This window comes from Pseudonaja textilis, chromosome 14 (assembly GCF_049901715.1).
Source record: "Pseudonaja textilis isolate UNSWEBS1 chromosome 14, rPseTex1.2, whole genome shotgun sequence".
Classification (NCBI taxonomy): domain Eukaryota; kingdom Metazoa; phylum Chordata; class Lepidosauria; order Squamata; family Elapidae; genus Pseudonaja; species Pseudonaja textilis.
Genome location: NC_142003.1, coordinates 10,825,736 through 11,091,735, shown reverse-complemented (window position 1 = coordinate 11,091,735; position 266,000 = coordinate 10,825,736). Strand labels below are relative to the sequence as shown.

Below are 266,000 nucleotides of genomic sequence, written 5' to 3'. Positions count from 1 at the left end.
ACCAAGGACCCCACATTTCAGCCCTGAGCTGCAAATATTCTATATACGGTACATTTACACAACTTACATTACACCGGTTTTCTTATATTTGGGAAAATACATTGTAACAGAGAAGTTACGTTTTCCCTGTCCCTACAAGATGACATTTAATTGAAAGAATCTGTACAATCATGGGTGCACAGAAACCTATTAAAAATATCCAAAAATGAATGACAAATAAGTTTCTCTCAATAGCTTTGTAGAAATTACATTTCAGGTTTTCACACTTTCAGCTTCTAATCCCAGTTAATGTTTCACACATAATAAAAAAGAAATAAATGTTGGAGAGATAGCAAAGGGAAAAAATTATTTTACTTATTTGGGGGTCATCCCCAAACTTTCGTAAATTTGGGGATATAGTACTTCAGACAATCCCATTAATTACTAATCAAAGAATAAAAGAAAACATTTTACGGCTTTTGTTGTTATCTGTTATTGCAAATTTGAAAAGTAAGGCACTATTACACTTGTCATTAATGCTGCTAGATTAGTAACAGAAAATACTGGATATATCTAGAAGGGTCATCTTAGAAAAATTGGCATGATAAATATGATCCATTGCCTTAACAGAAAAATTAACATATAAATTGAAACCAGTTAAGGAAAAATAAGAGAGAAAATTACTTTCCCCCCCTGTATGGTCTGATTTTATATAATACTCTAATGATGAAAATAGTCATCAACCTATGTAATCAGCCATCTATATCCCATTATTTATATAAAAAACACAAATGTAAATTGGCTACATACACATCTTATATGAAGATTAATAGTACTCTTGCTTTGCAAGGTATTAAAAAGGTATTGATTTGAATCTATGAAATATTCTTCAGTGCTTGTTGAAATATTCAACAATGGCTGAAAGGCAGATTCCAGTGTTAATACAAAATAAACTTCTGGGCGTTAAGGAAATTTTGACGGTGAAATCGGTAACCCCAAGAGGTCCTCTTGGTTGAAACCACTTGATGTTCTGAATTCCTGTAGCCTGAGTAGAAAATGGACCCAATGTCACAAACCTAGGTAAGATGCTGCATGAAATCTATATGTATAAAAAAGTGAAATACCACTCATGCATCATCACAAAATCTCCAAAACTGTAATGCCTACAAACTTGAAATTTGACACGTTATGTTCCTCTTGGCTTCTAGGAGCTCTCACTAAGAAAGGATTTTTCGAAATGACCACCAGAGCATTAATATTTCCTATATTATTATTAACATGCTCTGATGCTAAGGAGTTCTACTCCCCCTCCCCAACTGAAAAGAAATCTCTTCCAAAGGCAAAACTCAAGCAGAGGAGTTTCAGTTTCAGAGCACCAAGCAGCCTTGGCACAGAACAGTTGAGCTAAGCCACACCCAGGCAGGCTCCTTGCTGTCTCCTTGCTCACACAGCAAATACTGCTTCCATTTCCAAACAGCCCTCAACTCTCTCACACACTGACAGATGAATACCAATAGATGATGGTAGGCAGAGGCAGAATTTTCACCCTTATTTTCCTTCCCAAAAACTAAGCCTGACCACATAGTTTTGTAGCGAAGCACAGGTATCAAGCTAGTCAGTCATATAAAAGAAATCCTTGACTTATGACCGGTCACTTAACGAATGTTTGAAATCTCAATGGGATCAACTGGGATACTTATGACCCAGTTCTGAAGTTCTAATGGCTGCCCTCCCCGATCATATGACCGCACATTGAGTGCTTGGCAAATCCCCCAGCTATGGCCATTTCTACTGTTCCGTGGCCACGTTCCTGCATTTTATGAAGCTTGTGCCAAAACCAAGCATTTATTTCTGGCTTTTGGACAAAACTGCCCATAACGAACTCCTGGTTCACCTAATGACCAATGTTCACTTAACAACCACCTCAAAAAAGGTAATAAAATTGAATTGATTGTGGGGTGGCTAGAAGATTTCCGAGGTCCCTTCCAACCCTGGGATGTGTTCTATTTTTTTCTGTTAAAAAAAGAACCAAGGGTAGTAAAAAAAAAAAAAAACACTTTCACGTAAAATTTGCAGTTAGATCACTTGACAGTCGAATCGAATCAGTCCTATCAGATAACAAAAAATTCTGCTTTTTCTGTTCTTCTTTAACTTTGCAACACGTTTTAATAACCAACAGTTCTGTTTCTTACTGTTTACTGCAACAAAAGAATTTCTTCTACAAGGGGAAAAAGACCCCAGTATTCTCAGTAAGAATTCAAGAACAAGAATTTATAACTCAATGCCAACAGCCTTCCATGAATTATGCATCTTGGGTGAATAAGATAATCTTCCAGTCTTATCCACTACAGGAGTGTAATATTAAAATAGCTCTTTTTTCACCTAAGCACTTCAAAAAACGGAGATCAGTTTTCAGATATTGGCCGCTCCATTAATAGAGATGAAAAAGCAAGCGATAAACTCCAGTGAAAAGAATAGTTTTTTTTAAAAAAAATAGAATATAGTATTGTTGAGACAAACATGTTTGTGCACGTAGCATTTGGCTGTTTGAAATGAAAGAAAATTGCACGCACATCCATACATACGTCTTGGCATTTAAATATTTATAAGCTGCCTTTCCTTTCCAGTACAGATAAGCATTTAAATATGGACTTTTTAACATCTTATTTTCAGATACTTTTTGTTTGAAAAATTCATGTGGAAACGAAATATTTCTTTAAGAAAAGTGATTTCCTCATCCCTCTTTTCGATTTAATTGACCTTGGCACAGCCAAGAGGAAGCCACACTTTGAGTTGTGGCTCAACATCTCAAGAACATCAGGTCCCTGTCCATAAGAATTTTGATTATGAGGCAGCAAGCTGGTTCCCAGCAGGCAAAATCATTATTCCAATGCCAATTGCAATTCAAGTACAGGTAGTCCTCGGTTTAGGACCACAACTGAGCCTAAAATTTCTATTGTTAAGTGAGACAAGTCTAGTCTTAAAGTCATTTTTTTTCAGTGCTGTTGTAAATTTTAAACAAAGACTACACAAATGGCTGTAAATCAAGAATTACCTGCAATAGGTTAGAAAATCATAGCTTTCTGTGATGATCCAGGGCGTGGCACAAAGGCAACACAGTCAGATAATCAATAAGAGTCCCTTTATTATCTCCAACTTTGCCCCCAATGTCCAGGTTATCTTCAGCTGGAGAAAAACTTTCCCAGGAACAGCCTTTGGCAGCAGAGAATTAAGTCCAAAACAAGGTACACACAAACTGTAACTTAAAATCCAAACAAAGCTGCAGTAATTAACTTGACAGGGCAGGAGAAAGACTTTTAGACTTGAAAGCACGGCAACACTCACATAGTTGGGAAGATGCCAGGAAAACAGATAAGCCACGATGATACCAGATAAATTTATGATTTGCTCCCAACAACTTACTGTGCACAGCTTCCCTTTTTAAATACTGTGTTCCCAGCTGCAGCTAATGAAGGAAATCAGGGCCCTTTCCTCCCCCGTAAGCCATGCAACTCATGTTACTCCCTTCTCTGTTCCTCCCTGTGTGCCCTAGGATGAAGAGGGAGCGGGCCTGGGTCTTCCTCTGAACTCCTTCTCCCTTGTTCTACCTCTTCCTTGACCTGCCCAGCCGGACTTTGCCCTTCCCCAATTTCCTCCACAGCCAACAGAGCCACACTCCCACTTCCTGTCAGCTGCTCGGCCTCCCCCACCGAATCAGATTCTGACAGGGGCATGACACTTTCATCTGGAAGACTCTTGTCTACTCCAGGTAGTCCTCAACTTACAACCACAACTGAGCCCAAAATCTGTATTGCTAAGTGAGAAATTTATCAAGTGGCCTTTGCTTCACTTTACCATCGTTCTTGCCACCGTTGTTAAGTGAATCACTGCAGTGGATAAGTAAGCAACATGGTCATTAAGTGAATCTGGCTTCCCCATTGACTTTGGTTACCAGAAGGTCGCAAAAGGAGATCACGTGACCATGGGACATTGCGACCGTTGTAAGTATGAATCGACTGCCAAGTGTCTGAATTCTGATCACCTGATCATGGGGATCAAGGTCGTAACTGTGAAAAACGGTCATAAGTCACTTTTTTTCAGTCCTGGGGTAACTTTATACAGTCACTAAATGAACTGTTGTAAGTCGAGGACTACTTGTATCAGGCGAATTTCCATCCATTAAAACTGGCACTTGAGTTTGCGTAGAATGTGATCAAGTAAGGGGCAAAAACAGGAAAGGTCTGTGATCAAGATTCACGTATGGTTTATAACTACTATTTTATTTACCAAAATAAAATGTCATTTTTTTAAAAAAAAAAAATCAATTCAACATAAAGCTTGTCATAAAATTTTGGTTTAAGCCAGTTTTTAAATTTTTCAAATACCGGCAGGGTAATACAAAACTGGGGAAAGGCATAATTTATCAACTAACTTCTAATTTACCATAAATTAATCGGATTTGTCACTAAATAGAGGAAATACTGTCTCTTCCCAGCTTTCATCCCAGTGTTGCTGTTTGGCCTGGCGAAGATTTCTTCGGAATAAAGCAAGGTGACTTTCCTCAGCAGGAAATTCCCCAAAAAGCATCTGTAAGGTAAAAAAACAACAACAACAAACATGATAAAAATGAATGCTACGCACTGAGCAGTATTGAGATCAAATTAAGAAGAAATTTCCTGACCGTTAGAACAATTAACCGGTGGAACAACTTGCCTCCAGACGTTGTAAATGCTCCAACACTGCAAGTTTTAAGAAGGGATTAGAACAACCATTTGTCTGAAATAGTATAGGACTGCCTGCCTGAACAGGGGGTTGGACTAGAAGACCTCCAAGATCCCTTCCAACTCTCTTCCAACTTCCAACTCTCTACAATGGTGGTAAGAAGGGTCTTAGCAACAGAAATGTTGGGCTCAAATTGTGTTTGCAAATTGAGGACTACCCGTATAATTTTGTGCGGTCCAAAATTGTGTGTTGCAAATGTTAATAGATTAAAAAAAAACTATGGAAAAACAGCACAAAAATCACACAGTATCACAGGAAAAAAACACAGTCATTCAATTTTCTTAGTGTGGACATTTTTTTTCTGAAGAGGAATTAAATTTATTTACAAGAAGGGCAACTCTGTTTGCCTCCTGATTTCACCCCTCAATATTTAAAGGTTTTGGTCAATGCCAGATTCACTGCTTTAGAAAAGGCTGTAATGTCGACCTTAGCAAAATGTATTGTTAATTAATTAATTATTAATTATTGCAATAAAATAGTAGCCAAACTCTTTGAAGGCTGAGAGGTTCAAGGAGAAAATTACTGGATCACTGGCATACAACGATAAATTGGTATGCCTATGGGCTAGCTTAAGAGGATGGAAAGTGATATTGCTTTGATGAGGCCCCGGAGACTTTATAAGATAATTAAATATACATTTAACTCTTCTCCTTGCAGGTATTTAGTAACCTGTCCTTGAAGGCCACATCTAATTTTCAACCTTACGTTCTTGTGTCAAACAGCAATCGATTGAAGAATGTTTAAAGTCTGGACCACATGTTAGGCCTATAGATTATATCAAATGCAAATTTAAAAGCAACAAAAATTGCAAAGTGAGATCAGCCAGGTCTAGGAATACCTGCCATCTTAAGTCTGTAAAAATCAACTTCCTGAACCAGCAATTAGGGTAACAAAGACAATGGGAGACATGGTGGCGCGGTGGTTAGAATGCCGTAGTGCAGGCTAATTCGGCCGACTGACTTTGTAAACCGCTTAGAGGGGGCCGTAAAGCACTGTGAAGTGGTATGTAAGTCTAAGTGCTATTGCTATTATTTCTTTTCCAAACGGGACTTGGGGAGATACAGGATCAGTGCCATCTGAACATCAGCCAGCACCATAACATGGCAAGTTGTAGGATTATCAAGGAATTGCTAACGGAAGAAAATCATGATTGGTGCAAGAGGTCAATTCTCAGATTCAAAGGAAGTTGAGAAATACTGCACAAAGTGGGAATTCAGCCCAAAAAAATAAAGAGAGGAAAGGAGAGGAGAGGAGAGTGGAGTGGAGTGGAGTGGAATGGGGTAGAATAGAATAGAATAGAATAGAATAGAATAGAATAGAATAGAATAGAATAGAATAGAATAGAATAGAATAGAATAAAATAGAAGAATAGGAATAGGAATAAGACTAAAGTAGGGTAGGGTAGGGTAGAGTAGGGTAGAGTAGAGTAGAGTAGAGTAGAGTAGAGTAGGATAGAATAGAATTAAAGAATAGGAATAGGAATAAGAGTAAAGTAGGGTAGGGTAGGGTAGGGTAGAGTAGAGTAGAGTAGAGTAGAGTAGAGTAGAGTAGAGTAGAGTAGAGTAGAGTAGAGTAGAATAGAATAGAATAGAATAGAATAGAATAGAATAGAATAGAATAGAATAGAATAGAATAGAATTAAAGAATAGGAATAGGAATAAGAGTAAAGTAGGGTAGGGTAGGGTAGAGTAGAGTATTCTTCATTGGCCAAAGGTGATTGGACACACAAGGAATTTGTCTCCGGTGCCGAAGCTCTCAGTATACATACAAGTAACAAAGCGATAAATCATAAGGTTCAATCATTACGTGAATGACCCAAACCAAGCACTATCAAGAAGTAATCTGAGAAGCGTCCTCCAACCTTCAGCTGTTCTGCAAGTTCGCCCCAGTCCTTAAATATCAAGCCGTTCACTTCGTGTTTTACCAGTTCGTGCAAGCTGCAAAGAAATCGGGACATAGAAAAAAAAACAATCTCGTTAGTAGCTGAGGAGGGTTGCAGAAAATCAGTCTGTAGTACGGAAGGGTCTTTCTGAATCAAAACGGGGGGGGGGGGCGTGCCTGGAATCGTGGAATCGCTTGATTTCTGCCTGCATTTTGCATAGCTGGTCCTTGCTATTTCTGAACATGGAAGCCGCCCTCGGCTCTCAACAGAGCAACCCCCAGTCTGATTTTCTGCCATTCGGCGCATCCCGGGTTCAGCTTTGGAAGCCATATTGAGACCAGATGCTCCCACGCTGCCACATTTTGAGCCTGGGAAAGTGTGGGGGGGGGGGATTTCCTGGAATGTATATCGTTAGACATAACATTCTTTTTCTAATTCAAGGTCATGTTATTTTTGCACTTAAGTGAGGGAAAGTCTTAAGTTGGGATGGAGGGTGATTGGGGCATGTGATGGGATGATGGTTGTGCAGGGGATGGATTTTGTAGTTTTTACTTATTGCAAGGAAGCCCGGAACTTTCAGATTCAGGATTCCCTAGTTGTGCCAAGTTACTATCCAAAATAAAAGGAACTTTTGAGAAGATGCCTGTTTCGGAGTAATTGGTTGGAGTGGAGGGTTGTTGGAACGCTGACACCGACTGGGGTGGATTGGAATTATAACCTCCAAAATTTGGGGAAGTTAAATCGTAGCACAGGTGGGAGGCACCGGGCTGGGAAAGGACATTCCAAAGAGTTGAGCCTAAGTCCAACAACAACAATTAATTCCAGTTCTTTATTGCTTACACGTACAGGTAGTCCTCTTACTTACAACGGTTCACTTAGCAACCATTCGAGCTTACATACTTCTTTTCACATACTGAAAAGAAGTCACTTGTGGCCGTTTTTCACACTTATGACTGCTGCAGCATCCCCATGGTCACGTGATTTACATTCGGATGCTTGACAACTGACTCGCATTTATGATGGTTGTGAGGGTCGTGTGATCCCCTTTTGTGACCTTCTGACAAACAAACTCAATGGGGAAAGCCAGATTCACTTAACGACCCTGTTCCTAACTCGGCAACTGCAGTGATTCACTTAACAAAGGTGGCGAGAAAAGGGGCAAAAATCACTTAACAAATTCCTCACTCAACAACATAAATTTGGGGCTCCACTGTGGTTGTAAGTTGAGGATTACCTGTAATAGACAAGGGTCTTCCCAGACTAAAGCTATGACTTTCTAACCTACTGCAGGTAGTCCTTAATTTACGGCCATTTGTTTAGTGATTCCTTGAAGTTACGACAGCACTGAGAAAAAAAAATGACTGTGTGACACTGACAATTGTTGCAGTTTTCCCGCAGTCGCACATTCAAAATTGGGACGCTTAGCAACCGACAAGTATTTACAAGAGTTGTACTGTCCTGGGGTCGTGGGATCACCATTTGCAACCTTCCTGCTGATTCGAAATCCGAATCACTTAACAACTTCAGCACTTTATACTTATCATGGCAAAAATACCATAAAATTGGGCATGAGCCACCTCACAACAGCCTTGCTTAGGCAATGGAGATCCTGGTCCCAAATTTTAGTCGTAATTTGAGGACGACCCCACAGACATACCGTGGGAGATTCCACCGCAGCTTCCCAGGGAGGAGGCAGCCCATTCCAGAGAAGGGCCCGAAACGAAGAGGTTACCCAGTCCTGAACTTCATGGGGAAAGGAAGGAAAGGTTCAGGGCAGGCACATATCCTAGAACCGTGGTGGCAAACCTTATCGGCACCGAGTGCCACAAAGGGAGTGCGTGCATGTGAGCGCCGGAAACCAGAAACTCAGCTTCACCTGGTCACCTGGTTTCTAATGCACAAAGATCACCTGGCCGGCGCGCCAGGGGTGGGATTCTACCAGTTTGCACCTATTCACTAGAACTGGTTGTTAACATTCTAAGCAGTTTGGAGAACCGGTTGTTAGAAGAAATTCCTGGCCTAATCCTGTAAGGAAGGCAGGAAGGAAACATTCTGGTGTTGCTTACAGAAACTGCCTCTCCGTTAAACCTTATTACATTCTTGGCGGGACTAGATTTCCTGTCTCAGGAACTTCTCTGGAGTTTTTTTCCCCTCCTTTGCTGGTACTTTGCTTGTGTGGCGGGACCATTCAAAGTTACAATACCACTGAAAAAAGTGACTTATGACCATTTTTCACACTTACGACTGTTGCAGCATCCCCACAGTCATGAGAGGCCAGGCGTGGAGATGCTTCCCTCTATGTGAGTGATATTGAGTTGACCACACCTAGCCAATAACATGACCACCAAGCCATGTCCACCCAGTCACATGACCAAGCTACGCCCACCAACTAAGCCACACCCAGAGAACCGGTCGTTAAAAAATTTGAATCCCACCCCCGTGGCACGCATGTGCGCAGCAGAACCCAGAAGAGCAACGGGTGACGGCTGGCATGCCCTGAGAGATGGTTCTGCATGCCACTTCTGGCACACGTGCCATAGGTTCACCATCACGGTTCTAGGGGGGTGCCCGCCCCGAACCTTTCCCTCCTTCCCTCCATGAAATTCAGGACTGGACAACCTCTCGTTTCGGGCCCTTCTCTGGAAAAGAAAGGGCTGCCTCCTCCCTGGGAAGCTGTGGTGGCACTGCCGAAATTTTCCTCCATCTCCTTTCTCCAGTTGCGCCTTCCATCCCGGCTGGCCCTTTGGGTGTTCCCGGTTTTCAGGAACACACTCTCTTCCCTGGGAGCGGCGGAGGGCAGAGAGGCAAGCTTTAACAACCACACACAAGTGGTCCTTACCATCGAAAGTGTACTGCGCACACGGGCAGGCAGCAGCCGAACATATCCACCACTTTCATTGGCAGATCTAAACCGCTGGAGGATGTATGAAGACAGACGCCTAAATCAGCTGAGCCTGCAAGAGAAAAGGGGAGATTTCAGTGGAGGTAGAACCGTTCAATCGATCAGAACAGAGCTGGACAGGACTTTAAAGGCCTTCTAGTCCAGCCCCCTGCTCAAGCAGGAGACTCTATACTATTCCAGACAAGTGGCTGTCCAGTCTCTTCTTAAAAAACTCCAGTGATGGAGCCCCCACGATTTCTGAAGGCAAAGCTGTTCCGCTGGTTGATTGTCCTCCCTGTCAAGAAGTTTCTCCTTAATTCCAGATTGCTTCTCTCCTGGATTAGTTTCTAATCATTGTTTCCTGTCTTGCTTTCTGGTGCTGTGGAGAATAGCTTGACTCCCTCTTCTTTGTGACAGCCCCTCAAAGAATGGAATACTGCTATCATGTCACCCGCTAATCCTTCTTTTCTTTAGGCTAGCCAAACCCAAATCTTGCAACCCTTCTTCGTATGTTTTTGTCTCTGGGCTCTTAATTGTCTTAGTTGCTCTTCTCGGCACTTTTTCCAAAGTCTCAACCTCTTTTTTTTTTTGGCAAGGTGAAGTATTCTAGGTGTGGTCTTACTACGGAGTTATAAAGCAGTACAAATACGTCTTTATAAACTTACTCGCCAAAGGCCTTAAGCGGTCTTGTCCTGAATGTATCTGAATGACCTACCGTAACAGTTTAAAAACCTGGCTCTCCCAGTTGGCTTGGGTCGCCAATGGAGGGGCTTCTGGGTGGGGATGGTTGATTGATCAGCAACAGATCCACATCTTCACCAGGTTCCCTTATCCCATCTTTTTAGCTAGGTTGATTTTATAGAATTTTGAGAATAGTATTGTATTCATATTATTATAAATGATGGAGTTTTATGTTTTAATACTGTAAGCTACCCAGATTTTCTCTGTAGCAGAATGAGCGGCTAATCGATTTTACAAACAAACACACCAACCAACCAATAAATCTGATTAGTATCATCCTACGAGACAAAAATAAAAAGTTCCTTGCCAAGTAACAGGGCGTAGTCTTCTGCTTCCAGCCACGGGGTGCAAATCTGGACATGCTTGAAGTGCAGAGTGGCTATCAGCTTGGTGTAGTGGTCCTTCAGAGGCCCTTTGCCTTTGGTAAGAGAAACACACGCGTAAGGAAAAGTTGACAGAAGAGATTATTGTAGCTCAGGGTTGAATTGTGGGCTCCTTGGAGTTCTCTGAGTTTGGAGGTTTTCTTGCAGACGTTTCATTATCAAAATAGGTAACGTCATCAGTGCTAGTAGGGAGTGGGGTTTGCTGTCATTTTATATGCTATTGTTGGGGTTAGCCAGCAGCAGGTGTGGACGGCGAAGGAGAGCGAGGATTCAGATGAGGGGCCAGGACCATTAGGGAGTGGACTGCTGCCTTCAGAGGTTGTGGGGGGCTGGCAGCAGTGATGAGGAGGTTCCCAAGGAGCCTGTGCCAAGTGCACATGAGTGCAGGATTGATCGCAGGAAAGAGCAGCTGCAGCAGCACAGGCGACTCGGGAGTAAGGCTGCAAGATAATGGCCCCTCCTTCAACATGATAAAAGCCAGCTGTGAATCAGACATTCTTTGCAGGAAGCAAAGACATTTTGAAACTCAGCCTCGTGGACATTACAGTATCTTAGTTAGTATTTGAAGACACTTGAGTTGTAAAATATTTCTTATCTGTTATTCTTGCCAGCCTCGCACAGTTTTGGTGAGGCTCGTGCTTATCAAATTTAATTAGCTTGCAGCAGCCTTTTAACTGGGGATTTGTAAGAATCATTAAAAGGTTTCTGTTCCCTTTGGTTCGTGTTTGTCTTATTGGACAACGGTTTGGGTCAGAACAGCTACTAGTTTGCCCTGTCAGTGTTGGGAGGGAGTGGTCTTGGTGGATCTTTGATTGGGCTGTTGTTTATTATTCACTTCTTTGTCTAAGTTGACAATTCTTTGATTGGGGTATTATTTGCTTCTTGACTGGTGGTCTAATGTTTCATCTTGGTGTTAATCTCCGCTTACCTGCGTGTCGATTGCTGGTGAGGTGCTTGGATCTTTTTGTTCCTTTTTCGCTTGTTGATTGCATGTTTGAATGGCATGTAATTTTTGTTTATCTCTATGTGCCTGTTGATAGCCAATTTATCCGAGTGCCAGGTTTCTCTAGCGTTTTTGGAATTGGCTTGGTCTAGGATGCTAAGTTTCCCAGTTGGGACAATGGTGAAGTCTGTCCACGTGTTCTGAAAGTAACAATTTTCATCATGTCTTCTGATTGTTACTTGGTATTCCTGGAGGCATTCGTGAACTGAACGCAAACGCCCCTCTCTTCAAGCACTGAGATGTTACCTAGTTGGGTAATGAAAACGCCTGCAAGGAAACAACCACGCTGCTCTAAGAGCACTAAGGGGAAGCTCTTCTTCAAAAGGATTGTGGAACAAAGCCACAGATTTGTACCCTTTTTATGACCTGGTGTTATAAATGCTCAAAGCAAGAAACTGATGCCATTCGAGCAGCTGAGTGTTAGATGCCCCCACTTCTAAATGAAAGCATTTTATGCAGAAACTCAAAATACTGGAAGAAAGCAGGGCTGGTTTGGGAAAAATGAACAATTCAGTGGTGCTACCTGTGATCACACACACAAGAGAAGGAAGCTTTGCTCCGTTGCTGACACAGTGCTCATACTCTGTGGGGAAAAAGAGAGAGCAAAGACTGTAGAATTGTTTACATAGGTTACAAAAGGCAACCTCCCTATTAAAGCAAGCCCAGAATTTTGAAAATTGAACTGGACTTCAGTGAGATTTCAGAGGGAACAGATGCTCAGTTTAGTACAGCAAATTCTCTCTGATTTCTTGCACAGGGAGACAACAAGGAAAGAGAAAAGAGGATTGATACAGCATCCTATAAACAGGACAGGTTCCAGGGTGCCAAATTTTAGGGAGCACCAAATTGGAAAGACTTCCAATAAAACAATAAAAGCATAAAATCTGAATAGCTTTTTTCGGAGGTTTTTCTTTCTGTGCTTTTCAAAAAATGCTTTTGACCTACAAAATTGCTTCAGTGATAGTGAACAACACAGACATTGCAAGACACACACACACACACACACACACAAAACCAATGAAAGGTAGTCTTTGATTCACAACCACAACTGAGCCCAAAATTTTCACTGCTAAGCACGGCTAATGTTAAGTGAGTTTTGCCCCTTTTTGCAAGCTTTCTTGCCACCGTTGTTAAGTGAATCACTTCAATTGTTAAGTGAATCCATATTTTGATCATGGGGATGATGCAAAGGTTGTTAAGCGTGGAAAATAGTCATAAGTCGCTTTTTTCAGTGCTGTTGTAGCTTCAAACCGTACCATTCTAGATCAGGCTTGGCCGTAGTATGGTTTGCAAAATGGTAACAAGAAGCGCTCTGGTGAGAATATAAAACAACCTGTATTATTACAACTTTGGGTCTTTGGAAGCTGATTTTGTTACCCGAGCGAGACAAAGATCTGATAGGAAAGTTGATATCATCCCCCACTTTTAACCTGATCTCTTCAAGGCAGAGAAACAAAGCAGAAAACACTTGTCGATTCGTCATGAAGACGGCTGGCTTTTAAAAAGCACCAAAAGCTTCCTTGATAGCTCACCTTTTAAGGCATCTAACAGGATGGAAAAATCTTCATCCTCTGGAAAAAGAAAAGAACCAGAATTTGTTATACAAACATGGTTGTAAGTTCAGTTTTATCATGAAAAAGTTGGGAATGGTAATCCCAAAGTCTATGGAGATTACCAACTGGAGAAAGTTGAGCTATACTTTATATCCGTGTTGGAGACCCTATGCCACGTGTGCTGGAAGTGGCACGTAAAGCCATTTCCCCCCAGCATGCGGGAGGTTGCCCGGAAGAACCCCGCTGCGCATGCAGCCGCCCAACAGATGATTGCATAGTGCAGTGTTGATGCGGTGTCGGGGGTTTTAGGTTCAATGTGTGGAGGGTGAAGGATGTGTGTTTGTGTTCCATTACACGTGCCCTGAAGATGGTGTTTGATTTCGTTGTTCGCGGTGCAATGACAATAAAGGAAACTAAACTAAAAACTAAACTAAATTGTCGGGTATCCGGTGTGCATGTACAATTCAATTCTCATCTTTGCATAGGGATTAAAATCCGTCGAGAAATGTTGTTGTTTTTTGAGTGTGGGGAGGGGTGGCTGTGAGAAAAGAATTGTTTTGCGGTATTTATCAATTCAGAACAAGTCACACATACAGCCGTTGGACCAGGTCGCAGAGCAATAACAACATTTTAAATTTTAAACCTTTAATTTTATATTTTAATCTTTAAATATGCATGGACAACACAGCTAAGCAATCTCAGCAATGGCTATATGAACTCGATGATTAAGTTCCTATTTGATCATTCTCTTTGCATGCCAATTAAGCCAAGAGAGGATGGAAGGCAATAATAATGCTTATTTTTAATTCCTGTTGCCACAGAGAACAGAATGGTCCAGAATCAAAATTCTGAAATGAATGTGCAGGATTTTTCAAAGATTACATTTTGAATCACACACTGTCCTAATCCACAATGAGGTTAGTTTGGTTTGGTTGATTTGGGTTGGGTTGGTTTGAGTTGGGTTGGTTGTTTGGGTTAGGTTTGGTATGGGTTGGTTGATTTGGTTTTGTTTGGTTAGGTTAGGTTAGGTCACGTTGGGTTGGGCTGGGCTGGGCTGGGTTGGTTGGGTTGGGTTGGGTTGGGTTGGGTGAGTGGGTTGGTTTGAGTTGAGTTGGGTTGGTTTAGGATGAGTTGAGTTGGGTTGAGCTGGAATCTAGTATGTCTGAACATTCAGCTAAGTGTGCCTTATTTAACTAAGTGTGGCTTACTTTATTGACAAGAGATAGAATCAGACCTGTCCAACTGGTGCTGCTAATAAGGAGAGCTGGTCGGCCGAGACGGTGTGTGACTCTTCCACTGATGGCATCAAACTGGGTAAAGGCAGATCTTTCAACATGATCTGGAAGGTGATCCACCCTGAGAACAAGAAGAATTGGCCAAGGAATGTTCATGGCAAATGCACACACATAGAAGCACATCTATACAAAGCACACAACTCTCAGGACGGGTGAAATGAGGAAACAGAGTCCTTCCACATAGCAACCTTAACCCATTTACTAAATGAACCATTTGGGACATTCAGAGAATCATCCTTATTTTTGGCTACTGTACTTTAAAACAGCTACGACACCATCTAAGAGTTGAGGCCTCAAGCTTATTCATCTGCTAATGGAGGGGATATCAGGCAGAGATGAATGTCCATACAGAAAGGAGGACCCATCCATCAAGTGGCAAACAGTCCCCCTGACCATTCCAGTGTCACAAAGGACCAACTGATTTGCACCCTTTTCTTGCCTGTGTATAGCAATAGCAATAGCTCTCAGATTTATATACCGCTTCACAGTGCTTTACACCTAAGTGGTGTACAAAGTCAGTCTCGTGCCCCCAACAATCTGGGTCCTCATTTTACCGACCTAGGAAGGATGGAAGGCTGAGTCAACCTTGAGCCAGTCAGGATTGAACTCCTGGCTATGGGCAGAGTTTGCCAGCAATACTGCCTTCTAACCACTGCGCCACCAGGGCTCCACTATCCAAGATTCAATAGGTTTAAATGAGGTAGTACAGATACAGATAGTACTCAAATTAAGACCATGTGAAGTTACAATGGAGCTGAAAAAAAGTGACTTAACGGCCAACCAGTCTTCACACTTACAATTGCAGCGTTTCCACTATCAAATTATCATGATTTAGGCACTTGGCAACTGGCATTTACGATGGCGGCAGTGTTTTGGTGTTCTTACATGAACTTCCTAGCTGACTCCCAACAAGCCAAGTGACTGGGGGGGAAGCCAAATTCACTTAATGACCGTGTGATTTGCTTAACAGCAAAAAAAAAATCATAAAATTGGGTGCAGTCACATGATAATTCATGTAATGACCGCTCAAGAAGGGAAGTTTCAGTCTCAACTATGGTCATAAGTGGAGGACTACCTGCAAACATACCATATTAAAAAGGCACGATACTTAGAAGCAGAGAGAGTTTTCAAACTAGGCCTGTTTTTAATGTAAGAAAATACAAACGGAACAGAAGTTTTAACTCACGCTTTAAACGGAGCGTAGTCTTTTGAGAGTCTGATGAACAATTTGTGCTGTTCGCTCAGGTGGGTTTCCTTAAAGAAAGATGCTGGCTTGTCGTAGAGAGTTATTGCTCTAGAACGCAACAGGTTGAACGGTCAAATAATTTCAATAAAACTCAAAGTGAATAAGGTAAAAAGAAAAAGAATAATTTCATCTCATCCAAAATGTAAAAGAAGTATGTAAAATGAGATAGGTTAGCTCAGAGAGTTCCTGGGAAAAAAGCTATATATATGTGTGTGTATATATATATATATATATATATATATATATATATATATATATATATATATATATATATATAGTGAAAGAGCTAAATAATGCCCAACCATCATACTTGCAAGTGGACATATTTGACTGTCCCAAAGGTGCTTTTTTTTCAAGAGGCAACTAGACTTTCTGGTTTTTCTTTGAAGATGTTTTGCTTCTCATCCAAGAAGCTTCTTCAGCTCTGACTGGATGGTGGGGAAGGGAAGGATTTATACTATACTGGAGGACTGAGAATCTCCACAGACATATTTGAATATTTATTTTATTTGTTTATTAAAGTTGTATAGAGTGACTCCGTTCAGTTTGTAGAGACCAGCCCTCAACATAAATTCGGACATCATAGAGGCTGGGGAGATGCAGACCCTTAAGAAATATCCAGAATTAAATATTTGTGCATCGCATAATACTGTTCTCAATTACCACATACACTGATCTATGTACTCTTTAAAAAAAAAAAACAATGCTCAGAATATTTGGCTAAGATACTAAGACAAAAAAAAAAATACAATGCCATAAAGATACACGTTCATAAATTTATTTGCTCTACTTGAAAGAATCCAGAAGTCATACATTTACATCTGATTACCATGCTGAACAAAATCCTCATAATTCTAGAGAGCAGAAATCACTCCTTTGAGGTATAATGGGAAAAGTTTGAGCCTAAAAGATAGGGAATCTGCCTGAGTTCATGCATCTGCTTAATTGTTTATAGATCCAACCACTCGTTATAAGAAGGTAGTGGTGAAAATAGATTACATTTTGAGCAGCATTTTGAAAAATGGCTTAGATATCGAGAAAGTTTTTTAAAAATACAAAATATCCTCCATAATAAATAGGATCAGATTGGTCTACAGCACTGTTGTAACCAAAGTAAAACAGAAGTGAATTCCAAATAAATTTTAAACTACTGAAGTACCTGATATTACAGTTTGTTTGAAGATCCTCCTTCATAGCATTGGTCACACAAATATTATAGCTGGACAAGGAGCCAAATAATTCTTCATACCTAAAAGAAATGAAAATGTAACTTGCTACCGAAACTAATAATTTCATTCAGATGTTTGTACAGAAATACAGGTTTCCTCTCCAATTTCTTAAAAATTGATTCAAACAGCTCTCTCATTTCACCTATTATTTTGACTCTGAAACAAGGTTTAATAGTTTGGGACATCCTTATTCTTTTGAACTACGGATTTATGACAAGGAAGTTGGCATCTGGACAAAAGAAACACAACACTTTATTGCTAAGAGATGTGTCCATTCAACAAATTGGAAAGCTAAATAGATTATCTTCAGTGATTCAATTTTTTTTCATTTATTTATATAACTTCAGTCACTCGGTGGAGCGAAGGTCTGAGCTTGTATGCAGTTTGTGAACTTACTGCTTAGATAAAAATTATGTAAAGTGAGTCCATGTCTTATGACTACTATTGAGGCCAGAATTTCTGTGGCTAAGCAAAGGTGGTGATTAAATGAGTTATGCCCAAACCTCTTTTTTTTGTTGTTGTTGTTAAGTTAAATGAATGTTGTTAAGTTAAATGAATCAGAGTTAAGTGAATCTGGCTCCCCTCATTGACTTCAGGGATGTTGTAACTGTTTTGTACATGTTGGTTGCCAAGCACCTGAGCAGTGATCATGTCACCATGGGAATGCTACAACTGTCATAAGTATGAGGACTAGTCATAAATCACTTTTTTCAGTTCCACTGTAACTTCAAATAGTTGCTAAGTGAATGATTGCAGCAGACTACTTGCCTTTTGATAACGAAACACAGCAATCTTTTCTTGGAAATATCTAACTTTCAATCTAAAATGCCTAATTATATTTAGGTCTAATTCTGTTGCAGCTGTTTTCCTCCATTTTTTTGTACTGTTTCCATTTTTCTTACTTTCTCTGTCCTTTTCCTCTCTTGTCAAAATAAAGGCACAGAGTTTATATATATATATATATATATATAAACAGCCAAGTTTCCCTGAAAATTCGAGGGGAGAGAGTTGTGTTGCATTAAGAATTCTAATTCTACTAACTTTAACTGAGATGACTTCTTGATGCCACAGTATGTTTTTTTCAGGCTTCTGCAGAAACCTGAAAATAAAAGAAGGGCAGCTTTAATCAACAGCAGAGAGGAGTCCATGCAATCTATTTCTGATTCATTACTGAGCTGCTTCGAACCGCACGATGGGCGGCATATACATTTAAAAAATCTTAAATAAGTAAATCATTCTTAAAGCACGCACAGTCCTCTTAATCAGATCAAAAGTCATCTCTTTTCAGACACCAAAACACATGCTGTTAAGAATGTGGAAGCAACTTTCCTAAGTATAGATAAATGGTTGTCTGGTTTATTTTTGAAAACCTACAATGAAATCCAATGAATCTATGGAAGCTTTCATTTGGATTCTTAATCTGAGAAATTTAGACTCAATATCTAGAGCAGGTCTGAGGGCTGCATGTGGCCCTGGACAGCTACTAATGCAGCCCCACAAAGTTGTAAACTTTGAATATTATTATGTGATTTATATCAGTGGCGGGATTCCATTTTTTTTTACTACCGGTTCTGTGAGCGAGGCTTGGTGGGCGTGGCAGGGGAAGGAGACTGTAAAATCTCCAGTCAGAGGTGGAATTTGCCGGTACTCCAAACTACTCAAAATTTCCGCTATCAGTTCTCCAGAACTGTTTAGAACCTGCTGAATACCACCTCTGATTTATATACTATATTACAGGGGTCTTCAACATGGACAGCTTTAAGACTTGTTGACTTCAACTCCCAGAATTCCTGAGCTAACATGACTGGAGGGGGAATTCTGGAAGTTGAAGTCCACAAGTCTTAAAGCTGTCAAGTTTGAAGACCCCTGCTATATTATATAGTTTATATGGGGGTCAAGATGATTCCTCTTCACTCAATATGACCCACGCAAATAAAAGGTTGGACAACCATGGTCTAAACCAGGGCTCTCCATAATTGGCAATTTTAAGACTTGTGGACTTCAACTCCCAGAATTCCATCTGGATGACAAATTCTGAGAGTTGAAATCCACAAGTCTTAAAAGTCGCCCAATTTGGAGACCCCTGGTCTAAAAATTCAATAAAGTGTCCCCTTCCAGCTCATAAGTATGACACTTATTTGTTACTTATGGAGGCTGGAGAAGTTTTCATATGTGTTTTTTTTTTCCAATTGACCTCTGAGGTAACTGACCTCAGAGTTTCTCGTTCTTTTTAATCCCCATTATCTCGGACATGAAGTCCATTGTTTATTCTGGACAAAATCTTAGCACTGTTTGCTTCTTTTACAGGCACAAAGCCTCACAGTGAGATCATAAGCAATGGAAACATTGAGATTGTTCCCCTTATGGAGCTCAAAATCTGGCAAGGTAGGTTGGACGTTATTTCCTTTATGTGCTTATCAGTGCTAAATCTGATGTCCAGTCAGGCCAAGTATATCTGTACAGAAATATAGAGTGTTAAGAATGTGGAAAAGTACAGATAGGGGTAAGCATGCAGCAATATACTTTCTGAAACACTTTACACTAGGAAATACAGATAGATAATCCTCAACTTACAAAGGTTTGTTTAGTGAACGTTAGAAGTTTTAACAGCATTGGGGAAAAAATGACTTATGACTATTTTTCATGCTTAGAAAATTGCAGCACTCCCATGATCACGTAATCAAAATTCAGATGCTTGGCAACTGACTCATATTTATGACGGCTGCAGTGTCCTGATCACTTCTGACAAGCAAAGTTGATGGGGAAGCCAGATTCACTTAAAAACTATGGCATTAACTTAACCATTGCAGTGATTCACTTAATAGACGAAGAAAAGTCATAAAATGGGACAAAATCCACTTAGCAAAGAGCAAGCGCGTTTAAGACTTATATACCACTTTATAGTGCTTTCCAGCCCTCTCTAAGCGGCTTACAGAGTCAGCCTCTTGCCCCCAACAATCTGGGTCCTCATTTGACCCACCTAGGAAGGATGGAAGGATGAGTCAACCTAGAGCGGGTCAGGATCAAAGTTCTGACAGTGGGCAGAGTTAGTCTACATTTCTGCATTTCAACCACTGCGCCACTAGGGCTCTTAACAATCTGCTAGGCGCTGATAACAAACTCTTATTGCCTAGACCAGCGTTTCTTAACCTCAGCCAACCTCAAGACGTGTGAACTTCAACTCCCAAAATTTCAGCATGCTGGGAGGGAGCTCTTGTTCTCCTCCCATCTTCATGAAGTCCAGCAGGATTCAGAGCTGAAGATCCTCAGCTGGAGTCCCCATCCTGGTGAACCCATTGTCCTTAGAAGTAATAGCAATACTAGCACTTAGACTTATATACCGCTTCACAGTGTTTTTACAGCCCTTTCAAAGCGGTTTACAGAATCAGCCTCTTGCCCCCAACCATCTCGTTTTACCCACCTGGGAAGGATGAAAGGCTGTTTACCGTGAGTCAGTCAGGATCAAACTGCTGGCAGTTAGCAGAGTCAGCCTGCAACACTGCATTCTAACCACTTCTAGCCACTGCCAGCTCCTCTTAACATTTAACAATTATCTCGCTTAGCAACAAAAATGTTAGGCTCAATTGTGGTCGTAAGTTGGGGATTACCCGTATCTCTCTCGCGCTCCAGGTAGAGTGAACCGTTTTCAGTAACATTTTGTTCTTAGGGAGATCAAGAGAGAAACGAACCATAAACAGGTTTGTTTGTTTGTTTTTTAACCTCTTTTGGTAAAAATACAAGAGTTCATCATCACCTCCTGAATGAGTTTTTAAAACCCTAGTGGAGCTGGCGGGAACAGGTAAAAGACCTACCTGCGCACTGTGCGCTGTTCTGAAAAGAAAACAAGATTCCATTGGGCAACTTTGCAATGGCCAACCGTACCCCACAAATATCAAAAAGTTGAACGCACCGTTTAGCAATCCGGACTATGGGGTGCCTTTTCCCGTGAGTCAGGCCCATTAGAGTGTACCCATAATTGTGCCAATCAATTATTAGCTTGCTGTTTCGCAGTAGGCAAAATATCCAGCTGACTGCAATGCTGGGCAAACCGGGTGGATTCTGGTTATGGGAAGAAGAGAAAACGTTTCAGAACAACCTCAGTAAATATAAGATCAATTGCTTTGCAGTTCCTCCACCCACACGGCCTCTCCTTATTTTATTATTTTCCTTATATCCTGCATTTATTATTTTTTATGCACTTCTCAAGGCAGAGAGCCTATCAAATGCTCCTTCCTCCTCCTATTTTTCCCACAGCAACCACTCTGTGAAATGAGTTGTGCTGGGAGAGAGGGATTGGCTCAAAGTCACCCAGCTGGCTTTCATACCTTCGGCAGGACTAGAATTCACCGTCTCCTGGTTTTTAGCCTGACACCTTAACCAAACTGGCTTATGACAGTTATTTCTTTCCAAAATACCAACTTAACGCCAGCTAAGGAACCCTTCTTGCACTACTTAACCCAGGTGAATAGCCTATAACCAGCCTAACATTCCTGAACCCTAATTTCCAGCAGTCCTAAGTACCATGAACAAAGCTGCAGTTTAGCTCATTTTAACTTGGAAAATCACAAGTTCCCAGCCCCTCAATCCTGCTACGTGAGACCTCTGGACCCTACCTCTTCTGCTTGCAAACTTTATATTATAAACTCCCAAGAGCAGGAAGGAGACCAATATTTTAAAATTGCATCAATAGATGGTGTGAATTATTCTTAAGCTATCTAACTCTCTCTCTCCTCTCCAATATGGTAATCATAACATGTTGTCTATGGAGATTCTCAGTCATCCAGGTCAGGGTTGTCCCAGAGGTGCCTTTTTCAACAGGCAACTGGACTTTCTGGTTTTTCTTTGAAGACGTTTCGCTTCTCATTCAAGAAGCTTCTTCAGCTTGGAAGAAGAAGAGCTGAAGAAGCTTCTTGGATGAGAAGCGAAACGTCTTCAAAGAAAAACCAGAAAGTCCAGTTGCCTCTTGAAAAAAGCACCATTGGGACATAACATGTTCCATTAGCCCATAAAGGACGTATATGCATTTTATATTCTTTATAAAATAGCACCTACATCTTCACCTTTCGATACGCTATTCACAGGATGGCTTTCAAATAAAAGGTAGGTTAAACAAACACTTCTCAGCTAACTCCATGATACTTTTTTAAAAAAACTGGACTGATGTCGTGGCTTAAATAGAAGAGAATCCGGTGTTAAATTCATCTTAAATCTAAGATTCGTCTTAAATCTAAGATTTACAAGACAATCATCCACCCCTCATGGCACTGAATGCTGGGCAGCAACAACAGGACCGAAAAGTATCTCCATGCCATGGAAATGTGAAGGCTCCGTTGGATATCAGGCATCTCCCTTCTTGGCCACGTCACAAACGACACCATTCGACAACATTTTGGTGTGGCACTAATTATAGAGAAGGTGAGAGAAGGCCGGCTCCGCTGGTATGGACATGTCCAGAGAGCAGCACCTTCCGTTGTGGGCAAGACTGCCTACCAAGTAGAAGTCAATGGCCGGCAACCTCGTGGGCATCCAAAACAGAGATGGCAAGACACCATCAACAAAGATATGCAAATCATTGGCCTGCACCCTAGAGATGCAGCTGACCGTGCAAAATGGTCCTCAATGATCCAAAAAGCGGAGCCTGCACTTGTGGGAATATGCTAGGAAGGAGGAGGAGGAAGAGGAGGAGGGGAGGGAGGGAGGGAATGTAGTGTTAAAACCTGGAAGTGTAAATACCTGGAGGAGCACATAGCCTGGTGGAGCAATCCTTAGCAGCGTGTACAACAACTGGAAACTCTGCACAATCACTTTGATGATATACTGGAAAAACCTGGGCCCAACTAAGAAGGAAAAGAAACTCCGGTCAAGGCCTGATGCTAAGTAACGTTTCTAGGCAGGTGGTTGGTGCGGCTGACTATGCTTCTATCCCTCCTACCCAATGGCAGGAGAGTGAGGAAGGGCTGACCAGGATGGGAGTCGGCCCTGAGAATTTTCCTCGCTCTTCTAAGACAACGAGCCTAGTTATCTGCTAGGTAGTTCACCAGCTTATATTTGAATTGTTGTTTTGCCGTCTTAATGCCTCTTCTAACATCCTGCTTAGCAACAGAAATGTTGGGCTCACTTGTGGTCATACACCGAGGACCCCCTGTAGTTGGGAAGCATTGAGAATGCAGTCTCCTAGGACATATGGGGCTTGAAAGGACGAGATGTCCTCAGCCTTAAATGTCCCACTTAAAATTGAGCACCGCAAAACATTCTATCACAGAATGTCTTCAGATGGAAAAAGAGCAATTGACCAAAAAAACCCACCCACAAGTCAACCCAGGTCTTTGGATACTTCTTGACAGTTCCCATCCAGTCTCCAACCTCCCTTAGAAAGGGAAGAAGGTGTGTGGAGAAGGTGGATGACCTTCAGCTGGAGAAGATCCAGAAGGTGGCAGTTTGCTTGGACTTTTTCACCCAGATTACAGTCCAGAGAAGGCACTGATTGTACTCGTTAATGAGTAGCGTTAATATGCTTTGGCCCAACGCTGGTTTGTGTAACATTCCTTCCTTGCTGGTCTTGCCAAAAACAGCAAAGGAGGAGTCAGTGGAGGGAGAGAAAAGACTGATGAATAAAAAGGACTATTCAGATCTTGACTTGACATCAGATTTAGCACTGATAAGTACATAAAGGAAATAACGTCCAACTTACCTTGCCAGATTTTGAGCTCCATAAGGGGAACAATCTCAATGTTTTCATTGCTTATGATCTCACTGTGAGGCTTTGTGCCTGTAAGAGAAGCAAACAGTGCTAAGATTTTGTCCAAAATAAAAGATGGACACCATGTCTGAGATATGGGGATTAAAAAGAAAGAGAAACCCTGAGGTCAGTTACCTCAGAGGTCAATTAGGAAAAAAAACACATATGAAAACTTCTCCAGCCTCCATAAGTAACAAATAAGTGTCATACTTATGAGCTGGAAGGGGACACTTTATTGAATTTCTAGACCAGGGGTCTTCAAATTGGGCGACTTTTAAGACTTGTGGATTTCAACTCCCAGAATTCATCATCCAGCCAGAATTCTGGGAGTTGAAGTCCACAAGTCTTAAAATTGTCAAATATGGAGACCCCTGGGCTAGACCATGGTTGTCCAACCTTTTGACTTGCGTGGGTCATATTGAGTGAAGAGGAATCATCTTGACCCCCATATAAACTATATAGTATAGTATATACACCACCTAATAATATCCACATAATATTCAAAGTTTACAATTTTGTGAGGCTGCATTAGTAGCTATCCAGGGCCACATGCAGCCCTCAGACCTGCTCTAGATGTTGAGTCTAAGTTTCTCAGATTCAGAATCCAAATTAAAGCTTCCATAGATTCACTGGATTTCACTGTAGGTTTTCAAAAATAGACCTGACAACCATTTGACTGGGAGGATAAAAGTTCTCTTGCCTTGAGCAGGGTGATTTGGAGTAGTGGTCCTTTCCAGCTCTATAATTCTATGTTCTATAGAAGGTTAGAAAGCTTTTTTTGCAATAGAAATAGAGCCCTCCAGCCCCTTTGTCAAGGATTCCACCACCCACAGTTTTTTTCTCACAATCAACAGGAATTAGCTTTTCCAAGAGCATCATTTTTTATGTTATTTTATGGTTGTTATACAGATGCTCCTCAACTTACAAGAGTTCCTTTAGTCACCGTTCAAAGTTACAATGGCACTGAAAAAAAGTGACTTATGACTTGTGTTTCATAGTTAGACGTTTGTAGCTTCTAAGAGCTGTGGTGGTGCAGCGGTTAGAACACAGTACTTCAGGCTACTTCTGCTGACCGCAATTGGCAGATCGAATCTCACCAGGCTCAAGGTTGACTCAGCCTTCCAGCCTTCCAAGGTCAGTAAAATGAAGACCCCAATTGTTGGGGGCAAGAGGCTGACTCTGTAAACTGCTTAGAGAGGGCTGTAAAGCACTGTGAAGCAGTATATAAGTCTAGGTGCTACTGCTATTGCCCTTCCTTCCTTGCTTGATGGTGCAGTCGTTAGAATGTAGTACTGCAGGCTAACACTACCCAATGTCAGCAGTTCGATCCTGACCAGCTCAAGGTTGACTCAGCCTTCTGAGGTCAGTAAAACGAGGACCTAGAATTGTTGAGGGCAATAGGCTGATTCTGTAAACTACTTAGAGAGGGCTGTAAGGTACTATGAAGCGGCCTATAAGTCTGAGTGCTATTGCTGTCCCCATGAGCATGTGACCAAAATTCAGATGCTTGTCAACTGACTCGTATTTATGATGGTTGCTATATCCTGGGGTCATATGATCCCCTTTTGTGACTTTTTGATAAACAAAGTCAATGGAGAAGCTAGATTCGCTTAACAGCTAGGGTTACTAACGTAACAACTTTAGTGATTCACTTAACGGAGGCAAAAAGTCATAAAATGGGGCAAAACTCACTCAACAAACTTAACAACAGAAATTTTGGCCTCAATTGTGGTCATAAGTCAAGGACTATCTGCATTGTCATCTTGTATACTAAGAGTCATTGTCATCTTGTATACTAAGAGTCATGTATTTGAGATGGGTAGCCATATAAATTGAAATAACGAATAAAGAGATCTCTGCCCTAAATGATCTCAATGGGATTTGCTTTGTGGTAGGTACTTGACCCATTCCAAAGAAAGAACTGAGCGCAGAAGACTTCTGCTGTAACTTAGTATTATGAAACCATTAACTAGCAGAAAGACAGAGCAATTATCTCTTCTCATCCTAATCCAAAGAAGGCAAGTTATTTAAAAAAACAAACTCCCAAATTACTTGTGACTAATTGCATTCTGATGAAGTATGGCTAAAGTTTACACACAAGCTTTTCAGAAACAGCTTGGCTGCCCCATCCTGTTGCTCTGGTTTTGAGGTGATGGCAGCAGCAGGTCAGGTTCAAAATAAAATGTATCATAAAGGACACAGATGATTATGGGAGGATGCAACAATAATAAGCAATAATCTAGAATAATCTTTAAAAAAAACTGTTTGTTCCTTTGTTGCCTGCCGTTTTATTTTATTTGCACACTAGTTGATTAATTCTGCTTATTTTGACTGTCTCATAAACTCTCCACCCATCCAAAACAAAAACAAAAACCACCCTTAATTTTCTCAATCAATGGTTGGCAGTTGTTACTTTTGCAAATTTAAATACCTTGAGTGCAACCACAAAAACGGCATTTCATTGATCCATTTTGTTGACGATGGGCAAAAACTTTTCAAAGATTAGATTTGAACCCGAGTGATGGGCAAGAAAGGAAAGAGAGCTGGAAATCTGAATAAAAAGAGGGGAAAGCCCTGAAAACAGATAGTCTAAAATCACACATAAGTCATATCCCAAATCTGCATGGGGTTCCTCCTATGCACCTCCCACCCATCCCACCAAGGCAGCTTATAGAATTGAAATAGAATAGAAATAGAACAGGATAGAAATAGAAATAGGAATGAATAAAATAGAAATAGAAAAGAATAGAATTAGGAATAGGAATGAATAGAATAAAGATAGAATAGAATTAGAATTAGAATTAGAAATAGAATAGAATAGAATAGAATAGAATAGAATAGAAACAGGATGAATAGAATAGAAATAGAAATGAATAGAATTAAGAATGGGAATGAATAGAATAGAATAGAATAGAATAGAATAGAATAGAATAGAATAGAATAGAATAGAATAGAATAGAATAGAATAGGAACTGAATAATGAATGGAATAGGAGTGGATTGGAGTGGAGTAAAATAAAATAGAATATGGAATGGAATGGAATGGAATGGAATGGAATGGAATGGAATGGAATAGAATAGAATAGAATAGAATAGAATAGAATAGAATATGGAATGGTATGGTATGGAATGGAACAGAATAGAATAAGGATAGAATAAGGGTAGAAGTAAGAGTGGAGTAGAATAGATTAGAAGTAGACTAGGAATAGGAATAGAATAGAAATAGAATAGAATAGAATAGAATAGAATAGAATAGAATAGAAATAACAGAGTTGGAAGGGACCTTGGAGGTCTTCTAGTCCAACCCCCTGCCTAGGCAGGAAACCCTACACCACTTCAGACGAACAACTGTCCAGTCTCTTCTTAAAAACCTCCAGTGATGAAGCGCCCACAACGTCTGAAGGCAACTTGTTCCCCTGATCAATTCTTCTCAACTGTCAAGAAATTTCTCCTTAGTTCCAGGTCGCTCCTCTCCTTTTCCCATCCGCAGCCCTCCTGGGGCAGCACTACAACCCCCATCCTCCCCAGCATTGTCTCAGAAAGACAAATGGGGCTGGCAGACTCCCCAATGAAGGGGCGCCAGGCGAGCCCTTCCGCGGATACGCGGAACCACAACTCCCAGCATGCCTCGCGCACCGCCGCCATGGCCGAGGCTGCTGGGAGCCGTAGTTGGCCAGGTCAGGCCGGGCCGAAGGCTCTGCGGGGAAGAAGGGTCGGTCTCCGGGGCCCTCGGTCTCTCGAGGTGGGGAGGAAGATTCACCCGCGTAGCCGAGGAAAGCGACGCGACGGCCCCGGCGGGCCAGCGACAAGGCGTGGTACTGCATGCGGGGGCTGCGGCCCAGGTCGCCCACTACCAGCACGGCCACGCGCCCCGCGACGTCGCCAGGTCTTTTCGGGGGCCGGAACGACCACCAGGCCCCCAGCGCCCCAGCCAGCAGCAACAGCAGCGCCGTCCCCGAAAGCAGCCAATCGCCGGCCTCCATCTTGGGAGAGGCGGTGGGAGGCCGCGCGGAGCGGCTCCAGGAACGCCGCCAATGCAGGTCGGGACAGCGCCGCCCTGTCGGCTCGGAGGAGCAACTACACACGTCGACGCGGGTTTTGAATTGTAGAGCGCCACAGGGTTGAATGCAAGATTGTGTCTTCTATTTTTATTTATTTATTTGATTTATTTACTTGATTTGTCAATTGCTTACAAGATAATAGGTATAAGTATATACATAGTTATGAATACATGAAATGGGTACATAGAATGGAATGGAATATAAGGGAATGGACCAAACTTGTATATAGACAGAGTGGAAACCTCCACAACCTTCTAACACTGAAGATATTACCTAGTTGGGTAATAAAATGTCTACATGAAAACAATCAAGCTCAGAGAGCACCAAGATCTCCATAGTTCAACCCTGAGCTACATTTATTCTCTTCTAACTACTAAGTCACTGTTTCTCAACCTTGGGTATTTTAAGAGGTGTGCACTTTTTTGTTGTTGTGAATGTCACAATAACAATTTCTTTCAACCAAGCACTAGAAAGTTATACTGGGAATGAGAGCAACACAAAGGGACATATTATGTTTGATGGGAAGGCAAGAAAACCAGCAATTTTTGGATCCAAACGCACGCACTAATTCAGAAGGCTTTAAAGATTGTGAAGACTAATGTACAATTGAAACCACAGACTTTTCTTTTGGGCTGAGTGGATAAATAAACAGAAATCAGAGAGTTTTGTTTTGATATGTGACAAGTGCAGCAAGATTGTTATTCGCTTAAAAGTGGAAAGGTTCGGTACTGTCTACAAAGGAGGAATGGTTGGTGAAGTTGATGAAACTTGGCTAATTTAATTAAAGAAAAGACAGTTGATTTCCTTTGTTGCTGATTGGAAACCCCTTAGGGACTTTTTGCATGAAGCAGAAAAAAATGGATATGATCTGTGACCTTGATTAGAAAATACTAGATAATAAAAGAAAGTAAGTTTTTTTTTTCTAAAGCGATGATTGTGTAACCATGCTTATACCATTATCTGAAAAGAAATTGGAAACTTCTATTTATTTTTTCTTTCCTCCTTTACTCTGTATTAGTTTTTTTCAGTGCTTGCTTCTTTTTTTAAAAAAACATTTCATAACATTTATACAAAAAAAAAAAAAAACCCACAATTTATTTCCTTGACTTAAAACTTGTGTGCCACTCAACTCCAAGTGATTTTTAACCTACTCACATCCATCAACAAAATATAATTTGGCCCCTGGAAGGACTTTAATGGATCCTTGTAAACAATTTGGAGCTTTGCTGTCAATCAGAGCTTCTTCGTTTCTGACATGGATTCTTGTGTACACAAATCCTCCCTATAAAAAGGTTTAAGGAGAACAAAGAGAGGTCAGGAGGTTTTTTTTTCACAGAGTCTGTAAAAAGCCTCTGTTGCTTCCTCCTGCCCCCGATGCAAAAAAAATGCTGAATTTTGGTTTTTTGCTGTTGATCTGTCTTGTAAACCTGCAGCCCTCCTCTTGTCAGGCAGATAAGAGAAATGCTATCATCTCTGCCATGGAGAAGGCCGTTTTGTTCCTGGGTGAATACCACGACCAAATCAACATAGATGCGGTATTGGGATACTCCGTCTTGGAAGGTACTTGTTTTAGGTACTTGCTGTGTTGGTTGTTATTAGACTTAAAGTTGACAGCAAACAAGGGCATGATTTTCTTCTAGAAGTTGTGAGTACTCCAGCACTGGAGGTATTTAAAGAAAGGATTGGATAACCACTTGTCTGGAATGGTATAGGGTCTCCTGCTTGAGCAGAGAGTTGGACTAGAAGACCTCTAAGGTCCCTTCCAACTCTTGTTATTCTGTTAAGGGAAGATGGGTGCCTTGTATCCTTGGGCTGAGGAAATTGTGATGGAGAAGTGAGGAGAAGATTAACTGAAAAGAGGAAGACAGTGACGAGCGGGATAAAGGGATGACTGATGAATGCATTTGGAAGATGACAACAATCACAAGGACTAAGACACGGTCTTTGAAAGATGGAGAAAGGAAAGGAGACAGACACCATTGAACCGTTCATTTGAAGATGGTTATTGGAAGTAGGAAGGTCGGTTGGGCAAGAGGCAGAAACTCCCCATGTTTTGAGGAGGTCCTACAGGTGGATGAAAGACAGCAAAGAACTATTATGTTGATGGGACAAAGATGGAGAGAAGGCAGTAGAAGAGGAACTTGGCTATGATCAAGGAAAGCTTGGAAATTGGATGTTAGTTCTAGAGACAGGCAGAATGACAGGTCAGGAATCAGATCTGTCCCAATTTTGCATAACTAATGATGACAGAGTCTGAACTTTTAAAAACTTTAAAATTGAAAATTCCCTCAAATCAAGCTAGACTTCAATGATTCCAATGACTCATGGATACATCTGTGTCAAACCAACCAAGGGAAGGTTTGTTTGTTCCTGCTCTCTTACAAGATGTTTTTATGGCTTCCAGTCTAGCCCTAAGAATTCTCATCCAAGTATTAACTACACTACGACTAAATAGCATTGGTAGTGTATTGTGGTGTTGAATTTCCTCCACAATCCTTGTGATGTTTTACGAAAGATCATTAGTGCAGATGGGTGATCTGGAAATCTAGAAAATAGCCCTAACAGAAGCAGTTAGATGGTCAGTTTCCTTAGATACTGGATTAAAACATCGATTGCAACTCTATGATATGTTTTCTCAATCATTTTCTTAAAAGAACTGTTGGAGTCTAAATATCCAGTTCTGTTATTTAAACTAAATTTGCATATCACTCATTGCATGACCTCTGTACATGCCATATGCTAAATATAATAAAATAAATGGTGATTTGTTATCATGGTTTTTAACGTAATTTAATGTTTCATCTTGTATATTGTACTGTCCACATATTTTACATACGTACATACATACATACATACATACATCTGCTAATGCTCCACTTACACACAGTTGTGATGGTTTTCCAAAAAATTTTTATTCATGTTTGTATATTAGTGGTTGCATGACCTCTGTAGATGCAATACACTAAATAAACAATCTAGAAATGACTGGGAAATTTATGATGGGAGAGATTCAAGAACTTCAGTTGTCTTGGAGTGACAGAAATGCAAATCTATTTCAGATGGAGATTGCATTAATGTTATAATATTTGTTTCATAGCTAGCTTCTTCCAGACTCCAAGGAAGTCCACTCTACCAAATATTCTGGTGCCATCTCCTTCTTGGAGAAAATCTTTGTGGTCATTAGCAATCGAAGGTGATCTGATGGCACTTAATCAATCAATTCCCTTCTTGTCTTGTTGTTACATTTCCAACTCCATCAAAACACAAAATGAATTGAAGATTTCCGGTTTGCAAGGCTTCGGCGGTGGCAGGAATTCGCGATCGTGCGCAGTTCCTGCTGCGCTCGCTGCCGAAGTGCCTCCGATCCAGCTGGATCTGGAGGATATGGTTGCCCCGTAGAGGCAACCAAAGATAGAGGAGATCCGGATAGGGGTTTGGGAGTATCGCAAACCCCCTCCTCACCCGGCTAAACTCCTTTTTCCCAAGGAGGTGGAGCAGCAGTCAGCAATGGCCGCCACAAAGAAGCCTGCAGCTGGGTAAGATTGTGCAGGAGGAAGTTGGAGAAAGTGAACGTTTTTTGGCTGAACCAGGACAACAAGGAACTTTTAAATACCCGGGAATCTTAATTGTTTGAATGATACATTGTTTCCTAAGAAGACTGGAAAGTGGAAGAAAAGTGAAAGGGAAAGTTACTTTCTCTCACTCTCCCTCCCCATGGAAATAGCTGATGGAAATCAGAAAAACCTGCTTGGGCACAGAAGGTAACTAAACTTGAAATTTAAACCCAAGGGGATAAAAGATTTCTGAACATTGGAATTAAAAACTAATAATTTTTTTTTGCTATAAGTGGAAGGGAAGAGGTAAAGAACCTACTTTAAGATTGTATTGAAGGAGACTGCTTGGAGTTTATAAGACCAGAAATAAAAGGCAATAAGGCTTCTAAAAAATTACTTTGGAACTGTGTAATTGAACTCTACCCCAGGAAGAGAAAATATAAAAAGAAGAAAGTGCTAAATGAAATAATTTATTTTGATTTGGATTGCTTTGTGACTTTGGGATTTTTGGAAACTATTTCTAAAAACTAAAGATTGAAAACACTTGGGTTGTTCTTAGGGGGAAAAAATGGCACTATCTGTTGAGGAATTGCAAATGGAATTTCAAAAGCTAAAAGAAGAGGAACAAGAAGGCAAGGGCTCTTCTGGATCTATTTTTCACTTTTTAGAAATGGTGATTTCTACCTACCAAGAAATACAACAACAAGAAGGCTGGGATGAAGGAGAAGAAGCCATCTTTAATGGACAGACAATCTTACTTGAAGAAGAAAAGAGAAAGGGGGGAAAGAAAATGGAGAATTCAGAACTTAAAAAAGCAACCAAGAAAGGGAAAAATAAGATGAAAAATTGATACAATGTCAGAAAGCAACAGAAAAGAGAAATACAACAGAGAGGAAAGATTAAGAGAGGGGAGTTTGAGAGATTGGGGGGCAAAAAGGCTAGAATTGATAAGAAAGAAAGGGAAAAAAGGAAAGAGAAGTCATAAAGGTTTAAAACAAGATGCTAAAAATCAGTTTTTTTTCAGAGACAAGGGTAATTATAATTTAAAAAATGATTCTGCAAAAGTATATAAGATTGTATTGTAGATTTTAGTATTTGAAATTGAGTTAGAAAATTGAAATATTATATGAGTTAATAATGCATTAAAGGGAATGTATAAAAATATTTAAGATTTAATAATAGAATTTTAACTTTCTATGGAATATTGTTTTTACTATTTTATAAACTTAATTGTCTTTTTTTGTTTTATTATTCTAAAATGTAATATTTAGAATGTACTAAGCAGAATCAGTATGGAAAGTATATATTATTTTAAGTGTTAAATTTAGGGGAAAGATAAAAAGTTGCCATATTTCAACCAGTGATCACAGGAGAAATATTGTATTAGAAAGAAAAGATAAATAGATAATTTAAAGAGAATGGACAAAAGATGCAAGTATAATTATTTAAATTGAGATGAAATAAATAAAATAGAATTAAGAGAGTGAATGAAGAGAGAAAATATATAGAAAATATAGAATGTTAAATAAGATATGAAATAGTATATTAAGTGAGCATGAATTTGATTTATGTCTGTACAAAAAGATGTAACCTGGGGTAAGCCGCTTTCCAAAACGAAGTTTTATGTATTTATGTTTTGTGTTTTGTTTGTCTATGACAGGGGTCAGGGAACTTTTTTACCTCTTACCCCCAAAAAAATTTATAAACGCAGACGTTACCCCTCCCGGCCTCTCCCCTCCCCGGCCACCTCAGGCTGCTGACACATAATTTGGAGGTCGAGGCGGGAGGAGGTGCCCCCCCCCGCGGCTGGGAAGAAGGCGGGATAGCTCGCTCCAGGGAATGAAATGTCACCAGGCTCCCCGAGGGCTTCTGGGAATTTTCTCGGGGCCAAGGCGGCAGTTGCAGGTGCCTCTTCGCTTCCTGTGTGCCTGGCAGTGATGAGAGGCTTCGGGGAGGGAGCCGGGCTGGCTGGCTAGTTGGCAGGCAGGCAGGGCCTGGGGGCGAGGAAGCGGGAAGGGAGGATGATATTTGGGAGCCACGGTGACACAAACTGCGCGCGAAAAGCGTGCGGTCATCGCAGCGCGGGGGAAAGCGTCCCTTTTCCCAAAATGCTCTGCCCTATGCCAGAAGCTCGCCTTCCCCTAAAAAACGGGCGGCGCGGCTCTTGCAGAATCTAGCCTGGAGTCATTTCCGACCCAAGAAACAAGGGTGGGGTGGAGGGGATAAATTTGCCTCAAGGGTGTTTTAATAACTGCTGCTATGCCGATAGTTCCGCCATTGGCCAGCGCAACCTCCTCATTACCCCCAGATTTTCACTTTTACCCCATTTGGGGTAATTTATCCCTGTTCCCTGACCACTGGTCTATGAATTAATAAAACGTTAGAAGAATGTTGGAAGAGAATAACGAAATTGTATCAGACAGATGGATACAATGAATATATACAATTTAAGGCAAAAGAAATATAATTGAATAGAAGGAAAGGGAGAAATAAAGAGAAGTTGGAAAAAGATATGAAGTTGAACAGATAAGACAAATATACATATTAAACTGTGCTTGTATGGAAATGTGATAATTTGGAATTATCCTGTCTTTAAATAAGATGTTTTATTTGTTTTTTCAGAAAAGATGTCCTATGTTATTATATTCTACATTTTGTTTGTTTGTGTATTCTTAAAAATTAATAAAATCTGTTTTTTTTTTTAAAAAAACCACAAAATCAATTGAAAATATTTGCAATGCATAACATCCATTAACAGAACAGATCAGACATCCGGCCCTTGCTTATCAATGGAGACCAAGTGGAGCAAATGGCCAGTTTTAAGTTTCTGGGTGTTACCCTAAAAGAGGACCTGACCTGGGGTGCCCACATTGCAGCCCTGGTCAAAAGGGCCCAGCAGAGATTATACTACCTGGGACTTCTCAGAAAACAACAACGGAATGAAAAACTGCTGGTGACCTTCTACCGCTGAACCATAGAGAGCATTTTAACATACTGCACCTCTGTATGGTTTGCCAATTGCACAGTGGCAGATAGAATAGCGCTCCAGAGCAGCAGTTGCCATCTGGTGGGCTGTGAGAAAATTCTGGTGAGCCGCAGAGAAATCTCACACCCAGAGCACACACCCCCAAAGCAATTAATCCAGGCTGCGCAGAAACACAAGGTTGCTCAGCCCACATGGCCCGCGGGAACCCTCCCTGCCCACTCACTCCTTACCCGGCAAACTTGTCTGCTAAGTTGGTATTTTTCCTTTTTCTGCCCATCATCTGTTCTGTGCCATGAGATTTAGATTAGCTAGGAAGCAGGAAATGGTTGGATTTCTTGCTTTCTAGCTAAGCACAGCCGAACCTCCCTTAGGACCGAAGGTTTGCTTGCAAGCAAATTCAGTGCAGACTCATGGGAAGCAAATTTAAGAGACTGAGATAGCCGATGGCAGATAGATAGATCACTGAATGATTCTGTGAGCAACTCAATCTGCCTGCTTTGTCTGATTTTGGATAAAAGTTGGTTTTTTATATAAAAAATTCAATATTTATATACATGGTGTATTGTGAGTTAATTTTGTGAGTTTGCTTGCTAGCAAATGTTATGATTTTGGCTGCAAGCAAATTTTATGTGACAGACTGAGCTAGCCAATGGCAGATAGATAGATTTCTAAATGAATCTGTGATTCTGTGAGCAACTCAATTTGCCTGCCTACTTTGATTTTAGGTAAAAGTTGCTCTTTTTCATAAAAAAAATGATATTTATATAAATATTTATAATAGCTACATACAAGCCATGCCCAGCCAGTCACATGACCACCAAGCCACACCCACAAATTACGCCATGCCCACAGAACCAGTTAGTGGTCCCTGGGATCTAAAATTATAAGTTTGGTGGTCCCTGAGGTCCAAAAGGTTGGCGACCCCTGCTCCAGAGGGTTAACGTCATTGCCCCTCAGAGGATCCTGGGTTGCCCTCTCCCCTCTTTGGAAGAGCTTTGTAGCTTCCGCTGCCTTAAGAACGTTCAAAACATTCTCAAAGAGCCATCTCATCCTGGACACCCTTTTTCTGAACTATTACCATCTTGCAGACAGTACAGGATAATATTAAAAACAAGTTCAAATAGGCTGAAAAACAGCTTCTATCCCAGGGTAGTAATTATATTGAATTCCACTGTATAGTGCAATATTAATGCAATATCATGGGTTTTCAATTCAATTGTATAGAACGTGAAGGATGTGTGTTTGTGTTTATTTTCAGTCATAATGTACACTGAAGATGATATTTAATTATGTTGTACAAGATGCAATGACAATAAACTAAACTATCGCATCCCATTCGTGTCATCCCATTCCATCTCTCTTTGAGTTTTGAGATGTGGTGTTAATTCCATCTCTTTTGTTTTTTTCCTCCCTCTGCAAACCTCTAGCTTTTTTGAATGTGGTCCTGGAGAGATGGCAAAGGAAGCTGGAATTAACTGTCGAGTGGCAGAGAATCCTGATGATGAGGGAAAAGCTGTTGACCTTCATAAAGGATGCAAACCAAGATGTTGAAAAACAAGATCCGGTTTCCCACAAAGGTAGAAGAGGCAAACGTTATTTCAGTAGAATTAGGTAACCGTGGTTAGAAGGTAGGTCTCCCTAGGGACGGAAGTCTGATGTGAATCGTTTCATAAGTCTGGGGAAGAAAACTTTTCATTGCCAATGTCATGCCCCTGTCGGAATCTGATTCAGAGGGGGAAGCTGAGCAGCTGAGGGAGTGGGAGTGTGGCTCCGTTGGCGGTTGAAGAAACTGGGGAAGGGCACAGTCCGACTGGGCAGAGCAGGGGAGAGGTAGAGCAAGGCAGAGGGAATTGGGAGGAAGACCCAGGGCACGCAGGGAGGAACGGAGAAGGGAGCAACATGAGTTGTGTGGCTTACAGGGGAGGAAAGGGCCCTGATTCCCTTCATTAGCTGCAGGTGGGAACACTGTGTTTAAAAAGGGAAGTTGAGCACAGCAAGCTGTTGGGAGCAAATCATGAATTATCTGGTGTCGTGGAGGCTTATCTGTATTCCTGGCGTCTTCCCAACTGTGTTTGCTTTCAAGTCTGCAATTCCTTCTCCTGTCCTATCAAGTTAATTACTGAAGTGTGGTTTGTTTGGATTTTTAGTTACAGTTTATATGTACTTTGTTTTGGGGCTGAATTTCCACCACTTAAAGGCTTTTTCTGGGAGAGTTTCTCTCCAGCCGAAGGTAACCTGGACATTGGGAGCAAAGTTAGAGATAATAAAGGGACTCTTCTTGCTTATTTGACTGTGTTGCCTTGGTGCCACGCCCCTTTGGGTCATTACAGCCAAGGGTTGTTCATTAATGTTTTGTGGGGTTTCCCCTCCAATGTGCATGCTCGTGATGCAAACTAGAGAACCAGCTCGGTCTAGTGGTTAGTGTTTAAGATACCAGGCTAGAAAACAGGAGACATTGAGTTCTAGTCCTGCCTCAGATATTAAAGCCAGCTGGGTGACTTAGGGCCAATCACCAGGAGGAAGTGAATGTTCTGACCTAGGTTTCCTAAGACCATGAAGCAGACTCATCGTCCCAATAAAAAACCCTTTATTTAGGATATTTAGGATCCTCTCCTGCAAAGTCCCGGCAAACAGCCTTTCATGAGATTTCATAACTACAGACCTTTATCAGGCTTGAAGAGTTGACAGGCCGATAGCTTCCAAACGCCACACTGTAGCAGCAATTACTTCGCAAGAAGAGTAAACAGATCTCCACTCAAATGAACTGAACTAATTGTCTCCTGCAAACCCCACTCCTCTTTCTCTCCTCTTTATTCCCTTTGGGAGGGACCATTCACCGTCCACCTGAGCCTTTACTCCTGAGTCAACTCTTGTTCCTTAACTGTTCCCTTCTCCTGGCAGCTCTGTGTATGTGCACACTGGGAACAGGCTCCAGCTGTTCTTCTTCCCCACTGATCTCTGACTCCGAAGGCAGCTGATAACTGTTGGAACAGCCCTGGCTCCATCTCTGCCTCCGATGCAGAGCCCTCGTCCGAGCCTTCCCCAGACTCCAGGACTGGGCCATGTTCCTCCCCAAGAACCTCACTGTTTGAGTCTGCCACTAGCTCCACTGGCCGCTGGCGGGCCACAACAGTGAGTTCTAGTCCTGCCTCAACCATGAAAGCCAGCTAGATGACACTAGGCCAGAGGTTCCCAACTGGGGGTGAGAGACGATATTCCGGGAGTGTGAAAAGTTTAGAAGTTTCAAAATTATACTGTATATGCATACTTATAAGCATATAATTATTTGTTTTTGTAAGCATTCTAAGGGCATGAGATTGGGAACCCCTGCTCTAGACTGATCACCAGGAGACAGTGAGTTCTAGACCCACCTTAGTCATGAAAGCCAGCTGGATGACTCTAGGCAAATCACCAGATGATGGTGAATTCTAGATCTGCTTTAGGCATGAAAGCCAGCTGGGTGACTTTGGGCCAGTCCCTTTCTCTTAGACCAACTCACCTCACAGGGCTGTTGTGCTGAGGAAAATGGGAGAGGAAAGGATATTATGTATATTTGCTGCCTTTTTTATAAAAAATAATAAAAGATAAGATATAAAATAAATACATAATTACATACATACATATATATGTCTGTGCTAGTGTGGAGTCAGGATATCCCTACTGTTCTGACCCGGGCTTTGTCAAATGTAATTAAACATAAACTTGTTTTAAAAGCAAAATCTATTTTATTACAAGGCTGGGAATTACTTTCATTCCCAGCCAGAACTACTTAGAAACAGTTCCCCAAGATAAGCACACGCCTTTCAGTGCTGTAGAATGTTGCCAAAAACAGAAGTAAACCAACCGAAATACCGGAAAACCAACCAGAGCTTCAAAGAGGACTTGGAATCTTTTGAACTGCTTTGCTTCCTACAAAGCTTTCGTCACTGAGGTCTGACTTTTATCCCTTATGGGATGCCATCACCTCCCAGCCTTACTACTGAGTCGCTCCTTCTGCTTCAGCTGCTCTCGCCTTCTAGCAGCTCTGCGCACACACGCACTGGGAACAGGCTCCCGTGGATCCTCTTCCTCACTGCTGCCAGACTCTGGAGGTTCCGGAGTCAGCACCCCACTCCCAGATGGTCTTGGCCCCATCTCTGCATCTGACACAGGATCCTCATCCGAGTCCTTTCCAGACTCCCTGACTGGTCCCCTTTCTTCCCCACTTTCCAACTCCGCTGTTGTCTGCACCGGCTGCCGGCAAACCACAACACCTCCGCCCCTTGTCTTCCAAGTTACTTGCATTGTGCTTTAGATTTCTTCATTATTTTAAGCAATGATGTGCTTGTTTTATGGCTCACATTATACCTTTAGGGAGCATTTGGCACAAAGCATCCAGAAACTAGCAATGATTTTCAACAATCGTTGTTGGAAGAGACTCTGAGAGATACGAAGGAGCGCTTGGGGACTACATATCGCCCTGGGAAGGCAATTACCCACTTCTGCCAAAGGAACACAGGAGATTAATTTATTCTGAGTGAGATAATTGCTCTTCCTAGCTCTGGAATCTAATTTGAAAGCCAGGCAGATAAATCTGGAGCTTTTGGCAATGCAAAGTTGCAAACATAGCTCTTCTGCCAACAAACCGTCTGCCCGATCTGTGAATACCAGTTGCTAACAACATAGAAAGAGAAAAGTGAAGTAGTTAAAAGTGTTGGGCTGGGAACAGGGAGACCTGGGTTCAAATTAACCCTCTCCCATGGTAGCTAGCCTTGGGCTAGTTACTCTCTCTCCTTATCCTTCCTACTTCTCAGAGGGGTTGCTGTTTAGGGAGAAAACAGGAGGCAGGAGCAACCATGAAAAGTGAAAATAAGCTGATTAATAGAAAAAGAAGATTATTGTAAATGGCCCAAAAAACATCTAATTGAAAACTGAGGGAGTAGACCATTAACACGGTCTCCTTCTCTCAAGAAACATAAGGGTAGTCGGTTGGCTTTAAATGGTGTAGCAGAGTTGACTGATAGATCCTGAGAGAGCGGGGGAGAGAAGGAGGAAGAGAGAGAGAATGAGAGAGAGAATGGAGAAAAAGAATGGAGAGAGAGAGAATGGAGATAGAGAGAATCAAGAGAGAATGAAGAGGGAGAGAGAGAATGGAAAGAGAAGAATGGAGAGAGACAGAATAGAGAAAGAGGGGGGAAGGGATGGAGAAAGAATGAAAAGAGAGAGAATGGAGAGAAAATGGAGAGAGAATGGAGAAAGAGAATGGAGAGAGAGAGAATGGAGATAGAGAGAATCAAGAGAGAATGAAGAGGGAGAGAGAGAATGGAAAGAGAAGAATGGAGAGAGACAGAATAGAGAAAGAGGGGGGAAGGGATGGAGAAAGAATGAAAAGAGAGAGAATGGAGAGAAAATGGAGAGAGAGAGAGAATGGAGAAAGAGAATGGAGAGAGAGAGAGAGAGAAAGAGAGAATGGAGAGAAAGAGAAGACCAGTTGCAGCAGGCTGACTGATCCTTGGCTGTTTTGACACATGAATTTAAGCCAGACCGATTCATTCGTTCATAGCTCAGAGTCCTCTGTACAACCCTGTAGTTGATAAACTGCCACGCATCACTTAATGCTTACACAAAGCCAGCTAAACGTGGTTAACCAGTTTTTCTAATAATGCCATCCAATTCAATGGTGGGCATTTCCACAACTCTACTCTTCTTCCCAGTCCCACAAAAGCCAGATGCCACCTTGAAATGCTAAAAGCAACACGATGACACCTACACCTCTCAGGAACGGGGGTGGTAAGACCAGGGTTGACTGCTAGGATGGGGAAATTGAGTTTTTCACATTTTTCTTTTTTTTTTTTTTACAGAGCTGTGGCGCTTCTCACCACCAGCTTTGTTCACAAGGTGCCACTGATTATATGCAACAGCCAAAGCAAGACACCACTTTAAGGAGAGACTACACAATCCCTTGTCTGAGATGGTCTATAGGTTCTCCTGGTTCAGCGGGAGGATGGACTAGAAGACCTCCAATTAAATACCATCTTCAGTGCACATTATGACTGAAAATAAACACAAACATATATCCTTCACATTATATACGTTGAACTGAAAACTCCTGATATTACATCAATATTGCACTAACACAGTAGAATTCAAAAGAGCCTCTGCTCTGGGATAGAAGCTGTTTTTCAGCCTATTTGCCCTTGTTTGTATTATTATTCTGTACTGTCTGCTAGATGGTAATAGTTCAAAAAAAAAGGGTGCCCAGGATGAGATGGATCTTTGAGGATGTTTTGAACTTTCTTAAGGCAGCGGGAGCTCTAAAGAGGGGATGATCCTCTGGGCAATGAGATTAACCTTCTGGAGCGCTGTCCTATCTGCCACGATGCAACTGGCAAACCCTACACAGGTGTAATAAGTTAAGATACTCTCTAGGGTGCAGCGGTAGAAGGTCACCAGCAGTTTTTCATTCCGTTGTTGTTTCCTGAGAAGTCTCAGGTCGTATAATCTCTGCTGGGCTCTTTTGACCAGGGCTGCAATGTCAGCACCCCAAGCCAGGTCCTCTTTTAGGGTAACACCCAGAAACTTAAAACTGTCCACTTGCTCCGCTCGGTCTCTATTGATAAGCAAGGGCTTGTCAATTATATTACAATTATTCTAAGTCTCGAGCAAAGGCTAAGAAATCTTTCTCTCTTTCCCATTCCCCTCCCTCCCCCTCAGAGTTTGTTCCAGCTTTAAAACCAGGATTTTGGAAGGTCCCCCAAGAATGGAAAAAGATTAATGAGTCTATTCCTTATTCTCTAACAAGTGGCCGCTGCCTGGATTTAAAAACCAGTGATTTTTGCATCTCGTCCCTATTAGGAACACAGTAGGTATTTGATTTTGATTTTTCTAGGGTTTCTTCTGCTCCAAAACAGGTAGTCCTCGAGTTACAACTACTACTTGTAGCTGTTCAAAGTTACAGCAACATTGGAAAAAAGAGACTTATAACTTGTCTTTGAAGATACAACCATCATAGAATCCCCAGGGCCATGTGTTCAAAATTGGGGCTTAGTATTGCTTATTAGTACTGCTTTATAAATCCTTAGTAAGGCCAAACCTGAAATACTGCATCCAGTCTGAGACTGTTGTGGTTAGCAGCAGGTGCGGATGGCTGAGGAGAGCGAGGACTCAGATGAGGGGTCAGGACCATTAGGGAGTGGACGGCTGCCTTCAGAGATTGTGAGGGCTGGCAGCAGCAATGAGGAAGTTCCCGAGGAGCCTGTGCCAAGCGCACTTGTGTGCAGGGCTGATCGCAGGAAAGAGCAGCTGCAGCAGCATGGGCGACTCAGGAGTAAGGCTGCAAGGTAGTGGCCCCTCCTTCTAGAAGATAAAAGGCAGCTGTGAAGCGAACATTCTTTGCAAGAAGCAAAGACGTTTTGAAACTCCAGCCTTGTGTATTGGAAGACTTTTGTGTTGTGAAATATTTCTTATCTGGGATTTTTGACAGTCTCGCATAGTTTTGGCAAGATTTGTGCTTATCAAAGTTAATTAGTTTTCAGCAGCCTTTTAACCGGGAATTTGTAAGACTCATTAAAAGGTTTCTATTCCCTTTGGTTATTGTTTTGTCTAACTGGAAAAAGGTTTGGCTCAGAACAGAGACTCTGCAAAAAGTTCAAAGCAACTAAGATGATGAAAGGCCTGTAGATTAAAACATACGAAGAACGGTTGCAGGATTTGGCTATGGCCAGTCTAGAGAAAAGAAGGATTAGGGGTATCGTGATAGTAGTATTCCAGTATTTGAGGGGCTGCCACAAACAAGGGCTCAAATTATTCCCCAAAGCACCGGAAGGCAAGAAAAGAAATAATAGATGGAAATTAACCAAGGAGAGAAGCAACCTGGAATTAAGGAAACACCTCCTAACACAACAATTTCCCTTATAGAGCACTGTTAGCCAAAACAATTTGGAAACCTGTGGCATGAATGAGCCATTCATAAACTTTCTGCTGTGGAACATCTATTTAATTATATACAAAACAAGCTAATAAATCAATGAGTTGCTTGATTTACAACTGATACGGGAAGACCTTCACTTGCAAGCACAACTGAGATTAGAATTAGGAGCCATCGTGGCACAATGGTTAGAATACAGTTCTATCTAGAATGCCAGCAGTTCAATCCTGACTGGCTCAAGGTCGACTCAGCTTTCCATCCTTCTGAGGTGGGTAAAAGGAAGAGCCAGATTGTTGGGGGCAAATAGGCTGACTCTATAAACCACTCAGGGAGGGCTGGAAAACAAAGTGAAGCGGTATATAAGTCCAAATAATAGTGCTAGTGCTTATCTAACTTGCTTTTCATCAGGGATAACTCTGAGGTATGCTGGATTCCTGACAACTGCACCAGGCTCATGGTAAACACCCACTGCGATGGCTACTTGCTATCCCACCAACTCTTTTACTTTCTGTTCGCCAAGATGGTAAGAAAGTGTCTGTGTTTGTTTGTTTACTAAACAAATGTCTGTAGATGTCCAGTTTACATGTAGAGACTCTGGATCGTGTTGCCATGGTGGTTAGAATGATCACCGTAAGATGAAAAGGAAGGAAAGCTTGGGAGATCGTTAACCCATTTGCAAGGATCTTGGAGAGAAGGGCAAAGATTTGGGGCGGGATGGGGGGGGGGGAAGGTGTAGAACTGGCTGGGGAATTTGGGGAGTTGGAGTATCTTAAAGTTGCTAAATTGGAAAAAAAGAAAAAACAGTATAAATGGTACTTTTTTAAGCCCCACCTGCAGGAATTTGAAGTGCATTCATTTTACTGCAATTGTCACGTTTGTAATTTGTATTTTGAGTCAGATTTTTCAGGCTTTAAAGGCATTTTTTTTTTTTAAAAAAAAAAGGCTTTATCTTTCGTTAATTTTCTGCCAATTGCTTGGTGATACCACTAAGAACATTTGGATTGCAAGATGAATGTAGCAATCAATCGATCAATATTTTATCCCACCCGTTTGCTTGATGTTCTCACCCTTCCCTCTCTAGAAATCGTGCCCTAATTCGCTCTTCCAAAATGCCGGCTACTATGAAAACATATTCTGTGATTTGATGATGCAAACCAATCGCAATTTCGAAAAGAAGAATATTATGGACTATTTTGGAGATCTCTTTACAGAGAACAGTAAGTGATCCGTGGGGGCCTTGATGCTCTCTGAGTTTGGTTGTTTTCTTGAAGATGTTTCATTACCCAACTAGGTAACGTCATCAGTCTGGAAAGGAGTGGGATTTGAACACAGTAAGTGATCTCTTCAAAATGAGTGGGTAATTTCCAGTCCTCTCGAATAGATTTTCCCCCTTTCTTAACCCTCAAGTTGCGCTAACCATCATCAACCAACCCGCATCTTCTTTCTTGACAGTTATGTTTTGTGGGCTAGCTGGATTCTCAGAATTCTTCCAGGATTCCTGGCTTGACCGCATTCTCAACTGGCAGAAACAGGAGAAAGGATGTTTCTGGATGTTCCGTAAGTAGATTGCATGACTTTACGGCCATCAGTGACTTGCGTTTTGTCAAAACGCCAACAACCCCATCCAGACGAGACAGTTCTTTACTTAATGACCACAACTGAGTTCAACATTTTCATTGCTAAGTTGACGGGTAGTCCTCAACTTACGACCTTAGTTGAGCCCAGAATGGAGGTTGAAAGTTGTGACAGTGAATTAAGTCAGTCATCATATGACCAATCCGATTTTATGTCTTTTTTTTCTGCAGAAGTTTATTAAACAAACACCATGGTTATTAAGCAAACCATAATTCACAATGGACATTTTATGCAAAAAAGCCAGAAGTAAACACTTGTTTTCTGTCATGCCCCTGTCGGAGACTGAATCTGAGGAAGAAGCAGGACAGCTGATAGGGAATGGGAGTGTGGCTCCGTTGGCTGTGGAGGAGGCTGGGCAAGGGCAAAGTCTGGCTGGGCAGAGCAGGGGAGAGATAGAACAAGGGAGAGGGAGTTCAGAGGAAGACCCAGGCCCACTCCCTCTTCATCCTACGACACGCAGGGAGGAACGGAGAAGGGAGCAACGTGGGTTGCGTGGCTTACGGGGGAGGAAAGGGCCCTGATTCCCTTCATTAGCTGCAGCTGGGAAGACAATTGATAAGAAAGGCAGGCTGTGTGCAGCAGGCTACTAGGAGCAAATGTGACTTTATTCTGTGTTGTGGCTTATCTGTGTTCCTGGCATCTTCCTAACCCTATGAGTTTAGCTGTGCCTTCAAGTCTGAAATTCTTGCTCCTGTCCTGCCAAACAAATTACTTCACTTTGGCTTGTTTGGACTTTAAGTTACAGTTTGTATTGACCATGTTTTGGACTTAATTTTCTGCAGTCAAAGGCTGTTCTTGGTAGAGTTTTTCTCCAGCCAGAAGGTAACCTGGCCCTTGGGGGCAAAGTTGGAGATAATAAAAGGACTCTTATTGATTATCTGTGTTGCCTTTGTGCCACGCCCTGGATCATCGCATTTTCGGCAAAAATTCCAACAACGTAAATCGCAGTCCCTTGACCTTGGGACATTGGAAATGACCCTAGACATGGACCAGTTACTGAATACATAAAAGAGAATAAGAGGAGATGGACATTGGAGCTTCAAGTCCAAGTCATAAGTATCTCTTCTGAGATACATCATAACTTCACTGAGCAACCCGTTGTTTAGTAAAGACTGCCTATAATTCCATAGGTTTAACCTCAATCTATAAAACATAATTCCTAAATAAAACAGCAAATCTGACTGGGGAATTTTGGGAACTGAAATCCGCCCATTCTAAAGTTGCCACATTTGAAAAACTAAATATGCCAATTGTCAAGCGTGGGAAAACAGGAAATCCAGGCAGACTATCAAGATTTATTGCAAGCTTAAGCTCTCTACAAGAATCTGATCTACTAACAGTCCAAGCAAATTGGCAGTAGATAAGAGTCAACGGAATACAAGGTGAGCTGGACTTAGATCTCTTATGAGCATGAAGAGACTTGAGACTAATGACATCCTTGACCCCTCCCTCCAGCTCAGCCTGGTCATCTCCTACACACCAATGTTTTGAGCATTGAACTATTTAGGCAAACTTAAGAAAACTGTACAATCTCCAAGTATTAAAAACAAAGAGACGCAGCATATTGCATTAGATTTCCAAAGAAATAATACTAGTCTCTTTTTCCAGCAAATGATTCCTTTCTTCTCTCATTCTACTAGCTTCTCCCAGTGATGAGGGCTACGTGAGAAGAAGGCCTAAGAGATCAGAGAAATTTATTGAAGGTAAAATTCTCCATAGTTGGGACACAGGAACTGGGTTTGTCTAGTCTAGTGAAAAGAAGGACTAAGGGCAATATAATGGCAGTGTTTCAATACTTGAGGGGCTCCTACAAAGATGAGGAGGTCAAACTATTTTCCAAAGCACCAGAAGGCAAGACAAAAAAAGAATAGATGGAAATTCCCATCGTAGACTAATATGTTGCTCCTAATAAAGAATTGGATTCCTTTTGAAACTTGGCTCGAGGCTCATGGGCATCCATTGGAACCCTGACAGCGAGGTTTTCAAGAAGAGACTGAACAGCCATTTGTCCAGAATGGTTTAAGCAGGGAGATAGACAGGATGAGGGGTCTCCAACACCCAGGACAGGGCCCACTGTTGGGGCGTGTGGCCTATTCACAACTGGGCCATTGGCCAGCACACATACACCCATGTGTGCCTCTCAACTCACACGAGTGCTGGGCCGGCACACCCACGCCTGCACTTTGACTTGCGGTCGAGCTGGATGTGCATGCGGCTCACACGAGTCAAGCTGCGTGCAGGTGTGCTGGCCCGCGGCTCACATAGACCGGTTCCCCTCTCTTTCCTCCCCCCTCCAGCTGGGCTTCCAAGCTGCAAAGGTTGGGGACCGCTGAACTAGACGACCTCTCGAGGCCCTTTCCAGCCCTATGACTCTATGTTCTTTTTATTGCAGGTGACTGCTCTGCCCATAACACTGCTGTGGCCGTTGGAGCACTTGGGGGCTTCCTCTTGTACGGCACCTCATGATGCTCCGTCTTTGGATACCTTACTTGATTACAGTTTAAACCCAGCTTTCTCTGGGCCACTGTCCTACAATAAATGTCCGTCTAAAAGTTTTCCATCAGCTCTAAAAGATATTACTCCTAGCAACACTTCTAGGTGGAATGACTTCAGTGGTGGGATTCAAATGTTTTTACTACCGGTTCTGTGGACGTGGCTTGGTAGGCGTGGCTTGGTGGGTGTGGCTTGGTAGGCATGGTGTAACTTGGTGGGCGTGGCTTGGTGGGTGTGGCAGGGGAAGGATCCTGCACAATCTCCATTCCCTCCCCACCCCACTCACCTGCTTTCCAGCTCCGTTCTCCTGAGCAGGGCAACCAAAGAAGACCCAGCCGATCAGCTGGGACTCAATGGGAGGCAGAGAAGAGATGGGGGCGGGGCCAGTCAGAGGCGGGATTTGCCGGTTCTTTGAACTACTCAAAATTTCTGCTACCGATTCTCCAGAACTGGTCAGAACCAGCTGAATACCACCTCTGGTTCCTTCCTTTTGTTCCTCTCTTCCTTCCTTCCTCTCTTCCTTCCCCTTTTGTTCCTCTCTTTCTTCTCCTTTCATTCCTGTCTTCCTTCCAGTGGTGGGATTCCAAATTTTTTACTACTGGTCCTGTGGGTGTGGCTTGGTGGGCGTGGCAGGGGAAGAATACTGTAAAATCTCCATTCGCTCCACACCCCGCTAACCTGCTTTCCAGCTCCATTCTCCTGTTCAGGGCAACCAAAGAAGACCCAGCCGATCAGCTGGGACTCGGGGCCGGGGAATAGATGGGGGCGGGGCCAGTCAGAGATGGGATTAGCCGGTTCTCCAAACTACTCAAAATTTCCACTACCGGTTCTCCAGAACGGGTCAGAACCTGCAGAATACCACCTCTGAGCAACTTGCCTTCGGAAATTGTAGATGTTCCAACACTGAAAGTTTTTAAGAAGAGATTGGGCAACATTTGTCTGAAACTGTAATTGAGAAGTGGGGGTTGGACTAGAAGACCTCCAAGGTTCCTTCCAACTCCGTTATTCTGTTAGGTGATGTAGGAAGATACCATGGTTCCAGCAGAAATGTTCATATGTAGCTCGGAGTTGAACTGAGTGCTTGGTACTCTCTGAGCTTGGTTATTTCTTGCAGGCATTTCATTACCCAACCTGGTAACATTTTCAGTGCTTGAAGGAGTAGGGTTTGAGATATTGTGATATATATAGTATCATATATATTTGTTTTCTGAGGTTATATATATATATATATATATATGTATATATAAATATGTATATGTATATGCGTGTGTATACACACACACACACACACACACACACACATATATATATATATACATATATATATATATATATATATATATATATATATATATATATATATATATATATGTAGATCTTTGGTTGTTCGGGTTTTCTCCCGCGTAAGATTGGAAGTATCTAGGCAACGTTTCGATGAAGTCTCATTCATCATCTTCAGGCTTCTGTCTCCAGCTCTGTGCTTCTCAGAGTAATGGAGATTGCAGCTGCTTCCTCCTTTTAACTGCCAGTGGGGTGGAACTTGATTGGGTGGGGGCTTGGCTGTGTTCTGATTGGGTGGGGGTGTGTTCTCATTGGTAGGGGTTTGGCTGTGTTCTGATTGGTTGGGGGTTAGCCGTGTTCTGATTGGTTGGAGGCGTGTTCTGTTCAGGAGGGGGCTTGGTTGTGCTCAGGTTAGTTTTAGTTGCTGGGGGATTTGAGCTGGAGAGTTGTGATCTTGCTGTTTGGCTTCTAGTTCGTGGTCCTGCTGCATCTTCATAGTGGGTGTTGGTTTGCTTCATGTATGGCTCAGAGGGGTTTGAAGTGGGTAGTGATGCAGCTGCAGTGCAGCTTCTGGTCCATGGTCGTTTCTCATTTTCTGAATGGGTGGGAGTCTGTTTTCTACATGGAAGTGTGGTGGTGACATCTTGTGTGGCTCTCATGGGTGTGGGTCCAGTGTCCTTCTTCATGTTAGGTACTCGTCTGTTCATGAGGGCGGGTTTCCAAATGGTTGGAAGGCGGGAGGTGTCATCTCGTTTGTTCATGCTGTGTGGGCGTTTTTCTATCTCTATGGCTTCTCTGATTATTCTGCCTAGATACTTCAAATCTTACGCGGGAGAAAACCCGAACAACCAAAGATCTACATATAAATACCCGCGAGAACCTCAGAAAACAAATATATATATATATATATATATATATACACACACACATAAGCCTGATGATGGCAGATGAGATTCTGCTGAAATGTCGCTACAACTTTAAAAGCACAACTACAATGACGTGGGAAAATACCCGAACAAAGCTGAATGCCATATATATAGTATATGATATATATAAAGTATCCTATATATATATGGATCTTTGGTTATTCGGGTTTTCTCCCGCGTAGAGAAAACCTATCAATGTTCGTGGGAGTGTTCTGGGTCCTATCTCCACATAGGACCCTTCCTCTGATCCCCAGGGCCTCCTCTGTACATACATCCCATCATCTGATCCTTCACTATTGCATCTCACCATGGAATTAAGTGGTTTGGCACACTTAAGATATGTTACATCATCTTAAGTAGGTCCATTGTTTGAGCCTTTTCTTGGGCTCCAGATCTGTTTGCATTGGAAATTGAACCAGAAATTCAATATTATTGAAGGGTTTGGAACATAAACAGAGTGCCTATACAGTGTGTGTCTAGCCCAATCTTTGATTTCCTTGCTGAACTGAACTGAACTCCATTGTAACCTGTGTTGACCTGGGAGATGAGCCAACTGCAGAGATTAAAAACTTCTAGGTGAACTGCCAACCTTAGCCTAGCAAAGGAACCACTTGAGAAATGCAAAAGGTATCTGTCTGCTTGCTGTAACTAAGTTGGAATGTGTTCTTTCCAGTAACTTAATAGGTGAGAAACGAAGCTTTGGGCTAAAATGTATTTCTTCCCAATCCATCTAAGTAAGGTTCCTTTGTTTGTCGAAGTGCTGAGAAAATTCCAAGAGCTTTGCTTGATATGAAATAACGTTTCCATAGCAATGACACTCTTTGCTAGCTGTGTAATCTATAAAAGTTCAAGAAAAAGTTTTTGCGCGCGCCTGCTTTTCTCTCTCTGCCTTGCGAGATTGAAAGGTTGCCCAGTTTTTGCTTTCTGATCACAAAATATAGCTGATTATCAGTAGCCTCCTTCTCAGAGTTTCACTGGACTTATTAGATTCTGAGCTGCACTCGAAAAACCTTACATTATAAAATGGTGCTCGTAAATCTGAATTGCCCAAGTCTTATTATTGACTTATTGAAACCTTACTCTTTAAGCACAGCTTTGTTGACAGAATAGAATAGAATTCTTTATTGGCCAAGTGTGATTGAACACACAAGGAATTTGTCTCCAGTGCAGAAGCTCTCAGTGTACATACGAGCAATGAAGCAATACATCATAACCATAAAATACAAATATCATAAATCATAGATACAACATTCAGTGGTAGTCACAGGATGCTAAATAATCAATATAAATCATAATAGGTTATGAAATAAAAGCTAAGTAAATCATTAGATACAAGGAGATATGCCCACTTCCAGCAACTGTTCTTTATATGTTTTAGCCTCCAGTCCCCTAATCATCTTTGTTGCTCTTCTCTGCACCCTTTCTAGAGTCTCAACATCTTTTTCAAATCTCAGGATGCAGGGGTGGGATTCAATTTTTTTTACTACCAGTTCTGTGGGCGTGGCAGGGGAAGGATACTACAAAATCGCCATTCCCTCCCCACCCCACTAATCTGCTTTCCAGCTCCGTTCTCCTGGGCAGGGCAACCAAAGAAGACCCAGCCGATCAGCTGGGTGGGAGGCAGAGAAGAGATGGGTGCAGGGCCAGTCAGAGGTGGGATTTGCCAGTTCTCCAAACGACTCAAAATTTCCGTTACCAGTTCTCCAGAACCAGAGGTGGGTTTCTACCGTTTCTGTCCACCTCTATAGAACCGGTAGCTCTGAAGAGCAGCATAGAACCAGCTCTATGTCTGCTGATGTTTTTGCCCACCTGCCCACCCGGGCTCTTACCTGATCTTTATTTCCTGATTTTTCAACTTCAGCTGCCAAATGAGCCACAGCTGCAGTTAAAAAAACAAGAAAAGAGGGTTGTTTCAAAGGCTGCTTCTTGGCAGCAGAGCAGCGTGCTAATGACGATTGACAGGTGCCTGGTTCAGAGCAGGCAGGGAAGCTCATAAATCCCGAACCGGTTGTTAACCCTGTCATATCCCACCTTTGTCCAGAACTGCTCAGAACCTGCTGAATACCACCTCTGTCAAGATGGGCTTGGGAATTATGGGAGTTGAAGTCTCTTCCTTTTGAAGTGGCCAGGATGAGAAACCCTTCCCTACACATTTCAATATCTATGGAGATTCTCAGTCATCCAGGTCCTTGGTTGTCCCAAAGATGTTTTTCCAAAAGGTAACTGGACTTTCTTGGTTTTTTTCTCTAAAAACGTTTCGCTTCTCATCCAAGAAACTTCTTCAGTTCTAACCGAGGAACATAACAACAACAATAACAACAACATCTGCCGATACATCACACAGTCCTAAACACTTGGGAAGTGTTCGACTAGTGATTTGTGATACAAAACCCAGCATGGTTATCTCGTTTGCTGTGTATACTGTCATTTTTGTGTATAATAATAATAATAATAACAATAACAATAACAATTATAATAATAAGTCAATGGTATTTGTGATGCATTTTTGAATGTTCAATTGACTGAGCTTCATGTTTAACGAATAAAGTATATAATAATAACAATAACTTGGAGGAGAAGCGAAATGTTTTCAAAGAATCAAAAAACAAACACCCCAAAGTCCGGTTGCCTTTTGGAAAAGCATCGTTGGAAGGAACTGACACGTTCGAACAAATTCTAGTTTTTCCCCCACCACCACTCAAGCCTTGTAGTTCCCCCCGCTGGCCACAAGAGGGCGAACCCAACCGTCCATGCTTTCCTTCGCTGGGGAAAGACGCGGGTTTCTTCCTCCCCCCCCCCTCCGAGCCTCACGTGACCTCCGATCATGTGACCCGCCTTTCCGTTTAATATGGCGGCCCCCTTGAACTGTATGTCACACGTCCCAGGCGCGGGGCTTGGAGGTCTTGCCCTCGCCGCGGTTTTGGGGGGGCTGCTTCACTGCTTTGGGGGAGTTCTTGGCAGCGCGGGAGGCTGGTAAGGAGGCCGAGCCAAGGGGAGGGGAAAGGAGCGGGGTGTGGGGCTACCTAGCAGGGCTGGCGGGGGTTGCTCCTCTTCCGCCTTACGCGGTGAGCGTTTTAAACGGCGGCTTTTCGTGCTGAAAAAAAAATAAGGCGATCTAAGCCCTGTGCTGCGTTCCTAAAAATTATACTTTATAAAATCTTTGGGGGGGGGGAGTCAGTCTTTTGCCCCGCAGAAAAATGCTTGAGCTACGTTCTTATTTTAAAACTGCTTTTCCTGGGCATGGTGTGTGGGTGTTGCTGTAATGCAGGGGTGTCCAACCTTGGCAACTTTCAGACTTGTGGACTTCAACTCCCAGAATTCCTCAGCCAGCTGGCTGAGGAATTCTGGGAGTTGAAGTCCACAAGTCTGAAAGTTGCCAAGGTTGGACACCCCTGCTGTAATGTATGTTGTAATAATAACACTATGGTCCACATGGGGTATATAAGAAGTGGCTCTGTGATTGTAAAGTTTGACAACCCTAAAGAAAAGAAGAATCAGGGGCAACATGGTAGCAGTATTCCAGGATTTGAGGGGCTGCCACAAAGAAAGGGTGGTGGTGGTGGTGTTCCATTTATTCTCCAAAGCATCAGAAGGCTAAGACAAGAAGCAATGTAAGGAAACTAACCAAGGAGAGAAGCAACCTGGAAGTAAGCATAAACTTCCAAACAGTGAGGACAATTAACCAGTGGAACAGACTGCCACCAGAAATTCTGGTGCCACTTCTTCCGGCACGTGAGAAGTTGCCCGGAAGACCTCCCACTGCACATGCATGTCTGCCCCCCCCCGCCAGCCACCTGATTGTCAGGTATCTGCCATGCAGGTGCAAACGGAGATGCGTGCGTGGGAGATGTGTGTCCATGCACAGAGGCCTCTGGCCTGTGCGGGGAGGGATTGCGTGCGCATGCACACAAGCGTGCAGTGCAGGGGGGGCATTTGTGCAGGGGGTGATGGGAGTCACGCACATTGCATCTTGGGTGCAGACACACGGGCACCCACACGCATTTTGGGTGCGCAAAGGGGAAAAGTTTGCCATCACAGGTATAGGTTCTCCTGCTTGAATAGGGGGGTTGGACTAGAAGACCTCCAGGATCTATTCCAGCTCAGTCTAGTCTCTAGTCTAGTCATATCAGAGGTGGTATTCAGCAGGTTCTGACCCCTTCTGGAGAACCAGTAGCGGAAATTTTGAGTAGTTTGGAGAACCGACAAATCCCACCTCTAACTCGAGATTTTACAGTATCCTTCCCCTGCCACGCCCACCAAGCCACGGCTATAGAACCGGTAGTAAAAAAAATTGAATCCCAACTACTGAGTCATATATTCATATATTCTATTTATTGTTCGTTTTATAGCACACCTTTATTTGGTGATTATTCTGTGACAATATATATAATTCTCCGATAGCCTATCTTCTCCTTGTGTGTTGGGTTGGGTGGGGCTGGGAGAAGGACTGGCCCAAAGTCCCTCAGCTGGTTTTCATACCTAAGGGAGGACTTGCTGTTTCTTGGAGTCTAATCCAGAACTTTAATTACTGCACAAAACTGGCTTTCTATAACAGTGGCGAATAGAATAGCCCTGTTAAAAAGATGGGTTTTTGGTCCGGAGGGGGAAAAAGAAAGACACATCAAAACCTGTCTATTATCCTTTTCTTGCTACGGGTAGTCCTTGACTTATAGCCTTTTGTTTACCGATTGTTTGAAATGACAATGTCACTGGAAAAAAGGTGATTTATAATTAGTCCTCATACTTATGACCACTGCAGCATCCCCATGGTCATGTGATCAAAATGAGGACACTTGACAACTGGCATGTATTTATGATGGTTGCAGTGTCCCAGGGTCATGTGATTACCATTTGCAACAAGCAAAGTCAATGGGGAAGCCAGATTCACTTAACCAGATTAGTAACTTAATGTTGTGGTTAGCCAGCAGCAGGTGCAGACGGCTGAGGAGAGCAAGGACTCAGATGAGGGGCCAGGACCATTAGGGAGTGGACTGCTGCCTTCAGAGATTGTGGGGGCTGGCAGCAGTGATGAGGTCCCGGAGGAGCCTGTGCCAAGTGCGCCTGTGCACAGGGCTGCTCACAGGGAAGAGCAGCTGCAGCAGCATGGGTGACTCAGGAGTAAGGCTGCAAGGTAATGGCCCCTCCCTTAAGAGATAAAAGCTAGCTGTGAATCAGACGTTCTTTGCAGGAAGCAAAGACGTTTTGAAACTCAGCCTCGTGGACATTACAGTGTCTTAAGTTGGTATTTGGAGACTCTTGTGAAATATTTCTTATCTGCTATTCTTGGCAGCCTCACACAGTTTTGGCAAGGCTCGTGCTTATCAAAGTTAATTAGTTTGCAGCAGCCTTTTAACCGAGGATTCGTAAGAATCGTTAAAAGGTTTCTGTTCCCTTTGGTTTGTGTTTGTTTTACTGGAAAAGGGTTTGGCCCAGAACACTTAACAACTATTACTGACTTAGCAACTACAATGATTCTCTTGTGGCAGGAAAAGTGGGGCAAGGCTCACTTAACAACTGTCTTACTTAGCAACAGAACTTTTGGGCTCAATTGTGGCTATAGGTCTACGGCTACCTGTGTTGGCATGGAGACAACATCCGATAAACCCCAAAGTGCTTTTTTTTTGTTTTCAAGAGGCAACTGGACTTCCTTGTTTTTCTTGGAAGACGTTTCGCTTCTCATCCAAGAAGCTTCTTCAGCCGATCATGACATCATGCGAAATGTCTTCGAAAAAAAGTCCAGTTGCCTCTTGAAAAAGCACCTTTGGGACAACCGTGACCTCGATGGCTGAGAATCTCCCTAGACAACTTCAAATAAAGTCATCCACTTATTTTCTTCTGAATCCGCCCTGTTGCCTTTCAACTTTCAGGAATTCTTTGAACGATGACGTCTTGCTGCCTTATCTTCCTCCGCACCATGGCCCACAGCACCACCATCGCTACGTCCGAGACTGCCAGGCTCTCTTGCATGGCAACGCGACTCATGAAACCTGGCCTAGTGACAACAGCACTGCCTCCCCTCTGGCGGTTACGTACACATTCGTTTCGGACTTCCCACCGCACCATCCAAATCGCCGCCAGGTGTACGGCCACTTGACGATGGTGCGAGACCCTCTGAGGACTTTTTCTGTCCTAGAGCCCGGGGGGCCCGGCGGCTGCCATTTCCACCGCAGAGCTACCGTGGAAGAGACCGTGAGCCGAAGCCAGTGCCTTTTGGCCCAGAATGGGGGCTATTTTGATACAAAGACTGGGGCGTGTTTAGGGAACGTTGTCAGCAATGGGCGGCTGGTACAGTCCTCTGGGGGAGTGCAGAATGCTCAGTTTGGTATCCGGAAAGATGGCACTCTAGTCTTTGGGTAAGTCTTGGCATTCTCTCTCTCTCTCTCTCTCTCTCTCCCTCCCTCAATTTCTCTCTCTCTCTCTTTTACTATTGCAACTACTTGTTTAATGACTACAATTGAGACAGGCATCTGGATTCTTAAGTGAAGCAATTATTAAATGAAACTGTGACTCTGCTTCTGATATTTTTTTTTTTACTTTTTCATCCTTGACTTACAACTTGTCTTTTTATGACTGTTTGGCGTTTCAGTGGCATTGGGATGGGTGCTTTATGATCCATCTTTTATGAAGAATTTTGGCCTTCATAAAATATCGCCCCCCACAACCCCCCAAATTACCCGGCTGCATTTCAGACACTTAACAAGTGGCTCACTTTTATAATCACTCGCAGCATCCTGCAATCACATCACCACAATATGCAATGACTTCTGGCATTTGTTTTTTGCTGGGGGGTGAGGTGGGGGCGCTCGTTTCTGGAAGAATGGGTTTGCTTTGCTTAGTGACCATGTGATTTACTTAACAACTGCAGTGATTAGATTTCCGCTGTCAAAAATGGCCTCGTCGTGTGAGTGCCTCAACTCACAGCTGGATTTCTACTTCTAATTGTGGTCCTAAACAGTAAATTGGTAACTGGTAATAATCGCAAGTGAAGCCGTCACTGAAACAAGGATGACCAGTAACCGTTTTGGCTTCCCTGCAATTTTCTTAGTCTGGGTTTTTTGTTTTTTGTTTTTGGCTTGTCTCTTCCAGCTACCTCTCAGAGGAGGAGGTCTTGGCTACCGAGAACCCATTTGTGCAGCTTGTCAGCGGAGTGGGCTGGCTTCTGCGGGATGGAGAGGTCTACATGAATCAGAGCCGGGTGGCAGAATGCGACAAGACTCAGGAAACAGGTACCAAACTGAAGGTGCAAGCCCCGCCCCCACCCCCTTGAAGGTTCAGGAGAATGGTTCTAATGGACCAGCACCAGTCTATGGCATGCTGGACACCGGTCCACGCAAGCAAGCAAAGCCCTATCCCATGGGATTCAGGCAGCAGATGAAACCATGCCCCCTCTGGTCTGTGGTAAAACCTCTTTCCATGGAACTAGTCCCTGGTACCCAAAAGTTTTAGAGCCGCTGCTCTAAGCCATGGGTGTCCAGCCTTTAGACTCGCCAGAGCTGGGATTGAGTGGAGAGGAATTGTCTTGGGTTGCATGTAAAATGTATAAAAATGACATAACGATGATGATAATGATGTTATCCATTGAGTCGCGTCCAACTTTTGGCAATTCTACGGGCCAGATGTCTCCACGTCTTCCCAATCTTGCACTGCTTCTTTGAGTTGTTCTGTGCTCTGGCTGGGGAACAAATTTCACACCTCCCAGGTGAGGCTGGCCACCCTGGGTGGATGTTGAGGAGGTCCTGTGCGGGGGAATCGCCCAACTTGGCAGCTCTTTAAGGCTTGTGGACTCCCAACTCCAAGAGGTTTTGCTGATTGGGGAATTCTGGGAATTGAAATGCACAAATCTTTTTAACGGTTGCTAAATTTGGAAGCTCTGGGTTCTTATTGGTAGGTTGAAAAAATGCCTGGTGGAGTGGACTTTGGCCAGTCTTAGAACCATCCTTTGTCCAAAGGCAATTCATGAGGTTGCTTTTCCTACCCAATTTCCTGCAAGGTGGGTTTTTTTTTTCCCAACTGCTTTAATATAGCCTCCTTCATTCATTCATTTGAGAAGGGGCCTTCTTTTCGATATATTAGGATACAATAATAACCGGCAGCTAATTTTATTTCCCAAGAATAATTATAGCCCGTTGGAGCATGATTGTAAGTCTTGAGCATCAGTTTTCCATTGGGAAAAAAAAAAGAATTCGGATGATTAGAGACCTTGTTGTATGGCAAGGAAGATGGTAGTGGGCACCCCCCAATAAAATCAACCCCAGGCTTACCAGGGCTCCCCCTAGGGTTACCCCAACCCCCCCAGGTTTGTCTGCCTACCAAACATGAGGAACGGAAGGAAGGTATACAGATAGTCCTTAACATAGAACCACTTGTTTAGCGACCCCTTGAATTGCACTGAACAAACATTGCTTGCAGTCAGAACTTGCAAGCATGACCATTGCAGCATGGGTGTGTGTGTGTGTGTGTGTGTGTGAGATCAAAATGTAGGTGATTGGCAACCGGCCTATGCTTAACGACGGTTGCTGTGTCCAACAAGCAAAGTCAGTGGGAGAAGCTAGTTTCGCTCAATGGCCACATGATTTACTGCAAAGGCAGAAAAGCTTGCAAAATTGGGCGTGACTCATTTAACAACTTCCTTTGCTTAGCAAAGGAAAATTCTGGCCCCAGAGTTGTGGTTATAAGTTGAGAACTACCTATAGTGTTAGAGCAAGGGTCTTCCAACTTGGCAAGTGTAAGACTAGTGGACTTCAACTCCCAAAATTCCTGAACTAGCATGACTGGAGGAGGAATTCTGGGAGTTGAAGTCCACAAGCCTCAAAGCTGTCAAGTTGGAAGACCCCTGTATTAGAGGTTGGCTTAGCTTAGTTTTTCCTCCCTTCTCCACCCATCAATTTAGGTTTTGGACCTGATGTCCTCCAGATCTTTCAGGAAGTTCCAAGATGTAAAGATTTTCCAAGATGAGGACCCAGACTGTTGGGGGCAAGAGGCTGACTCTGTAAAACCGCTTAGAGTGGGCTGTAAAGCAATATATAAATCTTAAGTGCTATTTGCTATTGCCAGTTAATTTAGTATTTGAACTTCAAAATTGTATTCTTTGCTAGGTCTCTGTGTCCAGAAAGGATACGATAAAATAAGTCTTCCGGGCTTCTTACACGTAAAGTCGTTCCGCAGTAGGGAAGAACTTTGGCTCAAGCCAACCCACCCTCTTGTCTTGGCTGCTTGAAACATCTCTCTTTTCCCCCCCTGGCAGGGACTTTTGACACTTTTGTCAATATTGTGTCTGCCAGGACGGCTGTGGGGCATGACCGACAAGGACAGCTGGTGTTGTTTCACGCTGATGGGCAGTCAGGCGTCAGAGGGTACGTCCTGTGGCTTGGCGAAGCTTTTCCTACAAGGGAGATCGGAGGTCTTTCTGGAGGGGGAAAGTGTCTTCTGTGTTCCAAAGGTTGAGCCAAAGACAGAGAAGTGGGTGCCGGGTCCCGAGTTGTACCACCACACTCAGCCAAGCCATGGTTTGTTGGCTGAGTTGCCCTGGGCTGGGTTCAGGCATCGCACTAAATTGCAAATCGTGGTTTAACAATCACAGTTGGGGGGGTCGGGGTGGGGGTTGCATAACCAGCTAAGACCAAAGAAATGAAATTATGGGATTGTATAGAGACGGACGGGCTAACGGTGAAAATAAAAGACAGAGAAGATTCAATTTATTATAGGGCCTGGGATGAGTGGTTTAGAAATAAAAAGAAAATAGAATGCCAATTAGGAAAAGAATGAGGGAATATGTAAATATACCATGGAGAAGATTGAGATGTAGGGATAAAAGATATTGATTTATGGTAAGAGTAAGATGTAATGGTCAAGGAATAAGTAAATGCATATACTGAAAAATGTGAGGAGATGCAAAAGATGTCTTGATGTTGATAACAATGTATAAAGTTTTATGTTTTTAAAATTTGGAAGCTTAATAAAATTTATTTTAAAAAAAAAGAAATTATGGGAGGCCCCAAATTTGAGAAATTTCTAGCCTGAGACCTCTTAGGTCAGGGGTCTCCAACTTTGCCAACTTGAAGACTTGTGGACTTCAACTCCCAGAATTCCTCAGCCAGCTTTGGAAGGAATATAGGAATCTTGATAGCTTTGAAGGCTATCCGGAGCTGTGAATGAGAACGTGGCTTGAGCGTTGGCTACCAGGACTCACATCCCCAGAAAGACCCGAATCATTATTTAATTGGGGTAGGTTTATTTTTATTTTTATTTTCGTCAGGTTCTTATAACCATCTCTGTTGCTTGCAACTGTAGCCTGAACCTCTGGGAAATGGCGGATTTCCTGAAGGAGCGCGGCGTTGTGAATGCAATCAATCTGGACGGTGGGGGATCGGCTACTTTTGTCGTCAACGGATCTCTTGCTAACTACCCTTCGGATCACTGGTGAGCATCCTCTGCTATCATTTTTCTGGGCTAGCCCCGATTTGCAGGTGTTTTGAGTTGCACATTTTTCTCTGACCAGGAACTACAGTGAGCTTCGCACCTCGTGTTAATGGCTGTACAGCGATGGTGGGCAGCCCAAGGAAACAATTTGGTTAGAAATCGTCCTTTTGACTCTTGCCCCCATTCTCTGCAAGTTCTATATATATATATATAAAAGCGAAATGCCACTCAATGCATCATCACAAAATCTCCAGAACTGTAAAACCTACAAACTTGACATTTGGCACGTATGTTCCTCTAGCTTCTAGGTGCTCACTAAGAAAGGATTTTTCTAAACGACCATCAGAGCATTAATATTTCCTATGTTATTATTAACACACTCTGATGCTAAGGAGTTCTGCTCCCTCTCCCCACCTGAAAAGAAATCTCTTCCAAAGGTAAAACACAAGCAAGAGGAGAGGAGTTTCGGTTTTAGTTTACAACACCAAGCAGCTTTAAGTACAGAACAGTTGAGCTAAGCCATGCCCAGGCTCCTTGCTGTCTCCTTGCTCACACAGCAAATACTGTTTTAGTTTCCAAACAGCCCTCAACTCTCTCACACAATGACAGGACGCTAGCCAGGTAAATACCAATGGATGCTGCTAGGCAGAGGCACAATATTTTCCCTTTATTTTCCTCCCCAAAAACCTGAGCCCAACCACATAGTTTTGTAGCGAAGCATGGGTATCAAGCTAGTAATTGAATAAAACCTCCCCATCCCAAGGCACTCTCTGGTTATTAGTGGCCCAGAGTTTGCATTGGATAGGTTGCAGGTTCAGTTGTGGCTTTGTCATCTTTTTCTGTAGTGGCTGTGGATTTTATATATATATATATATATATATATATTGTGTATGTTTCATTATTTTTAATCTTGCTAGCCACTTAGAGTTATGGATGTGAGTTAGCAACAGCACTTATATTTATATACTGCTTCAACGGCGCTTTTACAGCCCTCTCTAAGCGGTTTACAGAGTCAGCCTCTTGCCCCCAATAATCTGGCCCCTCATTTTACCCACCTTGGAAGGATGGAAGGCTGAGTCAACCTTGAGCTGGGTGCGATCAAACTGCTGGCAGTCCACAGAATTAGCCTGCGGTGCTGCATTCTAGTCACTGAGCCACCACGTCTCCTGAGTTAGGTGGCAGTATAAATTAAATAAATACATTACCAACACCTGCCAGGCTGAGCTTGAAGAGAAGGGGATGCGGCTGTGTTTTTAATTCCATCTGTCCCAAAGTGGCTTTTTCAAGGGGCAACTGGACTTCCTGGTTTTTCTTCCAAAAAAAAAAAAAGAAAGAAAAAAGTCCACTTGCCTGTTGGAAAAGCACTTTTAGGACCACCATGACCCGGATGACGGAGAATCTCCATAGGTAAATTCCATCCACCTTTCTCTCTCTCTCCTTTCTTCCCAGCGTACTTGACCCCACCTGGCGCTGCCCCCGGAGCATTTCGACCGTCTTGTGCGTGCACGAGCCTGCCTGCCAGCCTCAAAACTGCAGCGGACACGGGCACTGCATGCTTGGGCGATGCCACTGCCACGGAGCCTTCTGGAGCGGGCCGGCCTGCGATGTGCTGGACTGTGGCCCTTCCAACTGCACTCTTCACGGAATGTGCACGGACGGTAAGGGCCCGTCTTTGGAAGGACGCAGGTGCAAATGGGTCTCCCTTTGGGGCTGGGGGCGAGGAGTGCCCGATGTTTAAAGGGGCCCTTTGGTCGTTGCGTATTGGCACCCCTTTCTCAGCCGGTCTTCTGAAAGCTCTCAGATTTGCACACAAACCACCATACAACAGCAGAAAATAGTTTTCAAGGTGTTTCATGTCCAAGCCACAAACTTCCCATCCGGCAAAAATGGCATACAATCCGGTCTAGGTTAGCACTGGAAGCTTCTGCCTTCCAATGCTATTTAAAGGTATAAACACACCCACCTAAATGCTCCTATCTCCTGTGCTCGCCCCTAATTAGCCCCTTAATTACCCTTTAGGCCATCATCCGGTTATACATCATATGTTCATTGTTTCCTATCTTTGCAATCTCTCGTCCCCATCGACCCTCCCACTGCGCCGATGATGCGTCGGACGCAGCTAAACAGTCCCGGAAGTATATAGTGTCAACGCTTCAGCGGCCCCTGCGAACGTGCTGACGGGCTCAGTTTATCTATCAGCACTAACGGAGCCCGACAGCCTTGATTTTTGAGGCTGGGCGCAGAACTCCAAGCTCTGGAAAATGATGCTGCAGATAACAGGGAACCTGGTTCCAACCCTGCCCCTGTATCCCTTCCCGTTCTCTGCTCTTACTGCATAAAGTTCACGTTGTCTTCTCTGTCCTTTCCTTTATCGTAGTGGGATGTATCTGTGATGCCGGTTGGACTGGTGAAAACTGCACCCAAGGTAACCCTCTTTCTCACTTAACCATCCCGGTGTTGGGTTGTTTTTGCTGGGGAGGCTGCTCTATATAAATGGAGACCAAACCTCACTCCCATCTTGCACAGATGGTGTTACCTAGTTGGGTCATGAAATGTCTGCCAGAAACCAAGATCTCCACAGTTCAACCCCCGAGTGACAGAATTTCTCTTCTATTGGACAAGAGAAAAATGTCAAGCAAAATGCCAGCCTTAAGCATCACCCCAAATTCTTTCCAAATCCTGGGGGGGTTAAGGAAGCATCTTGTCACTAATGAGTACCATCAATTCTGCTGCCTCCTGGCTTCCCACCCACAATCCTCACCATGCTTTCCCTTCTTTCTAGCTTGCACCCATGGTTCCTATGGGGACAGCTGTGCTCAGAAATGCCTGTGCCGCAACGACGGCAAATGTGACCCTGTGCACGGATCCTGCACTTGCCCCGCGGGCTTCCAAGGAATCTTCTGTGAAGAAGGTGCGGGATTTGGAGCTGGTTCTTTCAAAGGGATAATAAAGTTATTCAAAATATCTCTCTCTCTCTCTCTCTCCCTCTCTCCCTCCCTCCCTCCCTCTCTCTCTCTCTCTCTCTCCATCCAACCTACCTATCTATCCACCCATCCATATCTATCCATCTATCCATTCATCTATATATCTATCATATCTGTCCACCCAGGCACGCAACCATCCATCCATCTATTGTATCTATCCACCCACCCACCCATCCATCCATCCATCCATCCATCCATCCATCCATCCATCCATCCATCCACCCACCCATCCATCCATCCATCCATCCATCCACCCACCCATCCATCCATCGATTTTACTTAGAGCTGCAGCGATGCAGTGGTTAGAGTGCAGTATTGCAGGTTGACTCTGCCCGTAGCCTGCAGTTCGAATCTCACCAGGCTCAAGGTTGATTCAGCCTTCCCTCCTTCTGAGGCGGGTAAAATAAGGACCTGGGTTGTTGGGGGGCAAGAGGATGACTCTTGTAAACCACTCAGGGAGGCCTGTAAAGCCTTACGGAGTGGTATATAAATCTAACCGCTGTTGCTATTCTCATCCAAGAAGCTTCTTCAGAACTGTTTGAAAGATCCTCTGAAGACCTGGTTCTGCCAGTTGGCCTGGGTGAGGGGAATTCCACGTTGGAGGTGGCTGCTGGCTTATTGGCAATTCCACCTCCCCACTCCACTTGCTCTCTGCTCTCCACCTGTCCATCTTCTTTGCTTTATCCTACTGATGTATCCTAGTCATGTTCCTTTTAATTGCTTCTTTTACGGGGTTCTATTATTTTACTTCCGTTCTGCTTACGCTCCTTCCCTTTTTCCTCCTTTTTATTATTGTAAGCCTTCCAGGAACCCCCACGGCATGAGATAGGCAGCAAATAAATTTAGCAAATCAAATTAAAATTAAAAATGCCTCGCCTATAAAAAGCAAGCAGCTGTGGGAAGGGAGGAGGTCATGTCAGCTTCAGAGACGCTAGATTTAAACATGCCTTTTTTTTAAAAAAAAATGGTTAGAAGTGGATAGAAAAGCTGTTTCTGGGTAGAAAAGTATATAGCAAAAAGCAGGAAGAGGGTTTGGTGTTGGTGTGATGACCCGGTGTGTAACACAAACAGCACAAAATCCAAAATGTAAATAAATGTCATTTAATGCCTCCAACTTGGCCCCACTGTTCAATAATTCTCAGTTGGAGATTAAATTTATTCAAAAATAGTCTTCAAAAGAAAGCAATACAGTCAGAACTCAATGACCTTAAGATAAAGGTGGAATAAAATCCCAAACAAACTACAATGAAGGAATTTCCACAACAGACCAGGATAAGTAATTAGCAACTTCAAGGAGATAACAAGGCTCAGTTTGTTGGAAGGACACCAACCAAGATAACTTCAGCCCAAAATAAAACACGCTTTGCTTCTGGCAACGCTGTGTTTTAACCATCTCTCTTATACACTATTCTCCCCAATGAGGGGGATCATGGCCGCTTCCTCTCTCGTAAGCCAAGTTGTTTCCTTCTCCCTGCATGTCCTAGGATGAAGAGGGGATGGGCCTGGTTCTTCCTCTGACTGCCTCTGCCCTTCCCTAGCCTCCTCCACAACCTCCAGAGCCACACCTCCACTCCCTGCCAGCTGTTCCTCCTCTCCCTCTACCAAGGGCATGACAGTTTGTGAGGATGGCATCTTAAGGCAGGCTTGGCATGACTTCCAACTCTTTTATCCTTCTTCCTTGCTGACTTATTAGGATGTAACATCTGTTCCTTCATTGTTTTGCAGCCTGCCCTCTCGGACGATACGGACCTAACTGCCAGCATTCCTGTCAGTGCCCAAACCAGTGTTACTGTGATCAGAGGACGGGCAGCTGCAATATTTCTCTAGACTCAGCCGTCCTGGATAAATTATCTAGAGGTACATGCTTTGGGGAGTCCAGATTGTAGAGAGAGTCCTTAGAAAAACTGAATCATTTTGAGGGTCTATCTCGTTTTTGGTCTCTCCAGATCAAGGGGTGTCTTGGTTTGCAAAGCCCAGAATGCAATTTTCTCTGGTTCTCTTGGAGGGCTGTTGCCAATCTAGGATTAGCCAAGTTATGATTTGGATGCAGAGTTAATAGAACGGTCTTTAGGATCACGAAGGCAAATTCACTTGAATATGTTAAGGAAACTGTCCTAGCATTAAGAGCAGGAAGTCCTTGACTTATAATTGTTCATTTAGTGACCATTTAGTTACGATCACAAAAAGCAGCTTAGAACCAGTCTTCGCCTATCAGAAGTAGGCCTTGATTTAGAACTGTTCATTTAGTGTCTGTGTGAAGTTACAACAGCACTGAAAAAAGGACTTGTGACGGGTCCTCATGCCTACAACCATTGCGGCATTCCCCACAGTCACATTTGCGACCTTCCCAGTTGATTTCTGATAAGGTCAATGGCTGAAGCCAGATTCGCTTAGCACTTCACTATTGCAGTGATTCTAAAAAAATCAGATTTTTTAGGCCAAAGCATTTTGAAAGAATACAATAAATTTTGTAAATAAAAAATGGTGACAGTTCGCAAAGATTACTAGGTGCAAATAGAAATACATACTATTTCCATAACAAGGAAGATAAAGCGGGAATGGTTAAATAGATTATTTTATTTAAAGAGGAAAATATGTTCTTATAACTCTGATTTTGGTTCTGTTGATTAGTTTTAGTTTACTTTATTGTCATTGCACATCGTACAACTAAATTAAATACCATCTTCAGTGTACTACACAGTAGAATTCAATAGAGTTCCTGCTCTGGGATAAAAGCTGTTTTTCAGCCTATTTGTCCTTGTTTTTATTATCCTGTACCGTCTGCCAGATGGTAATAGTTCCAAAAAAAAAAAAAAAGGTGTCCAGGATGAGATGGATCTTTAGAAAGAAAGATTTGGTGTGAAATGGCTAGTTATGTATTGGTTATGTATTCTAGTTGTGCTAGAAATGGCTAGTTATGTATTAATGTGTAAAAGCAAAAAAATGGAAGTTGGAGTGTGTTTATCTTGTACTGTGCTAGGAAGAGTTGGAAGTCAGTGCCCCCTTTTCTTTCTTTTTCTCTTCCCCCTTGTATTTCACACCCCCTTCTTCCCCATCCCCTTTCCCTCCCTTAATTTCCTATTTTCTTTTGTATTTTATATAATAACATTTAAAAAAAACCACTTGCAGTGATCCACTTAGCAAAACCATGGGTGAAAATATTGTAAAATCGGGTGTGATTCCCCCTAACACCTGTCCTTGCGTAGCGATAGAATTTCAGCTCCCAATTGTGATCGTACATCAAGGAATCCCTTGTAAACGGAGCCCTAACGGATCACTTTTGCACCAAACAAATGTGTTCACGCCAAAGGCTGGGCAGGTGATCGATTTAGATTCCCGCACAGAAAGACAGCTTCATTTGTCCTCCAGATCAATATTCTTTTGTGGCTCGGATCGGAAGCAGGAAGTAGCATCTCTCTTCTCACTTCCCCTGGTTTCTTTTTTGCTTTTTTCCTTTTTAGTTGGGCTGTGCCTGCTACAAGCTACCTCAAGGGAAGAGTTCCTTTTCTCCAAGTAAGTTTCACGGCTTTTTGCTCGCTGATAAAATTTCCTCGCACGTCCTTGCTGGTTTTTCCTGCCTCCCGCGGAAGACCGGGTGGAGGGAAATAACAGCTCGAAAGAAGCTGTTATCCTTTTTGGAGCTTGGTGGGCTACAAACTTTAAGGCTCCCTCTGACCTCGTTCGTGAACCATGGCTTGTTCTTTGTAGGAGAGCCTGGGTCGCAATCAGCCTGGGTTTGCTTGTCCTGCTTTCGCTCAGCGTGCTGGTGAACGTCAGACTGGCTCTCCGCAGCACCAACAAGCGACACGAACACGGTCAGTACATCTCGGTCCCCCTGGAAGAGATCAACGGTGGGACCAAAGAGCGGATTCTGCCAGCAGCTTGGGAGGAGGACGATCCCACCGAGGCTGCCTGGGACACGAATCTGACAGAAAGCGTTCATCTGCTGTGATCGTGAGAGGTTCTCTTCCCTGGAGCAGAATCCTCACCGTTCTTCAGTGTAGTTTTTGCTCCATCGGTTGCCATTTTTCCTCGTTGCCTTAACTGGAACCAGCGGCCTTGGAGAGGGGTCTGGAATTCTTTGGGTTTCCAAAGAGGGAAGCTTCCATATTTGGTTGGAAATACTTTCTCCCGCCAAGTTTTGGAGAGAAGGTGAGTGAATGTCAGTCACCAGAGGTGGTCATCTCCCGAATGCTTCAACTGAACTGCACAGCGGCGTCTTTCGCTTGAAGCGCTGAAGAAGATTTGATGATTTGGGAGACGGGAACGGTGGCGGGATTCAATTTTTTTTTTACTACCAGTTCTGTGGGCGTGGCTTGGTGGGCCTGGCAGGGCTTGGTGGGCGTGGCAGAGGAAGGATACTGCAAAATCCCCATTCCTCTTGCCTTGCAATATTCAGAAGCCTCATCCCCAAAATGTTCACAGGTAGTCCTTGGTTTGCAACCGTTCCATTTAGTGACCGTTAGAAGGCACTGAAAAAAAAAATCACGGGATCCAAATCCAAGTCACTTTGTCAACTGGCATGTATTTAGGACACGTACATTATTTCTGGGTCAAAATTGATCACCACTTGCCATCTTCTCAGCTGACAAGCAAAATCAAGTAGGGGAAAGTGCTTAAGATTCGCTTAACAACTATATGTGTCATTTAACAACGGTAGCGATTTGCTTAACAGGCAAAAAAAAGTAGAATGAAGCAAAACTCATTTAATTGCCACGCCTAGCAATAGAAATTTGGGGCTAAATTGTGGTCGTAAGTCAAGGAGTACCTGTTGTATATATTTGTCCCCCACTATAGACACCTGCTTGTCCTTGTCACATCCCTGGGGTGTGGGGGCAGGATGGAAGGGAACTTGGACATCTGGACATCTCTGGACCACAACTTCCATCATCTCACTGGCTGGCTTGGCCACAGAAAACTAGCCAGGTTTGGAGATGCTGCTGTAGCTCTAAACCAGGGGCCTTCAAACTTGACAGCTTTAAGACTTGTGGACTTCAACTCCCAGAATTCCTCCTCCAGTCATGTTAGCTAAGGAATTCTGGGAGTTGAAGTCCACAAGTCTTAAAACTTGCCAAGTTTGAAGACCCTTACTCTAAGGATGAGAAACCTCGGCAATTTGAAGATGTGCGGACTTCAACTCCCAGAATTCCCCAGGCTGGCTGGGAAAAAAAAAAAAAGCAGAGTTATAGTGCTCCATCCCTGGAGGTTTTCAAAAATAAGGCCAGACAACCATTTAACAAAGATGGTACGAGGTCTCTCTGCTTTGGGCAGAGGGGTTGGACTAGATGATCTCCGAGGTCCTTTCCAAATCTATGATTCTATGTTTATGTCTTACATAGAGGAGCCTTTGAATGATAGGATGTGGCTCATGACTGTGTAATTTATATGCTTGTTAAGGGACTGTGAGTTGCCTTTTTTTCTTCCTCTTCTTTTGGAATTAACAATTTGGAACCAAAAAAACGGCTTTTCCGGACGATTTAGCATACCCTTCAACGTAAGCTTCTATCGATCCAGGTCTTGTCAGTTGAAATAAAGAATGATATTTCTTTAGCCCAGTGTTTCTCAACTTTAAGCGCTGTGGACTTCAACTTTAAACTGTTCATGACTGTGGCTACAGAATTCTAGGAGTTGAAATCCATGTATCTTAAAACAGTAGCTCGATCCCCGTGCTTCGCTACGAAACTATGGGGCCTGGCTTAGTTTTGGGAGAGGAAAATAAGGAGAAAAAAAATCTGCCTCTACCTACCAGCATCCATCGCTATTCATCTGGCTAGCGTCCTGTCAGTGTGTGAGAGTTGAGGGCTGTGTGGAAACTGAAACAGTATTTGCTGTGTGAGCCAGGAAACAGCAAGGAGCCTAGGCCGTGGCTTAGCTCAACTGTTTGGTACTAAAACTGCTTGGTGCTGTGAAGCTGAAGCCAAAACTCCTCTCCTCTGCTTGTGTTTTGCACTTGGAAGAGTTTTCTTTTCAGGTAGGGAAAAATCTTTTCTTAATGAGCATCTAGAAGCCAAGAGGAACATAAAGTGCCAAATTTCAAATTTGTAGGCTTTACGGTTCTGGAGATTTTGTGATGATGTGTGAGTGGGATTTCACTTTTATATATATAGATTGCCAAGGTTGAGAAACAATGCTTTAATGCATAATTCTGAACATGTAGCCAACACGGGGCATAAAAATGATCTGCGCTTGTATATGTTAGATATTTGTGGATCCATTTTTATTCAGCGGGTTTGCACTAATATTTTGGAATTTATCTGCCAAGCTTTTAAAATTGCATTTTTTTTCCCTTTCCAAAGTGACTTATTTGATGTCAAAATACTTGATTGTATGTTTTACTCTCTCTTGCTGATTCAAAAAAATACATTGTCTTTTTATATTTTTTTCAATGTATAGAAGAAAATAACCAGTGGAAAAGGTTTCTTTGGTGAGATTTGTGATGCTGGATACTATAGTTTAACAAGCCAGGATTCCTAGGTTAAAAAACAAGTAATGCCACTAATTTTATTCTGCAGGCTAGAATAACAGGAAATATAGAAAAGGGGTTTACTAGATTGCTAATCTTTTTTATCAGAGATTTTTGAGGGACTTATGCTAATCTCTTAAAAAGTGTTTTTTAAGTAATATATTTGAAAAGATGAACATTTTCTTAGAATAGCAATGGGAGTATCTTTTAATAATATATTTTGAAGCAAAACATTAATTCTTTCTGAGCCAGCTTTTTTAATGCACTTTGATCTGTATTTCCCTTTTGTATTTATGGAACCCTAAAGTGGAAGTTTGAAAAGTAAGAGTATTTAAAGTCCCTTCTAGAAAATAAAGCCTCGAGGAGAGTTTGCTTTGTGATTTATGTGGGAATAAACTTTTTACACAAATAAATTCGTATTCTGCTTGCTTCACTCTTTGCTTCATTGTGGTTTGGTGGGCCAAACGGGGAAAAAATGGGGCACTTTCTACTTTAAATAAAAAGGAAGATTCCCCCACCATCCAGTCAGAAGCTGAAGAAGCTTCTTGGAGGAGAACCGAAACGTCTTCAAGGAAAACCAAAAAAGTCCAGTTGCCTCTTGAAAAAAGCATGGGAAGAGGAAATTTCTCATAGGTCTACATGACTGACTGACATTGGCTATAGCAACTTCCTTCAATGACGAATCAAATTCAAAATAGATCCAGCCGGTTTCTTGCAACCCTGACTGAAGTGGCAGCCAAAAAAAACTGCCTTGCAGAGTAAAGTTAGTTTTCAGCTTTGACTTTTTTTGAGTTTTGCTTCCAGCAAGAGGATTGAACTGGATTGTTTTTAGACTGCTGCAGAAATGGAAGAGCAGCTCTTTTCTGTGTTTGATAACCCAGCAAGGCTCTGAGCCACAGTGACGCAACCACAAGGCTTAAGAGTCTGGGCATTCCCAAACAACTTCCAGCCCTTTGGGGAAAAAAAATGGACGCAAGATGCAGAAAGCTTGCAACCTCACTCAGATCCTGATTCCTGCCTGCCTTTGTCAGCTGTACATAAAAGGCCTTCTGAGCAAAACCGTTTCTGAACAAAACAGAAGCATTTAATGAGAATTAGCATTAGCAGATATGGGGAGCAGGTTAGGAAGCAGCCTGCAGGATGGAGGTAGAGAAATCTGAATTGGCCTTCATCACTTCCATCTTTCTTTCTTTAATCCATATCTTTAGAGAAGGGGGAAACTAAGGAATATTGATCGGCTGTTTCCAGAATAAAGGAACTGTGAAGGAAAAATAATAATAAACTGTCAAAAAAATAAATTTAAAAAAAAGCTATCAAAAAAAAAGTCTGCTACTAAGATTGTTGGCCAAGCAGGCACAAAAACAGCCAGGGAAGTGATTGAAGCCTGGGAAACGGGCTCCTGTCAATCAAAAGGAATGCTGATTTACCCCAGCTTATTAAGTACCTAGGAGGTGAGGGCTTGGCAGCATAAGGGAACAACAGCCAACGACTTAATAGGCAGCCATCAATACCCACTCTACATCTAAAAAGCCACACACTATAAGCTCAGAAGACAAAAATTTTGACTGACCCAGTTTGGATGCTGTCCAAAAACCCAAGGTGATGATGGGTGTGACAGTGGAATCTAATCTTTATCTATTTTTATATTTGCCATCCATTAAAAATGGGTGAAACTTTGATCACATCTTTCTGACGGCCAGAAATCTTGATTTTTCCAACTCTGCCCTGTAGACATCTCTGGGGTTGGTGATACAGTGGTTTTGGGGGTGAGGTTGTATGAAAGAGCATTTTGCTGAATTGTCTTAACTTCTGGAACAAGAGGAAGCGGCAGAGGTTGAACACATAAAACTATTCGTTTATTTGAAATTTTAAAAAATGTAAACAAGTCCAATTCTTTTTTTTTTCCGTTATAAATTACAAACAAAAACAAGTGCAATGTGAATGTTGTTTCTTCTGTTGTTAAGAGGCCGAGGTTAAGAAAGGATAGAAATACCTGTTGAACTGCTGGTATCAGATCACACTACCTGAGGAACAAACTTGTGTTTTATGCATTCTAAAAACAAAACTCATTATCTTTATAAATTCTGAGTATCAAATGAGCCTGGAAAGGTCCTGATCTTTAAAATACATTCTTTAAAAGGTAAGCCTGTACTTTTAAAGCGTACTCAGCAGTGTTTCTTTGTTTTGTTTTAAAATTGCTTTTTGTGATTCTGTTAGTGAGAAAACCGGAGGCATTCCTTCTCAGCGAAATGTTCACTTGAAAGTGTAACCAGCAACTACAAAACTATAAAATCAAAACGGAGTTTCTGGGAGAGGAGGATGATGATGATTTTTTAAAAAGTTACTTTCGTTGTAGAAAAATATGTAGAGAAATATACATATATACATTTGACAATGCTAATAAAAAGATAGGGAACAAAACCAACTGCAATACAACAGACCTTCTCTGGGCCAGACCCTTTAGCTGAGGTTGGCATATTACTTAAAATTCACACATTCTTGTACGGGACATCGCAGGTATGGAAATCGGTTATTAAAATCAGCGGTTTGGCCCAAAATCACCCCACTTTTAAGAAGGCGCCTGGAGAGATGCCACCTGCCAATCTCAGAGGTGATAAGGAGCTCTCTTGCAACTGATGTATCTGCCAACTGTGTTGGGTCAGAGAGCCAGTGAGAATCAGCCATCTCCCATAACATCCGACCAAGACTTTTTGGCTCATGTTTCAGACAGGCCTGATCAAGCTACTTTGCTGAGCTAAAGAAAAAAGAAAAAAAGAATGAGACAAACTTGAGTTTTCTGTGGAAGTATTAGGAAGCGAGGCAATTTAGACTTCATCATGACTACAAATGCAAAGAAATACGTTACAGATAACCCTCGACTTAGGAGGGATCCCCAAAAGGCACTTAGAACCTGGATTCGAAGCTCCAATGGTCACTCCCCTCCCGCAGTCGCATGATCACATTTGGGGCACTGGCCAACCAGCCCATGTTGATGGCTATTTGCATTCTGTGGTCACATGATTGCAATTTATGACTTTTTTTTTGCCGAAAACTAGAATTCACTTCCAGTTTCCAGCAAAAAAAAAAAGCCCATTGCAGATAATGGTATTCGTTTAATGACCATGGATTTATTTAACAACCAGAGAGATTTGTTAAATGATTCTCACAAAAAAAATGTAATAAAATCAGGTTGGTCACAGGATAAGCTGCTTAACGACTGGCATGACTTACGACCATAATTCTGGGCTCAATTACAGTCATAAACCAAGAACCATCTGGAACCTAAATGTCTATGGAGATTCTCAGTCATTCAGGTTGTCCTAAAGGTGCTTTTTCAAAAGGCAACTGGAGCCTGTTTTTCCTTGAAGGGGTTTCGATTCTCATCCAGGTGTCTTCTTCAGTTCCACATTTCTTTGCAGTAGAACTGAAGAAGCTTCTTAGATGAGAAGCGAAACCCCTTCAAGGAAAAACAAAATCCAGCTGCCTTTTAAAGTACCTTGGGCCTACCTATATCCTACAAAGAAGGATCCTGAAGCCCAAATAGAAGGGGAAGAACTTCTTCCAAATCCTGCAGAGGCTCTAAATTGTCTGTTATCAGCAGCAGCAGCAGAGTGTTTTACTGGCCGGATGCCTTTCTTGTTGCCAGTGCTAAGTTTTGTAGAGCAGATATATTCTCATGGTGCCCAGACAGAGAAATATCTGCCTCTCAAAATCACAACCTCCTGATTGTGAGGTGAGAGCTCCGCCTCTAAGCCACCACACCATTCCTCTGAATTGACTCCTTATGCACGTGGCTAAATTCAAGCTGTTTGGGATTCAAGTGACAGCTCAGCTCTAACATAGACACCTGCCTGACCCCCCGCCACCCCAAATTTGGGGCTGTTCCCACTTGGGGCTCGAAGTTGCAGCTGGCCCGTGGTAACAGGAGATGAGTTCACAAGCAACTATCATCTGGCCATGATTCCGCTGGACATCAGGCCAGGATGAGGCCGAAGAGGATGGTCTCCTTTCACCTGTTCTGGACTTCCCACACCAGGATCTCATTGTAGGAGGCTGTGAAGAGGCGTTTCCCGGAGGGGGCAAATCTGCAGAGGCAAATGGTGTCATTGTGGCCCGCGTAGTCCTCCGAGGTCTTTGTTGCGCGATCAATCAGCCTCAACATTCGTTCTGTGGGGCAGAGAAAGGGACTGGCTAAGAGAAGGTGCATTTACAGTTGGGCGGCCTGATGAAATGGGGTAGAACTACAGGGAGAGTAAAGCAACAAAGATAGTCCAGTAGCCAAACAAATGTGACTTGCTCATCCAGTTTTCATCTCTGGTTCTGTCTCTAATCCTAAGCACTAAACACTTGAAGAAGAAGGTAATGTCTGAAGCTCTTAAATGGATGCTTGAAAGAGAACAAACTATGCCTGGCTGTCGGGATTCCAGAGATTGCCCTAATGGAAATCATGAGCCTTGAGCCAAGTTTCAAAAGAATCCAGAAGATTTATTAGGAGCTACATGACCGGCATTAGCCTGTCTGAAGCCAACTCTGGCATACGTAATTTAGAGTCATCTGTGATGCTGTTTCCCCCTCCTCCCTGGGTGTATCATAGATACTCCAAAGAAGCACATTCACAGGCTGGGTGTCATCAATCACGTTCTCCAATTAAGGGATTTTACGGGTAGAAGATCCAGTAACTTAGTTACAATCTTTTAAAGATAATGATGGAATGTACTTCTGCCACCTTGCTCCTTCAGATTTCTTCCCTCCCCTTGTTCACGGCAACTCAAAAATAGGCATAAGGAATGCTTTACGAGTTGACACTGGCATTCATCAAATTCCCTGAAAGCTGATTCGTTGGCCCCCATGCTCTCATTTCTCGAGCGTTGGTAATACGCTACCAACATCCAGGGGGTGGCTTGCTTGCTTTTGAGAGAAAATGACACATAACCGTTTAACCTCTCCAGATACGTACCGCTGAAGCCAACAGCTATGGTGCAGGCAACTGGAGACAGGCTGAGTGAAGTGGCAAAGGAAGGCAAGGGAATCTTCTCGATGACCTACATGATGGGGGGGATGGGGGAAAATCATTTTTAAAAAATCAGACATTATCTTGGTTAGTTCTTTGTCCTGTTCTTCTGAGGTATTTCTTCCCCCATTATAAATCTATACTCTCAATCTTTTTTTAATATAAATAAATATATATGCACATATATGACACAGAGGAACATTACAGTCCAGTCCAAATATATATGACAAAACAACAACAAAAAAAACCTTGTAAGTTTACAAGACAAATGGCATAAGGAACAAAGCTGTTACAGAATCTAGTAGTCCTAAGGTAGAGGCTTCAAAACCTCCTCCCAGAGGAGAAGCAACAGAAACAGATCGTAAAATGGGTGTGTGGGCTCTCTAACCATGTTTTGATCTCTAAGCACATAGCGCTTATAAGCAGTTTCCCTGAAACAAGGGAAGTGAGCCTCCTACAATCTTCTCGGCTGCCCTCACCACTCTCCATGGGGACTTTCTATCTGAGGTGTCGCTGCCACCACATCAAACAGGGATGCAGTTGGTTAAAACGCTCTCAATTGTGCCTCAACCTTCTCTCCAAACCTGAAGTCTGAACTGGTCTCCTCTAGCAACACATACACCCCACCCAGATTCAACCACCGATTCCGCGATGAGGCCCCTGGCCAAGACAAACACCACGTACCTGTTTCTGCTGCAAGCTGTAGAAGAGGATCTCTTTCTGCAACCCAAAGCCGACGTAAGCAATAGTACTTTTATCCCAAGGGCAAAACGCTGCCAGGCTAGGAGGGAGGGGGCTGGGAATCTGAAAAGGGAAAGATCCATTATTGGACGAGTGCATGGAATCTGGAAAGAGCCGTGATGATGGCACAGGGGTGAGAATGCAGTTGTCAACTGTCCCACCAAGTTAGACAGCGAAATAAACTCCTGGGACAGTGTTTTTAACCAAGACCACAACTTTACTGAAGATTCCATGTGGGTACAGAAGCGGAAAAGCCAATTCTAACAATTTCACATGAAATTTTTCCCTTTTTTCCTCCTGGACCTCCCATTGTCTATTGTTAACCACTTATTTGCACTCTCTTTGTTTTGAGGACCGTCTGCCTGCCTCAGAGAGGAATGAGACAACTGGACACAGCCAACTTGCTTCAGGCCGACTCGCCACGGCCAGCTGGCCGCGAGACAACTCGCTGAAGGACAATTTAACCACTCCATTTAGTTATTTAAAATAAACAAATATTATTTTAATTTTTGCCATTCGCATTTTATTCTGCCCCCTCCATTTGCATCCTTTCTTTAATGATTTTATTATTATATAACTGTTATTATTATAAAGTATAATTCTTGTCCCACAGTGAGTTGTCCTGTGGCAACATGGCCGTGGCGAATTGTCATAGACCCACCTCGGACCTCCCCAGCTGGGGACCTTGAGGTGTTGGGTCTGTCTCAGGCTTCCAGTAGGCACACCTGCATTCCAAATTTCCCTCCCAAACCTTCCTTACACTCCAATGCCTTCCCTACGTACTCCCATTAGAGTTGTCTGGTTGCAAGTGGGGGCTGCATAGCAAGTCAACCGTGCCAAATTCTGCCAGCAGTTCGATCCTGACCGGCTCAAGGTTGACTCAGCCTTCCATCCTTCTGAAGTGGGTAAAATGACGCCCCAGACTGTTGGGGGCAAGAGGCTGACTCTGTAAACCCCTTAGAGAGGGCTGTAAAAGCACTGTGAAGCAGTATATAAGTTTAAGCGCTATTGCTGGTGCTAACCAGGCCATTACCCAATTCAGAAATGACATAAACAATCATTACCGCCTTTGGAGAGCTTTTGCTGATCAGCCAAGACCCCTTCCAGAAAATTTACTTTCCAAAGCATTTTCTAAGTATGGAAATTAAACTTATCGTTTAACTTAAACAAATTGAAATATACACACATACATCTTAGCTGTGAATTAGCTTCCTGAGTAATTCCTGGACCATAAATTGATCCAAATTTGAAACATAACCAAGACAACATGTCTTGCTATGTGGTGGAAATACTACAGACAAGTAAACTACTCTCACCTCAGGACCTGTGGGGGCTGGAAAGCTTAACCAATCAATGATCTCACATTTGTCCTTCGACCAGTCAGAAATCCAGACACTGACACGTCGATCGCTGCTGGAGGCCAGCCAAAGATCGCTTCCTTCAGTCCCAAGTTCGGTGTACTGGAGAAAAATGATGTGAAAATTATAATTTCTCTTGTTTTCCTGCCTTTGTTACCCCAGCCTCTGGCACAGTGCTTATACATGATCTAAGAGTTTGGGTGATATATATTAAAAATGGAATAAAGCCCTGTCCTCCAATCAAGGATAGACGTAAACGTTGAAGACCAGTCACTCAATTTCAGGTACAAATTAAGCTAGAAAGACCGCTTGGTGGCAATGGCGAGAAAAAGCAGAGGTTGGGATTTTTAGGATTAGAGGAACGAGGCCAAGTAAAACTGGAGAAAAGAGAAACAAGGTGGAAAGTTGGGACAGAAATTCTCGTCACAATTAGTATGGTTAAGTGATGGCTACCTGTATTTTTTTTTATACAAATCCATTTTTGATCTCTTGGTTTGCGATCAGTCTCCATCTGGACTGGAGATGGGGACTGATAGTTCAACTCCACCGTTGTTTCTGCAATAACCTAACATAGCCAGTGTCAACTCTCAAAATGACTCTAGCTTCATTTCTAAGTTGCCATGCATATGAGGGGTGGGGAGGATGTGGAGAACGCAGAATGTTTTCCTCTGGTGCCAGACATAACAGCGATAAGGCTCATGAGAACCAAGGTCAGCTGAACGTGCCCTAGCAACGGCAAGAGGGAGTGATGGTTTAACGTGACCTGTGACGCAAGCGGGGCAGACAATATCTATTCTTTAACTATACCAAAACACGAGAATGATTCAGAGTTGGTTTCACATTTGAATGTGCCGATATGATGTACCCAATAAACAGGATCTTTGAGAAAAGCCACAGCCTCAGAGTCTTGAACTGATTGGGAGGCAGTACTTAGAATCATGTCAGCTAGAGTATTGGTCTCTATGATATTTTTTAAATGTATTTTCCGTTCTGTAACTCTCTCTCTTCTCTTTCTCTTCATCAAAACTCCATTTATCTGATAATATACAGATGGGTAAAACAATTTGAATGCCTTACCGGTTTTCTGGTGCACTGGATAACGTTAATGGCTGAGGGTCGGTGGTCAGTAAGGACTCTGATGGTCATCCCTGTACGTGGGCTATTAATGGCAATCAATCCATCCTTGCTTCCTGATAGGATGATTTCCCCTAGAGATGGACACAAGGCGTCCCCAGTCATGGAAGACAAATATGAACATAGACACTTGCAACCACTTCGGAAATAGTTTCAGGAATCCTCTATTCAAGTTTGAAAACACCAGAATTAACACAAAGATTGTTAGCAAAGCCAAGAAGAAAGGATATAGTTTCATTTGTAGCATTGCTCTCATTAACCCGGATAATCTCTGGGCTACACAGAAACAATCTAATAGAAAATAACTATTAAAACTAATGTGATGACCCGGGGCATGGCACAAAGGCCTGGTTACCTTCTGGGCTGGAGAAAAACCCTCCCAGGAACAGCCTTTGACTGTAGAAAATTCAGTCCAAAACAAGGTACACACAAACTGTAACTTAAAATCCCAACAAACCAAACTGAAGTAATTAGTTTGGCAGGGCAGGAGCAGGAATTTCAGACTGGAAAGCACAGCAAAACTCACACAGTTGGGAAGATGCCAGGAACACAGATAAGCCATGAGGACACAAGATAAAGTCACATTTGTTCCCAACAGCCTGCTGCACGCAACTTCCTTTGTTTTTTAATACACTGTGTTCCCAGGTGCAGCTAATGAAGGGAAACAGGGCCCTTTCCTCCCCCATAAGCCATGCAACCCACGTTGCTCTCTTCTCCATTCCTCCCTGTGTGCCCTAGGATGAAGAGGGGGTGGGCCTGGGTCTTCCTCTGAACTCCCTCTCCCTTGCTCTACCTCACCCCTGCTCTGCCCAGACGGACTTTGCCCTTCCCAATTTCTTCCACAGCCAACGGAGCCACACTTCCACTCCCTGTAAGCTACTCAGCTTCCTCCTCCAAGTCAGATTCCGACAGGGTAATGACAACTAGCTTCTAGTTAGTTAGACTCACTAGAGAAAGCAATCATGTTTGAAAGAGATAGCGGTAAAAGGAAACCAGGCCGTCAAAGAACATGGAGGCTGGACACCATCAAAGCTGAGATCAGCCAGAGCATCAAAAAACTCAAAGAAATAGTGCAAGATCAGAAGATATACAGAAAACCTGGCCCATAGAATCGCCAAGAGTCAGACACAACTGAATAGATAACATCAGCATCAGTTAGTTAGTGTCAGGCCTGCCTCCATTCAAAACTCAAGAAAGAAAACCCCCACTCCATTGGGATTAGAGAAGAGGTACTTTTATCAAGTTTGAAGTGATAGCAGTGAAAGCAAGGTAAGATCTGAATCGAAGCACACAAAAGTTACGCATTGAAAGTCATCCCAAATCCCTCCCCCCAGGGTCCAGCACCGAGAGACCAATCAATGTCCAGTATGACGTTATGGGAAAGCTCCTCTGCAGGTATTTCTCGCATCTGGAGTCTCAGGACTGCTGGCCTTGATGGAGTATAAACAATTCCACTCAGCAGTGCTGTAATTTATGAATGCCTTCCAGTTTCTCATGGGATTACTTCACACCAGGTCACCAACCCAAATGCCCACATCCCCCACTCCCCATTTCTATGGCAGCCGAGAGCAAGCAAGCTTCAGAAAACCATGCTGGAGATTCGGCTGACAGTTAGACTAGGGGTCCCCAATCCCCGGTCCATGGACTAGCGCTGGGCTGAGGCATCCTAGAAACCGGGCCATGCAAACAAGCGAAGCCCCATCCATGGGAAGCAGGCAGCACATGAAACCACACCCATTCCTGTCCACAGAAAAACCACGGAACCAGCCCCTGGTGCCCCAAAGGTCGGGGGGGGGCGCTGCTGAGTTAGATTACATCTCCCATCAGCCAGTAATGCACAGGCACACTTGAGAAATGTTGAGATCTCAGCTTGGGAGGGTTGGAAAAGAGAAAAAAGAACCAAGTCAAAGGGGAAGACAGCAAGAAGGGCGATGCGCGGCTCAGCATGGTGGTTTGTTCCCTACCATCTGCAGAATATCCAAGTGCCCGGACGGCCACGGAATGCGGGTGCATTTTCAATTCCATCTCCGTCCAGGAAATGCTGAATAGGCGGATGGTGCCATCACTATAGCCCGCCACAATATGATGGCTTTCGAGCCCATTGATGGAGGTGGGCACTGGGCTCCAGGCCAAGCACAAGCAACTCTAAGGGGAAACAGACCAGGGTTTAGCGATGCCTTAACTACGACCAGGCGACAGGTGGGAAAGGAATAGCGCTCCCACTTTCGTATCGTGCACGCTCTCAAGCATAGGAGATCACAAATCCGGGCAGTTCCGATGAATATATAGGTTTCTTGATGGCTTTTGTAGTAGTATCTAGGAACATGTATGTATTTATTCTTTGATTTATATCCTGCCTTTATTTTCACGACTGTGGGCAGTGCACATAATGCTTTCCTGTTTTCCCCACAATAACCCTGTGAGGGGAGAGAAAAAAAAGACTGGGGCAAAATATCCCAGTTGGATTTCAACCTTAGGTTACAGCCCAGCACTTAACACACTACTCCAAATTGGCCCTCAATAAATACATAAATACATCCCGAAGCCTCTGATTAGCTCACAGAGGAACTATGGAGATCCATTGTAATAAATAAACCAGCATATGTAGAACTCAAATTTAGCCACTAGCCAAACCTGGGATTCTACTCCACTTCCAAGATAAGCCCGCAATTACCAACATGCTGGGGCTTTTCCCCACTGCCTTCCTTGGCTTAGTTTTGTGACAAGTCCCAGAGATTTGGGGTACACAATTTTTCCAGATCCCCTATCTGTCCTTTGGATCTTGTACCGCTCCAAGGACCTTCTAGCAAAACCCGATTGGTAAGATTATGTCTGTCTGTGTCCCGAAGGAGCTTTTCCAAAAGACGAACTGAGCTTTTCTGCTTTTTGTTCCCTCCTGAAAACATTTCACTTCTCATCCAAGAAGCTTCTTCATTTCTGAACAGACCAACATCTTTGGGACAAGCATGCCATGGATAAGTGAGAATCTGCACAGATGCCTACACCAGGCACAAGCAACTAGAGCCACTTGTGAATATGCTCTCGTGTTCTTTTACTATTAATCACCCATGTTGCAAGAATCTTGCCAGACTGACTACATTCCCTTGAGAACAGCGAGCTAAGGCTTCAGGGACTCTGCAGGAGGTCAGGCCTGTGCCATTTTCTGCAGCGCAAGGACTCTAAGCTTGGCCCCCTCTTAACCCCTCCCTTCAGTCTAATAGGAGAGTCCATCGTAGTCTGCCAAAATTACCTGATTGAGCACTTGAAACTGCACCACCAGCTCCAAGCTAGCCAGGGACCAAACCCTGACGCTTCCGTCCTCCGCGCAGGTGGCAAAATGAGACTCTCCGGGACTGAAGGCCACCTCACTCACCTGGGGCAACAGAGAAGAGAGGACAGCTGAAAGGGTTGTCCTCAACCAGGAAGCAGCTCACGGGATTTGGGTTTCTCCATGACCGCCAAGGCAAACCTTGTTCTTGTGGCCACTGATTAGCCGGATGCTGGTGTTCTCTGTCCAGTTGATGTACCACAAGGTCCCTGCGGTGGTTCCCACAATGCCCATGTCCATGTCATTATCAAAAGCGGCGCTCACAATGGTCCCATCGAGAGTGATTTCCTGCTCCAAGAGAACGGAGTTAGATCTAGAGCCCAAAAAAGGAAAGAAGAGGAATTAAAACACATTCCATCTTAACTACACAACTGTTAGCATCAGGCCTGCAGAGAATACACACACACAGAGACACACGCACAAATGTGCACACAGTGGTATCTTGATACTTGTCAATAACTGGTTCCAGAAAGTGAGATGAATACCAAAAACGATGAGTAGAAAAAGCAATCGTGTTTGGAAGAGATAGCGGTAAAAGCAAACCAGGCCGTCAAAGAACATGGAGGCTGGACACCATCAAAGCTGAGATCAGCCAGAGCATCAAAAAACTCAAAGAAATAGCGCAAGATCAGAAGATACACAGAAAACCTGGCCCATAGAATCGCCAAGAGTGGGACACAACGGAATAGATAACATCATCACCAGTTAGTAAGTGTCAGGCCTGCCTCCATTCAAAACTCAAGAAAGAAAACCCCTAACTCCATTGGGATTAGAGAAGAGGTACTTTTATCAAGTCTGAAATGACAGCAGCGAAAGGAAGGCAAGATCTGAATCAAACTGTGCGAAAGTTACACACTGAAAGTCATCCCAAATCCCTCCCCGCAGGGTCACTTAGCTGCACCACTGTTGGGATCAGGCCTGCAGAGAATACACACACACACAAATGTGCACGTAGTGGTTATCTTGATTTTTGTCAATAACTGGTCCCAGAAGGTGAGATGAGTACCAAAAATGATGAGTACCACCAAAGGATCTTTTTCCATAAGGAATAACGTAGTGAGTCACAAGACAGCCGATACTGACAAAAGTTCTGACTTAAGCATTGAGTACCAAACAAACAAGGAGTACAGGGACAAAACTTTTGCGTTAAAATGTGTTGGGTACCAAATCTGATGAGTTTCAAAGCAGTTGAGTATGAAGGTACCACTGTATGTGTGTGCGTGCGCATGCATGTACACACACGAACACACACACGTGACTACACATACATACATTTACACAAGAACACACACATAACTATGTTACGAGGTATTCTGCCTGGGGCAGGGGGTTGGACTAGAAGACCTCCAAGGTCCCTGCCAGCCCTGTGGTTCTGTGATTAGCTACCCAAAGAAGATCTGTTTTCTCAGGACATGTTGTGATGCCCCACCTCGACACTTCTTATCTTTGCAAGCCAGACATGTGCTAGGCTCTAGTACGCACTGTCCATGCCTCCTACTCCATTCACACATTTCCAGTTCCCCGGAACAACCAAATGGGCTGCCACCTGCCAGTGTGGGCAAAGTCCTGGAAGGTTTATTGGATATTTACTCATGAATGATCTCCACCCAGAAAGAACTTATTCCAAACCAGGGTCTTATCTTTGCCGATTCTATATTGCTTAAACTGTTTTCCCAATCATTCTCTTGAGTGTCTGGCATTAGTTGCCTGAACTCTGCTAGTGGCAGGGAAATGTTTTGCTTTTTATTTAGTATTTCTTGGGAAATCCTCATCCACTTTATTTCTCAGTCTGTGCTCCTTAATTAGCAAGACACACGAGATGGTCCTTCCTGTTACATTGAGCTTAAACAGGGCAGTTGCTTGAGAGAGAATTCCAGTTTGGGCTGGAAACTTGACTCAAGTCTCTGCAATGGCTTTTCAAAGGGATGGATGGATGGATGGATGGATGGATGGATGGATGGATGGATAGATAGATAGATAGATAGATAGCTAGATAGCTAGATAGATAGGTAGGTAGGTAGGTAGATAGATAGATAGACAGAATAGATAGAGATAGAGATAGAGATAGATAGATAGATAGATAGATAGATAGATAGATAGATAGATAGACAGACAGACAGAATAGATAGAGATAGATAGATAGATAGATAGATAGATAGATAGATAGATAGATAGATATAGATAGACAGACAGAATAGATAGAGATAGATAGATAGATAGAGAGAGAGAGAGAGAGAGAGAGAGAGAGAGAGAGAGAGAGAGAGAGAGAGAGAGATAGATAGATAGATAGATAGATAGATAGATAGATAGATATAGATAGACAGACAGAGATAGAGATAGATAGATAGATAGATAGATAGATAGATAGATAGATAGATAGATAGATAGATAGATAGATAGATAGATATAGATAGACAGATAGACAGAGATAGATTGATGGATAGATAGATAGATAGATAGATAGATAGATAGATAGATAGATAGATAGACAGACAGACAGACAGAAAGATAGAGATAGATAGATAGATAGATAGATAGATAGATAGATAGATAGATAGATAGATAGATATAGACAGACAGAATAGAGATAGATAGATAGATAGATAGATAGATAGATAGATAGATAGATAGATAGATGAGAGACAGATAGATAGATAGATAGATAGATAGATAGATAGATAGATAGATAGATAGATACAGACAGAATAGATAGATAGATAGATAGATAGATAGATAGATAGATAGATAGATAGATAGATAGATAGATAGATAGATAGAGATAGATAGATAGATAGATAGATAGATAGATAGATAGATAGATAGATAGATAGATAGATAGATAGATCATGGACACTGTGGGAATAAGGGAGAAAAGGAAGCCCCCACACTTCTCCAGAATCTAATCCATTCACACTGCGGTCCCTTCACACCTGGCATCAGATCCTTTGACTCTCAGCTCTTGGACTGCGGCCACTGACCAAATCTGGATCTTCTTGGTATTGCTGCCACTGACCAGCCGGTTATGGCAACACTGAAGTACTCCTAGACAAGAAAAGGATTACACCAATTAAAAGAGATTTCTTCCAAATACTACTGGAGACTGTTCTGTTCAATTCTGGTTCTGGTTCTGTTCTATTCTCCAACACCAGAACGCAAGACAAGAAACAATGGTTGGAAACTAATCAAGGAGAGAAGCAACCTAGAACTAAGGAAAAACTTCGTAACGCTGAGGACAATTAACCAGCGGAACAGCTTTGCCTTCAGAAATCACGGGTGGTCCATCACTAGAGCTTTTTAAGTGGAGACTGGACAGTCACTTATCTGAGATGGTATAGGTTCTCCTGCTTGAGCAGGGGGCTGGACTAGAAGACCTCCAAGGTCCCTTCCAGCTCATTCTATTCTAGTTTTAATATTATATTAAACGCTAACACGGTGCTCACCAATCTCGCCGTCCACAGCCTCCCAAGTCATGAAGCAACAATTTGTCTCCGTGTCCCAGCTGCAAATCTGCCCTGTGCTAGTCCCAGTGTAGAGTAGACAACCAGAGCTGTAGCACATGGATGTGAGCTCCACCCCGCCAAGAGCATCAGGAACAGGGACTCGCTGGACCTAAAAAAAAGGAAGGTTATATGCATACCTGTCATGCCCATTGGGAGTCTGAATCTGAGGAGGAAGACGAACAACTGACAGGGAGCAGGAGTGTGGCTCTGTTGGCTGTGGAGGAAACGGGGGAAGGGCAAAGTCTGGCTGGATAGAGCAGGGAAGAGGTAGAACAAGGGAGAGGGAGTTCAGAGGAAGACCCTCTTCATCCTAGGGCACGCAGGGAGGAATGGAGAAGAGAGCAATGTGGGTTGCGTGGCTTACGGGGGAGGAAAGGGCCCTGATTCCCTTCATTAGCCACACCTGGGAATGAGAATTTAAAGGAGATGCAAAATGAGCGCAGCATCTGTGGGGAACAAACCTGAGTTTATCTTGTCTTGACTTTGGTCATCTGTGTTCCTGGCATCCTCCCAACAGTGTTGAATTACTACCATTCCTTCACATCTGGAATTCCTTCTCTTGACCTGCCTGACTAATTACCTCATCTTGCCTTGATTGGATTTATAATTACAGTTTTTGTTGACCACGTTTTGGACTTGATTCTCTGCAGCCAAAGGCTGTTTCTGTGAGAGCCCAAAAGGTAACCAGGACATGGGGGCGGGGGGGGGGGCAAAGTTGAAGCTAATAAAGGGACTCTTACTGATAATCTGACTGTGTTGTCTTTGTGCCACGTCCCCAGTAATCACACATTCCCATGTTTCTCCAAAAATAAGACTAGGTCTTATGTTCTTTTGGGCCCCAAAATATGCACTAGGACTTATTTTGAGGGGGTTGTCTTATTTTTTTTCTCCCATGTATGGGAGGCCCACTTCTGCTTGCGGCGGGGCAGGAGGCCGCATGGTGTGCCAGTGGCGCTGCTATGGGGTGGGCAGTGGAAACAGAACCGTTTTTGGCAAAACCACACCCACAGCGAACCATTCGTTGGCTTCACAACTAGAGAGTTTGCTTTAATGACCATAGCAACCGCTTTACAAGTGCGACCAAAAAAGGGGTTTCGCCTTTACCTGATTTGCAACCATCACAACTTAACAACTGCTACGAGCAGGCTCCGTGACTGTCGTAAGTTGAGGACTCCTTGTAAAATTGGGCAAAACGTCAAGTGTATTTTGGGGAGGGAATACCTACCTTGAGGCTGATGTCCGAGCCCTGTTGCTTCATCAGCCAGAAGGTCACAGCTCCCTTCCCCACGCAGGCAAGCTGTCCCACGGAAAGGGGATTAAAGGCCAGGTCGTGTACAGGCTCAGCAAGACGGGTGGAGGACACGAGGTCGTAAGTCTGGGAGTTCCACAAGGCAACGACTCTGTCTACATAATCTCCTGCAGGCAGAGAAGTGGATGCCAGTCTGTTTTTCTATACACATACATGGATTTATTTATGAAATCTTGATGCCTGATAAACCTGGACTTCTTCCTAGCATCTAGGTACGCTTTGCTTTTCTTGGATTCAAAATAACCTTAAGTGCAAGAGCGCTTAAGACTTATATCATACAAGAAAAACTTGTACAAGATGTTTTAAAGGGGACATCTCCCACCAGCTAGGCTAGCCAACATGTATGGAAACCAATCACCCAACTGTTGGAAGTGCTGTTCTGACCCAACACCTTTTTCAATAAGAACCAAAGGGAACAGAAACCTTTTAATGATTTTACAAATCCCCAGTTAAAAGGCTGCTGCAAACTAGTTAACTTTCATAAGCACACACCTCGCCAAAACTGTATGAGGCTTTTAAGATGTGTAGAGTTCAACTCATAGAATCCCCCAGCCTGCTATGAAACTTACACATTTTAAAGCCAAAGGCTGCATATTTAAAGGCCTCACTCGCAATTTTTGGAAAAATACGGAGCTAAATGAAATACCTAGCTTCCAGTTAGGATGCCAACAGCGAGTGTCATTTCTTGGTTCAAGCTAAGCCCACAAAAATGCACCCACCCACCACAACTGGTCATGAGATGCCACTCGTGGAATGCTGGATACCTTCTCATCCCCCTTGGCTATACCAACCTAGCGTGACAAGGAAGCGGTCGTCCTGAGAATATGCCATGGCTTGCACTTGGTTTTCGTGATGAAAGAGGATTTTTTCACAAGTCCCATTTTGTACGTTCCAGACGCACATTTGACACCGCTGGTCTCCCCCACCTTGGGCAGAGGCCGAGGCCAGAACCTAGAGAGCAAACAACCCATGTCATCAGGGAGATCTCAGTATAAAGAGCTAGGAGATTTAACTGTTTAACCAACAGAAAAATGCAACTAGGCTATTTAAAAAAAAAAATGAAGTAGTGGCAACTCAAAGCCAGAGAGAGAGAGAGATGGGGAGAAAATGAGTTTTTAAGTCTGCTCGAAACCACCTTCAGGCAAAGGACTGTGTTGTCCATGTGTCTCGGGATTAAAAAAAAACCACAGGCAATTTCCAGCAGGGTTAAAACACATTAAGATACATGAAGATTTTTTAACCAGGGGTGGGCTGCTACCAGTTCGAACCAGTTCACACTGGCTCGGGTGAACCGGATGTTAATTTTATATCTGGTTCATCGAACCGGTAGTTGCAACGACTGGCTGACCCCGCCCAACCCTCCCCTCCCCTTTCAGGAGTCTCCATGTGCTCCATTTAGGATCCCAAATTAGTGCAGGGCCTGCACTGAGGCTTAAGGAGAGTGAAAAATGGGTCTCCAGGAGGCTCCAGAAGGCCGGAAAAGGGCCGGTTTCCAACCACCAGAGAGCCTCTGAAGGCTGGGGGGCGGGGGCGTTTTCACCCTCCAGGGGCTTGAGGAAAGTCTCTGGAGCCTGAGGAAGGCAAAAAAATGTCCCCCTCCACCGTGGTGCAAGAGGTCAACTAGGCCACCCTCACCACGCCCACCGCCCAACCAGCAACCGGGCAGAGAACCGGCTGCTAAATTTTTTGAAGCCCACACCTGGTTTTAACAGAGATGGTGCCAATTGGTTAAGTTTCAAAACAGGAGTAGAATCCGAAGAATATATCTTAACTTTTAGGAACAGCTCAGAATAAACTGCTTTCTCCCACTTGTACTGTCTACATATCATTAAGCAGGTTTCCTGCATGGGCTATTGCAAAAAAAAACAAACAAAAAAACCAACCTTGTCCACTTACATGAAAAGCACTTTGGATATTTATATAGTATGCACACTTATTTGTATGTGAGAGAAGAGTTCTGTCACACACACACACACAAAATGAGTCACATGATCACATTCTGGGAACCTGGCAACCTGCTCACATTTATGGGCATTTGCAGCAACCATAATTTTTGCTGAGTTTTTGCCTGTTTCCAGTATTTACTCCCAGTTTCTGGGATAAAAAAAAATGGCCACTGGAAAAATGGACTTCTTTAACGAAGAAACTCCCAAAAAGCACCCAAAGGCCAGACAAGGAATAATGGATGGAAACTGATCAAGGAGAGATTCAACCTGGAAATAAGGAGAAACTTTTTGACGGTGAGAATAATCAATTGATGGAACAGAAGTTCCCTTCAGAAGTCGTGGGAGCTTCATCACTGGAAGCTTTCAAGAAGAGACTGGACTGCCATCTGTCAGAAATGAGGTAGGGTCTCCCGCTTGGGCAGGGGGTTGGACTAGATGATCTACGAAGGTCCCTTCTAACTCTGATTAGGTGTTATTTGGTAATGACTGCAGCATTCTCTTAATGTCCACAGTGTTTGCTTGATGTCGGCCACAAAGCAGTTCATAAAATTAGGCACGGAGACCCTCCACTGAATGACAGCTATAACTTACGACCATAATTCTGGGCTCAGTTCTGGTGGTTAGGGAAGGATTACCTTATATTCAAAAACAATCACAACCTGAGCGAGCTTCAATAAATTCCCATTTCGTCCGATCCAACCAACACATTTTGTGATACCAGTAAAATTCCCTGTGGGAAAATGGTGGGATGACCATACCTGGGCATTATGACTGAGAGCTAAGGTTGAAATCTCTTCCGGGTGACCCAGCCAATGCTGTTGGGATCCAGAGTGCAAGTCTTCCACAATCAGCACACAACCACAGCTGTAGGCAAAGAAACCTGGTTGGGGGGAGAAATAACCTATAACAGCTAGAATCTCTCACACACACACCCCACACACATTTTCCCCGATAAGATGTATATGTCCCCCAGATTACAACATGCAGCTAGACTTAAGGATATTGTTCTGACCCGGCTTCCAGACAAGACAAACCCACTGTAGTTAACTACCTATTCATCTCCACCCCCTGCCTTTTATCCCCAGAGCTAGGGTGGGACTTCCCTAGCAGTGGTGGCTCTTCCATCCCAAGGACCGGCCCATGGATTTCCACTGCTCTCCTCTCCTCTGCCTTCTGAGTTTTCTTAATTAGGAGTGCCGGCAGCCCTGGCAAAAAGCAGGCAAACAAGTCTGTCTGGCAGGGAACTGAATAGTTTGTCTGCCACATCGATTCATCTCCGTCCCCTGCCTTTTATCCCCAGAGTTAGGGTGGGGCTTCGCTAGCAGCGGTAGCTCTACTGTCCCAAGGACCGGCCTGTAGATTTCTACTGCTCTCCTCCCCTCTGCCTTCTGCACAGCCGCAGGTCAGGCACTGGGCCCAGCTGTTCCTCCTCTTCCTCATCAGCCACCTCGATGTGGGCGCTGTTGACTCTCCCTCTGAAGGCTGATGGACAGCCCAGGCTCCGCCTCTGCCTCTATCTCTTGACAGGTCCCTCCTTCCCTCTTCACTCTCAGAGCTCTCATATTGCTCTGATGCTGGCCCTGATTCTCACGCCGCCTCTTCATCGGATTCAGCTGCCAGAGAGACTTTGAAAGCCTTTCAAAAGATTCCAAAGGCTGCCATTGTTCCATTGAGGGCTTGGTAAACGAAGGGAACAAAATCTTTGATGTTATGTGACGGCTGTACCTGTGTCAGGGTTCCACACCATGTTCCCTCGGGCGTTCCCATTGTAGCCAATCACAGCTTTCAGCTTCAGAGCCTCGTTAGCAGTTGGAGAAGAAAAGACCTGAGAAGCCAAACGCGAGCCCAGTTTAGATTGCTAGACAGGTAGTCCTCAGCTTATGACTTAGCCAGAAATTTCTGTTGCTAAGTCAGACGTTCGTTCAGTGAGTTTTGCCCCATTTTATGGACTTTCGTGCCAGAGCTTATTAAGGGAATCACTGTAGTTGTTTAGTTATTAACACAGTCGTTAAGTGAATCTGGCTTCCCCATTGACTTTGTTTGTCAGAAGGTCGCAAAGGAGGATCACAGGGCCCCAGGACACGGCAACCGTCATAAATTTGAGCCAGTTGCCAAGCGTCCAAAATTCGATTACATGACCGTGAGGATGACGCAATCGTTTTAAAGTGTGACAAATGGTCATAAGTCACTCTTTTCATTGCCGTTGCAACTTTGAACAGTCACTAGGTGAACTGTTGTAAGTAGAGGATAACTTGTACTCTACGCATCCGTAGACAAATGAGCACTGCTTGTTAAATTATTTTACGGTTATTCTCCCGAGAAAAATGATTGCAGAATAGCTAAGCCATTGATCAACATTTCTCGGAGTGGGTTAATCACACCAAATTATGGTTTGCTTGGCTTTGCCTTACCCAGCCTTTTAAGGTTTGTAAACCAGGACTGGCAGCTGAGCAAACGAACCCAGCAAATTAGTTTTATACGATAAATCAGGGGTCCCCAAACTTGGCAACTTTAAGACTTGTGGACTTCAACTCCCAGAATCCTCCGGCCAGTTGAAGTCCAACAAGTCTTAAAGTTGCCAAGTTTGGAGACCTCTGCAATAAATCATCACTGAACAACTGACAACCTTCTCTCCCCAGATTGTCAAACTGGGTCTCACCTTGGAAGGTGCAGAAGATTTGAAACGGGGTATGAAGTGCCGGTAGCAGTCTGGCCGGATGATATTTTGGGGTAACGACCCTTTTGTTTCCTTTCCTCTGTCTAGTGCACGAGAAAAAACAAACATGCTGAGTTTGTCTTAACATTTTAATATTCTAGCTCTAAAAAGATCACTTAAATCCAAATATTTTGTTAGTATCTTGGGATAGAACGTACTGTAACTTTGAATCTTACTTTACAATTCATACTGTGCTAACTTCTGCCACTGATATTTATGAACTGCCTGGAGTGACCCTGTCGTTTATAAAATGGTATGTTCAGGTGTTTAAAAGCAGTTAGTTATAGATTCAAAATTCTAACCAAATTCCATGGTATTTGTAGATTCCCTGCTTCTTCATTTCATGTTTTATCTTTCTATAATTTTTCTCCTCTTTTCATTTATCTTTTTTTTAATTGCTTAATAATTTTTTTTTTTTTAAAAAGGAAAGAAAGAACAAATATCTAATCACATTTTTCTGCTCACCACTGCTGGAAATCATTCACCACGATGTCACTGAGCTGGCCGTTCGTTTTTGTTGCACACTCAGCCGGATGCTCAGACTGGATTTGGCATTTTTGTCTACCTACCAAGTCCTTCCCGAGGACCTGGGGTAGGCAGATCTGGATGCTGGATGATGTTAAAAGCAGAGGTGGGATTCAAATCTCTTCACAACCGGTTCTGTGGGCATGGCCTAATTTGTGGGTGTGGCTTGGTGTCATGTGACTGGGTGGGTATGGCTTGCTGGCTAGGCGTGGCTTGGTGGTCACATGACTGGCTAGGCATGGCTTGTATGTAAATGTTGAATTTTTTGAATTTACATCAATTGTAAATATTGTGTAAATATTGATTTTTTTTTATAAAAAAGAGCAACTTTTTACCCAAAATCAGGCAAAGAAGGCAGGCAGATTGAGTTGCTCCCAGAATCACAGATCTGCAATCTGCTACCTGAGTCTGCACTGAAAAATAGAAGCTTCAGACCTAAGGAAGGCTCAGCTCTGTTTTAGATTAGCTAGAAAGCAAGAAATCCAAACTATTTCCTGTTTTCTAGCTAATCTAAATCTCCGGGCATAGCTGATAGTCGGATCAGCTGATGGTCGGGGGAAAAAAAAGAAAAAATAGCAACTTACCAAAAAATTAGGAGCGCATGCCAGGTAAGAAGTGAGTGGGTAGGGCAGGGAGGGGCGGGGCCAGCCAATGGCACAATTTTCCAGCTCTCCAAACTGTGCAGAATCGTAACAATAGGTTCTATAGAACCGGTCCGACCAGGCAGAATCCCATCCCCGGTTAAAGGTCACAGGATATAAGTTGTTCTGAGTAAGATTGCTTTTTGCAATTGACCGGTGGTGATTTTGTCAGTGCTGATGGTGTTCAACTATTACAATCGAATTTATTTGGTATTCATCTCGCAGTTCAAAGAGACTCTGAACCTATTCACTTTTCTTCCCTTAAAATGTGGACTCTTTTAAAAGTTGACCAGGATATGTCAACTTACCACCTCCTGCAGGACTGTGAGGGCTTGAACAAATTGGAGTGACATTAGGTTTCACAGGCAGAGGCCCTTCATGTTGGATAATGTCATTCAGCACAAGAACTGAGTGGCCAGCAGTCCCGTTAACAGCTTCCCCATTCTTTCCTTTCAAGCAGGCTTCTCTTTCTTCTTCAGAGTCAGACCAAGTGTCTGGAAGAGAGAAAGGAGAGGAAAATGACAGAAAGGAAGCAACTGGCTCCATATACTTTTAGAACAACCGGAAGACGTGGAGAGACCTGGCTCATAGAATCACCAAGAGTCAGACATGACTGAATGAATAACTTCTTCATTCTCAACCTCAGGAATCTTAAGGATGGGTGGATTTCAACTCCCAGAATTTCCAGCCACCGTGGAGAGTTGAAGTCCACCTCTTTTAAAATTCTTGAGATTGAAAGACGCTGTTTAAGAAGATAAGAGAAATAAAAGAATGAAACCCATTTAGGAGCTGCCTAATTCATATATTTTCCCACTGCAGAGACAATCTTCAAGAGGATCTTGGTTGCTGCCTTGGAAAGGGAATTCAGGACAAGAGGACAACCTCTCCAGAGGCTGTGGTAGATATACAGCATTATGCTGGCACTCCCACAAACAGAGAAATGTATAGTCAAATTCTCACAGGCATTTTCTGAGAATTACACCCTGGTCAGAATCCCCGTTTCGTGCAGAAGGAAATGAGATTGGGGACCAAGACAGAAAACTGTCAAAAAAGAAAGGAGCGATCTTTATTTATTTTCCATGGATTATTTATTTGAATATATTAACCTCCCAAATTCCAATGGACCACTTATCTCCTCTTTCCTTTCCAGCTGGTTAGATACATAGTTAGGGCCTATCTTATGGGATAGGGATGGGGTGGCTCAGTGGCCAAGATGCTGAGCTTGTCAATCAGAAAGGTCGGCAGTTCGAATCCCTAGCACTGCGTAATGGAGTGAGCTCCTGTTACTTGTCCCAGCTTTTGCCAACCTAGCAGTTCGAAAGCATGTAAAAATGCAAGTAGAAAAATAGGGGCCATTTTGGTGGGAAGGTAAGAGCACCCCGTGCGCCTTCGGTGTTTAGTCATGCCGGCCACATGACCACCAAGACGTCTCCGGACAGCACTGGCTCTCCGGCTTTGTAACAGAGATGAGCACGGCCCCCTAGAGCTGGAAACGACTAGCATGTATGTGCAAGGGGAACCTTTATCTTATGGGATAACTGGTATCATCTTTAATGAAAAGACAAGACCATTGTGCTTTGATCAAACGTCTCTGGAAAGGCAGGCAACCAGGAGAGGCATTAAGTTGCCTGGAGTATAGAGAAGTCCTGACTGGTTCCTATGGTGATGAATTCTCTTTGCTCACCCTGTTCCACCAGTCGGTGCAGAGCACTGAGATCCAGACATGGAGGAGACACCACAGTAGGCAAAGGAACCAGCTGGCGGGGGGCATCACTGGAGCCAGGAGGTGAATTTTGTACCTTCTCCAAATTAGGGTCTGGGAACAAACAAGAGGCAACATAGAAGGGTGGGTTAGGCTTCAGATGTCCAGGTTCAGATCTTCACTCTGACTCTGTGTAACTTTGTGCCGAATATCCACTCTCACCCAAAACCAGGTTTATAATTTCATTGCAAAGATTGCACCAGGAACAGGGGAAGAGGTGGAGATATATTCCCAATATCTTTTGACACACAGTTTTGTTCAGATCTAATGTCATCTCTCTCTCTTTCTACTATGGAACATTAGGCGGATTGCCAGGACAGAGGGAGTGCAATTGAGAACAGCAGCAGGGGTGTCCAACCTTGGCAACTTTATGACTCGTGGACTTCAACTCCCAGAATTCCCCAGCCAGCCTGAGAATTGAAGTCCACAGTTCTTAAAGTTGTTAAGGTTGGACACCCTGATATAGTTTGGTTGGGAGGAAGAAAGTTAAGATGCCTCCTTCCTAACAGTTCCCAGAGTATATGTTAATGGTGCAAGTAACTCTTATATTGCTGAATTGACTTTCTTTATTTTATTGGCCATGGTTCCGTTGAAATTTATTTGATGTTTGTATTTATTGAATTGTCCTACAGTGAGTTGCCCAATTCTGAACTATTAAATATCAACCTCACATCTTGTAGGCTTGCTGTGGAAGAATCAACACCAGCTGTGTTACTCAACAGCAAATGCCAACTTACCAACTTGAAGAACCACTAAGGGCCCAGGAGAATCGGTCCTGCAATCAGAACACAAGAGTCCAAATAAGATGACAAGATTCAAACCTAGAGACGGGTTCAAAAAGATATCTTCAAGGTGTTAATGAGGAAACACTTACTCGTCCCTGAAGGACTCCTCTGCAAAGACACCTAGGAAATCCCAAAGGAAGATGGCGTCTCCAACACTGAAGACCTGCTTTTGGTCAGCAGTGAACCTCACCTGCTGTATTGGTTCAGAGTGACCGATGAACACCTGGGAGGACAAAAACGCGGAAGACAACTTTCTCCTTCAGAGCTTCCACTTCCATGGCTTGGGGTTAATATTGTTCCTAGACAGGGTTTACTACTACAGGAAGGATCATGGTATTATTCGACATTTCAGCTCATAACCTCATCCTGTCTGTGGCTTTAAGGAGAAACTTGGACCCTTAGCTTCAGAACACAATTTTCATTTTAGCATATGATCCGGCTCACCTTCTGGACTGGCAAGAATATTTTATGAAGGATGCTTCTTCTCTTCTAGCAATTCTCAGTTTAGGTATAACTGTTTTTACCCAATAAGGGAAGTAGTTTTTAACTTAAGATGCAAATGACCCAGAAGCGTTATTTTTTTTTTCTTTTAATGACCCAGTAGATCCCTTGCATTGGGACGAAGTCGAGGCAACTGAATGGAGCTGAGCCTTTACAGGCCGGATGCCCTTCCAGGCGCCTATGTGGAGTTTGCAGCAGATATTTTCTCATTGTGCCCAGAGAAAGAAAACCTGCCGCTACCTAGGATCGAACGGACAACCTCCTGATTGTGAGGTGACACCTCCACCTCTAGGTCACTACGCCGCTTCGAGGCACTGATTAGAAGTTAAAAGCAGCAGATATTTATCTAAACCTTAAATATTTAGAGTCATATAGCGGATAACTTATTCTACCCCATATCTATCTATCTATCTATCTATCTATCTATCTATCTATCTATCTATCTATCTATCTATCTATCTATCTATCTATCTTTCTTTCTATCTATCTATCTATCTATCTACCTACCTACCTACCTACCTACCCACCTACCTACCTACCTATCATCTATTAGATATTAATCTCTCTCAGACACATGCTATCACCTATTAATCTATCATCTATCTACCACCCATCTATCATCTATCTACAATCAATCAATCCATCAGTCTAGCTATCTATGTATCTATCTATCTTTCTCTCTCTCTCTCTCTTTCTCTCTCTCCCACACTCACCCACACAAACACACTCACACACACACTTTTTGGTCTCATTGGTTCCATTCTAATCCATTTCTATTAACATTGTTCAACTGAATGTTGTATTATTTTAATATGCCTATCAAGTAATCATAAGTAATGAGGAGGAAAGAAGAGAAATCTAAGATCGCCCCGACTTACTTACCTGGCAGCTGACATCAAATCTCATTTCATAATCCCACACTTTGATAGTTCTATCACCGGCTGTGAGAACATACCGGCCATCGGGACTCAGCGTTAAAGAAGAACAAGACTGTCTGTGAACTTGAGGGACCTGCAAACGATAGAGATCACTGCTAACACTGGATCCCCTTCTGGAGCCAAAGGCCTTCCATTTAGGCAGCAAAACCCATAGCACATTCCTGTACCCTGTGCAGTTTACAGCTTCAGCTCATCTCTTCTGGTGTCAGTCAGTACATCAATTTAAAATCTTCAAAAACACCCAGGCAAGCATCGACCCAGGTAGTCCTCAACGGTCACAATTGAGCCCAAAATTTCTTTTGCTAAGTGAGACAATTAAGTGAGTTTTGCGCCTTAGTACGACCTTCCTTTCCACAGTTGTTAATTGAAACACTGTAGTTGTTAAGTTAGTCACATGGTTGTTAAGTGAATCTGGCTTCCCCATTGATTTTTGCCTGCGAGAAGGTCGCAAAAGGGGATCATGTGATCCCAGGACACTGCGACCGTCGTAAATGCAAGTTTGTTGCTTAAGTGTCTGGATTTCGATCATGTGAACCATGGGGATGCTGCAACGGTCATAAGTGTGGGAAATGGTCATAAGTCACTTTTTTCCCCAGTGCTGTTGTAATGTCAAAATGGGCACTAATCGAACTATTGATGACTACTTTTATTTAGTAATAATTCAGCAATTTTAGATCCACAGAACTTGTGGGATTTTCCTCACAAGAAATGGGTAAACAGAAAAATATGGCAATCAGAAGGAAGTCCCCACCTCTGAAAGGGAAACAAAAATTGTAGATCTCCTACCACTCGGATTAAGCGTCCAGACTTGGCATCCAGCACCAGGATTTTCTGGGAGGAGGTTGACACCAAAAGAGGGCCGAGAGGAAAAGGGGCGAAGCAAAGTCTCAATGCAACATCCAGGGCCGTGCTGTCCAGATCCAGTACGCTCACGTCGATTCTTAGTAGCTGACGTGCATAAATAAGGACTTAACATTAACATGAATGTTAAAGAGCCGTAAGGAGTTAACAATAATATAATATAATATGCATAGTTGATCTATATAATATAAATTTTAATCTAAATTTAGAAGGGAAAGACTGTTGATATTGTGCACAAAAGATATACCAACAGACACACTGTACAATGGAAAGATGGTTTTATATGATGTTTCATGTTTGTATTTGTCAATGTTTGTTGTTAAAATAAATTAAAAACATTTAAAAAAACATTAATGTTAAGTAGCTGAAGCTACTTCTGCTGCCTGCAATTTAGCGGTTGTATAATTCGTGGATGGATGGAGATAGATAGATACCTAGAAAATCATGCTGTAGAAATAGTTTTCCAGAATAAATGAAACAAACAACCACGGTCTCCTGTAGATAGAAAATAATTAATATACTTATCTGGTACAGTTATTAGCTATATCTACAAGAGGCCATGTTTCTTGGTTTCTCCTCAGCAGCAGGAAACTCACTGCACATATTCTCTTATTGCTTAACAAAAAAAAAAGGCCATGTGTTTATCGATTATTTTACTTACTTTATTGTTTATTAAACAAGTTTATATAGCTGCCTAACTCATACCCAATGACTCCAGAGTTTCACAGGGTTTCACTAGAATTATATGAGTGAGAAATTCTACCGGCTTTTGAGATACAAGGAATAGTTACCTCATCCAGAGTATGGGCGTCCATGAGGGTGACGATGTATTTGGAAGGCCCCACAAAGGCCAAGAGACGTCCGTCGCAACTGACGGACAAAGCGTCAGGACCATGGTCAGCGTCTTGGGACACCACATTAGCTGAATGAGAGTGGGAGAATCAATTTCTGTTGTAAGTCATTTAGAGCAAGGGTCTTCAAACTTGGCAAGTTTTAAGGCTTGTGGACTTCAACTCCCAAAATTCCTGAGCTAACATGACTGGAGGAGGAATTCTGGGAATTGAAGTCCACATGTCTTAAAGTTGCCAAGTCTGAAGACCCCTGATTTAGAATAACAGAGTTGGAAGGGACCTTGGAGGTCTTCTAGTCCAGCCCCTTGCTCAGCAGGAACCCTACACCACTTCAGACAAATGATTATCCAATCTCTTCTTAAAAACTTCCAGCGTTGGAGCATTCACAATTTCTGACAGCAAGCTGTTCCACTGATTCATTGTTCTGACTGTCAAGAAATTCCTCCTTAGTTCTAGGTTGTTTCTCTCCTTGAGTAGTTTCCACCCATTGCTTCTTGTCCTGCCCTCATGAGGAGTGTTAAGTCCAGTGCCCATTATTTTGCATAGCGGCCATTAAACAAACGTCACAGTCATTAAGCAAATCAATGTATTCCCATGGGTGCTTTTTTCCGGAAACTGTCCCAAACCATAAATCACAGTCACAAGACCGCATGGAACACTGGAATCAGCCATCACTTATGAGCTGGAGCCCAAATGCCCAAAATGTAGTCACGTGACTGTGGGGATGAGTGCAAATGTTGGAACTCCAGAACTTAAGTGGCTTTGTAAGGGCTACCATTGCAACTTTGAATGGCCGTTGCGGGAGACTTGTTGTAAGTTGAGGAATACCTATAGCAGGGGCAGCCAACCTTTTGGACCTCAAGGACCACCAAACTCATAATTTTAAATCCTGCGGAGCACTAATATGAATTTTGACTGGCGGTGCCTTGCTGACATTGGTGGGAAAGTCAGTCACATATTCCAGAGCTGCAGTAGTCAAAAGACTGGCCCTTTGGTCACTCTGGAGCTTTCTTTCTCTCCCCCCAAATCCGCCAGAAATGGGTCTTTGCCGGCGCAGCCTCTTGGAGCAGGAGGCCTTGCAGGGTCCCAAAGACTCATTTCTGGTGGAGTTTGGGGGAGAGAAAGAAAGACTTTTGCTGCTTTCCTTGCATGCAGCCAAAAGCAGAAGAAGAAAGAAGTGGAAAGAAGCAGCTCAGTGGCCAGGCCAGGCGCTTGGGGTGAGTGGAGTAAGTTCCCCCACTCCACCCTTCTCCCCCTCCCCTCACTACTTCATGTTGTTCCTAATGCAAGTGGTGCAAGCCTTGTGTTCCCACGGGCCATGTGGGTGGTGCAGCCTTCTGTTCCTGCGCAGCCTGGATTATTTGCTTTGGGGGGGGGGGAGTGCTTTGGGGAGGGTGACATTTCTCTGCAGACCACCAAAATTATCTTGTGGACCCCCAGTGCTCCCCGGCCCACCAGTTGGTGACCACTGACCTATAGTAAAGACTCACCTTTAGGTAGAGCAGAACACTTACCTAGCACTCGAACAGTGTGACTTTTCTGGACGGCACAGTTATAAAGACTCAGCGTCCCATGGGTGCAGGAACTGTACATGAAATGGCCGTCTGGAGAGAAGGTCAGACCTGTGATCAGTCCTCGGTGCTGCCTGTCCGATAGTCGGCCCGAAACAAAAAGGCAAAATGAGGTATGAACGTGAAGAATGAAACCAGCGGATGACAAAAACAATTGCTGTCAACTCATAAAATATCTCTATGGTCTTTTTAGAGTTTTAGGGGAGGGGGTGAGTAGTGCAGCCGCTTGCAAACCGAAACTGCATTCCATAAATGTTGTCAAAGATTGTTTCTAGGTGACTGAAGTTTCTGCCGCGCAAAATTCCAACTGGAGAACATGATGGATGACTGTTGGCTAGGGATGTGTCCCATTGGAGAATATGAATTATGATACACCCAGGGGGCGGGGGGAAACCAGGGTCAAGGATGATAATGAATTATGTGTCTCGGAGTCGGCTAGTTGTCAGAATGCCAGACAGTTTAATTCCCAATAAATCCTTTTTGAAATTTTGGAAGTTTGGCTCAAGACTCATGATTTAAATGGGGGTCACTGCTGGAATCCTGACAGCGGCCTTTATACCTCTCCAGCGCAAGGCATTTGGGTTTGTCTCCCTTCATTTTAAGCCCATAACAATCCTGTAGTGTCGAGCCGTCCTCAACTTGCAACAGTTTTGTGGCCAAAGTTACAACGCACTGAAAAAAGTGACTTGTGAGCGTTTTTCACAGTTATGACCGTTGTAGCATCCCGTTGATCATGTGATCCAAATTCCAGACTCTTCATATTCACCCCCTTTGCTGTGTGTCCCAAAGTCACATGATCCCCTTTTGCAGGACTTTCTGACAAGCCAAGCCAATGGGGAAGCCACATTCACTGAACAACCTGGTTACTCGCTTATCAACTGTAGCGATTCACATAACAACGGTGGCCAGAAAAATCATAAAGTGGGGCAAAACTCACTTAAACAAATGCCTCAGTCAACAACAGAAATTTGGGGCTCCATTGTGGTCATAAGTAGAGGACTATCTCTATTGGTCAGAGAGCAACTTGTTCAAACTCACCCAGGAAGTTATTTAATCAAGTAGGGTTTGAATCAACATTTCCTCCCCATGCCCCCCTGTTCCAAGTCCACTATAGTATATTTTTAGAGTTTACTTTTGCACTATAGTATATTTTTTTTAGAATTGTGTTATTTGTTGTAAAAAGGAGAGCATCTGCCAATGGAAAGGCAATAAAAATAGTGTCTCTTTCTCCAGGAATCTGGGTCAGGATGAGTAACATTTTCCCCATTGTTGACGCATCATACAGTTTAATGTTAATCACTGTATAATTATTTTAGTTTTCTCTAGTAGTATGTGTTATTTTTCTTTTCTATTTTTGTATGATGATTTGGGATGCTGCCCAGAATCTTTGAGCTGGGTGTCATGTTGAATGTTGTATATATAAATAGATAATTCAGAAACAGAAATGTTGTGATACAGGTAGTCCTTGTTTAGTGAGTGTTTCAAGTTATGACAGTGATAAAGAAACAACTTTGCAACCACTGCTCATGTTTACAGCCTTCCCAGGTCTGTAAACAAGCGAAAGCTGAAATGAGATTATAAGCATGATTAGAGTTTCACCTAGCTAGCACTTCACTTAATGACCAAATTGTCAGTCCCAGGTGGGGTCACTAATGATCACCTGGACTTAACATTTGACATATCACCCCAAATAAGTACATTTGTTTCGTTGTTTTTCTTTACTGCGTTATAGGCTGATATCAGTATTTATTTCATTTTTTTTTCCTCTTCCGAATAAATATTCCCTTTCAAACAACTCTCCCCCTCCTCTTCCAAGCATGCAAAACGTTCAAAACCTAACTATGAAACTACACAAAGGCTTTACTTGTGTTCTTCTAGTAGTCTTGAGGCAGCCAAGCTGATGGTCCTGACCACGCCAGTGTCGAAGCCGCAAGCAAAAATAGGTTGCAAGGGATGAAAAGCCACAGCGCACGGGATTTCATCGGAGGCCGTGAATTCATAAAGCTGTAAGGGGATAGAGTGGTATCCAGGTGAGACAGGAGGTAGCAGAAGGAAATGATCCAGGTGTTAAGTCTTGAATCTCAGACCAAGGCCTCACAAATAAGGAATCTCACAAGGTCTCACAAATAAGGAATTACTGCATCCAGTTTGGGTCACCATGATGTAAAAAAGATGTTGAGACTCTGGAAAGAGTGCAGAGAAGAGCAACAAAGATGATTAGGGGACTGGAGGCTAAAACATATGAAGAATGGTTGTAGGAACTGGGCCTGGCTAGTTTGAAGAAAAGAAGGATTAGGGATGACATGATAGCAGTCTTCCAATATCTCAGGGGCTGCCACAAAGAAGAGAAAGTCATATTTGGGGCATTTGATAGCTGATTCCAGTGTTTCATGTGGTCTTGTGGTCCAGATGTACAGTTGGGGACAGTTTCCGGCAAAAATTGCCCGTAGGAATACATTGATTTGCTTAATGACTGTGATGTTTGTTTAATGGCCCCTATGCAAAATAGCGGGCATTGGACTTAACACTCCTCATGAGGGCAGGCCAAGAAGCAATGGGTGGAAACTAATCAAGGAGAGAAGCAACCTAGAACTAAGGAGGAATTTCCTGACAGTCAGAACAATGAATCAGTGGAACAGCTTGCTGTCAGAAACTGTGAATGCTCCAACGCTGGAAGTTTTTAAGATCCTGGATAACCATTTGCCTGAAATGGTAGTGTTTCCTGGCTAAGTAGGGGGTTGAACTAGAAGACCTTCCAGATCTGCTATTCTGTTCTATTCTATTCTATTCTATTCTATTCTATTCTATTCTATTCTATTCTATTCTATTCTATTCTATTCTAACTTCCAGAAAGGTATAAGCTTCTACTGTTATAATAATGTTAAATTGTTAAGGTGCCACAAATGAGTATATATGTTTCTGTGTGTGTGTGTGTGTGTGTGTGTGTGTGTGTATGTGTGTGTTCTGCTAAACAAAGTTCCGAAATCACCTGCTGCATAGATTCGACATTCCAGATGCGAATGGTATTGTCTTCGGACACCGTCGCCAGCTGTTTCTGGGAACTGTCCACTGAAAACGCCAAGACCGTGCCCACGTGGGATCGCATAATCGTGCAGTAATTCCTCGACTGGATGTCCAGGCAGCCCACGTTCCCGGTGGCAGTGGTGCACAAAACCTTCAGGTTGTCTGGGCTGATTCGAACCGAACTCACTGGATGGTTGTGCTCTGAAAGAAAGATGCCAGTTTAGTCCGCCATTCAGGTGACATGGTTAGATTCACTGGACGGTGAGACATCTGGAGTTTCTTGGTGATGATGCAAATGAGATAAGGTGAGATGAGGAGGGATGGGATAAGATGATGAAGAAAGGTAAGTTAGGTAGGACAGGATAGGACAAGATAAGAAAAGACAACTTTTATTGTCATTTTTTACTGTGAGCACACTGGACCATATTAAAAATGAAATCCTGTTCCCTGCTCTCAAAAGAAAGTACTTATCTACTCATACCCATACATAACACATATATACACATGCTACATATATACATGCATATATATTGTCAACCCTGAAGCGAACCTGACCGAAGCCATTTTTGACCGTTTCTGTGTTGCCACACTGGAGCTGAGGGGATAGGGAGTGGGGATTTGAGATAGCTGGGATTTTGTAGCCAAAACAAAAATATTTTCTCTTGGTCGGAGGAAGAGAGTGATGTCACCTGGCAGCCAGACCACACCGTGATTGGACCATGTGATTGTTTTGGGAAAGTGGGAAAATTTTTAATTAAGTGAAAACCGTGGAAATCTTTAGTGTCGGTTTTCACTAGATCTGTGCCAATATGTTATTGCCCATAAACCTATTTTTTGAGGAATCTACCTGCTTTGGAGTTTTGCATGATATGGAATAATTCCTTGGAACCCTCACACACACATTAATCATTGTCCACTTTGAATACTTAGCGGAAAGAGGACCCTTGAAATAGTTACTTTAGTTTGGCAAGATTTCTGTGTATAGGTAAGGACCAGTAAAAGAAACTGCTCAGCAATTATTTCATTGTTTATTAAATTTATTGGTCGTCCACCTTACCACCGGGTAACTTCTACATGTCTTTCATATTTCTTGGGACGTGACACCCAGCTGGCTTTGTGTGTAAGGAAGGACTAAAACTCATGATCTCTCAGTTTCTAGCCTGATGCTTTAACCATGACATTAAAGTTGCTCTCAGAGAACTAGATAAATCTATGCAAAAAATAATAATAATGGTAATTCTAATAAGGGAGCGATTTGGTACATGTGAAATCTTCTCTCTGCTGTTATTACCCCCAGGCAAGCTGGTTGGTAGGAAATATTTCTCTACAGAGTAGGGCTGTTCTTTTTTAAAGTCACTGAATTTTCTTTTTCAAACTCTGGAAGCCACTGGCTTGGACATCTTTCAAAAGAGATCAAATTCACGAAGGATATGCCCTACTGTTTGGAGAGACATAAAGGAAACTGGATGTCTTGGGTCTTAAAAAAGACGACACAGGGAAGGGATATAACAGCACTGAGATGTCCAACTGTAGAACACGGAATGTCGCACACAAAAAGACAAGATCTGCTTTCTCTCTTAGCCCATCCTGCAGGACACAGAATAATGGGTTTAAATTATGGGAAGGCCGATTTCCACTGATGCTGGGAAACAGTTCCAGGCTGTTCAAAAGTGGGACCGATGATCAGGGGGAATGATGGACATTCAATCAATGTCTTAAAACAGAAGATGGACAGCCATCTATTAAGGAAGCTTTAATATAGATTCCAGCACTGAGTAGGACTGAAGTGAGACTGAATGATCTATGAAATAATAGAATATACTTGTAGCTCGGGTTTTACATTTTGGCAGTGGTTTACTCTCCAAGCTTGTTCCAATTTAGTGTCCGAACGTTTCGTTACCAGACTAGGTAACATCATCAGCAGGACTGTCTTGTCCTATTATCCTTAGCTTATAAATGTCATGTGTATCAGTTGGTTATTTCGATGGTTGTTCATTTGGAGCTGCTCAGAAATTAAAGTATCGCTGCAAACGAACAACCAGCCAAATGGCCATACTGGCACATAAGACATTTTTATAAGCTAAGGATAATACAACAAGACAATTCTGCTGATGATGTTGCCTAGTATGGTTAGGAAACGTTTAGAAGCTAATGTTGTGGTTCGCTGGCAGCCAGTGCAGACCGCAGCAGAATAGTGGGGAAGAACGGGGACCAGTCTGGAGAGGACTCGGACAAGGGCCCTGTGTCCGATGCAGAGATGGGGCCAGGACCATCTGGGAGTAGGTGCTGCCTTCGGAGCCTGGCAGCAGCGAGGCAGAAGAACAAGGGGAGCCTGTTCCCAGTGCATGTGTGCGCAGAGCTGCTAGAAGGCAAGAGCAGCTGAGACAAAAAGGGCAACTCGGGAATAAGGCTTGGAGGTGATTGCCCCTCCCATAAGGTATAAAGGACAGGCAAAGGTGATGAAACCTTTGCAGGAAGCAAAGTCGTTAGTTCTGTTCGGATTAATCCTTGAAGCTGTGTGGACTTTGTACTTTGGTTGGCTTTTTTTAGTTCCTTCGGCACTTTAGTTGTTGGCAGCAATTCAAAGGAGAGAAAGGTGGGTGCTTATCTCGAGCGACTGTTTGGGATTCATTACAGGCTGGGAATGCACATAATTCCCAGCGTTGAAATTAAACAAGAGTTGTTTTAACTAAGTGTGTGCTTAATTATGATCTCAGGAAGCCTTGGTCAGAACAACTAAATGGAACAATCTATTTCAAGTCTGTATAGGTTATTTAATGACTGTATAACTACCTGAGGTCACGGATTAAAACTCCTTCAAGGTCAGAAGGAGCCCAGAAATTTGCTCTCAGATGAGCAAATTTAAGTCCTCCAGTGTCTTATCTTTCCAAAGGCATCTCCAGTTGATTTCCTGAATGGAAGACCTACCTAGCTTGTGATCTTTAAGCTCTACGCACCTGCCTCCAGGAAGACTTCTGAGAAATCCAATGGCCATAGGCGCAGGTAGCCATCATCAGAGGCAGTGGCACAGAAACTTGAAGAGAGGCAGATGCTGTTTAGGGATATCCCAGGACCTGGAGGGGGAAGAAGAAAAAAAAAACAGATTCTGCCTTCAGGTGCTTTGGAGAATAGCTTGACTCCCTCTTCTTTGGGGCAGACCTTGAGATACTGGAACTCTGCCATCATGTCATCCCAAGTCCTTTCTTTTCATCAGACTAGACATACCCAGTTCCAGCAACCGTTCTTCATATATTTTATCCTCCAGTCTCCTAATCATCTTTGTTGTTCTTCTTTGCACTCTTTATAGAGTCTCAACATCTTTTTTTACATCGTGGCGAGATTGTCCAATGAAACACCCATACGAGTCGAACATATTCACCAGCCTCCCAAAGTTAGAAATGGCTGTAATAACTGAGCACCTGGAAGGTTCCCAGAAACACGAGCTGATACCTGAATTAAAAGCTTGCTTCTCTCGCTGAGGAGCGGGTCCCGTCTCCAAGGGCAAAAGGCGACGGACATTTTTGACAGTGACATTCTTGTAGTCAATTTCTAAAACATGCCCGCTTCTGCTGCAAACAAACCTAGGGGAGGAAGGGAGGGAGGGAGGGAGGAATTGCTTTAATTCTTAAATCAGTTTTCTCTTATGGATTGTAGCTATTGTGTCACCACTAAGTCACTCTGATAATGGCAGTGAAAAAAGAATCTTTCCCTTAAATAGACATCGCATTATGTAAACCAGTGTCAAGACCCCTGTGGAACCTAGTTATAGAGCAACATCCTATATTTCCCTGCTAAAATATGCAGGAGGCAAAAAGGGGCAGAGGGGGGAAACTGCAGATTTCCTTGCTGAAAAATTGTCCTTGCTGAAACAATTAAGTGTGAAACTAGTGGGAAGAGACCTTGGAGGTCTTCTAATCGAACCCCCTGCTTAGGCAGGAAACCTTACACCACTTTAGCCAAATGGATGTCTAATCCCTTCTTGAAAACTTGTAGTGTTGGAGCAGTCACAACTTCTGGAAGGAAGCTGTGCCACCGATTCATTGTTCTGACTGTCAGGAAATTTTTCCTTAGTTCTAGGTTGCGTCTCTCCTTGATTAGTTTCCACCCATTGCTTCTTGTCCTGCCCTCAGGAGCTTTGGAGAATAGCTTGACTCCCTCTTCTTTGGGGCAGCCCCTGAGATATTGGAACATGGCTATCATGTCACCCCCTGGTCCTTCTTTTCATCAAACTAGACATACCCTTTAATTATTCTGGCACTTATCTCTTGAGTGCCAGAAACTTTTATATGGAAGCCGTATGTACAACCTAACATTTAAATTGAGGTGTCAGGATTCCGGCAGTTGCCCGCATTTAAATCATGAGTCTCGAGTCAAACTTCCAAAACTTCAAAAGGATTTATTGGGAGTTAACATGCCAGCACTGCCTGGGTATAGCTGACTCTGAGACACATCATTCATTGTCACCCTTGACCCTGGTTTCCCCACCCCCCACCCCCTGGGTGTATCATAATTCATATTCTCCAATGGGACACGTCCATAGCCCAGAGTCTTCAATCATGCTCTCAAGTTAGAATTTTGCACGGCAGAAACTTCAATCACCTAGTTACTATCTCTGAAAAGCTATTGATAGAATGCATTTTTGATGTCCAAGCTGCAGCACTGCTCTTTCAAACCCCTTTTCCCCCACTCCTTTTCTGTTGGCAACTCTAAAGGGACCATAGAAATATTTTATGAGTTGACGTAAAGTGTGAATCAATCCATGAGTGGAAATGTTAGCTGAATCACCCATCAATCAAAATGAATTAGTTTCAGGATGAATCGAGATGTCAGTCAAAGTCCAAAACAACCTGCAGCAAAGAATCTTCATATGCTTGCTAAGATCATCGTGATCACAGCCCTGTTGGTCTGCCTTCTAAAGAAAGACAGCCAGAAACTGCCTTGAAACACCAGTCTTGGTCTAAAGCATTGAAAAGAAGAGAGAAGGAGAGTCTTACAGCATCCGGTCCTCGGGCTCACGCTGGGTGGAGTGGCCGACCTCAAAGGCCAGGTCTGTGAACTCCAGAGAACGGTGTTCGCCCAGGTTCACAGGGCAGGAACGCAGAGCCCCGCTTTGGATCCGCCACAGCCTCACATTGTCTCGGCCGCATGACACCATCCTGTGGTGAGAGAATTCAGGGCAGCAGAGGATGAGAAAGGGATTCTTCCTTCGTGTCTTGAGGGAAGGAAGGAGGGTGGGAGGGCGGGAAGGAAGATGGGAAAGAAGGAATGGGAGGAAGGGAGGGAGGGAGGAAAAGAAAGAATGGGAGGGAAAGGGGGAGAGAGGAAAGAAGGAGTGGGGAAAGGAAGAAAGGGAGGGAGGGAGGAAAAGAAAGGAGGGAGGGAGGAAAAGAAAGGAAGGAGAGAGAAAAAGAAAGAATGGAAGGGAAGGAGCAAGAAAGGAAAAGAAAGAATGGAAGGAAGGAAAAGAAAGAATGGGATGGAGGAAGGAAGGGAAAGAAAGAATGGGAGGGAGGGAGGGAGGGAGGGAGGGAGGGAGGGAGGGAGGAAGGAAAGTTGATCTAGTAAAGTTTTCCAGCTTGGATGTCAAGCATGCAACAGCGTGGGTAAGAAAAGGCTCAGAGAGTATAAATAGCAGGCTGGCTTCTGTTGCCTGTAACTAGTGTGTGTGTGTGTGTGTGTGTGTGTGTGTGTGTGTGTGTGTAAAAAAACCCAACTTGGTTTCCTGAAGGCCTGATTCAAAGACTCTTGTGAAAGCTCTCCCTGCAAGGGTGACCGTTAGCCCCAAGAAGAATAAGCGGTTCTTTACCTGGTATCATCAAAAAAGGCGATCTTGAAGGCCCGGATGTCCACATCTGTGTGAGCTTTGGCCAGCATGACGACCTCTCCTCCACGGCTCACCTGGATGGTGTTCCACACCACCACCACCTGCCAAGAAAAGGTACGCAACGGCTGCTAGAGAGATCTTTCCTTGACGGGAGAAGCCCGATCAAATCTACCACTAAAATTCTTCCACAACTCCCAAATCCATTCTTCTTTAACCAAGCTCAGAATTAACGGCTTTAAAGAAATACCTTAGCTCAGAGCTTTCAAGGAAGGAAGGGTGGACTGAAGAAGACATCTCGGCAAAGAGCTGGCAACGGTGGCAAAGAGCAAGGGGCCACGGAGTAAACTGGTTCCTTGGAACCTCTTTAGATAAGGAGGGGGATGAAATTGCCCACATAGACTCTGGGTGTCTGCTCCCCGCAAGGAGACACCAGGACAGCAATTGTCTGTCCAGCAAAGGGTAAACGCTCGCCTATGGTGGCAAGTCAATATTTGGGTTCTTCCCGGTTTGTCAATGAAGAGAAGATTCAGGCTCTTCACAGTTGATTCAAAGTAACACAAACTTATACATTTACCTACCCGAAAATATGACCTACCCCGAAAGTTAAGTCCTGGCTTGATTTTTACATGTGTGCCCAATATAAGCCCTACTCCCCCATAAAATAAGCCCTAATTAAGACTCCGCCCACTCCAGGATGCATGGGTAAAAATTAAGCTAGGGTGGGGATGGGAGAGGTGGAGCAGCCCTACTACTTACCTTCGGACAGTTGCAGCCAGGTCTCGCACTCCCCGATACCTGCTTTGCCAGCCCATTACTTCTGCAGCCAGCAAGCCCAGCAAGTCTTTCCTGAAGTCCTCTGCAGCCGATCACAGAGCTCTGGATCGATCTGTAGCTCTGTTATCAACTGCAGATGCCTTCAGGAAAGCTGGCTGCAGAAGAAGTTTCTGAAGACCTCTGATAACGAAAAGGAGGCGGAGGGCAATGCACTCAAGTGAGGTTAGTCAGTGGATGACATCCCCGCAAAATAAGACCTGGTGCCTTTTTTGGTGGCAAGAAGAAGAGGAAGAGGAAGGGGAAGGGGAAGGGGAAGGGGAAGGGGAAGGGGAAGAAGAAGAAGAAGAAGAAGAAGAAGAAGAAGAAGAAGAAGAAGAAGAAGAAGAAGAAGAAGAAGAAGAAGAAGAAGAAGAAGAAGAAGAAGAAGAAGAAGAAGAAGAAGAAGAAGAAGAAGAAGAAGAAGAAGAAGAAGAAGAAGAAGAAGAAGAAGAAGAAGAAGAAGAAGAAGAAGAAGAAGAAGAAGAAGAAGAAGAAGAAGAAGAAGAAGAAGAAGAAGAAGAAGAAGAAGAAGAAGAAGAAGAAGAAGAAGAAGACAGGGTCTTATTTTGGGGGAAACACGGGCATGATATTTTGAATGCTGCTCTAAACCCTAAAAATGAAAAGGAACACCGGGATCTGAACAAACAGAAACAAATCAGCTGCAGAGTAGTGCCATTTTAGGATATTCTGATGGGATAGGAGTCTAGTTGCTCTATCAAGTACTACAAAGCTAGATTCAGATGAAGTAATATCGTCAATACAATAGTTGGATAATGAAACATCTGCAAGAAAACAGCCAAGCTTAGAGAGCATCAAGGATCCTGCAGTTTAACCCTAATAAATGTTGTCTTCAATTTAAAAACTAGGTGACACTAATCAGAAAAAAACAACAACAGCATCTTGGAGCAACTGTATCTGTGGTCCATTCTAATGTATGAAAGGATGGCATCAAAATATCAGCACTTGAACAGCTCTACCACCGTCCAGAGCAAATACAGAAAGGAAAGCAACTCTGAATAATGTTTAAAAGTCCCTACTGGAATCAAGGTTCTGCCTGGGCAGAGATCTCCAGCCATGAGAAATCTAGCATTTTGATCTCTGGGAATAAGTAGATGGGATGAAGAATACATGACCAGGACTCCCTTATCTCCACTCCACAACCAATTGGGCATTTGCCTTGACTTTAGATGAAACCAACTGACAGTTAAATCAATTCACAAGTTAGTTAAATATGAGCAAGTCACGAATCAAATCACTAAAAGCACAAATCAGAAAAAAAATTCTCAACCGCTTTGGAAGGGAGAGGGAAATTTTTTTCGGCCCCCAGCATTGTTTCCCAAGTCCCCAACCACCACAAATCTTGTTTGGGACCAGGGAAAGGCTAGAGATACCTCTGCAGATCCTGGGAGCTACAGATGTCCCATGGAGACCTCCGAGGTAACGTGATAAAAGAAGCAAGTGACATGAGGAAAACCCTCACTACCTTCATATGTTCTACAAACAAAATGCCAATTTACTCACCGTCTTCCCACGTTTGTCTTTCCCGGTGCCACAAAGGACATTTCCACTGTATGAAAAACTGGGGGAGAAAAAAAATGGCAGGTAGAGCCCAGCATTTCTAGTTAAGTAAAAATAAGCTACTGGTGGCTGTTATAGCTTAAGAATTGGAGACGCCACAGCCTGTCAGGACAGATAATGGAGATTTGGCAGAGAATTTGATATATCGGACGTTCCATGAACTACTCCAAGGAAACTCAGTGCAGACCATTAAATGAATTCTTCATCACCAAATATAGAAGTCATTCATTCATTGATTCATTCACTGATTCATTCATTCATGGTTTGTTTGATTGTCTATGTATGCAGCCAGGCCATTGAGATTTCAGTGACTTGCAACAACCTACTAAAACACAATAAAATGTCCTCCAATAAATAAAAACAACAACATACAACAGAAAAGAAGAATCAGTAACATGATAGCTAATAACAGATGAGAAATCAGAAAGTCCAGTTGCCTTTAAAATAAAAGCACCGTTGGGACAGCCATGATCTGGACGAATAAGAACCTCCGTAGACAACATATCTTTTAAAAAAAACTTTGTGTAAAAATGGCAAATGTTCATTCTCCAAGAGCCATATTTGGTTTTCAAACGCTTCCAAAGGATGTTCACGAAGAGGCCAAACTGATATCTATTGGAAGGCTGTTCCATGATAGAAAAGCCACACTTGGTATATCCTCAGCCCCCTCAACACACTGACGTGGGAGACTATGAGGTCTAACAGCTTACATTCTCCCACCCTTTTTCCGAGGTGCCCAGCACTTACCTGAGGCACGAGATGGAATGGATCCCAGTTTTAAACACGCAAAGGCACTTCCCACTTGGGAAGTCCCAGAGACGCACTACGCTCATTTCTCCCATCTGTGCGGATGCCAGCAAAGTGCTTTTGTTGTTGAACACCAGTGCCGCCACCTACAAAGCAAATTTAGTTTAGTTTATTTAGTTTACTGTCATTGCACATCATACAATGAAATTAAATACCATCGTCAGTGTACTATACAGTAGAATTCAATAGCGTTATTACACTGGGATAGAAGCTGTTTTTCAGCCTATTTGCCCTTGTTTTTATTGTTCTGTACCGTCTGCCAGATGGTAATAGTTCAAAAAAAAGGGTTCCCAGGATGAGATGGATCTTTGAGAATGTTTTGAACTTTCTTAAGGCAGCGGGAGCTATAAAGCTCTTCCAAAGTGGGGAGAGGGCAACCCATGATCCTCAGGGCAATGACCTTAACCCTCTGGAGCGCTGTCCTATCTGCCCCTGTGCAATTGGCAAACCATACAGAGGTGCAGTAAATCAAGATACTCTCTATAGTGCAGCGGTAGAAGATCACCAGCAGTTTTTCATTCTGTTATTTTCTGAGAAGTCTCAGGTAGTATAATCTCTGCTGGGCCCTTTCAACCAGTGCTGCAATGTGAGCCCCCCAGGTCAGGTCCTCTTTTATGGTAACACCCAGAAACTTAAAACTGGCCACTTGCTCCACTCGGTCTCCATTGATAAGCAAGGGCTGGATGTCCAATCTATTCCTTCTATAGTCCTCTATAAGCTCGTTAGTCTTATTGGTGTTGAGGACCAAGTTATTATCCCCACACCATGAAAGCAACCGGTCCATCTCATCTCAGCAGGCAGACTCATCCCCCCCACCCCCCCAGAGATGAGTCTCACCACTGTTGTATCATCTGCAAATCAAATCAGGCCACTGTCTGTGCAAAGGGTTTCCAGCAGTATAGGGAAGTTGGGTCACACACTTGGGAGTATTACCCGAATCAAAAGGATGCAAGGATACAGGGCAAGAACAAAAGAAGATCAGCAATGAAAAGACTTACGGAGGCAAATGCTGATTTGACAGCATTCTGAAAATCAAGACACGTGTGTGAAAAATTGATAGAAAAATCAGGTGAGTAACTAATATGAATTCCCAGGGCTGGCTGGGGAATTCTGGAAGTTGACATCTACAAATGTTAAAACTTGCCTATTCTAAGAAACACAACTCTAGACATTTCCCACAATACATTCTTTCAACGTTAGAGACACGCCTATGTCTGGAATAGCTTCTATGTTAAAGCATAGGACAAAAGGAGAAGAAAATACCTTGTCGGTGTGGCCAGCAAAAAACCTCTGTTTGCCAGAATCAATTGTTATGGCCACAATCAGAGCGTGGCAAGGGTAAACAACTACAGAACTGCCGGAAGCCCACAATGCCTGGGTGGAAAAAAAAAAGATGATGTCACAACCTTCACAACAGAGATGCCCCTTCTGAGGCCCTGGGGCTGCTGGGACACCCAAATGGCACACAGGTGCCTCTCAATCTTTAACGTCATTGTGAACAAGATACAAAATGAACAATATTGTATATATTAGCAGAATGAATTCATACAAACTAGGTTTGATTGGAGGTCAAATGTAAGCTTTACCCTGGCTTAATCTATTAAGTTTTGCAAACGTGGCTTCTTGCATGCTATTCCAAGATCTAGAGGGATCTTACAACATCCTAGTCCTAAGAATAATGTTCCATTTTGCTTGGAAGCCTGCTTGAGTCACGCTAATGCTGCGTGTTTATCTTGCTTCCTCGTCGAAGGCGCTCAAACTGGCACATACGGTTTTTCTTCCCTCGCTGGAGAGAAATATGCTGGTTAAATAAGGATATACTGACCCATTTGGTGCTGCAACCCCCAAACCCAATAATCTTCTTTAGCTTCAGAATTGGATCCGGTAGCAGCGTCTGAAAACCAATCCAGAGTTACATTGAATCAGGAAGCATCAAAGGTGAAAGGCGTCAATCTGCATCAACACAAACAATAACTTTCTAGTGGGGCTCTGCTTTTTTTATCGTTAAAGAAGAGGTGGACAACCCCTGGGCCATATATAATTCAGCCTTCCTGAACTGTGGCCACTTTAAGATGCGTGGACTTCAACTCCCAGAATTCCCTGGCCAGTATGTTTGGAAAAACAATTGATCGAGATGGGTCAACAGCCTGATCTGGTTCGCCGGCAGCCGGTGCAGACAGCAGCGGAATCGGAAAGTGGGGAGGAATGGGGACCAGCCAGGGAGTCTGGAGAGGACTTGGACGAGGGTCCTGCATCCGATGCAGAGATGGGGCCAGGACCATCTGGGAGTGGGGTGCTGACTCTGGAACCTCCGAAGCCTGGCAGCAGCGAGGAAGAGGAACAAGGGGAGCCTGTTCCCAGTGCGCGTGTGCGTAGAGCTGCTAGAAGGCAAGAGCAGCTGAGACAAAGGGGGCGACTCGGGATTAAGGCTGAGAGGTGATTGCCCCTCCCATAAGGGATAAAAGTCAGGCCAAGATGATGAAACCTTTGCAGGAAGCAAAGTAGTAGTTCGATCAGTTCCGAGTCATCCTTGAAGATCTTTTGTACTTCGGTTGTTTTTCTTCTTGTATCTCATTTGGTTTCTTTTCTAGTTCATTTGATGCTTCTGTTTTTGGCAGCACTTCACAGAACTGAAAAATGTGTGCTGTATCTTGAGGGACTGTTTGAGATGAATTCCGGCTGGGAATGAAAACAATTCCCAGCATTGCAATAAAGTAAGTCTTGTTTTTAAAACAAGTTTGTGAATAATTACAGTTTACAAAGCCTGGGTCAGAACAGGTATTAAGCATCTTCCATCATTTATCATTGGCCCCATTTTCCCACTGCTTATAGCTAGAACTAAAATATCATCAGTCACAGAAAGGAACTGGTGGTAGGAAGGGAAAAATGAAAGAGGTGGAGACTTCTGTAACCCTGATACGATTGTATCTCCACAGGTGAGCAAGTCTCCTTCCACAAATGAAGGGGAGCCTTCAGCGGTCCATCTTGCAAAAGAGTAAAATTACTTCTTACCGTGCAGGGAACAGAACTCTTGGCAGAGATGGTCTTTGGCCCTGCTGTCGGCATATATTGGTTCTGGAGAAACACAGGACATGTTAAAGGTTGGGGGCAAAGAGAATGGCAGGGACAAAAAAAGAGAATGTTACAAGTTGGTTTGGGTAAAAAAAGAAAAGTTTTTTGTTAAATCATATTAAACTGAGAAGCTGCACATTCAAAGCACCCGTCACAGCTATTTCAAGTATTCAACAATTCTTCAGAGACATATGTAACTAGCTGGATACACTTACTTCACTACAAAACTATGCGATCGGGCTTAGTTTTGGGGGAGGAAAATAAGGGGAGGAAATTCTGCCTCTGCCTATCAGCATCCATCTGGCTAGCGTCCTGTCAGTGTGTGAGAGAGTTGAGGGCTGTTTGGAAACTGAAATAGTATTTGCTGTGTGAGCAAAAAGAACACAGCAAGGAGCCGGGGTGTGGCTTAGCTCAACTGTTCTGTACTAAAGCTGCTTGCTGCTGTGAAACTGAAACTGAAACTCCTCTCCTCTGCTTGTGTTTTGCATTTGGAAGGTATTTCTTTTCAGGTGGGGTGGGGGAGTAGAACTCCTTAGCATCAGATAATATACGAAATATTAATGCACTGATGGTCATTTCGAAAAATCCTTTCTTAGTGAGCCCCTAGAAGCCAAGAGGAACATACGTGCCAAATTGCAAGTGTGTAGGCCTTACGGTTCTGGAGATTTTGTGATGTTGCGTGAGTGGTATTATGCTTTTATATAGATAGATAAAGACCACAAGCAAAAGTTTAAATAAAGTTTCCTTGTGAATTGTTCCATGATTTTCCATGAAAGTTCTAGCGGAGCTACTTCGCCCCATGGGTCAGCCTAGATAAGTGCATGAGCGTGAACTAAATAAATTAGCCATCTTCAGCAGCCAAATAACTACTATGTACTAATATTGTAGTCTCCAGATTAACCCATACCATATGCTTAGTAAAATAATTGTGGCAACTGACATGCTCCTTTTACAATATTACATCATTGTATAATTTACATTATTTACAATAATGTTTTCTTAAAGATAGCAATAATAGAAGGATGGGCAAGTTACCTGAGGTTTGTTAATTAAGAATATTTATGTTCACATCCTCTGTTACTGAAAAATGGCTATCATTTTTTCCTCCTTTTTGAAATGTCCTCTGGAAATATGCGCGCATCCTTTTGTCCGCGGGAGTTTCTCCCCACTATATTCTGGAGGGAATTCCCCCATTACACACTCTGATAATAAATACTGCAGTGAGCCCTGATTATTTGCTTTGGGTCCCGTGTTTTGATTCCGTCTCACCCGTGGTAAGAATTCCTCAAGAGATTTTTTTTTTTCTCTCTCTCCCCCTTTTTTCCAAATTGAAACCTATGGTCGCGTTAAAGGGGAACATTTGTCCACAGGAATGCCTAAGGAAGAATGGCTCGGAGTTGCGGCTTACCTCGTCAGAGTCAATGGTAACCGCGCGGACTGCGTCGTCCCCGTTGTTGTGGGCGTAAACATGAATGCTGCCATCATCCATCGAAGAGGGGGGGAAACAGGAATCTCCTCTGGCCCGTGGCCCTTCTCTCAGGCTCTGGTCCACAATGCAGGCTGTCCACACGGGCTCGGACCTTGATGGGTGAATCTTGGGGATGTGCTTGGTAAGAAGGGGAGACTGGCGAGGCAACTTTCCAAAAAAAGGAAAAAGAAAAAAGTTTTGGAAAGTGGAGGCCAAACCCAAAATATGACCCTTTTTTTCAGCAAGAAGAAACGGAGCTGCGGGTTATCGGGTTATCAGGGGACATTAGCAAGCTAAGCTTTGAGCCACGGTGGCACAGGGGTTAGAATGCAGTACTGCAGAGGCTACTTCTGCTGAGTGCCGGCTGCCTGCAATTTGGCAGTTCGAATCTCACCAGGCTCCAGGTTGACTCAGTTTTCCAACCCAACCATAATTGACTGGGCTAATGATATGTTATGATGTATGTTATGAGGAGCAGTGGTTAGAGTGCAGAACTGCAGGCTACTTCTGCTGACTGACTGCAATTTGGCAGTTTGAATCCCATCAGGCTCCATTTGACTCAGCCTTCCATCCTTCCGCAGTGGGTAAAATGAGGACCCAGATTGTTGGGGGCAAGAGGCTGACTCTGTAAACCGCTTAGAGAGGGCTGTAAAAGCACTGTGAAGCGGTATATAAGTCTAAGGGCTATTGCTATTTGAAGCAGATGAGTGAATTCTGTGCAGGGAGTCCTTGACGTACGACCACAATTAAGCCCAAAATTTATGTTGCTACGGTGAGACAGTTGTGAATTTTGCCCCGTTTTATAAATCTTGCCACAGCTGCTAAGTGAATCACTGCAGTTAAGTTAGTAACATGGTTGTTAAGTGAATCTGGCTTCCCCATTGACTTTGCTTGTCGGAAGGTCACAAAAGGGGATCATGTGACCCCGGAATACACACTAGTGGCCAAGCATCCAAATTTTGACCATGTGTCCAATGGTCATAAGCCTGAAAAAAAGGGCCATAAGTCCCTTTTTTCAGTGCCGTCGGCCACTAAAGGTATGGTCATAAGGACTTCCTGTACAGCTCCGGGTGTTAAGAAAGAGCAAAGCTTACCTACCTCTTTGGGACTGGTGATTTGCTGGATGAGAGACACCCGGTCCCGAACTGGCTTGCTCAGAGACACCTCCTTGGGAATCTGGGTCACTGGCTCGTCTTTGGGACAGCCGGTTGGAAAGAGGGAAGGAAAGCAAAGAAGACAGACCTCAGGACATGGAGCTTGCGGTGCCTGCTGGTGTGTGAGTTGGTCGGAGGTGCCTCAGTTATCCTGTCAACTCATTGAAATATTTCTATGGTCTTTTTAGAGTAGCCAACAGAAAGGGAGGGGGGAGCAGTGTGGCAACTTGCAAACCGAAACTACATTCCATAAATGTTTTCAAAGATAGCAACTAGGTGACTGAAGTTTCTGCCTCACAAAATTCTAATTGGAGAGACTGATTGGTGGCTCTTGGCTATGGAGGTGTCCCATTGGAAAATATAAATTATGATACACCCAGGGGTGGAGGAAAACCAGGGTCAAGGGTGACAATGAATGACGTGTCTCAGAGTCGGCTACACCCAGGCAGTGCTGGACATGTTAACTACCAATAAATCTTGTTTTTAGTTTTGGAAGTTTAGCTCGAGACTCATGATTTAATGGGGGTAACGGCCGGAATCCTGACATATCTTTGGATGGTCCTTCTCAACTCTGTTTTGCCCTATTTTTGTATTGGCTTTTGATTTTGGTTTTTCTATAGGACTTGTTAAAAAGGTAAAGGTTCCCCTCGCTAGTCGTGCTAGTCGTTCCCAACTCTAGAGGGCAGTGCTCATCTCCGTTACAAAGCCGAAGAGCCAGCGCTGTCCGAAGACGTCTCAGTGGTCATGTGGCCGGCAGGACTAAATGCCTTCGAAGGCGCACGGAACGCTGTTCCCTTCCCACCAAAGGGGTCCCTATTTTTCTACTTGCATTTTTTTACGTGCTTTAGAGCTACTAGGTTGGCAGAAGCTGGGACAAGTGACGGGAGCTCACTCCGTTACGCCGCACTAGGGATTCGAATCGCCGAACCGCCGACCTTTCTAATCGACAAGCTCAGTGTCTTACTTCTGGTACCTTACATTTTTTGCGCCCAACCCAGAATTACTTGGATAAGATGGGGAGCCATACATATGTTTCGAATAAGTAAAGGTATAATTAGGATCATGGCTCATTATCAATTTCCTTCTTCTAGAATTGCTTTCAGTCTGTGATCTAGGACAGTGGTCAGCCCACTGGTGTTCTGCAAGAAAATTTTGGTGGTCCGCAGAGAAATGTCCCCCCCAAAGCAATTAATCCCAGCTTCACAGGAACACAAGGCTGCACTGCCCATATGGCCTGCCAACCAGCTGGGCCCACCCTTCAGCTGAGCACAAACCTTACCTTGAGTAGAGCCACACAAACTGGAACTGGAAGGTAAGACCACCCCAGGGTAGCTTGCTGACGTTGGTGGGAAAGTCAGTCCCATATTCCAGAGCTGCAATAGTCACAGGACTGGTCCTTTGGTCATCCCGGAGCAGCTCCTCCAGTCCATGGCAGGCCGGTGCACCCAGGTGGAGGAGCAGCTGCTCTGGAATATGGGACTGACTTTCCCACCAACATCAGCAAGCCATAGTCACATTAGTGGTCCGCAGGATTTAAAATTGAGTTTGATGGTCCCTGAGGTCCATAAGGTTGGTGACCCCTGATCAGTGTTTCTCAACCTTGGCAGCTATGAGATGGGTGGATTTTGATTTTCAGAATTCCCCAGCCAGCTGGCTGGAGAATTCTGGGAGTTGAAGTCCACCATCTTAAAGTTGTAAAAGTTGGGAATGACTGCACTTTCACAGACATTTGTCGAGGATTTTATCAGTGAGATGATAAGCACAGGTAGAAATGATACGATTCCTCAGCCTAATCAATCAATCCATGCATAAATGGAGTTATATCTAGATATATTTATTGGTTTATTCTGTAAGAAGGATGGTAGTTCAGAAAGCTGTCTATGCGTTATTTCTGATTTTCACAATCTCTTGAATTCACTCACTTACCAGCATAGGAATTCAAAGTGCTTTTCTGAATAGAGTCATATGGCATTTTGGACCCATCAGAAGGAAACCTGACGAAAAAGATCAGAGAAAAGCTAAGGCACAACAGATTGAATTTTTGCCCGGAGTTTCGGCCTCTATCAGCCAGCAAGTCAAAGACAACTGAATCTGACCAGGCAAACTTGATTCTGCAATCTGCAATAAACATTTTGGCTCAGAAAACGATCCAGTATGCAGGTTTTGGAAGCTCAAAGCAGGAGTTTTCATTAGGAACCACCCCCAGTTGTGGAATTTCTACTCGGACACTGCTACTCGGACCCTCCCCTTCCAAATTACGAGCATATCCCTCATGCATTTCTCTTTTAGGCTGAGCAATATTATGCAGAGCCCCAAGCATGCCAAGGCAAAGACATTAGACGCCCAAGAAAAAGTAAGATAGCCGAACCTACAGAATGTAATCATAGAGATTGTGCCATAGTTCTCCTTTGGGCACAGGAAATGCCATTTCCCGAGGCATGGGAGAGAAACCATGCAATGCCATCTTGGAATGGTGAGCCTCAGAAGAAGTCAACGCTAAAAGAAAAAGAAAGAAAGAAAGAAGGATGAGACAGATATGGTTGTTCTTCTTGATTGAAACGATACCCAGATGTTGAAAAGCCTATCTTGATATCACGACGCAAACCCTCCCCTTTCATGTAAATATTGTAATATGAATACAAGCACGCGAGGGGCAGAGTTTAAATTTTTCAGTGCCACTGTAACTTTGAATGGTCACGAAATGAATGGCTGTAAGTCAAGGACCACCTGCATCGAGGACTATCATGAAGACAGCAATCCCTGCATCCTCTCTTCAAGACTCTCACCTGGGTCAAAGAGCAAATCGCTGGTGAAGAGGTTTTTCACCAACAGGTTGGAGCACAGCTTGACGCTTTTGAGGTGACTGTAGGTTCTGTTCAGGTAGAGGCCGAGAATGTGGCGGAGATCCAGGATTAAGCACGTCCATCGCACGTTGCTGGGGGCGAGGCCCACCAGATCTGAAGGCCCAAACGTGCCAGTTCTGAATGTCTACATTTGACACACTCACAAAAATCTCAAACCTTGTGTGCAAATGGCCAGATCTCTGATGTCCAAACATTATTTTTTTTAGACAAGGAAGTAGAAGTATGGATATTCAGACAGGAAATTCCTAATTTAACGCTCACCTCAAATACAAACCACTAGGTAGCCTGAGAAAAGGCATCCATTTTTAGTTTTTGAAGACATTTTGCTTCTCATCCAAGAAGCTTCTTCAGCTCTGAAAGGATAGTGAGGAATTCCTTGCAGACAGCTGGTCATTTGCATCCTTTTAGAGGGTCGTTGAGGCCACTTGGAGGTGGGTTTTTTTTGTAAATTTTATTTGAGTTTTCACAAAGAGAAAAAAAAATACAAATAAAACATCTTTTTTGAAAGTGGCGTAATCCTGGGTTACATTTCTTCGTACAGACATAAATTCAGGTTCATGCTCATTTTTATATTCTATTCCATATCTTATTACTATTTTACATTTTCTGCATAGCTTCTCCCCTCTTAATTTTCTCAATTTTATTTTAATTATCTCATCTCAATTCAAATCATTGTATTTATATTTTTTGTCTGTCCTATTTCAATTATCTATTATCTTTTCTCATTAAACAAAATTTCTCCTGTAGTTACTGATTGGAATATGACGCCTTTATATCTTTTCCCTAAAGTTGTAACATTCAATATAATACATAACTTCCATTCGGATTCTGCTTGGTACATTCTTAAAATACACACTGTATTCTTAAAAAAAGAAAAAATTATAAATGTATATAATTAAAACAACATTCCATTCCAATTCAATTCATATTATTAATATTAATATTCATTAAAGTCTTAACATCTTTAACATTACTTTTCAATTAAATATCATATTTCTATGGGAACAATTATAACCTTTCCATAGTTAATTCCCCCCCTCTTCACTTATATTTTATAAAACATTAATTGTTCACTTATTTTATTCACAATCATTTCACTAAATTACACTAACTGTTTTATCCCTCATTTTAATCATACGTTGTTTCCAATTTTCTAAAGTTATTTCTATTACTAATATAACAATACAATCTTATGTACCTTTAAAGAATCCCTTTTTCAGTTAGATTTTCACCCATTATCTCTAAATAGGTCCTGTTTCTCTATATCTTGCTCCGCTCCTATCTAACTTCTTTTCCTTTCCTTCTTCCCTCTCTTCTTCTCTCTCCCCTTTTTACCTCCTTGTCTCTCTACCTCTATTTCTCTCTTCTGTATTCCCTTTTTCTGTTGCTTTCCAGTATTATACTTATTTTTCGAATTATTTTTCTGGTTTTTTTGGTTGTTTTTTTAAGTCTTAAATTCTCCATTCTCTTTCCCTCCTTTCCTTTCTCTTCCCCACATAAAATTGCTTGTTCATTAAAGATGGCTTCTTCTTTGTCCCAGTCTTCTTGTTTTGCAGTCGTTTCTTGTTGTTTCTCATAGTTCCAAATCTCCATTTCTAAGAATTGAAAAATGAAGCCAAAAGAACCCTTCCCTTCTTGTGCATCTTCTTTGTACTTTTTAAGTTCCATTTTCAATCCATCCAGAAGTGGTGCCATTGTATAAATTTTTAAACAACCACCCGATTGATTTTAGTCATTCAAATATAATAACCAAGAATCCAAAGATCACCAAATAATCCAAATACACGCAAGCTGTTTCTTTTTTGCTCTTTTTTCTTCACTTTCTCTTCCTGGGGTTACTATTTAGTTGCAAAGTTTCAGTTAAAATATATCTTTTAGAAGTCTTGTTGAAGTTTTACTGTAGATTCTTTTTCATTCCAGGCAGTCTCCTCCCTCTTCCAGATCCTGACCTTATTCTTTTTCTCTCCCTTCCTGCTTATGAAAAAGAAATTTTTTAATGTCCAGAAATCTTTATTATCCCTTTGGCATTTTGTTTTATTTTCAGCTTAATTGCCTATTGATGTCAAAGCGGATTTTTCTGATTTCTTATTTAAGTCTCTATGTTGTCAGCATAGGGAAGGAGAGAGAAGAAAAAAAAAGCCAAACTTTTCCCTTTTCCCTTTCCTTCGCTGCTTCCGACTCTTCTTTGGGAGCGATGTTATTTTTTGTAAGTTTAAATTCCAGGGTACCTTAGTTGTTGCTTTTACAATTTAACCCAGTCAGCCAAAACTTTCTTCTTATCTTCCTCCTGCACATTCTTTTTCGGTCGAGTTCTTCTTTGTGGTGGCCATTTCTGACCACCGCTGCAACTGCCTTCAGGAAAGGGAGTAATGGCCAGCTGAGGAGGAGAGATGTGGCTCTCCTCAACCCTGCTGGCAGTCTCCCCTCTCTTCACCACCTCTACGGGGTGTCTTAGCCCCGAAACCAGCCAGCTCAGGGAGCTCCAGCAGCGAGCCCAGACAGAAACTGCGCACAATCATGGATTTCTGTCTGTCGCCGAAGCCCTTCAAACCAGAAGTCCGAGGCCACTTGGAGGTTTATCTGTGTCCTCAGGGTCACCTGTGATAGTGCTCCTGGTTCCTTTGGCCTGCAATTTTTCCCCCCTGGAAATCCATTCCTACTCCAATACCATTCAAAAGGTGTTCATCCCTGTATTATTATTCGATTCTATTATTGTTTTATTATTCAATCTAAAAGGATGCAAATAACCAGCTGTCTGCAAGGAATATAAATCCTTCCATTCCCCAATATCCTGTCAGAACTGAGGAAGCTTCTTGGATGAAAAGCAAAACATCTTCAAAAAGAAACACAAGAAAGTCCAGCTGCTTCCTGAAAAAGTACCTTTGGGACAGTCATGACCTGGATGACTGAGAATCTCCACAGACATCCATTTTTAGCTTCTGTTCTTGAAAATATTCTTTCCCAATCTGTTTGCCCTTAAGATAGGCTGCACTGGAATATCCATTCTACCCCTACCCTACAAATTCTACAATAGTAAAATATTCGGAGTACAAGAACGATTAAGTTGATGAACAGGATGACTCAAAAGCATTATTCTAATTGCCAAAATACAGAATTCATTGATCATTTGCTAATCTCTGTTCTATCAGAGTTGAATTGTCTTGCTAGAAAAATTCACAATCCTAAACTATCAACTCACTTCTCAGGAAAGTTAGATCCAGGTTTCTAAAACACTGGGGATAAAATTAAAGGCAATACAGTTTGTTGGATGCTGGAGGGAGGGTGGGGGGGAATATCTCATAAATCTTTTTTTAAAAAATTTTTATTAGACAAACACAAAAACAAAACAGAAAAGAACATTAAAAACAATGAATATGATACAATCCTCCTGTAGTTGTCTCACATTGCTAAGTCACATATAAAAATAGTGCATATTTATATTCTATACACATAATGTATATTACATTTAATCATTTCCTATTATCTTGATCCTTTCTCTTTTCTAACCAACCATAAAACTTATCCCATACTTTGTACTACTTGGATTCATCCTTATTTTTTTAATTCTTTTGTCAATTTATCCATTTCTGCGCACATCCAGATTTTCCTAATTATTTCTGTTTCACTTGGGAGTTTCTTTACACCCCATAAATCTTGATTAGACTTTCTTTGCATTTTACCTCGCTTAGACGTCTTGGCTGTGCTTTCATAGACCGACCCACGGGCTGCCCCGCAAATATATGGGAACTGCAACCATGTGGCTGTGGACTTGAATTCTTTAAAGAGGTTAGAAAATGAAATGCGGACCACTTGGCTGCCCTAGAAATGAAAAGAAACAGGGTTGGTTCATAGAGACGGAATCATCGTTCTGGGAGCAACAAATATTTTGCAGCTGATAAACAGCCCACAAACAATAACCAAAGCTGAATATTGTCACTTATATAGACGGTGTGTATAGACTCCCATTTTGGAGTGTTTTCCACTTGCATAACTTGTTTTGTTTCTGCCAGACCTATGTACTTTACATGTCTCTGTATCTAAAGCTAAATGCAATACAGGGTCAGGATGCCAAGGAAAACACTTTGTAGTTTCATGGAGAATGTAGAATAATTTTTCCCTTCCTACTTCAGACCATTTCTTAAGGGCACAAGTGCAGAGATTAAAATATAATCTACAAGCAAGTCAGGAAAAATAACGAATCTGGTAACATCTTCTCAGATTAACCGATGTTACTGAAACAAATAAGATTATTTTAAAACATTTATTACTTTTTACAAAATAAATAAATTTTATTATTCTTTCAAATAAAATTACAAAAAGTTGTTTTAATTTTTGGTTGAGAGCTGCCCAGAGTTTGTTAATAAGATTGGCAGCTATATAAATGTTTCAGATAAATAAAACCCGTCAGTCTGATAAGGTGTTACCAGAGTCCGTCTGATTTGGGGTTAGCATAGATTAACCCAGCAGTTCTACTATGTCTTAGACAGTAATTCAAAGTAATACTCCAGAAAAGTAACAGCTGCAGTATTTAGGAAAACAAATCTGCCACCCGGTATCAATCAACAACTTATAAAATACCAAACAAACAGATTGTATCAGAATTCCTAAACGGCAAGAACTACTCAACAAAAAAATGTTTAAAAAGACAGGTGGGCAAATTTCCAGGTTTCTTAGTCGTGTTCATTCTTCTCTCACTCCAGGTGTATTGGCCTGTGGGGAGGATCCTAAAAATGTTTTTGTCTTTTTTTAAAAAATTGTATTTTGTTTGAAGTGGTTATATTGGTTCGTGCATTTTTGAAAGGACAGTTTCTCGCTGCACGGTGGGGAAGAAACAATGGTAATAAATAGTGAATAAGTGTTGTACTATGCATGTACCACTGTAATGCTTTCAGAAGCATTTTAATTTATGTTATTATTGTACCACGACCATCGTAGAGCCAGGAATAAACTCACACACTCACCTCAGTGGCCACATCCAGATGCACCACAAAATATTTGCCTGGTGCAGGTTTGAAGAGGATGTAGATATAGCGACCAGTGAGACCCAAAGATTGGGTGCCAGTTTTGGGAAGCTGGAGGTAGTTGCTGGCCGGAACAGCACCACTAATGCGATACACTGTCCCTTTCAAAGTCTTGTCCTGAGAGGAGAGAACAAGCAGACTTTCAAATTTGGTTTCGCATTGGAAAGCTGGTTTTGAGTAGTGGTTAAGGAATGGGGCTAGAGACTGGTGAGTTCTAGTCTCACCTCGGGCACAAAGCCAGCTGGGCGACTTTGAGCCAGTCGTTTTGCCTCAGCCCTAAGAATTTCTTTTTTAATCACAACTCTTAGCAAATCTGCAGGATTTTACAGAAGTCTGGGAAAGAGGCATGTTGCCTGTAAGGTCTGAACCAATCCTGAACCTCCAGTCTCTGGACTGGCACCGGTCCGTGGCATGCCAGAAACTGTGCCACACAAACAAACGAAGCCCCATCTGAGGAATGCAGGGAGCACGCGAAACCACGCTCCCTCCAGCCAGTGGAAAAACCTCTCTCCACGGATCTGGTCCCTGGTGCTCAAAAAGTTGGAGGTTTAAGGGATTAAGCCTATGTATATATAACTCTGGTGAAGTTCAGGCACCTGTAAACCATGATCAATGGCAGGGGTCGCCAACTTTTTGGACTTCAGGGACCACCAAACTCATTATTATAAATCCTGCGGGCCACTAATGTGAATTTTGACTGACGTGGCTTGCTGACATTGGTGGGAGGAAGGAGGAGAGAGTGAGAGAGAGAGAGATCTGATCTAACCTTGGAGGGCTGGTTATGTTCTCTCTCTCTCTCCCCCTCCCTCCCTCTCTCACACACTCATACACATCCCACACACACACACACACACACTGCTCAAAGGCAGCCCCATTCCTAGCCTGCTTTGAACTCCGTTTTCAGAAAGAGTGGGGAAAAAGAGAGATCTGATGTAACCGCAAGAGCTGGTGATTCTCTCTCTCTCTCTCTCTCTCTCTCTCTCTCTCTCTCTCTCTCTCTCTCTCTCTCTCTCTCCCTCTTCCTCACACCCCCCCACCCCCTCCAAAGCAGCCCCATTCTTAGCCTGCTTTAGAGCTCCGTTCTCAGCTTCATGCAAGGAAACCAGCAGAAACAGTCTTTCTTTCTCTCCCCCAACCTCCGCCAGAAATGAGTCTTTGCCAGCACAGCCTCTTGGAGCAGGAGGCCTTGCAGGGTCCCAAAGACTCATTTCTGGCAGAGTTTGGGGGGAGAAAAAGAAAGACTTTTGCTGCTTTCCTTGTGTGCAGACAAAAGCAGAAGAAGAAAGAAGCGGCCCGGTGGCCAGGAAAGTGACCCCCTCCGCCCTTTCTGCCCTCCCCTCACTACCTCGGGTTGTTCCTTATGCAAGCAATGCCAGCCTTGTGTTCCCACCAGCCATGTGGGCAGCGCAGCCTCGTGTTCCCCCGCAGCCTGGATTAATTGCTTTGGGGGGGGGTTGCTTTGGGGTGGCATTTCTCTGCGGACCACCAAAATTTTCTCACGGACCACCAGTGGGCGACCGCCAATCTATGCCATAATCTAAGTTCAGGTGTCAGAGTAAGCAAACTACGGAACACCGTAGGAAACCAAGCAGATGCAATTTACATTGAAGCTACTGAGAGAAATGTCAGAACCTTTGGCCTTACCATAAAGGTTGTCACATCCCCATCCTTGGTAGATCTTTTCCATTCTTCTACTTTAAAATGTTTAAAGATGTTCAGATAAGGATGCTGCCACACTGGAGGTGGGGGGGGGGGGGGAGGTTAGAATAAAAAGAGCAGTGAGCCCCCAATTAGTATTCCCAAGGCTAAATTTTCCCATTCATACTGAGCAGACTTCCAGTATAGAGATTTTAAAGTTATGAGTGGAAGAAACCTGAAGGTAAATTGCTATAGTTAAACAGAACTTAAAACAGTAGACAAAATACAATGTAAAAAGCATACACACACACATTATCTATATCTATAGCTATATCTATAGAATAGAATAGAATAGAATAGAATAGAATAGAATAGAATAGAATAGAATAGAATAGAATAGAATAGAATAGAATAGAATAGAATAGAATAGGAATTCTTTATTGGCCAAATGTGATTGGACACACAAGGAATTTATCTTGGTGCAAATCTATATCTACTAACTATATCTATGCTATCTCTCATCTTTCTATCATCTCTAGCATCTATCTACCCATCTATCTATCCATCCATCCATCCATCCATCCATCCACACACAATGTGCATATACCCAGAAATATTTATTCATACAAATACACATACATATACAAGTAATCCTCAACTTACACTTCATTTAGTGACCATTCCAAGTTATAACAGCACTGAAAAAAAAGACTTATGACCGTTTTTTACAGTTATGACCTCTGCAGCATCCCCTTAGTCATGTGATCAAAATTCAGACACTTGGCAACTGGCTCATGTTTATGACCGTTTCTGTGTCCCAGGGTCATGGGATCCCCTTTTGCGGTCTTCTCACAAGCAAAGTTAATGGAGAAACCAGATTCATTTAATAACTTAACAACAGCAGTGATTCACTTAACAACTGTGGCAAGAATGGTTGTAAAATGGGGCAAAAGCCACTTAACAAATGTCTCACTTAACAACAGAAATTTGCAGCTCCATTGTGGTCGTATAGTTGAGGACTACCTGTATAAACAGATACATACGCAAATGTATATACATACGCACACATATATGCACATATATAATACATAGAAGTATATATGTACACACATACAGAGAGTAGATATACATATATACAAATATATACCTATAAATACACACACACACACACACACACACACACACGTAAGACATAAACATAAACCAACATAGAATCATAGGTTTGGAAGGGACCTCAGAGGTCTTCTAGTCCAACCCCTTGTCCAAGGCAGGAGACCTCGTACCATCCTTGTCAAATGGTTATCTGGTCTTATTTTTTGAAAATCTCCAGGGATGGAGCACTATAACTCTGGGAGGCAAGACATATATGTATATGTACACAATACAATGCACAACAAATAACAAATACATCATATATTGCTCCAGGTTGTTGTGTATTGTATTGTATTTATATTGTATTGTGTACATATACATGTATATCTATATATGTATACAATACAATACACAACAAATAACAAATAAATTATATATTGCCCCAGGTTGTTGTGTATTGTATTGTATTATATTGTGTACATATATATGTATATCTATATATGTACACAATACAATACACAACAAATAACAAATACATTATATATTGCCCCAGGTTGTTGTGTATTGTATTGTATTATATTGTATTGTGTACATGTTTATCTTCTATATGTACACGATACAATACACAACATATGGGATATAACATACACATAACATATAACACAATACAATATAATGTAAATATAATATATATTACCCCACGTTTTTGGATGTTTGCTCCCTATCCATCTAAGCAAACAGATGTAGCGATCAAGCTGTGAAGCGCTGGGGCAAGGCTGCCCCTAGCGAACTTCTGCCTGTCCCTCCCCTGCCTGGTCCTCCTTCCCCAGACCTGAACCACAGTGACCCAACAGGACTTTACGGTCTAAACCCGCAAACACACACCAGGGAAGCCCATGCAGAAGGAGGCAAGAAGGCTCGACCTGATGGACTTCTGCCTGCCCCTGGCCCACCGACTCCGGGGCTTTCTAATCACCCGCTTACCGACGGGAGAGCATGCCAGCCTGCGGATGTTTGTCGGAGGTGGAAGAGAGAGCCGCACCTGACGAACTTCTGCCTGTCGTGTTTATTTAAATGCAAAAAAAGAAGAAGAAGAAGAAGAAAGAAGAAGAAACCCTTTCTTGAGGAGGGGGGAAACAACTGCAAATATTATACACGGCGCCCTTCTTGCTCTCAAGGGCCCGCACCCAGGGCTCACCTTTGGCCATGGCTGCCCGGCTCGGCTCGGCTCGGCTCGGCTTCCCGCCGCTGCCCTCGAACGGCCCGCGTTAGCTGCCCACGACCATAGAGTCGCCTCAACGAAAGGAGGGAGGGCGTACTCGCCCAGGGCTAGAGAGGCCGCTCCGGACCATAGAGACTGAGTCTAGAGCGGGACGCGAGAAGCCTCCACTTCCGGTTTCCGGGATTAAATAGACAATCGCGCTCTTGGAGAAGAGGGAGCGGCTCTCTAACGTTCCTATCTCTATGGGAACGTACTTTGTTTGCAGCGGCTCTGCTCGCTTTTTTTCCTTTCTTTCTTTCTTTCTTTCTTTTCTTTTCCTGCGTTTTCGCCGCAAAACCAAAAGTCGGTTTATCTAAATCGTGCATTCCTTTTTTTTTCTTTTAAATGTGACATAAGCATATAAACGGTTTGTAACAGAAGTGGCAAGCCCAACTACATAAATATAGGTGTCTATTTCTATTTAAAACATTCAACCTCATAGAGGTTTCATAGGATTTTAAAGGTATCTTTGAAGAATAGATACAAATACAGATTAACAGAGTTGGAACTTGGAAGGAACCTTGTAGGTCATCTAGTCCAACCCTCCCACACACACACATAAGCAGGAGACCCTACACCATTAAGTTGCTTACTGTACATTTCTATGCCTGTAAAATATTGCCAAACAAGAATGCAAACTGTCATTTCAAATCTCACATGTATTTTTCTCTTAGACCTCCAAACGGGAAGGAAGGAATCAAGAAATATTACAGATTAACAGAGTTGGAAGGGACCTTGTAGGTCATCGAGTTCAGAGGTCTCCAACCTTGGCAACTTTAAGACTTGTGGACTTCAATTTCCAGAATTCTTCAACTTCCCGGAATTCTGGGAGTTGAAGTCCACAAGTCTTAAAATTGCTAAGGTTGGAGATCCCTGATTTTCTAGTCCAACACACCACCACCACCCGCCACCCAAACAGGAGACCCTACACCATTTCTGACAGAGGGCAGTCCTGTCTCTTCTTGAAAGCCTCCAGTGATGAAGCTCCCACAATGTCCAAAGGCTACTTCTGTTACATTGGTTTATGGTCCTCACTATCAGAAAATTCCTCCTTTATTTCCAGGTTGAATCTCTCCTTGATCAGCTTCCACTCATTATTCCTTGTTTGGCCTTTGGGTGCCTTGGAAAATAGCTTGACCCCTTCCTGCTCTCTGTGGCAGCCCCTAAAATATTGGAAGACTGCTATACTGTCTCCCCTGGTCCTTCTCTTCACTAGACTAGCCAAGCCCAGTTCCTACAACCATTCATCGTATGTTTTAGCCTCCAGTCCCCTAATCATCCTGGTTGCTCTTCTCTGCACTCTTTCTAGAGTCTCAACATCTTTTTTATAGTGTTGGTGACCAAAACTGGATAAATGAGAGTTCGGGCACTTACAGTTTAGGAAGGAGTTTAAAAACTTGCATGTTAATGTTTAACGTCTTAATATAATGCTTTCATGCAGTGGTTCTCAAACTTGGCAACTTTTCATATGCGGGCTGGATTCAGTTCTCAAAATTCCCCAATTCAGCTAGCTGGAGGATTCTGGGAATTGGAATCGATACATCCTGTAAGTTGTCACCGTTGAGAAACATTGCTTTATTAGTTTAACTTTGCTCTTGTTGACTTTTCCTGTTATTTTCATTGCACCCTTATAAGTATCTGTTTAAGGAAGTAGAAGGGGAAAGCAGTCTATTTTTTAAAAAAATTAAATATAAATATCAAAATATCTAGGCAGTGGCTTTGCAAATCAGGGATGGGCAACCCAGCTTTTAATGTCAAGCTCTTTTTATACTTATTGTTCATCAAAAGTTTTCATGTGAATTATTTAAACTAAAGGTGTAGGGTCAGAGGTGGTATTCAGCAGGTTCTAGCGGAAATTTTGAGTAGTTCGGAGAACCGGCAAATCCCACCTCTGACTGGCCCCGCCAACCCCATCTATTCTTTACTTCCCGAGTCCCAGCTGATCAGCTGGGTCTTCTTTGGTTGCCCTGCACAGGAGAACAGAGCTGGAAAGCAGGTTGGGAGAGGGAATGGGGAGTTTGCAGTAACGTTCCCCTGCCCCACACACACTAAGCCACATCTACAGAACCGGTAGTAAAAAAAAATTGAATTCCTCCACTGGTTGAGTTGTTATAGTGGGGAGGAAATTAAATTCTCCCCTCCCACCATTAAGTCTTCTGATATTAGTCTCTCCCACCTTTCTGCCAATTTCAGGGCAAAAGATTAGAAATTACCCTTAAATGTACTGAATACTTAAGGCTGAAATTAGCAAGATAGCAAAAGATATCACCAGTCTGGTCAAATGTAGGCAGTCCTCAACTTATGACCACAATGGAGCCCAATATCTGGTGTTAGGTGGAGACAGTTGTTAAGTGAGTTTTGCCCCATTTGAAGACCTTCCTTGCCTCCGTTGTTAAGCAAAACACTGCAGATAATAAGTTAGTCACCCGGTTGTTAAGCGAATCTGGCTTCCCCATTGACTTTGTCAGAAGGTTGCAAAAGGGACAGAGCAACGGTCATAAGTATGTGTCATTTGCCAAGGATCTGAATTTTAAACACCTGATCATGGAGCTGTTGCAAAGGTCATAACTGTGAAAAAGCCATGTCACTTTTTTCAAACACACATAAACTGAACGCTAAAGAGCGCCGTGTTTTATATTGCAGGAGGAATCACAATATTCCATTTTGCACTGTTGTTCAAGAGCTATTCATCCTGCTTTTTACAGTAAAAGAGCTTTTCCTTAAGGAGTGTGAGCTTTGCACAATGGAAGGAAGGAAGAAAAGAAAAAAGCACAGAGAATTAGAAGTTATTTTATTGACTTTCCAGTTTCTGCTCGAAATTCACCCGCCTCCCTCCTGTTGCCTCGAACAAATAATAATAATAATAATAAGAGTAACATACTGTGGTCACATTTTTAACACTATCAACAAACCCTCTGCCTACTCCAAATCCTTGGGAAAGACTCGATAGGTACAGAAAAAAATGCCACACTCAGTCTAAATATGGATGACTCTGTGATCAACCATAATAACAATGATAACAATAATAATAATATCAACAGGAACATGTTGTGTGCAATTCTGTACAACCTCCAGTGAAGCAGTCTAGATTTATGTCTGTTTTTCAAGACCAGGTTAGGCCATGAAATTTCTTCTTTGATTCTCTTTCCGGAGGTAACAGCGGCAACGGATAGACAGTCCCTAGTTGATTGTATACAGGCAGTCCCCAACATACGACCACCATCAAGCCCAACATTTCAGTTGTTAAGTGAGAGTGTTGTTAAGTGAGCAATGCCCCATCAGATGACCATTCTTGCTTCCGTTGTTAAGTGAAACGCTGCCGTTGATGAGATAAGTCACCCGGTTCTTAAGCAAATCCAGCTTCCCTGTTGACTGTGCTTCCCAGAAGGTCGCAAAAAGAGGATCATGTGACCTTGGGACACCACAACCAGTCAAGTATGAACCAGTTGCCAAGCGACTGAATGTTGATCACGCGATTCTGGAGATGCTAGAAAGGTGTGAAAAAATGCCCATAAACTGCTCTTTTTAAGTGTGAAAAAATGCCCACAAACCGCTTTTTCCACTGCCGTTGTCCCTTTGGTCACTAATTCGAAGACTACCTGTACTCTCCCTCCAAACCAGCTTCTGAACACGAATAGCAGCCTGTTGAATCCCGATTGCCTCCCTGTTCATCCTGTCCTTGCAGGAAAACGGAAGGATAAGTTTTGCAGAGAAACCCCACCCGTTCCTTCATGCAATGAAATTAAAAGTTTCTCACCCCTCCCTTAGATTCCTGCTCATCTCTTTTGCACAGTCATTTCAGGCGTTTTCTTTCCACATAAATCACATCTTTGAATGGCCTCCGTTTGAGGAAAACTAATACTTACAAAAATCAAAGTTTCCCCCCACCCTCCCACTGTAGAGTTTCTTCATCAAAACGGTTCCTCAAAGGCAACGGACTCCTGATTGCAGTTTTTTTTAAAAATCACTCTATAGATTCAAGATATTAGAAAGCTGCCCAATTTCTTCTACGTAATGCAGGCAGGAATCTAAAAATATCTAATTAGAAACTACGCAAATCCCCCCACCCCCCACCTCCCAAAGTATAAAGCTGAAGTTACCAGAACCCCATTCCATCCTTTTTTGGCTTAAAAAAAGAAAGAAAAGGCCAATACTTAAAAACAAGGAGGCATATCCCCGAATAAATAACCAAGCAGTACCTATAAAATGATACAAATAATTAATCGAAGCCTTAATTCTTGTTCCCGTAAATGGGACTTAGGGATTTTTAAAGGTCCATACATCTATCTGCATATACTGCATCTATCAATATATGTATATACATACACACTCAGAAAATGCATGCACGCACGCACTCGCACACCCCCACGCGTTCTTAAAGTGCCTACCCTAACTTGTGTTAGCTCTGGCTTCCTAAAACAGTTGCTTCCTTAACACTGTGAAAGAGTTTCTTTGTGCCTTGTAAGAAATGAAATATTGCTTTGCTTAGCCCTTTATATATATATACATAGAAAGAGAGAGAGAGAGAGAGAGAGAAAGAAACACGTTTTCAACCCTGAGCAAACCCATCGGGCAGAGATCAGCTTCAATTATTGCTCGCAGACCTGAGGAAATAAAAAGGGAAGAGGAAAATCTGGTGCTCGTTTCAAGTTAGAGCTGCTTCAGGGCACGGGTAGTAGGGAAACGAATGGGTATTTCTCAGTTCCAACACATTAGTCCAGGGGTGTCCAATCTTGGCAGCTTGGAGACTTGTGGACTTCAACTCCCAGAATTCCCCAGCCAGCCAATCTTAAAAGTTGCCAAGATTGGACATCCCTGCATTAGACAGTTATAGGTAGGTCTATTAAGTCTCTGAGTTAAATTTCCTTCCTGAAGTTATCCAGAAATGTGAATCTACCCAGCAGCCCATTTTTTCAATGGTGTGTATGTACACATCAGCAGTTTGCAGCTCAATTCTGCTGTCCAGGGATGTTGTTTCGTATCTTGCTGGAACACCAATGGCATTGCCGATGCACAACCAAGCTAACCAAGGGGCCTGGAGGGTTTTTGTGTTGTTGGCTTTTGGCTCTAAAAAGCCCTAAATAGGTAAGGCAAACCTCAGCTAGATCTACATTTAGGACCGAACGCTGCTGAGTGGGAAGAGCCCTTTAACCCTATGAATGTTGTAAAATCCATGCCAAAAAATTTAGTACTGTCGGCATTCTAAACAACGGGTTGGCTAATGTACAGCTGGAGAGGGGCAGTCTTCAAGATTTAGAAGCTGTTTTAGTGTTTTCAAGGGAGGGAGGGAGGAAGGAAGAAAAAAGTGAGGGAGGGAGGAAGAAGGGAGAGAGAGAGAGAGAGAAAGGAGAGAGAAGAGAGGAAAGGGAGGAAGGAAGGAAGGAGGTAAAAAGCAAGAGAAGGAGGGAGGAAGAAAGGGAAGAGAGGAAGGGAGGAAGGAAGGAAAAAGTGAGGGAGGGAGGAAGAAGGGAGAGAGAAAGGAGAGAGGAAAGAGGGAGGGAGGAAGAAAGGAAAGAAGGAAGGGAGGAGGTAAAAAGTGAGGGAGGGAGGAAAAGGCAAGGGAGGAAGAGAGGGAGGAAGAAGGGAGAGAGAGAGAAAGGACAGAGAAGAGAGGAAAGAGGGAGGAAGGAAGGAGGTAAAAGCGAGAGAGGGAGGGAGGAAGAAAAGGAGGGAGGAAAGAGAAGAAGGGAGGAAGGAAAAAGTGAGGGAGGGAGGAAGAAGGGAGAGAGAGAGAAAGGAGAGGAGAGAGGAAAGAGGGAGGGAGGGAGGAAGGAAAGGAAGGAAGGAGGTAAAAAGCGAGGGAGGGAGGGAGGAAGAAAGGGGGGAGGAAAGAGAGCAAGGAAGGAAGGATGGAAGGAAGGAGGCAAAAGTGAGGGAGGGAGGGAGGATGGAGGGCGGAAAGAAGAGGGAGGAGGAAGGATTGATTTCAAGCTGGTTGATAAAAACATCCCTGGGGTCTCTTCCATGATCATCCCTGCAGGCTGCCTTGAGCCTCCGCGGGGCCGCAGCCTCAAAGAAAACATCTTGGTCCAGCCATCCAGGGCTCCATGTCTTCCCAGGCGATGCTATCTGGAGACCAAGGAACTGCTTTGCGATCGAGCGGAGGAGGTGGTGGCTCCACTGAGTTGCGAAAACCCACTCGTGCATGACTCCAGACTCGTCATGGAGCCCCTGGAGGGGAAGGGAGAAAGGAAGCGCTCGGTTAATGAATCCCTTAATGAGATGAAACTACTACTTGGTTTGCCCCAAAGGTGCTTTTTTGTCAAGAGGCAACTGGACTTTCTGGTTTTTCTTTGAAGGCGTTTTGAAGCTTCTTCAGCTCTGCCTGGATGCTGGAGAATGAAAGGATTTATACTCCTTGCACACCAGCTGGTCATTTGCATCCTTTTAGAGGGTTCTTGAGGCCACTTGGAGGTTTGTCTGTGTCCTCAGGTTCTGTTGTGGTTAGCCGGTGCTAATGGCTGAGGAGAGCGAGGACTCAGATGAGGGGCCAGGACCATTAGGGAGTGGACTGCTGCCTTCAGAGATTGTGGGGGCTGGCAGCAGCGATGAGGAGGTTCCTGAGGAGCCTGTGCCAAGTGCACGTTCGCATAGGATTGCTCGCAGGAAAGAGCAGCTGCAATAGCATGGGCAACTCAGGAATAAGGCTGCAAGGTAATGGCCCTTCCTTCAAGAAGGTAAAAGCCATCTGTGAAGCGAACGTTCTTTGCAGGAAGCAAAGATGTTTTGAAACTCAGCCTCAGGGACATTACAGTATCATGAGTTGGTATTTGAAGACTCTTGTGTTGTGAAATATTTCTTATCCATTATTCTTGGCAGACTTGCACAGTTTTGGCTTGTGCTTATCACAGTTAATTAGTCTGCAGCAGCCTTTTAACCAGGGATTTGTAAGAATCATTAAAAAGTTTCTGTTCCCTTTGGTTCGTGTTTGTTTTATTGGACAAGGGTTCGGGTCAGAACAGGTTCACCTGAATAATGCAAATGATCAGCTCTCTGCAAGGAGTATAAATCCTTCTATCATCCACCATCCAATAAGAACTGAAGAAGCTTCTTGGATGAGAAGCAAAACATCTTCAAAGAAAAACAAAGAAAGCCCAGTTGCCTCTTGACAAAAAAGCACCTTTGGGACAACCATGAGCTGGATGACTGAGAATCTCCACAGACACTTCTTGGTGTGTCTTTCTTTCTTTCCTGATTTTCTTTTACTTGCACTTTTGAGTTTTCTCTCTCTTTCCTTTTCTGACTTTACTTGCTGGGAAACCTGGCCTCCGATCAGATGAAAGAAAAAGAAAAAAAAAACCAGAGGTGAGGCATTGCAGAAAAAAAAATATGATCAAGCAAGGAAAGATGAAAGCCTAAACTCTGTCTTTAAAATCCTCCGCATCTACAGCTATTAAGGAAAAGTGCCTAGAATCACAGCGCTGATACTCAGAAAGAAAATATTTTAAGGGACAGCTCTGATTCTGTGCATCCTGTTTTGGGGGCTTCCACTATCCTTAATGCAAGGATAAATGAGATTAAAAGTAGTAAATATTACACAAAGAAGGGTTGGTTCAATTTTCTTTTTCCAACAAATAATAATCACAGGCCAGTGACTTAATAGCCAGGAAGGCGCATCAAAGCAAAAAAAAAGTTTCCAGCCAATTGATGCATCCACAGATTGCATCTAGTGGTTAAAGCAGTTTGGTCTAGTGGTTAAAGTACCAGGCTAGAAAGCTGGGTGACTTTGGGCGAATCACCAGGAGATCGGGAGTTTTAGTCCTGCCTTAGGTATGAAAGCTGTTGCTGGGTGACTGTGGACCAATCACCAAGGGATGCTTAATAACCATGTTACTGACTTTACCAGCTGCAGTGATTCACTTAACACTTAACCGGAGCAAGAAAGGTGATACAATGGGACAAAACTTAAGAAATGTCTCAGTTAACAACAGAAATGTGGAGCTCCCTTGTGGTCATATGTCGAGGACTAGCTGTATTTGTAAAAATAACAAATAAATAAATAAGGTAAAAGTTCCCCTCGCACATGCGTGCTACTCATTTCCAGCTCTAGGGGGCGGTGCTCATCTCCGTTACAAAGCCGAAGAGCCAGCGCTGTCCAAAGACGTCTCCGTGGTCAGGTGGCCGGCGGGACTAAACGCCGAAGGCACACGGAATGCTGTTCCCTTCCCACCAAAGAGATCCCTGTTTTTCTACTTGCATTTTTTTACATGCTTTTGAACTGCTAGGTTGGCAAAAGCTGGGACAAGTAGCAGGAGCTCACTCTGTCACGTGGCACTAGGGATTTGAACTGCTGAATGGCCGACCTTTCTGATCTACAAGCTCAGTGTCTTAGCCACTGAGCCACCACACCCCTCAAAATATATTTTGAGGGGTGTGGTGGCTCAGTGGCTAAGTGGCTAAAAGCGAAATACCAGTCATGCATCATCACAAAATCTCCAGAAGTGTAAAGCCTACAGACTTGCAATTTGGCTCGTATGTTCCTCTTGGCTTCTAGGAGCTCACTAAGAAAGGACTTTTCAAAATGACCATCAGAGTATTTAGAGTATTTCCTACATCATCATTATTATTATTATTATTATTATTATTATTATTATTATTATTATTATTATTATTATTATTATTATTACGCTCTGATGCTAAGGAGTTCTACTCCCGCTTCCCACCTGAAAAGAAATCTGTTCCAAATGCAAAACACAAGCAGAGGAGTTTCAGTTTCACAGTACCAAGCAGCTTTAGAGCAGAACAGTTGAGCTAAACCACGTCCAGGCTCCTTACTGTCTCCTTGCTCACACAGCAAATACTCTTTCATTTTCCAAACAGCCCTCAACTCTCTCACACACTGACAGGATGCTAGGCAGGTGAATACTGATAGATGCTGGTAGGCAGAGGCACAATCCCTCCACACACACTTTATTTTCCTCCCCAGAAACGAAGCCCGACCACATAGTTTCGTAGTGAAGCACGGGTATCGAGCTAGTAAATAAATAAACAGGTGCCCCCAGTTCTTTGCCTGCCTACCTGAACTCCTTGGATGCAAGCACCTCGTAATAATATAGGATCTTGCATTTGTGATTAGAGACCTGGAGCGTAGCCAAGACGTCGTCAACCCGAGAGAGGCTGGTCCCTGTGCAGGGAATTGGGCTGTGCATTTTCCACTGGAGGATGTAAAAACCTGGCCAGCGAGTCACATGGGAACCCTGCAAGCAGAGAGGCAGGAGGAGAAACACACGCAGGGAAAGATAAACCGGGTGTTTGTTTGTCTGTGCCAGTTAGCTTTCGAAACTCCTCTTTCCTCTTTCTGTGAAGAGATAAAGACAACTCCTAAAGGCACATTTCTGATTGTGTAAAGATCCCCTCAGGTGACACTGAGTTGATCCCCTAAATGCAGGGGTCCCCAAACTTGGCCATTTTAAGACTGGTGGATTTCAACTCCCAGAATTCTGGGAGTTGAAGTCCACCAGTCTTAAAGTGGTCAAGTTTGGGGACCTCTGCCCTAATGTTTCGGACTGAAATGAGCCTTTCCAGCTAGCGTACGAAGGAGGCCATGATCATCCTCTGGGGGGAGGTTTCAGGAGCTCTAAACCCATCTGTGGTCTGAAGCTCCTTGGATACCTATCTGGGGCTGCATAACAGCAACCTTAGAACAACAAGATACATTTTTTTCCTGGAAACATGCACATCTGGCATCTATTTGCTAGGTTCAGACACGGACTTGGAAACAAACTTGAGTCCAGTTTTTTTCACAGTTAGTTTTTTTTTTCATACCACGTAATAATGTTCTATCTATATCTGTCTGTCTCTAACCAGCTAGCTAGCTGTCATCTAGCTATCATCTAGCTATTAGCTATCATCTATCATCTGTCATCTCTCATCCGTCTGCCTGCCTACCTACCTATCTATCTTCTATTTCTCATTTATATTTATCTATCATATCTATCTATCTATCTATCTATCTATCTATCTATCTGTCATCTATCTATCTATCATCATCATCTATCATCTGTCTATATCTATCATCTATCTATCTATTTCTCATCTATATCTATCATATCTATCTATCTATCATCTATTTACCTGTCATCCATCTATCTATCTATCTATCTATCTATCTATCTATCTATCTATCTATCTATCTCCATCTATCTATTTTCTATTTCTCATCTATATCTATCTATCATCTATCTATTTATCTGTCATCTATCTATCTATTTACCTACCTATTATCTGCCTGCCTACCTACCTGGCTATCTACCTGTCAATGTATCTGTCATACCTTTCACATGATACTTCTAATTGCTTACGATTACAGTATGTTTTACTCTTTCAACTTGCCCTGCAATCCATTTCTTAATTAATAAGTTAATTCATGTACCATTAGGAGTGGCAAAACAGTCTTCGCACTTAGGTACATTACAAATTGTAGAGATCTGATCCTCTCGATGCACCGAGTGCCGTGGAAAGCTTTCTATCAGTGTAACCAACTGATCAAATGCATCCCTCTATCATGGAGTCTGAGGAATCTGTCGCCCATGTTAAAATTCCACGGAATTGTGGTATAGAATTCAGAGGTGGCTTGAGGAGATGATAGGCAAAAAGTGGAATATAAACCAGAATTTTTCTTAGAATCATAACAGAAAAATACAACGAGGTGATCTACTTAATAATACATCACCGCTGCAAGGTTAGCCTTTGCTCAAAAGCGGAAAGATAAAGGAATTCCCGATGAAGATGAAGAATTAAAAAAGATCTGGACTTGCACTGAGATGGACAAACTAACTTTGGAGATGAAAGACAAAGACGAAACAGAATACTGTAAAGTATGGGATAAATTCTATTAATGGGGGAAAAAGGAAGGATCTAGAATCAAAAGATAGGAAGGTTGGCAGAACGGATGGTTAGAAATAGAAAATGTTGTATAAATATATATAAAACATGTACTTTACGCCATAATATGTATGACAAACAGAATTGTCAGGACGACCACACCATGCCCAATGTTTTTAACAATTTACTTAATAAAACATTTGGGAAAAAAAATTCCATGGAATTGGCTCACACCTATAGCAAAAGCTTGCTTTCTCATCGTGATCAGGCCCAGCGGCACAGAACTGGGTTTTGTGGGGGGTGGGGGCGAGGAGAGGGAGGACAATCTGACCTGGATGCTCTCGCCTTCACGGCAGACCAAGGGCGTCTCCACGCGGCTGTAATCCACTCCCAGGATCCAACCCTTGCCAATGAGTGGTACGTTTTCCCCAGATGTCAAAGCAGTTGGCATGGCAGATTCCTTCCGGACAGTCTCGGGGGCTCGTTTGGAGTGGAAAAGGCTGAACACCACGTCTCCTTTGAGGATGTCAAAATCCCAAGTGATCACTGATTCGCCTTCTAGGATCTCCACAACGATCTAGATTAGAAGAGAGAAAAAAAATATTTCCCGCATGACAGATTCACAGCCGTTGAAGGGAGAGGACAACCGGAATATATGGGGGGGGGACAAAGTTCTTCCTCTTTCTCCAGGATCTTAATCAAGTCATGGCTGGCCTAGAAAAGCAGAATGTATCGACTGTACCTTCCATCGGACAGAAGGTGCTCTTCAGCCTTACCTCCTGGGGAGCCCCTTTGAAAATATTTGCAGAGTGATAGATGGTTTCCGTCCAGAGACGAATATGATCCGCAGTTTCGGACTCTTCATCTGTTTGATACAAGGATTTGGGGACAAGCCCACCTTCAGGCACATTACACTGTGGAGGGAGGACAATGGGATGGTCAGATCAGATACCTTGGTAAATGTCAACATTCCAAATAGGAAGACCTCGTATTTGCCTGATCTTTGGACTACCCTACGGCTATGAAAGCTTCCTCAGAATTCTCTCTAAACTCAAAAGGAGCAATTTGTTCTTGATCTGACTGACTCTTTTTGGACAGAGACCGAAGGAAGACCAGATCCAGATTAGTACCACCGTGGAAGTTTAGCAGGAATGCAAGAGCATCTCAAGGAGGCAATGGCCAACCACTTCAATGGCCAACTCACAAGATTCATTTTTTTCACCCTCTACATGTATACATCCGAACTAGACTGCGTTGTTTCTCTCTGTCATATTATATATGTGGGTATATACCTAATTTTGTATGTATGTATTTATTTTATCATGTTTATATAGTGTATGTTGGAGGTGGTGACCCTTTGAGAGCTGTATGCAATGAAATTTCATTTTAACATATGTTGATTAGTGTACATTCAAAGTAACAATAAAGCTATTCTGTTCTGTTCTGTTCCGCTCCACTCTATTCTGCTCAATTCTATTCTATATTCTACTCTACTTTATTCTACTGCCAAGATCAATGTATAGTAACAAATTACTGATTCTCCAAGAACTCAGCTCTTCTCTAGCAAAGAGTAAAATTTTACATATTCAAGTCAGAAACAGAAGATGCTTTACTGCAAGCAAACAAGAAATCCTACATACACAATTCTCTCAAGTTCAGAACATAGACATCAAAGTCCTTAGACATACATTAGCATTGGAGTTGAATTTCTGAATATTCTTCTCCAACCCATTTGAGTCAATGGATGCTCAATGGACATTCAAAATCACAGGCATCTGTTCTCAGTTTACATAACAATCCTCTCTAGGCTGAGAATTGTTTTTCACCGCCAGCTTCAGCCCTCGAAAGTGGATATGTTGCCTTGCATCCTGTAAAATGTCTATCTATGAGGTCACTGAGAATTGACACTGGCTTGACAGCAAATAATCAAAAATCAGTTATTTGAGAGTCGAGTTCTCAACTGACATTACTCAATAGGGGAATGGATCTCCTAAATATTAGAATTGTTACGTATTCATGTTATCATCCACTGGTAAGAATGTTAACATTCAAAGAACTAAAGAAAATTTGGACCAAAGAGCCATGGTGGTACAGTTGTAGAATGCAGTACTTCAGGCGACTTCTGCTGACTGCTGGCTGCCTGTAGTTTGGTAGTTCAAATCTCACCAGGCTCAAGGTTGACGCAGACTTGCATCCTTCCAAGGTAAGTATAATGACGATCCAAATTGTTGGGGACAAGAGGCTGGCTCTGTAAACTGCTTAGAGAGGGCTGTAAAGCACTGTAAAGCAGTATATAAGTCTTATTGCTGTTGCTCTTTTCTTCTTCCTTCCTTCCATGGTGCACAATGGTTAGAATGTAGCATTGCAGATTAACTCTACTGACTGCCAGCAGTTTGATCCTGACCTGCTCAAGGCTGACTCAGCCTTCCGTCCTTCTGAGGTCGGTAAAACGAGTCCCCAGATTGTTGGGGGCAAATAGGCTGACTCTGTAAACCACTTAGAGAGGGCTGTAAAACAAGTGTGAAGTGGTATATAGTGTTATTGAATTTCTATATGCTATAGACATTATCCAACCATACCACACATTCTCCTCCAAGGAAGTCTGGAATCACGTCTTTTTCCAGATAATCAACAAGTCCTCCAGGACCCTGATAGTTGTTGCCACTATAAATGAGGAATTTCTGCCTGGTGTTTTCATTGATAAAGGGGCTCACCTAAAATTGACAGAAGAAAATGATGCTGTTTATCACCTGTTCTCTCAAATATTCAAAGTTCATAATCCTTTCAATAAAATACTTTCCTGGGAAACCAAAATAAACTCACCCTTTGCTATTGTAACTTGGACCCTAAACTTTAAAGTACAGAAACCTTTTTTTTTTTTTACTCCAAAGAAATATTTTTGCAGTATTTCCACTTTTCCCATTTACAAAATAAAAAAGGCATAAAAAGAACGCTTTCCTCCCTCATTGTGCAAATCTTTAAAATTAAATTTACAATAGAAAGAGGGAGCCATAATCAAAAGATAAATTATGCACAAAAGAGCTGTGGTGGCCCAGTGGTTGGAATTCAGTATTACAGGCTAAGTCTGCCGGCTGCCAGCAGTTCGATCCTGACCGGCTTGAGGTTGACTCAGCTTACCATCCTTGTAAAATGAGGACCCAGATTGTTGGGGGCAATATGCTGACTCTGTAAACCACTTAGAGAGGGCTGTAAAGCACTGTGAAGTGGTATATAAGTACTACTGATGATTAGCTGTAGTTGACAGTCGTTAGATTGCAGTATTGCAGACTAACTCTGCCAGCTTCCAGCAGTTCGATCCTGACCGGCTCAAAGTTGACTCAGCCTTCCATCTTTCCGAGGTGGGTCAAATGAGGAGCCAGATTGTTGGAGGCAATAGGCTGACTTTGTAAACCGCTTAGAGAGTGCTGTAAGGCACTATGAAGCGGTATATAAGTTTCAAGTCCTATTGCTATCACTAAAACAAATTGCAACTGCTCTAGAATCAAATTTGGACCAAGGAGCTATCCAGTAACATGTCCCTTTCAGTTAAAAACAATGTTCTTAAATGTGCTGTTTTTTTAAAAAACCTCCTTGAAAGACCACCCCAAGGGGAAAATAGTGGTCTTCCCTTTTATGCTGGCTCACCAAAGTCCAGAGAACAGGGAATACCCTTGGCGCTCGCACGATCAACAACCTCCCTAAAGTCTCTGGATAGTTGTCCTCAACCACTTCAATAATCCTAAGGAGGGTTTTTACACCAGGACGCCAGAGATGGCGCATGTTCAGCCCTTCAAGGTCAACTAAACAGGTCCAGGATCTGAAAGGGAAGAAACACAAGACAGGGGTTGGTTTTGTTTTGTTTTTTACAATCTGTAAACTTGGCCCTCCTCAACTCACTAGTCCTCAAGGCAGAGGATCTGGCCAACTTCCTTATGTAAAAATTTTGGGAATTTTCATAAATGCTCCTCAGGATAGTCTTCCAATCTCCCTACACAGCGTATGAGAATAGTAATTTGTTTAATGAGCTTATTGCACTGATGGCGTCTCCTTAATCTAGCAAGGTGTGGACTTATCCTTCATGTTGATCTGTATTTGCATAATGAGATGCATACTAACGAGATGGGGCGGCCCAAGAGGTTGGTGTTTTCTTCACATCTCCTTTGTCCCTCCTCATTAATTGACAAGACCTAAAAGGAAAACAAAAAACAAAGGTTTGGACTGTGACATGAAAATATTCCTCAGTTACAGGTCTTGGATATACTGATAGTATCTTACAGCTGATAGAGGAATGCATCCTTTTTAAAGCAAATCATTTAATCTCTGGCCTTGTGAAATTGGTGGAAGAGAAGAAACAGTTATTCAAGGGAAGGGAAGGGAAGGGAAGGGAAGGAAAAGGAAGGAAAGGAAAGGAAAGGAAAGGAAAGGAAAGGAAAGGAAAGGAAAGGAAAGGAAAGGAAAGGAAAGGAAAGGAAAGGAAGAGAGAGAGAGAGAAAAATGCAATAGTCTCATCTTGATCTGCTTAGCCTTAAAAATGGGCAGTGAAGGTTTTGGAGATGCTTTCAAGATAGATGCCAGTTCTTCAATGTAGACCAAGTCAAGAAAGTTCTGCATAAAGTCAAGGAATGCTACTTTACTTTGTAGAGTATATTAAGAAAATCTGTCCAACTCCCCAACCAACTTTAAGATGTGTGGACTTCAGTTCCCAGAATTTCCCAGCCAACTATGAGATATGTGGGCTGCAATTTCCAGAATTCCCCAGCCAACTTTAAGATGTGTGGGCTTCAACTCCCAGAATTCCCATCAAGGATAAGATATACGGAGTTCAACTCCCAGAATCCCCCTGTCAACTATAAGATATATGGACTTCAACTCCCAGAACACTTCCTCCCACAATGTCAGGACTGCCATCGTGCTACATCATGCCTCACTTACTGTCAGTCTGCCATATACAATAAGGGGGGAGGAACTGCAGGGAGGGGATAAGGAGAGGGTTAGCACTAGCAATAGCACTTAGACTTATATACCACTTCACAGTGCTTTTACAGTCCTTTTACAGCCATCTCTAAGCAGTTTACAGAGTCAGCCTCTTGCCCCCAACAATCTGGCTCCTCATTTTACCTTGGAAGGATGGAAGGCTGAGTCAACTTCAGCCGGTCAGAATCGAACTGCTGGCAGTGGGTAGAGTCAACCTCCAATACTGCATTCTGACCACTGTCCACTACAATTAATCATCAGTAGTACTTATACACCACTTCACAGTGCTTCACAGCCCTCTCTAAATGGTTTAAAGAGTCAACTTCTTGCCCCCAACAATCTGGGTCCACATTTTACCAACCTTGGAAGGATGGAAGGCTGAGTCAACCTTGAGCCTGGTGATGATCGAACTACCAAACTGCAGGCAGCTGGCAGGCAGCAGAATTAATTGCAGTTCTGCACTCTAACAATTGCACCACCGCGGCTCTCTACCATATAGAATGTCTACCATATAGAACTTTTTCTAAAAGTTCTATATGGTAGACCTTGTGAAGACCATGTTTAGAGACTCTAGTAATTACATTCCTGCATTGCATAGTTGCTACATTTGTGAGTTCGGGTGGGCGCACATTCACATAAGACCAAGACTTGCCAGAAGCCCCTTGAGAAAGGACCTTGGTCAAAGCTAAGAGTTTAATTTAAAGGCGTCTCTCACATGGCGAAGAAGTGATTCCTCTCCCAGAGCCTTCACAAGCCCCTTGGTGTCCATTTGCCCAAGGCGGAGGATGTAGAGGGGTCTTCCGTCTTGAAAAACAAAGAAAGAACAGAGAAGCTGAATTTTAAAAACTGCCCTGAAAGACGGAATAAGCTTCTAGAAACATGAAAATTAGTGGCATTTGTTCAACTGCCAACTTGTAACAACATACAACTTGCGGTTGGAATGAAATATTCTTCCCATAACACAGCTCAGCCTTGAGCACACAACCTTGACTTACACTTTTGATTTACCTCATTACTGCCAGTAAAAATACAAAGGAAAGAGAAAAAAAGTAACTTACAGCCAATTTTGACATAAGTCAAGGACTAACTGTATACACAATTAATAAGAGAACCACAAATGACAAACCATGTGACTTACATATTTACATATAAAGAGCAAGGAAGTTTACTTTGATAGAGGGGTGAAACATACTTTAAGTTCACAACACACTTGAAATATGCAGAAGAGGCTCAAACAAACACCTCCCTATAATACAAGAAGTGGAAGAGATATAGCACAGTTTGACTTACAAAATTCTACTTATTATAACTACTCTCAATTAAAGTCGTTTTAGCTTTCCAATGGAGTTGATCTCCTGGTTTGTCTTTGGGGCCAGACACCGAAGTCCAAAAAGTCAGGTTTTGCATTGTGAAATGACTGCATGGCAATTCGTATTGAGCTTTTGCCATGATAGAAGATGTCAGAGCGTTTGCAGTGTGACTATTATTGTGAGACAACCCAGGAGCAAAACACAGCACAGAGAGACTTAGACACTTAACAGTGGTTTATCTACTAGACAGTTATATACAGAAAAATATGTGGTAGGCAAAACACCTTACAAGCAATCAATCTTCTTCTTAACTCTACACAGAGAACTCTGCAATGAATACCGGATGCAAGGAGAGAGAACACGCCCTCTAATGGCTGCCTTAGTATATACTTCTGTGGACTCATTCTTCATCTTAAAAGAGCAATGCCCATGCTATAATGATTCATCCTCAATTGCATCAGCCTTACATTGCATCAGACTTACAGCAGCTGGCAGCTATTAAATCTTATACCTCAACAGAAGACTATTTTTTAAAAATTTTCTGGCTTTCTTTGGAATTACTTTTACATGTATGTCAACAAAACTCTTCCCAACAGAGATTTGTAGGAGAAGATGGGGCAGAACCTAGAAGGGCGGAGTTAAAAAGAGATATCAGTCTAGAATCCCTACATAGCCACAAATGAACCAAGTCCAACTTTCCTTGAATTCCATTGTCCCTTATCTAACTCCAAGCAGGTGCTGATTGTTGAGAAGATTTCTGTGCATAGGCTATCATAGCAATAAATCAGTTTAATTAGGCCATTGTGTGTAGATTGGATCTTTCCCACCTGACAGTTTTAAATGTTGGAGAGCAGTGGCAAATTCAACACTGCACCCAAGAAGCCCACTTCAGAGTCATCCTAAGGTACCTGAATGATGAAATGACTCACAGGCTGACGAACTTCATGTCCTGACACTGACTGAGCAGAGGGCAACAGGTAGATGCTCACCTTTGTCTTGGTAATGCCAGCCCCCAGCATAGAATTCTTCCAAAAGGGAAGGTGGCCTCCAGGTTTGCAGAATGTAATCCACCTGGTATTGCTTTCGCCATGCCAAGGACTGGCAGAGCATTTCCCGAGCCTTATCGATATTGAAGTCCCGAGCCCTCAGGAAACGGAGAATGTATTCATCTTTGGGAACCTGAGCAAAAGAGACAGTTAATTAACACTCGGTTTATTTATTAGATTTGGAATTCCACTTTTCATCCAGGAACTCAAGGGGAATCTCATCAAATCCACGCTGAGAGAGAAGCGCAAAATGCCCCAGAGAGCTTCCGTGGGTGAGAGTGGACTACAACCAGGGTTTGCCCATTCTTGGTCGAGCGCCTTCATCGCTGGACCACTCTGGCTCTTATCATTCCAAGAACTTCTGTAACCAAGGGAGGATTAGAATCAAGTTCTCCTGATTCACAATCCATCTTCACCTCTGCTCTACATTGTGTCAACTTGTAAAGTGTTCCTGTGCCTGTTTCCAAGTTGCTATGAGAAAGAAGTGGGGGGAAAAGACCTGGAGGAGCATATGGCAAATAAAATCAGAAGCACATTCCAAGCTTATCTCATAAAGATTGTAACTTAGGCAACTAGATATTCTGCCCTCAAAAATCCTTTATAGGAGAATGTGAAGCCCATGAATGTGTTTCATTGGAGAAGCCAAATTATGATACACCCAGGGGGGGTGAGGGGAAACAGGGTCATAGGTGATCGTAAATTACGCAGCTCAGAGTCAGCTTCATACAGGTCATGCCGGCATGTCACTTCTAATAAATCTTTTGAAGTTTTTTTGAAGCTTGGCTCGAAGCTTATGATTTAATTAGGGCGATCACTGGAATCCTGACACATTGGTTCTAAGGCTAAGGAAGGAAGGGCTGGCTCAATGTCCTCCAGGGAGCTTCCATGGATGGGCTTGAACCCAGATCTTCCTGCTCCCAGACTAACACTTTTCATGCTACACCTGTTGACTTTTGGGCTGAGAAGGAAGGACTAGCCTAAAGTCATCTAGGAGCTTCCATGAATGGTGGAACTGAACCCAGCCCTCTCTGATCCTAGTCCAATACTTCCATCATGACACCACTCAAACAGCCAACATAAAAGGTCCCCCCCCCCCAAAAAAAAACCCACTATGTCAGAAGAAGGCATGGTAGACATCCTCCATAGCAGGTGTCTCCAATCTTGGCAACCTTAAGACTTGTGGACTTCAACTCCCAGAATTCCTCAGCCAGCTGGCCGATGAATTCTGGGAGTTGAAGTCCACAAGTCTTTAAGTTGCCTAGGTTGGAGACACCTGCTCCATAGCATTGCCAGGAAAACAACACAGGTGTGTCCACAGTATCACCAACAGTCAATCTCAACTGCACAGAGCCTTCCCAGATCATAAACACATCTTGAAGTCGCACGGCAAGGAAAACAGTAGGGAGAGGCCCTTCAGGTAGAAGGAAACGGACTTAGAATGCAATTCAGAGGTACATTTTTCAGCTTCCTTTGCTGTGTCGGCCACTAATGCAAGTTGCTCCCAGTTCCTTCACAAGTTCAACAATGGGACAGGAGCAACCAGGGAAGACGGGAGTTATACGTATGTAACCACAGCTTCCCCGCCCCATTTACCTTTCCTTTCTGCATTTCTTGGAGCCACTGACGAAGTCTGATCAAGCAGCTTTCCTGCATGGGACTTAATTGCCCCAGGTAACGCTCTATATAATCAGCATCCAGTTTATCCCCTGGAGAGACAGAAAAATCAGCCATGGGAGAAGCTCAGAAAAAAAAAGCAACCACAGAAGAGTAAAGCTATTCATGCATTTCTTGTCCTTTGCTTGCAGAAAAACCTGTAAGAATTTTTACCAGCGGTCCTTGCTTACCCGCTGAGGATTCAGTGACCATCGGAAGAAGAAGCAACAGTGCTGAAAAGAAATAACTTTGCCTACATTTATGACCTTTGCGGTATCACTCATCCTATGATCCCCACCGCAATCCGTACGCTTGCTCTGTGCCCGATCTGTTGTTTTTCCTTCTTTCATCCCTGCAGATTCGAGAAGGGATTACAAGAGAGTAAGCAGGCATACAATGGAAAGCAATATTCTAGCACAGGCAGCCGTGAGCACATTATGGAAATAGCCTGGCGTGTGCCTGATAACTCTTTCGAAATCCCTTTCTCTTCAATCTCTTCACTTTGCAAGAGGCAGGGAGGGAAAAAAAATGAAACTATTTCCGTAGGCGATCTCTCCTCCGCCTCACTTGTTTCCTGGTGGGGAATACTACGAACTGGTTATGTAGTATTTTTCAGGCTGCTGACAGCAATGCATTACTTTTGATAGGCATTCCCCATTGTGTGCCTGCTTACTCTCTTGTTACTCTTTCTCTCCAACGGATGTAAAGGGTGAGTGGGCATAGGAACAAGGAAACGTCCCTTGCAGTCGCCCTATTTTCCTTCTTATCATCATTTTGTTTAGCGACAGAATTGCCGATGCTGACCGTGGTCACTAAACGAGGACTACCTGTCACCTTGTTCAAAAACTACAAGGTTTGCTCCTGAGGAAGACATTTGAAGTTTGTTATTTCCAAAAATGGTTCTTCCTCAACCCAAGAGGTTTTCATAGAATGTTTTAAAAACACAGGTCCTTCCAATTCTTCTGCTGGCCTTGATGCATATTCCTTGGACTTTTCCAGCTACGTTCACTCTTGAGTTCCAGTTAGAAGAGAAGTGAATACAGTTCTGGGGGAAACAGCAGTTTAAAAAATGTCATTGTGATGTTGACTCACCATCCCAAAAATACAGAATTTGACATTTTATAAATAACATTGGTCTTATCAAATCTGGCACAGAATGATTTTACACAGAAGAAAATAAATGGGAACTCCTGATGATGAGAAATGGATGCAGGAGGATATGTATTCATGATCAATTTCTGAAAGGTTTTTTTATATTACCAAAAAAATGAGAAGATGCAGCAATACATTTCTATAGGGTCTGTATTAAAAATGGAATTAATTTTATTTCGACATACACATCTTATTTTTTTCCTTGTTTTTTTCCCTCTTACTCTGTTATTAAGTTTGTTTTAAGCATTGTAGTGCATGTAATTTATTTTTCTTACACAATCACTGATATATTATTTATCTTTGTTTACCATACAGGTAATCCTTGAATTACAATCCATAACAAGGATGAGAATTTCCGTTGCTAAGTGAGATGGTTGTTAAGGGAGTCACACTCAATTTTATAACTTTTGCTAGAGTCATCAAGCAAATGTATTAACACTGCTGGTTGGAAGCCAGCGAGGAAGATTGCAAATGGCAATCATACGATAGCATTAGCACTCAAACTTATATACCGCTTCATAGAGCTTTCCAGCCCTCTCTAAGCGGTTTACAGAGTCAGCCTCTTTCCCCCAACAATCTGGGTCCTCATTTTACTGCCCTCAAAAGGATGGAAGGCTGAGTCAACTTTGAGCCAGTCAGGATCAAACTGCTGGCAATCAGCAGAATTAGCCTGTAATTCTGCCTTCTAACCTCTACACCATCATTGTACATACATACAGGCTGCCGAGCACATCCTTTTTCCTCTCCCTGTCCTAACCTAAAATCCACCCCTTGCCAAAGAGTCTCCTCCTTGTGCATCGTGCTTCCCACCCCAAAGCAGAAGTTCCTCTCAAAATTGTGGCACCAGCTGGCGACAAGCAGCCGCAGCAGAGGGATGAAAGAGCCACATGCGGCTCCAGAGCCGTAGGTTGCTGACCCCTGCACTGGGTGTGACATTGCAAGCCTTTCCCACCCCCTGGCCCCCCCTGTGTGGCAAGCTGAGAAACGTAAGGATGACGGCAGCAGCAGTGTCATGCCCTGTCGGAGTCTGACTCCAAGTAAGAAGCCGGACAGCTGACAGGGAATGGGAGTGTGGCTCTGTTGGCTGTGGAGGAGGCTGGGCAAGGGCAAATCCGGCTGGGCAGAGCAGGGGAGAGATAGAACAAGGGAGAGAGAGTTCAGAGGAAGACCCAGGCCCACCTGCCTCTTCATCCTAGGGCACGCAGGGAGGAACGGAGAAGAGAGCAACGTGGATTGCATTGTTTATGGGGGAGGAAAGGGCCCTGATTCCCTTCATCAACTGGGAAGACAGTTGATAAGAAAGGCAGGCTGCGTGCAGCAGGCTGCTGGGAGCAAATGTGACTTTATCCTGTGTTGTCATGGCTTATCTGTGTTCCTGGGGTCTTCCCAACCGTGTGAGTTTTGCCATGCCTTCAAGTCTGAAATTCTTGCTCCTGCCCTGCCAAACTAATTACTTCAGTTTGGCTTGTTTGGACTTTAAGTTACAGTTTGTGTTGCTCATGTTTTGGACTTAAGTTTCTGCAGTCAAAGGCTGTTCCTGGGAGAGTTCCTGGCATTGGAGGGCAAAGTTGTAGATAATAAAGGGACTCTTATTGCTTATCTGACTGTGTTGCCTTCGTGCCACGCCCCGGCTCATCACAAGCATGGGTCCGTTTCGAACTTGACATTGGAATGGTTCTAAATCAAAACTACCTGCACCTCGACTTTACAATTGTTCTTTTTAGTTGGCCGTTCGAAGTTACAATGGCATTTTCAACCTTACAACCATTGTAGCACCCCCATGGTCACGTGATTAAAATTTGACTAGCAAAGAGAATGTATTTATGATGGTTGCAGTGTCCAGGGGGGGTCACATGATCCCCTTTTGCAACCTCCTGACAAGCAGAGTCAATGAGGAAGCCAGGGTCACCTCATAAAACATTCCTAGGCCTGTTTTAGAAGTTGCTATTTTTTTAAAAAAAAAAAGGGGGGGTGAGGAAGGAAATCTGGAAGAGCATGTGCAGCAGTTTGGAAGCAAAAGTACATTCCAACTCTTATCTTTAAAAGATTGTAACTAAACTACCAGAGCTTTTGCCGTGAATATATTTAATTGGAGAACGTGAATGATGACACCCAGCCCGTGAAGGTGCTCAATTGGAGAATCCGATTTATGACACACCCAGGGGGGAAGAGGGAAACAGGGTCAAAGGGGACTGCAAATGACGTATGCCAGAGTTGGCTTCATAGAGGGCAGTGCCAGTAGGTCGCCTCTAATAAATCCTTTGAGGTTTTTTTGAAGTTTGGCTCAAGAATCACGATTTAATTAGGGTGATTGATGGAATCCTGACAGCCAGATTCACTTAGCAACCAGGTTGCTAATAACTGCAGTGAATCACTTAACAACCGTGGCAAGGAAGGTCACAAAACAGGGCAAAACTCACTTAACAATGTCACTTAGCAGCAGAAATTTTGGGCTCAGTTGTGATTGTAAGTCCAGGACTCCCTGTATTTCAATAATAATAATAATAATAATAATAATAATAATAATAATAATAATAATGATTTTTTTCAAAATTTCAATCGGACTCATCCTTTTAATGTATGTTTTCCTTTACTCCTGGTCCTTCTTACCTCGGCTCCCTTTCCTTTTCCCCTTTTCTTTAGACAATCCTGCAATGAAGGTGGAATGGTAACTATCATGACATGGTTTGGGAAGGGGGGCCCCACTTGACACGTTCACTTGTGCGGAAGCTGTGGCCAGAGTCAACATATCAGACATCACAAGGACATTCGTGGTGGGAGATGCCGAAGCGTTCGATCCGTGCGACGCCAGAAACGGTTTAAGAACACCTAGTTCCATTTTTTTAAAAAAAAAAAAAGAATTCTACATTCTCTAAAGCAACCGGAAAGAGAGGCAAGCCAGGTTTTAAATCCATTTCTCCCTTTTTTCGGCTGAGCTCTTTCCAAGCCTGGGAAGAGAAATGCAAAGTTATGGAGGCTGATGGGAAGAAGAAGAAAAAAAAAACGGGCAGGAAAGAACGCAACGTGTTTTGGTTTTTTTTGCAAAGTGGGTTTTCCCCGAGCAGAAGAGCACAACCTCACCATACCAGGGAAACAGAAGGAAAATGCTCCAGAGTTAGCCACCCTTTGGAGTGGACATCCATATCTGACCAGCTCATCAGTCCCTGTGCCAGGAAGAGAAGAATCCAGAGGCGGCAGCGGTGCCAGAAGCCTCTTGAAACAAAGAGAGGCACACAGGCTTACGGACGAGAATGAAAGAAAGGGATTTTTTTTTTTTTCAAAGCTGGGTCCATGGGACAGAACAATAGGATGGGTTGTCGTTCCCAGTGCAGCTTTACAGCAACTTAAAAGAGGAGACGCAGCAGCAGAAGTCCAAGAACCAAAAAACTGAAGTTCTCCAAGTTATCTCCTGAGCATAAGTTCTTGGAAAGACCAAGGTTGCAACTGAACGAGTAGCGCGTTAGAAAAGAAATGGAGAGGAGGTTAGCAGCCATACCGGGTTTCAAAAATCCAAAAGGGTTCACAATACGGCAGAGAGAAGGGTGAGGTTAACGGAACCAGCTGCCACGGATCCAGCTGTTATAAGCCATTACCTTCAGGAGTTGAAGCCTCCCCCGCAGGGCAGGCAGTGCCTCGCTGTTCTTTCTCGCTCCCCTGCGGGTGGGTTTCCTGCAATATTGTACCGTTATCGCTTCCGGATGGACTCCTCTTCCGGACGCTCCCCTGGACTTCTGGCGGAGTCCACCGAGGGACGAATGTGATCCCTTGGGAAATCAGTTCCTTTAGGTAATGCTCAATGACTTCTTTGCCCTGAAAAGGAATAGATTTTTAAGCATCTCACAAACTGCAATCCTCATTTCATCCTATAATGCCCTACAAAAAAATAAAATAAATAAATCCTTGGTTTTGGCCCAATGTATTTTAGGCAGACACACTGCAGGGGCGTAAAAGGTAAAGGAATCCCTGAGGATTTTACTCTGCTAGTCATTGCTGACTGTAGGGGGCGCTGCTCATCTCCATTTCAAGACCATCGAGCCAGCATTGTCCAAAAACATTTCCTTGGTCACATGACCTCACAGAACGCTGTTTGCTCCCCATTGAAGTGGTGCCTATTTATCTACTCGCTTGTTCATGCTTTCGAACTGCTAGGTTGGCAGGAGCTAGGCAAGGACCCCATCTCAAAGCACTCAGGTCTTGAACCTGAGCTGCTGGGTTTTCCAGCTGACAAGCCTAGCGCCTTTCACCCCTGAGCCACCGCACCGCCCACGCTGCAATGCACAGAAGGTCAATATTCACCCGCTTGATGTTGGCAGTGTATTGCTTCATGGCGATTTTCTCCACCGTGTTTTCAAACCCGAAGAATGACTTGATGTCAAGGGATGCAGACTGTTCAAAACACGTCCAATCTTCATTCTCCGGATGGACCTACCTCAGAGAAATGGCAGTGTGAGAAACCAACCGGGAAGGGGTGGGCTGCTACGGGCTTGCCCGGGTTCAAGAGAACCCATAGCTAATGTTATGGTCAGTTTGGAGAACCGCCAAATCCCACTCCTAACTGGCCCCTCCCATCCTACCCTCTCCCAGGAGTCTCTGTTTCTGGTCTCCGGAGGGCCTCTGGAGCCTGGGGAGGCCGTTTTTGCCCTCCCAAAGGCTTGAGGAAAGCCTGCTGTGGTCCAGAAGGTGTCAGCTTTGGAAGCCATATTGAGACCAGATGCTTCCACACTGCCACATTCTTGAGCCTGGGAAAATGGGAGGGGGGAATTTCTTGGAGTGCATGTGGTTAGACATAATAGCATTCTTCTTCTAAGTCAAGGTCATGTTGTTCCTGCACCTGGGTGAGGGGAAGTCTCAAGTTGGGATGGATGGTGATTGGGGCATGTGATGCAATGATGGGTGCAGGGGGCGGATTTGTAGTTTTACCTATTGCAAGGAAACCCAGAACTTTCAGATTTAGGATTCCCCAGATATGCCAAGTTCCTATCCAAATAAAACAGAACTTTTGAGAAGATGTCTGTCTCGGAGTTATTTATTGGAGCGGAGGTTTTCTGGAACACTGACAGAAGGCCGAATAGGCCATGCCCACCATGGCCATGCCCACCCAGCAACCGGGCAGAGAACCCATTGCTGAATTTTTTTAAGCCCACCCCTGCAACTGGGCTAGCAATATCTAGAAAAAAAAACTTTGAACAGGAGCTAAGAAGCTAACCACACACAAGCATACAGTTCCTGGTTTCAAGAACTGACATTTTTATGAATGAGGGATTTGATAGCTGGGGTCATCCAAAATAACATTTCTTTCCAAGCGTCTTTGCTTTCATGAAGCTGTCTTTTTCAGGAGGGACCAATAAAACATGTCAGTAACTGAACCCGGACTTTTGTCGACCCAGCATTAAAAAGGGCATTTTATTGTCTTGATCGCTTCTTAAATGTCAAGAACAGACAAAGGCAGTCACCTGCTGACCCGAGGACAAGCTTACAAGCCTGCTTAGCTAAATGGTGGGTTTGGAGCAAATAAGAAAAAAATAAAATAAAATAAAACCAAATATGGAGCCTGGTTTCTGATTTCTAATGGCTTTGTTGGAAGAGAAACATTTTGTAGGATGGACTTTATAAGAGGAAATAGATGGTACAATGTGACCATCTCTCTACTGGTAGATCTAGCGATCTACCCAAACCTATAAATATCAGCAAAACCCTTTGAAGATTGTCTATGGAGATTCTCAGTCATCCAAGTTATCTCGAAGATGTTATTTTTTTTCAAAAGGCAACTGGATTATTTTTTCCAGGAGGAGGAGGAGGGAAGGGAAAGAAGAAGGAGGAGGAGTGGGGAAGGGGAGGAGGGGAAGAAGGAGGGAGGGGAAGGATGAGAAAAAGACAAGGGAGAGGAAGGAGGATGAGAAGAGGAGGAGGAGTGGGAAGGGGAAGGAGAAGGGGGAAGGGGAGGAGGAGGAGAAGAAGGAGAAGGAGGAGGAGAAGGAGGAGGAGGAGGAGGAGGAGGAGGAGGAGGAGGAGGAGGAGGAGGAGGAGGAGGAGAGGAAGAGGAAGAGGAAGAGGAAGAGAAGAAGAAGAAGAAGAAGAAGAAGAAGAAGAAGAAGAAGAAGAAGAAGAAGAAGAAGAAGAAGAAGAAGAAGAAGAAGAAGAAGAATTGTTTCTCATCCAAGAAACTTCATCAGTTGGTAAAGAACAAAACACAATATTTTTCCTCAAGAAAAAAACAAAACAGTCCAGTTGCCTTTTGAAAAAAGCATCTTTGAGACCGTTGAAGATTGCTGCTTCAAATTTGGCTGATGTCCTTCACATGATGGTGATAACAAGGAGGAGGAGGAGGAGGAGGAGGAGGAGGAGGAGGAGGAGGAAGTATTGCAATGATATCCATTCTAAAAACTGACCAAATGCAAACCAGCTGCTGGTCCTTTGCACAGAGAGAAAGCTCACAGTTCAGATTACTGACCGAGTAGTTGCACGTCTCCAGGACAATAACACGGTTGGCGAAGGTCTCATTATGAGCTTCAATAACGAGTGTTCTCTCTCTCCAGTTCACCGTATTCTTCTGAATGAAAAACACATATTCCACCCCAGCAATCTGGACAAAAACAGGAGAAAAAAAAATAAGAAGAGCAGCCTAAAGGGCTAATGAAGAGGAAAAGGTGCAGGGTTTGGGGATAGTTTAAGGATAGGGACTGTTAGAAGGGATATAGTAGTACCGTCCTTACTTTCTTGAGTAACCGAGGTGCATCTACGTTCAATTTGCAACTCCTTTCAATGATATGAATGGCTCCATCTTCACTCTTGGATTCGCGAAGGATCTCACTCCCCAGAAAAACTGGGATCTCTGGGCAAGTTGGAAAACGTTTTTCGTATGCCTGGGAAGGAAGGAAGGAAGGAAGGAAGGAAGGAAGGAAGGAAGGAAGGAAGGAAGGAAGGAAGGAAGGAAGGAAGGAAGGAAGATTGTTTTAGGCAGTAGTTGCTTAAACATACATTTCTATGCCTGTAAGATATTGCCTAATAAGAATGCAAGCTGTCATTTCAAATCTCACGTCTTTTTCTCTTAAACCTGCAAACAGGAAGGGGTTACTTAAGACAATGAATCAAGAAATATTACAGATTAAAAGAGTTGGAAGGAACCTTGCAGGTCATCTAGTCCAACCCCCTGCCCAAGCAGGAGACCCTGCCTACACCATTTCTGACAGATGGCAGTCCAGTCTCTTCTTGAAAGTCTCCAGTGATGAAGCTCCCACAACTTCTGAAGGCAACTTCTGTTCCATCGACTGATTGGTTTCACTGTCAGAAAATTTCTCCTTATTTCCAGGTTGAATCTCTCCATGATCAATTTCCATTCATTGTTCCTTGTCTAGCCTTCAGGTGCCTTGGAAAACAGCTTGACCACCCTCCTCCTCTCTGTGGCAGCCCCTCAAATATTGGAAGACTGCTCTCCTGTCTCCCCTGGTCCTTCTCTTCCCTAGAACTAGCCACGCCCAGTTCCTGCAACCATTCATCGTATGTTTTAATCTCCAATCTCCTAATCATCCTGATTGCTCTTTGCATTTTTTCTAGAGTCTCAACATCTTTTTTTATAATGTGGTCACCAAAACTGGATGCAGAACTCTAGGTATGGTCTTACTAAGGCTTTACAGAGTGGTATTAGTACCTCACTTTATCTTGATTGCATCCCTCTGCTAATGCAGTTTAGGATTGCATTGGCTTTTTTGGCTGCCTCTGCAGACTGCTGGCTCATCTTTAGCTGGCTGTCCACTAAGATTCCAAGATCCCTCTCACAGTTACTGCTATTGAGCCAGCTTCTCCAAGTCTGTATCCATTTGGGTTTTTCTTGCCTAAGTGTAAGACTTTCCTTTTCTCTTCATTTTGTTAGATAGAGCCACAATATTTAAATCCCACGAAAACACTTGAGTAAATTCCCATTACAGTCAGGATTTCTGCACAAGCAAACACAACAGGGCTTGTTTCATTTTACTGATTCTTTAGTTCATGAAACATCGCTGTTACGTAATCTGCAGCCTCTCAGTTCTCAAAAAAGGCTGCCTGGGTTTTCAGCGTACAATTGAAGACACTTAGGTTACATCTAAAGAGGAAAAAGTCATAGCATCGACTCGCCGGGTCATTACCTTACAGGTGTGTAAATATCACTATGCACTAATTTTATCTACACACGGGAGAAAGAGGCAGGGGGAAAAAGAACCAGAGATGTTTCATCACCAATTTCACCCCCTGCCCCATTTCAGCACAACTCACATCAACCCATGACCTTGACGAAGAGATTATGCAACACATCCTGTGCTCGAAAGGCCATAAATATCAGCAGCCGGCCTTCCAAGGCACAAGAATATCCAAGTGTTAAGCCAGAAGCAATTAAACACACACACACACACACACACACACACACACACACACACACACACACGGAGATCGTGTCAGTTCAACTCAGCTCCAGGTCGACTTCAAATATCTTCTTCTAAAGCCATTTCCTAACCTCCCTTTCGATTCAAAGTGCAAATCAGCAGACCGAAAAGACTCTTAGGAAGGCAGTCTCCATTCAGTCTTACCCGTGAGTCAGAATAACAGAATAACAGAGTGGGAAGGGAGCTTGGAGGTCTTCTAGTCCAACCCACTGCTCAGGCAAGGAACCCTATACCAATTGAGTCAATCCAATCTTTACTACAGTCATAGGCCATATCCCTGTTATCTGTCTATATCTATCTATATAAATCTATATCTAAATCCATCACTCTCTCTATCATCTACCTATCATTTATCTATCTATCTATCTATCTATCTATCTATCTATCTATCTATCTATCTATCTATATCTATCTATCTATCTATCTATCTATGTCTATCTATCTATCTATCTATCTATCTATCTATCTATCTATCTCTATCATCTATCTCTATCTATCATCTATCTATATCTATCATTCTCTCTCATCTATCTCTATCTATATCATCTCATTCTCTCACACACACACACATCTATCATTCTCTCTCTCATCTATCTATTCTTTCTCTCTATCTATCTATCTATCTATCTCTCTATCTCTCTAATCTATCATCTATCATCTCTCTCACACACACATCTATCATCTATCTATATCTATCATTCTCCCTCTCTCATCTATCTATTCTATCTATATCTCATCTGTCTCTCACACACACACATCTCTATCTATCATATCTCTCACACACATCTATCTATCTATCTATCTATCTCTATCGATCGATCTATCTCTATCGATCGATCTATCATCTATCTATCATGCTCCCTCTCACATCTATCTATATCTATCTCCCATCTATCTATGTCTATCTATCTCATCTCACGCGTGCACACACGCATCTATCTATCTATCTATCTATCTATCTATCTATCTATCCATCCATCTACCTACCTACCTACCTGTAGTCTTGATTTTAAAAAGTTCATTTAGTGACCGTTCAAAGTTACGACAAGCACTGGAAAAAGTGATTTGTGACCATTTTTTACACCAACAACTGTTGCAGAATCTTCATGGTCACCTGATCAAAATTCAGACCCTTGGCAACTGACTCATATTTATGACGGTTGCAGTGGTCCCGGGGTCATGTGATCACTTTTTTGCGACCATCTGAAGCTGTTTCAACTCTGACTCATCATGAACTGCCTCCTAGAGTCTCTCCCAAACCTTTTGAGCCAAAAATATCTCCCTGGCAGGACATATATAGGACAGTGATGGCAAACCTTTTTGTTTTGGTGTGCCAAAAGTGCATGCGTGCATGCGTGTTCTGGCACCCACAATGCAATGCGCCCCGTTCCCCCTGTGCATGCATACGCAACACCCCCACCCTACCCCCTTACCTGCACTGCTCATGCGGGTGCCTCCCAGCTGATTTTCAGACCATTTGAGGACATTTTCGCTGTCCCGGAGGCTTGAGGGAAGCCTTTGAGACCTCGGAAGGCCGGAAAATGGGCCTTCCGGGAATACCGGAAGTGCCCGTTTTCAGCCTCCGGAGGGCCTCTGGAGATCAGGGGAGGCCATTTTCACCCTCCTGGAGGCTCGAGGGAAGCCTCCGGAGCCTCAGGAGGCTGAAAACAGGCCCGTTTTGGCACTTCTGGTATTTCCGGAAAGCCCGTTTTTTGGCTTCCCAAGACTGCAGAGGCTTCCCTTGAGCCTCTGGGAGAGCAAAAATGGCCTCAAATGGGACAAAAATCAGCTGGGAGGCACACACATGTGCAGTGCAGGTAAGTTTGGCTGGGGCTCATGTGCCTGCACAAATGGCTCTGTGTGCCACCTTTGGCACGCGTGCCATAGGTTGGCCATCACGGATATAGGAGAACAGCAAGCTGAGCTGGAAAGTGGAGTTAAACATGTCATCCGTTTGGAATCATCGCAATGCCACAAAGAAACCAAGCCCTGCCTCCCGTGAATTCCATTTTTATCTAACACCGATTTAGCTTTGACTGTTAGTTGACCAGATTCATGTATTACAGGTGGCAATCATAAACTCTTCTGTGTTTTAAACTCGAAATGCTCCTAGTTAATTGTGCCTGATAATATCCCAAAAGTGCTTTTCCAAAAGGCAACTGGACTTTCTTGGGTTTTTTTTTTTCCTAGAAGAACATTTCACTTCTCATCCAAGAAGCTTCTTCAAGGAAAAAAAAAAACAAAGGAAATCCAGTTGCCTCTTGAAAAAGCACCTTTGGCACAACCATGACTTGGACGATTGAGAATCTCCATAGACTTTCATACAGGAAGTGAAGCATGGGTACAGAGCTAGTATATAATATGGGAAGCTTCCAACCACATTTCTTAATGTTTGGACAATGGTTAGTAGATCAGCTGATCCAGAAAGCAGGTTGCTGTAGGACACTCAAATGGATGCAATCATAAAGATAAATTATGATAAAAATTATGAAAAGCTGCTGCTTTGGGCATAATTGCCAACATCACTACACAGAGACACACATACACACAAACACAGAGGCCCATACACACATCACACACACACACACAAGCATTTATTTAAAATTTTATTCATTCTTCCTTTATCATTATCATACTTCTATACCCCCTCCCAAATCAACTAAGTGATGCTTAACATTTTAAAAAACGCACAATGTTTGGGGCAGGCGTTGCTAATTTTTGCTGTAAAGAGGTTGTTGTTTTTTTTATGACTACCACAACAGATCATCGGGGTCTTGTGCTTCACAGCACAGCAACGGATGACAAACCAAACAGTGAGCAGCTGACTTGACATTTAACACGGCTTGTTTGTAACACAGCATCTCTCTGCGAAGGATTAAATGACATGTAACGATACATGAGCTCTCGTGTCTACACAGAATGCAAAAATAAATAAATAAAATACAGATGCCACTTGTTAAAGGGATACACGAGGCAGAATTAAGAGACACAAAAATGAAGCCTCACTTTTTAAAATGAATTATGAATTAAGATACCCAAAGATGAAATAGCTTTTTATCATTATTGTTGGAAATGAAACAAGTGTGCACCCAATTTGATGACCTCTTTACCACAGCCGTTCAGCAAATCACTGCAGTCGTTAAATGAACCGCACAGTCCTAAAGCGAATTCTGGCTCCTTCCATCAGCTTTGCTTATGGAAAGTCAGCTGAGAAGGTTGCAAAGGGTTATATCACATGATATAACCGCTCGACTGTTATAAGTACATGACAAACACCTGAATTTTGACCACATGAACATGGGGGAATGCTGTAACCATTATAAGTTAAAAACTGAGGTCATAAATCACTTTTTCCAGTGCTGTTGTAATTTCAAATAGCAATAGCACTCTTAGACTTCTATGCCGCTTCACAGTGCTTTACAGCCCCCTCTAAGTGGTTTACAGAGACAGCCTCTTTCCCCCAACAATCTGGGTCTTCATTTTACCGACCTTAGAAGGAGAGAAGGTTGAGTCAACCTTGAGCAGGTCAGGATCAAACTCCTGGCAGTCGGCAGAGTCAGCCTGCAAAACTGCATTCTAACCACTATTCACTGTGGAAGGAAGGAAGGAAGGAAGGGAGGGAGGGAGGGACTAGCAATAGCACTTCGACTTATATACCACTTCATAGTGAGCATCTTGAGAAATCATGCTAGGGCTTATTTTCTGGCTGGGTCCTATTTTCAAGGAAACAGGGCCGGTAAAATCTTCAGTGCTAGTGATGATGATGTTGCCTAGCTTAATAGAATAGAATAGAATAGAATAGAATAGAATAGAATAGAATAGAATAGAATAGAATAGAATAGAATAGAAGCTGGAAGGGACCTTGGAGGTCTTCTAGTCCAGCTCCCTGGTCAAAGAGGAGATCTTATACAATTTCAGATAAGTGGCTGTCTCTTCTTAACACCTTCAGTGATGGAGTGCCCACAATTTCTGGAGGCAAGCTAGTTCCACTGGTTAATTGGGTTCGGGTAATGAAATGTCTGCAAGAAAACAAATACGCTCAGAGAGCACCAAGGACCCCAGAATTTTCCTCCTCCTCCTCCTCCACTCATTCCGTTTCTCTTCCGCCCTGCAAACCTGACTCCCTAAGGTCGCTTAGCAACAGATTCATATTTACGACACTTGCAATCTCCCAGGGTCATGTGATTCCCTTTTGCGACCTTCCAACAAGCAGAGTCCATGGAAAAGCCGGATTCGCTTCTTCACAACCGTAGCAAGAAACATCATCAAAATGGGACAAATGGTGACTTAGCCACCATCTCACTTAGCCACAGAAAGCTCCATTGCAGTCGCAAGTTGAGGACTGCCGGTGTAATCCTGCACCGGTACTGTATCCCAGCTCACGGCAGACACACACACACACACACACACACACACCGCCAAACGCAGCGGGCAAGCATGCTCAAGGTTCTCGCAACGGGCTGACGTGACAAGCGGCAACCTCATCTGAACCTGCTGGAGGGGAGCACACACATTTCCATCACACAGATGACCCAGCTGTGACCACTAACCCGAAGGAAAAGGTTACGGCTAAAAGCAGATTCCAGAAGAGCTATAAACAGAACCAGCCTCGAGGGGTGCAGCCTTCCGTTGGTCCTTCGCGACAAAAGCTTCAAGCCAGGAGAACTTGCAGCCCAGGCTCCCTTCGCACACAAAAATGCCCTCGGTTATTAAGTCATTGCTCTCTCAGCCGGTTTTTAAGTCATTGCTCTCTCAGTCTCCAATTTTATGCTCAGGACAAGTTAAAACGGGAAGTTTCTCCAGAAGAGGAGTGACCAGGTAGGGCTGTCAGAGAAGCATTTAATCCCACTTTTCAGTAAAACAGCTGTGCCCCCCCCCCCACAATAACAACAGAACGAAGAGACTGTGTTTTTTGCAATTACAGAATGCAACGGCTTCCGAGGGAGGATGGTTTTTGGTTTGGTGTTTTTTTTTTAACCAGTCTTTACTTGGCTTCCTTCCAGCAATGACATACATTTTTTTCAAGGCAATGAAAAGGAAGATAAAAAGCAACATTCTGGCTGGGTCAGCAAATAAGCAGAGCCGTGGCTTCCGGTGACTTTGGTTGGTGGACAACGGCTGCCAGTCCCATTGTTTGCTTAGGAAATAGCCAGGTTTTAGGAGTCAAATTAAAGTTTCCTATCGATAGAACTTGGGTGACACTGTAAAAGCAAGTATGCAGGGCTCCGTTTTATCACACAGAGTAACAAAGGGAAAATTCCGTTGAGTAAAGAATGTCCCAACCAAAGAACTATCAAAGCAGACGAACAAGGTAACGGTAAACTATGGCCTAATCAAGGAATCACGAAGATCATCTAACAGGGCAAACCATGAGCATATATATTAACAACAAACCTTACTCCCTTCTAGCACTGATGATGTTACTTGGTTGGGTAATGAAATGCCTGGAAGAAAAACTCCACCACCTCCTCCTCCTTCTCTTGTTATCCACAAAAATCACATTCCTTCTAGCACTGATGATGTTACCTAGTTTGGTAATAAAATGCCTGCAAGAAAACTGCCTCCTCCTCCTCTTCCTCTTCCTCCTCCTCCTTTCCACAAACCTGTTATCCACAAAACCCACATTCCTTCCAGCATTGATGATGTTACCTAGTTTGGTAATAAAATGCCTGCAAGAAAACCGCCTCCTCCTCCTCTTCCTCTTCCTCCTCCTTCTTTCCACAAACCCACTCCCTTTTAGCACTGATGATGTTACCTAGTTTGGTAATGAAATGCCTGCAAGACAACCACCAAGCCCGGAGAACATCGAAGACCCTACAATTCAACCCTGAGCTACAAATATTCTCTTCACTAGAGAAATTCTCTATTTTTGAAAGTAGCAGTAGAGTCTTTGAAGACAAAGACTCAAAACCTCTTTTCTTTCCCTCTCCCACAGGGGAATCCATCTACAAGATAATTCATCTCCCTCCCCCAAAAGAAATTTACCAAGAGGGAAGAACAACAAGGCACAATGTGTTGATATGGTCAACTTCATTACACAAATGCAATTGCTGGAGTTATTGATTTGTTTCTAGCCTTTGCTGTGGCCAAATATGTATGTATGTATGTATGTATGTATGTATGTATGTATGTATGTATGTATATTAAGAATTCCAGTTAATAATCCAAGTTAGACTTTCTTGTAGTTCCACATACAGATGGGAAAGATACCCCAAGCAACAGTAGATACAGAAACCAGAAACTGTCACATTCATTGCAGATGTTTGCAAAATTGTTTAGGAATCTGACAAGTACCAGGGTCGCTGAGATCAAGTGTACAAATTCATCAGCTGCTCACAGCCTCATCTGCCTGATGCTGTCCTGTTTCAGAAATCTTCAAAAATTAGTTGCAAAAATGTAAGAATTATTTTATCAAGGGCTGGAGAATAAATACTGGTTAGAAATTTTAAAAAGGTTAGCGAAAAATAGTAAATATGTGAATAGGATTAAATATGTTAAGATGGGAATTGTTATAATACTTAGACACATTATGTATATCAGTATTACATAAGAGTAGAGTATCAGTACTAAAGTAATGAATGTGTATAAACTGTAATTGTTATGGCACAAGATATTCGTACCCCAGATGACACACTGTTTAAATGGAAGATGGATTGTTTGTATAAAATAAAATAAAAATATTTTTTAAAAAATAGTTGCAAAAATGCAAACTCTCGAACATAAAGGCAGGGAAGGGGGAAAGCACTTTCAGACAAATAGAACAGAATAAAGGATAGAACAGAATGGAAATAGAATAGAATAAAATAGAACAGAATAAAGAACAGAACAGAACAGAACAGAGAATGACAATAATAGGATAATAAGGTAAAAGTTATAGTGGATGAAGATAGATGAAGGAATATAGACAAATGTATAGATAGCTAAGATTTATGTAAAAATATGTATACTGTCACAGAAGCATTGTAATGAATGGAAATGATGTTGTATATAAGAAAAATTGCTTAATAAAAATTATTTTTTTTAAAGAATAGAATAGAACAGACTGAAAATAGAAGAGAAGAGAACAGAATAAAGAATAGAAAAGAAATTGAACAGAATAGAACAGAGCTGGAGGGGACCTTGGAGGTCTTCTAGTCCAGCCCCCTGCTCAATCAGGAGATCCTATACCATTTCAGATAAGTGGCTGCCCAGTCTCTTCTTAAATAGCTTCCAGTGATGGTGCATCCATGATTTCTGGAGGCGAGCCAGTTCCACTGGTTAATTGTCTTCACTGTTAGGAAGTTTATCCTTAATTCCAGGTTGCTTCTGTCTTTGGTTACTTTGGTTACTATAACCTTAGAATAAAAGTAATTTAATATTTTGGGTTTTGATTTCCTGGTCTGGACCATCTTGCAGGCACCACCTGAGATTAGATTGGCTCTGGCCCTGCTAGACTTTCCGAAAACTTTTATTTTTTTATTTTTTATTTTATGCATTTATTTGTATTCCGCCTTACTCGTTTTGCAAATAACTCAAGGTGGCAAACATATGCAACACATCCTTCTATTTTCCCCACAACAATAACTGTGTAAAGTTGGTTGGATTGGGAGAATCCAAGGTCACTCAGCTGGCTTTCATGGCTAAGGTGGGACTAGAACTCACTGTCTCCCGGTTCAAAGTCACCCAGATAGGTTTAAGTTTATGTTTAAGATGGGACTAGAACGCACAGTCGCCTGGTGATTGGCTTTTATGCCTAAGGCAGGACTAGAACTCACTGACTCTTGGTGATTGGCTCAAAGTCACCCAGATAGGTTTAAGTTTAAGTTTGTTTAAGATGGGACTAGAGCTCACTTTTATGTTTAAGATGGGATTAGAACGCACAGTCGCCTGGTGATTGGCTTTTATGCCTAAGGCAGGACTAGAACTCACTGTCTCTTGGTGATTGGCTCAAAATCACCCAGATAGGTTTAAGTTTGCTTTAGATGGGACTAGAATTCACATTTATGTTTAGGATGGGACTAGAATTCACAGTCACCTGGTTCTTGGCTTTTATGGCTTAGGCGGGACTAGAACTCACTGTCTCCTGGAGATTGGCACAAATTCACTCAGACAACTTTCATGTTTAAGATGGGACTAGAACTCACAGTCACCTGGTGATTAACTTTATGGATAAGGTGAGACTAGAATTCATTGTCTCTTGGTGATTGCCCAAACTCACCTAGCCTGGTTTCGTGCCTAAGGTGGAACTAGAACTTACCATCTCGTCATTTCTAACCTAATGCCTTAACCAAAGTGGCTCATATACAAAAATTGTTCACCCAGGTATGGGTGATAGTGAAACCCAGATGGGTTGATAATACATTATACTGTATTATTCTTCTGTTCACTCGGGTAGCAGCTGTATTAACATAGAAATAGAGCAGTGAATGTTATTCTATGTGATTCATTTTGCTAGTTGTCACAGTAATATATTATTGTATTTATTTGCTTTGCTCTGTTTTTGTTCTTTCAAATGTTGCTGGTCATTGACCAAATAAATATTGATTGAGTGTTCTTACTATCAGCTGCTATTTCTTTTCTTTTCTTTTTTTTAAATTATGTTTGGAATTGATTGTTTTAATAACTTTATATTGTGAGTTTCTTTTTAAGCTTTATGGATCACTGAGATTCACTTTGATGAATCAAAGCCTCATGAATCCAAGTAGATCAGTAAATAAATAAACTTCCTAGATCAACATATGTTTTACAAACTAAAATGGTCCTAAATAGCATCCCATTTAAGTATAATATGTCATTTTAACAGCAATTACAACTCTAAACATAGTTATGTAATGCAATGATTATTTAGATGCATATATATTTGTAATACATTTATATAACTATCATTTTTTAAAGAAAAACTGCTTATTTTGTATAAAGTTGCTCCATATTTCATTGTAAAATGCTATATTGTATTTTCTTTTCCTTTACTGTATTTTAATTTCCTTTTTTTAAATATGCACTTTTTATTCCCCCCCATTTCTTTGACAATGTATGTATCTTCATGTTTGCCTTTCGTTCTGCCTTTCTTCTCATCACTACTTTAAGAATAATAAAATATTTTTTTTTTTTAAAAGGAGTCTCTTGAGAAACACTGCTGAAATGGATTTCGCTCTAGCTGACGCTGATTTTTATTCACAGTACATTTTAATTGTAAAACATGACTTTAGGCTGGTACAAACATGTCCTCCAGAAATGGTTCTGCTTTGGAAATAGGGCAGTTTGTCTCAGTGCCTGACTGGTGTCCTAACTAATCTCCTGATATTCAGGTAATATTCTGACGTTATGCTAGGCCGGAATACCGCTTAGCTCATGTCCAAACAGGATCCAGAATATTAGCTGTGCCTCTGGACACACATGTACAAAACCATCTTTATTTCAAAAATTGGCTTCACTCCTTTAACCAATCTGTGATTCAACTGAGGTCACTTCAAATGCAATCCAACGGAGTCATGATCTACTGAATAGAATAAGAGAGTGGGAAGGGACTTTGGAGGTCTTCTAGTCCAACCTCCTGCTCAAGCAGGAAACCCTACACCATTCAGTGGCTGTCCGGTCTATTTTTGAAAACCTCCCACAACTTCTAAAGGAAACTTGTCCCATTCCTAACTGTCAGGAAGTTTCTCCTTAATTCCAGGTTGCTTCTCTCCTTGATTAGTTTCCATCCATTTCTTCTTGTCCTGCCTTCAGGTGCTTTGGAGAATAGATTGACCCCCCTCTTCTTTGTGGCAGCCCCCCCTCAAATATTGAAACACTGCTGCCATATAATCTTAAGTCTTTATTTTCATTAAACTGGACATATCCAATTGTTGTGGTTAGGTGTGGATGGCTGAGAAGAGCGAGGACTCAGATGAGGGGCCAAGACCATTAGGGAGTGGACTGCTGCCTTCAGAGATTGTGGGGGCTGGCAGCAGCGATGAGGAGGTTCCCGAGGAGCCTGTGCCAAGTGCACGCGCACGCAGGGCTGCTCGTAGGAAAGAGCAACTGCAGTAGCAGGGGTGACTCAGGAGTAAGGCTGCAAGGTAATGGCCCCTCCCTTAAGAGATAAAAGCCAGCTGCGAATCAGACATTCTTTGCAGGAAGCAAAGACGTTTTGAAACTCAGCCTCATGGACATTATAGTATCTTAAGCTGATATTTGAAGACTCTTGTGTTGTAAACTATTTCTTATCTGTTTTTTGGTTTTTTTTGTCAGACTTGAAAAAACTTGGCAAGGCTCTTTCTTGTCAGAGCTAATTAGTTGGAAGCAGCCTTTTATCTGTGAAGAAACAGGATTCTTAGCTGAAACATAAAAAGGTTATACTGCTGCCTTTGTTTGGTGTTTGCTCTCTTGGAACCAGGTTTGGGTCAGAACACCAATTCCAGCAACCATTCTTCCTATGTTTTAGCCTCCAGTCCCCAGATCATCTTTGTTGCTCTTCTCTGCACTCTTTTTAGAGTCTCAATATCTTTTTTGCATCATGGTGGACATGGTGGACATGGTATTCCAAGTGTGGGCTCACCAAGGCATTATAGAATGGTATTTAAGTGATCTTGAGCCAAGTAAGAAAGATTCTGTAAGCATATTCCAAGCTCATATAGGAAACTATTAAGGGAAGTACTTCTCTTGGTATATCAAAAATCTCATTTTATTATGAACAGAAGCATAACTGCGCTGTCTCTCTCTCTCTCCAGAGAATTTGCATTCATCAAAGGGAGGAATTGCAATGTGAGGCTGTCAAACAGCAAAAAGAGTGGTGGAAGCTTTTCATATCATATGAACCACTCAAAGAATCTGAATAAAAACCCACAAGGGAATTCTGAGCAAGTCCCCAGTGAATCTTCATAGCTCCTTCCTATGAAAGCCTAAGTTGCTTTTAAAGCTATATTGATTGATTCCCACAGAATTTATGTAAAACTCAGATTAACAGAGTTGGAAGGGTCCTTGTAGGTCATCTAGTCCAACCCCCCCTTGCCCAAGCAGGAGACCCTACACCATTTCTGACAGATGGCAGTCCAGTTTCTTCTTGAAAGCTTCCAGGGATGAAACTCCCGCAACTTCTGAAGGCAACTTCTGTTCCATGGATTGATTGCTTCTCCCTGTCAGAAAGTTTCTCCTTATTTCCAGGTTGAATCTCTTCTCCTTGTTTAGTTTCCACCCATTGTTCCTTGTCTGGCCTTCAGGCCTTGGAAAACTCAACGTTGCTGAGAAACATGATTTACAGCTAGCATTCACAGCTTCCCCATTGTCACACAATCAACATTTGGGTGCTGGGCAACCAGGATATATTTACTACTGTTGCTGTGTCCTTTGCGGGGGAGGGGGGGAGTGTCATGTGAATGATAATAGAATAATAACAGAATAACAGAGTTGGAAGGGACCTGAGAGGTCTTCAAGTCCAACCCCCTGCTTAGGCAGGAAATCCTATACGGACGCCATTTGTGACTTTCCCAGGCTGCTTCCAACAAGCAAAGTCAACAATGGAAGCCAGATTCGCTTACAGACCCCATGATTCATTTAATGCCTAGAGCGATTCCCTTAATAACTGTGGTCAAGAAGGCCATAAAATCAGACCTGAGTCACTTAACAACCGCTTTGCTGAACAGCAGAGATCCTGGCACTGTAAAGTGGTATATAAGTCTAAGTGCTATTGCTATTGGCAACATTTCTTCTCTTTTCATGCTTACAGCCTCCTCAACAGCTTTGGGAGACATCAAATATTCCTAGAAACTCTTTGATTTGCACTTAGCATATTGAAGTGCTGTTGGAATTAAAAAAAAAATGTGGCTTAGAAACCAGAAAACATAAGCAATTCTTCTTCCCTGCCAGAGCCTATCGGGGACACATTTTGCATTTTAATTTCCTCTTCCTGAAACTGTGAAGTTGTACAGCACAAGGAAAAAAGGCTGAATGTTCCTAGAGACCATCTGTAAGCTGCTGATACGTGCACAAAGTCCTTCCTTGCCAGGCATACATTCCAAAATATTCTGTAACCCAAATCGAACCCGTGAGATCTGCTAAGAAACATACAGCATCTTGCTCTACGGACAACCTTCCTATATCCTAGTTTACTGCTAAGCGGCAGACATCCATAACTCTAAAAACTTGAAGAATGTAAATATACATGCTTAGCTGAAATCCCAGCAATCCTTGAGTGGTCTGGAAATAAAAAGATTAAAAAAAAAAACCAAGAAAAACATAATTATGAACAAAAACAAAGAATAGAAAAGGATGAGGATGGCTGACCTACTCAGTCTACAGCTGGCTTCACTCAACCTCATCAAAGGCCTAAAAATCAGATGAATCTCTCTCTTTTGTCTTTGTTGCTCAGAGTTACTTGTGCGGTAAGATGGGCAGCTATAGAAATTGGATAAATAGATTGAAGAGATGAGATGAAATGCCATGGATCAGCCCTCCCACACTCTCTTTTTCTCCATCTCTCTCTCTCATTGTCTCTCATTCTTTCTTTCTCTCAATATCTCTTTTCCTATTTCTCTCTCATTCTTATTCTCTCCCTCTCTCTCTCTCTCTCTCTCTCTCATTCTCTCCTTCCCTCTTTTTCTCTTTCTCAGCCTCTCTCATTTTCCCTCATTTTTCCTTACTCTTCCCTCCTCTCTCATTCTCTCTCTTTCTCTCATTCTTCCCCCTCACTCATTTTCCCTCTCCCTCCCTCCCATCCAAATCACATCAAATCAATTTTATTATGGTTTTAGACCAACCTAGTCATTACTTTCCCTTCTTCTCATCTAAGACTTAGCCTTCTATCATGCTTTGCTGTGCCAGTATTAAAACAATTCAGTTCCTTAATTTTCTAATACAACCCAAGGACAACCTCAAGGTGGATAACATTTGTTAAGTTATGTCACTCTTTACCAAAGAGTAAAATCAGGAGATGGAAGTAACTTGGAACAGAGACCAGAGAGTGATCTGGAACAAGGACAGCAAATTTCATGCCAACATAGTTTTTAGCCAGATGGCACACAGCACTTCAACTCAGCAGTTGGAAAGGACTAAAGTTGTTTTCTTAAAGGGCTTGTCAAGGTCCAATTCTGAAGTCTGTTTTTGGAAAGACAGGATGGACCTCAGAACTTTTTAAAAGATGCTGGAAAAAGATATTACGGAGAAGTAAAGAGGTAGACAATGACTTATTTTAATATAACTGAGACATTTTAAGGAAAGATGCTCTCTTAGGTACCATTAGATGCTCTGATATTGACCTCCAACAGGACTTAAAACTCGGAGAGATGCAGCAACGTTCAAAAGGTATAATTTTCCTAGGATTCCCAAAATTTTTTAAAAAAACGTTTCCTTTCTCCCCCCCCACACACACACACACTGGCCACCAATCCATCTGATGATGATTTAACGAGCAGTTAAAAAGCAGATCACCAAAATCACCCATCATGCACAGAATTAGAATGACAAATAAACATTGTTCGGTGCAGCAAAAGCTGTTGAAAAAAACCTCTTAAAAACTTAACAAACGGACTTTAAAATCAAGAATATCAGCAGCATAAACATCCAAGTCCAAACGGAGCCCACAAAAGCAGGCTTCTGAAGATAACAGGGATAACAGAACGATAGAGTTGGAAGGGACCTTAGAGGTCTTCTAGTCTAACCCCCTGCTCAAGCAGGAAACCCTATCCCATTTCAGACAAATGGTCGTCCAATCTCTTCTTAAAAACCTCCAGCATTGGAGCATTTACAACTTCTGGAGGCCAGCTGTTCCACTGGTTAATTGTTCTCACAGTCAGGAAATTTCTCCTTAGTACTAAGTTGCTTCTCTCTTTGATTAGTTTCCCTCCATTGCTTCTTGTTCTGCCTTCTGGTGCTTTGGAGAATAGCTTGACTCTCCTTGTCTCTGTAAGAGCCCCTCAAACATTGGAACACTGCTATCATATTACCCCTAGTCCTTCTTTTCACTAGAGTAAACCAATTCCTGCAACTGTTCTTCACATGCTTTAGCCTCCAGCTCCCTAAATCATCTTTGTTCTTTCTAGAGTCTCAACATTTTTAAAATTATCTCACGGCGACCAAAACTGGGTGCAAGGAAATGAACTGCAGAAAAGAGAAATAATGTACCACTTACCGCCATCACTAGCTCAAACGGGTACTTGTAGACTCTAACAGGGGACTGATATTTTTGCACCATTTTTACTTCACGATGCCTGTGAAGAATGAGAAAAGCAATCCGTTAAATCCTCGGCTCTCCGCATCAAACCCGTGGAGCAAAAACGCCTCGATTCTTATAACGGATCTTCCGTGGGAAGTTAAAACAGGGGAGAAAGGAAGCAGAAGTGTGTTTGAGACAGGTTGTCTAACGTGAACGGCCCAGGAAAGAAAATGAATCAATCCCGGATGGATCATAAGCGCTATAATCCCTTTTCTTTCATTTGCTGTCACCCTGTCACTACTCATAGTTTTACAGGCTGCTAACCCAACCCTTACAAGCTGCAGCCAATTCATGCTCAATTCATCTGCTATTTAGCAACAGGGAGAGAGCAAGTGGAAAGAGGGCACACTTTACAAAATGTTCTAGGGCTACACCGTTGAGAAAATTACAGCACTTTGACAAGTGACTCAACACCAACTGGTTTGCCTTACAATGAACAAGAGACGCCTGCGGGATTTGAACCCCATCTCTGCAGCTCTCAGTGCCGCTGGAATTTTTCCTCTCTGCCCCCGTAGATGCTGCTTTGAACCCGCGCACACATGGTTGTCCTCCAAGAATCCAGGGAAAGAATGAAGCTACTCTTAGAAGAACTAATTAAATTGCTTTCTGCAAACCCAGTAGGATATGCTGCCTGCACTTGGCACTGAATGCTCCTGAAGGTTACAACCTCAGAATGGCTTCTCAATTTGTTTTTGTTTTTCTTAGTGCCTGCTACGAAAAAAAGGAGACAGGTAATCCTCGCTTTATGACCAGAAATCCGGCCCCAAATTTCTGTTGCCAAGCGAGACAGTGGCTATGGGAATTTTGCCCCACATTACAACCTTCCTTGCCACTGTTGTTAAGTGAGTCACTGCAGTTAGCAAGAGGTTGTTAAGTGAAACTGGATTCCCCGTTGACCTGGCTTGTCCGAAGGTCGCGAATGGTGATTCCCCTGACACTGGGATCATTGCAGAACCATCATAAGTAGGAGTCAGTTGCCCGGTGTCTGAATTTTGATCACATGACCGTGGGAATGCAGCAACAGTCATAAAGCGTGGAAAAAACAACGACAAGGCATGTTTTTCAGTGCCCATTTTAACTTTGGTCACTAAAGGAACTGCTGTAAGTCAAGGATTAGCTGTACATTTCACAAATGCTTGACAACCCCCAAGAACGAAGTCAAGCATTGGGCAAAAAATAATTAATTAAAGAGAGGTGCCGTTAAGTGATACAAAAAGACAAGTAAGTAACATGGATTGTCCCTGGGACTATGTAGGACAGACAGATTACAAGAACACAAATGAGCAGCTAGATGAGGAGACCCGAACTCATTGGTAGCCTCACACTGCAACGAACAAGGACACACATTTAATTTCGAAGCTACTAAGATTGTTGGACAAGCAGGCACAAAAACAGCCAGGGAAGTGATGTGAAGCCTGGGAAACAGGCCCCTCGTCAGTCAACGGGAGTGCTGATTTACCACCGATCTATCAACTACTTGAGGGACGCGGTGGCTCAGTGGCTAAGACGCTTGTCAATCAGAAAGGTCGGCAGTTCGGCGGCTCAAATCCCTTGCGCCCGCGTAACGGAGTGAGCTCCCGTTACTTGTCCCAGATTCTGCCAACCTAGCAGTTCAAAAGCACCTAAAAATGCAAGTATAAAAATAGGGACCCCCTTGGTGGGAAGGTATCAGTGTTCCGTACACCTTCGGCATTCCGTCATGCCAGCCACATGACCACGGAGACATCTTCAAACAGTGCTGGCTCTTCGGCTTTGTAACAGAGATGAGCACCACCCCCTAGAGCTGGAAACGACTAGCGCAAATGTGTGAGGGGAACCTTTACCTCTACCTATCAACTACTTAAAAGAGGAGGGCTGAGCAGCACAAGCAAACAACAGCCAACGACTTTGAAGCCAGCCATCAACACACCCCAATCTAAAAAGCCATCTACAACCAACACCTTATAAACACCGTACACAGAATAGCTCCACAGATGGGCTCCAGCTCGGAAGACCAAAACTCTGGTCCCAGTGACACACCCAGATTGGACCCTAAGTAACCTGGGCCCACCTTTTCAGCTTAAAAAAAACACCATTGGATGCTCTCAAGAAAGGGCTGCTACTCAAAAGTTCTGCAGAAAGAGAAAGTAGAACGTACCTGAAATTTAAGCGTTGGCTTGCATTAAATCCATAAGTTTTCATTGAGTAGCCATCTGTGTGATGCACTCCTGGATAAAAGTTATCGCTGGCTGGTACTACATTGGTAAATCCATCTAGAGAGAGGGAGAAAAGCAGAGAGAACAAGCATTGGCCAACGCTAGAGACAGAATCAAGAATATAGAAGCTATGTTGGGAATTACATAACAGATATTTGAACCAAGAAGGAAGAGAGAACAGCTGATGATATGAAGCCCTCATAGAGATCTTGGAATGTCTAGGAGCTGTGCAAGCTTGTGGCAGCCCAAGAATGTTAGCACTAAATCCAATTTAATGTGGGTTCTCCTTGGTGATCATCCATCTATAAATTTATTTATTTATAAGTGGGATCTCTTTGAAGTGACTCTGCTTAGGAACCACAAATAAAGAGTTGCATGAATAAAGCTTCCAGCTAGAAAAATGATTAGATTAATATTAAATAATTTCTATCTGAAACAAAAACAGGTCGGAACATACTTAAAAGAGGTTGAGCAAAGATTCTAATCCAGTATAACTAAGTATGAAAATAAAAATATACTTTTTCATCCTAAACTGAAGAACACTTTTGTGCTAAATTTAGTAGTTGATTCCCAAACCTATACAAAATTCAGGAAATGGTTATGCTGGCTGAGGAATTCTGGGAATTGAAGTCCACACGTCTTTAAGTTATGAAGATCAAGAAACACTGATTTATGTGTGAGTTGTGCGGCCATATAAATTTGTTTCATAAATAAATAAATCACCCCAAAGTCAACTCAACGGAGGCCCTCATTGTTTTTTTTTTTTAAATAAAGTTTTATTCATTTTCTACTATTACATTTATTGAGTGCTTAATTAATAAACATTGTGTTGTCTGGGTTATTTTGTTTGCTTAACAATCCAAATTATATTCCTAATTTTTATCCTCTTTTTTCCAGCCATTGATAATATAAATTCCATGTTTGGTCATAGTCTGTCTCTTCTTTCTGTTTAATCTTCAATATAAGTCTGTCCATTTCTACACAGTCCGATATCTTCTTCATTACCTCGTCATCTAATGGCATTTCTTCATTTTTCCAATGCTGTGCAAATACAATCCTCGCTGATGTTAATACATGCAATATTAAATAGACACCTTGTTTATCAAATTATTCTGGTACTATGCCTAATTTAAAAAAAAAAGTTCAGGTTTAAGATCTACATGATTTCTTGACATCTTTTCTAGCCACTAGTGGCCCTCATTATTAAGATACCCTTGTCATCTTGTCGGGGATTTGGGCGGCCAAAACATTTCATAAATAAAAATAAATAATCAACCTGCAAGAATCTTTTTATTTTATTTTTTGCGGGGGAAGAAAAGGAATACAGTACATATAAACCCAGTGTGAAATCCTTTTTTTGGGTTGTTTCAACTTCAGGAAAGTTTAATTCTCCACCTCTCCTTCCCTACAGCTTATGACTAAGTCATCCATTAGCTTCGTACCTCTGAAAACAATCCAATTCTTTCGCCGCCCACACTGGCCACACCATCAGCCCGCCTTCCCGAGCCCTGCTCCTATGCATTTATGCAAGCTTTCATGGTCCTTTCATGCCGGCGATGAATAGATCCATTTAATTAGGGAGACCTCCTGAAACAGGGTTGGGCGGCTCTCAGCCTTTTCTGTCGCCCGTGCAAATGGTTTTAGCTTTCCCAACGTAATTGATGGATGACATCGAGGCAACCCACGGAAGGTTTTAATCAAAGCGGTGCAGGCAGGCAGGCAAGCAAGCAAGTCGTTTTACCTCTTCCAAAGCGATCCAGCTGTTTAGGTTTCCAAAAGCTCATGCTATCTTTACATTCTCAACCCTTACATAAATAGGCATTCTCAAGACTTCCTGCCTTCCTGCCTTGGGGAAAAAAACAAAAACTCTCTTTGGAGGTATGCAGTGCAGAGCAAGGTACTTCCTTCATTGCCAAGAATTATCTTAATTTTCTGGGTCGGTTTGGGAAGCAACAGCAAGGGGGAAAAAAAATGTTTGGTGCATCCTAAAAATAACAATAATAATAATAACCTATTTATTTTGAGAAGCTGTTTTGGCCCCGAAGTCTGCTTTGTAGTATTCCTGCAGTTAGTGGCAGATGGTATCAACACACATGCATGTGTAAATATACCTGTGAACGTATCGGTCCAGGGAGAAAACGCTGGTAAACACGAGAGCCCAGTGGATGCATTATGCAAGAATAACCTGGAGAATTCTGCATGTCTGCGAGAGTATTCAGTAGCTGATGTAAAAGTCTTCCAGGGCTGGATCAGATACTACTCGAAGCTGCTTTACCACAACAGGAATGAAAATCCAACATTTCATGATCTCTACAGTTAGAATTTCATGTTCTCTGCACACCAGAACAACTAGACACAAGAACAGTTTTTTCCCCGAAAGCCATCACTCTGCTAAACAAATAATTCCCTCGACACTGTTCAACTATTTACAAAGTCTGCACTACAATTACTGTTAATCTTCTCATCACTCCTTATCACCCATACCCTCCCACTTGTGACTGTATGACTGTAACTTTGTCGCTTGTATCCTTATGATTTATACGGGCTGTCTCCTAGTATGATTTGATTGCTTATTGTACCTATGACTATCATTAAGTGTTGTACGTTATGATTCTTGACTCTTGATGAATGTATCTTTTCTTTTATGTACACTGAGAGCATTAGCACCAAGACAAATTCCTTGTGTGTCCAATCACCCTTGGCCAAAAAAGAATTCTATTCTATTCTATTCTATTCTATTCTATTCTATTCTATTCTGTTACAATGTTACTGAGAAAAAGTGACTTATGACTGTTTTGCACACATACAGTCATTTTAGCCTCCCCATGGCACACAATTTACATCTGAATGCTTGAGAGCTGCCTCACAGTTTTGACCATTGCAGTGTCATCCAGGAGTCATGTAAATGTCTTTTGTGAGTTTCTACAAGCCAAAGTCTACTGGGAAACCAGATTTGCTTAACAATCGTGTTACTGGTTTAGCAAGCGCATTCACTCAACAAATGCAGCAAGAAAAGTCATAAAATGGCGCCAAACTCACCTAACCACATATATTTTGGGCTCAATTCTGGTCGTAAGTCGAGGACTGCCTCTATCTTTTTGTCACTCCCTCTAAAGCTGGTGGGCACACTCCAAATCCTGTCCACAAGAAGTCCTCGACTTACGATCACAATGGGGACAGTGTTAAGTGAGTAACACCCAATTTAAGCAACCTTTTTTTTTTTGCCATGTCTGTTAAAGAGATCAGTGCAGTTGTTAAGTGAATTTGTATTTATTTTATTTTATTTAATTTATTTATTTTGTCAAAAGCTTACAATACAATAGAAATAAGAATAAACATAAGTTTAAATACAAGAAATAGGAACTAATAATTGGGGACATTAGGACACGGATAGTAGGCACAATGGTGCGCTTATGCACGCCCCTTACAGACCTCTTAGGAATGGGGTGAGGTCAAAAGAGGTTAGTTTGAGGGTAAAGGAGTGGGGGGTTTGAGCAGGTGACAACTGAATCAGGTAGTGAGTTCCAGACATGGACCACTCTGTTGCTGAAATTGTACTTCCTGTCATCGAGTTTGGAGTTTAAGTTTATATCTGTTGTGTGCTCTTGTGTTGTTGTTGAAGCTGAAATATTCATAACTGGTAAGATGTTGTAACATATGATTTTATGTACTATGCTTAAATCCAATCTTAGTCGGCGTACTTCAAGGTTGTCTAAGCCTAGAATCTCAAGACTGGTGCTGTAGGGTATTCTGTTGCGAACAATGGAATGTAATACTCTTCTGGTAAAATACTTCTGGACTCGCTCAATTGTACCGTATTTCCCCATGTATAAGCACCCCCTTTGTATAAGCCACCCCCCCAATTTTTGGACTGTGAAGTTTTGAAAAAAATATTTTATTAGAGAAACAAGTTATGAAGAAAGAAAATTTACAAAGAAACAAAATTCGACGTCTAGATCTACAACTTCGGTCATGACGCCGAAAGCGGTGCGGGCGACGCTAGCAATCTACGCATCGGAACGAGAGTAGGAACGAAGCATTCAGGCCGATACCTAGCGTATGCATTTCTATCGCGTACTCGCACTCGTAATCGTATCATCACGTACAATTTTTACAAAAAAGTATAGCATACTGCTGGAAAACCAGTTTATTCCTACTTTATTATTTTATGCATTTTTCACGTATAAAAAGTGTACCTGCTTTGTATATGCCACCCCCCTACTTTTTGGGCTTGAAAATTTTGGAAAAAAGGGGTGGCTTATACATGGGGAAATACGGTATTTATGTCTGATATACAGTTATGAATCATACACTTATGTAAATCCAACTTCTCCCATTGGCTTGACGTTGTTGGAAGCTACAATGGCACTGAAAAAGTGACTTATGACTGGTTCTCAGGCTTATAACCTTGCACTATTTTCCAAGGACATGTGATCAAAATTAGGGTGATTGGGCAACTGGCATATATTTATGATGGTTACAGCTGGGGGTCATTGCGATCCCCGTTTGAGACCTTCCCAGGCAGCCTCCAAAAACCAAAGTCAACGGGGCAAGCCAGATGAGTTGAACAGCTGTGTGATTTCACTTAACAAGGTCAGCGATCTGTTTAACAACCATGGGGTAGGGGAGAGATCATAAAATCAGATGTGGCTTACTTAACGACTATCTTGCTTTAGCAGTCGAAACTGCTCATTGTGGTCGTAAATCAAAAATCACCTTCAAAGGTTTGGTTGCAACAGGGAAACATGTAAACATCAGCTTTCTACTTGAACACTGGCCCCATCTAACAAAACGAAATTCGGTGTGGAGAAAAGTAAAGTCCTGCACTTAGGCAAGAAAAACCAAAAGGACACATATAGACTGGGTGAAACCAGGCTCAATAGCAGTAACTGTGAGAGGGATCTTGGAGTCTTAGTGGATAACCAGCTAAATATGGCCAACAGTGTGCAGCCGCCGCCAAAAAAACCAACACAATCCTAAATTGCATTAACAGAGGGATACAATCGAGATCAAGGGAGGTACTAATATAACTCTATAAAGCCTTAGTAAGACCACACGTAGAGTACTGCATCCAGTTTTGGTCACCACACTATAAAAAAAGAAGTTGAGACTCTAGGAAGAGTGCAGAGAAAAGCAACCAAGATTATTAGGGAACTGGAAGCTAAAACATATGAAGAACAATTGCAGGAACTGGGCATGGCTAGTCTAGTGAAGAGAAGGACCAGGGGAGACATGAGAGCAGTCTTCCAATATTTGAAGGGCTGCCACAGAAAGAAGGGGGTCAAGCTATTTTCTAAAGCACCTGCAAGCCAGTCAACAGAATAATGGATGGAAACTGAACAAGGAGAGATTCAACCAGGAAATAAGAAAAAATTTTCTAACAGTGAGAACAATCAACCCACGGAACAGAAGTTGCCTTCAGAAGTTGTGGGAGCTTCATCCCTGGTGGCTTTCAAGAAGAGATTGGACTGTCATTTGTCAGAAATGGTATAGGGTCCCCTGCCTGGGTGGGGGGTTGGACTAGATGATCTACAAGGTCCCTTCCAACTCTGTTAATCTAATCTAATCTAGACTCTGGAGATTGCTTTATAGAGTTTCAAAGCATCTTGCTTCTAGTATCTCAGCCGGCTTGGAGGACTCCGGTTGAAGCCAATTGCCCGAAGGGATTGAATATATTTTACATTCTCTGCTTCATTATGAAAACATTCAGAGAGAAGGTCACTTAATTACTGCTTTCTTCAGCCCCCTTCACCCACCAGGCAGGCTCTGTATTTCGAATAAATTCAATATTGATGGACTCGTCTCTCTCAATTATTTATTTCACATGTCTCCCACTCATTCGGAGGCGAAGCTCAAATATTTGCTAGGTGAACCCATCATTTTTCTAATCTAGGTAAGAAAAGACAGACTGGGGGGGGGAGGGGGAGATGTGGAACTGGACGAGAAATCTACAAAAAGGAATCTCACCTTGAACAACATCTGGACATCAGCAAACAGCTGGTACTAACCCGAGGACCAAAATGGAGAGGTTGAGACGGAATGATGGTGTGAAGGAACAGCAAAGCTTCCATCTTACCCAAGGCAGTCCTTAGAAAGTTGCTGCTAAATGCTAGTGGGATTTATTTGAAGCCAACAAATGCTCCCCTTCCAGAAGATCAAGGCCAGCTGCATTTCTAATACACAGGATATTTGGGTCCCAACACCCCCAAAGCTGAAGGACATTTTCCTTCCTTCCCCATTCCTTTCTTTAAAAAAACACAGAAGGCACCAGAACGAGAAGAGCTCAAATCCTATCTGAACCTTCGCTACATCTGAACTGGACTTTTTAAATTGACATACGGGGCAGTTCTCAACTTACAACCACAAGCTGAGCCCAACGTTTCCGTTGCTAAGTGAGAAATTTGTTAATTAAGCTTTGCTCCCCTTTACAATTTTCCTTGCCACATTCATTAAGTGAATTGCTGCCTTGGATAAGTTAAGTCACATGGTTGTTTAAGTGAACCTGGCTTCCCCATGGACGTCGCTTGTCAGAAGGTGGCCAAAGGCGATCCACATGACCCCAGGACCATCGTAAATGTGAGTCAGTGCTCAAGCATCTGAATGTAAATCACGTGACTGCAACGGTCACAAGTGTGAACAACGGTCGTAAGTCACTTTTTTCAGTGCCGTTGTAACTTCGAACGGTCACTAAGCAAACTTTTATAAGTTGAGGAATACCTGCAACTCCAATGTACAAGTTGAGTTCTGCACCAGCAAGAGACGATTCAAGTCTACCAGATCCAGAGATGGGATTCAATTTTTTTTTACTACCAGTTCTGTGGGCGTGGCTTCGTGAGCATGATGTGGCTTGGTGGGCGTGGCTTGGTGGGCATGACTTGGTGGGCGTGGCAGGGGAAGGACACTATAAAATCTCCATTCCCACCCCACTCCTGGGGGAAGGTTACTACAAAATCCCCATTCCTTCCCCACCACTGGTGGGATTCAAATATTTTTACCACCAGTTCAGTGGGAGTGGCTGGGTGGGCGCACTTTGTGTGCATACACATACTTTGCACACGTGCGTGTGCCAAACATGCGCTTTGAGCAGGCACAGAAGTGTTTGTGCAGGCACAGAGGCATTCTAACTCACTTCCTGCAAGCCTTGCACGATCTCAGTCGCTTCAGCAGCTGCCGCGCAACACTCTTCTGTGCCGCGCAAAGCAGCTGCGCTTCAAATTGAGAGGATAAAGGTGAGTATGGAAGCCCAGACAGAACCGATTCTGTCTCCACTGCTCATCACCACTACCGGCTCGGCAGAACTGGGCCGAACCAGTAGAATACCCCCACTGCTCCCCACCCCACTAGCCTGCTTTCCAGCTACATTCCCAGGGGTGGGTTTCTACTGGTTCTGTCCACCTCTGTAGAACCAGTAGCTCTGAAGAGCAGCAGACATACAACCATTTCTATGTCTACTGATATTTTTGCCCACCTGAGCTCTTACCTGACCTTTATTTCCTGATTTTTCAACTTCAGCTGCCGTGCGAGGCACAGCTGCAGTTTAAAAAGCAGGAAAAGAGGGCTATTTCAAAGGCTGCTTCTCGGCACACAGCGTGCTGATGATGATTTACAGGCGCGTGGCTCACAGCGTGCAGGGAAGCACATCGTAAATCACCAAACCTTGTAAATCACTGAACCGGTAGTTAACTCTGTCAGATCCCACCCCTGTCTGTTCCCCTGTGCAGGGGAACCAAAGAAGACCCAGCCAATCATCTGGGACTCAATGGAAGGCAGAGAATAGATTGGGCAGGGCCAGTCAGAGGCAGTATTTGCCAGTTCTCCAAACAACTCAAAATTTCCGCTACCGGTTCTCCAGAACGGGTCAGAACTGGCTGAATACTACCTCTGATCAGATCCTTTGCTATCTTTGAATTGATTTTACTGATATAATCCGACGTACAATTTCAGTTCTGTAACTCTTTGGAAAGAAGAACAGGGAGGAGAAATTGTTCAGTGGCACTTTACATTCCCACACTGGCATGTTCTAACAATATTCGGAAGTTGTGGGAGCTTCGTCACTTGAGACTTTCAAGAAGAGATTGGACTGCAATTTGTCAGAACTGGTGTAGGGTCTCCTGCTTGGGCGGGAGGGGGGGTTGGACTAGATGACCTACAAGGTCCCTTCCAACTCTGTTCATCTGTAATCGATAATCTAACCGAGAGAGAGGAAACCAAATGGATTTTTGGATTATCTTGGCCTGCTGCCTTAAAACGTGGTTCACGGTTCGCAGAGATTGCCTTTGCTTTCTGAAGGCAACCTTAGCCGTAGCAGAAATAAGGTGCAGGAGGAAAGAGAAGATTGTCAGCCGACACATTTCAAATTATCGTTGTTAAAGGCAAGTCTAAAATCGGTGGCTTTTAACTCCAAACAGGTGGACTTCAATTCCCAGGATTCCCTAGCCCAGCAAGATTGAAAAACATTGCTTTACATGGTGCACGAACAAGCGAGTGTATTAATGCACACTGTTTAATTGCTTTGGCAGAGAATACTTTATTGTCATTGCACCTCGTACAACGAAATCAAACACCATCTTCAGGGCACATCATGACCTTGAAAATAAACACAAACACACATCCTTCACATGCCACACACTGAATCTAAAACCCCCGACACCGCACCAACACTGCACTATACAAAAGAGCTCCTGCCCTGGGATAGAAGCTGTTTTTCACCCTATTTGTCCTTGTTTTTATTATTATCTTGTACTGTCTGCCAGATGGTAATAGTTCAAAGAAAGGGTGCCCAGAATGAGATGGATCTTTGAGAATGTTTTGAACTTTCTTAAGGCAGCGGGAGCTATAAAGCTCTTCCAAAGAGGGGAATAATAACCGAATAATAACAGAATAATGGTATTGGAAGGGACCTTGGAGGTCTTCTAGTCCAACCCCCTGCTTCGGCAGAAAACCCTACTTCAGAGAAATGGTTATCCAATCCCTTCTTAAAAACTTCCAGTGTTGCAGCGTTCATAACTTCTGGAGGCAAGTTGTTCCATTGATTAATTGTTCTAATTGTGAGGAAGTTTCTCCTTAGTTCTAGGTTGCTTCTGCCCTTGATTAGTGTCCATCCATTGTTTCATGTCCTGCCATCTGGTGCTTTGGAAAATAGGCTGACCCTCGCTCTTCTTTAAATAGCTAATATATTGTTATATTCTGTAATATAATAATAGAGGGAATAGCTAAGCCAATCAGAAACCCGTCATCAGTCCTGTTGCACCAACATTTGGATGCTAGTACCCCGATCTCCTAACACGGCTTCCAACAAGCTTACTTCAAGCCTGACAAACAACAATAATTAACCGGACTGCTTTGACATACATTGCACAAAAGAACACTTTTCTTTTCTTTTCTCTTTGTTTTCTTTTTTCTTTTGCAAAAGAGCACAGAATTCATTTGAGGCTGTCTCAAACTACTTCCCGTAAATAGCAGCTCTAGCTATTTAAAGCAAGCAGGTTTATGAAAATCTTGAAGCTGGATTGAATGTATCTTTCACCCTTCTTGCAAGACTTATCATTTAATTGCAGAGTAATTTTCTGCTTCTACCTACCAATAATGTCAGGCATAAATACATTTTACTTCTCAGCATTAACCCATTCCTATGAAACCTAGTTTTTTCTGGTTCACGCAAGAAGACAGTATCTTTGAAATGGCCTGGATAGTACCAAAACACAGGGATTTTTTAAAAAAATCAGTAAGGTCTGCTTTTGGAAAGCTGCTACCCACCCATGTACTTTAGAAATACCAAATTTGATGGAAGGACACTTTGATCCCTATAAGGATTAAAGGCTGATAAAATTAGCAGAGATGGCTAAATGCATTGTTTCAATTAAAGAAAAAAAAACACAATTACTTTTGTTTCTACTCGGAAACAACTGCTGGACTTTATGCTTGAGGTGGAAAAAAAAATGAAAATTTGATTTTCGGGAGTTTACCGATTCAATAGATTTCTTGTTATAGAAATGGCTAGTTTGTATTATCATATAAAAGTTAAAAAAAAAGTTGAGGTTTGATTATCTTATTCTACTGCACCAAAGGGAGTTGGAAATCAACACTTTTTCTTTCTCTTTTCCCTTTGCCCTTCCCTTTTCCCTCCCCTACTTTCCCATTTTGTATTTTATGTTGTAAACTAATAAAAAAGAAAGAAATACCAAGCTTGGCTGGATTAATAATAAAAGAGAAAATCTCCTTTGAATCTCCTTTGAGAAGGTCAACCTATTTTCCAAAGCACCCCAAAGCCAGACAAGGAATAATGGATGGAAACTGATCAAGGAGAGATTCAACCTAGAAATAAGGAGGAATTTTTCTGACAGTGAGAACAATCAACCCATGGAACAGCTTTGCCTTCAGAAGTTGTGGGAGCTTCTAAACTGACTGACTTAGATAAGATTTTGACAGGTACTGAGGAAAAGGTGATTAAAAAATTGTATGAATATTTATTAGAAATTAAACTAGAAGAAGAAGAAGTTAAAGAAACTATGATTGCTTGTGGGAAGAATTTTGGATTTGGGATTGATCTAGAGAAATGGCAAAAATTGTGGTCTCAAAATTATAAAATGACAATGTCAACAGCATATGAAGAAAATTTGTATAAGATGTTTTACAGGTGGCATTTTCCCCCCGACAAGAATAGCAAGAATGTTCAAGAACAAATCTGAAAAATGTTGGAAATGTCATCAGATACCTGGCTCATATTACCATATGTGGTAGACTTGTGCGGATGCCAAAAAATATTGGACTGAAATCTACACGTGGTTGGAAAAAATGACAAAAAAGCATATAGACTTGAAACCAGAGATATTTTTATTGGGAATCTTACGTGAAATATATAGTAAAGAATTGAAATACCTGATTGTAAATGTATTAACAGCGGCTAGGATTGTATTTGCCAAAAACTGTAAAAATGAGAAAATACCATTGCAGGAGGAAATCATTAAGAAAATATTGGAATGTGCTGAAATGAGTAGACTGACATTTGAAATCAGAGAACAAGATGATGAACAATTTTATAAAATTTGGGATCTACTGTATCAATGGTTAGACAATAAAACATGGTAATGAGATATGTAGATTCATGGTAATGAGATATGTAGATTCTTAGATAATAAATATATAAAGATGTATTTTTTTTCTTATTATATGTACAAAATGATTGTAGGATAGATTTGAGATGATAATATGAACTGTCATAAAACAAATTAAGTAAAACATGGATTATTTCGTAAAACATGAATGAATAAAAGTATAGTCAAATGATTGACTAACAATGATATTAATGTATTTAATTTGATTGAAAATATGAGAATATATACAATGTAGTTGTAATTGAAGACTACGAAATGGACGCATAAAACAATTTGTAAACCAACCGACACACTGTATATATATGGAAGATGGCTTGATGTTTTGTTTGTCTATGTTTGTCTTAAAAACCAAGATATATTTTTTTTTAAAGAAGTTGTGGGAGCTTCATCACTGGAGGCTTTCAAGAAGACGCTGACAGCCATCTGTCAGAAATGTTGTAGGATCTCCTGCTTGGGCAGAGGTTGGACTAGATGACCTACAAGGTACCTTCCAATTCTGTTAATCTGAATCAAGGTCCTTCCTAGGGTTCAGAAAAAAAACATCTTGGCTAGTAGACAGACATGGTTTATTATTGCTTCCTTCCTTTCACCCTGGTCTTTCCAGACTAGCTGATAGATCAGAAATGTTGTGTGGAGGCCTCTCAACCAAGATTTAAGCAGATCCAACCTGCTTAGCTTCAAGCCATCTTGTTCTGAAGGTCATCTTTTGAGAGAGAGGGGGGAGGGAGGGAGGGAGAGGGAGAGACAGGGAGACACAGAGAGAGAGGGGGACTGATTTTGGGAGACTGATGCACAAGTAACTGGGAGGAAGAATCATGGAACTTTGATTTTGTTTATGACACAGCATGGCTGTCCTATGCACAAAGGTGAAAATATTTGACTTTACCTATCAGGCAAGAGTGGATGGGGAAGAGGATGGAACCTGCTGAGATGGCCAAATTGACTGCTTTGATGAGAGACAGGACATTGTCAAAGGTTAATGAGGACTAGAAACCTCTTCCTGATTTTTTTTTGTGGGAGACAGAAAAAACAACAACGAAGTTATGATATACGGTTTTGATGGTTCAACTACTGGATTATAGAAAATATAAATAAACAATGCTGTAACCATGGAGGTTAATTTATATTCGTACTTTTAACTGCTGTGAAGGAAATTAGGAAATCACTTCATATTTTTTTCCTTTTCTTTGATTTCTGACTTTTTATCTTTGCTCTTTTCTTTCTTTCTTTCTTTCTTTCTTTCTTTCTTTCTTTCTTTCTTTCTTTTTTTCTTTCTTTCTCTCTCTCTCTCTCTCTCTCTCTCTCTCTCTCTCTCTTTCTTTATTTTTCAATTCCAAATATTAGTACTCATTAGTTTCTATTCTATTTTCAAAATTCTAGCAAAGTTTAGAAGAGAGAGAGAAAGGCGAAGGGAAGGAGGGAGGGAGGAAAGAGAGCAGGGCAGGGTAAGAGAGAGAAAAGGCAGGAGGGAGGGAGAGAGAGAAAGAGAGAGAGAGAGAGAGAGGAAAGATAGGAAGAGGAGGGAGGGAGAAAGGGAGGAAAGAGAGGGGGAGGAAGGAGGGAGGAACAGAGTGTGGGCGGGAGATGGAGAGACAGAGAGAGAAGGGGGATGAAAAGGAAGAGAGGGGGAAAGAGGGAAAGAGGGAGGGAAAGAGAGGAAAGAGAGAGGGAAGAAGGGACAGAGAGAGTGAGGGAGATGGAGAGACAGAGAAGAAAGAGAGAGAAGGGGAGGGAAAGGGAGGAGGAAGAGAGGGCAAGGAGGACGGAGGGAGAGGAAAGATAGAGGGGGAAGGAGGGAAGGACAGAGAGAGGGAGGGAGACGGAGAGACAGAGGAGAGAGAGAGAGGGAGGGAGGGAAAGGGAGAGGGTGGAAAGAGAGGGGGAAGGAGGGAGAGAGAGAGAGAGAGAGAGATGGATTGCCTCAGCTTCCAGTCAGTTTCATATGGGCTGTTTGAATGTGATCGAAGTGTTACACCTACACCCTGAAAGAGGGTGTTAAGAACATGTGAGAACAAGACAAAAGTGGTGGGTGGGTGAGTGAGAATTTCACAAGCAGCTAGATACCAACGTGCAGGATGACAAGATTCAGAATACAAATACAGACAAGAAGGAACTCAAGACACAAATTATACGGCGTGTTGCAGGCTTTCCCTCAAGCTTCGCTGCAAAACCACAACCTCTCTGGGCTGCCCTGAATCTCCAAGAACGCATACAAATGAAAAGGGGGAGGGGCATGAAGATCGGTAGAATTTAAACTCACGGTTTCTGGACGAAGACACAACCTGGCTTCACACCACATTAAATCATACCGTTTCGACATGTTTCTAAGTGACAGAGGCGAAATTCATTTCTATTCCGGCAACCCGATCAGACAAGATGCCTGATGCATTGGATCCCACTTCACAAGGAGGAAAAATACGAATAGAAGATGCTACCAAAAATATGGCACTGTTTGGGCTTAGAAAGAAGGATTCAACAGCAGCAAGAATCGGGGGAGGGAAATCTATTGCCGAAAGAGGCCCAGGAAAGTATCCTGTTATATAATTAGCAGCTCCAAGTAAAGCACAGGGTTGAGTGTAAGACTGATACAGAGCCAACTTCATAACCATATTTAATTTTGAGAAATGCTTGCTCATCAATCGATCGTGGCCTTCCACATCCGGAGACCACTGGCAAAGCAAAACAGGATTAGCGTCATCTTGCTGCATTCAGCGCAACGGAAACATCCGTTGAGAAAAGAAACCAAAGGCCTCTAACCTGGCCAGGGCTAGGCTACTTGCAAGGAAGCATCAGAATTGCTGTCGGAGAAGAACAGGCTGAGCTGGAAGGCGGGGTTAAACATGCTATCAGTTTGGAATCGTTGCGTTTCCCCAACAAGAAACCTAAGTCCAACCCTTGTGAATTCCTGTGATTCTTATCGAGCACCAATTTTGACTTTGAGAAGTGCTTGGTCATCAATCGATCGTGCCCGTCTACACCCAGAGACGTAGCTGTGATTGTTAGTTGACTAGCTTCTTGTATTAGAGATAGCAATAATAAACTTTTCCATGCTCTGAACTCAGAAAATGCTCTTAGTTATTTGCCCATGACAACGGCATCCTGAAATAGTTCACACGGTATTTCTGAAGTGGTGCTTCCTTTGATTTCCAGGCTCACAGTTTCTATCTCACTACGCTGACCTTCACCTCTAAAGGTTTAGAAAGCGGGAGAATTTAAAGAGAGTTTCTTCACCTCTTTTTTGAGAAGTGTTGTGGTTAGCCGGCAGCAAGTGCGGATGGCTGAGGAGAGCGAGGACTCAGATGAGGGGCCAGGGTCCACTCCACCATTAGGGAGTAGACTGCTCCCTTCAGAGATTGTGGGAGCTGGCAGCAGTGATGAAGAGGTTCCCAAGGAGCCTGTGCCAAGTGCGTGCGAGCGCAGGATTGCTCGCAGGAAAGAGCAGCTGCAGCAGCACAGGCGACTCGGGAGTAAGGCTGCAAGGTAATGGCCCCTCCCTTAAGAGATAAAAGCCAGCTGTGAATCAGATGTTCTATGCAGGAAGCAAAAACATTTTGAAACTCCAGCCTCGTGGATATTGCAGTATCTTAAGTTGGTATTTGAAGACTCTTGTGTTGTAAAATATTTCTTATCTGTTATTCTTGGCAGCCTCGCACAGTTTTGGCGATGCTCGTGCTTATCAAAGTTAATTAGTTTGCAGCAGCTTTTTAACCGGGGATTGGTAAGAATTATTAAAAAGTTTCTGTTCCCTTTGGTTCGTCTTTGTTTTATTAGAAAAAGGTTTGGGTCAGAACAAGAAGGTAATTTTCCATATTGGTACCTTTTAGATAGCGAAGTACCAAGAGTCCTGCTGGATCAGGCCGTGAATTCATCCCATTATTGATTTCTGGCAATATTAACAGCAAATTCCAGCTACAACAACTTTCACATACATCAGTGATGACCAGGGTGTTATAATAAAATGTCTTGCAGGAGCTTCTTTGATAGAATCCTCTATTAAAAATCCAGATGCAGACCCACCACACCAGAGGTAGGATTCAGCTGGTTTTGACCGGTTCTAGAGAACCAGGAGCGGAAATGTTGAGTTATTCGAAGAACCGGCCAATCCCACCTCTGACTGGCCCCGCCAACCCCATCTCTTCTCTGCCTCCCATCGAGTCCCAGCTGATCGGCTGGGTCTTCTTTGGTTTCTCTGCACAGAAGAACAGAGCTGGAAAGCAGGTTAGTGGGGTGGGAAGGGAAGGGGGATTTTGCAGTAACCTTCCCCTGCCACACCCACCATGCCACACCATGCCCACCAAGCTATGCCCACAGAACCAATAGTAAAAAAAATTGAATCCCACCACTGCACCACATATAAAAAAAGAGGCATAGCTTATTGTTTTTCAAACCTATCTTCCGTTGAATTTTATTATTATTATTGTTTTAAAGAAGGGAATTGGGACATGGTAATTGTGTTCATTACCACTGAGTGTGTTGCCAATACCTTGCCACTAAGTGTGTTGGGAAAAATCAGTGTAGAATGTCTCTCATTAATGAAGGTGAATATACATGTCCCAAGATAATGTTGCAGGATCATTAAGGGTTCTGGCACGAATTTGAAAGCTCGGAAGACAAAATTGTAGCTGGCTGAGGAATTCTGGGAGTTGAAGTCCACAAGCCTTAAAGTTTGGCCAAGTTTGGAGACCCCTGCTCTGGTCCCAGTGACTGACCCAGTTTGGATTTTTTTTCTCATTATCCATCAGTACCAATAATGATCTGAGCACACCTATCTGTAGAGTGTTTAATTCTGGGAATCATGTTTTAAGAAGATCCTTAATGAATCGCAGCAATGATGTCCTGAGAAAAGCGAACAAAATAAAGAGCATAGAAGGAAAATCTTATGAAGAACACTCGGAGGCACTGGATATATTTAGCCTGCAGAAGAGATGGATGGAGAGAGAGAGAGAAGTGACAGCTGCCTTCAGGTATCTGAAGGACTGTCATGTAGAAGATGAGACAAGAGAATTCGGGTTGTGTTCCAAAACAGAAGACATCATGAATTTGAATGACAAGGGAGGGCATTTTGGTTGGGTGTCACAGGGGAAAAGAAAATACACTCATGGTATGAGCTGTTCCACAATGGATTGTGGAAGCGATGGTGTAATCTCCTTCTCCGGAGGATCTGAAGAAAGATGGTGAGACCAGCCTTGGAATATCGTATCCAATTCTGGTCACCACAATAACAAACAAAGTTGTTAAGATTAGAGCAAGAAAGACAATTAGAGGGCTGCAGTGGGATTCAATTTTTTTTATTACTGGTTCTGTGGGCGTGGCATGGAGTGGCTTGGTGGGCGTGGCAGGGGAAGGATACTGCAAAATCCCCCTTCCCTCCCCACCCCACTAACCTGCTTTCCAGCTCCGTTCTCCTGTGCAGGGCAATCAAAGGCGACCCAGCCCATCAGCTGGGACTCAATGGGAGGCAGAGAATAAATGGGGTTGGCGGGGCCAGTCAGAGGTGGGATTGGCCGGTTCTCTGAGCTGCTCAAAATTTCCACTACCGGTTCTCCAGAACTGGTCAGAACCGGCTGAATCCCACCTCTGGAGGTCTGGAGGCTAAAACATACAAGGAAAAGTTAAGGGAACTAGATATGTCCAGTCGAACAAAGAGAAGGAATAACCGTGATATGATAGCAGTCTTCCCAATACTCGAGGAGCTGTCACAGAGAAGTGGGAGGGTCAATCTATTCTCCAAAGCACCTGAGGGCAGGAGCAGGAATAACAGGTAGATGATCAATAAGACAGAGCCAACCTAGAACTAAAGAAATATTTCCTGACCATGAACAAAAAAGAAATCAAGGGAATGGCTTGCATCTGATGTCTTGGGTACTCGATCCCTGCAGGTTTTCAAGAAGAGATTGGACAGATATTTTTCCGGGGTGGAATAAGGATTCCTGCCTTGGGCGGGGGGTTGGACTAGAAGACCTCCAGAGACCCTTCCATTCTTATGATTCTATAAACCTCTCACTCTCCCTACATCATCAGCCCTTCCTACACCCGGCATTATATGGGCCTCCAGAGAGACAGAGAGTGTGTGTGTGGGGGGGAGACTCCATTCTCCATTGAATGCTACTAAGAGAAGCATATCCGTTTTCTTTTTCCCAAAGTTAGAATCCCATCTGTCTGTTTGTGCAAAAAAAAAACCCCAACAAACCTAAGAGGAAATGAGGAGGCAATGAATGGGGAGGGGATTTACCACCCGCTTCAGAGCAAATTTGCAGTAACAGCAAACACTGTTTTACCAGGCCTCTGATGTAAAGATGGATTGAAGGAGTATTTTGAGTCGCTCGCTCTCTCTCTCTCTCTCTCTCTTTCTCTTTATCATTCTTTTTCTCTCTCATTCTCTCTCTCTCATTCTTTTTCTCATTCTCTCTCTCTCATTCTTTTTCTCATTCTCTCTCTCTCATTCTCCCTCTCTCATTCTCTCTCATTCTCTCTCTCATTCTTTCTCTCTCATTCACTTTCTTTCTCTCTCTCATTCTCTCTCTCTCTTATTCTCTCTCTCTTATTCTCTCTCTCTCATTCTCTCTCTTTCTCTCTCTCACTCTCTCTCATTCTTTCTCTCTCATTCTCTCTCTTTCTCTCTCTCATTCTCTCTCTCTCTCATTCTCTCTCATTCTCTCTCTCTTATTCTCTCTCATTCTCTTATTCTCTCTCTCTCTCATTCTCTCTCTCTTATTCTCTCTCTCTCTCATTCTCTCTCATTCTCTCTCTCATTCTCTCTAACTCATTCTCTCTCATTTTCTCTCTCTCTCTCTCATTCTCTCTCTCTCTCTCTTTTTTTTGCTACACTTTCATTTTGATGTGCACCGCAAGGTTTGCCAACTATGCTTCATCTAGTGATGGAATGCCATCCCTCCCCGAGTTTGCATCATGCATCAAATTATCAGTTCACCAAAGCGGGGTAGGTGAGTTATTCTAGAATAAGCAGGTCGGCGGAAAACTAGCCAAGATTAATGCATTATTTTTGGAAATCATACCAATGCATCTGCTCGTTTTCACCCCGACCTCCTTCAGCATCTTGTGGGAACAGTGCTGCACGCAGAGAGAGAGATATATAACGACACCCAGCTGTAGGACTAATTTTAGGCCCTGCTCCAAAAACCACCGACAGCCAGCAACTGCTCTCAATAAATATTTAACGGTTCAACCTTAAAATATTAAATATTAATTCTCCTCCAATGTCAAGCATTTAATTTAAATGATCTGCATTTAAATCATTCACGCTTCTCCTGCGGGCTGCTCCTTCCCCTATGGCCTGGGCTGCAATTTCCCATCCTCTTAGTCTGCACGCCCATGGATCATGGGCATTGTAGTCCAACCCATCAGCAGAATGGCAGGGAACGAAATAGCTGAGGTGTCGGGGGTGGGGAGGTTATTATCCATCTGACCACCTTCGAAGGTTAAGTCTGAAAAATACAGCTTTCTCTAGGAAAATGTGATGTGAAATGAAGATGTGAAAGGGTAGAAGGAAACGTCTCTAAAATGTCTCAGCCCCCCTTATGCCCCCCTTTAAGAGAAACACTTTACTTCTGGTTCAATGCACAGAAGTCTCTTTCGTTACTAGAGCAAGGTGCGTTTTTCCTAGGCTGCTGCTTGGACCTATCAGGTGAATCTCCAGCCCACCTGGAGGCATCGCTTCCCATGCTCCAAAAGTCCAATCCTGCTTACCAGCTCAAGATCAGATCTACTAGATCTGACCAGCTCTACTAGATCAGCCATGGAGACTGGCGTGGCCACCCCTGCTTTGATGGGTAATCTACACGCACAGAAACCTGCTTGTGGAAATATTCACACATGGAAATGTAATCTACCAACAGTTACAGAAATATATAATAAAAGAGGAAGGGGGAATGAGGGCATACAAAGGCACATATAGAGACATACATATGTAGATAGATAGATGGATGGCTGAATGGATTGATAGAGACAGATGATAGATGATATAAAGACAGATGATAGATATAGTTGATAGATAATAGAACATACAGTAGATAGATAAAGAGAGATACATATGATAGATGATAGACAATTATATAGATGAATGAGAGATGATAGACAGGCAGGCAGGCAGATAGATGGATAGACACAGAGATGATAGATATGAAAGAAACAGACAGACAGACAGACAGACAGATAGGTAGTAGGTAGATGGATAGCTAGACAGACACAGACAGACTGATATAGATGATAGATAGATGATAGACAGGCAGAGAAACAGATGGATGATAAATAGAAATAGATGATAGATAATAGCTAATGGTAGATAGACATAGATTTGTAGAGATGATATATAGATAATGAGACAGAGAAAGAGAGAGAGAGAGAGAGAGAGAGAGAAAGAGAGAGAGAGAGAGATGATGGATATAGATGATAGACAGACAGAGAGGCAGGCAAACAGAAGGATGGCTACAAATGACAGAGATTGCCATATATACATATATGCAGGATATATAGAAATACATGCAGGCGTGTTTGCACACATCCATGATCCACACAACCCAAACCGCATCCTTCCTCGCTCTTTACAACTAGACCGGCTTCTTCTGCGGGGAGAGGGGGGGCGGGGGCAACCTATCCGGACCGGACGCCCTTGTTGCATCCCACCCCTGACACACACACACACACACACACACACACACACACACACACACACACACACACACACCACCCCCTGTCCGCGAGCGAAGGAGATCCGGACCGGACCGGAGATCCCTTCCTTTCCCCGCCTGCCGTCACCCACCGGTCACTCGGCGGACACAGCCGGCCCGGCATCCTCCTCCGCGGCGTCTCGCTCTTCGGCGGGTGCAGCAGCAGCAGCAGCAGCAGCAGCAGCAGCAGCGGGGCCGGAGCTGGCTCGGCCGCGCGGCGACGGCTCCCTGGGCGGCAGGCAGCGGGGCAGAAGCCGCGGCGAGGCGAGCCGTGAAGTGGGGAGGGCCAACCCCGCCCTCGGCCGGCCGCGCTTCGCCCAATCAGACGCCGCAGCAGTCCGCACCCCCCCGCGATCCTTTCCCCCCACCCCCACCGCGTCCAGCCGCGGTACCTTCCTGGCCACGCCCCCTCACCGCTGCGGCGGAGGTGGGGTCTCAGGCCCCGCCCCCCTCCCTGCCGGACCACGCCCCTCCTCCCCGCGGAAGGTAGACAGGTGCGCTCCGCATCCCCTTAAGCCGCGACACGTCGGTCTCTTGGCCTGACGGCTGGTGACCTTGGAGGTCGCTGAACAGAGGGGGGGTTGAGGGGGTTGAGGAGGATTTAGGAAGGGAGACCACCAGGTGATGTCAGGCCAGGTATGTGTGTTTGGGGGAGAGAGAGGATGGGGATAAACATCCGGGAAGGAGGGTTTCCTGCCTGAGCAAGGAGGGTCTCAGATCTCAGATTAACCGAGTTGGAAGGGACCTCGTAGGTCATCTAGTCCAACCCCCCCACCCAAGCAGGAGACCCTACACCATTTCTGACAAATGGCAGTCTAATCTCTTCTTGGAAGCCTCCAGTGATGAAGGCTGGACTAGAAGACCACCAAGGTCCCTTCCAACTCCGTCGTTCTGTTAAGTTCTGTTGACCTGTGGCCGAGCACTCAGCTCTTAAATGATCGCTGAATTAACCCAATCCAATTAATGGTTTAATTAATCAAAATGATTTTGACACCAGTTTTGGTCACCCCGCTACAAAAAAAAAAAAAGATGTGGAGACTTTGGAAAAAGTTCAGAGAAGAGCAACTGAGAGGATCGAAGGCCTGGAGATTTAAACCGTACGAAGAACGGCTGCAGGATTTGGGTTTGGATTTAGTCTAAAGCAAAGAAGAATTGGGGTGACATGATAGTAGTATTCCAGGATTTGAGGGGCTGCCACAAAGAAGAGGGGATTTAAATTATTCTCTAAAGCACGTGAAGGCAGGACAAGAAACAACGGATGGAAACTGATCAAAGAGACAAGCAACCAGGAATTAAACAGAAACTTCCTAACAGGGCGGACAGTCAACCAGTGGAACAGCTGGCCTCCAGAAGATGTATGGGTTTCATCACTGGAGGTTTTTAAGAAGAAACTGGACAGCCATTTGCCTAAAATGGTATAGGTTCTCCTGCTTGACAGGGCTGGACAGGGGCTGGGCTGTATCTAACAAAATGAAATACAGTGTAGAGAAAAGTAAAGTCCTACACTTAGGCAAGAAAAACCAAAAGGACACATGTAGACTGGGATGAAATCAGGCTCAATAGCAGTAACTGGAAGAGGGATCTTAGTGGACAGTCAGTTAAATATGAGCCAGCCATTGGCAGCAGCAGCCAAAAAAGTCAATGCAATCCTAAGATGCATTAACAGAGGGATACAATCAAGAGCAAGGGAGATACTAGTACCACTCTATAAAGCCTTAGTAAGACCACACCTAGAGTACTGCATCCAGTTTTGGTCACCACATTATAAAAAAGATGTTGAGACTCTAGGAAGAGTGCAGAGAAGAACAACCAGGATGGTGAGGGGACTGGAGGCTAAAACATATGAAGAACAGTTGCAGGAACTGGGCCTGGCTAATCTAGGGAAGAGAAGGACCAGGGGAGACATGATAGCAGTCTTCCAATACTTGAGGGGCAGCCACAGAGAGGAGGAAGGGGACAAGCTATTTTCCAAGGCACTTGAAGGTCAGACAAGGAATAATGGATGGAATCTGAACAAGGAGAGATTTAACCTGGAAATAAGGAGAAATTTTCTGACAGTGAGAACAATCAGTCAATGGAACAGAAGTTGCCTTCAGAAGTTGTGGGAGCTTCATCCCTGGAGACCTTCAAGAAGAGATTGGACTGCCATTTGTCAGAAATGGTGTAGGGTCTCCCGCTTGGGTGGGGGGTTGGACTAGATGACCTATAAGGTCCCTTCCAACTCAGTTTATCTGTTATCTGTTACCTCCAAAATCCCTTCCGGCTCTATTCTATTCTAAAAATGCAGGAAGCAAAGAGGACCTTGTATATTACAGGTAGTCCTCACTTCACAGCAGTTTGTTTAGTAGCCATTCAAACTTACAATGGCACTGAAAGGATTTTTCACAGTTACAACCTCTGCAGCATCCCTGGTGATCAAAACTCAGATGCTTGGCAACTGGTTCATATTTACGACCATTGCTATGACCCAAAAGTCGTGTCATCCCCTTTTGCGACCTTGGGACAAGCAAAGTCCAATGGGGAAGCTACGTTCACTTCATACCCGGGTGACTAACTTAACAAGGGCAGTGATTCACTTAACAATGGAGGCAAGAAACGTCATCAAATGGAGGCAAAACCCACTTAACCCGCATCTCACTTAAGAACAGAAATTTTGCTCTCGGTGAGTGAGGACCACGCACACTTCTGCATCTGGATGCAGAGATGATAACAGCATTTTGTGTGCGATGTAAGGAAATGTATTTATGATGGTAAGCAGAAGCCGGCATAATGCACTTTTAAAAGTTAAGATGGAGTTAACAAAATTCAGGTAAAGCTATGATGATCTTGAATGCTTTTCTGTAATTAGAGAGGCAATAAATTTGACAAATAGCATCCAGCCAGGCCTAAAACTTGGCCAAATGCCCAGTAAGACTGGCAGATCCTTTCTCATATGATCCTCATATCTAGGTGGCCCGAACATGTATATTTAAAAAATATGTGTGTGATTATATTAATTACTAGCTCGATACCTGTGCTTCGCTACGAAACTGTGATCGGGCTTAGTTTTTGTGGAGGAAAATAAGTGGGGAGGAATCTGCCTCTGTTTATCAGCATCCATCGGTATTCATCTGGCTTCCATCCCGTCAGTGTGTTAGAGAGTTGAGAGCTGTTTGGAAACTGAAAGAATATTTGTTGTGTGAGCAAGAAGGACACAGTAAGGAGCCTGGGCGAGGCTTAGCTCAACTGTTCTGGTACTAAAGCTGCTTGGTGCTATGAAACTACAACTGAAAATGAAACTCTTCTCCTCTGCTTGTGTTTGCATTTGGAATAGATTTCTTTTTTTCCATTTCCAAAGAGCCCTCAGCTCTCTCACACACTGACGCTAGCCAGATGAATATCAATGGATGCTGGTAAGCAGAGACAGAATTTTTTTCTCCTTATTTTCCTCCCCCAAAACTAAGCCCAACCACATAGTTTCATTCATGTATGTATGTATGTATGTATGTATGTATGTATGTATGGCATTCAGCTTTGTTTGGGTATTTTCCCACGTCATTGTAGTTGTGCTTTTAAAGTTGTAGCAACGTTTCAGCAGAATCTCATCTGCCATCATCAGGCTTCTGTATATGGCAGATGGCAGATGAGATTCTGCTGAAACGCCGCTACAACTTTAAAAGCACAACTACAATGACGTGGGAAAATACCCGAACAAAGCTGAATGCCATACAGGTAAGTACCCGCGAAAACTTAAGAAAATATATATATTCATAATGACGACAATGATGCTTGTATGTTAACACCGTGGAAACCTAGAGAGCACACTGCTCAACATAGAAAGGAAATGTATGATATAAAACAATAAAAAAAGATTTAAAACAAAAAGAGAAATTGCCAAAGAGTGGAACAGAACTGTTCCAATGGTGAGGAGCCCTGTCCAGGGTGCTTAATATAACCTAATTATTTTTCACAGTGAACCAGAAATAAGGCTTTTTGGAGAACTTACTTTGAAGAACCTCACAGGGTCAGATAAATCAAAGTTTCACCAACTCGAGCATGGAGAATTCTACGTCCTTGACATACCACCATTCATTTAACCATTGTTCAAAATCACAATGGCACTGGAAAAAGTGACTTATGTCTTTATACTGACACCCCATCATCGCATCCCCACCAGTTACGTGATCAAAATTTGGGCAGGTGGCCACCAGCATTTTAACTGAACTCGCTTTTCCTGTGGCTGTTTTGTTGTCGGTGTGAGTCTTCTCTTTCCAATGAGATCAGGGGTCCTTATAGGCAGAACGATGCTGGAGGGGGAACTTGAAATACCGCAATAATTCATGGCATGGTATTTTAATGGATTTTACTACCCCGAATGTACAGTATTAATTGCATCGTTTGTACTCAGCTGCTGTTTTCGAGCACCGGGTTAAACTTGCCTGGACTTGGAAATGAAGCAAGATCAGGTCTAATTACTGCATAGACTGGAGTCTACCAGGAAATCTCGGCTTCATTTAAGTTGTGGCATTTAAAAAAAAAAAAAATCCCACGCAAAGGCAATAATAAATTATGTTTGAACTTTTGCAAAGAAACCAATGTGAAAATGGATTAAAAGTCAGCAGAAGGCGAGCTGGGAAAGGAGAAAAGGAGAAATCACCACTCTGCATCTGATAATAGTCCTCGACAATTGAGCCAAACATTTCGGTTGCTGAGTGAGATATGTCTTAAGTGAATTTTGTCCCATTTCATGGCCTTTCTTGCTACAGTTGCTAAAAGCGTTTCTTTTGGGGGGCTTCATTTATTCACAGTGGCAGCCCAGAAAAAGAAACTGCTCGGCTATATGACAATTCACCACAGCCAACTCACCATGGCCAACTCACCATGGCCAACTCACCATGGCCAAATTGCCACAGCCAACTCAACATGGCCAATTCACCATGGCCAGCTCACCATGGCCAACTCACCATGGCCAACTTGCCACAGCCAACTCAACATGGCCAACTCATCACAGCCAGCTCACCACAGCCAACTCACCATGGCCAGCTCACCATGGCCAACTCACTATGGCCAACTCGCCATGGCCAACTCGCCATGGCCAACTTACCATGGCCAACTCACCATGGCCAACTCGCCATGGCCAACTACTTTAGGGTCTCCTGCCTGATCAGGGGGTTAAACTAGAATGCTTCCAAGGTCTCTTCCAGCTCTATTCTGATTAAATCCAGCTACCCCCACTCCCCATTGACTTTGTTTGTTGGAAGCTGGCTGGGAAGGCTGCAGAAGACAATCACGTGACTCCAGGATGCTGCAACCATCATAAATACATGCCAGGTGCTCAAATTTTGATCATTTGACCCTAGGGATGCTGCCAAGGTCATAAATGGGAGGATGGGTCATCAGCAGAAGTGGGCTGCTGGGGGTTCGCAGGGGTTCGGGAGAGCCCCCAGCTAAGATTCTGCAGTTTGGAGAACCCCCAAATCCCACTCCTGGCTGGCCCCGCCCACCTTCCCCTCCCCTCCCCGGAGTCCCCATGTGGTCCATTTTGGATGCAGGTAAGTACAGGGCCTGCACGGATGCTCGAGAAGGACAAAAAATGGGCCTCCCAGAAGTTTGGGAAAACCAGAAATGGCCCTGTTTCCAGCTTCCAGAGAGCCTCCGGAGCCCAGGGAGACCGTTTTCATGCTCCTGGAGGCTCAAGGAAAGCCTCCGGAGCCTGGGGGGTGGGAAAACACACACACACACACCCTGCCATGGTGCAGGAGGCTGACTAGGCCATGTCCGTCATGGCCACACCCACCCAGCAACTGGGCAGAGAGCCCATTGCTAAAATTTTGGAAGCCCACCCGTGGTCATCAGTCACTTCGTTTCAGTGTTGCGTAACATTGAACCAATCGTTCAACGAACGGCTGCAAGCCAAGGACTATCCGTGATGAGGTTTCCAAGACAGAAGTCAGGGTTTTCCAAAGAAGGGGAAATCATAGCAAGAAATATCTGTTACTCCCATTGCATTTGTCCAATTCTGTTAGCCTCTCACTAACTTTATTTAAAACAAGTGGTTCAGATCCTATCTTACATCCTGTACAGTTTTTTTTTAAGTACCATGTATAATTAAACCACAGCGATAATAAAATCAATTTTAATACCCGGGGGAATCCAGATCATATTGGAAAGAAAATGAATACTCCATCTAATGAGCTGGAAACAATCGACCTTTGGCAGTCGGTCTGCATTTTTAAAATATGTATATATTTTCAATCTCCGAGGTGATGTTATGTCATCGCAGAAGTGAGTGGGCAACCTTTGCAGTAGATATGTTGATAGAAAAAGTAAGGCCAGTCCATACCTTGTATCTTATTTTCTTTGATTTGAAATACAGAAATGAAATATTCATGTTTCTGTTCTGACCCAGGCTTAGCAGAACCAAGTAACAGACTCCCAACCCCCCTCTTTATTTAGTTACTGTGAATTCATGGCACCCCCACACAGAAAAGTCCCGGCAATAATCCTTTCCAAGGGTTAATTGCAAGAACAGACCTTATCAGTCCTTGGATAGTTGCCAGGCCTAGAGCTTCCAGTTGCAAAGCTGCAAATTAATTCCTGGCAAGGCGCCTCTGTGAGGCACAAACCACGATAAGCAAATCTTCATAATAATAAGCGAAGTAATTGTCTCCTGCAACCACCACTCCCCTTTTGCTTCTATTTATTCCCCAAGGAGGGGCCATTCAGCATCCACATGTACCTTGCCTTCCAAATCAGCCCCTGTTCCTTAACTGTTCCCTTCTCCTGGCAGCTCTGCACATACGCGCATCAGAAACAGGCTCCAGCCATTCTTCTGCCTCACTGATCTCCGATGGCAGCTGATAACTGTTGGACAGCCCTGGCCCCATCTCTGCCTCTGATGCAGAGCACTTGTCAGAGCCTTCCTCAGACTCCAGAACTGACCCATGTCCCTCCCCAACCTCCTTACTGTCTGAGTCCGCCACCAGCTCTGCTGGCAGCTGGCGGTCCACAACAGTTTCTACAGCTAGATAATTTCTGTCAGATTTAAATGACTGTAATCTTAGAGTATCTTGAGGATGAGGAAGGAAGAGTTGGAGAACTGGGAATATTTCTCCCTGATTTGGAAGTTTTTAAGAAGTGGTTGGACAACCGTTTATCTGACACGGTATAGGGTTTCCTGCTTGAGCAGGGGGTTGGACTAGAAGACCTCCAAGGCTCCCTTCCAGCTCTGTTATTCTGCTAGGAATACAACTCCCAGAATTCAATCCAATGGAACAGAAGCTGCCTTCAGAAGTTATGGGAGCTTCATCACTGGAGGCTTTCAAGAAGAGACTGAGGCGGGTTGGACTAGAAGACCTCCAAGGATCCTTCCAACTCTGTTGTTATTGTCATTGTTTAAGAATTAATCTTCAATTTATTTCAGAGTCTGAGACTGGTAAAAGCTTAACAGTTCAAATCCTAACCAAGAACTGAAGAGCTGTTAAGGTACCATATGACTATATAGACAGTTCTGAGTAAGGTGGATTTTTTTTCAGAATCAGAATATTACGCAGGTCTGGTAGATACCTTGGCCCATAAGGCATCAAGTCCAAAGAGATTCCCTAAATTTAACAGACAACATCATGTGGAGTGCTGGACTGGGGCTTTTACACAACCTGTATTTTATATCAATGGATGATGTTGGGTCCTTAGGTATCTGCTTGTACCGAATGTAATGTGGTTCTCACAGTCTCTTGAAAAAAAATCAATAAGAAAGGTTCAGAGTTACAGGAATTTCAGGAATTGAACTGTTTCCTGAAGACTCTGGCATCTACAGGAGTGGACTGTAAAGAGCCAGGGAGCTGACCAAGAGATCATTGGAGCAACTCCAGAAGCAGAAGAAACAAGCTAAGTCCAGTGAGAGAGAGAATACTACAAAGAAACACAGACTAGCATCTTACTCAGCTCCATGAGATATAAGAGGGAAGAGGAGGGGGGAGGGGAAAGAAAAAGGAGGCTTTTTGCATGCAGAATCCTTACATGCTTCTGGACAGAACTTCTGAAAGTTTTTTTAAAAAGAAAAAAAGAAAGTTAGTAGAAAGAAAAGAGCATGTTGACTCTAAGGTTTGTTCACATCAGGCTCAAAGAACCAAGAATGACACATGGAGTTATTTCTGAGTTGTTCCTCTACCGTTATCTGCCTAAAGACAGAATCTTGCCAGATTAAAGCGATTGTCTTCAATAACTGTATAGACAGGCCTTGTGAATTGCTAGAGAGGATCTGACCTTGCTCTCTTCCTGCCCACCAGACAGCTACGGTGTCTCTTTTCCCTCTGGAAAGGAACCCTTCCTTCCTGCTACTCTGGATTACATCCCACCATATCTGTGGAAAGGAAGGAGGGAGGGAGGGAGGAAGGAGGTTGGGAGGGAGGAGGGAGGGAAGGAAGGAAGGAAGGAATTTTCCTCTTTTGCCAAAACTCATTTACAACAGATTTAATTAAACGACAGAATTTGCTTCCAGAGAATGCAGGCATGCCTGCCAACTTGGTTGGCTTTAAAGAATCAAACCCATTCATGATGTACAAAGCTATCAGTGGCTGCTAATCAAAACGATTCAATGCCAGCTGCCAAATAAGAAGCACCATCCAACTCAGAATATGAGGAGGAGGAGGAGGAGGAGGTGCTAGCCTGTTCAAAGTCCTTGCTTGTTAGAGATATCTGGATATTCATGATGAAAGCAAAACGCTGGACTAAGTCAAGACTTTTTGGCCTGACCCAAAAAAGGTGGCTCTTCTTTTTGAAGGAGAGTGAAAATCCTACACAAGTAGGTTGGCTTCGAAATAAACCCAGCCATCACTTCCATGATGGGGAAATGCACAATGGGCGATTCAACATGACCTCAAGTGCCACATCCCCCATCTTACGTAGTTCTAGGCCACTCATGTGATGCCAACCTCACAGCATTCCTTACACCCAGCGTCCCTGGGCCCCGCTCGGCCATCATACAGGTAGTCCTTGACTTATGACTCTAAAGGAACATGCCCATCATAATTGCAAATCATGACAATCATAAATTGGGTCACCCGTATAACCGAAACAATTTTATGACATGTTTTGTGGCCCTTGTTAAGCAAATGCCTTGGTTGTAAAGCAAACATCACGATCGTTAAGCAAATCACAAGTTTGCTATGGGCTGATTTTGGCCAAAGACCAGAGGTAAATGCCGCTTTTCAGCAAAACCATCATAAAATTCTTATACTTTATTTATTTGGCCAAGTGTGGCTAGACACACAAGGAATTTGTCTCTGGTTCAGAAGAACAAAATGTAGACACTTGAGTGTGGGATGCTACAAACAGCCATGAATGTAGACCGATCACCAAGCACCATAAATGGAGTCATGTGGCCATGGAGGATAGCTTCCGTGAGACCTTCAGAATGAAATTGGAAGGACCACCAAGGATGTCCGTCAGAACCTCTGATGGTTGCTAAGCAAGCAGTCATAACTCAAGGATAATCTGTAGCCAATTTGCCTGCTCTCTTCAAGTGCACTCTCTGTGAGAATGACTCACCACAACAGAGCATCTTTCCCACTGCTCTGGATGTGGTCTGGCTGGAACTCAAAAAAAGAAGACCTGGAGAAAAAACATCCTCAAGATAGCCCATTAAGAGTGTTTCTCCAGGCTAAATAAATCTGGAGCTGGAAGTGTAGAGGGGATTCTGATGGACCATGTTTCTCTGAAAATAAGACCTACCCTGAAAGTAAGTCCTGGCTTGATTTTTACACATGTGCCCAATATAAGCCCTAATTAAGACCCCACCCACTCCAGAGTGGACGAGTAAAAATTAAGCTAGCGTGGGGATGGGGAAGTAGAGCGGTCCTACTACTTACCTTTGGACAGTTGTAGCCAGGCCTCGCACACCCCAACACCTGCCTTGCCGGCCCATTTCTTCTGCAGCCAGCAAAGCTGGCAAGGATTTCCTCTGTAGCTGATAAGAAAGCTACGGATCGATCCAGAGCTCTGTTATCGGCTGCAGAGGCCTTCAGGAAAGGTTTGCCGGCCGCAGAAGAACAACTTCCTGAAGACCAGTGGTTACTACTGATTCTGTGGGTGTGGCTTCATGGGTGTGGCTTGGTGGGCGTGGCAGGGGAAGGATACTGCAAAGTCCCATTCCCTCCCCCACCCCACTAACCTGCTTTCCAGCTCTGTTCTCCTGTACAGGGCAATAAAAGAAGACCCAGCCGATCATCTGGGATTTGGGAGGTAGAGAATGGGTGGGGCGGGGCCAGTCAGAAGTGGTATTGGCCGGTTCTCCGAACTACTCAAAATTTCCACTACCGGTTCTCCAGAACTGGTCAGAACCTGCTGAAAACCACCTCTGCCTCTGACAGTGAAAAGGAGGCCGGGGGCAATGTGTGCAAGTGAAGTTAGTGGATGACATCCCCAGAAAATAAGACCTTTTTGGTGGAAAGAAAATTATAAGACAGGGTCTTATTTTTGGAAAAACATGGGTAGTAGCCTCAAGCTAACTGTTCCTTCTTCACAATGAGAAGACCTTGAGAGCTGAATATCTCTAGGCCCTGGATCAAAGTTCCTAATTTTAAGTCTTAAAAATGAAGGCTTCTTGTTTAGAGGAATTGAGAGCAGTCCACCCGACAGCAGAAACGAGAAAGAGGCATTAACCTGTAATAAACTACCAATGGATTTCCAGTCACTTTTTTAAAACAAATCTTGAATAATTCAAATAATCCTTAGAGAGAAACGGGGTTAAAATCGATCCAAAGGCAAATCATTTTCACTAACTATCCATTCAGGATTGGGTGCCGAGAGATGATGGCCGTACGGAGGATCATTTTTATTTCTCTATCTCTTCTCTATCTATAATTCCTCTCCACCCATAAACCAAGAGGCATCTGGTAACTCCTTTTCAGGTGAATAAAATTTAATTACAGGGCATAAACTTTCACGAGCTCTCTAATTAAATATGTTAGTTGGGAAAGATGCTGGCAAACTCCTTATTTTGGAGTGGGAGGGGGGGTGTATAACCATGGAGTTATAATACATTTCATCTAAAAAAGAGCCCAGAATTATGCAGAAAACAGCATTAATGCATGCATACAGACAGTGCAAAAACTAAGTGAAAATGTTACCCTCCCTGCCCGCCTTAAATCCCAGTTAAAATGTCAGAATGACCTCAGTGACGGTTCTCTGGTTACTCTCCCCAGCAAGGGCTTAGATGAATAAGCAAAATATAGCTTTACAGAGACCCATCCGAACAGAATATGTAGAACAAGTTGCCTCCTGAAGTTCTGGAGCTCCATCAGTGGAGGTTTTTCAACCAAGGCCTGGACAGCTCTATGTCTAGGAGGATGTGAAGATACCTGCCTCATGGAAGGGTTGGACTAGAACAGGGGTCTTCAAACTTGACAGCTTTGAGACTTGTGGACTTTTAACTCCTAGAATTCCTCCTCCAGTCATGTTAGCTCAGGACTTCTGGGAAGTTGAAGTCAACAAGTCTTAAACTTGCCAAGTTTGAAGACCCTTGGACTAGAAGCTCTCAAAATGCCTTCCAATTCTAGGATTCCAGGATTCTTAACTGCCCTCCAGAAATAGCTTTTCCAGATATCATAGCTGCCATTGTTCTTGTCCTTCCAGACCAGTGGAGAGAACTGAAAGAAGGTCTCTTTTCAAGGAGCGTTGTGGTGGACCAGAAATGGGCCAGAGTCTAACTTCTGGAAGAAATGGTCCCACGTTCCTCTTTATTCATCGTCGGGGGATCTCTCATCTGCTTGGCAGTTGTCCCAATCTTGCAAGAGACCTGTCAATGAAAGCAGAAGATACCAAAAGATCACCAGGTCACCATCAACCCAATCAGCATCTAATCTAGAGATGCCCTCAAGATTCCTAACCTTTGCTCAGAATAGAAACATCAGCAGCTGGTACCAGACATGCCCCCACTCACCCCTCTTGAATTTTTTAATATCAAATTTTAATCTACGCCGAAGAATTCAATTACACCCTTGCTCACACAGAGACTCTTAACTCCTTTTATCCAACAAATCTGGGTCTCTGTTCACTTCCCCCATTCATCTGCTTTCCTGCTGTTACTCCAGTTCTCCCTCTATAATGGGGTGATATTATTCCATCATCAGCCAACCCAGGAAACTTGGTAAATGCCATTTTACAAATGAGAACACCCCCCCCACACACACACACTTTACCAGCTACAGGTGGTCCTTGACCACAACCACAAAGAGACCAGAATATCTTTGCTATAATCAAAGTGGTTGTTAAGATGCCCAATTTTAATGCCTTTTCACCAGAGTTCGTAGACAAATCGTCACAGCCGTTAAGTGAATCATGCGGTCTTTAAGTAAATCCTACTTTTCCCATTGACTTTGCTTGCTGGAGGTCTTCTGAGAAGGTCATAAATGGTGACACCCCTCACCTCTCCCCAAGATGCTGCAACTATATATACATGCTGGATGCCAAGCAACCAAGTGGTGATCATGGGACCAGACTGTAGGGACGCTAAATTGATTGTAAATGGAAGGACTGGTTGTAACTCACATTTTTCAGTTGCTGTTATAACTTTGAGTGGTCCCTAAATAAATGGTTGTAAGTCAAGGATTACCCGTACGAGGGGTGAGATGCAAATATTTTTGCTACCAGTTCTGTGGGTGTGGCTAGGTGGGCATGGCCATGTGACTGGATAGGTGTAGCTTCTTCTTTCTTTCTTTCTTTCTTTTTGTGCAGCATACACACACACACACACACTCCATTTTTTTGCCTCCTGGGCCTCAGGAAAGCCTCCTGGGCAAAGCAGTAAGACAGCAGGAAGGATCCCGGCACAGCTGATCATCCAAACAGCTGATCGTTGGGAGGAAAAAAAGCAAAAGAAATACTGGTTCGGCCAAACCTCTAGCTGTATTTTTACTACCGGTTCAGCTGAATGGTAGCATTTTTTACTATCATTTCTCCTGAATCAGGCCGAACTGGTAGTGTTTTTGTTTTTTTATTTTTTATGTATAATGTACACCAAAGATGACATTTAATTTCAACGTATGAGGTGGAAGGACAATAAAGTAAACTATTAATCTAGATCTCACTAGGGCAAGGCACCCCAAATCTGAGTAAATTACCCCAAATTGGGTAAAAGTGATTTTTCTTTGGGTAATGACACACAAACCCATCACAGGAGGGGCATTTAACTGGACTTTAATAATGGCCAGGTGTACTAAAATATCTCTCAAATATTCCTGTTAAGATGAAAAATGGAAATCACCTATGGTAATTGGTATGAATGAAGTAAAGATCATTGAAGACTATCATTTTTATAATACAGGTAGCCCTTGAGCTATGACCACCTGTTCAGTGACTGTTTGAAGTTATGAGGATGCTGAAGGAAGGGACCTATGGCCGATCCTCAAAACTGATTATGATTGATAGAAGAAAATATTTGTAGCTCGGGGTTGAACTGTGAGCTCCTTGACGGTCTCTCTGAACTTAGTGGCTTTCTTGTACACATTTCATTACCAAACTAGGCAACACACTGATAATACTACCTAGTTCGATAATAATGAAATGCCTGCAAGAATTCCACCAAGCTCAGAGAGCACCAAGGACCCTACAGTTCAGTACGACATTCTGATAAATAGTTTTCAGTAATGAAAGAAAAGGTTTGGGAAGGCCTGCAGTAAGTTAAATTGAGATTCTCTTGATTTGCAATAATCTAAACCACATCCATTGGAGGCAGGCAAGGAATCACCTCTATCCAACTGCAAGCCAATTTAATCAGAACTTGTAGGGTATAGTTTTGTTTAGTTTGGATTCAATATCCTGCTGAGGGGTATTTGTTTCAGCTCAGATCAAGCCCCCTCATGGCCAAATTAAGTCAGGTGTAGAGTGATGGCCAAGGCAAGATACAATCAGAACTTCAGTACTTTGGACCGGGTAATGTTCCTGCAAGACCTGGGAGAAACCTTTCTTGCTTTCAAGTTCTACCATCCTCCCAGCTGCCGTGTACTGCTGTAATAACAGAAAAGAAACCGGTCTTCCCAGAAGCGTTGCCTACAAATGGAACTTACCATCTCTTGTAGCACCTGACAATGAGTTATTCTCCAACAGTCCATTGCCTTCTGCGATCAACATTCGGGCAAGTTCTGAAGAGAGAAGGGTAGTTCCGGAGACATCTTTTGTCTTGTCCTCATCCTCTTGGCTGTTAATCCTTAGGAGGGAAAATGTGATTGTTTATGAATTCCAACTTCGTAGTCTCTTAGTGGTAGTGTAATGGACTATGAGAAGAACCTTGGGAGATGGAAGAGCTGCAGCCTAGACAATGGTCAGATAAAAGATACCCGAGACCAGGGAAAGAAAAAGGGTGGAGAAAGCATCTCAGAAGGGATTCTCCCTAGTTCTCTGGAAAGTAAAGGCAAGAAGGGTGTGTGAGAGAGAGAGAGACTTTCAGATTTGCAAGATTCTATTACAGTGATATCCTGGTGTCCAACTGCTTTGAAACTCAAGAGAATAGAATAGAATAGAATAGAATAGAATAGAATAGAATAGAATAGAATAGAATAGAATAGAATAGAATAGAATAGAACAGAACAGAATAGAGTTCTTTATTGGCCAAGTGTGACTGGACACACAAGGAATTTGTCTTGGTGCAAATGCTCTCAGTGTACATAAAAGAAAAGATACATTCATCAAGAGTCAAGGATCATCAGGTACAACACTTAATAATAGTCATAGGGTACAATAAGAATAGAATAGAATAGAATAGAATGGAATAGAGTAGAGTAGAGTAGAGTAGAATAGAGTAGAGTAGAATAGAATAGAATAGAATAGAATAGAATAGAATAGAATAGAATAGAATAGAATAGAATAGAATAGAATAGAATAGAATAGAATAGAATAGAATAGAAATTCTTTATTGGCCAAGGGTGATTGGACACACAAGGAATTTGTCTTTGGTGCATATGCTCTCAGTGTACATAAAAGAAAAGAAAAGAAACATTCATCACGAGTCATAAGGTACAACACTTAATAATAGTCATAGAGTACAATAAGCAATCAAATCATACTAGGAAACAGAAGTTCCCTCCTCATAAGTGGGAGGAGAGGGATGAAAGGAAGGATGGGAAGATTAATAGTGATAGTAATGCAGACATAATAAATAGTTTGACAGTGTTGAGGGAATTGTTAAGCAGAGTGATGGTGTTTGGGAAAAAAAACTGTTCTTGTGTCCAGTTGTTCTGGTATGCAGCGCTCTATAGCGTTGTTTTGAGGGTACTCAAAACGAATTTGACGTGGTACTCCACCCAATTTGTCATGAGAATTTTGTCCCAGCATTCATCGTCTATTTAGCACTCAATACGCAAGCTAAATGGCTGAGAATCTTTCTTAGACATCTGGCAGAGATGGTAAGAATGAAACTCAAGGAAGTTCTTACCTCTTTTGGGGTAAAGAGCAGGATGAGCTCAGTAATCTGTGGGCATGCTGGTTAAAAACAAAGAACGAAAAAGCATGTCAGCATTGCAGAAATGTGACCTCACCAGTGGTAGCAAACATCTGTTTTCTTTGCTGAATTCCTTTATTCGGGGGGAGACCCATTTTTCAACCAAGAGGAAAAATAGAAACAAAAACCATTTAAGACGGTGAATCAAAGTCCAAAATTAGATCAAGGCCAGTCATTTTAGTGCTAAAGTTCAGCTGCAAAAATGAAAAAAAAAAAACAGTATTTGACCCCCCCACCCTTAATCGTTAAGCAGGAGATATGTTTTTAATGGAAAAAGTAAATACCACCCCCACACACCAAAATAAGGACATGCATGATGCTATTGTTAAAATTAAAGGGAGATAGCATTTAGCAATAGCACTTAGACTTATATACTGCTTCACAGTGCTTTTACAGCCCTCTCTAAGGGGTTTACAGAGTCAGCCTCTTGCCCCCAACAATCTGCCTCCTCATTTTACTGACCTGGGAAGGATGGAAGGATGAGTCAACCTTGAGCCATTCAGGATCAAACTGCTGGCAGTCAGCAGAGTTAGCCTGCAATACTGCATTCTAACCACTGCACCTCCATGGCTCTTCTCAATCCATTGTTACTTTAATTTTAAACTACCTCCATCCTTTCCCAAGATAAAAAGCTCTTCCCCTCAATTTCTCCCAAACATGGCTGTGAATTTAAATCCATTATAATGTTAGTTGTCCTGATGTGGTTTCTTCTACACAATTTCCCCCAATGCACACATTTTTCAGCCTAAAGCCCCGTGTTTTCTTTCTAAACTCAAATGTCAAACTTTGCATCTTTTTTTTCCTTTCTTGCCGCAATCTGCTCGACACACTGTTCCTTTTTGGCCACATCTCTTGCAAATAAATGGTTCTATTCATGTGGAATTGGAACCAGAGAAAAAAGGATACAGGAAGTCCTCAATTTATGGCCACAATTGGACCTAGAGTTCCCGTTGCTAAGCAAGATGGCTGTTAAGGGAGTCACGGCTGATTTTTATGGCCGTGTTGTTAAGTGAGCCGCAAGATTCTTAAGCGAATCCGGTTTCCCCCATTGCCTTTGCTTGTCAGAAGTCAACTGGGAAGGTTGCAAATGGAGATCATGTGACCACGGGACACTGCAACTGTCATAAGTACATGTCGGTTGCCAAGGGCCCAGGTTGTGATCACATGACTGTGGGGGATGCTGCAATGGTCCTAACTGTGAGGATTAGGCATAAGTCACTTTTTTCAGGGTTATTGTAACTCTGAATGGTTGCTAAACAAATGATTGTAAGTTAAGGGCTGCCTGTAATCTGTTCCATGCTACCATCCATATTGATTTGGGAACAATATTCTTGTGACAGGTGTGATAAATCTCTTCTAATAACAACAATAACATCCAGCGTATTATTTTTCCCATCTTTCATGAAATTCTTCTTGAAATAAATGGGATGATCTAGTCCAGGGGTCGCCAATCTTTTGGACCTTAAATCCCACAGACCAGAGACCCTGGGAAAATCCCCCCAAAAGTCTGCAGGAAAATTCCCCACCCCGTTTTCCTACTGATCGATCATTCTTTATTTGGGATCGCAGGATACTGTCTCTAGCTCCATTCTCAAGGGGGAGAAAGAGAGGGAGACTTTTGGCTTCATGCAAGGAAAGCAGCAGAAGCAGCAGAAGTCTTTCTTTCTCTCCTCCAAACTCTGCCAGAAATGAGTCTTTGTGAGACTTGTCATACCTCGTGTTGTTCACAATGCAAGGGATGCAAGCCTTGTGTTCCCACGGGCCATGTGGGCGGCACAGCCTTGTGTTCCTGGGTAGCCTGGATTAATTGCTTTGGGGGTGACATTTCTCTGCGGACCACCAAAATTTTCTCATGGACCACCAGCGGTCCCCCGGCCCGCTGGTTGGCGGCCACTGATCTAGACCAGGAGTGGGCAGCTGCAGTCCCTTCACAACCTGTGTCCCAAAGATGCTTTTTCAAGAGGCAACTGGACTTTCTTGGAAATAATGTTATTATTGTTATTATTAGAATAGATTTGTCACATGTGTCACAAGAATATTTTTTCCCAAATCAACACAGATGATAGCATGGAACAGATTACAGGTAGCCCTTGACTTACAATTATTTGTTGAACAACCATTCAAAGTTATCATCATCATCATTTTACAACCCCATAATCCTTTGCAGCATGGAGTCTGGGCAACTGAATGGAGCAAGCAGAGTGTTTTAATGGCCGGATGCCTTTCTTGTCACCAATGCGGAGTTTTGTTCAGCAGATATATTCTCAGAGTGAGAATTTCTGCCTCTCCCTCGGATCGAACTCACAGCTTCCTGGTTGTGAGGCGAGAGCTCCACCTCTAGGCCACCCCACCACTCTACTCAAAGTTATAATTCCCCTGGGGAAAACATGTGTGCCAAGGATGCTTTTTCAAGAGGCAACTGGACTTTCTGGAAAGTTGCTATTTCAAGAGAAATAGCAGACCAGACGCATCTTTGAGACAACTATGACCTGCATATCTGAGAATCTACATAGATATTTACCACCTGTGGATTCAATGCCCAGAATTCCCGAGCCATTCCCAAGTGCATGGGTAGCGCAGGAATTCTGCAAAATGGTAAAGGAGCCACAGACACCCATTCCTCATCTGGACACTGAGTTCTGATTGAATCTGAAGAGATCACCTGAACAAACAATAGCAGTTTCCTGTTGTAAGTTTCCAGGTGTTTCTGGGCAACCTCAGATTTCTGCAACTGCTCGTTCACTGAGGACAGATGTTTCTTCAGTTCTAAGGCATCGCTCTGATTTGGAGGGGGGAAATAGAAAAAGAGAGAAAAGATAGAAGGATGAGGTTGGAAGAGAAGACAACTAGTTTTAGATTAGCAATTTGACACACGTTTGCTCCCCTGGCTGTTTACAAAATAAAATTTGCTCCAGAACCAAAATGTTAGCAAAAATACGATGGTGACACCAGAGAAGGGTTTTATTATTTTGTATTTGAGACTGAAGATGGGCATTTAATGTCGTGGTACGAGGTGCAGTGACAATAAAGTAAACTAAACTAAATTAGAGTCCAAAATTGTTACAAAGCAAATTGCCATCCATAGATTGTTTCTACTGTTTTTATTATACACTTTTTTTACTTTTATTCATTGCTCTGGATTCCTTAAAAACTGACTGCATTAATTTTAGGGACAAAAATATAAAATAGTTTTGTGGTTATTTGGAAACTTCTTCTAGACTTTCTGAAAGGAAAAAAAAGGTAATATTTTGTCTTTGCATCTTGACAATTAAGTGGCTTATTGTTGTAGAAAGGTCTGGTGGGTTATTATTTGGTATAACTGAAAAAAAAAATGACACTATTAACTGTATTATGTATCTTACTGCACCAAAACAAGTCGGAAGTCATTCCTTTTGGTTTCTTTATTTCTTTTCCCCCCTTCGCTCACTTTATCTCCTCTATTCCCTTTCCTTTCTTTCGTTTTTCCATAACCATTATTTCCACTGGTATTTTATTCTTTATTTCTTTTTGTATCTAACTCCAAGCAGGAGCAGATTGCTAGTTGAGAAGATGCTTCATCACTGGTTAGTTGGGAAGGTGCTTCATCACGGGAGGTTTTTCGGAAGGGACTGGACAGCCAATTGTCTAGAATGATATCGGGGTCTCCTGCTTGAGCAAGGGGTCTGACTAGAAGTCCTCCAGGGTTCCTTCCAACTCTGTTATTTTGTGAAGATTCCTGTGCCTAGGCGTGGGTAGCAATAAATCAATTTACTTGGATCTTCAGATTTGGATCCGATCTTCCACGCCTGTCATTTCTTGAGCTATTTAAGGTACAACCTAGGACCACAATTGAGTCCAACCTTTCTGTTACTAAGTGAAACATTTGTTAAATGAATTTTGCCCCATTTTATGACTTTTCTTGCCACAGTTAGAATAGAATGAGAATAGAATAGAAATGGAGCTGGAAGGGACCTTGGAGGTCTTCTAGTCCAGCCCCTTGCTCAAGCAAGAGAACCTACACCATTTCAGACATGTGACAGTGATGGAGCACCCACATCTTCTGGTTGATGATAAGATAAGTTATAAGACGAGGACTACCTGAAAATGATACGCTATAATTGTACTTTTAACAGTGCTGTTTTAACTTCAAACAGTCATTAAATGAGCTGACGTAAGTTGAGGACCACCTGTATAGTTTTTAGCAGCTTGAGAAGGAAAACCCAGGTCTAAATCAAATGCACACATCTCGAGAAGCCACGATATGAATTACAGAGTTGGGCTTTTGCAGGCTGCTGTGTTTTGTACAGCATGGTTTATACGTTAACATTTTCAGTAAACTCTGCCAATTGTGGCTTCTTCAATGAATCTGTTGTGGCCTATCGGCCACCAGCCCCTCCAGCAGCTGAATCAGATGAGGAGGAGGAGGAGGAGGAGGAGGAGGAGGAGGAGGAGGAGGAGGAGGAGGAGGAGGAGGAGGAGGAGGAGGAGGAGGAGGAGGAGGAGGAGGAGATGTGGAAGTCAGGGTCAACATCCGGGCAACCCAGGAGCTCCGAGGGGGAAGAGGGAATGGAACTGGCAATGAGGGAGACAGAGGCAGAGCCTGGGCTGTCCATCAGCCCTCAAATGGAGAGTCAAAAGCTCCCAGGTCTGGAGGTGGCTGATGAGGAAGAGGAGGAACATCTGGGTACAGTGCCTGATGCACAGATGTGGAGAAGGCAGAGGAGAGGAGAGGAGCGGGAATCTATGAGCCGGTCCTTGGGAAGGAAGAGCCACCGATGATAGTGAAGGGGGCTGAGATGAATAGCAACTATTCATCTCCCTGCTGGACAGACTTGTTAGCCTGCGGTGAGAGATAAACTGAGGGAAGTATAAAGGAAGTACAGCTTCAACTTCAGAGGGTTTCTTGTGTTTGGGAGCTGGGTCAGAACACAATCCTTATGCAAGACAACCACAGTGCAAGGAAGGAAACCAGATGGTTCCTCTTATTTTGGCCTGACCTCTGCTTCCAAAAGCTCCTTGTTCTTCTTCCCCATCAGCTGGGATTTCAGCTCCATGATCTCAGCTTCCAACAGATGGATGACTTCTTCATAATCCTGCTCTGCGCTCTGGGCTTGCCACCGGAAGACTTCTGCGGCTTGCAACTTGTTCTGTAGACATTGGTTCTCTTGGAGGAAGCTCAGCGCCTTCTAAGATTTGGGTAAGAAGAGGAAAAGAGATATAGAGGTCATGGAATATGTGAGAATGACCTTGGGGGATAGGAGGAAGAGTTGCAGACTAGGCAATCGTTAGATAAGAGGCAGTGGAGCCCACAGAACAAAACCAGGTATGGCAAACATTTCAAAAGGAACTCTTCCTGGTTTACTGGAAAGTAAAAGCAAAGGAGGGGAGAATGAGACCTGCAAGGTTCTGTTACTACAACCTTACAACAAGGGGGTGTGATGGCTCAGTGATTAAAGACACTGGAAATAGATCAGCTGGAAAGTTGACAGCCAGGGTTGGAAACCTCAGTGCCACACAATGGGGTTAGCTCCCATTCTTGCCCCAGCTCCTACCCACCTAACAGTTCAAAAGCACGCAAATCATTATCTTCTTTTAACAACCCCATAATCCCTTGCGGGATGGAGTCTGAGCAACTGAATGGAGCTAGCAGACTGTTTACTGTCCAGATGCCCTTCCTGTCACCAATGCAGCGTTTTGTTCAGGAGATTTATTCTCACTGTGCCCAGAGAGAGAAAAATATCTGCCCCTGCTTAGGATCGAACTCACAGCCTCCTGTTTGTGGGACAAGAGCTCCACCTTCAGGCCATCACACTACTCCTTCAAAAGCATGCAAATGCGAGTAGATAAATAGGTGCCACTTCGGTGGGAAGATAACAACATTCCATACACCTTGGCATATATTCATGCTGGCCACATGACCACGGAAACATCTTTGGACAATGCTGGCTCTCTCATAACCCCTTTATGTTTTGTCTTGCAGGAAACTCCTCTTCAACTGAGAGGTGGCAGCCTGTCAACAATGAAGCTGACCTGACCAGAGTCATATTGGAGCTTCAGGGCGGCCACTATTTCTCATAACTACAGAAACTAGGACCAAACATAATGGACATAATTTACAGCTACCTATGGTAGGTTTTGTTTAAATATAAGGCAAAACTTTTTGATACAGGAGTAAGGGGTGTCCAAGAGTGGAGTTATTTATCTATAGGTGTTGTGGGTTCCCTATCTTGGGAGGTTTTGAAAGAGGAGATAGAACCACCTCTCATGGATGGTTAAATTGTAGAAGGTTGGACCAGATTATCCTTGAGGTCCTTTTCAAATCTACAATCCTATGGTACTTGCCTTCTCAATCTCTACTATTAAAAGAGGGAGAAGGATTAGAACAAGGAAAGATCTTTGGAGTGGCGATGCTCAGGATTAATGTTTGGAGATGGTGGAAAGGAACATAGACACATTTGATAGAAGCCATGAATTGAACTTGATTGAAGAAAGAACGCTGTTTAGAGTTTGTAAAAAAAAATCACCATATATCCAATTCCCCTTTGCGGAGTCTGAATTTGATGGCGACTCTAGCTCCATCTGTCAGGAAGACAGGTAGTCCTTGAACTATGATCCCAAGTGAGCCCCCAATTTCTGTTGCTAAGCAAGGCAGCTGTTAAGTGAGTTTTTCCCCATTTTACAAATTCAGGGCCAGTTCTTAAAGATAATCCCTGGAGTTGTTAAGAGAATTGTGTGGCTATTTTTAAGTGAATCTGGCTTTCCCCATTGGTTTTGCTTGTCGCTACAAATAATGATCACATGACCACGTGACGGCACAACCATCATAAGTACATGCCAGTTGCCAAGCGCTTGAATTTTGATCATGTGACAGAAAGGATGCTGCAACAGTTGTAAGTTTAAAAGCTGATTAGCGTTCCAACTAACAAACTCCAAACCAATAAACTCTGAGACAAGCATTTTCTCAATGTTCCATTTTATTAGAGTTGCCATATTGGCACATATGGGAAAACCCGAATCTGAGAATTCCAGGTTTTCCCTTCCCAAAAGAGAAATCAAAGATCCATCCCCTGCACCCACCATGGCCCAATCAACCACCGTCCCAACTGGAGACATCCTTCCAGACACTCCTCTCCAGGTGCAGGGCCACATGTCCTTGACTCTCTGAGAAAGAATGTTGTTGAGTCTAATCTTCCTACTAAACCTCCCTACTAAATCCCCCTTCCCAAATTCCCAGGCACAAAATGTAGCAGCCTTGAAGCTTCCAAGTAAAAATGCAATGTGCTACCCCACCCCACCCCCGCCCCCATAGCATCGCTGACTGTGCCATAGAGTTTATAGAGGGGGAGAAATTACCAAAACCAAAAATGTATTCCATCACTCCTAAGGAAATGAAGAAGCTACGGAACTATATAGACACAAACCTAGCCAGAAGTTTCATCCAACCTGCAAAATCCAGAGTGGCTGCACCCATACTAAAGGAAAAAAAGATGGTGGGGTTTGTCTATATATTGATTTTAAGGGGTTAAATTGCATGAGTATTCACAACACATACCCCCTCCATTCATGAAAGACATGTTAGGACACTTAGCAAACAGGAAAGTGTTTACCAAATTAGATCTCCGTGAAGCGTATTACAGAATCTGCATCAGAGAAGGAGATGAATGCAAGACTGCTTTCAACATCCCCTTACGCAGTTTTCACTTCAGAGTAATGCCATTTGGACCACAAGGAGCCCCAGGGCTCTTCATGCAGTCCATAAATGAAGTCTTACATCACTATCTGTATAAAGGGGTCCTGGTCTACTTGGGTGACCTTCTTATTTACAATGAAACTCTAGAAGAACACATCAAGTGAGTAAGAAAAGTATTTAAAAGACTGTTAGATGCAAAGCTGTATGTGAAGCTATCCAAATGCAAATTCCATAAAGAATCATTGGATTATCTTGGCTACCGTATTTCAACTCAGGGGATAGAAATGGATCCAGCCAAAGTGAAAGCTGTCGGTGCTTGGGCCCCTTGAGGTGGAGATTTATGACATCAAGCAACATTGAATTACTTATATTGGAGAATGTGACTTTTGGGGGTTGTTTCTAACTTTTAATATTGTGGCGTAATTCTGGATTGTGTCAGATCCGGAATTGCCATGGACTTTGCCAATTTGATGCTTTCCTAAATAAAATAATTTGTCTTGGAAGATGGACTTTGTTCTTTTCTTTTTAAATGGATTTCATCACTTGGAAACCTGGCAAAAATATGGCTTCCAAAGCTGACAAGTCCCTTTCTTCAAGTGGATAAGTCCCTTTAAATGAATTGTTGTAAGTCAAGGACTACAGAGACCTAGCCTTGGGAGCTGTTGTCACCGTTGTAAGCCTTAATTATGTACATCTTCAGGTCAATGAAACAGAGGTGTACAACCAGTTTCCATCACTGACCTGATTCAATTTGTGAAGCTGGTCTTCCGTAGACTTCTTATGGCTTTCCACCTCCTTCAGGAGAGACTGGGGAGGAGGGGGAGGGAGGGGAGGGGGGAAGGGTTACAGTGTCATCAATCCAGACAGTGCTTTCTAAAAATAATAATGATCATAACAATAACCCCCATTCCAGTGGACTTGTGACTTGATGTTCATCAAACCTTCTTCGAGTTTGGTCATGGTCTCCTTAACTGTCAGCAAACTAGACAGTGCTTAACTGTCATCAATCCAGACAGTGCTTTCTAAAAATAATAATGATCATAATAATAATCCCCATTCCAGTGGACTTGTGACTTCATGTTCATCAAACCTTCTTCGAGTTTGGTCATGGTCTCCTTAACTGTCAGCAAACTAGTGTCAGCCTTGGAAGTCATATTTTACTCAGAAGCTTCCAGACTGCCACATTTAGTGCCTAAGAAATTGGGAGGGGGGATTTGTTAGAGTGGTGGAAAATTAGACTCAATAACATCCTTTCTCAGAGAGTCAAGGACATGTCACCCTGCACGTGGAGAGGAGTGTCTGGAAGGATGTCTCCAGTTGGGATGAAGGTTTGATTGGGCCATGTGATGGACTGGTGGGTGCAGAGGATGGATCTTTGATTTCTCTTTTGGGAAGGGAAAACCCAGAACTCTCCGATTTGGGTTTTCCCAGATGTGCCAGTATGATAACTCTAATAAAATGGGACTTTGAGGAAATGCCTGTCTCAGAGTTTATTGGGTTGGAGTTTGTTAGTTGGAACACTGACAACTAGGCTGGTCTACCTTGCAGGGCTCACCATGGATTTCTGATCTTTTCATAGTTAGTCAGAAAAGGTGACTTCTTGATTTTGACAACCTTAGAAGAACATTAGCTCTCTTCCTACTTTCAGTTATGTATAACACAGCTGAATTTACATGATGCTACATCTAGCAGGTAACAAAGATTTGGAAAAAAAAATCTTCCTTTCATTGTGTACAATCTTTCAGTTGCTTTAATGACATCTTGTTTTTTTTATAATGTATTCAGTTATAATTTCATCTTTTTAAGCTTTTGCTGGGATTTTAAACTGCTGCTTTTGACTGTAATGTAGATGTTCATCCATCTGTCCACAAGGACCAAATTGCTATATGTTACTTTATGGAGGGTTGGTTTAGGTGCTGTGGTGGCACAGTGGTGAGAATACAGTATTGCAGGATAACTCTGCCCACAGCCTGAAGTTCGATCCTGACCACCTCAAGGTTGACTCAGCCTTCCATCCTTCTGAGATCAGTAAAATGAGGACCCAGATTGTTGGGGGGGGGGCATAGGCTGACTCTGTAAACTGCTTAGAGGGGGGCTGTAAAGCACTGTGAAGCGACATGTAAGTCTAAGTGCTGCTGCTATTGCTAATATGCCAATGACCACCATCAACTTACATGAAATTAAGCCTTCTGGTTGAGACCCTTACCTTCAGCCTCTGAACTTCCTCCTGTAACACCACCATTTCCAGCTGTAGGTTATCCAGCTTCTCGTTCTCATTGGAACTGAGAGAATCAGACATCTGTAAAGAGAAGTTGGTGCAGCCAAGAATGCGGATGAGTAAGCCAAACTAAACTATACTTTCAATTTCTGTAACTGTTTTTCATATGCTTTAGTTTCCAAGACCTTAATCATCTTAGTTGCTCTTCTCTGCACTTTTTCCAAAGCCTCAACATCTTTTTTGTAAATTGGTGACCCTAAACTGGATGCAGTATTCTAGGTGTGGCCTTACTAAGGCTTAATAAAGCAGTACTAATACTTCACGTGATGTTGATTCTATGCCTCGGTTTATACAACAAACATTGTATTAGCTATTTTGGCTGCTGACGCATACTGCTGGCTCATATTTAAGTGATTATCCATTTGGATCGTCCCTTTTTGGGGAGGCGAGCTGATTCCTTGAGTAACCTGGACCCATGCCATGCAAGGCTTTAAAAGTAGTAACCAACAATCAAAATAAACATAGAAGAGTGCAATAAAACTTTGGGTAGTTCAACACTAACCGGAGAATGGAAAGCAGACGTGTCCAGCAAAGTAGCCACTTCATGAGGGCTGAAAAGCGCAGAATTTGAATGGAGGTCCGTGTCTTCTTGTGGTAGCAGGTCCTTGAGAACATGGAGGAAATCTGGGTTCAAAAAGAAAGGAGGGACTCAGGCAAACCAGAAGGGCTGGCAATGTGATCTTAATTTATCAGAAAGTTTCGAAAACATCATCTCCGCTCTGCTCATAAAGGTGAAGGTTCCCCTTGTACATATGTGCTAGTCATTTCCAGCTCTAGGGAGCAGTGTTCATCTCTGTTACAAAGCTGAAGAAGAGCCAGCGCTGTCCGAAAATGTCTCCGTGGTCATGTGACCGGCAGGACTAAATGCCAAAGGTGCACAGAACACTGTTACTTTCCCACCAAAGTGGTCCCTACTTGCATTTTTTACATGCTTTCGAACTGCTAGGTTGGCAGAAGCTGGGACAAGTAACGGGAGCTCACTCCATTATGCGGTGCTAGGGATTCAAACCGCCGAACTGCTGAGCTTTCTGATTGACAAGCTCAGCATCTTAGCCACTAAGCCACCACTTCCTGCTATGAGTCTGCTCATAAAAATGCTGAATTCAGGAGAATTACCTCCCCAGGTATCCATTAGAGGGAGGTCTTGCTCAACTTCTCAAGGCAGTCTAGACATGAATACTAGCTCTATCTCGCCTATAAAATTACATTAACAGGATCTTGAAAGCTGAAAGTACCTCTACATTTTTTTTCTCACCTCCATAGGCTATTGTGCCTTGGGAATCAGTTGTCAGTCTCTGCCGTAACTGCCTTTTCTTCTCTTCACTCATATCTAGGTTTAAGTACTGTAACATCTGGAAGCCAAAAAACAGAAAGTGAGAAGAATGGGGAGGAAAACAAAAATGAAGAAATGCTGATATTCATTTAGAAATGAGGTCTCGCTTTCCTGGTATCTCCATTCACATTCTAGACAGCCTCCATAAGGCTGTAGATCCAGGATTTTGAGCTATGGCCATGCACTCTGGGGGATTTGGGAGCTGAAATCTACATTGGAGGAGTCTCGTGTTAAGTAAGGGTGTTCTGCTACATCCACAGTCACCTTTAAGATGGAAACCTGGACAAATCAGCTCTGCATTAAGCCTGATCAAAATGGAAGACTTCCTTAAAAATGGACCCGACTCCATTGCAGGGCCTTTAGGGGAAAAAAAGCAATGGGTGGAGGTGCCATGTCCCTATGGGAGCCTGAATCTGAGGAGGAAGACGAGCTAGAGCTGGAGTCGAGGGAGACTGAGGGGGCAGCTTCATTGGCTTTGGAAGAATGTGGGGAGCAGGTGGGCCAGGATTCTTCAGGAATGGGACGGCTTGCTATCAGGGAGGAACCGGGCCAGGACAACCAAGAAAAGGCAGGCAGTGGAAATGAGGAGCAACGAAGATCAGGTGATGAGTAAGGACTGCCCCCTCTTGATCCACGAGCACAGAGAGTGGAGAGGAGACGGGAACAGTGCAGGCCAACCCAACAACTTGGGAGGAGAGCGCCCCACTCCTCTTCACCTGGGGATTGAGACTTAAGGAGATGTTGTGGGGAGGGCCATTTGTCAGGAACAAATGCTGAATTCGTGGACTTTGGTGTGCCGTTGCTGACGTTTGGAGTTTCCTGGACTTCTTGCTTTGTTTCTTGCTTCCTGGATTAGTTGCCTTGTTCCTTTGGTTCCTGGACTCATCAACTTATTCCCTTGTCCTGCTGGATTTCTTGCTTTGCCGCTGTTGGGCTCACAGCGTTTTGCTGGACTATTTTCAACCAGAGTCTGCAGGATGTGCGTGTGATTATTTTGTTCTGAGACGTGCCATAACATGGGAGCATTGGGGGGAAAGTTGGAGCAATAAAGGGGCGATTTGAACTATCAGATGAGTGTGTTTTCTCTGTGCCTTGCCCCGTGTCATCACAGAAGGTTTCCAACTTATGGATCATGGTTTGGAATCAATATATGTTCTTCATTCCAAGCCATGAAATTAATCCATTAAAATATAATCTGAAGAAATATTACAGGTGCATAAAATGTGCTTAGAAAATGATGATAACTTGGCCTCCCAAGCTATAAAAAACCCAGTCCTTGAATTCAAGGAAACTTAAATTAGTTAACATGACGAAGGAGCCTACACCAATCCTAGATTCAAATCCTTTAATTGGTCTGCAATCACCGTTTGGGTTGGACTCACCAATTCAAGTTTGCCATCCTTGAGACGAACGTGAGGGTCCAGGGATACTTTAGGCTTGGGGGTTGAAGATGATTCCTGGCTTGAAGGAGAAGCAGGAGCTGTAAGGAAGAGAAAGAATGAACAGAGCCAGCCAACTAGATATGTCTAGCCTAACAAAAAGAAGGACCAGGGGTGACTTGATCGCAGTCTTTCAGAAGGAGTCAACCAGTGGTGAAATGCTACCGGTTTGGACCAGTTCATCTGAACCAGTAGTGGAAAAAAAAGGCTCCAATGATCAGCTGAGAGGACCCCCCCTGTGCTTTTCTCTTCTTTATCCCCTCAGCTGACTGGTGTGGCAGGGCCTCAGCTGGTTTTGGAAAGCTGCGCACATGCGCATTAGGTGCACGATCACTGAACCGGTAGGGAAACTGGTAGAGTCCCACCACTGGGGTCAACTATTATCTAAAACATCCAAGGGTAGGACAAGAAGTAACAAATGGAAGATTAACAAAGAGAAACCCATCCTAGAATTAAGGAGACCATTCCTGACAGGGAAACAATTGGTCAGTGGAATGGCTTGTCACCAGAAGTTGTGGATGCTCCAACGTTGGATGTTTTCAAGAAAAGATTGGACAGCCATTTGTCAGATTGGTATGGGGGTCTCCTGTCTGAGCAGGAGATCGGACTAGAAGGCCCCTTCCAGCCCTAGCATTTTATGATCCTAACTTTTCTTTCTTCAGGTACCACCCAAAAGAACTTTGGGAAAGTATTGGGGGCAAAAGATGACTGAAAATAGTTGCGCCCAAGGTAAAAATGGACTGTGTCCAAAGTAAAAAAAAAAAAAACATTTTACCTTTAAATCTGATCAACTTTCAATTTTTTTTTTCATCCCATCTCTCCCACAGAACCCAGTTCTTCAATTCTTAATGTTAAAGTGTTCAGCAACAGTTGATAGCAGTTGAAGACAACTGCTGGGCTGCAGGAAAATATTTAGAAATGGGCCTCCGGTTATGCCGTCTACAGAATCCCAAACATTTTCCCACAACAATTGTGGAGGTAGGTTGGCCCAGAAAAGAGTATTTGTCTATGTGTCAACTTGTAAAACACTCCGATGCCTGTTTCCAAGTTGCCATGAGAAAGACGGTGGGGAAAGACCTGAAGGAGCATATGGCACATAATATCAGAAGCACATTCCAAGCTTATCTCACAAAGATTGTAACTTAGGCAATGGGTATTCTGCCTGTGAAAATCCTTAATAGGAGAATGTGATTGCTGACACCCAGACCACGAACGTATTTTGTTGGAGAATCTGAATTATGATACACCCAGGGGGGGGGGGGGAAGACAAGGTTATAGATAAGTGTAAATTACGTGTCTCAGAGTCGGCTTCATGCAGGTCATGCCAGCGTGTCACTCCTAATAAATCTTTTGAAGCTTTTTGAAGCTTGGCTCAAGGCTTATGAATTAATTAGGGCGATCACTGGAATCCTGACACATTGGTTCTAAGGCTAAGGAAGGAAGGGCTGGCTCAAGGTTCTTCAGGGAGCTTCCATGGATGGGCTTGTACCCAGGTTGCCTAAGTTACAATCTTCGTGAGATAAGCTTGAAATGTGCTTCTGATTTTATTTGCTGTATGATCCTTCAGGTTCACCCTCACCCCCCCTTTCTCATGGCAACTTGGAAAGGGGTGTAGGAATGTTTTACAAGTTGACACTATGATTGAAGGGGAGGATGGGGCTTCAACTTGGATCTCACCATACTTGGTCCAGCACTGTCACCATGGTGGGTCTTTAAGCGTTTGGACCCCAGGGAATCACATTGACAGGAATCACAATCACGGGGAATTTCAATCTTCTTTACACTCTGGAAAGAGTGCAGAGAAAAGCAACCCAGATGATTTGAGGGCTGGAGGCTTAAACGTATGAAGAATAGTTGCAGGAATTGGGTTTCTCTAGTCTGGTGAAGAGAAGAACCAGGGGAGACATGATAGCAGCGTTCCAATATTTGTGGTGCTCCTACAAAGATGCGGGGGTGAAACTGTTTTCCAAAACACCAGAAACAATGGATGGAAACTAACCGAAAGGAGAGAAGCAACCTAGAACTAAGGAGAAATTTCCTAGAAGTGACAGCAATCAATCAACGGAATGGCTTGCCTTTGAAAATTGTGGGTGATCCATCACTGGAGGCTGTCAAAAAGAGATTGGACAGCCATTTGTCGGGAAAGGTATAGAAATGTATAGACTTCTAAGATCCTTTCCAACTTTATGATTGTGTGTACTATGTTCTAACAATGGTCTCGGGAGCTGGCATTCACTTTCCAATTATAATCTGATATCCCTCCTAATCCCAGTGCAAAATGTCTTTACCAGAAATGTTGCACTCTGGTGGGCAGACGTCTGGAGATGCAGAAGGCACAGTAAAGTGGCAGTTGTGGCTGTTCTGAAAAAAATGGAAAAATGCAGGAGGAGAAAATTAATCAGGAAAGAAATAAAAGAGCGCAAAAAACTAAGGTGAATAAAGAGCTTTCCTCTGGGTCTTCCAAAGGTGCTTTTTCAAGAGGCAACTGGACTTTCTTTGTTTTTCTTTGAAGATGTTTTGTCAACGCCATCTTATGCGTGTTTTGGACCTATGGCAGTAATAGACTGTGATGAACTGTGGGAAGTGGGAATGAAAGAGGGAATGTTTGGGGAAACGAAAGTAAGTGGTAACTGATCACTTGCATCCTTCTCGCTAAAAGGATACAGGCAGAAAACTCCACACTCCCTCATACTGATGGTGTTACGTAGTTGGGGAATGAAATGTCTGCAAAGCAAGAACCAAGCTCTGAGAACATCAAGGACTCAGCAAATGCTAATCAGCCAAGATCAGCTAGACTCTGCAAGGCAGCTTGGTATCCCACAAGATTCAGCGGAGAAGTAGTTTTCCTAAAACACAACTGGAAGTGTAGTCTGGTATGACTTTTTCCGAAGCATCCCGAGGTTAGATTTGGATTTAGGTTAGTCGTGCTGAGAAATTCTTCACCTCTTACCTCTGTCTCCTGGTGTACTTGGCTTTGCAATGCTGCAGCCTGTTAATCTGCTCTGAAGATGTTTTAAAACTATTATTATTATCCTGCACTCCGGGTGTCTAATCCTGTTCATAGCTTTTCTGCCTTGCTCTGGAATTAGATGGGTTCAAAGGCTAGATAAGAACACGTTGATTAAATAAATCAGTGTGTTTCCCTTGCAGAACCTCACAGACCGTCCATCTCAAAGGAAAAATTATGATTAAAAATCTAGTGGTCTGTGGGGTGATGGGCTGTTTTTATAGTAGAATTCTGGTTCCAAAATCCCCCCAAGAAATGACTGTGTTTCTCATATAATAAGGCAGGGTCTTATTTTTTTTTGAGCCCCGAAAAAATGGCTAGGTCATCTTTTCAGAGGTGACTTAATTCCCCCCCCCTGCATCTTCGGGTGGGTGGGCGGCGACAGCTTGGATGTTGACCTCGGCGTTGGTGGGGCACTTCGTATCGGGGTCAACGCAGGCAGCATCATATCCGGGTGTGCCACAAAAGTACTTCCTAACGGCAAGCCCCCCCACCATTCCCCCCCCCATTTCGCATGTTTTAATATAGGCCTTAATTTGGGGGGAGGAGCTTAATTTCATTTCATGCCTATAAAACATGCTGGGACTTCCTATTGGGGGAGGCCGTATTGTTGGAGAAACAGGCTAGTCAATCAAGAATGCTGGCAGACCATAAAATAATCCTGTTAAAACCGTTATGTAACTGTAGTGGATCAAATGTGTTTACAAACACGCACAAAAAAAAAAAAAAAAGGAAGGGTGTAGATTGACACGACTCTGAGTTCCTTAACTCTTCTTCCCGGACTGCCTGTCAGGTCCACCATCTTTGGCTTGGCACCTCGCTGGTATCCTGCCATCAAAGAACTAAGGGGGAGAAATAGGAACAGGCAATAAACCTGTTTGCAGCTTGTGTGGGAATTCAGGAGGGGGGGAATTCAGGAGGGGGGGAAGATCGATGTGGGCCCAGTTCATACTTCCACGCCATTTCCCCTGAGGATGGAAAGTTACCAACCAAACACCTCAGAGTTCCCAAAACATCTCGGCCATATCACATTGGCTTGTTTTGGACAGGTCACCGGGGTGGGGTGGGGGGATGGGGGAGGAAGGAATGAAGAAGGAAATAGCTTTGTATTGATGTGCAGGAAACTCAGATTCCACCTGATTTTACTTCAATCAGCATCTCTTACTAAAAGTACCTTTCACTTCAACCAAATGGGAGTCGAGGGTTTTCCTTCCCTGAGGGATCAGATTGGGGCAGGTCTGACACTTTCTTTTGTAGAGTTTCCCAACTGTGGCAGCTTTCAGATGGGTGGCCTTCAATTCCCAGAATTCCTTAGCCAGTGTTCCCCATTCAGTTAATTATCTTGGGCAACCTCAATGGCCACTTTTATATACGAACCCCAGGGAATATTTAACTAAAGTCATCTTGTAGGGGGGCATCTCAGAAGAACATTGGCTTTCCACCATTGGAGGGGGAGGGGGAGATGGAGAGGGAGAGAGAGAGAGAGAGAGAGAGAAGCCAATTTGATCCAAAGGAGTTCAGGAGCGCCATTTTGTTAGGAAGAATATGGCCAACTTTGAAAGTGAAGAACTTCAATGGATGAATGAAAATCTGGAGTAGAACTCATCAGGAGTGGAACTCTTACCTTTGGGGATCTCACGTGTCCCTTCCACCTGCCAGGAGGAGCCATGCTGTTATCTCCTAGTCTTGTGGACATTGAGTGAGCACCGTTGTTTGCACAGTGTCCTGGATGAAGTTGTCCCCTTCCTGGAATGAAGGCCACTTCTGTGTTCCCTTCATGCCTTGCAAAAGAAAAGAGCAACTTGCTTATAAGAAGATCGGTGAGAAGGGGATGCTTAAAAGAAGAAGGCAGTTAATAAACTGGTCGTTTGAATTCTTCTCGCTAAAAGGATACAGGCAGAAAACTCCACACTCCCTCATACTGATGGTGTTATGTAGTTGGGGAATGAAATGTCTGCAAAGCAAGAACCAAGCTCTGAGAGCATCAAGGACTCAGCAAATGCTAATCTGGTCCAAACCTACTCAAACTTTCTGAAATCAGCCAAGATCAGCTAGACTCTGCAAGGCAGCTTGGTATCCCACAAGATTCAGCAGAGAAGTAGTTTTCCTAAAACACAACTGGAAGTGTAGCCTAGTATGACTTTTTCCGAAGCATCCCGAGGTTAGATTTGGATTAAGGTTAGTCGTGCTGAGAGACAGGTAGTCCTTCAGTTACAACCATTCGTTTAGTGACTGTTTGAAGTTACCAGGGCACTGAAAAAGTGACCTATGACCTTTCTTCACACTTACAACCATTGCAGCATCTCCTTGGTCAGGAATACTAATAATAAAATTTAATAATAAAATCTGCAGATTTTGCCACCTGCCAATTACAAATGGCCACATTTTTTGTGTCCCCGCATATATTATACTGATGCATCATTTTCAGAGTATATTCATGAACTGGAATAGAGCTTGGTAACAAGGTCAGCCAGTGAATAGGCATAGCAACTAAGTCAGCCAATGAGGACTGTTTGGAAACTGAAACTAGAAGTAGCCTAAGCCTGGCTCTATATTAAGTTCTGCAGCTCTGAAGCTATGTTAAGCTCTATCTACTGAAAATGAAACTGTTTCTCTCCTCTGCTCTGTGTCTTGCTTGCTGCTGAAACGGATGTTTGTTTCTGAGCTCCCGAGTTGCTGTTCTGCTCTGAACCTGTAACATGTTTGCTTCTGTTTGAGTCTGCTCCATGTTGGAGAAATCTACAACTGGTATTGTAAAATTGACTTTATCTGTTTATAAAGAAGTTAAAGGAAGCCTCAGTCATCTGTGTTTACTTTTCTTGTGCTGCATTTACGTTGCAATACTCTGAACAATTATGACCTCCTAGAATAGATTCTTGGGAAGACCTCCAGGCAGTAGCGGGATTCAATTTTTTTTACTGTGGGTGTGGCTTGGTGGGCGTGGCAGGGGAAGGATACTGTAAAATCTCCAGTCAGAGGTGGGATTTGCCGGTTCTCCGAACTACTCAAAATTTCCTCTACCAGTTCTCCAGAACCGGTATTCAGGTATTCAGGTATTCAGAACCGGCTGAATACCACCTCTGCTTCAAGGTATATGAAGGCCAACACCAGATAAAGAATAAGCAGCTGTGACTTGTTTTGGACAGCGAGATGAGCAGCATATAAATTAAAATAAAATAAAAAATTCACATTGCGTATATAATAATAAAAGTAATAAATTATTAAATGAATAGGTCGACCTGACTTTAGCCGAATTTTGTACCATTTCTGAACAGAAAGCTGAAAAGGTATGTCAGGCATGTCTCGTGACTACATTACATTCACGTGCGTTGTGAAACCACATCATGGAATCAGGAAGGAGTTTCATCCCTGTGCCTCAGAGCATGTTGTGGTTAAGGTTTTGGTCAGGAAATATGAATAAAGATGATGCCATCAACTCTTCAAGATAAGCCAAATTAACCTTGCAGGAATTCCAAGAATGCTATTTTATTGTTCTAGATGCAGTGATAGAATCTTGAAATTTGTCCAAGTTTCTCCCTGCCCTGTCTTACACAACCCGAATCCAGGCAGGCTTATTTTGAGTTTCCTTCTCGTGGTTCCTCCCATCTCTGTATAAATCTCTGTGTAATCGCTATCTAAACTACACCCAAGTCCTTTATTTATGGTTCACTCTCTCTTTCCCCCAGATCAACTCTAATACCTTTAAATATATCTATTCCAACTCTATTTCAGATGTTGTGTTTAAAACCTACAGGGACCCCGTTTGATACAGTGGTTAAGGCACCAGGCTAGAAGCTGGGAGATTGTAAGCTTTAATCCTGCCTTGGGCCTGAAAGCCATCTGGGAGACTTTAGACCAATCACCGGGGGACTGTGAGTTCTAGTCCTGCCTTGGGCCTGAAAGCCAGGTGGGAGACTTTAGACCAATCACCAGGGGTTGTTATGGGGAACATAGGAGGAAGCAGGGTGTGTTGGAGATATCCGCCGCCTTGAGTTATTTGTAAAAATAATAAAGGCGGGATATGAATAAATAAATCAACTCCAAAGCAGCACTTTACCTGAATAAATTCTTTGCAACTATCCTTTTAGCCTCCTCGTGTGTAGCACCCACCAACGAGTCTTTATTGATAGCAATTAGCTGGTCTCCTGCTTGCAGGCACCCATCCTAAAGAACACAGAGAGAGAAATAACAGTGGGGGAAAAAAATCAAGCTGAGCAAGGAAAGATAAGAGCAATCTGGTTTCTTCAATTTTCCCTTCCTTACAAAGGTCATTATTCCAACCAGAACACATTGAAGGAAAATCCCTGGCTCTGTTCAAAATAGAACTAGCAATAGCACTTAGACTTATAAACCACTTGATAGTGCTTTTACAGCCCCCTCTTAGTGGTTTACAGAGTCAGCATATTGCCCCACCACAATCTGGGTCCTCATTTTACTGCCCTCGGAGGGATGGAAGACTGAGTCAAATCTGAGCCGGCGAGATTCAAACTGCTGGCAGCCAGCAGTCAGCAGAAGGAGCCTGCAGTACTGCATTCTAACCACTGTGCCACCCTTGTTCAAATAGCAATGTATATAACTGAAATCCTTCCAAGTATTTGTCCTACCTTATTGCAGTCTCCTTCCGGTTGAATGTCATGGACGTAAACCATTGGTCCGTCTGATCGGTTGGTTCCTCCGCTAACAATTAACCCCAAGTCAGAAAACTTTCTTATGGAGGTACTTTGGATCCCAGATCCAATGGAACAGCTATAAATAAAGAAAGTGTTCGAGGACGTTAGCCAAACCCTTTAAAAAGAAACTAAATACGAGGGCTATCCACAAAATAGGTTACGTTTTCATCTGTAGCAAGAAGGGGCGGAGCTAGCGCGGCCATCTTTGGTCTGTGCATCTGCCGCTCAGTCTGCTTCTAGTCATGCTAGTGGGAGGTTCGGATCGTTGCCCATTATTTCACAGCAAATGTTTGAAATGTGTGCTGCAGTTGAAAATCCTGCAAGTTGTGAGGTGCAATCAGTGATAAGGTTTTTGTTGGCAAAAAACCATAAACCGATTGAAATTTTAATTGAAAAATTGAAAAACTAAGAAAAGCAATTCAGAACAAGCGTAGAGGAAAGTTAAGCTCAAAAATTTTGTTCCAAGCCAGGTCTTCATCCTCGGAAACAAGTGGTAGTCGCTTAGTGCAAGATCGGGGCTGTAGGGCGGATGAGGAAAATTCTCCCACTTGAAAGCATTCAGGACTTCTTGAGTGCGATTTGCTGTGTGTGATCGGGCATTGTCATGCAAAAACAAAATTTTTGAGCTTAACTTTCTTCTACGCTTGTTCTGGATTGCTTTTCTTAGTTTTTTTAATTTTTCAATTAAAATTTCAGTCGGTTTAAGGGTTTTTGCCAACAAAAACCTTATCACTGATCGCACCTCACAACTCGCAGGATTTTCAATTGCAGCACACATTTCAAACATTTCAAAGAACACATTTTGGGAAATGTACCTCTGTGTGAAGGTAGCCCCTGACTTGCAACAATTTGCTTGTTGTGACCACTTGAAGTTGCAACGGCACTGTCAAAAGGGACTCATGACCATTTTTCACACTTATAACCATCGTCACCTGATCAGATCCATTGCATTATCTTATCCATGGTCCCAGGATGGAAATTCAGATGCTTGGCAACTGGCTCATGTCTATGATGCAATGTCCCAGGGACTCCTTTTGCAAACATCTGGCAAGCAACGTCAATGGGGAAGCCAGATTCACTCAACCACCACCACTATAAACTTCACAATTGCCGCAATTCGCTTAATGACTGTGGTAAGGAAGGCCATAAAACGGGGTAACGCTTGCTTGACTGCTGTCTCGCCACAGAAATTTTGGACTCAATTGGGGTTGCAAGTCGAGCACTACCTCTACAGAAAAAATGACCTTCCACCGTTCAGGGTATAATGAACTAGCTCAATACCCGTGCTTTGCTTCGAAACTATGTGGTCAGGCTTAGTTTTGAGGGAAGAAAATAAGGAGGAAAAAATTCTGCCTCTGCCTAACAGCATCCATCGGTATTCACCTGGTTAGCGTCCTGTCAGTGTGTGAGAGAGTTGAGAGCTGTTTGGAAACTGAAGCAGTATTTGCTGTGTGAGCAAGAAGGAGACAGCAAGGAGGCTGGGTGTGGCTTAGCTCAACTGTTCTGTACTAAAGCTGGTTGCTGCTCTGAAACTAAAACTGAAACTGCAACTCCTCTCCTCTGCTGGTGTTTTGCATTTGGAACAAATTTCTTTTCAGGTGGGGAGGGGGAGTAGAATTCCTTAGCATCAGAGTGTGTTAACAACAACAACAATAATATAGGAAATAGTAATGCCCTGATGATCATTTCAAAAAGTCTTTTCTTAGTGAGCACCTAGAAGCCAAGAGGAACATATGCGCCAAATGTCAAGTTTGTAGGCTTTACGGTTCTGGAGATTTTATGATGATGCATGAGTGGTATTTCGCTTTTATAGAGAGAGATGGGATCAGAAGGACAGGTCAAGAAAATTCATGAACGGTTGATGTATTTCCCCAGCAATTCAGTACATACTGTGAGATTGAGGGGTGGGTTTGTCCTGGATTTCCAAACAGCATCCCATGGGAATGGGTTGGGCTCAGCAACAGGGGGCTCTGGGAACAAGATGAGGACCCGGATGAGATGCTTCCCAAGGACCTGACTGAAGAAACAAAGTCAAGGACAGCGCTGTAAAATAGATGAACCATTTGGACACCAAGTGGAATTGAATCAAGGCAGCCACTTGAACCCGAGTTCATCTAGTGATTTTGTTTTCCATTTCTGTCTCAGATCCTCAGTTGTGGTCTGGGTCTTTGTGCCAAGAACCCATACAGCTGTGCACAGCTGCCTGGCGAAATAACCTCCCTGACCAGAGAGAACTTCTCATGTATCAGGGGGCCCATGGGCACCAGATGTTGGCAGGACTTCGCTTATTATCCTAGCTGTAGGGCTAACATGGTTATTTTGCCTGGATGATGATCGTGTTCTGACCAGGCTTTGTTAAACTTAATAAAATACAAACTGAATTTAAAAGTAAAACCTTTTTTAATGCGACACTGGGAATGACTTGCATTCCCAGCCAAAACTCAATTATACACAGTTCCTCCAGATAAGAGCACGCTTTTCAATGCTGTCGAATGCTGCCAAGAAACAGAAGTCCAATTAGGCTAACATAAACCAACCCAAAAACCTAGAAAAAACCAACCAGAGTACAGAGCTTCACAAAGGACTCGGAGATTACTGCACTGCTTTGCTTCCTGCAAAGCTCTTCATCATGGAGGGCTGACTTTTATCCCTTTGGGAGGAGCAATCCCAGACATACTCCCGAGTCACTCCTTCTGTTTCAGCTGCTTTCGCCTTCTAGCAGCTCTGCACACATGTGCACTGGGAAAAGGCTCCCCGGGGTCCTCTGCCTCGCTGTTGCCAGACTCCAAAAGCTCCGAAGGCAGCACCCCACTCCCAGATGGTCCTGGGCCATCCCTACATCGGATGCAGGACCCTCGTCCAAGTCCTCTCCAGACCCCCTGACTGGTTCCCTTTTGTCCTCACTGTCTGATTCTGCTGCTGTTTGCACCGGCTGCCAGCAAACCACAACAGATAGCCTTTGTTAGCATCTAGATCAGGGGTGTCAAACTCAAGGCCTGTGGGGTGGATGTGGCCTATGGGATGCTTACATCTGGCCTGCAGGGCCACCCTGGAAATAATGGACCAGCCCACGGTGCCTCTGCCAGTGAAAATGGAGCTCACGAGGCCGTACGCAGCCCTCCTGAGCTCTGTTTTTGCTGGCAGAGTATTGCAGGAAGCCATCACAACTGGAAATGGAGCTCGGGAGCCTGTTTTCCCAGGCTACCATAGGTGCCCAAACATGAGGGACGTTGAGCTGGCCACACCCACTTCAGCCATGCCCCCGCCCCTGAAGTCAAACACAACCCTCAATGAAATCAGGTTTAACACCCTTGATCTAGATCTTCCCATAGCCTCTACAACTCTATTTTCTAATTTGAAACTCATCCCCAAAAGGAATGTGAAGATTGGTATCACTCCAGTTCCTTGATGGCTTTCCCAAAATAGTTTAATGGCTTTTATTTTTTAAATCTTCTATATTTTTAAATGTTCAATATTCAGTTAATAAAATCAAACCTTCCCCCCCCCAAATAAACCCTCAGCACAATCCAATTTTCTAGATGCACCTCTCATGAAAAATTGAGGAATTGTGGAGTCATACAGAAGCACACAGAAGACCAGATGAAAAGTCCTTAAACTCACAACACATGAATACACTCAACCAATAGTTTCAACTGGGAAACTGTGAACATCATAGTCCAGAGTTCCCCAACATTTCCAGCTTTGTGGACTGGCAGGGAGGGGAGACAGGGCTGTGTGATGACCCAGGGTGTGTCACAAAGGAAACACAGTCAGATAATCAGTAGGAGTCCCTTTATTAGCTCCAACTTTGTCTCCAATGTCCTGGTTACCTTCTGGGCTGGAGAAAAGCTCTCCCAGGAACAGCCTTTGGCTGCAGAGAATCAAGTCCAAAACATGGTCAGCAAAAACTGTAACTATAAGTCCAATCAAGGCAAGATGAGGTAATTAGTCCGGCAGGGCAAGAGAAGGAATTCCAGACATGAAGGCACAGCAATAACTCAACACAGTTGTGAAGATGCCAGGAACACAGATAACCAAAATCAACACAAAATAAACACACATTTGCTCCCAGCAGCTGCCGCACTCAGCCTGCATGTCTCTTAAACTTTCTTCCCAAGTGCGGCTAATGAAGGGAATCAGGGCCCTTTCCTCCCCTGTAAGCCATGCAACCCACATTGCTCCCTTCTCTGTTCCTCCCTGTGTGCCCTAGGATGAAGAGGGGGTGGGTCTGGGTCTTCCTCTGAACTCTCTCTCCCTTGTTCTACCTCTTCCTTGACCTGCCCAGCCGGACTTTGCCCTTCCCCAGTTTCCACCACAGCCAATGGAGCCACACTCTCACTCCCTGTCAGCTGTTTTGGCTCCCCCCTCTGAATCAGATTCCGACAGGGGCATGACAGGGTAGTTCATGTGAGCAGCCTGCAAATATGTATGTGTGCGTGCAGCTGAAAGGTTGGGGACCTCTGTCCTAGACAAAACTAAATCAAAAAAATGCTAGGAAATTCCCAGAAATTTGATATTCAGGCAAACCAGCCATCAATAGAAATAAACCGCATTTAGACACCATTCAAAGGAGACAGTAAAAAAGAAGGAAGAAAGACAATAAAGAGAAAGAAGGAATCAAAGAGGCCAGAACACATCCTCTCCAGCAGCCAACACTGAGAGAAGCTTTGACACGAGACAAAATAACAGAAAACAATGTCAAGGAACTGTCAAAAAGAAAACTACACCCCACCGACACTAGCAGGGCAAGCTGCTGTATATAAACATGACGCAAACTTCACACTCACTATCAGTGATAATGTTACCTAGTTTGGTAATGAAATGCAAGCCAACAACCAAGCTCAGAGAGCACCAAGGGCACTTCAGCTCTGAGCTACAAATATTCTCTTCTATTGGTGCTTGTATGTACAGCAGAGAGCAATCCCCACTCCCTGCTAGCACTGATGCTGTTGCCTAGTTGGGTAATGAAATGTCTGCGAGAAACTCACCAAGCTCAGAGAGCACCAGGGAGTCCATGATAATAGAATCATGCAGGTTTGATTGTGCTGCATCTCCTTCACCTTCTTCTATTCCAGTGAATTAGTTTCAAGAAGAGATTGGACTACCATTTGTCAGAAATGCTTGGGCAGGGGGTTGGACTAGATGACCTACAAGGTCCCTTCCAACTCTGTTAATCTGAATCTGATGAGGTATCTGCCTGAGTCACTTCTGAAAGTTATCTCGATGTTCTGGACTTTAAAAAATATTCCAACCCCTCTTGCTTCGACAATGTGTCTTGCATACATCTATCAAGGCCACTTTCCTTACTCCACACACCGATGACTCCTTAAGGCTCAGATATTGTGATACGTAAAATTATACCTGTCAAAATATAAAGCAATGGTAATGCCATTTTTAACCTCTGTGTTAAACCTAAGATAACTTACTGGAATATTATGTAAGAATTCTCTATTGTTTTGTATAAAGGTTATACATTTGGCAGGTTATGCTGTCCAGTGTCATGTTAATGATGGAGATTATTGGAAATGGAAATGGGTAAACAGGATGCAGAAACGGAAGTTATGGTACAATAATAATAGGGTGTTGCATAGGGAGATACATAGCTGGATAGATTGTGAACCTGGAAAGTGGCAGAGACTGTATATTTGAACCTGTATATAAGCCCCAGCCCTCCTGGGAACTATGTCTTCTGCCCATGAGCAGAATTCCTTTTTGCAAAAGCTTCATAATAAAGCTCTTATATATTGTTCATGTGTCCCCAGTTGTCTGAATAACTGAATGGTTGATTTTTATCACAGATATGATTTAAAAATCTAAATCCACCCCCACAAGGATTCTACAAGGATTCTACAAGGATTCCCTTTGCCCAGGCGAACTTCTCAAGTTGTTTCTTTGTTTTTTTCAGTGATTCCCTCTATTCCATTGACAAGTTTAGTATTAGACATACTTACTTCCAGTATTAGAAGTAGGTGAACTCTGTGCAGAACATGTGCCGCTATGAGATCCAAATTTTACTAGCAGTTCAGAGAATTCCTTGCTGAACAAGAAAAAGAATATGACAAAGAATATGATACCTACATCAGTCTTCATTTTTTAAAAAAATCAATCATATCCCTCTGGATGTGGTTTATTATTATTATTCTATCATTAGGTTTTCTCAGGAACTCACATTTGCCAGCACATTTCAAAGGCAGCAATATTAATGTAACAAAATCAATAGTTTGCATTCGGCTATTGTACAAGACAGTAAATTTGGCAGTATTTAAAATTAGATATTCTAGAGCAACCTCAGCAATTTTAAGATGAGTAGACTTCAACTCCCAGAGCCCCCTCAAAGCCAGCAAGCTGGACACGTCCCTGAGGTTTTTTTGACTTTTTCAAAGGTGTTTTACCCTTAGAAAGAGGGATTGGTCCCAGGAACCCAGCTAACTTTGTGGCTAAGGCAGGATTAGAACTCACAATCTTCCACTTTCTGGCCCGCTTCCTTTAACCACTACACCAAATTGTCAAGAACAATAGAGGTAGTTGGATACCACCATATAATCCCTAAGGAAAACAAGAAGTAGTAACTATTCTTTATCCCAACGTCTGGCGTTTTGATGCTGTTTATTCTGCCTTTCAAGAAATTATTCCTCATTTAAGTCCTCCTCCTCCTCCTCTTCCACCACCACCATCACAACTGCAAAAACAACCTTCATTTTCCCTGGCCATGAGTACAACATTAATGCCACTTGTAAAACAGCTGAGGAGTCAGTATTATTTTATCAGCCGCTATCAGCCTTCCAAATAAATTATTCAAGAGAAACAATGTTAAAATTAAAGAAACTGTCACCACAATCAATTTTGGCTTTGGGATGTATTTAGGATAAGCCCACCCTGAACGCATCATGCTTGGAAAAACCAATCATAAATAAAGCAACTAAATAAATGCAAAGCATTACATATAATTGAATAAAGGGCTGCTGGTGTTGTAATGTATTTATCTCATTTTATTAGTCTTGCAATGTTTGTTTGATTTTTTTGCGGAGCTCTTCAGAGAGCAAACCTGAGATATACTACTGATTGAATATGTTTGAGAAAATAATTAAGAGGATGTAAAACAATTACAAAATTAATACATCCTGTTAAATGAAAGCAATGTCGCTTGAACACAGTAGGAGGATTCAGCAGGTTCGCACTGGTTTGGGAGAACCGGTTGCTAATTTTTTGTGCAGTTTGATGAACCGGCTGAATAACATGCCTCGCCATGCCCAGCTCTGCCCCTCTCCTCCCCTCGCCACTACTCTTTGACCTGCTGCCTGGCCACTTGCCCATCCACCCAAGGTTACAAGGAGTGGCTGGGAGGGGAGGGGCAAGGTGGGGAAGGGAGTGGCAAGGAGAAGCCGGGCGAGGCAAGGCACCCCTCGATGTGAGTGATGTTGAGTTGGCCACGCTCACCCAGTCACCTGACCATCTGGCCACACCTACCCAGCTGATCATTAAGGCAGAGAACCGGTTGTTAAATTATTTGAATCCCGCCACTGCTTGAATACCATGTGACCTTATACAGAATAAACCTGATAGAGAATCGCTTCCAAAGAGGTCCATTGTCCATCCTAAATTAAAAAAAAAAACCAAAAACCTACCGAGCATCATCATCTCTGGTGACAAGAAGGCGCATATAGTTGGTGCCAGAGGCTGCCCTTAATATGTCCACAGCTCTGTGGGAAGATAAGGAGCAGGAAATGCATTAGGACCTGCAGTTGATGCTCTTCAAAAAATAGTAATCCGCTTCCACCCAAAATCATCATCAATCATCCTTTTTACAAAATCCGTTGGATAGTTTGATTGGATTTTGTCCGGTTGACTATTTGAACTTTCCCAAGCTAACCAGATGACTTAAAGATGCAATCGTCATGCAATGTGCTGTTCCAAGTAATTATTTTGTAATGGATGAAGTGAGATGCTCCCAGTTCTAATTGTGTCCAGCTGCTTCTTCAGATCTTTTAATATGGTACCAACTTTGTCTCAACTATTATTGGGATCTCTATGACTTTCTTTTTCCACATTTGCTTGACCTCCACCTGAAGACTATTTCCCTATTTTTCTTAGTTCTATTTTGTTTCCATTTCTGTCTCCAACTACTGCAATCCAATTATCCCAACTTGCTTCTGTATTGTCATTACCAATAGGTAGATGCATCTGTTTTTTTAAAAAAAGGAAGACCTGATTTTTACATGGAGGGGAGACTACCAGGAGATCTCATGGCTGTAGGCCAGATTTGGAAGATGAAAAACATCCCAGAAAAAGATAACAGGAAAACCAGTTTGATATTCTGGCCCTATATGTAACACAAAATATGTTAGGTTTGTTTAGTGTTGAGTTGCCTGAAGGTAAGCAATTGTCCTAAGCATGGAAAGAAATGACAAGCGACTTCAATGAGAACAAAGGACAGTGGAAGAATTTAGTATTATGTTATCAATAAACAGTCAGGTCAGATTAATTTGTGGATAGGTTAGCTTGAATTCTGGAAGTAGCCTGAATTCTTGACATTATTTTCCATAGCATTGCTAACCATGATCATCATCATCATCTTCACTTCACAACCCCATAATCCCTTGCAGGCTGGAGTCTGGACAACTGAATGGAGCTGAGTGTTTACTGGCCGGATGCCCTTCCTGTCACCAATGCAGAGTTTTGTTCATTGTGCTAAGAGAGAGAAATATCTGCCTCTACCTAGGATCGAACTCACAGCCTCCCGATTGTGAGGCAAGAGCTCCACCTCTAAGCCACCGTACCACTCCGTGACCTGCAAGCAGTGAACCTGAGCCCTGAAATATATTCAAAGGATTTGCTCAGATGTTGTACCTCTCATTAGTAACACCAATCAGGCTCTCCCCATTCACTTCTAAGATCTGATCCCCTGGTTGCAAACGACCTGGAGAGAAGGAGGAAGGAGAAGGGAAAAGGAAACTGTTACACAGAAGTAATGGTATTGTGTACATGTTTTATGCATATTGGTTGTGAATACTTTGGATCTACACAACTACCCTGTTGACAATGAAGATGATGGAACAATTATCATTAATTTCAGAAGTGCACAGTCTGGAACTCCTGAAGGCTTTAAATGTGAGCTGCTCAAAAGTTTTCTGAAGATCGTCACTAAGTTTTAAAATGGCCAAAGATGAAAAGAATAAAAAAAAAAAACGAGGAATCATGGATGCTGCAGAAAAGAAGCGGGAAGGAAGGTAGAGATTCACCTTCATTGGGATATCCTTTTTGCTCAACAGGAACAAAACACAACCTTTGATTTCCAGATCTTCCTTTCTATCATTTCATATTTAATTTTTAACTAAATCCACTATAATCTTTCTTTAGATTGAGATGTGAAACTAGAGTTCTTTTAAGACACAAGTTTGGGAAGGGAGAAAAATGAGGAATGATGAGAACTCCAAATTTATTCTGATATAACATTTTGGATAAATAATTCTGGTTCATTTTTCAAAGAAGGAATATGCCCAGAAGGTGTATCAGAAAAACCAACTTGCATCAGTTGTGGGGACTTTGACACAAGGCTATATCAGAAGCAATAATTTTGGATTATCTTAGTCAAGGCTGTCTTCCACTATGAGGAGCTGTCCTTGGTGCTGACAATATACTACAGTAGTTGAACTTACTCTATTTGCTCCATTTCCCCAAAATAACACTGACCAGGGACCCAAAATGAATTGTTTAGACATGCCCCAATGTATTGGGTTAATGTTCACTGCACCTTTTCCATATGAAAAGGAAATTCCTAAGAAATTTCCCTAATTCCAATTTCCACTAATCTGTTTTACGATTGTTTCGATTGATGGAGATCTGAAGACTTTTCAAGCAATCAACCCAACCTAATATCTCTAACTGAGATTTCAAGCCACAGATGTAAGTGATTAAAAACTTACCATCAATGTAAGCCACTCCTCCTGGTAGGATTCTCTTGACATAAACTCCATATTCCTCTCCCGTGAATTCTTTAACACCACCAATCACTTTGATACCTATCCATAAAAAAGAAATACACTGCAGTCACAAGCGCAAAGTGTGCATACTCGTCTAAAACTTATAATCTCTCCCTCACTGAATCAGGGGAGCTTTAAGTTAATGGGGACACCAGAATGGGTGAAAAAACTTTAAATAAATATGCATTTGTTCCACTGAGAATTAGCTAAGCAGAAAAATGCATTCAGGGTATCTCTGTTTAGATCAAAAATAGAAGAATTAACTCCATGTTTATTGATGTAGCTTCTTTCATGAGTTGGTCATATTCCCTTGGGGATCCTTTCTGGTTTTCCATCATAATAGAATAACAGAGTTGGAAGGGACCTCGGAGGTCTTGTAGTCCAACCCCCCTGCTGAAGCAGGAGACCCTCAAATGGTTGTCCAATCTTACATGCAGCACATTCAGAAAGTGTTCAGCCCCCCGGCACCCCTTGATTTTTGTTAATTTTGTTCTGCTGCAGCCTGATTCTACAGTTGTCGAACTTCGTTTTCACTCCCCCTCATGAATCTACACTCAGTACGCCATGACGACAAAGTGAAAACAGAATTTTAGAAATGTCTGCAAATGTATTAAATGTAAATCAATAGAATAATAGAATAACAGAGTTGGAAGGGACCTTGGAGGTTTTCTAATCCAACCCTTTGCCTAGGCAGGAAACCCTACACCTCTTCAGACAAAATGGTTATCCAACATCTTCTTAAAAACTTCCAGTTGTTGGAGCATTAACAACTTCTGGAGGCAAGTTGTTCCACTGATTCATTGTTCTGACTGTCAGGAAATTTCTCCATAGTTCTAGGTTGCTTCTCTCCTTGAGGAGTTTCCACCCATTGCTTCTTGTCCTGACTTTCAAGTGCTTTGGAGAATAGCTGGACTCCCTCTTCTTTGGGGCAGCCCCTGAGAGACTGGAACACTGCTATCATGTCTCCCCTAGTTCCTCTTTTCCTCAGACTAGACATACCGAGATCCTGCAACCGTTCTTCATATGTTTTAGCCTCCAGTGCCCTAATCATCTTTGTTGCTCTTCTCTGTACTCTTTCTAGAGTCTCAACTTCTTTTTTTTACATCGTGGCAACCAAAAGGGTAAGAGTACGAGAGATTTCTCTTACTTTAAAGAATCCTATAAGCTTTTTCTATTTTCTATTTCATTTTGTTAGATAGCGCCCAATGTTCAAGTCTGTCGAGGTCCTTCTGTATCTTAAATTAAATTTATTATAGAGTACTGAGCGTAGATTCATGAGGGAAAAAATGAATTTCAATAACTGTAGAACCAGGCTGCAGCATAGCAAATTTTGACAACATTAAAGGCGGTCTGAATACTTTACGAATGCACCGCATGCTAACATTGGAGGAAAACACAATTACAATTACAACATTGGAGGAAAACACAATTGTTAATGACGTCAATGTGATGTCAAGCAATAATTGGCCTCTTTTATATGCATACTTAACCCAGAGGATTTTAGCGGTCAAAGTCAATTAAAAGTTTGAAATGAATTCACCCAAAAGCTATCACCTCTGGTTCACCCCGTAATCCCAAAAGGGAAATCTATTTTTATGTGCAGCTTTAGTGAGAACACAGAAAAAGCTTAAAGGATTCTGAAAAGTGAGAGAAATCTCTCGTACTCTTACCCTTTTATTTACATAATCCTATCAGAAGGTGTGTCAGGAGGCCATCTCTTATCGGTAAACACCACATCCTCATGCAAACAATCACAAGAGACAAGAAGGCGATTGTTTATACCAGTAGACTTACGACCACAATGGAGACCAGTGGTGGGATTCAAAAATTCTTTAGTACCGGTTCTGTGAGCATGGCTTGATAGGCATGGCTTGGTGTGGGCATGGCAGGGGAAGGATACTGCAAAATCTCCATTCCCTCCCCACCCCACTAGCCTGCTTTCCAGCTCCATTCTCCTGTGCAGGGCAACCAAAGAAGACCCAGCCGATCAGTTGGGACTCGATGGGAGGTGGAGAAGAGATGGGGGCGGGGCCAGTCAGAGGTGGTGTTTGCTGGTTCTCCAAACTACTCAAAATTTCGGCTACCGGTTCTCTGGAACCGGTCAGAACCTGCTGAATTCCACCTCTGACAGAGATCAACATTTCTGTTGCTAAATGAGACAGCTGTTCAGTGAGATCTTGCCCCATTTTACAACTTTTCTCGCCAGAGTTGTGGAGTGAATCAATGTGCTTGTTGAGACAGTAACATGAATCTGGCTTCCCCAGTGATCAGAAGGTTGCAAAAAAAATCCATGACCCCGGGACACTGCAACTGTCATAAATATGAACCGGTTGCCAACGTCTGAATTTTGATCACGTGACCATGAGGATGCTGCAGTGGTCGTTAGGTGAGAAAAATGGTCATAAGTCACTTTTTTCATTGCTGTTGTCATTTTGACTGGTCTCTAAAAAAAACTGTTGTAAATTGAAGATCACACACACACACCCATACACATATTAAAAGCGAAAATTCTCCTTAGAAATAATTGGCCAAACTTCTCTCTCTGGCATTGATATGGAAAACTGATCTCTAACTTTCAGAAGGAATATATTATTGGTGATAATGACTTCTCCCCCAGCTGTTTATTTTTAATTTTAACATCTATTCCATTTCATTTGGGTTTCTCTTAGACTGAATTTTCTTCAACAATATCAGCAATGCTCTGGGAGATAGCAAAAAAGCAAAAACAGTCCCAAATGCCAGATTCTGATGGCCAAGTCCTCCTTTTTTCCATTACAAATCCAGAACAAATCAAAAGTTTTTATTTTATCCGTCCTTTTGCATTTAAGGCAACTGGCAAGCATCAAATTTTTCGACTCTGGTTCTTGTTGTTTATCTTAAGATACCACTCTTTTAAACATACCAGCTTTTAAAAGTTCCACATCTATGTTTCTAGTTTAGTTTAGTTTAGTTTAGTTTAGTTTAGTTTAGTTTATTGTCATTGCACCTCATACAACGAAATCAAACACCATCTTCAGTGCACATCATGACCTTGAAAATAAACACAAACACACATCCTTCACACACCACACACTGAATTGAAAACCCCTGACACTGCACCAACACTGCACTGTACAGTAGAATTCAAAAGAGCTACTCCCCTGGGATAGAAGCTGTTTTTCAGCCTATTTGTTCTTGTTTTTATTGTTCTGTACCGTCTGCCAGATGGTAATAGTTCAAAAAAAGGGTTCCCAGGATGAGATGGATCTTTGAGAATGTTTTGAACTGTCTTAAGGCAGCAGGAGCTACAAAAGGCTTTTCTCATCTGAACGCGCTCAATTGAACTGATTGAATACTGATTGGAATGATTGATTGGAATGCTTGATGATCTGTCTGGCACCCTAGACCTGTTCATTTTTGCTTTCCTAAATGCGTTACATTTAAAGGGAAGGAAATATTGGGTCATACATCGGTTCTGCTTTATTGGAAGGTGTGACAGACATCTTTTCTTGTGTCTTGAGCTTTGATTTGTAAGGGGGAAGAATCAACTTGCGGAGGCTGAGTGTCTGGCTTCTGGAATGTAGAAAGGGACACAATAATCCTTGACCCAGTTTTGCATCCACTATAACTCATTCATGTCTGCTTAATATCACTTGCTCAGGTCTAACCTCTTATTAGACTAGAAAGCTCTGGGAAAACATCCGACAGATTAACAAGCAATGAAGAAAACATGAGCTGATGAGTTATTCTATGGGACTAAATGCAGAAGGACAGAATTCGGGGCTATTAATGGCTACGTCAAGCCCCTCCCAGCCTCTGAATGGCTAAAATTAGGCTCATGTCTCCTTTTTTTGACCTTTTAGACATTGCAGCACTGAGATCTGGGAGCCAATCTGGCCTTATTGGAGAAAAAGAGAAAAGGGGAGAAGAGAGGCTGTAATGAATCCATAGAGTCATCTCTGAACTTGGTTGTTTCTTGCAGATGTTTCATTACAAAATTAGATAACATCATTGGTGATGGAAAAGAGTCTGGAAGGAGGAAGAGGAGGAGGAGGAGGAGGAGGAGGAGGAGGAGGAGGAGGAGGAGGAAGAAGAAGAAGAAGAAGAAGAAGAAGAAGAAGAAGAAGAAGAAGAAGAAGAAGAAGAAGAAGAAGAAGAAGAAGAAGAAGAAGAAGAAGAAGAAGAAGAAGAAGAAGAAGAAGAAGAAGAAGCTTTCTGAGCTTGGTTGTTTTATTGAAAATATTTCATTACCAAACTAAATAACATTGTCAGTGCTAGAAGGAAGTGGGGCATAGAGGGTGAGGAGGAGGAGGAGGAGGAGGAGGACTGTGAGGTCCTTTGTACTCTCTGAGCTTGGTGGCTTTCTTGCAGACGTTTCATTACCCAACTAGGTAGCAGCATCAGTGCTAGAACAGTGTGTTTTGCCTTGAAGTGGGATTTATTTTTACATGTCCCTAGGAGTTGGGTGGCGTATAAATTATTATTGGTATTGCAGCAAACATTTTTTTAAAAAGAGATGTGAGGCTTTAGTTAAATGGTCTTGGCAACCATCTTGGCATTTTTGAAACCCTCCTTGCAGTACATCAGGAAAATCATCATCCCATGACAGAAGTATGACAAACAAAACGAGAGAAAGAGGGACAGGGGAAGAGGGAGAGTCCAAAGGCTTTAACTGTGGATCTGAAGAGTGATGGAACAAAACAAATGGATTGAAATTCTATGGCTCTGTTTTCAAATCCTGCACACTTACCTAAGCCATTGGCACAGTCGTAGAAGTCAAAGCAATGCATGTGACGATCCATCCCATGTGGGCCCATTAATGTCCTGAAAAACCAGAGCAAAGGTGAGGATGAGCTGGAATACTGAGCTGCAGAAGAACTCACATAAACACGGGACTTATTTATTTGTTAAACACATTTATGTAGCCACCTAACTCCCACATTAGTGACTCCAGGAAACACTACACAATGAAAACCCATGGAAATGGAATGGAATGGAAAAGAATAGAATATTGGAATGAAGAAGAGAAGAGAAGAGAAGAGAAGAGAAGAGAAGAGAAGAGAAGAGAAGAGAAGAGAAGAGAATCTTTATTGAGAATAGAATATAATTTACTGAGAATAGAATAGAATAGAATAGAATAGAATAGAATAGAATAGAATAGAATAGAATAGAATAGAATAGAATATGGAATGGAATGGAATGGAATGGAATAGAATAGAATAGAATAGAATAGAATAGAATAGAATAGAATAGAATAGAATAGAATAGAATAGAATTCCTTATTGGCCCAATGTGATTGGACACACACAAGGAATTTGTCTCCAGTGCAGAAGCTCTCAGTGTGCAGTTCTATTTCAGTGCAATACTACTTAGCACTTCAAGGTCAGCCAATATATCAGCCAGGTGCTGCCACCTGTCCAGGTAGGAAGAGTCCTAAAAAGTTGTCACTGAGAAATGAGGAACTGGTGCTCCTTCACGTAGCAGGCATGGATTTTTTTGCAAGAGGTACCATGCAAGATATGGGAATGAAGTCCAGGAAAGTTGTTCCATATTCCCTTCTTCTGCTTCGTTTGTTTGCATCCCACCTGTATTATTTTCACAAATAACTCGAGAAAGTGAACCAGAGGTGGTATTCAGCAGGTTCTGACCAGTTCTGGAGAATCAGTAGCAGAAACTTTGAGTAGTTCAGAGAACCGGCCAATCCCACCTCTGACTGGAGATTTTACAGTATCCTTTACGGTATTTTACATACCTTCCTCGTCCTATTTCCCCCACAACAACAACCCTGTGAGGTGAGTTGGGCTGAATGAGAGGGACTGGTGGCCCAAAGTCTCCTAGCTAGCTTTCATGGTTAAGGCAGGACTAGAACACACCATCTCCTAGTGATTGGCCCAAAGTCACCCAGCTGGACTTCAGGCCTAAGGTGGGACTAGAACTCATCGTTTCTTGGTGAAGTCACACAGTCTGCTTTCATGATGGGACTAGAACTGACTTTTCAGGCTGATGCTCTAAAACCACTAGATCACACCGTTTCTCTCACACATGGCATTCCACCTTCCCACAGACAGTTAAATTTCCAGCTGCCAAACAGCAGTATCATATCATCTGGTTTCTCTCTCTGGCAAGTCTACCACTTAATCTGATTAACAGCCCAGAAGATGCTGGAATAGGATGATAAGAGAGCTGGATGATGCAAAATAGTGGTAGCCATAGCAACGGGGAGAAAGGGCACAGCTAAAAGTTGGGCCTGTCCCAACAAGATACAAAGCAACCATCACACAGAGGTTTTGTGGAAAATGTGAGGGAAGGGTTGCAAGTGGAAACATGACCATTCTCAAAAGTTCAGTGAAGGACAATGTACATTCTGAATAGCTTTGAAAGTTAGTATTCAAGCAATTGACAGATTAACAGAGTTGGAAGGGACCTTTTAGGTCATCTAGTCCAACATCCCCCCCCAAGCAGGAGACCCTATGCCATTTCTGACAGATGGCAGTCTTGGAAGCTCTTCTTGAAAACTTCCAGGGATGAAGCTCCCACCACTTCCAAAGGCAACTTCTGTTCCATTGGTTGATTGTTCTGACTATCAGAACATTTCTCCTTATTTCTAAGTTGAATCTCTCCTTAATTACTCAGATGGAGTATTGCGTTCTTGTGTTTACGTGGTGGTCAAAATGTGTGAGAATCTGTGTATTTCAATGTATAATCGCTATCACTTCACTGAACTGCAAGCTTCTTGGTTTCACATCTTTGTATTGAAACCCCAAAGGAGAATCAATCCAAAGAGGTCCAGCATGAAACTAGGGTTCTTCCAGTTATTGTGGCAGAAGACATCCAATTTAGACTTGTCTGCTAACATGGAGAAAACTTTTGGAAATCAGAGATCTGACACAGGGATAGGATTCAAAAATTTTAACAACTAGTTCTGTGGGCATGGCTTAGGTGGTGGGTGTGGCTTGGTGGTCATATGACTGAGTGGACATGACTTGGTGGTCATGTTATTGGCTGGGCGTGGCCAACTCAATATCATTTACACCGAGGCACGCATCTCCTTGCCTGGCCTCTCATGACTGTGGGGATGCTGCAACAGTCATAAGTGTGAAAAATGGTCATAAGTCACTTTTTTCAGTGCCATTGTAACTTTGAAGGGTCCCTCCACACAAGCGAAGTATCAGCAAAGGAGGGGAAAAAAACTCCAGAGAAGTTCCTGAGACAGGAAGTCCTGTCCTGCCAAGAATGTAATAAGGGTTAATGGAGAGGCAGTTTCTGTAAGCAACCCCAGAATGTTTCCTTCCTGCCTTCCTTACAGGATTAGCCCAGTAATTTCTTCTAACAACCGGTTCTCCGAACTGCTTAGAATGTTAACAGCTGGTTCTAGTGAATAGGTGCGAACTGGTAGAATCCCACACCTGATCTGACAGCTTCTAGTTGGCCCAAACTGACATGGCCATTAAGTGAATCTAGATACTGCATTGACATGCTTGTTGGAAGCCAAACCCCCAAAACTTTAACCTTAGACTTTCTACTATTGACCTTACCCCTTTCCTAAGAGGTCTGTAGGGAGTGTGCATAAGCCCACCAAGGTGCTGACTGTCCGTGTCCTATTGTTTCTTTTATTTTTTTTATATGTATCCATGTATTCATAACTATGTTTTTACTTACCTACCATGTTTCTCATATAATAAGGCCGGGTCTTTTTTTTTTTTTTGAGCCCCGAAAAAATGGCTAGGCCATCTTTTCAGGGGTGACTTAATTCCCCCCCTTGCATCTTTGGGCGGGTGGGCGGCGACAGCTTGGATGTTGACCTCGGCGTTGGTGGGGCACTTTGTATCAGGGTCAACGCAGGCAGCACCATATCCGGGTGTGCCACAAAAGTACTTCCTAATGGCAAGCCCCCCCATTCCCCCCCCCCATTTTGCATGTTTTAATATAGGCCTTAATTTGGGGAGAGGGGCTTAATTTCATTTCATGCCTGGAACTTCCTATTGAGGGAGGCCGTATTGTTGGAGAAACAGGGTATTATCTTGTAAGCAATTGACAAACCAAATAAAATAAAAAAATAAAAAGCCACTTGGGAGGGTCACAAATGATGATCATGTGATCCAGGATGCTGCAGCTCTTGTAAATACATGCCAGTTGCTCAGCATGTGACCTTGGGAAGCTAAGGTAGTTGTAAATGCAAGGACTGGTCACAAGACACTTTTTCAGCACCATTGTAACTTTGAACAGTCATTACACAAATGGTCGTTATTTGGGGACTACCTTATGATGATCATAAGGTAGTGAGGGCCTACATTTTGTGATGCTCCATAGGAAAAAAGAGTGGCAGAACCTAGAGGTGGCATTAAAAGAGGGATCGGCCTCGAATCCCTACATAGTCACAAGCAAAGTAAGTTCAACCCACCTTCGATTTCATTGACCCTTATCTAACTCTAACCAGTTGCTGATCGTTACTTGAGAAGATTCCTATTCAAAGGCAGGAGTAGCAATAAATCAATTTAATTGGACCTTCATGTGGGGACCTGGTCTTTTGTGTCCCACACACTCCTAGAGATTGTTGTTACGGCCAGTTCAGTGAACTCCCACCCCTGGCTGGATACCCCTAGTGCTGGGCTGTCAAACTCCAGGCCCATGGGCTGAATGTGTCACACACTGGCCATGCCCACACCTGGTTTAGCAAAGGGGAAGTAAGTCCTGATATGTCACATGATACCACCATGACGACATGAGTTTGACAACCCTGCACTAGTGCAAAAGATCAGGAGTTGCCACAAGGGAAGAGTGGGGGTCAAGCTATTCCCCAAAGCACCTGAGGGCAGGACAAGAAACCATGGGTGGAAGCTAATCAAGGAGAGAAGCAACCTGGAATTGAGGAGAAACTTCCTAAGAGTGAGGAAAATTAACCAGTGGAACAGACTGCCACCAGAAGTTGTAAATGGTCCAACCCTGGAAGTTTTCATGAAGAGATTAGACAAATATTTGTCTGAAATGGTATTGGGTTTCCTGTCTGAGCAGGGGGTTGGACTAGAAGACCTCCAAGGTCCCTTCCAACTCTTCTCTTCTCTTCTATTCTATTTGATACGATTCGATTTGATTCTAAAGATTTGCAGTTTCATGTCTGAATGGACTTTGTCAAACCTCAATGTGGGAAGATTAAAAAGGCTTTAGTTCTACAATGATCCTCTTAGGTGAGGTAAACAAATAGTCACTGCGGAAGCTGAGGCTGAAGCCAAAGGCTGCAAAGTAAATTAATTTAAGCTGCAGTAGCTGTGAAACTCCAAACTGCCTTCCAACACCTATTTTCTTCCCATGGAAAAAAAAAAGGACTTTTTGCAGCTTTCTCGGGGGGCTTGGGAAGTTTGTTCCTCTCTCTGGTGCGCGTCTACAGAACCGTGGTTAAAATAATCAAGAAGGTAGGCAGAATAACGCTGTTGGTGCTCCATCTGGTTTCTACATAGTTGGTGTCACATCACGCGTTCCAGGAATGGCCATTCACATAGAAGAGAGTTTCTCAACTTTGGCAATTTTAAGTTTGGTTGACTTCTAATGCAGCCGGCTGGGGAATTCTGGGAGTCGAAGTTCACCCACCTGCACCTCTTTCTCCTTCTATCCTGGCCACTTTTGACAGAGGCCTGATTTGAGAGCATTTTAACAAACTGCATCCCTGTTTGGTTTGGTGGCAGCAGCTCCTTCGATAGAAAGTCCCTACAGAGAGTGGTGAGGACAGCGGAGAAGATTATAGGAAGATCGCTTCCTGTTATTCAGGATGCTGCTTATAAGCGCAATGTGCTTAGAGCTCAAAGCATCGTTAGAGACCTCACACACCCACTTTACGGTCTGTTTCTCTTGCTCCCCTCTGGGAGGAGGTTTCGAAGTATTTCTAGCAGCACTACTAGATTCTGTAACAGCTTTGTTCCCTAGGCCAGGGATCGCCAACTTTTTGGACCTCAGGGACCACCAAACTCATAATTTTAAACCAGAGACCCTGGGAAAATCCCCCAAAAAGTCTGCAGGGAAATTCCCCACCCCGTTTTCCTACCCATCGACCATTCTTTATTTGGGATCGCAGGATACCGTCTCCAGCTCTGTCCTCAGGAGGGAGGGAGGGAGAGAGACAGAGACAGAGACAGAGACAGAGACAGAGAGAGAGAGAGAGAGAGAGAGAGAGAGAGAGAGACTTTTGGCTTCATGCAAGGAAAGCAGCAGAAGCAGCAAAAGTCTTTCTTTCTCTCCCCCAAACTCGCCCAGAAATGAGTCTTTGCCGATGCAACCTCTTGGAGCAGGATGACTTGCAGGGTCCCAAAGACTCATTTCTGGCAGAGTTTGGGGGAGAGAAAGAAAGACTTTTGCTGCTTTCCTTGCATGCAGCCAAAAGCAGAAGAAGAAAGAAGCGGAAAGAAGCAGCCCGGAGGCCAGGTGAGGCGCATGAGGTGAGTGGGGCAAGTTCTCCCCTCTGCCCTTTCCCCCCTCTGCCCTTTCCCCCCTCCCCTCACTACCTTGTGTTGTTCATAATGCAAGCAACACAAGCCTTGTGTTCCCACAGAGCATATGGGGGGCTCAGCCTTGTGTTCCCATGCAGCCTGGATTAATTGCTTTTGGGGTGACATTTCTCTGCGGATCACCAAAATTTTCTCACGGACCACCAGTAGTCCCCAGCTCACTGGTTGGCGACCATTGCCCTAGGCCATCCATCTGGCAAGTTCGTAAGATTTGTTTTTCTTGCCTGTGCGTACAGGTATACATCTGAACTAGACTCTGTATTTATCCTTTTGTTTGTTTGTTTATTCTGTTATATTATGTAGTGTGCATTGGAGGTGGAGGCCCTTTGAGAGCTGTAGGCAACAAAATTTCATTTTCATGTATGCCGATTAGTGTACATTTGAAGTGACAATAATGTTAATCTAGCTCTAAGTTAAAGTCGCCACGATTGAGAAACACAGATCTTAACTGAAGAAGGATGCTTTAATAAACCGTGAAATAAATGAACTCTGCTCTGATTATAACTCAGAAAAATAACCATCTTGGGCCACAACGCTGAGAAGAGAGAAATGGGATGTGTAGCAAAGAAATATAGAAAAAAAAAAGTCAAGGTGGCGACTACATGTATACATGAGCAAGACTTTTGCTGGCAAGGGTGACACCAGCCCTTTGGCTGTCCCAGCTTGGTCTATACGGAACAGCAGATACAGATCGTACAACCACTTAACAACCATTCAAAGTTACAACGGTTCTGAAAAAAGGGACTTACAACCGATTCCCACGCTTGCAATTGTTGCAGCATCTCCCTACTCACAAGATTGAAATCCACGCACAAGAGGCAGGCATTTACCGTGGTTGCAGCATCCCGGTTGCGCATGAGCACCACTTACAATCTGTCAAGTCAATGGGGGAAGCCAGGTTCACTTAATGATGGTGCGATGCCCTTAACAACATGGCAGAAAAGATTGTTAAAGTGGCCGCAACTCTTATATATGTGTGTGTGTGTTTCTCTCTGAGTGTTTCTCTATGTTTGTCTCTCTATATATATGTTTTGTGTGTGTGTGTATTAGAATAGAATAGAATAGAATAGAATAGAATAGAATAGAATAGAATAGAATAGAATAGAATAGAACTGGAAGGGAGCTTGGAGATCTTCTAGTCCAACCCCCTGCTGAAGCAGGAGATCCTATACAATTTCAGATAAGTGGCTGTCCAGTCTCTTCTTAAAAACCTCCAGTGATGAAGCACCCACAACTTCTGAAGCCATATCTACAATATATTTATATGTATGTTTCTCTCTCTCTCTCTCTCTCTCTCTTTGTCAAGCAAGTATTAGATAACAGATATAAGTATAAACATGGTTATGAATAAATAAAATGGATACAAATAAAAAAGAAACAATAGGATAGGGATGGTAGGCATGTTGGTGCACCAACTACAGACATCTTAGGAAAGGGGTGAGGTCTGTCTGTCTGTCTGTCTGTCTATCTATCTATCTATCTATCTATCTATCTATCTATCTATCTATCTATCATCTATCTTTTATTCTCTCTGTGTGTGTTTCTGTTTCTCTCTCTCTCTCTCTCTGCATTACTATTACTATTAATCTTCTCATCGTTCCTATCACCCATCTCCTCCCACTTGTGACTGTATGACTGTAACTTTGTCACATGTATCCCTATGATTTATATTGACTGTTTCCTAGTATGATTTGATTGCCTATGTGTACCTTATGACTATTATTAAGTGTTGCACCTTATGATTTTTGACAAATGTATCTTTTCTTCTACGTACACTGAGAGCATTTGCACCAAAGACAAATTCCTTGTGTGCCCAATCACACTTGGCCAATAAAGAATTCCTATTCTATTCTATTCTATTCTATTCTATTCTATTCTATTCTATTCTATTCTCTCTCTCCCTGGATTTCTTATCACACTGCCTCCCCCACAGCTTTTCCATCTAACGTCCCCAAAGTGACTAATAAATTAATCTTTAAATCAATTACTCTGTTAGATCATATTTGTCAAAGGGATGGGGAGATATTATCTGCTAGGCCATCTGCTTGCTTGATCTCTCAAGCTGGCTTGTTGGACAAAATCCTCATCAAAAGTGTAAAGATCATGAACTTTTGACGATCCAACTGTTCCTTTTCAACTGCAGGGCACCTTGGATTAATCACCAGAACCAACTGACTTGCAAGATTGGAGGATCAAACATACGATGAATGCTTGCAGGAACTTGGCATGGCTAGTCTAGTGAAGAGAAGGACCAGGGGAGACATGAGAGCAGTCTTCCAATATCTGAGGGGCTGCCCCAGAGAGGAGGAAGGGGTCAAGCTATTTTGCAAAGCACCTGAAGGCCGGACAAGGAATAATGGATGGAAACTGATCAAGGAGAGATTCAACCTGGAAATAAGGAGAAATTTCTTTATAGGGAGAACGATCAACCCATGGAACAGGAGTTGCCTTCAGAAGTTGTGGGAGCTTCATCACTGTAGGGTTTCAAGAAGAGAGTGAAGTGCCACCCGTCAGAAATGCAGTACGGTCTCCTGCTTGGGCAGGGGGTTGGACTAGATGACCTACAAGGTCCCTTCCAACCCTGTTACTCCGTATTTCCGTAAGATTGATGTCAACCTTGCAAAGTAGACTAGACAAGAAACAGCACAGGGAGGGACAGCTCTATTTTTATTGTAACATTACATTAAAAGAATCTCACATGTCTAAAAGACTTCACCTCTTTTGTGAGATCCTTTCAACACCCCGTGCCTCCTTCAGACTCAAAATTCATTCATCAAACCATTGTCTAGGCCAGGGGTGTCAAACTCAAGGCATGGGGGCCCAGATCTGGCCCACGGGGTGCTTAGAATCTGGCATATGGGACCACCCTGGAAACAACAAAGGACTGGCCCCAGACGCCTCTGCCAGTTAAAATGAAACTCCCGCGTTCAGTTTTCATTGGCAGAGGGTTGAAGGAGGCCGTCTCAGCCAAAAATGTAGCTCAGGAGCCATTTTTTATCTTGGCAGAGCGCTTGGGCTGCAACAGATGCCCACAATGTCAACTCATAAAATATTTCTAAGGTCTTTTTAGAGTTGCCAACAGAAAGGGAGGGGGGAGCAGTGCGACAACTTGCATTCCATAAATGTTTTCATAGATAGTTTCTAGGCGACTGAAGTTTCTGTGGAGCAAAATTCTAACTGGAGAGCATGATTGATGACTCTTGGCTATGGATGCGTCCCATTGGAGAATATGAATTATGATACACCCAGGGGGTGGGGGGTGGGGAAACCAGGGTCAAGGGTGACAATGAATGATGTGTCTCAGAGTTGGCTACAGCCTACATCCAGGCAGTGATGGACAGTTTAACTCCCAATAAATCTTTTTTAAGTTTTGGAAGTTTGGTTCAAACCCATGATGCCGGAATCCTGACGCAAAACATACATACATCAAACTGGCCACACCCATCCTGGCCACACCCAGTCCTGCCTCCCCAAGCGGGTCAAACACAACCTGATATGGCCCTCAATGAAATTGAGTTTGACACCCCTGATCTAGGCTATGGGCCTTCTATCTCCCAAGGCTATTCACACATTCCATTGCAGATAGTCCTCAACTTACAACAGAGAGTTGTAAAGATTATATTTACAAAGAACAACACTTTTGTAAATGCACCCCCGTTATTCCCTCTTTCCTTAAGGAAATTTTACTGAGATTATCTTAATATTTGTACCCTATGATGATCATTAAGTGTTGTATTAACAGACTGACAGATTAACAGAGTTGGAAGGGACCTTGTAGGTCATCTAGTCCAAGCAGGAGACCCTACACCATTTCTGACTGATGGCAGTCCAGCCTCTTCTTGAAAGCCTCCAGGGATGAAGCTCCCACAACTTTTGAAGGCAACTCCTGTTCCACAGGTTAGTTGCTCTTACTGTCAGAACATTTCTCCTTATTTCTAGGTTGAATCTCTCCTTAATTATTCAGATGGAATATTGCGCTCTTGTTTTGATTAGTTATGTGGTGAAAAATAAATACAGTAGGGATATGGGGTAGCAGGGGAGGAAGGAAAGTGAGGCATGGGATAAAGAGAAAGAGAGAAAGAGAAAAAAACCACTGACTTCCAACTTTTTCCCATGCAGTAAAATAGAATCACAGCCTCAACTTTTGACTTTTGCTGTCACTAAATACTAGCCATTTCTATAACAAACAAACAACAAAAAACTAATCTAATCAGCCAAAGGCAAAGTTGGCATCGAAGAGCACAACCTCTAGATGCGATTTGCAAGTAGAAACAAAATGAGATATATTCTTTTCTCTGATGAAAACAGTTAATTTTGCTGTCTCTGCTAGCTCCATCGTTTTTTTTCCTCATCCAACCTCATTATCTTCCGGTATTGCCATATGCTAAATAAATAACATCTCCTAATATGTAGCTTTAAAAAAACAAAACACAAAGCTGTAATCCTTGCAATGATGTTGCAAAGATAAAAGCTAAAGGGAAAAAAAACCCCCAATAACATGAAAGAAGTCATTTCTTAACAAAGGCTCCCACCCTTATCCTTCCCCCAGATCCACAGCTTCCCATCTCACCAATAAATGAGGGAAAGTCCATCGAAACGTTCTAGATCGCTTCTCCCCGGCTTCAGATAGGACATTCTGCCCCACACCGGAAATCTTGAATTCTTCTCTATTCTTCCCAGCGACGGTCTGAGAGGGAGCAGCGGCAGATCCAATTTCTCAGCTGCTGCCACGCCATCTGTAACCCCCAAAACACAACTTGGAGAAACAGCGCTTGGCCTTCTCCCCGGGGATCCAAACGCCCTACCTGAGATCCAGTGGCTTTTTTTTCTGGAAAGAGATGTATTCTTGATAGCTTTCTGCCCTGCCTTGGACCGCTTCTCTCTCCAAGACCTTGCTCGCTGCTAACGGAAGGGGATTGATGGGTTTTGGTCCGGCGGCCTTGGGAACGCCGTGTCCTAGGAACAGATGTTGTGACTCTTTAGTTAATCCCAAAGATCTGTTCCCTTGACGGCAGCGTCATCTGAAGGTCTTCCAAGGTTTTAGTGCTGGGTCCAGATCAAACGAAGGGAAGGATGGACGTTGAAGGGATGGAGGCTGTAAGATACACATTTTCAAAAAAAAAAAATATTTGTATGGAATTTTTCCTTTTTACATATCTCAGTCACATATTAAACAGTGCTGTGGCATTTTTATACAACTACATCTACGTCTAATACAATCTATACATTCTATTTCTATACCTTCTACATCTTTATCTATTCCTATACATCCGTACATCTATTCCTTTTCTTATTTCTATTCTCTATCCAATCGTACCATTTCTCCCATATTGCATAGTATTCAGAATCTTCTTTTCTTTTTAATTCTAGAGTCAATTTGTCCATTTCCGCACACTCAAAAAAAAAAAAAAATTACTAAAACTTCGGATGGTATACAAAGTTTCTTCCAACACCGTGCAAAGGTGATCCTTGCTTCTGCTACTATATGTAACACCATATATTTAATCCTTTTGTTGAAGTTCCCTTTAATTATCCCCAGGAGAAATAATTCCGGAGCAAATTCTATGTGACTTCTGATTAGTTCCTATAGTCACTTTTGTATTTTCAGGCAAAGAATTTTTTATCCAGAGCTTTGCAAAAACAGAGATGGCCACAGGGAGAGGGGCATAAATGCATTTGGGTTTTTGGGAAGTGCCAAGAAACACGCCAATCCTTGGAAGAAGTTCTTGGGAAGTGAGCAAGGACAGGTGGTGGACTGGGGTTGTTGGGGGCTTTTTCTGCCCCCCTGATTTTCAGAAATGCTATTAGGGAAATTGCTCCCCCCACACACACAATTGAGGAAATCTCCTTTACTCTGGAGCAGATCAAGCAAAGAAGAATTTTAGAATTTCCCTAAGTGTGGAAAAAAGATGAAGACCCTGTAATAAGAGAAGAGAAGATTCATGAAATGTATTCCTTGTGGAGAACCACTTTGATTATTGAATGGATTGAAATGGATTGAAAGTCTGTCCTTCCCTTCTTCCTCCTTCCCTCCCTCCTTCCTTCTTTCCTTTCCCTCCCTCCCTCCCTTCCTTTCCTCCCTCCCTTCCTTTCCCAGCAATCCAGTTCTGCAAAGCTAGTGTAAATCTGGCCTCCCAATTTTAAAATCAACTTCAACAAAGCAGTGTAATTCAGCCCCATATAATTGGAAACACCCAGAGCCCCTAAATTCATGCTCCCATTTCCAAACTAAGTCAACCATTCGGCTTGAGAAAAAGAATTCTGTGCAGTCTGGGAAGCGACAGACTTTTGTTTTCCTCCAGAGCCATGCACATTTAATCCTGCCTTCCTACTCCCATTGCAAATTCCGCCGAAAGCAAGGAAGGAAGCAACCCAAACATTTCCCAAACAACCATCCCCCCCACCATCAGCTCCCAGTGCATTCCCAAGGAACTGTAGGCCTGGGGCGCCCCTTAGTGGAGGAATCAAATCCCCAGCCTTGGCAGCCCTTCTGTTCCAATGAACTATCGTCTTACTTCCTCCTTCCCCTATTTCTATTTTCTCTGACTTGTTTGTTTGCTTGTTCAGTATACCTATACAGCTGCCCATCTTCCAATCCTTTTAATTCCCTTCCTCTTTCCTTTCTTTTTAACCTTTTCTAATCCTTTCCAAAGCCATCAATCACTACTTCTGATTTTCGTTCTTTTGGCAAAAAGTCCAGGTAAGGTTTCCAGTCTTTTAAAAAAAAAAAAAATGTTGAAAATGCCCAACTGGGACCTCAGCTGGCCCTGGGTTCAAGGCGTTTGGTCTATTCTTCCTGTATCGCAATGGCTCTTGGTGTGGTTGCAGAGCTAGTTGTAATAGAAACAATAAAGTCTCCTCCTTGGTTTCCAGCAGTTATCTCTTCTCTGCCAAGAATGTTGCTTGCAAAGCCAGTGTAAGCCTGTAAATCTACCGGTGAGATAGGAAATCAGTTGAACAGGTATTTTTTTAATCCTTAACGAAAAAACAAACCAATCCTATGCTAGAAGATTGAACAGACCTGAGATTGGACAAGAGTGAAATGAAGCTGGATTGACAAGATTGGCTAGACCTCGACTTACAACCACAATGGAGTCCTCAAAATTTCTGCTGATAAGTGAGATGGTTGTTAGGTCAGTTTTGCCCCATCATAAACCTTTCTTGCTACAATTGTTAAGTGAATCACTGCAGTGAAATTAGTAAGATGGTCATTACGTAAATCTGGCTTCTCCTTTGGCTTTGCTTGTCAATAGAATAGAACAGAGTAGAGTAGAGTAGAATATAGAATAGAATAGAATAGAATAGAATGGAATAGAATAGAATAGAATGGAATAGAATGGAATAGAATAGAATAGAATAGAATAGAATAGAATAGAATAGAATAGAATAGAATAGAATAGAATAGAATTCTTTATTGGCCAAGTGTGACTGGACACACAAGGAATTTGTCTTGATGCAAATGCTCTGTGTACATAAAAGAAAAGATGCATTCATCAAGAGTCAAGAATCATCAGGTACAACACTTAATAATAGTCATAGGGTACAATAAGAATAGAATAGAATAGAATAGAATAGAATAGAATAGAATAGAATAGAATAGAATAGAATAGGAATTCTTTATTGGCCAAATGTGACTGGGCACACAAGGAATTTGTCTTCGGTGCGTAAACTCTCATGAGAGGTTACAAAAGGAGATCACACGCCCTCTGGACTCTGCAACCATCATAAATATGAGTCACCGGCCAAGTATCTGAATTTGGATGGCATGACCACGGGGGTGCTATCATGGTCGTAAGCGTGAACAACAGTCACAAGTCCCTTTCCTCAGTGCCGTTCTAACTTTAAATGGCCACTACGTGAACTGGTGTAAGTCGTATTCCTTCCTTGGCCTTCAAGGGTGCGGGGACCACATTCCTCGAGATGTTTTGGGGATGGGCCTCTCTCCCACCCAGCCACTCACGGGCTGCGAATTCCAATTCCCTGACTTGACAAGAGGAAAAGAAAAGAGAGAGAGAGAGAGAGAAAGGCAGAGCTGAGGGCGTAACCCTTGACTTTCTTTGAAGAGGGAGAGAAGGAGGGTTGGCAGCCCAGCTGGGCAGGCCAAACCTGTTCCTGAAACCCAAGAACAGGTTTGGCAAGGGAGAGCATCTGCCAAGCTTGCATTGTCAGGTGGATGGCAGTTTCAGGTGTGTGAGAGCTTCGAAGGGCAGGGATCCCGCCTGGCCTTTTCAGCAGAGTTCCACCTGTCGGTCCGATGCCAGCCATCCGAAAGCGAGTGGAATTGGAGATTCTTTTATTTTTTAAAAAAATATTTTTTAAAATTGAATTTTACACAATTAAAAACAGCACAAATACAAAACAATACAACAACAAAACAACACAAATACAATCTTTATAATGTTGTCACATCTACTTTCCCAGTTTTTGTTATCTATCTATCTATCTATCTATCTATCTATCTATCTATCTATCTATCTATCTATCTATCTATCTATCTATCATCTCTATCTATCTATCTATCTATCTATCTATCTATCTATCTATCTATCTATCTATCTATCCATTTATTTGTTTATATTATTTTTTGTTCTTAATATCCTATCATCCAACCAATTATGCCATTTTTTTTCCAGACTGTACAATATTCCTTCTCTTCCATCTCTTGTAATTCCAACGTGAGTTTTACCATTTCTGCACAATCCATAATTTTATTTATGATCATACTGTCTGTGGGAGCGCTATCTAATTTCCAACTTTGGTCATAAGTTATTCTTCCTGCAAATGTGTATTATGATGTATTCAATTTCTTTCTTAAATGTTCCTCTGATTATCCCTAGCAAAAAAAATATATTTCAGGCTTAAATTCTATTTGAAATCGATTCTATTTGAAATTCTTTTCTTTTTTATACATAAGTTTTTTTTATTTTTTAGCGTGAACATCTCATCTTACATTAAACAGTGTGTCATCTGGGTTCAAATGTCTCTCTGCTATTCCAGTCAAAATTTATAATATTAGTTACATTGATGATAATTCTCTAATCTTAGAATAATAATCAGCATTATAACTCTATTCATTTCTCCCTCTTAACATATCTTCTAATGAAAATATTATGATATATTAGGTATGGTAATCTTAACAATCATATATAATAATCATCATATTGTTTACATCTCTATCTTAACATATAGTGTTTATTTCACTCATCTCCATTTATTTCTTGCGTCTATTTTTATTCTCCGACCATCCATAAAATAGCTCCCATACAATGGTGCAATTCAAATAATTTAACAACCGGTTCTCTGCCCTAATGATTTCTTCCAACAGCCAGTTCACCAAACTGCTCAGAAAGTTAACAATCGTTTCTCTCGAACTGGTGCGAACTGGCTGAATCCCTCCACTGCTCCCATGTCATATAATATTCAGTTTGTTCTTCCTCCTTTATAGCAAGCATTGATCTGTTCATTTCTGCAGGGAGATTCTTTTCAAGTTTAGGCCACTTTGCTTGTCCCGATAATCCTCAACTTATAACAGTTCAGTTTAGCGATCATTCAAAGTTACGATGGCACTGGGAAAAAGTGACTTAGAGCTGGTTTTTCCACATTTATGACTCCCCAGAGTCACGTGATCAAAATTTGATTGCTTGGCAACGGATTCATATTGCAGTGTTCCTGGGGTCACACGAACCCCTTTTGTGACCTTTGGATGACAACGTCAACGGGAGAGCGAGATTCACTGAACAACCGCGTTATCAACTTAAGAACTGCAATGAAGCTACTATCGTATGTGGTGGACCTGCCCAAAAGCAAAAAAATATTGGAGGAAAACTAAAAATTGGCTGGAAGAAATCACAAAAGTTAAAACGGAGTTGAAACCAGGGATATTTTTATTAGGAATTCTAAAACAGAAAATTAGTAAAAAAACAAAACAAAAAAAAACTATTATACATAATACTCCATATATTAACGGCAGCAAAGCTCGCCTTTGCCCAAAATTGGAAATGCGAAAACACCCCCCCCACACACCCCGAATCTATGATCATAAAGAAAACCTTGGAATGTGCAGAAATGGACAGGTTATCGATAGAACTCAGAAGCAAAGAGGATCAGGAATACTATGAAATTTGGAACTCATGGTACAGTTGGCTGGAAGATAGGCAAGAAAGGAATAAAAAGTCAAATAAAAGGATACGATAGAAATTCATAAAATTATATGCCAATGTATCTGTGATAAATAATTAGAATGAAATTTAGTATTATATCTAAATAAGTGCATGATTATTTGATACAATGAGAGAGTTGTCAATTAGAATGAACACTGTATTTGCTCGTGTTGTGATAAATGGAATGTTTTGATTTTATGGTATGCATATAAATTTATTTAATCAAGTATTTTATTAAAAAAAATAGAACTGCAATGATTCACTTAACAATGGTGGCCAGATAGGTCGTAAAATCGGTCAAAGTTCACGTAACAACTGTCTCACCGAGGTTCATGTTAAAAATAAGTCCTGTTTATATGGAGTATGTACTGTAAACTTTCTTCCCTTGAAAAATTGTGCCGATGGGGTATGTGACGACCCAGGGTGGGATACAAAATAAACACAATCACAAAAACAGGTGAAGCCCCTTTTATTCCTTCACTGCTTCAAAGCTCCAAATATCCTTGACTGGAGACAAAAACTTCCCCCACAAGCAGTTACAAAAAGGAGGAAATAGGTAAGTATATCTTGTATATTTTTGCTTTTTATCTGCTTTTTGATTAACCCAAAACAAGACATTATTTTATTATTTAATTGCATTCATATCAAAGTGACTCCGAAGTAACTTTTTAATGGGTTGGGGTTTTTTTTTCGGGGAAGGGGCTCCATCACTTTTGAAACTTTCCCCATTGCTACCCATCTTTATTTTTGCTTTTGTGTTGTTGTTGTTTTACTTTACTTACTTACAGATTAAGAATTGGAAGGGACCTTGTAGGTCATCTAGTCCAACCCTCCATCCAAGCAGGGGACCCTACACCATTCATGACAGATAGCAATCCATCTTTTCTTGAAAGCCTCCAGGGATGAAGCTCCCACAACTTCTGAAGGCAACTTCTGTTCCATGGGTTGATTCTTCTGTCAAAAAATTCTCCTTATTTCACTTTAATCATTTATCTTTGCAATTTAATAAAAAAAAAAGATATATATATATATATAAAATTCCATAGATAGATAGATAGATAGATAGATAGATAGATAGATAGATAGATAGAGATATAAAGGGAGACCAGAAGCCTTATACAGATATTTGGCTGTCAGAAGAAGAAAAAAAATGAATTCATGATTTATGGATTTGGAATGTTTAAAAAACATAGTAAAGAGGAAAGGGGAAGAATAAGATGGGAACTACTTGATATAAAGAGAAGAAATCTTCTTATTCTTTTGTATGTATTTTTTCTTCTAAGCCTCATTTTCATTGTGCATACTTTTATTGTACTGAAAAGTTCTAAAAATTGCGTTGATGGGGAGAGTTTCAAATAACAGTGGCAATGGAGGGTGTATTTTTGTTCTTCTTAAGGTTGCAAATGTGGAAGAACCTGACACAATTGCAGAGACGGATTTCTTTCCTTTTCCTTTTGAGCACTTTCTGCCAGTTGGAAGCCAAAAAGCATCGTCTCTGTTCCAACTGCATGCACACATATACCCCACAAACACACCCTGTATATGCACACATGCGGGCCATCCCCTTCTTTCTTCTTCACTCGGGGTGTGTCTGCCTCACACGACACAAGTATGTCCAGTATTCTTGTCTCACCCGTTCCTCAAAGCGGCATGAATCACCTCTCGAGCACCTGCGTTATGTGAACAATCCGGAACGAAAAAAAAGCATAAACATCTAGTAATGACAGAATCTGATTTGAAAGGGTGGCAGGAACCAGTCACTAAACTGGGCTGATTTCTTTTTTTCCAGCTGTTTCCCTTTTAAAATGCCAGAGGTGCGGGAGGAAGGAGAGAGGCTCTGAATTGAATTTAAAAAAAAAAAGATTGTGAATTAGAAGAGCAGGCAAAAGGTTTAAAATTAATTTGGGATGAACTCAGACCAGAAACTTTTTCTCTTAGGAATTATTAAAGATCAACTCCTCCCAAAAGTAAAATATTTAATATTACATATTTTAACAGCCACCAGAATAGCTTTTGCACAAATGTGGAAAACTTCCAATACCCCTAGTGACAAACTAATACAGCAAAAAAATAATGGAAAGTGCTGAAATGAATATGCTTACATTGAAATTGAAAGAGAAAGAAGACTCTGAATATTTTTTAATTGGGCACAAATGGTACGATTGCATAACAAATAGAAATAAAAAATGGGATATGAAAATTAATTTGTAAGAGACCTCAAGAAAACGAATGATAGAAACGTAGATAAGAATATAATTATATTATTAATTATATTAATTAATAAAGATACTATTTAGTGATTGATAAATGTAAAGTGTTAAGTTTATAAGATAAAAATTTGTATAGATGTTAAAAATGCTGTTGAAATCATGATGATTTGAGTTGTAATAATGGAAATACTATATATATATATATATATATATATATTCTTAAGTTTTCTTAAGTTTTCGTGGGTACTTACATGTATGGTATTCAGCTTTGTTCAGGTATTTTCCCACGTCATCATAGTTGTGCTTTTAAAGTTGTAGCAACGTTTCGGCAGAATCTCATCTGCCAAAATGAAAGAATTCTTTATTGGCCAAATGTGGTTGGACACACAAGGAATTTGTCTTGGTGCAAGAGTGCATATAAAGGAAAAAATACATTTGTCAAGAGTCAAGAATCATCAGGTACGACACTTAATGATAGTCATAGGGTACAATAAGCAATCAAATCATACTAGGAAACAGCCAATATAGATTGTAAGGATATAAGCGACAAAGTTACAGTCATACAGTCACAAGAGGGAGGGGATGGGTGATAAGAAGTGATGAGTGACAAAGCCAGATAAAATGAGAAATTGAGAAACATTCATCTGGTTCCATGTACAACAAGAAACAAGAAATGGAGAAAGGATAAGAATGAGGGAGATTTGATTCGATGTGATTTGATGTGATTTACCCTCTGAAGAACTTCTGCCTGGACATATTACATATGCTGGCAATATAGGATAAATTCATCCCGTATAAGGAATGGGAAGTCCTCTGTCTGCCATTTAGAATTACAGGTAGTCCTTGACTTGCAACCCTAAATGAGCCCCAAATTTCTGTTACTAAATGAGACAATTATTAAGTGAATCATAAATCATCATAAATATGAGTTACTTCTTTCAGTGCCGTTGTAACTTCAAATGGTCACTAAAGGAACTGTTGTAAGTCAAGGACTATCTGTACTGGAAGTTGGTGGTGTAAACAAGCAAGCAAGCAAGGAAACAAACATGATTCTTGATCTGAAACAAGATGGTAAGAAATAAAAAAAGGAGAAAAATGAGGCAGATTTAACTTGAGTTGACCTGAGTTGACTCAAGTTGACTTGACTTGACTTGAATTGACTTGAATTGATTTACCATCTGGAGATCTTCTGCATGGACATATTAGGTGTTGAGGTGTCCTAAAGGACAAAATTCACCCCTGTGAATTCTATTTCGGGAATTTGGAGAATGGGGAATCCACTCTCTGACAAGTTGGTGATGTAAACAAACAAGCAAAGGTGATTCTTGGTTTGGAACCAGACGGGCTGGGTGCTTTTGAAGTGACTTCATCCCATTCACTGCTCTCCTACTTCTTCTTATCCTGGTGACCGACAATCAAGGTGTAACTAAATCTCAGGATGCAGCCAGCCTCAGGCAGGTCTTCTGGATAAGGTAGGGAAGGTGCAAGACAGAAAACTTCCCACTTGTCACCTGCTATCTGACAACGCTTTGGGGTTTGATGGACCGAATGCTCCACAAATGACCCGTAACTTATTTATTGCTTCCTCTCACGCCTCCAGGGAGCTTGGCTCCATCAACTCCTGCATGCATCTGCTCCTGAAATGCTGAGAGATTCTGGAATGTGCTTCCCGGGCTCTTCCTTCCGATGGCTTTTAGCCAAGAGGATGAGGAGCAAAGTAAATTGATAGCCAGGTTTGTAAACAGGGGTTACTTGGGCTACAACAAAACACCAACCAAACAAAGGTAGGTATCACTGCAAACCTTCCCCTTCCACAGATATTAAACACAGGTAGTCCTTGACTTAACAACAGCTCATTCAGTGACCATTTGAAGTTATAACAACACTGAAAATGGTGACTTATTATCATTTTTTACACTTATGTCCATTGTGGCATCCTGTGATGACCCAGGGTGGGATACAAAATAAACACAGTCGTGAAAACAGGTGAAGCCCCTTTTATTCCTTCACTTTGCTTCAAAGCTCCAAATATCCTTGACTGGAGACAAAAAAACTCCCCCACAAACAGTTACGAAAGGAGGAAATGCCATTTCAACTAAAAATGCTTATAAATTATAACTAGAAAAAACAACAAAACCACCCTGAAGCAATTAAGGGAACCAGGCAAGATAAGGGCTTGAAGATGTCCACAGATATCAGAATACACACTGGGAAAGACGCCAAACTCAGGTAAGAACGGACAGACTAGAAATATTTTCACACTTTGTTTCCAGCACTGGCCCATGCACAGTCCGTCCTTTTAAATAGTCCTCACAGCTGCAGCCCATGAAGGGGATCAAGGCCCTTTCCTCCCCCGTAGACCACACCATTCACGTCTCTCCCTTATCCTCTCCTCCCTGCGTGCCCTAGGATGGAGAGAGGACGGGCCTGGGTCCTCCTCTGACTGCTCAGCTGGCCTCTGCCCTTCCCTAGCCTCCACCACAACCTCCGGAGCCACACTTCCGTTTCCTGTCGGCTGTTCCTCCTCTCCCTCAGAGTCAGTCTCCAACTGGGGCATGACACATCCCCATGCTCACATGATAAAAATTTGGATGCTTGACAACAAACTCATATTTATGGCAGTCACAGTGTCGTGATCCTCTTTTGCGACCTTCTGATAAGCAGAGTCCATAGGGAAGCCATATTCACTTAATGTCCATGTTACTAACATAATGACTGCCATGATTCACTTAACAATGGTGGCAAGGGAGGTTGTAAAATAAGGTAAAATTCACTTAATAAACATCTCACTTAACAACAGAATGGTTGTCAGTTCCCTGTGGGGGATTCGTCGGAATTTCAAATGGTCCCTATTTAGAGACTAGTTGTAAGTCAGGAACTACTTACAATTGCAAAGTGCATGCAACTAAAATCCAATTTGGCACAATTTCTGGTTCCCCATCCTTTTTTTCCGAAAAGATCCCCTTTTCTTTCCATTTATTTTTTTCTCTCTAATCTTAATAACACAAATGCAAAATGAGCTATTTTGATATTAAGTTAAATTGTTCAACATCCATCCATCCCCACTCCCACCAAAAATGAAAATACAGTCAGCCTCAACCTCTTCAGATTCTTGAGTTTTATAATCCTCTGTTTCAGAGGCGACTTGAACCCAGATCAGATGGAGGGGTCCTTGATGCTCTCTGAGCTGTTGTTGCAGATGTTTCATTACCAAACTAGGTAACATCATCAGTGCTAGTAAGGAGTGTGTTTATACGACAGAAAACTGCACTCCTTACTAGCACTGATGATGTTACCTAGTTTGGGCAATGAACCATCTGCAAGAAACCACCAAGCTCAGAGAGAACCAAGGACCCCACATTTCAACCCTGAGCTACAAATATTTTCCTTTATTGGTACAAAATCAGATTCTCTGCCCTCTTAGATCTGAAGGAGCATCAGAATGAGGTCAAGAGCTCTGCCTAGGCTGGTTCCCAGTAGTCTGTAGAGAGGGGATCAAAACAACTTAAGTGCCACCCCCTCTCTTATCTACATTAGCAGATATAAAAAGGGGAGGAATTCCAATCACATGGGGGCTGCACCATCCTAACTTTTTTGCCCCTCCATAGCAGAAGTGCTATTCAGCTGGAGAACCAGTAGCAGAAATCCTGAGTAGTTTGGAGAACCGGCAAATCCCACTTCTGACTGGCCCTGCCCCCATCTCTTCTCCCATTGAGTCCCAGCTGATCGGCTGGGTCTTCTTTGGTTGCCCTGCACAGGAGAACAGAGCTGGAAAGCAGGTTAGTGGGGTGGGAAGGGAATGGGGATTTTGCAGTATCCTTCCCCTGCCACGCCCACCAAGCCATGCCCACAGAACCGGTGGTAAAAAAAAATTGAATCCCATCACGGCTCCATAGATACAGATTAAGAGATTAACAGAGTTGGAAGGGTCTTCTAGTCCAACCCCCCACCCAAGCAGGAGACCAATTCTGAAAAATGGCGATCCAGTCTCTTCTTGAAAGCTTCTCGTGATGAAGCTCCCACAACTTCTGAAGGCAACTCCTGTTCCATTGGTTGATGGTTCTCACTGTCAGAAAATTTTGCCTTATTTCCAGGTTTCCTTGTTCAGTTTCCATCCATTATTCCTTGTCTGGCCTTCAAAGGCGCTTTAGAAAATAGCTTGAACCTCCTCCTCCTCTCTGTGGCAGCCTCTCAAATATTGGAAGGCTGCTATCATGTCTCCCCTGGTCCTTCTCTTCACTAGACTAG

The 266,000-nt window shown here is 42.8% G+C and overlaps 6 protein-coding genes and 2 long non-coding RNA genes across 20 annotated transcripts; 3 read left to right on the top strand and 5 right to left on the bottom strand.

Moving 5' to 3' along the window:
• Window positions 1–3,034: 3,034 nt before the first annotated feature.
• On the bottom strand, window positions 3,035–27,707 carry ALG1 (ALG1 chitobiosyldiphosphodolichol beta-mannosyltransferase). Of its 5 annotated transcripts, none has more exons than XM_087912529.1 (14): window positions 27,473–27,707; window positions 23,666–23,743; window positions 22,708–22,811; window positions 20,885–21,033; window positions 16,905–16,994; window positions 15,686–15,793; window positions 14,439–14,560; window positions 13,184–13,222; window positions 12,175–12,234; window positions 10,573–10,683; window positions 9,483–9,597; window positions 6,623–6,698; window positions 4,423–4,566; window positions 3,035–3,241 (listed from the first exon to the last, which is right to left on the bottom strand). In XM_087912529.1, the coding sequence occupies exons 1-13, from the start codon at window positions 27,693–27,695 to the stop codon at window positions 4,429–4,431; spliced, it is 1,413 nt and encodes a 470-aa protein (XP_087768655.1). In that variant the 5' UTR covers window positions 27,696–27,707; the 3' UTR covers window positions 3,035–3,241; window positions 4,423–4,428. The 5 variants fall into 5 exon arrangements, with proteins under 5 accessions (XP_087768655.1, XP_087768656.1, XP_026559900.1 ...); XM_087912530.1 differs by having other exon boundaries at window positions 3,035–3,192; XM_026704115.2 differs by lacking the exon at window positions 3,035–3,241 and having other exon boundaries at window positions 4,239–4,566.
• Window positions 27,356–46,410, top strand: C14H16orf89 (chromosome 14 C16orf89 homolog). 3 transcript variants are annotated; one of them, XM_026704120.2, is made up of 8 exons: window positions 27,356–29,333; window positions 35,741–35,890; window positions 41,007–41,154; window positions 42,628–42,742; window positions 43,301–43,436; window positions 43,672–43,776; window positions 45,495–45,557; window positions 46,247–46,410. In XM_026704120.2, exons 1-8 carry the CDS (start codon window positions 29,159–29,161, stop codon window positions 46,318–46,320), a joined length of 966 nt encoding a protein of 321 aa, XP_026559905.1. In that variant the 5' UTR covers window positions 27,356–29,158; the 3' UTR covers window positions 46,321–46,410. The 3 variants fall into 3 exon arrangements, with proteins under 3 accessions (XP_026559905.1, XP_026559906.1, XP_087768670.1); XM_087912544.1 differs by lacking the exon at window positions 27,356–29,333 and adding an exon at window positions 31,221–31,534; XM_026704121.2 differs by lacking the exon at window positions 35,741–35,890.
• A 4,970-nt stretch (window positions 46,411–51,380) lies between these two features.
• NAGPA (N-acetylglucosamine-1-phosphodiester alpha-N-acetylglucosaminidase) lies at window positions 51,381–66,432 on the top strand. The gene is made up of 11 exons (XM_026704122.2): window positions 51,381–51,527; window positions 54,422–54,907; window positions 55,641–55,780; window positions 57,799–57,907; window positions 58,845–58,973; window positions 60,423–60,631; window positions 61,351–61,398; window positions 61,756–61,884; window positions 63,683–63,814; window positions 65,419–65,470; window positions 65,666–66,432. The coding sequence occupies exons 1-11, from the start codon at window positions 51,403–51,405 to the stop codon at window positions 65,907–65,909; spliced, it is 1,803 nt and encodes a 600-aa protein (XP_026559907.1). The 5' UTR covers window positions 51,381–51,402; the 3' UTR covers window positions 65,910–66,432.
• A 3,822-nt stretch (window positions 66,433–70,254) lies between these two features.
• Window positions 70,255–127,550, bottom strand: WDR90 (WD repeat domain 90). 4 transcript variants are annotated; one of them, XM_087912511.1, is made up of 44 exons: window positions 127,452–127,536; window positions 125,168–125,259; window positions 123,464–123,640; window positions 122,183–122,321; window positions 118,425–118,595; window positions 118,011–118,134; window positions 117,565–117,632; window positions 115,583–115,677; window positions 114,425–114,652; window positions 112,957–113,019; window positions 111,770–111,838; window positions 111,208–111,318; window positions 109,885–110,030; window positions 109,081–109,138; window positions 106,729–106,847; window positions 105,917–106,078; window positions 104,373–104,503; window positions 103,880–103,996; window positions 100,888–101,123; window positions 99,763–99,902; window positions 97,842–97,972; window positions 96,268–96,398; window positions 95,402–95,563; window positions 94,560–94,688; window positions 93,266–93,399; window positions 93,129–93,166; window positions 92,314–92,445; window positions 90,938–91,123; window positions 89,407–89,507; window positions 88,473–88,572; window positions 87,506–87,627; window positions 85,593–85,752; window positions 84,718–84,908; window positions 83,433–83,601; window positions 82,923–83,034; window positions 80,134–80,305; window positions 79,915–80,037; window positions 78,629–78,809; window positions 76,608–76,738; window positions 75,489–75,632; window positions 74,116–74,235; window positions 73,378–73,462; window positions 72,434–72,587; window positions 70,255–71,175 (listed from the first exon to the last, which is right to left on the bottom strand). In XM_087912511.1, exons 1-44 carry the CDS (start codon window positions 127,459–127,461, stop codon window positions 71,163–71,165), a joined length of 5,577 nt encoding a protein of 1,858 aa, XP_087768637.1. In that variant the 5' UTR covers window positions 127,462–127,536; the 3' UTR covers window positions 70,255–71,162. The 4 variants fall into 4 exon arrangements, with proteins under 4 accessions (XP_087768637.1, XP_087768638.1, XP_087768640.1 ...); XM_087912512.1 differs by having other exon boundaries at window positions 90,941–91,123; XM_087912514.1 differs by lacking the exon at window positions 118,425–118,595 and having other exon boundaries at window positions 127,452–127,550.
• Window positions 127,551–130,288: 2,738 nt separating this feature from the next.
• SEC14L5 (SEC14 like lipid binding 5) lies at window positions 130,289–193,381 on the bottom strand. Its single transcript, XM_026704134.2, has 17 exons — window positions 193,149–193,381; window positions 173,198–173,312; window positions 170,977–171,055; window positions 155,187–155,336; window positions 154,925–155,056; window positions 152,770–152,898; window positions 152,067–152,283; window positions 147,262–147,374; window positions 145,612–145,801; window positions 144,028–144,116; window positions 142,455–142,525; window positions 141,984–142,155; window positions 140,918–141,052; window positions 139,115–139,252; window positions 138,670–138,915; window positions 136,533–136,711; window positions 130,289–133,685 (listed from the first exon to the last, which is right to left on the bottom strand). Exons 2-17 carry the CDS (start codon window positions 173,239–173,241, stop codon window positions 133,580–133,582), a joined length of 2,190 nt encoding a protein of 729 aa, XP_026559919.2. The 5' UTR covers window positions 173,242–173,312; window positions 193,149–193,381; the 3' UTR covers window positions 130,289–133,579.
• On the top strand, window positions 149,831–150,225 carry LOC148124690 (uncharacterized). Its single transcript, XR_015739535.1, has 2 exons — window positions 149,831–149,953; window positions 149,989–150,225. It is a non-coding gene; the product is annotated as an uncharacterized LOC148124690 (long non-coding RNA).
• A 5,776-nt stretch (window positions 193,382–199,157) lies between the features above and the next one.
• Window positions 199,158–201,426, bottom strand: LOC148124689 (uncharacterized). Its single transcript, XR_015739534.1, has 2 exons — window positions 200,392–201,426; window positions 199,158–200,242 (listed from the first exon to the last, which is right to left on the bottom strand). It is a non-coding gene; the product is annotated as an uncharacterized LOC148124689 (long non-coding RNA).
• A 2,218-nt stretch (window positions 201,427–203,644) lies between these two features.
• LOC148124688 (syntaxin-binding protein 4-like) lies at window positions 203,645–254,458 on the bottom strand. 4 transcript variants are annotated; one of them, XM_087912502.1, is made up of 22 exons: window positions 254,188–254,456; window positions 253,953–254,069; window positions 243,637–243,710; window positions 238,851–238,946; window positions 237,775–237,844; window positions 236,553–236,627; window positions 234,879–234,964; window positions 230,818–230,944; window positions 228,862–229,003; window positions 228,315–228,421; window positions 225,882–226,038; window positions 223,539–223,611; window positions 221,194–221,291; window positions 219,734–219,830; window positions 218,981–219,102; window positions 218,407–218,499; window positions 216,942–217,007; window positions 213,508–213,696; window positions 211,194–211,310; window positions 208,466–208,512; window positions 207,102–207,241; window positions 203,645–204,832 (listed from the first exon to the last, which is right to left on the bottom strand). In XM_087912502.1, the coding sequence occupies exons 2-22, from the start codon at window positions 254,015–254,017 to the stop codon at window positions 204,774–204,776; spliced, it is 2,100 nt and encodes a 699-aa protein (XP_087768628.1). In that variant the 5' UTR covers window positions 254,018–254,069; window positions 254,188–254,456; the 3' UTR covers window positions 203,645–204,773. The 4 variants fall into 4 exon arrangements, with proteins under 4 accessions (XP_087768628.1, XP_087768627.1, XP_087768629.1 ...); XM_087912501.1 differs by having other exon boundaries at window positions 253,953–254,456; XM_087912503.1 differs by lacking the exon at window positions 216,942–217,007 and having other exon boundaries at window positions 253,953–254,454.
• Window positions 254,459–266,000: the final 11,542 nt, after the last annotated feature.

What these genes read in the sequence shown, in the direction of transcription:
- LOC148124688 (XM_087912501.1), bottom strand. Translation starts at nt 254,017, where the DNA reads ATGTCCTATCTGAAGCCGGGGAGAAGCGATCTAGAACGTTTCGATGGA. An exon ending in ACCCACCCCTCAATCTCACA is followed by an intron (nt 229,004 to 230,817) that starts GTATGTACTGAA and finishes CTTTATTTATAG; the next exon opens with CTGTTCCATTGGATCTGGGA. An exon ending in ACCAGAGTGCAACATTTCTG is followed by an intron (nt 221,292 to 223,538) that starts GTAAAGACATTT and finishes TCTTCCTTACAG; the next exon opens with CTCCTGCTTCTCCTTCAAGC.
- WDR90 (XM_087912511.1), bottom strand. An exon ending in CATTCCATCTCGTGCCTCAG is followed by an intron (nt 109,139 to 109,884) that starts GTAAGTGCTGGG and finishes TTTCTCCCCCAG; the next exon opens with TTTTTCATACAGTGGAAATG. An exon ending in AAGACAAACGTGGGAAGACG is followed by an intron (nt 106,848 to 109,080) that starts GTGAGTAAATTG and finishes TTTTCTTGGCAG; the next exon opens with GTGGTGGTGGTGTGGAACAC.
- NAGPA (XM_026704122.2), top strand. Translation starts at nt 51,403, where the DNA reads ATGGCGGCCCCCTTGAACTGTATGTCACACGTCCCAGGCGCGGGGCTT. An exon ending in CTTGGCAGCGCGGGAGGCTG is followed by an intron (nt 51,528 to 54,421) that starts GTAAGGAGGCCG and finishes TTCAACTTTCAG; the next exon opens with GAATTCTTTGAACGATGACG. An exon ending in TGGTGAAAACTGCACCCAAG is followed by an intron (nt 61,399 to 61,755) that starts GTAACCCTCTTT and finishes CCTTCTTTCTAG; the next exon opens with CTTGCACCCATGGTTCCTAT.
- SEC14L5 (XM_026704134.2), bottom strand. Translation starts at nt 173,241, where the DNA reads ATGAAAACTTATGGATTTAATGCAAGCCAACGCTTAAATTTCAG. An exon ending in CGTTTGAGCTAGTGATGGCG is followed by an intron (nt 155,337 to 170,976) that starts GTAAGTGGTACA and finishes CTTCCTTCCCAG; the next exon opens with GCATACGAAAAACGTTTTCC. An exon ending in AGGAATCACTTCTTCGCCAT is followed by an intron (nt 142,526 to 144,027) that starts GTGAGAGACGCC and finishes TTTTCCTTTTAG; the next exon opens with GTCTTGTCAATTAATGAGGA.
- C14H16orf89 (XM_026704120.2), top strand. Translation starts at nt 29,159, where the DNA reads ATGCTGAATTTTGGTTTTTTGCTGTTGATCTGTCTTGTAAACCTGCAG. An exon ending in TCGTCCCTATTAGGAACACA is followed by an intron (nt 41,155 to 42,627) that starts GTAGGTATTTGA and finishes GCTTTTCATCAG; the next exon opens with GGATAACTCTGAGGTATGCT. An exon ending in ATCAGAGAAATTTATTGAAG is followed by an intron (nt 45,558 to 46,246) that starts GTAAAATTCTCC and finishes TTTTTATTGCAG; the next exon opens with GTGACTGCTCTGCCCATAAC.
- ALG1 (XM_087912529.1), bottom strand. Translation starts at nt 27,695, where the DNA reads ATGGAGGCCGGCGATTGGCTGCTTTCGGGGACGGCGCTGCTGTTGCTG. An exon ending in GGAGCTCAAAATCTGGCAAG is followed by an intron (nt 22,812 to 23,665) that starts GTAAGTTGGACG and finishes TTTCCTTCTTAG; the next exon opens with TTGGGCCCAGGTTTTTCCAG. An exon ending in GACTACGCTCCGTTTAAAGC is followed by an intron (nt 14,561 to 15,685) that starts GTGAGTTAAAAC and finishes TCTTGTTCTCAG; the next exon opens with GGTGGATCACCTTCCAGATC.